At 40.5% G+C, this 226,399-nt stretch overlaps 3 protein-coding genes across 15 annotated transcripts; 2 read left to right on the forward strand and 1 right to left on the reverse strand.

Annotated features, from left to right (window-relative positions):
- The first annotated feature begins 17,261 nt into the window (after positions 1 to 17,261).
- On the forward strand, positions 17,262 to 98,226 carry ZNF518A (zinc finger protein 518A). 13 transcript variants are annotated; one of them, XR_012077523.1, is made up of 10 exons: positions 45,292 to 45,464; positions 47,922 to 48,007; positions 62,147 to 62,297; positions 63,284 to 63,374; positions 64,693 to 64,744; positions 65,281 to 65,404; positions 65,545 to 71,321; positions 82,988 to 83,069; positions 90,180 to 90,222; positions 98,014 to 98,226. XR_012077523.1 is itself a non-coding variant. In XM_072971696.1 (9 exons), exon 9 carries the CDS (start codon positions 65,675 to 65,677, stop codon positions 70,142 to 70,144), a length of 4,470 nt encoding a protein of 1,489 aa, XP_072827797.1. In that variant the 5' UTR covers positions 17,262 to 17,614; positions 18,966 to 19,145; positions 19,886 to 19,978; positions 47,922 to 48,007; positions 62,147 to 62,297; positions 63,284 to 63,374; positions 64,693 to 64,744; positions 65,281 to 65,404; positions 65,545 to 65,674; the 3' UTR covers positions 70,145 to 72,140. The 13 variants fall into 13 exon arrangements, 8 of the variants coding, with proteins under 8 accessions (XP_072827797.1, XP_072827799.1, XP_072827801.1 ...); XM_072971696.1 differs by lacking the exons at positions 45,292 to 45,464; positions 82,988 to 83,069; positions 90,180 to 90,222; positions 98,014 to 98,226 and adding exons at positions 17,262 to 17,614; positions 18,966 to 19,145; positions 19,886 to 19,978 and having other exon boundaries at positions 65,545 to 72,140; XM_072971698.1 differs by lacking the exons at positions 45,292 to 45,464; positions 82,988 to 83,069; positions 90,180 to 90,222; positions 98,014 to 98,226 and adding exons at positions 17,266 to 17,307; positions 18,966 to 19,145; positions 19,886 to 19,978 and having other exon boundaries at positions 65,545 to 72,140.
- On the reverse strand, positions 88,784 to 161,550 carry BLNK (B cell linker). Its single transcript, XM_006210580.4, has 17 exons — positions 161,323 to 161,550; positions 138,790 to 138,855; positions 136,019 to 136,068; positions 125,542 to 125,582; positions 120,976 to 121,132; positions 118,341 to 118,504; positions 112,961 to 113,042; positions 111,681 to 111,752; positions 103,734 to 103,806; positions 101,958 to 101,985; positions 101,128 to 101,170; positions 98,611 to 98,695; positions 98,153 to 98,184; positions 95,759 to 95,835; positions 94,849 to 94,932; positions 92,792 to 92,947; positions 88,784 to 89,175 (listed from the first exon to the last, which is right to left on the reverse strand). Exons 1-17 carry the CDS (start codon positions 161,367 to 161,369, stop codon positions 89,056 to 89,058), a joined length of 1,377 nt encoding a protein of 458 aa, XP_006210642.1. The 5' UTR covers positions 161,370 to 161,550; the 3' UTR covers positions 88,784 to 89,055.
- A 30,682-nt stretch (positions 161,551 to 192,232) lies between these two features.
- DNTT (DNA nucleotidylexotransferase) lies at positions 192,233 to 223,821 on the forward strand. The gene is made up of 11 exons (XM_006210578.3): positions 192,233 to 192,435; positions 203,870 to 204,044; positions 204,748 to 204,876; positions 206,090 to 206,260; positions 207,255 to 207,326; positions 208,574 to 208,697; positions 211,201 to 211,333; positions 212,427 to 212,535; positions 216,868 to 217,113; positions 221,456 to 221,539; positions 223,385 to 223,821. Exons 1-11 carry the CDS (start codon positions 192,233 to 192,235, stop codon positions 223,469 to 223,471), a joined length of 1,533 nt encoding a protein of 510 aa, XP_006210640.1. The 3' UTR covers positions 223,472 to 223,821.
- Positions 223,822 to 226,399: the final 2,578 nt, after the last annotated feature.

Raw genomic sequence — 226,399 nt, forward strand, 5'->3', positions numbered from 1 at the left:
CACCCACCAGAGGGTACATGTTAAAACTAATGAACCTACACTGACACATCATTATCATCCAGAGTCCAAAGTTTACATCATGGTTAACTCTTGGTGGTGCATATTCTATACCACCATTATAAAGGTATAAATGTGCAGTGGCACACAATTATAAGTGTATAATGACATGTATCCATTTATTTTCACTGCTAAAGGTCCTCTGTGTTCCACATATTCATCCTTCCTCATGCCATCCCCGCTCCCTACTCCATGGCAACTACTCATCTTTTTACTGTCTCAATAGTTTAGCCTTTTCCAGGATGTCATATAGTTGAAATCATACAGTATGTAGCCTTTTCAGATTGGCTTCTTTCACTTAGTAAAATGTATTTAAATTTCCTTCACGTCTTTTCATGGCTTGATAGTTCTTTTTAGTGCTGAATAATATTCCATTGTCTGAGTGGATCACAGTTATTTATCCATTCACCTACTGAAGGATATCTTGGTTGCTTCCAAGTTTCAGAAATTATGAATGAGCTGCTATAAACATCCATGTGAAGGTTTTACTGTGGACATAAGTTTCTAGCTCCAAGGAATGAGACTGCTGGATCTTAGAGTTTGTTTAGTTTTATAAGAAACTATGAAACTGTCCTCCAAAGTGTCTGTACCATTTTGCAATCCTACCACCAATGAATGAGAGTTCTGTTGCTCCACATCCTCACCACCATTTGGTGTTACCAATGTTCTGAATTTTGGTCATTCTAAGAGGTGTGTAGTGGTATCCAATGTTGTTTCAATTTGCATTTCTCTGATGACAAAAGATGTGGAGCATCTTTTCATATTCTTATTTGACATCTGTATAATCTTTGGTGAAGTGTCTTTTAAGGTCTTTAGCCCATTTTTAAATCAGGTTCTTTACTTACTGTTGATTTAAGAGTTCTTTTTATATTTTAGAGAGCAATCTTTTACTAGATGTATTTTGCAAATATCTTCTCCCAGTATATGGCTTGTCTTCTCACTCTCTTGACATTGTCTTTTTGCAGAGCAGAAGTATTTAAATTTAATGAAGTCTAGCTTGTTAATCTATCATCACTTAGAGAAGAGAATTACAGCTACTGAAAATCTGGCTAAATAAATAGAGAATTGAGGGCATTATACAATCAGGGTATTACAAAGGTGAATAACCATGGGAACAAAAATACAAACCTTCCTAATTTCAAAAGAAATACACACAGAAAACAAAGCAAGGAATATATACAGTAAAATATTTTAAAAGGTCTAAATACAGAATGTATTAACAAAATAATATAATACAACTAAGACTCAACATATCAAATTAATAAATGAGCTAACCTCAACTATTAAAAAATTTCAGACTGAATCACAAAGCAAAGCTCAAATTGATGCTATATGAAAGTTCTACAATAAAAACAAAATGAATGGTTGAATAAAGGAGGAAGAGGAAAGAGATGCTAGAAAAAAACAAAAAGCAACATCTTAATAACAGATCTGGCTGGATTCAGGCCCAAATTAAACCAGACCTAGAAAAAAAGGTGGGGAGGGTGCACTCTGTAATGCTAACGGTTCCAATTCACAGTAAAAATGAACAGTTATGAATATCTGTGGGTCAGATAACCTTGCAACAATATTAAGTAAAAACTATGAAAGATAAAAGGAAAAATAAAAAAACACAGCAGGAAACTAATTCATCTCTTTTGGTCCATCAGAGACCAGTAATTTAAAAAATAAGATATAGAAAATCTTAATAACATATTGTGATAGATTTAATTGACATAGATTGAGAAATTCTGAGAAAGGAAATGGTACAGACCTGGCATAACTAAGATGGATAGGACAGAGCCTGTCATCCAGGCCAAAGCAAAACCCTCAGTCTTCAGAAGAGGCCTTAGACAACTGGGATTGCTTTTCTTTAACCCACCTAGGTGTCTAAGATCAGAATACCTTGACTGGTTACTTTGCTGGCTGCCAACTAATTTGCAGTTCACCTCCAAAAAGCAAAATCCATGGTTTCCAAACTGCAAAAGTTCCCAAATAGACCTTTAAAACAAAGGCTATAAAGAAAGATAAAGAGGGACGCTATTTAATGATAAAAAGAGCAATACAAGAAGAGGATATTACACTTGTTAACATATATGCACCCAATATAGGAACACGTAAATATATAAAACAAATACTAACAGACAAAAAGGGAGAAATTGATGGGAACACAATAATAGGAGGAGACTTTAACACTCCACTAACATCACTAGATAGATATTCCAGACAGAAAATCAACAAGGCAATGGAGATAATAAATGACACAACAGAATAGTAACACTTAGTTGATATTTTTAGGACATTACATCCTCCCAAAACAGAATTTACATTTTTTTACATGCACATGGAACATCTAGGGTATACCACAGACGTAGACACAAAAGAAGTCTCAACAAATTTAAGAGGACAGAAATTATTTCAAGCATCTTCTCTGACCACAGTGGCATGAAACTATGGGGGGGGGGGGAGGAAATGAGAAAAAAATGCCAGACAGCAAGGAGATTAAATAACACGCTACTTAAAAACCAAAGGGTCAACAATGAAATCAAAGAATAAATTTAAAAACAGCATGAGACAAATGTCAATGAAAACACAACCACACAAAACTTATAGGATGCAGCTAAAGCAGTCCTAAAAGGGAAGTTCACAGCAAAACAGGCTTTCCTTAAAAAATAAGAACAATCTCAAATAAACAGCCTAATCTACCACCCAAAATAACTTGAAAAAGAACAAAGAAAGCCTAAAGTTAGCAGAAGGAAAGAAACAATAAAGATTACAGAGGAAATAAATAAAAGAGATTTTAAAAAACAATAGAAAAAAGTCAAACTAAGAGCTGGTTTTATGAAAGAGTAAACAAAATCGACAAATCTCCGGCCAGGCTCACCAAGAAGAAAAGAAAACACACAAAATAAGAAAGGAAAATGGAGAAATTACAACCAACACCACAAAAATACAAAAAACCATAAGAGAATACTATGAACAACTATATGGCAACAAATTGGACAACCCAGAAGAAATGGACAAGTGTCTAGAAACAGATGGTCCACCAAAACTGAATCAAGAAGAAATAGGTAATTAGAACAGACTGATCACTAGAAATGAAATAGAATCAGCAATGAAAAACCTCCCTGCAAACAAAAGTCCAGGACCAGATGATGGTTTCCCTGGGGAATTCTACCAAACAAAAAAGAACTCAGAATGATCCTTCTCAAATGCTTCCAAAAGACTGAAGAGGAGGGAACACTCCCAAACTTATACTATGAAGCCACTATCACCCTGATACCAAAACCAGACAAAAACACTATCAAAAAAGAAAATTACAGGCCAAAATCACTGATGAACACAGATGCAAAAATTCTCAACAAAATACTAGCAAACAGACTCAAACAACACATAGAAAAGATCATACACTATGATCAAGTTGGATTCATCCCAGGGACACAAGGATGGTTCAACATACAGGAGTCAATCAATGTGATACACCACATTAACAAAAGAAAGGACAAAAATCACATTATTATCTCAATAGATGCAGGAAAAGCATATGTTAAAATTGAACACCCATTTATGATAAAAACTCTTACCAAAGTGGGTGTAGAGAGAATGTATCTCAACATAATAAAAGCTATTTATGACAAACCCATAGCCAACATAATATTCAACAGTGAAAAGTTGAAAGCCTTCCTGCTAAAATCGGGCACAAGACAAGGATGCCCACCATCACAACTTCTATTCAACACAGTATTGGAAGCCCTAGCCATAGCAATCAGAAAAGAAAAAGAAATAAAAGGGATCCAAATTGGAAGAGCAGAGGTAAAATTGTCACTATATGCAGATGATATGATACTACATATAGAAAACCCAAAAAGCTCTGCACAAACACTATGAGAGCTGAAAAAAGAATCCAGCAAGGTAGCAGGATACAAGATTAACTTACAGAAAACAGTTGCATTTCTTTACACTAACAATGGAATATCAGAAAAGAAACAATTCCTTCTAAAATTGCATCAAAAAATAAAATACCTAGGAATAAACCTCACCAAGGAGGTAAAAGACACATGGAGAACTACAAAACACTGATTAAGGAAATTAAAGATGAGTTAAAGAAATGGAAAGGTATCCTATGCTCTTGGATTGAAATAATTAATATTGTTAAGATGGCCATACTGTCTAAAGCAATTTACAGATTTAATGCAATCCTTATCAAATTACCCAGGGCATTTTTCATAGAACCAGAACAAATAATCCTAAAATTTATATGGAATCACAAAAAACCCAGAATTGCCACAGCAATGAAGAAAAAGAATGAAGCTGGAGGAAATATCCTTTCAGACTTCAGACAATACTACAGAGCTACAGTAATCAAAACAGTGTAGAATTGGCACAAAAAAAGATATATGGGTCAATGGAACATAATAGAGAACCCAGAAATAAACCCATACACCTATGGTCAATTAATCTTCAACAAAGAAGGCAAGAATATATATAGTGGAGAAAAAACAACCTCTTCAACAAGCGGTGTTGGGAAAACTGAACAGCCTCATGTAAATCAATGAAGTTAGAACACCCCCTCACATCATACACAAAAGTAAACTCAAAACGGCTTAAAGACTTAAACATAAGACAAGACACTAGAAATCTCCTAAAAGAAAACATAGGCAAAACATTTTCTGATATGAATCTTAGCAATGTTCTTCTAGGGCAGTCTACCCAGGCAATATAAATAAAAGCAAAAATAAACAAAACGGGACCTAATTAAACTTAAAAGCTTTTGCACAGCAAAGGAGACTATAAACAAAACAAAAAGACAACCTACAGAATGGGAGGAGATATTTGCAAAAGATGACACTGACAAGGGATTAATTTCCAGAATCTATAAACAGCTAATACAACTTCATAATTAAAAAAACCAAACAACCCAATCCAAAAGTAGGCAGAAGACTTAGAGAAGCAGTTCTCTAATGAAGACATACAAATGGCCAACAGGCACATGAAAAAAATGCTCAATATTGCTAATTATCAGAGAAATGTAAATGAAAGCTACCATGAAGTATCACCTCACATCAGTCAGAAGGGTCATCATTAAAAATTCCACAAACAATAAATGCTGGAGACAGTGTGGAGAAAAGGGAACCCTCCTCCACTGTTGGTAGGAATGTAGCTTGGTACAGCCATTAGGGAAAACAATATGGAGAGTCCTTAAAAAACTAAAAATAGACTTACCATATGAACCAGCAATCCCACTCCTAGGCATATATCCAGAGGGAACTCTAATTCAAAAAGATACATGCACACTAATGTTCATAGCAGCACTATTTACAATAGCAAAGACATGGAAGCAACCTAAATGTCCATCAACAGATGACTGGATAAAGAAGTTGTGGTGTACACACACACACACACACACACACACACACACACACACACACACACACACGGAATACTACTCAGCCATAAAAAAGAATAAAATAATGCCATTTGCAGCAACATGGATGTACCTGGAGATTGTCATTCTAAGTGAAGGAAGCCAGAAAGAGAAAGAAATATACCGTATGATATCACTTATATATGGAATCTAAAAAAAAAAGACACAAATGAACTTATTTACAAAACAGAAATAGACTCACAGACATAGAAAACAAACTCATGGTTACCAGGGGGGAAAGGGAGTGGGAAGGGATAAAACGGGAGTTCGAGATTTGCAGATACTAACTACTATACATCAAATAGATAAACAAGTTTATACTGTATAGCACAGGCAACTATATTAAATATCTTGTAGTAACCTATAATGAAAAGGAATATATATTTATATGTACGTACGACTGTAACATTATGCTGTATGCCAGAAAGTGACACAACATTGTACACTGACTATACTTCAATTAAAAAAAAAAACAAACAAAAAACCAAAAGGCATGTTCTATTTGCTCCATAACAGTATAAGTCATGTTATTTTGATCCAAACAGAAGGGCTTACCCCTTTTAATCCAAATAATCTAAGGCCTCTATTCCCATCCAAATATTTTTGATGCTATATGCCTAAGCTTTTGGAAAGCCCTCCTCCGTGGACATTTGAAGAGCAGTGTGCTCTGTGAAAAGTCTTCCTACATGACTGTTTTTATGACTTTGGAAGAGTTTCCCATGAGTCTGGACAAGTACTGTGATAACAGACAGTAAGTCAAAGATCTTGAATAAGGTTAAGCCTATCATGAAATTCTTTGATGATGGTCAACCAAGGCTCCATTTACTCAAATGTCACCAGTATTAGTTTTTTTAAAAAGCCAAGGTGCTGTGGAGACAAGCATTTAGGGGAGGAAAAAAAGCTAAAGCAAAACATTTAAAATAATCAAATCTATTTATTTTGAATTTTTACTGACTAGCAGGGAGGAAAAAGTCCATGCTGACATTTTGTTCACCAAAGCACTGTCATCAGCAGAAATAGAATCAATCTCAAAATCTGATCCAGAACTTTGGAAGAGTATGGAAAACAGAACATCACATAAAATAAAAAAATAAAAACAATAAAAAGGAAAACAGAACATCACAAAAGAGATCTCAAATGGCAACATTCTAAGGATTTTTGCGATGATAATACCAACAGGAGTTTTCACAGACTGTACTGAGAATACTTGGACTTTAAAATCTGGTTTCTCTCACTGTAACTTAACAATCACCATTGCTCCATGAGGCTCCTTCCCAAGCAGGTAGCTGTGATGAAGCTCAGTGTCATAGTTTAATTCAAGAGCCTATTCTAGGGCTCAGAGAATATCTGGATGGGGCTGTAGATAGAAATGCATGACACAGACTACGTTACCTACCCCAACACCCATGCTCTCTCATTTAGCCTCAGTAACATAACAGAACCCAAATTTTCAACTGGGCACATATGGTCACCTCGTCTAACTTTCCAGCCTCCCTTTCAGTTAGATATAGCTTCAGCCAATGAAATATAAATGGAAGTACCGTTTTGAGACTTCTAAACGTCTCCTTTAGAAGAGAGGGGGAGTAATGTGCCCAAAGTCACACAAGCAGTAAGTGGTGGAGCTGAGATTCCAATTCCTAATTGTGTGACTCCACTGTACCCTACGGCCATAACAAAATCTTGTAAACCATCTAGAGCAGAGTTGGGCGAGCTTGGACCTGAAAGCTAAGAATAATTTTTACCTTTGTAAATAGTTGAAAAAAAATTAAGGAATATTTTGTGGTAATTTCAGGGTCCAGAGGTAAAGTTACATTGGAACATAGCCACACTCATTCGTTTACATACTGCCTATGGCTGCTTTTACAATGACAGAGCTGAATAGTTATGCCAAAGTTTCTGTGGCCTGAAAAGCCTAAAATACTTATTACTTGGTCCTTTACAAACAAAGTTTACTGATCCCTGACCTAGAGAATGGGAAGGGGTATAGTGCCAGCAGGGTATGTGGCTGGGCAGGGATAGTGCAACTCTGATTGCCATTCTACAAGTCCAAGTGGGCCAGCACATGAAGTGTCACACTGCTGAGCAAACATCAGTTATCATAAATATTTGTTCACTTCACAAAAGAAGATGTAAATATGGCCAAGAAGTACATAAAAAGATCCTCAGCATCATAATTAAAATGACCAAGTGCTGGTGAGAATGTGGAGGAATAGGAACTCTCAGACATTGCTGGTGGAAATGCAGAATGACACAACCACTTTGGGAAAACAGTTTGACAGTGTCTCATACATTTAAGTATTCAGTTACCACATGATCCAGCCATTTCACTCCTATGTACTTACCCAAGAGAAATGAAAACGTATGTCCAAACAAAGGTTAATCAAAAACTGGAAACAACCCAAACATCATCAATAGGTAAATGGATAAACAAATTGTGATATACCCACACAATGGAATAATACTCAGCCATAAAAGCAAATTACAAATACATAAACAACACAGATGAGCCTCGAAAACAGAAAGCTGAATGAAAGAAGCCAGACCTAAAAAAGAACATACTGGATAATTCTATGTTTGAAACTCTAGGAAAGACAAGTTTACTCCATACTGATAGAGATCTTTACCTCAGGGCTGTTACTCTCAATAGTTACTTCAGTCAGGGAATTGGATACAGAGAGGACTGAGGGGGAAGAGGTATAAGGAAACCTTTTAGGGTAAAATTAATGTTCTATATCTTGCTTGTGGCAGTGGTTACATAGGTATATATACTGATCTAAACTTATTGAATGTGTGCATTTTATTGTATGTAAATTATACTTTAATAAATTTGATTTTTTTTAAAAAGGAGGCCTACTTCTTCAGGACTCAATAATGGGGAGAAGCACTACTGCTAAGTATGGTAGTGAATCTATGCAGATGTAAGAAATCCATGTAAGACAAGAGAACAGAGATGAAAAGATTACCTGCCAGACAGATTTTTTTGAGCCTACAAAGAAGTGGCCTCAGACAAAGCCATCTTGGTAGAATCCTTGCCATGGCACCTGTCTATTGAGCCAGGCAAGGCCCAACCTTTGTCCTTTATCAAAAGTTTCAAAGCTCCTTACAGATGAGACCTTTAATACTTGGAGCCCTGGGTTTCTTTAAACTGAGTAAAAATTACTAATACCTTCTTATTCAGTTCCTCTAAAGGCATCAGTCAGCAAGTTGCCCGTTTGGTTTCTTTATCTGGCATAGCTAACACTTCCTTTAAATGTTTCTGTTGAATAGAAAATGGCAGATACCACAAAAGCAGCATATTTACCAGCACTAAAATGAAGTCAGTTGGTTTGATACAAGTCCTTGTGGGAAAATTGGTCCACTAAAGTAACTGGACATAATTAGTTGGAAATTCATGATGTAGTTGCTAGCAATTGAGTTTAGTTTAGTCTCAACTAAATCACAGTGGTCATCCTTCCTCAAAAGACAGTAGCTGCTCAAAAAGCAAAAGAGTAACTAACGTTCCAGCCAATCTTTGACTTAGGAACAAAGTTCAAGAAAATCAGCATCCGAATTCCCCTTCTGAGTAAAATTTGGATGATGGGGAAGGTTGTGCCCTGGCCACCAAAGGTACAGAGATGAAGACAGAATGATCTTATCTGGGCATGACCAGATTTAGAACAAACAGTGCCTGAGGAATAACAGAAAAGCTGCTCTGAGGCTCCTCCCACAGGAAGCCTGGAGCAACACCCAGGAGATGAGGATTGTTAAGGGAGCCAAGGGGGATTCAGGTAACAAAAGTATCTGTATTTGCAAGCCTCTCTAGAGCAGAGAGAGGAAAGGCTTCTTTATTTGACTCTCAATTGTGTTAGAATTTAAAAAAAATTAATACCAGTTTTAAATACAACAAAGATAAATCTCTGAGAAAAATTACAATAGAATATGATGACTCTAGTCCTAAGACAATGAGATAGGCAAGGGATCTTCAAATAAAGGACCTTGGGATAATAAGAACAGTAAGGAAATTTATGTCTGATCTGAGTTCTCTGAGCCAATTATGCTATTCCAGGATAAAGGATGGGACCCTTATCAGAGGCAGGTGATAGGAAAGAGGGGAAAAGGCTTAATGTAAAGCCTCTCGGAAGACTCACACAACTGTGGATGAGAATGGAATTTTTAAAGCTACAAGTTGAATCTATTCTGTCTAGAATTCAATTGAGTGAGGACTTCAGGTCCTGGCACAAGTCCTCAAAAGAAGCCAACAAAGAATGAAGAATTGATTCATAAACAAAAGAGGTTATGAAACCCCCTGATAATAGACACTGCCAGAGCAGAAATCACAAATGTGGTGTCAGGGGTCATTTCAAATGAAAAAGAACAAAGCTTGAAAAAAGCCAAATAAATTTACAGAATGTTGCAAATTATGGAAAAAGCAGTGGTTTAGCAACTGAGCGCATGTTTTAAAGTGAATCAAAACCGTGTTCTAACCCAAACTCCATTATCAGATGTCTAGCTTTTGGCAAGCTACTTAATCTCTTTGAGTCTTGATTTTAAAATAAAAATAAAATTCCAGTTAATTATACCAATCTACCTGATACTGTAATTTATGAATGTCCTAAACCAATTAATATGAAGGAACTGTATATCTTAAAGACTTGGTCAGATGTGAGACATAGCAAGTGTCCCTGTTACTCAAAGCGTGCTGGTGGCATTCAACAAACCTTCACTATCACAGGTACTTGTCTTTTAGAAATCATATCTAAATTTGCATTTGGATTAGAAATGAGTACAATTACAGAAGGGATGGAGGTTAAGGAAACACTTAGAATAATAACAAAAGAATGACTCCATCAGACCATCTAAACAAGCTGAATAATTTCAAGCTTGGTTATAAAAATTAGTTTTACTCTTAAAATTTGAGATAATTTTCAATTTGGAGGCTGACACTTGAATGTCCAAGATTCAATTTTCTCAAACTTGAGGCTTTAGTTGTTCATATTCAACGTATATAACAGGCTTCAGGTCCTGTGTCCCAGTGCACAGTCTTCCAGAACACTTTTTAAAGCACACATATGTATGTACATACATTTTCAACCAGTAATTCTTATTTCACTGCCAAAAAGAACAATGAAAATTCAGTTTCTGCTACACTACTAGCCAAATTTATATCCAATCTAATTCAGTATTCACATTTAAAACCAGCTGCTGAGTACAATCAACTTCTTCCCTTAAATTTCCATCACCACTACCCTGGCCTGAGCTACCATTATCTCACACATGAGTGACCAGTCTTCTCATCTCCATTCTCCACCACTCTATAACCCCTTCTCCAACCTCAGCCAAGGAAATCTCAAAACTCAAATCTGACCTCAAGCTTCATTTTCTCCTCACTGTCCCCTGTAGTCACCCAACCTTTCTTCAATGAATGTTCTCTCCTATCACAGACCCTTCACGCATTCTAGCCCTTTTATCTAGGGAACACTTTCCTTCATTCTTTGCCTGGTCAACATTTACTTAGTCTTCATATTTCAGCCTGAGCATCATTTTAAGACTTCCCTGACTTTCCTAACATAGTCAAAATCCTCTAGTTATAGACTCTCACAGAACTTCATACTTTTTCCTGATACCTGTTAAATTTGCATTTTACATGTCTGTGATTGTCTGGTTACTGGTGATCTATTAACTAAACTATAACCTTTATGGGCAGGGGTTTTATCTATTTTCACTCACCATTACATGCTCAGCATTGAGTACAACGGATGGTCAACATATATTTGCTGAATGAAAAAAATTGGCAAACATTTTATCTCACACATAATAGCTCCAAAAGAAACAAGAATGTTACCATTTCCCCCCTCTGGTTGTTTCCAGTGATCAAAGGAAACTCAGTATGAAATCTTTGACTAAAAGACTCTTTCTTTAAAAACATGTATATAATAAGATGATAAAGCTGGATCTTCTTAGTATCCATCCATTTCGGAGGGTGGTGGTAGAATATGGATGGCATAAAGAGACAATGTCCAGAATGCAAATACTCTTATTACTTGTAACCACAGGGTATCAACACCAGGACCATTTCCTTCTCTTGTCACTAGAAATAACTTCGTCAAGTTAGGAACTACTCAGCCTCCTGTCTGCCTCCCTTCCCTGAAGCTGATATTTTATTCAACATTTGAACCCTAGCAAAAGGTAGAATCCTATTCAATCTAACCACAAAGTAGTGATTCTAGCTCTATCACTTCATTTTCTTCTTTTTAAGGATGAGTTAAGCCTCTTTCCTGAATTTTATTCTTGTAACACCAGTCAAGGCATATGGGAGTGGGGGCTGGGGAAGAGGGAAAGAGTAGCTTGTCTACAAATGTTAGGATGAAATAATTGGTTTAATCATAACATCTTAGAGAAAGTTTCCAAAGATTACAAAATCTCTCTTCCGGGGAAAACTGTCTTCATTTTCACTCTCTGCAGGACTTTAAAATTTTTTTAATTTTGATTTAAACTTCTTGAGGAAGGTTAAAAACATGTTTTTGTAAAAGCTTCTATTAATATATTCTGGAAGCTCTAAGGCAAGGTCTCTTAATCTAGAGTGCTAAACAAACATTAGCAGATGTGAAACCCTTGAAAATGCATGCTAAATTTTGCATGTATGTTTAGGAGTTTATTTTTCTGGAGAAAGACTCCAGATATGTCAGATTCTCAGTTTCCAATACCTAGCATAGTGACTGGCATACAAGAGATGCTTAATAAATACATGAAGAAGAAAATGAGAGAATGAATGAATAAGATTCCCTGAAAGACACTGAGAAAGAATGGCCAGAGAAATAAGGTATCTGATACCAGGAAACAATGGTGTCACAGAAGCCAAGGAAAAGATTTCAAGAAAGAGCGTGGTTAAACTGTTGTATGTTGAAAGAGGTCAAGTCAGATAAGATCTGAAAAGTTCCCAGTGGATTTAGAAACAAAGTGATAGCTGGGAGACCTTGAAAACCAGTAGTTTCTGCTGAGGTAAAATATTGCACTTGGTTGAAGAAACAGGAATACAAAGTAAAGAACCGTGTGTAGAGACAACTGTTTCATGTACCATGTCTGTGAAAGGGAAGCAAGAAAGAGATTGCAGAAGGATGAGTTGCTGGAAGAAGTTTTTATTTTTTTCATATCCAATAGAAAAGACTTGAGAATACCTAAATGTCCATGGGAAGGAGTCACAGACAAGCAAAGAAGCAAACATCCTAAGGAGCAGGACTAGGAAAGGATCCAGAGCCATGGACCAGAAAAGTCACCTTTTCCACTGCGAAAGGAGGGATGGACAAAGAATGAGTATCAATGAAGTAAGTTTGAAGGTTTAGTGGCACTAATATGAGAAAGAGTCCATCTTATGGTTTCTCTTTCCTCTGCGAAAGTAGGAGGTAAAATAATCTGTTGAGAATGAAGGGATGCAAGCATTGATGGACACAAGAGTTAAGGTCTTAGGTGAACAGTTTAAAATAGCTCCTGTGGAGAATGGAAAACAAAGAAGAATTGCTAGGCAGTCATGAACATAAAAAAGTCATGCTTCTAGTTTTCTCCAATGTGTGATTTTTTTTTCTCTAGGAAGTCTTTTAAGCAGAAAGGAATTTCTAAGAAAAATCTCTACTCACTAGAGGTTACTTTCTCTCTTGAAATTGAGTGACTTAAATTCAGGTTCAGAACCGTGGTGGAAATATCACTTCCTGAGAAAAGCAAACTGACAGTAGAAATTCAAATAAGTTACTGGTTAATGTTCATTCAGCAGTAATGTGCTGTAATGTAGTACAGAGTTTTATTTTAGTGACAGAAAATTTAGCAGCTATGTAAATTACTTAACTCCTGTATTTACTTTTATTTTGTTTTGGTTTGGTTTTTTGGGAGGGGGTATTAGTTTCTTTCCTTCTTTCTTTCCTTCCTTCCTTTCTTTTATGTATGTATGTATGTATGTATGTATGTATGTATGTATGTATGTATTAGTGAAGCTACTGGGGACTGAACCAGGACCTCGTGCATGCAAAGCACATGCTCTACCACTGAGCTATATCCTTCACCCCTGTATTTACTTTTAAAAGTTAGGCATACAGGCACCTAGACTTTCCAGAATTCCATGAGGGAAATTATAGCTATAGTCCTAATTAAGAATTGAAAAGATTTTGAACATTCTGGATCTGTCCATCATGAAAGTAAAATAATTGCATGTATCTCATGTTTAGACAGACCACTGTGTTGTCTGAGGGTAAGATATTTGTTGATTTTCCCAAATCCCTTTCATGATACCTCACACCCTGCTGGTTCTTCTGGCTGCAGCAGAACGCTGAGCTGATTATCTCCAAAGAACAGTCTATATAACTCTTAATAATTCCTGTTCCTCCTTCCTGGTTCTAACTGAAAGTATCGACATCATCAGACACACTATAAATATAGCTGGAATAACTTCTTTAGTTACATTATCTTACTTGCCCACCCCAAAACTTAAACACTTTTCTGCCCATTCACATAATTTCAAAATATCTTTCAACTATAGTTTATTTTCATCATTCATAACTCACACACATTTGTATATTTGGAAGAATGACATGTTTAATCATCTCCAGAATACTTGTAAAAATGTAATAAAGATACCAAATAATATTTTCCAACTTTCTTTAAAATGAAAATCTCTATATGATTCCTTGTTAAAAAGTCTGTATGTTGGCATTTCAATTTTTATCATCCTCTTCAAGGAACAAAATGTACTCCACACTTGAAGACAATCGACAACAGTGGGCTGAAATGATGTCTGGAAAGAAAGACCACCGTTCTTTAACAGTGCACTTCTGCATGCAAAAAATGTTAGCAAAATATTTTTGCACTGTTGATACTATTATATTTTATGTCAAATAAAATATAGTATGTTAAAAAGTTGTATTTATAATACGAAGTGAAGATTTTCTTAGTTCATTCAGCAAATATTTACTGAGCATTTATACATGCTAGCCATTGTTCTGGGTACTGGGGATTCAGCGGTGAAAAAGACAGACATTGTTCTTACTTTTCTACTACCAAGAAACTTATGTTTTATCTTGAATCATTTACATTAAAGAATACATAAACTATCAATAAAATATAATAAAATCACAGATGTCATACAATTGAGCTTGAAAAGGAGCTCAGAGATCACCTACTGTCTGTCACCAATTCCAAGATGCACATTACATTTTGACATTTCTGAAATCAGCCACATCTGTTAAGATGTGGTCAGACCACTATAAGTGTGGTCAGACCAGGTAGCAACAGAATTGTCACTGAGTGTCAGGGGCTTGGAAGAAAATCTGGCAGATAACAGTGAAGGCACCCTTTTAAGGATTTTTTGATGACTCAAGATTCAATAAAATATAATAGTTCAAAGTGTTCACTTGTTAGAGCAGAGGAAAATGAAATTCAGACAGGTTAAATGACTTGCCCTAATTCATCAAGACAGGTAGGACTAGAGTCTAGGTCTGAGTTTCAGTCTTATTCTTCCTCTACCTAAGTCTTCAGTTGTATGGAAGGAAAGGCCCTAGAACATGGCACTAATTCTGGGATTAGGGGCAAGGATCTTAATCCCTCTTTGCCTCAGTTTCTCCATCTGTAAAATAGTTTAAGAGACCTAACTCATGATGTTACTGTAAGTATTAAGTGAGATAATGTATGTATAGGACTTAACAGAGATTGGTAAGTGCTTCATAATAGTTAACTATTTGAGATGAAACTTTACATTTGGTAGGAAATAATTTGAAGAGATCATCAATTACAAATATTGCTCATTATATGAAGCCCACATCTAGTTATTTGACTGAAATACCAGAAAACTAAATAGACTGGTCAAATATTTGAACTGATTAGTATAATAAAAATTTCCACCTTAACAATACTTTGTCCAGGTCCATATGCCAAGAACCCAGCAGACCTACCTGCAAGAAACCACACAAAAAGTAAGAATCTAACCACCATCCATGACCATCAAATTACTGAATACTCTAATGTGTACAAATGCATTCAATCTCAAGTTACATATAAATCTCAATCTCAAGTTACATATAAACAAGACAAAGTATTTACAAGACAAAGTATTTAAAATGTATAAACATCATTTATTTGGGGTTTCTTTAAAATACTATTGTAACTGTATATATTAATACTAATACAAGAACCGCAAGTTTTGGAGGTTAAAATGTACCATATGGAGACATGACTTGGTTGGAAGAGTGAGACTAATAACTTCAAGATTTGTATGTTACTTTATATATTACTTCATATATCATAAAGCACCTTCTCATCCACTACCAACTCAGTGCTTTGCACATAGTATATAATTGTAAAAACAAATCCTAGGTGCTTTCTGTCATTTTATTTTCTGTTCAAATAATTGAATATTTAGAGAAGAGGTAAATGTCTACATTTTCCTTTTTTCTTCATTTTAAAGACTTTTTAGATGAGTTCTTCTAATTTTGAGTTTAAGGGAAAAAAATCCAAATTTTAATAAGTTATATTTGTAAGTCAACCTCCTTTAAATATTAGTTTCCATAGTTGTTTCTTTAAAAATAGTAATATTCTGTATGTGTATTATGTATTATCAGTATATCACATATTTCAGACAAATAAAAATGGTTTCAACTGAAATTCTGAATCCAGCACACAGTTGAGCATTTAAAAAGTAATTTTAAAATGACTATAACTCAATAAAAAATGTTTTAAAATAAATAAATAAAAATAAACAGTAATTTTAACTATTAGGGAATGTTAATGAATCAACTCACATTTGTTCCTGTTTCACCCGAATGACAAAGCCTATAGCACAGCCTGCAAGAGAACTAACTCAAATTAATACATCTGTACCTAGAATTATTGCTGTATTTTCAGAAGCTTCTGGCAATTAAGGCCTTATTATGAGGTGCGAGTCTGGTGTCTTCGTGTTTCATAGTGACAACCGCGCAGCAGCAAAGTTCAACTAATTTTCTACAAAATTTAAATATTAGCCTATTTTCTCATACCAGTTATTTTAAAAGGATGTTTTTGGTAAAATTTCACAAGCACTAGCATGCTATCAAAATTTAAACCTTAAAAGAAAACTACTACATGCCTCAACATGAGAACTTTAAACTGTTAGTTTGCCTGTATTTGGGATTAAAAAACAACAATCACATACTACATTATACACATCGTAGATATTTTCAAGGATCAAAGTCAGCTGTTGAGTATGGTTGGGTCGGCAGGGAAGAGCCCCATGGCCAACTGAGTGTCCCACAGGGCGGAGCATCTCGGCCTCCACAGACCAGGCTCTAACAGGGTCGGCAGTTAGGCACTGCACTCAGTGGGACGCCCCAGCCTGGCCGCCCCGGAGTCCTCAGCACGCCGCGCCTCTCTCCGTTCCACCCCCTCCTCCCAGGACAGCCGCCACACTGCCCACCCGGCTCCTGGGCAGCGGGAAGTGACGGGAAAAAAACCCGGCACACAAAGAAGTTCTGGGTAGGAAGCGGAGCCCCACCCTGCCAAGAGGACCGGTTCCTCTAGGCAAACTTGGCCATAAGTTAACAGGAAGCGCTGAGGCGCAGTTCCTAGCACCATTCGGGACACCTTGCCGCCCAGCAGGCTCATCGTTTGTCCACTGACAGCCCTCCCTGAAGCCCCAGACTCTAAGCGCTCTCCAGGAAACCCTTGACTCGCTCTCCACCGCGGTCCCTCACTGACGGCAGGAACTGCAATTGCATCCGGGTACTTCGAGCAGCCGCGCGCAGAGTCTCCCGGAAGTGACGCGAGCGCGGAGGAATCGCGTTCCGCTTAGCGGGCCTGAAGCGAAGAGGCTTCCTGAAGCGGGTGCGGTAGGGAAGCTGTCGCTGGCGGGAAAGGTTTGGACTTTACGACAACCAACTCTTTGTAACACTTTTTATTTACGTCAGGCATTGTGCTTAACACCAGCATTGCCACACCACTTAATCTTTCTTCAACAACAGTCCCAGGAGAAAGAAGTGTTGTCATTTCCATTTTATATATAGGGAAACTAAGGCTCAGAGAGGGCGAGTCGCTTCTTTAAGATCATACATGGAGCTAGTTTTGGTGGAGCTGGTCTAAATCCTGCCAGCTTGGCTGCAGAATCTGCTGTAAACCTCCGTCGTGGTGCTTCCATTTAGAAAAATTAAACTGCACGGCGTCCTGGTAAGCCACTTGTGCGAGGGCTGTTCACCTTCAGCTCAGCAGCCTGCTGCCCGAGAAGTGGGGCTACGCCACAGCCATTGTTCTCTTTACGGTGGACACAAGGCCGAACCATATGCCTGGGTCACTGTCGCTAACCCGATAACCTGAAATTTCTCTTGGTCTTCTACCCCTTGACTCTGCACATGCAGGGCTTTTTCTCGCAGCTCTAGCAGCGCAGGTTAACTGAGGAAACCGGAACTGGCTCTGGGAAGCATTTTAACTCCTCTCAGGCCCCTGTAAGTTCAGGACTGTTAAGACAACTGGAGATCACCATTATCAAATAGTCTCTGACCTTAACAAAGGGCTGACAGCTGTTTCTCGGTCTTTCCACCAAATCAGTTATGTTTCTTCTGGTTTCCACTTTTTTAGAATATGACTGAGAATCAGTCCTTTGATCTTATGTCTGCATTAACCAGTGTGCTTTGTTATTCTATAACAAACTGTGAAAAGCCACTAAGGTCATATTTTTGTAAAAACAAATTATGCATAGGAAAAAAAGCAGTAACATATTGAATTTAACAATGATATTTTAAGAGTGGCCATTGAATCCTTTCATTTCTTTTACATTCTTCTACTTTCTATTTTCCATATCTGCTCTAATATCTTTTTAATATAGACAAACAAGTTGAGCATGATAATACATTTTTAATTGCCTGCGATTATAACGAAACAAAGATATATTGTCACATTTTGACAAATGACAGCCCTTAGTGCAAGTCACATGGGGGAATCTTGTTTGCTTGGAAGAATATTGAGTTCTCTGTCAGGGTATAACCAAAATACAGTTTGGTACTATATATAAAATAGATAAACAACAAAGATTTATTGTATAGCACAGGGAACTATATTCAACATCTTGTAATAACCTATAATGGAAAAGAACCTGAAAATACATATATATATATATATATATATATATATATAGTATATGTATCTGTATATGTATAACTGAATCACTTTGCTGTACACCTGAAACATAAATCAGCTACACTACAACAAAAAAAATTTAATTGCAAAAAAAATAACAGTTTGGGTCAACAATCCTCACAGGATAAATGAAGCAAATGACTAAAAGTTGATGTTTTTCATGAACTTTTGTATAAAAATATACTACAATTAAAAGGTTTTTTCCTAAAGAAGAAAGAGGAAGGGGTATTTGGTGTACTTGGAATTCTGGAGAACAAGTATAGAATCTTATTTTTATTCTGCCTTGGAGTATAGCTTTAAGCAATTTATCTTTTTCAGACTGTCAAAGTAAAGACTTTATTCTCTATTCTCTCTATATATTCCACTTCTTCCTATTGCTTTTTAGTGACCTCTCAAGCAGTGGCACAACAAGAAATATGGTGGAAAGTTAGAAGAGGAAAATAAGAAAAGTAGAGGAATAAAGGAAGATGCTGATATTGGCGTTGAGCTTATTTTGGAATTCCAAGGTGGCATGTAGCAACTGTATCATCCAAGTCCTGGCACAAGCCCAGTTGCCTACCCAAAGGTAGATTCACATATACAGTGTCCCCACGCATATACTCAGCACCCACAATGATAACTCTGGCCAAAAATTCACCTTTATACTCGTACAAATTAGATACATGTTTTAACAAAACTTTGAGCAACAAGAAATGTAAACTAAAATCCCATAGTTTTCTCTGGTGCTCCCTTTTATCATATCATTCATCCATCCCATGATTAATAGCCTAACTGGTTATAACTGCAAGTTTTACCTGCAGCGTTACAGTGCAACAACTATGAAACATCCAAGTGAGGTGCTGACAAGATGCATGTTTTTGAAGGAAATGTCTATATTAGTCTGGGAGGTGGTTGTTAAGATGAAATTAAATGTGCAAGAATTTTATTGGAGGAAACACTTGTGAGAAAATGGGGAGGGAGGCAGGGGTGGCTGGGAGAGCCATCAGGCTGTAATGCAAATCTGAAACTGAGTGAAAGAGAGAGGGAGGGAATGTTGGTGGAAGTGTCTTAGATTTCTACACAGTCTCAGCAAGATTTACCAAGGCTGTTGGGAATCCTTAAGCTAAAATTGCTATCAGAGGAGTCCTAGGAAAGAGCCTACCTTCTTGTCTATGCTGCCCTCTGTCATCGGCTGGAAAAGCCCATGGGAAACTTGGCTTTTGGTGCAAATATGGCAGAATCTGGGACTTTTGATCAGTTTTGCTCCCTGTATTTGGTAACCACAACCCAAGAACTGGTTTTTCAATTATTGGAACTTTTCACCAGTTTCAGGCTTAAAAGAAGATTTTGAAAGAGATGATTTCATGAGGAGTTTTGGAGAGAGCCACTGTTATGCTTTCCCACGTCCCTTCGAGTCTGGTGAGTGAGGCTTCAATGGCACTACTCAGAGAGTTTGATATATGTCCCCTGGATTTTGAGAGGTATGGTGGTGTCTGACTTAACATCTTGCAAATTCTAGGGGTAGGAGAAATGGGTCAGTGAGAAGTTTTGGCAGAGTAGTAAAGGAGAGTTGGTATATTGGGGTCAGCTGTCACTGCCATTAGGACAAATAATGTTTGAGTGTTTCTCATGCGCCAGATGTGTGTGGACCACATGAGAGAAAGAGGGCTGGCCTGGAGCCTTTTTGACTTGTTCCCTGGAGGGTTGCCTGGAAGAGAGATGGGTCTGCAACAGAGAGAATCTGTGTGGTGTGGATTATTAGAAAATCCAGAACTGTAGGTGGAGCAGTAACTTGGGGAATAGACTGTATTGCCCATCTAGGGTGACTAACTTGTCCAAGTTTGCCTGGAATGTTCCCTGCTTTAGTACCAAAAATCTTGAGTCCCAGGAACCCCTAGTTGCAGGCAATTCAGGGTGATTGGTCATTCTACATGTCACAGGAGTTGTAGTCAGAGGCTCCCTGCTGGGGAGCCTCCCAGAACCCCAGAAAAATCACCCGTGGGAGTAAGAGTCAGTTTTAAATACCAAGCAGGTCCAGAGTATGTGAAGCCGGCTTATGACCATGCCAGTGTTTAAGTGGATTTTATCAGAGGACAATGGGAAATGATACTGAAGCAGAATCTTTTCCACACTATCCTTTTGGAGTGTGTATTAATCTGCTTGGGCTGCCATAATAGAATAACACTGGGTGATTGCAACCACAAAAATTAATTTTCTCACAGTTCTGGAGGCCAGAGGTTCAAGATCAAGGTTCTGGCTAATTCTGTTTCTGGTAAGAACTCTCTTCCTGCCTTGCAGATAGTCAGTCGTCTTCTTACTGTGTCCTCACATGGGCTTTTCTCAGTGTGCGGTGTGAGTGTGTGTGTAGAGAGAGAGAGAGAAGTATGTCTTTGGTGTCTCTTCTTGTAAGGACACTAATCTTATCAAATCAGGGCTCCACTCTTCTGACCTTATTGAACCTTAATGACTTCCTCAGGGGCCTCATCTCCAAATACAACTACACTGAAGGTTGGGGCTTCAACATATAAATTTTAGGGGGACACAAACATTTAACTCATAACAGAGTGTGACTTGGAACACAGGGATCATAAGAATAGTGGGTCTGTTCAATGCCTCACACCCTTAAGGAGAAGATATGCTATAGTGTTATCTGTATCTTTTTATGAACAAAAGTAAACATTACATTAAATAAGGAGATCCTTCGTGCCACTCTTAGGGCTCTTTTAATCTTGTCAAGGTAAAGCTAGACCCACCCAGAGGACTGTTGTCTTCTGTTCTGCAGAGCAGAGGAAGTCACAAGCTAATGCTGACACTACCTGACCCATAGAGAAATCCACTATAGGCTGTGTGTGTACACGGTGATCAGGACTTGGACTAAACAGGGGTTTAGCAAACACTGGGACTATTCTGTATGGTACCACTTATATTTATGAAATTTGACATAAAAATAGTTACACAGGATTGGTTAATCAGAGAATATATCTTCCTATATTTTTCTTACACATGTGAACCCAAGTAGTTGTGAGACTAGATCCAAATGCCAGTACATTAAGAATGAAATGTGGTCATTTCTTGGCCTTTTGACTAAGATCAAGTATAAGAATGAAATGTGAACACGTGAGAGAGAATTGGATGTTTGTGTTCATAGAATTGGATGCTGGATGTCCATGGCATCCACTTGAATCTCTCCAGGAAGCCTAGCTAACTTTTTTTTTAATTCCTAGGAGGTGTTAGTATTTGGAGCTAGATTCAGTTGTGAGCATAGAGTAACAGAAGGCTCTAAATTAAAAGGTACTTAAACATGACATAGATTTATTTTTTTCTTTCGAGAAATCTGGATGAAATCAGTTTGGGGTTAAGTATGATGATTCATGGGGTGAGAATTCCAGGCTCCTGTTCTCTTGTTGTCAACTATGTGTGGCCTTCATCTTCCAAAGTCATTTCATTGTCCAAGGTGGCTACTAGCGCTCTGGCCATTCCAGTGAACAGGAAGGATGAGCAAATTCAAAGAAAAGCACACCTCTTCCATTTAAAGACAATTCTCAAAGGTTGTACACAAGCTTCTGCAAGAGAGGCTGAGAAAGGTAGCATTTTTTTTTTAAAGTAAGCCAGTATCTCATTGTGGCTTTGGTTTGCATTTCCCTAATAACTGAAGATGTTCAGCATCTTTTCATGAGTTTGTTGGCCATTTGTATATCTTCTTCGGAGAAATTTCTGTACAGATCCTTTCTCCATTTTTAAATTGGATTATTTATATTTTGTTGTTGAATTTTAATAGTTTGTATTGTATTGTATTGTAGATATAAGCCCCTTATCAGAAATGTAATTCACAAATACTTTCTTCCATTCTGCCACTGGCTTTTTAAAATTTTCTTTTTGGTGCCCTTTGAATCACAAAACTTTGTAATTTTGGTAATGATAGTTTATCAATTTTTTTCTTTTGTTGCTTGTGCTTTTGGTGTTGTCTGAGGCTGCCACTGTGCTATAATAGCAGAGTTGAAAGTAGTTGTGACAGATCCATTGGGCATATAACCATATAGCAAACCTAAAATATTTACTGTCTAGTCCTTTAAGAAAAAGTTTGCCAACTCCTGCTCCAAAAGCAGAGGGGAATGGAAATATTGGGGAACTGCTATCAATCCCTGTTGTGAAGAATATATTTTGAATGTGTGAAACCTTTTCTAAAGCATCCTAGTACAGTAATGTGCTGAATGTTTCAAGTACTTCTTTTCACCTTCTAATAAAAGGTTCCATTTTTGCTTCATAGCTGTTGAAAGGGTGCCAAACACTACAAAGATTGTAAATCTTCTGTGGTTTCACTATTCTGCCAGAACTTTTAATTTTCTTGAGTATTGATCGAATCATTGCCTTTACCATGGTAACAGCAGAGAGAGGACTGGGACCTTCTTTATAGTGATGAATTGATAAGTTAATTACTGCCAGAGTAGCATGTTATCATTTCTGCTTACCTCAGTTCACGTAGGCACAAGACAGCACCTGGTGAGCCCAAGCTCAGGGTTAAGATGATCACATTGAATGGTGGGAATGACTCTTGGGCTTATTGTAGTCTATTTCCACCATTTGTAGAACTGGAGCTGATTAGAGAGATGTTTGGAACTTAGGACATGTCTCCTAACACGTGGATATATAGTTTTAAAGGAGCAAGTCAGTGCACAAAGAGAAAAACAGAGATCATCAATGAAGAGGGAAAATCCGATTATTCCAGTTGTCCCTAAGGTTGGCTCTGTCCCTCCGCTATCTGAGGTTTGCTTATGTGAGCAAATAAATCCTTTTTATTTACACTGGATTTCTGATATTTGCAACCAAAGGAGCTTCAATTAATATAGAATGTGAACCTGCTAAAACAGTTGTGCAATCATGGTATTATTTGTGCTAATGATGGCTTTTAGAAATAAGCATCTGAAAAATACAATAAGCTCTTTAATATCAACTGGTAAGAAATGAATAGCAACTATCAATAGCCATTTTCTCCTGTTCCTCCTGGGTACACAGCCAGACTATTTTTCCCAGCTTCCCTTGTTTCTATGTGGGGTCATACATCACCAGTGGAATATAAGAAGTGATGTATGTCATTTTTAGGTTGCGATGATTAAGAGTAGGTGTTGGCTTCCTTATTCTTCCTACTTTTCTTTTTCTGAAGTCCAGATGTGGAGAATATGAGGGACTCTGAGCCCCTTGGGGGAGGTGGAGCCATTAGATATAAGGAACCTAAGTCCTAAGTATCTGTGTGGAGCAGAACCCTCTCACCTGTCTGGTAACCCACATTGGATGGGACATGGGAAAGCAGTAATCCTTAAGACACTGAAATAAAACAAACAAACCAGCAGGTAGTCCACTCTAAAAGGAACAGCTTTAACATACTCCCATATGGATTTTGGTGGGACTGACTGATTTGGGCAAAAATGTTATGTAAAGATAACAACCATCTAAATAAATGTGATTAAGATTTAACCAAAGTTTATGAGAAATGATATAGTACTACAGCTGTTGGCAGTCCCTATTTGGAGTTACATACCAGTTCCCAGTTTGTAGAAGGTTTCTCAGCAGGGCTTAAAGATGAGCTGTTAGCTGCAGGCTGCATGGACCTAAGTACATCGGTGATCTAAAAGACAGTCAGTTACCCTGATGACGGTATAAAAGTTTCCACCATGAGTGTCCACCATTAGAATCTTGAATCATTTACATTATTCTAAGTGTATCCTGCTGAAGCAAGAGAACTCAGAGTACCAATTCGAATGCCACTTGTATGGTTCTTTACAAACTATCTGCCTTACTACTTCCTCCTCCACCTATGACAAACAGCTAAGTACACAGGCTCTGTGGATGGTTCGATGAAGTCTTTGATGAGGCCGAAGTGGGTAGCCTCCTCTAGTGCTTAGCTACCATTACCAGTTCTAGATTTGGGCAGCAGAAGCACAGCAGTGAGATAGAGTGAAGCTCACATGCAAAGAGAAACTAAGATAAGAGATTGATAGAAAGAGATCTAAGAATTTTTATATCTCTGATTCTAGGAGTTTCTGATACCCGGTAATATTCCTGCCTTTTCAATAGTTATGTAATTTACTCTTCTGTTCATTACAAAGGATATCATACCTTGATATTTTTCCAATTAATTTATCTTTTTCAAACTAGTTTGTTTGAAATTAAAAGAAAACTTAATGCATACATGATTGTTGAAAAAAAAAAAACCCGAGAAACTGTTATGCAGGAAGTAGGAGATTTCTCTTTCCACTTTAGTGTTCCCATTATGCTGAGTTAAGTACTCAACATATTTGCTTAATATCTTCCCATATTTTTTCTAGGCATGTTACACATATGAAATCATATAACCTTATAACTTACTTTCATTTACATTTTGCTCTTTTACTCAGCAATCTATTGTGGAATTCTTTATATATTAAGATATTTACAATGTACTTCATCTTTTTAAAAGGTATACAATATTCTTTTTATAGCTGTGCCACAGTTTCTTTAGCCAATTTTCTATTTATGGATACTCAAAGGATATTCCCAATTTCATGATGTTACAAAATAAAAATATAAAATTCTCCCATTCATTTGCTAATTCAGCAAAAACTATTGTGCCCACACTAAGTGCCAGACACTTTTCCAGGCAAGGTAATTTCTGGAGTTTCTATTTGTGGGAGGGGAAGAAATAAACAAGAAAACAAGTAAGTGTGAGCTAAATAATTTTATCTAGTGAAAAGTTTTGTGAAGACAATAAAAATGGAGATTTGAAAGAGAGTGAAAAGTGTGGGTGTAGAACTTCTTGAGATTGAGGTATCTGGGCTGTATTTTCCACAGGTGACACCCAAATCCTGAGTGATACAAAGGAAACAGCCCTGTGAGATCATAGCAAAGGGAACACCAGGACCAAAGATCCTAAGGCAGTAACAACTTGGTACTTTAGAGGAAAAGAAATGAGGCCAGTGTATCAGTTACAGTTCTTAGTTACAACCAGAAGAAACCAGTGTAACAGTTTAAGGAGAAAAGGAATTTACTGAAAAATACTTGGCAGCCCAAAGACAGACTCTTTGGGATTACTAGAGAACCCATTTTGGAGACTTACTCACTAAGACAAACCCCCGAAATCTCACCACGGAACTGGTCTAGTGTGACATCACTGCTGTGACAGCTGGTTATAGACACTGTGGCTTGCACCAAAGACAGTATTGCTACTGCTGGCTCAGGAATTTCAGTGTACCTGCCACCATCCCCAGACCACCCTACCCATGCCCTTATTTGCAACACTAGTTTCTAATTTAAAGCCTGTAAATATTACTTGTGTAGATCCTAAATGTGTATCTTTGCACATTTGTGCTGATTTCTATAGACTAAGTTCCTGGAAGAACTGTTGGATTTAAAGAGAAGCTCATCTAAAATTTTGACAGATACCGCTAAATCACCACTTCCCAAAATGTTGTGGTGACTTATACTCCCACAAACAGGATATGAATATGCCAGTTTCCTAAAGGCCTCGTAAATTCTGGATCTGTGCTTTGGAGTTTTGTAAATCTGAATCCACCTGAACATGATGCTGGCTCCATGACTTAGTAATTTTGTGTCATTGGGCAAATTAGTCCATTCTCTGGGTTTCATTTACCTTGTAGGTATGATATGGGAATGGTGACCATGTTCCTGAGACTCCTAATTGTCCTTTGATATCCATTTCCCTCTTCTTCTACACTTATAGAACCCTACTTTTTAGTTAGACCCATAGCTGTCCAGTTTGTCAGTGCCAGTTTAATAATTTCTTTTAGTCATAGCCAGCACTGAAACCTGCAGAATGGGTGTCAGCTGTGTGTAATAATATCCTGGAGGTAATATAAAGCATTTCCTAAAGAAATGCTGCATCACAATCACTTTATGGTACAGAGGATGACACTGGATAAAAAAATTCAGATATTTATTATGCCTCTGAGTTAAAGTGACTGAAAACAGTCAGATCTGAATGTGAAAAAATTTTACAAACCTTAGATGATTTATTTTGCTTACCTGTCCCTTTTTATATTTGCCCAAAAGTGATATATAATTATGTTCATGTATAAGTAAATCAAAAATTTCTATTTCAGTAAGTACACGATAAAAATTCTAACCAATAAAGCATTGTCACAATTTAATTGGGAGGTTTTTTTTAAATATTCTTAGATTCAATTTAGAAATAAACAGTAATGATCTCAAGTATCCATTCTTGCCTTCTACAGTAATAGAACTCTCAAATTTAGTGGAGCACGGGGCTGTCAAAAATAAAGATTCAGCCTTCTAGCAATTAGGTCTTGTGACTTAGTTCTGGCCAATGAAACATGAGCAGAAGAAATGTGTGCATATCTCAAGCCAGGCCCCTAAAAGGAAGAGATGTGCCTTTCCTTCTTCTGCCTTTCTTGCTAATCGGAATCAAGATAACAGTAGTGAGTCACCTTGGGCCATAAATCAAGGGTCTTTGTTTGAGGAGAAGTCTTTTATCAGACAGGTAGTTTTGTAAATGCTTTCTCCCAGACCATGGCCTGTCTTTTCATTGTATTAACAGTGTATTTCACAGAGCAGAAGTTTCAAATTTTAATGAGGTCCAGCTTATCAATTTTTTTCATTTATGGGTCATGCTTCTGATGTTATATCTAAAAAGTCATTGCCAAACTCAATGTTACTTACATTTTTTCCTGTGTTATCTTCTGGAATTATTATAGTTTTGCACTTTACATTTAGATCTATGATCCATTTTCACTTATAAGTTGTGAAAGGTATAAGGTCTATGTCTAGATTCTTCTCCTCCCTCTGTCCCTCCCTCCCTCTCTCTTTCTCCTTTCCTTCTGATTTTCTTCCTTCCTACCTTCCTTCCTTCCTTCCTCTTTCCCTCCCTCTTTGTCTGCTTCCTTCCTTCCTTTCTATATGGATGTCCAGTTGTTCCAAAACCATTTGTTGAAAGATTGCCTTTCTCCATTGGAGTGCCTTGGCTCCTTTATCAATAATCAGTTGAATATATCCTCCTCCTCCTCTTTGTTCTTTGTGTGTATGTGTGTGTTTTCTTCAGTTTGGCCATACTGTCTCTGGGTATAGTTGTTTTTTTATTTACCTTACTTTGTATTTGCTGAATGTTCTAAATCTGAAGATCTGTGTCTTTTCATCGATTACAGACATGTTAGTGGTTATTTCTTCATATATTGCCTATCCTGCGTTTTCTCCATTCTTTTCTTCTGGAACTTGGATTAGACCTTTGCTGAAATTCTCTCTTCCTTGTATCCTGGTTCTTTTCCTTGTTCTTACCTCTCTGACAGTGTTGCATTCAGGGGACATCTTCAAATCTGTTTTCCACTTCCAGTTTAATACAATATTTGAGTTTTAATTTTCAATTAATATGTTTCCATTTTCTGGAAATTCTACCTAGTACTTTGTAAATATCTCTGGTAAGTTTTTATGTGCTCTTCGCTTCTTTCCCTGAGGGGATTTGTTAATTTTTAGCATAGAGGATCATATTCATAACAGAAAGAATCAGTTTCACTGGGCTGAGAAGACAAACAACTGGAACTTGAGGGACAAAATTCCACAGCAGAGAGAATCAAAGGAAAGTGAGTTCAAAAACCTGCATACCATCTTCCCTGAAGACAACTGCCAGTTGTGAAGCTTTATGTACAGAGGAAGAAATTCCAAGAAGTCTACTAAAAAGAAGCATTTTGGAGGCTAAAGAGCTTGACAGATACTCAGCAGCTGCAGAGTGCTTGAGATACAGAAAATGGAGTTAAACTTCAGCAAAGGTGGAGAAACTATGTAAATTCTGTGGACTTTTAGAAGAGACCACAGAAAAACCGTATCTTTTCTTTCTAGGAGTAAGGGCAAAAAGTAAATCATCTTTAACAAAGCCTAAAACCAAGCCTAGATTGGATTAAGAAAACCTACTGTACCTTGCCTATCTGCCAGAAGAAAACCTAACTGGCTCAGAAAAGAGATAGTGTCATTCAGAACCTTTTCATTTTCAATACACAAAGTCTGGCATACAGTAAAAATTATGAGTCATGCTATAAAAAGGTCCAAATTACCCAAATCCAGATTTAAAACCAGTGGTAGGACTATCCCCACTGGTGATCCCTATATTGGAGTTAACCAGACAGAGGATTAAATATAACAATAATTAATATAATCAATAAAATCGAGGAAAATGTGGAGAATTTCAGCTGGCACTTGAAGATGCTGGTGTAGGACTGAAAAAAATTATAACTAAAATTAAGAAGTTAAGTTGATGGGCTTACTAGGAAATTAAACACATCAAGACAGAGGATAAATTAACTAGAAGACGTGAGTAGAAAGCATCAAGATTAAAACACAGAGAGAAAAGGATGAAAAATACATAACAAGAATATGAATATATAGTAACCTATGATGAAAAAGATTATGAAAATGAATATATGTATATATGTATTACTGAACTATTATGCTGTACACCAGAAATTGATACACTGTAAACTGACTATACTTCAATTTAAAAAAGAATATGAATATATAGAATATGGTGAACTGTTCTAACTTATGTGTAAATCTCAGAAAAGGAGGAAAGAATAGAATAATAACAATATTTAAGGACATGTTGGCTCAGATGTTTTCCAAAACTGGCATAAGGTATCAAATTGCAGATTTAAGAAGCTCTAAGAATCCTAGGTAGGATAATTACAAAGAATGTCATACCTGGGATTACCATAGTCAAAGACCACCCTCCCCCCATACTCCAAAAGAAATAATAAAAGCAACCTGAGAAAAATGAGATACTGCTTTCAAAGGAGCAGCAATATGAGCCACAGATGACTTTTCAGTGGAACCAACAGAAGACAAAAAATCAACTTCTTTAAGCTGTAAAAAGACATTATTCATAAAGCTAAAATTCTATAATCAGCAAAAATACTCTTCAAAAGCAGAGCAAACTAAGAACATTTTCAGACAGAAAGAAAAAAAAAAAGAACTGAGAGAATGAACTGCCAGTCGATTTTCACTAAAAGAAATACTAAAGGGAGCTGATCGGAGAAGAAAAATGGCCCCAGAAGGAAGTACAGAAATGCAGAAAGGAATATATAGTGCTGAGAATAGTAAATATATGGATATATTACAGTGAATATTGACTTTGTAAGATTATAATAGTAATTCCTTGGATTTAAAATACATACGGAACCAAATATATGACAATAGTAGGACAAATTGGGAGAGCAAATGGACTTAAATGTGTAAAGTTCTTTCATTGTGAAGAGGTAAAAATACTAATTTAAGAGAGACTCTAATAAATTAAGAATACATAATATAATTTCTGCGGCAAATGACTAATTAAAAGCTGTGTAATAAGGAAACTAATAAAGGAAAATAAAATAATAAAAATACATGTCATCTAAAAGAAGAAAAAATTAGTAAACTGTAAGATAAGTCAGAGGAAAACATCAAGAATGAGCTACAGAGAGACAAGAGGGTATAAGTGTATAGTAGAGTGTAAAAGACATAGTGAATAAAGTGAAAAGGTGTCAAATATCATCTAATAGATTTGTAATTTCCCAGAAGATGGGAGAGAGAGAATGGGACAGAAACAATATTTGGCAAAATAATGGCTGAGATTTCCCTCAAACTGAAAAGTGATCCTCAGCCTCAAAGATATCCCCAATGATTTTCACCTCCTGGCATTCTCCTGCCATGCATAGTTTCCTCCCCCATTGTATCGGGCTAAATCTGTACAACCAATAAGAAATTGTGGAACTTCCAAGGCCAAGTCATAAAAGACATTGCACCTTCTTGCTTGTTCTCTCAGATTACTTTCTCAGGGAAGCTAACTGCCATCTCATGAAGACACTCAGGCAGCTCTATGGAGACAGTCATGTGGCAGGGAACTGAGTTTCACTAACTGGGCAGATGTGAGTAAGCTCCCTTGGAAGTAGATCTTCCAGGCCCAGGTAAACTTCCAGATAACTACATTCCTGGCTGACATATGTATTCAGCCTCAGGAGAGACCCTGAGTCAGAACCACCAACCTAAGCCACTTCCAGATTCCTCACCCACATGAACTGTGTGAGGTAATAAATGCTGATTGTCTTATGCCACTATGTTTTGGGGTAATTTGTTATGCAGCAACATATATAGATTTTTGAGGCCTGGCTTTGGAATAGGCAGTCAGTGGATTGGAGTTTCCAGTGACCTCATCTTTGGGTTCAATTAATTTTCTAGAACAGCTCACAGAGCTCAGGAAAACATTTATTTATGTTTACCGGTTTATTAAAGGACATGCTAAAGGATACAGATGAACAGCCAGATGAAGAGAAACATAGGGTGAGGTCCGGGAGAGTCCCAAGCATAGGAGCTTCTGTCCCTATGGAGGTGAGGTGTGTCACCCTCCTGGCGTTGGTATATTTGCCAAACTGGAAGCTCCTCAAACCCTATAGTATTAGGATTTTATGGAGGGTTCCTCATATAGGCACGATCAATTATTAACTCCTTTTCTAGTTCCTCTCCTCTCTGTGGAGGATGAGGGGTGGGGCTGAAATTCCAAGCTTCCAATCATGGTTTGGTGTTTCTAGTTACCAACACCCCCCCCCCCCATCCAGGAGCCTACTCAGCGTCACCTCAACAGAACAAAAGATGGTCCTAGTGCTCTTACCACTTAGGAATTCACAAAGGTTTTAGGAGCCCTGTGTCAGGGATAGGGTTTGACCCAGACAAATTTTAGAACAAGAGATGCTCCTAGTGTTCTTATTACTTAGGAAATTACAAGGATTTCTGTGCTAGGAAACAGGAACAGAGACCAATATTAATTTTCTATTATCTCACAATAACTCAAAGGAAAGAACCCAGAGCCCAGACAGTGGAGCCAAGAAATATGGAGAACCATTTCTATACAAGGGTAAGAATGAGTTCCAATCAAGGAACTTCTAAACTTTGCCCAGTCAGATTTCAGAATTGCTCTGGACTACGTGTTGTGCCTGTTTCCTCCTTTCTGAACAAGAGCATTTGTAGCAGTTGTCCTATGCCAATAACCAAATATCCTATGTTTGGTGTGGAAAGGGCAGTAATTTGTCTCTTTAGTTCACATGCCTTCGGATCAAGAGAAACAACCGTTAAGGAACTTCATTAAGGACCTACACCCAAGGAGACTCATGCACACCTAGACCTGATCTAGATATACAGTTTTGGACTTTGAACTCGTGATGTAATGCAATGAATCTTTTGAGGGTGACTGTGTTTTTTATTTAAAGAGGACAGAGGGTGAAATGTGGTAACTAACCACCAAATGGCCTCTGGTGATTCTTGTCTCTCAGTATTACCATATTTGTGTAAGTCCCTCCCACACTGAATACTGTTGGCCTCTGTAAACTACAGGATGTTGTGGAAATGAGGGAGTGTGACTTCTGAGACTATGTCATAAAAGACAATGTGTATTTCATCTTGTGTTCTGTTGGATCATTTGTTTTGGTAAAAGCCAGCTGCCATACCAGGAGAGCACTCAACCAGCTCTATGGACAGCTTCACATAACACTGCATTGATGTCACCTGCTAATAATCAGCACTATTTCCTCACCAGGCATGTGAGTAAGACACCCTGGAAATAGATCTTTAACCCTAGGCAAGGCTTTAGATGACTGCAGTACTGACAGGCACCTGACTGCTATCTCCTATGAGGCTCTGTGCCAGACACACAGCTCTAAGCTGCTCCCTTAGCAGGATCCCTCACCCACACAAACTGAATGAAATATTAAATGTTTATTGGTTTATCTGCTAAGTTTGGATCTTTTAATGCATTTATAAATAGCTAAAATGTGAAAAATTTCCAAAACTGAGGGTTTTTCATTAAAAAATAGAAGCAAGATAAGTACAAGAAAGAAAATTGTATAAACACATAAGAACCAACCTGCTGAAGCTCAAGACAAAGGGAAACCTGTAAAGCAAAATTATTCTTACAAAGATTTTTAAAAGACATGTCATTTTCAATGGAACAAAACTTGGATTGATAGCTGTGACTTCTCAATAGAAACAGTGGAAGTCAGAGACAACTTAGAGATATCTTCAAAATGATGTAAGAAAATAACTGCCAACCTAAAATTAATTCCATGTTAAAATATCCTTCAGTAGTGAAGGTAAAATGAATATGTCTTCAGTCAAACAAAAACTGAAAAAAATTCATCACCAGCAAAACCACACTAAAGGACAATAAAAAAGGATATTTCTTTTAGGCAGAAGGAAAAGAATTCCATATAGAAGCTCGGAGATGAAGCATATTATGAAAGCAACTAAATCTGAATCAGTTATGTCTGAGGGGTCAGCGAATTAACATCCATGAATGACAATAGCACAGTGAGGAGAGATGATATTAAACTTAATTAAAGTACTTTTTTTTATTATCCAGAAAGAGGATGAACTACTAATATATACTGGACATTATTAAGTTGATGGTGAACAAGAGAGGCTATGGGTAAAGCACTTTCAGAGGAGTAAAGAATGAATAACTAACAAACTGATAAAAGACAGAAAGAAATAATAAAACAACCAATCAAAAAAAGAAAGAAAGAAATGAAGAAATACCACATAAAAGGTAGAACAAACAAACAAACAACAACAAAATAGTAAGACAGTCGTTTTAAGTTCACAAACAGCCAGAAATATCCACAACAATTTGAAAGAATAAGAAAAATGTGGGAGGAATTTCTCATCATGTATCAAGTCTTATGTAAAGTTACAGTAATTAAGACAGTGTTCGACTGATTCAAGTATAGAGAAATAGAACAATTGGCCAGAAGAGTCTAGAAATAGACCACATTCATGTAGACATTTGATTTATGAAAAGAGTGGTTCTGTAGAACAGTAATGGAAGGACTGTCTTTTCAATAAATAATGTTGGGCAAATTGGCTATCTCTATGGCAAACAAATGAAGGAACACCTTCTAAATGTGAAAAGTAAACAGTAACACTTCTAGAAGGTGATATATGAAAAATTCTTTCTTCTTGGTGTGGGAACATAATTCTTAGTATAAAAAGAACTAAAATAAAATACTAATAAATTTAAAAGTTTTGTTTATCAAAAGATATCATTAAAGGAAATCCTATCATTTGTGATAACATGGGTGGACCTGGGAGATACTATGCTAAGGAATTTAATTACTACATGCATGCTTCCTCTTATATGAGGCATCTAAAATAGTCAAACATATAGAGGTAGATAGTAGAATGGTGGTTACCAGGGGATGGGGGAGTGAGAGAGAGAGAGAGTTGTTGCTCAGTGGGTATAAGTTTACAGCTATATAGGATTACTAAGTTCCAGAGATCTGCTGTACAACATAGTGCCTGTAGCTAACACTGTGTTATTGTGCACTTAAAAATTTGTTAAGAGGGCAGATCTCATGTTAAGTGTTAAAACAAAACAAACTAAAAAGGACACAAAGAAATCTTTGGAGGTGATGGATATGTTTCTTTCTTTGGATGTGATGATGGTAATTGCATACATATACATATGTCCAAACTCACCAAATTGTATACATTAATTATTTGAAGGTTTGTTTGATACACCAATTGTACCTCAATAAAGCTGGAAAAAAATAGATTGAAAACACAAGCCACAAAAGGAAGAATATTATTAACAACACATTTACCCTACAAAGAACTCATATCTAGAATACTGTATCCAAAGAACTCCTATAAATCAACAAGATATACAACCAAACAGATAAAGGTGGTTAAGAATTTAGACATCACACAAAAGAGAATCCAACTAGCCAATAAGTGTATAGAAAATGCTCAACTTCTTTATTAAGTAGTAGAATACATATATAACCACAATGTCAAGTATTTGTGTGCATGTGGAACCATTATTACTCTCATATATTGCTGGTCAGAATGCAAATTAGTATAGTCACTTTACTGATGATTTGACAATATATGCTGAAAATGAAGATTCATAATCATATGATCTACCAGGTTCGTTTCTAGATATATATCCAACATAAATGTGTGCACATGTGCAACAAAAGACATGTTTAGAATGTTCATAGCAGCATTATTAATGATTACCTCAGATTGGAAGCTGTCCAATTGTCCATCGACAATAGAAAAGATAAATAACATCATGGTATACTTATACAATGTAACAGTTCACAGCAATTTAAAAATAATTATCTTTGCTACACAAGAAAATGGATGAATGAATAAATACACAGAAGCACACAATCACACTGTAATTTCATTTATATAAAGTTAAAAGGACAGACAACTAATTTATGGTGAAGTCAGGAAAGTGATTACCTCTGGAAAGAGGAGAGTGTATAATATTGGGAGGAGGCATGAGAGTGGCTTCTTGAGCTGTTGGCAATTTTTTTTTTAACCTCTGTGGTGATTACATGCATTCACTTTGAGAAAATTCACTGCACTGTACATTTTTGAATTTTCCACTGCTCACTCTTCCTAGGACAATAACTATATGAAAACACCAGTTCTTGATAGTCATGTTATGGCAGATGCAGTGAGGACAATTGCTGGCTCTGGTACTGTTTATCCCTGTGAGTAATTTTGTTCTCTGGTCTCCAGCTGAATTTCTTACTTCTCTATCAGATCAGCAATGGTTTTTTTTTTTCAATTTAAGATATTTTTGAAATTTTAGGCAACATTTTTCAGGACTTGGTACTGGGAGATGCTTCTCTACACATATCTACAAAAAAAATTCAGAAGGCATTAAAGTAAATTCTGCAATGTATTTTCTCTGAAGTCAGATTCAATATTACATTTATGAAAACTTTGGTGTTTCTTCTAGAAAAGCTGGCCACTGAAGTATGTTTCTATCAAAATACAACTCTTGCAACAAACGTGACTATGAGGTTTACAGTGAAAACACTGACTGCATACATCACCTCGTTCCAGATAGGAGTATGCACATATATGTTGCGTTAAAATGTTGAATCTCTATTTTCCTCAAGAAGGGGGAAGAAAATGGCAATCAACGCAGCAAACTTTCTATTTTAAGATTATTTATGACTCCAGGTCAAAGACTTTCCTAACAACTGGAACATGAGTAGAGGAGCATTGAAATGGATACAGGTGACTTTCTGTGGAATCTCATTTCCATGAAATGAAATTAAAGAATATTGAAATGTATTGGAAATGTTTTCTTTAAAGCAAGACTATAATAGTTTACATACAATAAAAATTGCAGACTCAGAGTCATCTAATAGAGATGGAATTACTTGACAATGAAGGAGACAAGGAAAGATTTGACATGACTTATAACTATCTTTTCACCGTTTTCCCATCCTAGTATAATTTCATGTTCTAAAAATTATTAAATGTTACCTCATTTTCTATTTTTTTATTCTAAATTAAATTTTATCCAGTTTGAAGTAATGCTTAGGTATTTTTCAATAGCTTAGTTTTAGTTATCACTCTATGTGTATTCGAATGATAGACAAGTTTAATTGTATTTTAAAAAAACTTTTGTGTGCTATTTTATAACTTGTTTTTAGGTTATTGTATTTGGAGTGTATTTAATATTTAGTTTTCCTATTTAAAAAATTTCATCAATCTTGAAAATTTTAAAGAAAACAGCTGTCCTGATATCCATATTTCAATAGTATGTGAAGTGAAATTCAACTCTATTTATATTGTTATTTTATCCTGGTTTTAGAATCATTAGGTTCTATAGTATTGATTCTAGGAAATGTGTTAGGACTTTCTTTATTCTTAAATTGTGTTCAAGTTTTGTAGTCAATTTGTCTATTCTTAGTTTTTTAAGTGCAGGAATATATATAAATTATCTCAAGCTTGATGGTATTATTGTTGAAATCTACATCCCTACTAGTTTTTTTCCTGCTTGCCCTATCAGTTTCTGGTAGAGGAGTAGTAAAATCTTTCTCTATGATGTGGATTTCTCAAATTTTTTCTTTTGTGTTTTTCTTTTAAAATTCCAATTGGAAGTTGTTATGTATAAATTCAGGATTGTGATACTTCTTAGTTGATTGCTCCTTTTATTATTACTATAGTGACTCTTTTAAATCCCTATTACAACTCTGTCTTTAAATCGTATTTTGGACTCATATTAATATTTTAAAACTATCTTCCTTGAGTTTCTCATTTCCTTGATTTATCTTTCTATCCTTTACTTTCAAACTTCATAGTTTTATTTTAGATTTTCTCTTGTCCCAGAATAGAAATGGAACTTGTTTTTGTGATATATTCTGAGAATCTCTCTTTCAATATGCTTATTGAAATATTATTGATATATTTAGACTCATTTTTTACCACAGGACTTATATTTTCTATTTACCACATTTTATCATTGTATCCTTATTTTTTCCTTCATTATATTGGATTGAAAAAAATTTACTGCCTTTTGACTCACCTTTGGTTTGGAAACTATGGAATATATTTTATTCTTTTAATAGTAACCCTTAATTTTTAATGTGCATACATAGTATATATTTTTTCTGACAATATTTGTAATTACTCAATATTTCTTTCTTCTGAATACATGACCTTTATGCATTAAAAACCAATCTTGTAGTTGTTGCATAGAATTTCACTTTCAACTTTTTGCAAAGATAAGGTTTTTTTGAAGAGTTCATTAATTTGCAGAAATATATTGTAAGTTTCAGAACTCACCATTTTTGTTAAATCTCATACCTTCCCTTTATGTTTACTTGCCTTTTGGCTAATACTCATTCTTCTAATAGTATTTTTAGGAAGGATATATGGGGAATAAATTTACTTAGTCTTCATATAATGACAGATATCTTTATTTTACCCTCATTATAATGGTTTAGCTAGACATGAAATCTTAGGTTGACAGTCACTATCTCTTAACATTTCAAAAAATCATGCCATTGTCTATGGCATTTACTACAGTATTGAAAAGTCTGTCTTTAGGCTGTCATTCATTTGTATTTAATCTGTCTTTTCTCACTCTAAATTTTAAGCGATTTCCTCTTTACTTTTGATATTTTAAAATTTCACTATGGTGTGTCCAGGTATGTTTTTATTTATCTTACTGAGGATTTGTAGTACATTTTAAAATGAAAGATATGTATTTCTTCAATTCAGAAAAATGCTCAGCTTTTATCTTTTCAAATGCTGCTTTTCCACCATTAACACACTTGCATATTTTTGGTACTTCTTTAACAGATGTATGTTAAGAGACACTCAATTTATTCCCCAGTTCTATTAACCACTCTTTCATATGTTTTAATGTGTATATCTCCCTTTAGTACATTTTGGGGTAAACTCCTCAGGGATATCTTCACATTTATTATCTTTTGTATTGTAGCCACTGTAGACCTTATCCAGTTGGTATCATGTTATTTCAATGGCTATTTCAGGATTTTCTAATTGTAGTTTAAATTGATTCCTTTTACGTATCAGTCTATTTGTGTTTCATTTCTTCCTGCCTCATAATTCTTTGCCTGTTCTTTTTAGTCACATCATTTCTTCATTTACTTTTGTGAGGCAGTTCATTTTCTTCCAGAGTGAATTTATGTTCTGAAGTTTAATCTTCTAGGCTACGTTCATAGCGTTAAATTATTTTATGGGGTTTGGAATTTACTTCAGTGGGAAGTTCATTTTTTGTTTTTGTTCTCTCTCTCTTTCTCTTTGCCTACTCTTCCCTGTCTAGTTATTTCTGAACCCATCTTTTTCAGCCTATTCTAGCCCTGTGGGATTGAATAAGATTTCATATTATAGATTACAGGCCTTCTGTTCCAGGGTAAATTGAGGCTATTACAGTTCCCCCATAGAGACAGTGGATGATTTTGTTTGGTTCCTGGGACTTTCTTTGACTATTACACTAGGATTTTCTTGTTCTTTCTCCTGACTTATATCTCTTATGTCCTGGTTTCCGTGTCTTCCTCTTTCTTGGTTTACTCCCTTATTTCACTGAAGCATTTTTATCTGTTTGGGAAGGAGTGCCAAGAGAGGTAAATTTTGGAGAACTTCCCTTTGTGAAAATGTCTTGATTTTACTCTCATGTTTAATTGATAGAACCTTATGTTGTTGTAGAACCCTATGTTGGAAAAAATTTTTGGAAGTATTTAAAATTTGAAAGTATTATTTCATTTTTGTCTGGCCATTTGTATTATCAATGAGAAATCTAATTCTATTTTATTCACAGTCTTTTGCATGTGACCTATTTTTTCTCTTCGAAAGATTTTAAACTTTTTGTATCTTGATGTTCTGAATTTTACAATGATGTATCTTGGTGTAGTCATTTTGATGGGCATTCAGAGAGTAATTTCAGTATGGAAATTAATGTCCTTCAGTTCTGGGACATTTTCTTATAGTTTTTACTTAATTTCTTCTCATTTTTCTTTTCTTATTTTCTGGAACTCTTAATTGGATGTGAGATTTAAATTTTTTTATGTCTCTATTTTTTAATTCTAAATTTTTTCCTATTTTGGGGAGACTTTTTTTTTTACAAGTTTAACTTTAAAACTATTTATTAAATATTTAAGAGCATACTTTTAATTTTCAAGAGTGCTTTCTTGACCTCAGTGCTTTTTCATAGAATTTTTGCTCTTCTTTTGTAGATAACAATATGTTTTCTTATCTGTCTGGGGATATTATAGTGCTTTTGTTTTGCTTTCTTATGCTTGCTGCATTGACTCTTTCTCTGCAGTTACTTCTTCTGTTTCTGATATTTCTTTTTACAAAAAACAATCTATATTTTTGGAGGCTTTTCTTAAATTTCTGCCTATCCTTGAGTCCCTAAAGTTCATATTTAACGGTGAGGCACTTAAACATGGATTGGATTGCTTATTTGATTGAAACGTTGATATGGTGGGCTTTATTGTGGAGTCCTAGAGTTTTATTGAAAGACCCTAAATGTCAATCTCTATGAGCATTTTCCTTGGTTTCTTCCATTTCACGAGCGGGACAGTGTAAAAAGGCAGTGGTGTAATTTTAGTCTACAAATGGGCTTTTTTTTTCATTTAAATCCACTGTATCTGTTCCCTTTGTCCTAAGGACAGTTCCTTTTGCCCATCTTTAGTTTCTTGGTTTTGAGAAATGTTGGCCATAATGGTGATAGGATCAATTAAAGTGAAGACCTATGGTCTTTGGAGATGTTTCTCACTCTCAGTTGCATTTACTCAGTTGATTCAACCAGTAAATGCAAAACTGACTCTCAAGATAATGTCTTCCTTTTCTGCTGTGGTCTCATCTTCCCTTCAGGTTTCCTCCACTGTTAGGAAATCAATGAAATGAAAAATGGCTTGACTATAGAGTCCCCTTCAGCTTCCCTTCTTTCTCTTTGTACCAACTTAAAAAATATTTTACTGTGTAAAATGTAAAAATGCAATGCATATACAAAAAGTAGACAGAATTTTATAACAGTCCCTTCTACACCCATCTTCTGGGGTCAACAATGATCAATTCAAAGCCAATCTTATTTCATCCATACCCTCACCTATACCTCTGCCTCTTTATTTTGAAGTAAATCTTGGACACATTATCAATTTCACCTCTAAATATTTCAGCATGTATCTTTAAATGATAAATTAAAAAATATAATAATATATACATTACACCTAAAAAATTAACATGACTGTTCTTAATGTCATCAGATATTTTCAGTCTTCAAGTATCCAATTGTCTCATACATCTCCTAAGTGTGTTTTGCCTGTTTGCTTAAATCAGGACCTAAATTACTAACTTCCACATATAGTGATTCATTGAAATGCATTTTAGGTCCCTTTTATTCTATAGATTTCTCTTCAATCTCTCTTTTTTTTTTTTCTTGCAGGTTGTTTGGTTGAGAAAACAAGTCATTTGTTCTGTGCAGTTCTCCAAAGTTCATAGCTGATTTTATCCCCATGGTTCAGTTTAATATGTTCTTCTGTATCTCCTGTGAATTACTAAGACACTTCATAGGTACTCTTTTGTTCTTCCATAGTGCTAGGTTTCCTCTCTCTCTCATTTTGATATTAGCAGATGCCAAACATCTTTAATTGCCAACCAAAAGTTATTTATCCTTCCTCCTTGCTAGTTAACTACTGTTTTTTTGCTCAGGTGGCAATTTGCCCAATCCAGGTGAATCATGATTGATTTAAATCAGTCACAACAATTTTGTTTTCCTTTTCTACTTCCTTTGGTCTAGAGGCAAGTATGTTACTCAGTCCTGGCCAATAAAATATAAGAAGTTTATTGGAACAGATTTTTCTCCATGATAAAATAAGACAGAAAATTTTGCTTCCATCTTTTAATATTTCTACATTTTTTCAGTGATTTCATGTTCTTGCTTTCTATACTATCTCCCTTCTCTTTAAGTATATTTAACATGTTTATTTTAAATTCTTTGTCTGTTCTAATAATTCTTCTTCAGATAGTATATGTTTTTTGGTTTTTATATCTTTCTGTGAATTTTTCTTTTCATGTGTCTTGGGAGCTTGTTCTTCTCTTTCAGGTAATATGTATTTAGGTCAGGTTGAAAACTAGGCCCTAGTTAGTGTGTGTCCATCAGTGTGTGTCCTTTGGTGTGTGAGTTTAAGGAGAGAGGAGTGAAAGAACCCTGGAGCTGAGAGAACAGGTACCACAAAGCCACTGCTGATCACTGTTGCCAAGCCATTCATCCAATCACATCACGAGCAACTATTTCCTTTTTGTTGATTAGCCCTAATTCACTCTAATGATTCTTGTTTCTTTTTTCTTCTTTCCTCTTAAAGAATTGGTTAGTTTCTCTGAGCAAGAGCAAGGCAGGTCAGACACTTCTGATATTATTTGGTCTTAACAGATAAGATTTCCAGCACTTTCGCTTTATCATTAGTGACCATATAATTTTTCTTTTTTTAAAACATTTTTTATTGATTTATAATCATTTTACAATGTTGTGTCAAATTCCAGTGTTCAGCACAATTTTTCAGTCATTCATGGACATATACACGCTCATAGTGACCATATAATTTTAGAACAATCTAGGACACTTTTGACTGAGAGTGAGAGCTAGGGAAAGCAGGTATAAATCAGTGCTTTCCAGGGCAAACTGAGTTGTATGGTCCCTCTATTCAACACTGATAAACCTTGTGTCTGAAGGTAAGGGCAGTTCTCTGTACCCTCTGGCACTTAGCAGGCATTCCAAAATGATTATTGAACTCTGGGCCACTGTTGTAATTTATATTATGATACTATATTTATCTCCTCCATCTGTCTGAGGCTTTCTGAATCTATTCTGATAGCAATTCTAGCTGTGTTTCTGTGTACCTTTACATTCATCCACATGCTTTCCTCTGCGTTTTCAGCTTCCAAGTGATATCTTTCCATATATACCTATAAAGTTTTAAAATAGAGCTTTCCCTCCTCCTTTGCATTTAATTCTTTCCTCTTGAACAAATTATGCTCTTCCTATTGTTGAATTATATTCTTAAATCCTTTTCTATCATAGCTCTCCAGTGTTGCCTCACCACCTTGAAGTTTTCTAATGCCAGCAGGAACAAGGCATGTAAAAACTAAATGAAAGGTTATTGGTTCTTTTTAATTTCATAATTATTTCTCATTTATTCCATCTGACATTCCAGGATATGCTTTAAGGACCTGTCTTCACACACACCCCACTTCCCCAACAAATGATGTTAACAAAACAAAACAAAACATGAGCACCAACATTAACACAACTTCAAGACCTGTGAGGCATTATATGGCAGTATTAAGGCATATGCTTATTTAAAACAACTAAACAATCATCTGGATTTGGGTTTGGTTTTTTCTTTTTTTTTGAGGAGGAGTTAGAGAAATTTGCAGGTGGCTGTAACTTGGAAACTCTAGATAAATGAGCCATAATAATCTACCCTTACAAGTTCTTATGTGTGATTCAATGATATTAACATGGTGCAGTGCCACTGGTCTCACAGAAATTAGGTTTGCCCTTTTTAAAAAAAAATTTTTCACAAAATATCAAATTAATTTAGGTAGTATTTAATCTCCACCAACCAAAAAAAAAAAGGGAAAATCCTATACTTTAATTATTTTAAAATTTTAATAAAATGTACTATACATACACAAAAGTATACAAAGGAGTATATATAACATATATATGTACCACGTTTGTTCTTAAAATAAATATAGTTAACAAGCATTCAATTCAATTCCGTCTTTTTATTTTGTCTAAGGCCCTGAGTTTTCTATGCTGTGTGTTCGCATATCCTCAGGATACATAAATTCTTAGAAAGAATTAGATATAATTGGGGACAGGGAGAGGTACCCTAAAACATTTAGATAAGGCCAATATAGTTTACATAGGTAAACATTCTTCACAGTTGAATATACTATCCACTGAAAGAATTAAGAAAGAGGGACTATATCTTTAATAAAAAAGTAATAAAAAGGGCAACATGTCCAAATTCTCCATCATCTAGGAAGTGTAGGTTGAGAGGAAACTGCAGGGATGCATACCCTAAAAAAATATTTCATCACCTGTCATTGTGTCTGAAATCCCACCCTTGTGATTGTTCTGATGAATCATGAAATCTTTTAGATATTCAAGAATCTCCCATGGAACTGATGACTCCATGAGGGATCATGTCTTACCATTTGCACAGTTTCTCATACATAATAAGTGTCCAAAAAGATGTCTGCTAAATAAATATTAAATGACAAACATTGCAGAGGACATTGGAAAGGATAATACTCGAAGCTCATATTTAACTAATGCTTGTTTGATAGACTGAAGAGAGTCATCAACTTATATTTTTTTGTTGTTTCTTTTTCGTGTTTGTTCTTTTTTATAATGAAGTGTAGTCAGTTAACCTATAATTTCTTAAACAAGAAGTGTGACTATTTTCAGCTAGATCACCTGCGCTCTTGGTACCTCTATTTTCCCAATTCTGGTTACACTTGATGATAGTTTTGGGGATAGGGAGTCTGGATTTGAGAGATTAGCAAGAAGAAGGAAGTTATTTTTAAAAGAATTGTTCTCACTTAATTCTTGAATTATGATTATCATTTGTGTAATGCTTATGATATACCAAACTACCTATGACTTAAAGTGTGCTTACATTTTTGTAAATGCATATGTAAGCTTGTTATAACTTTATTATTGGTATGGTGTTATCTATGATCCAAATGTGTGAATCTCTAGGGTGAAATGTAATTTCCATTTTATATTAACTATCTTTGTGAGGTACAAAATATTCCAGAATTGTTTAAGCTATGCTTCAATATTCTCTTCTTTGTATTTTCTCTTTTCGCTATCGTCTTTCCTTCTTTTCTGTTTCATTCCCTTTTATATGCTAAACTTAACATTCTAAAAGGAGGGCAAGAGAGATGGACGGAGGCTAGGTGATACACATGGAGGAATTAAAAAGAAAAGAGACAAGGATGGGTCCGATATAAACACACTAATTTTTTCATAACATATATACAATATTGCAAGATTTTCTAGGTGAAAATGCAGTACAAGAATAAAGTTGTAATGTGTGTACTGCAGAGGAGGGGGTGCAACTTCTTAATCTGAAAAAACCCCAAAACTACATCAAAACACAAAATAAGCAACTCCGTTCACAGTTCCAAATATCGTCGTCTGTTTTTGCTATTTTTTAAAAAAACTATCTATCCTCTCTTCCTCTGTGATGCGTGCTCATGTCTGACATGGAAACCAAGACTAGAGAGAAGAGGATGATGTTTAATGTAATATTAAATCCATTTTGTAAACATGTTCCTCATTCCGTACTGGCATTCTTTTCGGCATTTGTTGAAGATTCCTCTTCGTGTGTTTTATACAGGCGTACAAGTACATGATATATGAGAACATCTAATGTGGACTGCCGACCACTCATTTGCTTTTTCCAGGAGGAAATCATGTAAATCAGTAGACAGTGATAAGAAAATTCCTTAAAGGTAAAGTGAGGTTTCCTTTGCGTACTTTTTATTAAAGGAGGGAGAAAATCTTGTGTATGGTTATATGTGGACATTTTCAAAAGCATACTCTAAGACACTGAAAAATGTTTACGATAAACAAAGTTTTTTTTTTAATCACAAATGGCATATATACTGCCTAAGAACATACGGAACATAAAAAAATTGAAGATTAAAAACTCAATCATAGTCCCACTTAATATTGTGGCATATCCCTCCGCCCGAGTCGGGTCGTTCCCCCCCCCCCCCCCCGGTTCTGCCTTAACAACCCCCGCCCCCCCCCAACTCCAGGAAGGTAATTTATATACAAAAGTGAGGTCAATTAAGAGGGTTAATTTCAGAAATGCTTTAAAGGCTAGAAGACGAGCCATACTGGCCTTTGGGAGAAACTTAATTATATTGACCTCTTTGTCCAGCCCTGTGTGTGATGTGGAAGATTCCTTTGTTAGGGGTGAGAGCCTCCCTTGTTGGAACGATGGTTTTCAGATCAGTTATTAAATATGTACATGTTTGGAGTTCAGTGTCTTCCAGAGATGCCTGTGGCAGTTTCCTTCATTGACCTGGGCTGCAATGGTTGCCAAAACCTGCGTGTCAAAAGCAAGGGGGTGGGGAGACGCCATTTGCAAAGCCGGAAATGATTAAAATCTCAGGGTTGAGACCATTCCCAGTCAGCAAGGGTTTGCCAAGAGCACAGTTCCTGCTTCTGGTGTCTACTCTGGAGAGCACAGAGTGGAGGTGTGTCTCCCATTCCATTGGCAGTAGGCTCTCTCCAGCTGCTGGTGAGCCAAGGGGTAGAGCGAGCCACTGCCGTGGCCCGCAACGGGGCAGCGCGCTACTTTGAGAGGTCAGCACCGAGCCCAGCTCAGTGGCCTAGTCTCATCAGGCTGAGGCGCGGACCCTGTCGGCCTCCGTCCTCTTCCGCTTGCCTCAGGTGCAGCGCGGATCCCTCCGCCGCAGCGAGCGCTCCCGGTAGCGCTGCGATCGGCTTTTCGGCAATACCCGGATGGAAGCATAATGGCCGCCATCAGGGACTCGCAGGCAATGGGGACCACGACAGGTATTCTCCGTGAGCGGGACCGCCCAGACCTGTTAGGATGCCGGGACTTTTAGAGAGCCAGCTAGTGGGCAAAAGGCGAGCTTGTGGGGGCTGCAGGGTCCCCCGAACCGGCTCAGGGCTCCGCCTCTTGTGGTAGGAAGCGTCTGTTAAATAGTCCCGGCCATTCAGCGCTTCCGCCTAACTTGTCGCAAAGTTTTTTTCGAGAAGTCGGTCCTTTTCTTGGCGCTCTCGCAAGCTGCTAGAGCTAACTTCCGCTTGTTAGCTTGGGCTTGCTATACGTCGGGGCGTTTTGAGCCCCGCACTCTCCCACAGCTCAGGAGCTGGAGCGGGAGCGCGGCGCTGTGTGCCTCCGCGCGTCCGAGGGGCAGCCGAGCCCCGGAGGAAGGGGCGGATCGGGCGCGGTGTTTGGGACCGAGCGGGGCGCGCGGCGCTCGAAGCACCCACTCGGCGCGTACCGGGGCTGGTGGAGACTGCATGGGCATCCCTCAGACCGCACCCCTCGAGCTGTAGGTTCGCAGGCCCACGGCAGCCCGACTCGACGGCGTCCCCGTTTTGCGTCCAGTCTGTGGTCTTTGGAGGTCTTTTTTTTGCAGATAAATGCTCAACTTTCTGGCGCGCGCTCCTTCCTCCAGAATTGGCCAAGGGCGCTCTTCCGTGCAGACCCCAACCACACCCAGTGGCAGATGGATTTCTTTGTAACTGGCTTTTTCACTTGTAGGGTACATTTTGAGTCTGTTCTTAACATGATGGCCTCATTGTCAAGTAGACAGTCTCTTCCTAGATGGTAGTGATTATTGAAATATATAGGGTGAATGAATGTATGGTAAAATGTTGTATGTCTTAAGTAGACCGAAGAAACAGCTATGGTAGCTTTAAGGTTCAGAATGCAAAAGTTAAGGTTCAGTTTTGTTTTGGTTTTAAATTTGGGAGCATTTAGTGCTTGAGAGCTATTTTAGCGAAAACATGCATTGGTTATGTTTGGATATCAGAACTTCAAAAAACCCTCGAAAAATAAGTCAGTGTTTAAAGAGTTCATAATGATGTTGAACTTTTTGTGGTTGTCACAATGATGAAACAAGACCAAACTATATCTGGGTAGGAATTTCATTGACTTTGAGCATCTGTGTGTTAGGCCTCGTTTAGTGATGTTGTTAATTTTTTTTTTAATGCAAGAAGGGGTCTGATTTGAGTGTACTCTATAAAGTTATTGTCCTCAAGTCGAACAGATAGGAACCATCTCAACTGATTCAGTGAGATACCCTAATTTCAGAGTTTAACTGCAAATCAATAGAAATGGGTTCACTTTCTTTAAGCAAAACTGTAATTTTCTGTAATTCGTAAAAACATTGCAGTATATTAACATTTTCAGGGTGTTAGCATTTCATGAATATGGTAAGCATAGTAGACCATGTTGATTTTTGTTAAAATTTTCATAAATAAGATGAGTCCCAGGTCTAGAAAATTGACAAAATGGTGAAGAGGGGTAAAATGTACGTATCTAACAACCTGTCTTGCACATCCAAATTTTTCCTTATTTTTGCTGCGAAAGTAAGTATAAATATCAAAAACGTTTTATGTCTGTTATTTTTGGAAGGATAAAAGGTCAGCAACCACAATGAATGCCTACTATGTGCAGTGATAGTGTACGAACTTTTAAATACTTGAGATTTTAATCATCGCACTTCAAATCCTCTCCTCTCCTCTCTAGTAATGGTATAGTGTACTGTGATTCCAAAGGTTTTATATGTTGGAACATTCCGGAAGGGATACGTTTTAGCATAAGTCTGCACTTTTACTTTAAACGTGCTCTTTTAATGTACTTTTATTGTCTATTTTTCTGTGTGTAATTGTTCTTACTGAAGCATTGTGTGGCGTATTTCACCTAATACAACTTCTTTTTTTTTAAAATGACTTGAATCTTGCCTAGTTTCCTTTAGTTACTCTGCTAAAATTTTTTTTGGCCAAGCACTGTAAACAGAAGAAAAAAGAGTTGAAATTTTTCTTATATTTTTTACCAGCTGTATAGGCTGTGAGTATTTCAATTCTCTTTGGGGTATTGACTTCACATGGTGAGCAGTTTTCATGGGGTGTTAGATGTCTGAAGTGAGTAGCATTGTCGTAGGGTATCTGGAGTGGAATCAGATCCAGATTCTAGTTCTAGCTTTGTGACTTTGGACAAGACTCGTTTTCCCTATCTTGTAATAAAAGAAGATACTGAATTAGATTGATTCTAAGTTCTCTTCTAAGCTTTGAGTTTTGTGACCTTTGTAAATTTATGACATGTTATCACTGGATATCAATGATAGGTTATTTGTCTAAGTATAGAGAGGTGTTTTTTTTTCCTTCTAAATTTATACACATACATTGACTATGAAGCATAATTGAGTCAAAAGTTTAAAGTCATTTTACTGACAGTTTTTGCAGTCAAAGTTTTAAAATCTTGGTCTTCATTTCCAGATATCATCTCTTCTTTTGATCACTGTTCCTGATTGTGGCTTTGTCCAAGCATTAAATTGTGTGCCTTTTGTTCCTTGAAGAAAGAGGTATGGTAAAGATCGAAGTACTATAGTATATAGTATATTAAGTAGTGAGTTAATGTGTTTTAATACTGGACAAAGTAAAATAGCTGTGTATACATGAGTTTTCCAAAGTTACAGTTTTATTTTTGGCCTAAGAAAATAAAATACACATCGGTTTTCATTTTAAGTAAGCAAAAAAAGTAGTTTTTGTTTCATTGTTTGTGTTTTAATATTTCATTAGAGATCTAAAGATGATTTTAACTGTATCATCCTTCTAAATATAAAGATGGCACTAAGGGCTTCTGGGTAATAAATGATGGAGATAAATATGGTAGGAAGATGCTTTGAAGCTATATAAATACCAGAAGAGTGTTTCTGTTTTCCTGTAGTAAGCACAAAGTAATGCACTTAAAGAAAAATTACCTAATGTATATTTGTATTGTGATTAATGGTACCTACTTCTGAGTCAGAAAAGGGACTTAGGAATCGCCATAGAGTTATGACTGATTTCCTGGAAATAGTCATCTGAATATCTTGGTGTGAACAAAAAGAAGGAAAAATACCTGCCAACAAATCCGTGGTATTATAAGGAAAGTTTTGCTTTCAGTGGAAGATGTTGTACCCTGGTCAAAAACATGGCTTATCTACCCTTGAAACACAAGTACCTCTTGCTAGTTGTGTTGGATAGGTTTTGGGATATCACAGTATTGTGTATTTCCTCTCCCCAAATATATGCCCACGAGTATAACCCTAAATTAGGAAAAAGATATGTATGTAACTACTATAATAACTGACATGGACTATACCAACTTAAATTATTTTAGTAATCACAACCTTGTTCTTCTGTGACTTTACTGACAGATGGATTTCTTGTCAGGCCATTTTTCACAAAGACACACATTTTAAAATTTTATTCAAAGTTAATGTCTAACAACTACGATAAGTAGAGAGCAACAAAATTGAGTTTGAAATACCGGATTATCATTTATTTTCATTTACCTGTATCATTTCTTCCTGTATAACACTGATCTCTTATCATAGGAGATTCACATGGGTACTGTGTTGCTCATGAGTAGAGAAAGTAAATGCTGAGTGCTAGAGTTTTCTTTATTCTGTTTGAGACAAACTACTTAAAAAAAAGTAATATGGTGAAGAATGAAAGCTTCAAATGTAATGAAGTAAACAGAAGGCTGTTACATGGTGATTGACCAAAATGATTTGGGTTATTCTAGCTTAAAAATTGTGAGTCAAATCTGACTAAAATTTTAAAATCCTAATTGGTATGACTGTATGGAATAATATCAGAATATTGGGATGCAGGCGCATGACTTGAAGCTTAGGAAAGTTAGGTGGGTTTCACATAGGTCTCATTTGAAGAAGTGGTAATAGCTAAAAACAAACATTGGCTTTATAGAAAGTCAAATAATTCTAAAATAAGGTGAAATTAGCACCGTTGCCTAATTAAAACTGGGTTGCTGGAGGCTGTGGCTGGTAGTAGGCATATATATGTATGTGTATTGTTTTTGTCTACTCAGTATCTGTTTGGGGAATCATCCCTCCCTTCTTATGAGTGATTGGTGGCTTATCTTATCAGTCTTACAACCCAAGCCTAGTCATCCCTGTTGCAACAGTGATTGCCTGTTACTCAAGCAGAGCCAATCAGAATCCTTCTTTGAAATTTATGTATGAATGTTAGGAGAAAGATGCTCCCTTTTCTCTAACATTGTTAACATGGGAAGATGCTAGTGACCTTCTTTTCCCACGTGTATGGGACCCCCATCTGCAGGAGGTGAAAGTGAAGCCATATAGAGATGGGAGATAGATGGAGATAGAGTGCTGCTTTCAGTCCCAGGAACCATGGTATGAGGTAAATATGGTTATCCTTTGATTCTGTCTGCTACTCTTGTGTCCTTCCAGTCCCTTGGGTTGAAATTCCATGTATAAATTAGTTTGAATTGGATTGCAACAGAAAACATTCTGATGAATATGTGGCCCTTATGAATTTAAGATCTGTAGCTTCAGGCTGGTCATTCACATTCATCCACAATTTGCCCTTTTCCTCTACCTTGTAAATGATACCCCTTATTCATTCATTTATGCATTCATTCGTTATACATGTATTTCTTCTTTCCTTCATTCAACCTATACATATTTATTGAGTACATAATAGTATATATAAGTATTGTGCAACTGCCTGTATAGTCATGGATTATACATACTAGGCTGAATGGATGGTAGACTTTCTCTAATACAGCACATTTTTATATACTTAGGTTATACAGATCAACAAGTGTGTGCTGAGAATAATCAGTGCTGTACTTAGCATTTTAGTAATATGTAAGAATAGGAGGAGTTCTTTGTCTTCAGAGTGCTTAAAGTTTAGTTAAGGAATCCAGATTCATGTACATGAAACACAACACAAACAGCTAAAATAGACAAATGAATGCACAATTGTATAGTATGGATTTTAAGTCTGAATTCTGATAGGAAGGAAATTAGTGAGGGTTGGCCCAGTCTAGGAACTAGGTTTCTTGAAGGAGGTATAACTTCAGATAGATTTTGATTTATGAACTGGGTTTTGATAGGCATAAAGAATAATTTAAGAAAGGATGGAGCTCAAAATGATCAAGGACTAATCCAAGATGGGGAGGAGATTAGTTTGATTGTAACAATTTATATTTTGGGGGAGTGAGAGAGAATGGGAAGTAAGGTTGGCTGTTTTAGGTAAATCTGTGTAAGAGGCATTTGGAAAGCCAGGCAGAAATTTCACTTCTTTCTACTAAGGTAGAGATTTCTTTGAGTGAAATGTTTATATTTCTTTCAGTGTGATGCCATTTTTGTGATGTGAAGATATAAAATAAGTATAATCAAGTGGTGTAAATTTATTTGTTGTGGAAAAGATCTTGCTGCTAATATCCACCCATCTGCCTTGAAATTAAAAAAAAAAAAGAATTAACCTGCAGTGCTGTTCTGTGTTTTATATGTAATTAGTTTATTCTTACCTCCCCCTTTCTGAGAGATCCCTTAGTACAGTAGCAAAGCCATAACCCTTGCCTAGAGATAAAGCCAATTTAAAACTAGTGTAGCAATACTTTTAAAAAAAACATTTTAAAAGAGATAAGGAATGAAATTAATGTTTGATTACTCATAGAATATTTTTTTTAAACTCCAGATATTAGGAATGATGGAAAAGTTAATGTGTCATTCTCTCATTAAATGCTATTGTTTCATAAGTCTTTGCTTATCTTCTTTCTTCATAGCCAGTTATCTGGTCCTCAACTCAGAGTTAACAGTTGGAGTATTCCGATATACCAGGGTTGGCAAATTTCTGCTGTTAAGTGGCCAGGTAGTATATATTTTAGGCTTTGTGGGCGATACAGTTTCTGTTGCAGCTATCAGGTGCTGTTATAACACCAAAGCAGCTATAGACAATATGTAAATGAATGTACGTGGCTGTGTTCCAATGAAACAATTTATAAAAACAGGCAGCAGGCCAGAATTGGCCCACAGACTGTTGACTGTAGTTTGCCAACCCCTGTCGTCCACTTAATGAGGCGTTTCTCTCTATATCCTTTCACAATGACATCTTCCCACCTGCTGACGTCTTTTTCTTCCTCTCTGGTAACTGTAGATGAATTGTCTTTGTTATTTTCTCAGTTCAACTCTTCCATTTGTTCGCTAGATTGCATCTCCTCTCATCTGCTGAAGGACTTTGCTATTGCATTTCTTTCTCTCCTTCATCATTAATTTTAACATTTTTACTGGATCATTCTTATAAGCATGCAGTCATACTGTAATTTCTCCTACCTTTAAAAACAAAACAAAAAAACTATTCCACTTCAACTCCTCTATCTCTTGGTCCTTTTTAGTAAAAGTCATTGAAAGAATTGTCTGTACTGTATCTCTACTTTTCTTCCATTTTCTCTTTAAATTCATACTAGTGAGCCTTTCTCTATAAATCCACTGAAACTGTTCTAATCAGTGTGACAAGCGCTCTTGACATTAAGTCCAGTGGCCAATACTCAGTCCCCATCTTACTTGACAGAGTTGATCTTTCTGGTTCTGGAACCGCTTTCTTCGCTTTGCTTTGAGGACACCACTCTCCTGATCTCCCTTCAGCCTCACTGCTTATTCCTTTCAGTCACACCAGCTCTTTCCTTCTCATCTTTTTTCTCTAAATGTTGTAGTATCAAATAGCTCAGGACTTGGACTTCTCTCTTTGTTTACTTACCCCTTGGTGATTTTATTCAGTTCTGTATACAAAAATACATTCACACACATATACACACACACTAATAACTCCCCCAATTGTATCTTACACCTAGACCTCTGTATTCTATATTCAGTTACATATTCCACATTTCCACTTGGATGTCAACTAGATATCTCAAATTCTGGATGGCCATAACTGAACTCTTGGTATACTTTCTAAACCTACTACTCCTACACCATCTTTTCTGTCTTAGCAAATAGCAATTCATTTCTTCCACTTGGTGAGGTCAGACTTAGAGTTACCCTTGATATGTTTCTTTCACTCATAGACCAAATTTAGTCTGTCAGCAAATCCTATAGGCTCTGTCTTCAAAATAAATCCAGAGTCTTGCCGTGCACCACTGTCTCTGCCAGGCCCCTGTCACCTCTTACCTGGGTTATTGCTGTGTAATAGTCTCCAACTTGGGCTCCTTGCTTCCACTTTTACCTCCCTCTGATACTGTGTTCTTAACATAGCAGCCAGAGTGATCTCTTTAAAAAACAGTTCAGCTCATGTGACTTCCCTCTCTACCCAGAATGCTCCAGTAGCTCTCCTCATTCCTTCTCTGACCTCATCTCCGGGTGCTCTCCCCCTGTTGCTTTCTGTTCCCATCATATAGCTTTCTACTCCCATCACTCCCATCATATCCTTACCTGCTTTATTTTTCTCCATAGCGCTTTTCAAGTTTGAATATATTATGTAACTTACTTACCTTATTATCTAAATAAACCAGTAGAGTGTCAGCTCCATGAGGGGAAGGATTTTGTCTTGTTCACTGCTGTATTCCCAGTGCTTAGAACAAAGACTGGCACACATTTGGTGCTAGCTTCAAGCCCAGCTCTGTGCCAGTGGTGGTGGTATAGCAAAGAGCGTGACAGGTATAGTCCATATGCTTATGTAGCTTTTATTCCAGTAGTAGAGACAGATAGAATATCAACAGATAGAATATCAATTGACAAATAAATAAAATATTGCCAGAGGAAGAAAACTGTTACAAAAAAAGAAATACAAGAGGCTAAAATAGAGAAGTTTTTTTTGATTCATCTATTTATTTATATTATTTTTAAACTTTTTTTATTGAAAAATAGTCATTTTACAATGTGTCAAATTCCAGTGTAGAGCACAATTTTTCAGTTATACATGAACATAGATATATTCATTGTCACATTTTTTTTCTCTGTGAGCCACCACAAGATCTTGTATATATTTCCCTTTGCTATACCGTATAATCTTGTTTATGTATTGTACATATGCCTGTCAGTATCTACAAATTTTGAACTCCCATTCTGTCCCTTCCCACCCACCCCCACCTTGGCAACCGCAAGTTTGTATTCTGTCTATGAGTCTGTTTCTGTTTTGTATTTATGTTCTCTCTCTCTTTTTTTTTTTAGACTCCGCATATGAGCGATCTCATATGGTATTTTTCTTTCTCTTTCTGGCTTACTTCACTTAGAATGGCATTCTCCAGGAGCATCCATGTTGCTGCAAATGGCATTATGTTGTCGGTTTTTATGGCTGAATAGTATATACCACATCTTCTTTATCCAGTCATCTGTTGATGGACATTTAGGCTATTTCCATGTCTTGGCTATTATAAATAGTGCTGCTATGAACATTGGGGTGCAGGTGTCATCCTGAAGTAGGGTTCCTTCTGGATATAAGCCCAGGAGCAGGATTCTTGGGTCATATGGTAAGTCTATTCCTAGTCTTTTGAGGGATCTCCATACTGTTCCACAGTGGCTGCACCAAACTGCATTCCCACCAGCAATATAGGAGGGTTCCCTTTAGAGAACAGTTTTTTTGTTTGAGAAAGGGATGGTTTATAGAGGAAAACCTTTCTGAGATGCTGACATTTGAACTCTGACCTAAAAGATAAGAATCTAGTCACTTGAAGAATGGAAAAGGGAACATCCCAACCCAGGAGTAGCAGGTGCCAAGGCCTGAGATGGAAAGAAAGGAAAGGAATTTTTGAGGAACTGAGAGACTATCTGTATGGTAGCTTGCTGGAGTATATTTACAGATGGGGAAAGTGGCATAAGATGAAGCTGAAGAGAGAGATCCAGGACCAGATGTCACTGTTCTTTCAGGCTTTGCAGGCCAAGAGATTACATTTTACTTCTTAAGTGCTTTGGGAAGCCTCTAAGGAGTTTTAAGCAGAAAACACTGTGATCTATTTTACATTAAGAAGATCCTGTAGAGAGAGGATTCAGAGAAAGGTGGTGGGCAAGAGGGAAGCATGAATGCCAGTTAGGAAGACTTGTTTTAATCCAAGTTAGAGGTGACAGTGGACTAAGATGCTGACAGTGGGGATAGAGAGAAGAACTCAAGATGTTTTTTGGAGATGGAATTGACAGGACTTGCTTATGGATTAATATGGGGAGTAAGAAAAGAATCAAGAATGATTGCTTGATTTCTGGGTTGAATAACTGGGTGGACTGTGGTGTCATATACAGGGTTTCCCCTGCTATGTGAAAGTGGCGTTTCTATGAAACTTTGTAAGCCAAAATAGTGTAAAACGTAGAAGCAGTTGCCTTAGACACATCTTGCTAACAGATGCACAGAATAAATCAAGGTAAAGCATAGATGCTCACAGACACAGTTTAAAGCTGTGGTAGCTTGATGTTGAGGGGCTGAGTGTAGTTCTGGGGAGGGAGCTTGACTGTGCCACTCACTACTTAGAGTGCGCTCTGCCTCTGCAATGGTTCTCTGTGAAACAAATGCTGAGTGCTATTTTCCCCTATTGCTTTTTTTCACAAAAGTGAAAATCCTCTTTAGATTTCTCTTGGTTAGCGAAAACAGATTCTAATGTAGGTCTTCTCCTAAAAGTGAAGTGGTGTAAAGTGAACTTTTGAAAAGTTGGAGATACCTTTACTAAGATGGCGAAACCTGGGGAGTGGAATTTGTTTTCTGTCCATAGAGACAGGTGCTTTATCCAGCCAGAGAAAAATTGAAAGTCTTTATTATTTTGGCAAGCTGAAAGGAAACGGATTTTATGTTGATACATGTTCTCCCAATCAAGTAATAACAAATCTTTTGATTCTCCCTTCTGCCCGTGTGTTCTAAAATCTTACGCAAAAGCTGCCTACTCTCCCTAAATTACTGCCAGAGCAAAATGACAGGCAGAAGAAGAGAGGAACAAGAGATGAAAATAATTTTTCTCCTTCCCGTGTTAAATTCAGTGGTCTTTATTTCATTTTGGACAGATTAATTCTGATTTTTCTCTCAATTCCTATATATTAAAAATGTGATTTTTGACTCTGTGTGTGTGTGCTTTAAATCTAATTCCATTGCACCAAGAAAGTTTGTGATCTGTAGCATTGATATAAAGTGATTTAATCTGAAATCATAGGAAGTTACATATTTGAGTTGAGAATAAAAGAATCATTGAATTAAGAAGCTATTAGGTCCCTTTGTACACAATCTTCTTGGTTTTTATGAGGGATAAATGAGAAATATAAAATAGAACTTGTCTTTAAGAAGCTTGTAAGTTACCTTGGGAGGTAAAACTTAAAAATGAAATGGTGTAACTATAGAACAGTTGATAATAAAGGGATGAGCAATGGCTATCCTTTAAATGGATATTCAGAGAAGGGAGAGATTAGTGTCTGTTGGAGAAGGTTTCATGGCCCTATAGGAGGTAGAATTAGGAAGGAAGTTTGACCAGAATTGAATTGAGAGAGAGAAGGGGATGACAAGCCTGGTGAAAGGACACAGTATGAACAAAGGTAAATAAAGGTATATGTGGGGGAGCAGAAAGCATCTTACATATTGTGTGTATGTGTGTGTACAGTGAGCAGTCAGTTTCAGAAAGTAATAAAGAAATAAGATTCACCTGAACCAGGAACTACTTCTGTATTTTAATTTTTGGTTTTAAGCTCCTTCATAATTGTATACCAGTGTCACTAGCCTACCTGAATGGTATGTGGCTGACATGTATATTAGCATTTTGAGCATTTCTATATCTGTACTTGATCACATTTGCAACTTCACTTTTTCTTTTTTTTACATTATAAAATTTTTTTCATATTGAAGTATAGTTTATAATACTGTGTTTCAGGTATACAGCAAAGTGATTTGGTTATATATATGTATATATGTGTACATATGTGTGTATATGTATACTTTTTTTTTTAAGGTTTTTTCATTATAGGTTATTATAAGGAACTGAGAATAGTACCTTGTAGGTCCTTGTTTATTTATTTTTATATATGGTAGTGTGTATCTTCACTATTTACATTTTTAGAGCATTTATCATATTCCCAGTTTTACACTTGTCTTATTATAACAACTTTTTATTTCACTTTTCTGTGTTTAAGTTGCTCATTAGACCATGATGATTTGAAGAGAGCTGGCTTTCAATACAAATTTAGACGAAGTTTATTCTTTTACTTGTCTAAAATATAGGCATTAGCTGCGGTAAACTTTTTAAAACTTGAAACAGCTACAAAAAAAAGTAAGCCCAAATGGTTCCAAGTCATGAAAAGATGGTAGTTATTGTTTTGAGATCTCTAAAATAGGTTCTGCTTTGAAAATAAGAGTTTTGGTTTTTTGAGTGTTCCAGATCCTTTTAGGCAGAACCTTGTATTTTTCAGTAAGCATTTTCTGTGCATGCTGCTTTGTTCTGTCTCCAGTTGTATATTCATGTGACATTTTGCATTCAGTTAGCTCTGCAGAGAAGAGGTTGATGACTCAAGGAATGCGCTAGTTATGAAAGATAATGACTAATTAGTTTTCCTATCTGTGTAACGTGGCAAGTTAAATTACTGAGCTACATGCTGAGTTACAAGTAGGGCTAAACTGAAATCAGAGCTTTTTAGTTCTTTGTCTAATGTATAAGCAGCTAGAGTGTTGTGAGTAGCACGTAGATTCTTCCTTTTTGTACCTTTTCACTAAAGACTGGAATGTCTTTGCTTTTTAATCTGCTGTAGAAAGCAAACAACTCTGTAGGGATGGTCTTCCTTATCCTTGGCATTTTACTTTGGGAATCATTTTTTAAAAAATTTGTGTGTACCTACTCTGGTTCCTAATGCGTGCTAACACTGCCAGTTCCCTGATTCCTCACTTTTTATTTAGATTGCCACTTAGTCCTCTTAATTTTCTCACTTCTATTTTTACTGTTTCTCCAATATATCAAAAATACTACTTTTATAACTCTCTGCTCATGAACTAACAACTGTGGCTCATTGTTACCTTCCATTTCAAGTCCAAATTTGTCCTTTATAGTTTTCTCACTTAACCTTCTGATTATACATTCTCTGTGTGATCTAGATCCTACAGTTCTTCCAACATTTAAAAAATTGTTTTTATGGTCTGGATAACCTTTGCTCCTTTCTTACATGTTTAAGTTCCACTACTCGTTTAAAGGATCATCACGAAACCTATTTTTCTGTAAAGTAAACAAAATCACTATGGCTCTATTAACTTAGTATCTTAGGTAAGAACCTTTGGTTGTTAAGTAATAAAATTAGCTTAGGCTAGTTTAAGCTAGTGTAAGCTGAAAGCAGGAATTATATTAAGGATACTGAATTTCCTAGAATTCAAGGTCAGGAACATACAGGCAGGACTCCGTAAAGACTTGTGGTAGTGATATTGCCCACTTGGTTTCAGTTAGGGTACTTAGGAGAGTTGATTCTCTCCCTGTTGTTGTTTTAGTTTGGGTTTTTTTGTTGTGGTTTGGTGTGGTTTGGTTTGGTTTGGTTATGTCATGTCATGCTGTCATTCATTAAAAAAACTAACCTGTTATCAGTAGTTTAGAGGGTATCTTTTCTTTCTTTTTAAAATTTTTATTTTATCTGTTTTTAAAATTGATGTATAGTCAGTTACAGTGTGTCAATTTCTGTTGTACAGCATAATGTTTCAGTCATACATATACATACATATATTTGTTTCCATATTTTTTTCATCAAAGGTTACTACAAGATATTGAATATTGTTCCCTGTGCAGAAGAAATTTATCTGTTTTTATATATAGTTAATATTTACAAATCTTGAACTCCCAACTTACCCCTTCCCACTCCCTTTGCCCCCAGTAACCATAAGATTGTTTACTAAGTCTATGTTTGTACAAACATGTACTCATGGGATTGTTGCTTCCGACATAAAAATGAGGATCTTCCCTGCTAATTTAAAAATGTGTTACATGCCTTAATCTGCAACTTCTTTTTTTGAAAACTAAAAAAAAATCACAATATCTTTCTAAGTCAATTCAATATGTATACCTCTTTATATTTTCATGTGGGTATTCTGTAATTTATCATTTTCCTATTCATAGACATTTAAGTGATACTGATTATACATCTATATTTTGTGCTTTTATTTCTGTAAGATAGATTGTTAAAAGTAAGGTTTATGGGAGTATACTAAGAAAATGTGAAGGAAATTGATTATTTTCAAGGAAAGCATAAATTGCCAAAAGTTACTCAAGCAGTAGAAAACTTAAAGATCCCAGAAACCGTAGAAGAACTTGCAAAGATTGTACTGTCTAAAAATCTAAAGAGGTACCAGGCCCATATAGTGTGTTTTCACAGTCTATGTAATTTTCAAGAGCAGCCAAGTCTCATGTTTAGTGACTTATTCCAGAGCAGATGAAATGATGGAAGACACCCGATTCATTTATAAATTCTTCATAATACCAGTACCAAAATTGTTAATGATAGCATCAAAAAAGAAAATTCTAAATAAAATTTTGTCAGATGAAAGCCAGTACTTTATTAAAGAATAATATGCTTACGTAATGCAAGTGTAGTTCAATATAAACTTAACTATTTATTTCTTTGTATAGTATATAGGAAAAAAATCAAATTTAGATTGGTGTTACAATTTTTACTTTCTTTTATCAATATACCAAGATTGGGAATCATATTATTAGTTGAATGCCACTTGTTTTGTGTATAAAATACATGTAACTTTTTATTTGCATAACAACAATGCACACTTAACTGCTGTTCTGGTGATGCCAGCTCCCTTTACTTACTTCTTAGGTAACCTCATGACTCTCAAATAAATTGTTAAATAAACAAAAATTTTCTCTTTATAGCGTGAATTTATAAAGTATAGTGACACCTAAAGTGCAGTTCTTCATTCTCTGAGTACTGTGTTTGCCATTAGCTTTGTAGCTGTTAGTCTTTTCTGTGGTGGTGTGATTGGGTACCTGTGTGTTGGTAAGAGGAGTGCAGCGTTGCATGATACCTGTTTTGTTTAATTGCACCGTTAGTGTCTACATTCATCAATTTTGTACTGGCTCAAGTTTACTATTTTGAGTTTGTTCAGGAAAAACTCAGTTGGTTTACCACAAAGTTACTTGCTTTGTTTGAGAATTTCAAGTTTCATGGCTTTAGGCCACTTTTTGATAAAGTTTCATAATGATGTGGTCTAGGGACAAAGAGGTTGTCATTCTTGCTACGTCCATATGTAAGCTGTTTGCTTGTGCTATGATAAGAAAGTATGCCAGTGTGGAAGCCCTAGTAATCCAAGGACAACACTTTAAGAAACACTGACCTAAGGATAACCAGTAATATAAACATTTTTATGTGTGTATTCTTGACTTTTTACTGAAAATTTGTATGGGTCCATGTGTCAGTTTGTCCATCTATTCTCTATCCATTTATCAATAGTTAAACAAATTAAATCCTAATATGTCTACTGTTTGTTTTGTTTTTTTCACCACTTACTGTGTCTTAGATATCTTCTTATTAATAAATGTGGCTTTACAATATTGTTTTAAAAATTGAATAATATTCTATTGGATAGAAATACCATAATTTATTTATTGGTGGACCTCTAGTTATTTTTAATTTTGTAATTTTGTAAACAATGCTCCTGTGAACATCTCTGATTGTTACCTTTAGGATAGATTTCTAGAAGCGAATCAGAAGTTATGTACTTTTCCCCCAGGCTTATATGTAGATATAGGTATGATTATATTTATGTTTATGTTTATATTATTTTATGCAAATGATTACAATAGTTATAATAAATAATTTATGCAACAGTATAATAACTGCAAACTGTTCTTTGTGAAGGTTATGTCAACCTGTGTTTCTATAATTAGTATATCATAATGTTTTTATTACTAGAAAATGAAATTTTAAAAAGAAGGCATATAAAACCCAAGTCCAAATTTTATTGTTAGATTCAGCAGACATAAACTTAGCACTGTAAAGTTGCTGTTATAGTTTCTAAATGCCTACTGTCATTTTCTGAACATATCTTGTCATGGATGGTGGCATGGACATAGTTAATGGACTATCAGCAGACCACATTTTTAGTAGCACCGTTTTAGCCTAGGAGCCAACCTAGAAGGGGGATATAGGGGGGTGAGGGGATGGTTCGTGTCTCTTACGTATGTGGTCGTTTAATCCTCTAGCTTTCTGTATTGTACCCATCCTCTCAGCTGTGTCTGGTATCCTCTATTTCTGGGATTCTGTTTTACTTGCTGCAGAGAATAAGGGTCCAGACTTCTGCTGTGGTGAGGGAACAGCAGTCACTTAGCACGATGGGGTGGGGAAAGGAATCTTAGCATCTAACCAAAACTCAAGTAGCTTTCTCCAAATTTCTCTTTATTTTAGCCTCTTCCTCCTTTCCTCCCATTTCAGAATTACTTGGTGCTGCCAGTTCCTAAGTCTTTTGAAGATTCAGAGTGTAAAATGGGTTAGTTCCTGGTTTTCCCCACTGTCTGCCTGGGATTGTTTTCTTGGGTCTACAAGGTCATTTTACTACTTACTTATCTGCTCTCCAGCATCTAGAATTTTGTTGCCATTGTCGCCTCTTCTGTTTTCCATTGTTAATTTTTCTTTAAGGGCTGCTTACAGTTTGTCACTTTGCAGATGTTTCTCTCCTCAAGTCTTTTCTGCTTTCTTAATAACTGTGTTTACAAAATATTCACATCTCTTTTGTAGATTTTATTGTTGACAGCTGTTTCTTTTATATCACATTTCTCTTTTTAGTTCATTTTTCTTACAGAAATTTGGTTTCTACTGAAGTATTTACTTAAAACTTTTTTCTAGAGTACGTATGTAATATATTCTCTGAATCGTTGCATACTAAAATTGTGTTTTTCCCCTCATATATGAGAGTTTTCCTGGGTGTAGAATTAATTCCTGGGTTATTCTCCCTCAGAACTCTATGTTATTTCATTGTCTTGTAGCATTTAGAATTGTGAGTGAAATGTCTACTTAATGTTGATGTCCGATTAAAGTTAGTTTTGTGTGTATCTTTTTAGGTAGGTCCCTCTCCACCCTTTCTGGGTAGCATTTCATTTTTATCTTTTAAACTCAAAGGTTTTACTGGGATAAGTTATGGATGTTGAGTTTTATGCTCTCCCACTAGTAATCTTGCCTGGCATTTGGAGAGTCTTTGATTTTGAAAATTCAAGCCTTTAATAAAAAACAACTCAATGTAATTTTTTCTCTTGTTTTCAAAGTCATTATTTCTCCCTCCATTTACTTTGTTCTCTCTTTCACATCAGTATGTTCTTTTTTCTCAGTATATTAGCTGAGATCTTACTGAGATTTCCAATAATTATTGATTTTTTTTTTAAGTTTTCTTTTTTTCCCCCTGCAGTAACTTTCATTGTAGCTACTGTTTTTCACTGCTGGATGGGAGAATGGGCAAAAGGCTTCTCTGAGTGTTCAGATCATTTTTCCTTTTTTGAGCTGCTGCATCCACTGATGTTTTTGCATGCTTATCCTTTTTGATGGCATTGGGAGTTGAGATGTATTCTTAGAGAATAAACCCAAATTTTCTCAGTTGTTTTGGTTAGATGGATTGGGGAACATTAATGTGATAGCTTAGAGATAATAGTTTACTTATGTGGAGAAAGGACAGAATTCTAAAACAGAAGATAGCCATGGATATAGAAAGATGTATCTCTGTTCAGAAATAACTTTTCCTCTTTACTTCTCTCCTAACAGCTGGTGCTAGCAACCCCCAACTCTGTCTGGTCTCTGGACCCAGCTCAAAGCTCTGGATTCGTTCTCTTCCCATACCTCAGCCCAAGCCTTCTGTCACCCCAAAGGGCTTCTTCACACAATCTTCCTGTCAAGCCCTTACTTCTCTCCCAAGGTATGTTCAGAGGAGGGAGTGGGTGGAATTGCTACTTCCTTAATCAGGGCATGGTAGATAATACATTCATTGAATATTGGTTGAATGAATGTCCCTTCTTTAAAAGTGGTGCTTGGGACTGGGCCAGCATTTGTTTTCACACTTCTCTCTCTGGACTATTTCTCTCTAAACACATTATGGCATGTGCATTGAATTATGTTTCTTGCCATTTTGTAGGATTTTCTAAATTACATATTTTGGTTTGTGTTTACTGGGCAGTTGGGAGAGGGAGAAAATCAAATGACTAAAGTTGCCTTCTTGATGCAGCAAACTTTTCTGGTTACTTTAAAGGGCCAGTCATACCTTAAACAAATAGTATTATTTTAAGGCTTGAGGAGATGGTGGTCAAGTCTTATTGAGGTAATAATACATAGATAGGAGGTAGTAATTTAAATAGGAGATTTAAAATCAGTAATCGTTATTGGTAAGAAGTAGAGACTGGTCTGTAGTGAAAAGAGGATTAGCTAATAGGTTTGGAAGATTAAAGTTATAATAAAATTTCTTTCCTTTTTTTAACATTATCTGAGCTGTTTACAATATACAATACATTTTTCCCCATAGGTGGCAACCCTAGTATAATTTGCTACCATGAATCTGATTGCTGCCACATAAAGTAGGTTGAACATAGCTGAAGACAAAAGAGATTCTCCAAACTTAAAATGTGAGGGCAGGTAACCCCTCAGATACCTAAAATACACAAACTTTCTTGATACTGTCATATACACATCATACGCTAAATATAAAAAATAATAACATTCAACATAAATTACTTAGCAGTTATCAAACGTAAGTAAAAGCTAAGTGGATTTCTTAATAAGGTGGTCTCTTTTTTCAGCTTTGTTTTGCCTGTGAGGAAATGGTGTGCACTTTAATGGGTAAACTTTGTGGCATCTGTTTTGGCTGCCATGCATCCGACTTAATTTTTTTCTGTTTTTTTTGTATACCAGAAGCTTGAGGTTGCTGGATGGTCAACTGAATAAACACTGTATTAATGTATATGTCCTGCCTCTTCCTTTAGATTGCAAGCTGCAATTAAAGGTAGGGACCATGGTTTTGAATTTCTCCCCAGTACTCATCAAAATGCATCAATCATATTTATAGTAGTTTTTTTTGTTTGTTTGTTTGTTTTGGTATTAGGTTGATTGAGTTATTTAAATCATGCTGATCGTCAGACTTCAGCATATGTGTTTTCTTGCAAAAAAGTTTTAAATTGTATAGATATTTTGATATGAAATTGTTGATATTTAGAAATATTATCAAAATCTGTCATCTTTTAGCATTACACATATTTTTGGACACATGTATTATTACTATAAGAAGCAGCTTGCCTTTTGTGATGAAACCTATGATACAGTCTCCTCTTGATCATATGTAGTAATAGAAGAGCTTGGGTATGGGTAGTCCAGAATGACTGCAATATGGTATCCTGGCAAATGCAAAAGAACCATTACTCGATGTGCTTAAAAAGTTTCACATGTTTGAGCCCTAACCCCAGGTTCTGGTATGGCGAAAGCTCCAGGTGATTATGATGCTTTTCACTGTTGAGAATGTGATGCTCTGTAGAGAGTCTTCTCAGTTGGTGTGGAGTGTCCACCAGGAATCATTGAGCTTTTTTCTAGCCATTTATTGTTTTTCTTACTTTTGAAGAAATTTTTACATTTGGCTTTAAATGATATAGTAAAAAATTTAATTTGTTTTTACTGTATTAGGCATGGTATATTAAAAAAATTTCAGTAAACTGGAAGTCTTCTAATAAATTCATTATCAGGTTAGCACATATATGTTTGAAAAGTATAGAAGGTGTTTTTTAGACCTAACCAAAAGTTTTAAGTTTGAGAAATATTCAAAGGGCCTCTTAATAGTGATGTAAAATAATTTAACTTTTAGTTATATTCCCTTAGTAAAGGACTTTTTAAACAGTGAAGTTCCTAGTTACTTAGATTAATTGAAATTTAGAGACTTTTGAATAGACATTATGGATGAAGCTTAATGTAATCAACACTTTATTCTTTTTCTAAGCTTAACCTAATTATATCTATTAGTCATATACTGTTTAAGACCATGAAAGTAAGAAAATGTGATTCTTCTAATATACTGCTTGATATTTTTACTACTGAACCTTCAGTACTCAGATTCCATTCTCAGCAATGAATTGTCACATTTTACTGTCCTGTTTTCTATTCCTCTGTGCTTTGAATCATAATGTCTCATATGTGGTAATCGCATACAGTAATGGTGGTAGCTACAGCTTACATAGTGCTGTACAGGATGCTGTTACACATGTTTGTCATTTAATCCTCACAACAACCCTGTGAAAGAGGTAGGAGAAGTACTAATTTTTTTTTTCACTTTATAGATGAAGAAACTAAGACACAGAGACTGAAACTTGTCTAGAGTAACACAAACCAGTAAGTGTTTGAACTATTGGAGGCAGATAGTAAACTGTACATTCTGATCTGCTAAGGGCTTTCCTTGCTAACATCTGTCTAAGTTCTAGCAACAAAAAAGCCAAATAGCCAAAAAGGTAGGGAACCAGAATGGTAGTAGATAGACTAGGAGCACCCCAGGGATATGTGCTACTCCTTTGAGTTTCTTCCGTTCTTACCAGTTAGTGTTGCTAACGTGAGCGAGCAGACAGTGTCTTTTTGTTGTTGTTAGATGAATGAACCTTTTGTTTTAAGCAGATTATCCCTGATGCACTAAGGAAGTAGGAATCTGCAGAGAGGTCTGTTGACTTTCTCACAAGGTAATAGACACAAGGTCAACTAGCAATTGAGAAAGTTAATGGCACATGTATATAATTGGAACCGTGTCTGTAAGTGGAACTTAAGTTTATAGGGCTCTCTTGTTAAGAGTTTTAAAATCCTGTTTAAAAACTATAGTATCGGTTTGATATAAAAATCTTAGCGCTTAAAGGTGCTTATCCAGTTGTGGTTTTCCTTAGATGAGGAAACTGAGGTGCAGAGAAGTTGAAGCTTGCCCAGCGTCACACAGCAGAGCTAAAAGTAAACCTTGTATTTCCTGAGATCCAGATTAGTGTTACTTCTACTTCAAACCATTGCTTCTTGGTAAGCTCTTCTTAAAATACTTAACAGTTCTTTTATATCTTTTATATGATCAGCATTCTTCCTTTGTGTCAAATGAACTTAAAATATGAAATTTACTGGTACTTCTGTGTTGAAAATGTTTGTTCTTTGTTTGATTTTAGGCGAGTTAATGTGTGAAAAATCCTGCTATTTTGAAGATGTCACGACACAGTATTGTTTCCTGTTTAAATTACAAGTAACTTCAAGTGTTTTCAGAAAAAAAGAAATTGGGATTTTTTTTTTGGTTAAATCATGCCATCTGAACAGCAGCATTTATTTTTTGATGAAAACCAAACTACTTTAAAAAAAGATTGTGATATGAAAAATGAAATAGTTGATACTCTCAGATCAGTACTTAAACCAAAAATTTCAGAAAGTAGTTTTCATTATGAACTAAAAAATGTGAAAATTATTTTGCCGAAGATAAATATTCCAAATGAAATTCTATTGAAACATGACGTTGACAAATACAGAAAATTATTTCAGTGTAAACCGCAGACTGCAAGAAAATCTGTCAATTTAAAGACTGTAAGCTGTGTAGATGAATGTATATTGCTCCATAAGTCTGAGAGAGTTGAAGAAGAGGGTATAAAAATGTCTGCAAAAATACTGAATTTCAACTGTTTAAAATGCCGAGATAGCACTCGATATAGCCCAAATGATTTGCAGAAACACTTTCAAATGTGGCACCACGGTGAATTACCTTCATATCCTTGTGAAATGTGCAGTTTTTCAGCAAATGACTTCCAGGTATTTAAACAACACAGACGAACTCATAGAATCACTTTAGTAAAATGTGGCATTTGTAACAATGAGAATTTATATACTTTATTAGACTTGACAAAGCATTTTTCATCCACACATTGTGTAAATGGTAGTTTTCAGTGTGAAAAATGTGAGTTCTCCACCCAGGATGTTGGCACATTTGTCCAGCACCTTCACAGACATAATGAAATCCTTTATAAATGTGATAAATGCCATTATATCTGTTTAACCAAAGGAGACCTTCAGAAGCACCTTCATATTCACTCTGGAACATTTCCCTTCACTTGTCAATATTGTAGCTATGGTGCTATCAGGAGAGAGTACCTTGTAAGACATGTTATAACTTTGCACAAAGAACATTTATATGCAAAAGAAAAACTGGAAAAAGACATATATGAAAAAAGGATGGCAAAGACTTCAGCAGGACTTAAGCTAATACTGAAAAGATACAAAATAGGTGCATCAAGGAAGACATTCTGGAAACGTAAGAGAATCAACAATGGAAGTGACAGAAGTATAGAAAAAAACACTCAAGTGCTTAAAAAGGTGAACAAAACACAGGCTAAATCTGAAGACCAGAGCCATCTTGTTCAAGAACATTTAGATAATGAAAAGAGTGAAACACTATACTGTGAGAATAACGATAAACCTGCTGAGTCAGAGTCAGAAAAGCCAACTCTTCTGTCTCCTGGGCAATGTAACAGAGCCGAAGAGGGATCAAATTCTACTTCAGGGTTCTTAAAGACTGCTGTGCAAGGACCTACAGTGTTAATGGTGAAAAATAATAGAATAACAATTCCTGCTAACTACAGTGCTAAGTTTATGGGCTTCAAGATGGTGGATGGAAAACAACATATTGTGATAAAGTTGTTACCTACCAATAAACAGAATTTGTATTCCCCAAGCTCACAGTCAGGTGCTGCAAGGGACAGCACTGCAAATTTACAGCCTCAGACTTTGGACACCACTGCGTTTTTGACAGGAGTAACAACGGAGTTAAATGACACGATTTACATGAAAGCAACTACTCCATTTTTATGTTCATCTCCTATAATTTCAGGGAAAGGAACTTCAGAAAAAGAAATGCCTTTGCTATCTCAAACAGATAATTTGCTTCAAACAGTGGATGATGAAAAAAGTGTATCTTCTTTGCCAACAACATCAGAATTGATTACACCATCAGTGAGTTTGACCACAAAAGTGGAAACAAGAGATAATGTTGACTTATGGGGAAGTCACATTACTCAGTGTCACCCTGAAATAACAGGTACTGCCATTGAAAGTCCAGATAAAGGCACCTGTACTACCAAACCAAATGCTTACAACAGCGGAGATATGCATAATTATTGTATTAATTATGTCAACTCTGAGTTACCTGTTGACTCTTCCAACCAAGGATCATTACCTTTTCATAATTACTCAAAAGTGAATAATTCTAATAAACGTCGTAGGTTTTCAGGAACAGCAATGTGTGAAAATCCTCCAAGAGAATCTTCATCAAGCAAGACCATTACTCAACAACCAATAAGTGAATCGGTTTTATCGCTAGTGAGGAAGGAGAGCTCAAATCCAGATAGCCTGTTGGCATCTATTAGTCTTTTAAATAATAAAGATGGAACTTTAAAAACACAAGCAGAAATTGAAGAACAGTGTGTTTTAGAAAAAGGACAAAACATTGATGGACAGAACCTATTCACTAATGAAAATCAAAATTTAGAGAGCATGACTGAAAAACATAAGTGGGGTGAGTTTTCTAGTATTGAGTCACCTATGATGCCTAGAATCACATCTGTTTTCTCTCTCCAGAGCCAACAGGCATCAGAATTTCTGCCACCTGAAGTAAACCAGTTACTTCAAGAAGTATTAAAAGCGAAACCTGATGTAAAACAAGACTCTGGTAACACTCCAGATAAAGGCTTTCCACTTCATTGTGACCAGTCATTTCAGAAGCATGAGGGAGAAGACAAAATAGTTGAATCTTCAAAAGACTTGAAAGTACAAGGCTTCTTTCCGATTCCATCTGGTAGTATGGGGATTAATGTGCCTACAAATGATCTGAATTTAAAACACAGTGGAAAAGAAAAACAAATGTTGTCAATGTCACAAGATGTGAGAGATTCAGAGAAGACTCCTAGAATTTCTGGCTTTGGTACATTACTTAAGACTCAGTCAGATGCAATAATAACACAGCAGCTTGTAAAAGACAAACTACGAGCCACTACACAAAATTTGGGTTCTTTATATGTGCAGAGTCCACCTCTAAATTCAGAACCCAAAAAGGCTATATTTGTTCAGACTCCAAAAGGCTTTTTTGTACCATTGCACATTGCTAACAAGCCTGGATTACATGTTTCAGGAAGACCACTTCCATTGGTTAACACACAAGGTGTCCCTGCCTCTCTTCTTCTAAACAAGAAACCTGGGATGATTCTAACATTTAGTAATGGGAAACTTGAAGGTGTTTCAGCTGTCAAAACTGAGAGTGCTCAGGCTTCTGGAACCACGACTAAGGATCCTTGCAGAACACCTTTTTTAAAAGTAGAACCAAACGGTAATTGTCTGACACCTGCACTTTGTTCCAGCATTGGCAGCTGTTTGAGCGTAAAAAGTAGCTCAGAAAATACTTTGTCATTAAAAGGCCCTTACATTATTAAAACGCCAGCAGGTTCTTCGGTAAAAGCTGTTCCTACTCCTAATGTAATACCTGAGCATCAGGGCACTAAGTTGAATATCTCGGATTCAGTAAAACAGCAGAACAAGATTTTTCCGAAACCACCTCTTTACACCCTTTTGCCTGATGGCAAACAAGCTGTTTTTTTAAAGTGTGTGATGCCAAATAAGACTGATCTGCTTAAGCCTAAATTAGTCCAAAATAGTGCTTATTATAAAAATATACAGCCAAAGAAACCTGAAGGAACACCACAAAAAATTTTGCTGAAAATTTTTAACCCTGTTTTAAATGTGACTGCTGCTAATAACCTGTCAGTAAGTAACTCTGCATCCTCATTGCAGAAAGACAATGTACCATCTAATAAGACCGCAGGAGGAGAGCAGAAAGAGCCAGAGTCTGCTAGAGATGCCTTACCCTTCTTACTAGATGATATGATGCCAGCAAATGAAATCGTGATAACTTCCACTGCAACATGCCCAGAATCTTCTGAGGAACCAATACGTATCACTGACCATTCAGAGGCCAGGGTATTAAGGTGTAAAACAAATTGTACAATTGAGAGAGGCTTCAGTAGGAAAAAGACTTCGAAAAAAAAGTTATCAAGAATAAAAACTCAAGTAAGAAGTAAAGATTCTGAAATTGCCTTTGTGTCTAGAAACAGAAGCTGTAAACGAAAGTGTAGGGATAGTTACCAAGAACCTCCAAGAAAAAAAGCATTACATAGAAAGTGTAAAGAAAAAGCAAAGCCTGAAGATGTCCATGAATCATTTGGGTTTAGCAGACCTAGGCTTTCAAAAGATTCAGTCAGAACTTTGCGGCTTTTCCCCTTTAGTTCCAACCAGCTTGTGAAATGTCCTAGGAGAAACCAACCAGTTGTAGTTCTGAATCATCCTGATGCAGATGCGCCAGAAGTAGTAAATGTAATGAAAACTATTGCTAAATTTAATGGACGCGTACTCAAGGTTTCATTGTCAAAAAGAACTATTGATGCTTTATTGAAACCAGTTTGTTGTAACCCTTCTAAAACAAGTTACGATGATTTTTCCAAGAGGCACAAAACATTTAAGCCGGTTAGCTCTGTGAAAGAAAGATTTGTGCTAAAATTAACACTGAAAAAGACGAGCAAAAACAATTACCAGATTGTGAAAACTACCTCTGAAAATGTTCTAAAGGCTAAGTTTAACTGTTGGTTTTGTGGCAGAGTATTTGACAATCAGGATGCTTGGGCAGGTCATGGGCAGAGACATTTAATGGAAGCTACTCGTGATTGGAATATGTTAGAATAATTTACTGTACTTAACCAGTGAAAAGGAAAGTAAAATTACCTTAGAATAAAACAGTGGGTTGAAAGCTAATGCAGACATTTTTTACTTTAATACAGTACCTGAAACGTTTAAAAGTTGGCTCTGTTTCCACGGAAGAGAGAGTTTTAGTGTGGTATTTGAAAATGCTATCAGTGCACATGTAAGTTTTGAAAGTATCTAATCAGCACAGATGTACCTTGATTTAATATTTTAAATGTGTTCTTGGGAAGTTAGGGCCAAAGAGAATTTTGATAGAACAGTTTTCCCAGTTTAGTTCTTTAGTGACTCTTAGTAGAGGGTAATGGCTGACAGCCACATTCCCTCTCTTCTTCCACCAGCCTTATGACTCTGATAAGTATAGCTCCTCTAAAGATGGTGAGAGCTCTTTCACCATGGGGCTGAAGGAGTTTCTCATCATGTGTGAAGATACACTAAGAGAGCGTGGATAAAGAAGTCATGTACATCTGCAAAATAATAGTTCTTTTGAAGGTAATCAGGCTCCTTTGAGAGTACATTTAACTCAACTACAGTTACACCTCATATGATGCTTGATAAGAGTTTTTGACAAGTAGGTCTTTCTTCCTTGTAAGCTGTGTCCCATGTCAGTGATGGGAACACCCTTCCAAGGTGATTTTCTTTTCTAAATGGCTGTGTCAAGCATTGAAGTAGATGGGTTGCCTTGAGAGAAGAATTAAACCCTCCTGGTCTAGTTTGAACTCCAATTAAATAACTTGAACATTTTTCTGAATTTTATTATATTCTCCAGTGATTCCCTTGCACAGAAATATGTTTTATTTGATTTAAATTGTCCCCATAAACAAAATGGCCATATTTTTCCCTTGGTTGCTATCCCTTTAAAGAGTGAAACATAGAAGCACTTTCAAGGGAATGGCTTTTCTTGAAAGTTAAAAATTATTCCTCAGAAACTATTTTGAAGCAAGATTAGCAAAGCAAGTCATACTTTTGTGTTTTATTATTAATGTCTAAACATGTCCACATTGGTATAAACCATTTTTGTTAGCAACTTTTCAAAATGACTGACAACCCAAAGCAGGTTATTTACTGATTGTTTGCAGTTGAAAATGAAGGAGCATTAATAGTGGACTCAGTGGCAGAGCATAAAACTTCAGGACAGATTCCAAAGGGACGTACCCAACAGGTAGGGTTTTAAAATAGTTATTTTCATGACAACAGCATCATCAATTTAAACTTTTCACTTTGTAAGTTTGGATCAAATTTTGTTGGATCATTGGATAATGGAATTCTTGTAGTAAAAAATTACATACTATATAATTTTTGTTACATTGTTACTACAGGTGTTACAACATTTTCATTGATTGAAAACTTCAGGGCTTCTTTTCTGTATATAACAAAGAATTTAAACTTGTACATATTTTTGTACCGTTCAGTTTGTTATGTAAATTTTGCACAGAAAATTTTTGACATAAAAATTTATTTTCTTTCAATTTAGTTCTGTGCATGCACTAATAAAACTTGTTCTTTAATTTAAAAGGAATATATAAGACTTTACCCATGTTATTTTTTTGTTTTTTATTTCAGATGTACAATTTTTTTGGGGTAAATTCAGTTTTCAGGGATTGAACACTATTGTTAGCAAGTGCCTAAATGATGTGAAACAGTTTACATATGTCAACTGTAACAGTAGGTCCCAAATGGGCCCATTTCCCCAATAGTTTTATTTTAAAGAAAGCCATACATAGATGCTTAAAGCTATCTTGCTATGCACATTATACATGTACTGTTTTTGTGCAGTTTGTCTACTTTCCTAGAAGTGAAGTATTTTTTTGTATAAAATCTGTTACAATTATGTTTCTTAAATTGAGCCTAAGAATGGAGTTGATTGGAAATACACAGTATATATTAATAATGTATATGGTTGTTTAAAGAATGGTAAACATTGTTAATTTCTGTAATGAACATTTTCCTCTATTAAATTTATCTTGTTTGTGTTTACCCAGTAATTTTTTTTACTGTGCTAGAATCAAATGGAACTTTTATTCTAATGGGAAGTATTTAAATTTCAAAGTTTCTTTTTTTAATGCTAGAGAACAATGCAAAATAAAATGGATTTCCCCCCCCCCCCAATTATAGGTGAAATTTTGAAGTTTTGTTTGAGAAGGGTGACATTTACTGTGATTTTACTGTTCTGGTAAGGAAAGCCATAGAGAGGCTTATGTTCTTCATAACTGCAATAAAGCTGAAATGCTCTGTTGTTATGGTTAGCTCTAGTATGATACATCACCTTCTGTGAATAAAGAGAGCGAAGGAGCTATCTTGCCAATGTTTGCAGCACTACAAAAATACATTTTAGAATAGCCATACTGTTAAAAAAAATCTGATGTTGAGATACATACTTTTTGCCTTAAGGTCTTAAAAGCTATTTAAAAAGCTTCATGCCCCAGATACTCTGTGTGGTTGGTACCTTTTATGAGGTTTTTTTTTTTTTTTTTTTTTTTTTTTTTTTTTTTTAAACTTAGGCTATTCTGAAGGAGGCAAACCTGCTTGGAGCCTCTTTATTGCCAAAGCAGAAAATCCAAAAATAAAACCCTCTTATCTTTTCTTTCCTCCTGGCTGAAACTGAGCTAAAGATGGCTTTCCAAAATATATTCATTAGTTTGTGGTTCTTATTACAACTGGAAGAGTTAGTTGTATTTTTGCAATACAGCTTCTAGGTCAGGAATTTGTTTCATTTTTTTCTATTTTTCCATCTTCATTGAAATGGGCCTCATTATTTGTCACTCATTTAAAATAATAATTTAATTTTCAAAGAGTTTACCTTCTTACCCTATCTAAGCATTCAGCACAGATTGAAATGTAATAGTTTTTTTTATGAAAAATACTTTTGTTAAGGGGTCAGTGAGGTATTTCAGTAAAGGATCAGGTATGTAACTTAGGCTTTGTAGGCTATTTAGTCTCTGTCACGAGTAGTTAACTGTCATCGTGCGGAAGCAGCCATAGACAACAATGAATGAGTGTGAAAAAAAGGACAGTGGGCCTAATTGGGTCCCACCATATGGTTTACCAACCCTTGCTTTCTCTCAAAGGAATGTTCTTAGAGTGGAAATTTTATTAAAGACAGAAGTTTGATACAGTTTGTGTGTGTGTGTGTGTGTGTTGTACACTAGCTGTATACAAGTTGTGTAAAAAACTAAAGTACTTGTGTGTGTGTGTGTGTGTGTGTGTGTGTATATAAAATTTACCAATGAAGATCTATTTGTTTAAAAGTGGAACAAATGTAAAGGTAATGAAAATAATGCTAAAGTAGATAGGTCTTTTGTGTGCTATGGGTAATACAACTTATGGAGGGGTTAAAAATGAGATTAAACAGAATTGCTGTGAGAATTTACATCTAGGTTAGATAGATACTAGTTCTTTTAGTGATTTGAAATCACTGGTGAGAAAAAGTAGTAGGAATTCTTTTGGATGAGGGGAAATGGAGGCGAGCTGAAAACAATATTGTATTAATTTGAAGCAGCTCACTTGTGGTTTTTTCTTTTTAATAAGTGATTCCTTTTCACCATTGACATCTGCTTACTTAAGGTATGTCTCATTTGTGCTGGGGTAGTGGCTCTGTTCCTTGCCTCAGCAATTTACTGTGATCCTTGTTTTCAGCAAAGTGCCTTGGGGATCTCATCTAGAAGTTTCTGGGAGATGTTAAGACTGTGGTATTTGCAGGAGAATTTCCCTATAATGGACAGTTGAAATAGGGTCAGCTTGGTTGATTTTTCTGTTCATTGCTTTAAGTATGCTTCCCTTAATAATTGTTAAGAAGTAGTCAGTATCTTGGAAGAGATGGTTTGATAGTCTTCTTTGAATTATTTTTTGACTGTTTCTCTGTCTAAAATGGTGTCTGTTAATAAATGCCCCAAGCTTTAAGAATCGTTTTTCTTTAAAAAGTGAATATAAATTATGGCCGTGTAAACTTGAGTAATGTAGGAAGAATGTTAAGATACTGTACATCACTTTTGAAAATCATAATTTTAGTTGATGCCAAGGATGTACTTACTAAAAAACAGTCATTCCAGTAAAGACATTTTTAATATGTTAAAAGAACAATTCTTCCTTAACTTTAGAGTCATTCAACCAAAAGTGAAGATTATGTTCAGGTTGCAACTCAGATTGCTTCTGTCAATTAAGGAGTGAGACAGGTGCTTGCTATCATCAGTTATTTCGTAAGTTATTGCTAATGTAAAAATGATAGGAAAGCAAAATGAAAAGTTGAAGGGAGACCAAAATACTATTTGCAAGTGACTTTATTTCAGTATCTTGAAAATCCAAAGGAGTACACTGAGAAATAGTTACCTTTCCTGAACACTTGACAGTAACCATTTGGGAAGCAATAAAAGAAGACCAATTCATAATAAGAGCCACAACATAATAGTAGTTGTGTGAAGCTGCCAAAAGAAAACCCACAAAACCTAACTGGGAGAAATAACAGTGTTTCTAGGTATAAAATTAACTATACGCCTCTTTGGTAGATCCCAATTTCCATGCCTGTGGCCCACAGAAGACTTGTATGGAATAGATGGTAACAGCTGGTTAGTGATACCCATTGCCCCACTCCCTGTTTCTACAATATAAGGAGAATCAGGGCAGAGCAGTTACAGAATAGTGCAGTCCTCCATTCCCACAAAGCTCTGTTGCAAGAAACCTATCTGGTTTGGTTAGATTGGCAGCCAAGTGGCAGTCCACATCTCTCCCAGCTGTCTGGTGCAGAAGAGTCATTATATATATGTTCAGCAGCTGGTGAACACTGACACATCCCATTCTCCCTGGTTCAGGGCTATAGAAGAATCATACTGGGAGGTGGCAGCAGATTCTCCTCACATACCTTCCCCCAACCCCCAACACAGCTGTTCTACAGGGAGGATTCAAGAGGACACTGAACAACCAGTTCCCCAGCCCTCCCCACCCCACAACCTGCTCCATAGCACAGAGGCATGGAGGTGGGTTGGAGTGAGCTTCAAAGACCTAACAATATTACCTGTTACAAAGGACCTGACTTTAGAACATACTGGAGCAATTTATACTCCATAGTATTGCTGAAAATAATACAGCAATCATATAGCAATTAGTGAAGGCTAACAGTTGCTGGTGATACCATAGATACCAGCCAGAAGCTTAAAGACAAGAGAGAGAGAAACCAGACATCTCTTGTGATCAGAAAGATTCTGTGCATGCTCAAGGCTGCAGCCACATAGGAGCAACCCTGACTGAATGTAGGGCAAAACGTGAAAACTCCCTAAACCGTGAAAGAGTCTCCAAGCCTCACACAGCTCTGATGGCAAAGGATGTAAATCTCACTGATTGAGGGGGCTTAAGCCCAACCTCTGATCAATCAGTGGCTGATCGCTAAATGGTGCTGACTTAAAAGCAACACCTAGGAAGTCAGGTTTAAAGATAAAAATGAGGGGAAGCAGTGACATCAGAGGCTGCTTACTATGAGGGGAAAATAGACTTGGTGAATTAGTTCAGCCAAGTCAACTAAAAACAAGTTCAGAGTTGGGGAGGAATATGCAGAGATCCTACAATATATTACCTAAAATGTCCAGTTTTCAATAAAATTATGAGAGACTCAAACAGTCAAGTGTGACACACCAGGGAAGAAGGCAGTAGAAACTTCCTTTGAGGGATAGCAGATGTAGGATAAAGGTTAAGCAGCTGTTATAAATATGTTCAAAGATCTGAAGGAAACCAGATACAAAGAATTAAAATATGCTGACAACATCTCATCAAATAGAAAACATAAACAAAAAGATAGTAATTACAAAAAAAGGACCAAATGGAAGTTTTTGAGTTGAAAAGTACAATAACCAAAGTGAAAATTTTACTGGAGAGACTCAACGGTAAATTTGAACTGGCAGAAGAATCAGTAAACCTGAAGGTCGTGATCGTGAAATCTGAAGCACAGAGAGAAAAAAGAATGAGGGAAAACTGCCTTCCTCATACCACATACCACAAATTAACTCAAAATGGATTATAAATCTAAATGTAAGCAAAAACAGTAAAACTTGGTGAAGAAAAGCACAGAAGTAAGTATTTATGACCATTGTTTAGACAAAGCCACCTCAGATATGACACCAAAATCACAAATGAAAAAATAAGAGACAAAAAGAAATATATACAATCTTTATTAGATTGTAAAGCTGATCTGTTTCATTTAGCTTGGATTAATATCAGTTTAATTTCAATAAAAAACTTTGCTCTATACAGCTTCATTTCTCCACCACCATGCTGTTACTGTCACAGATTATATCTTTGTAAACTGTGTACCCATAAATGTAGATTTATAATTATTGCTTTATGCATTTGTCTTTTAATTTAGAAGGTGGAAGAGTTACAAATAAAAAGCACATTTTTTTTCTTTTGTATTCACCTATGCTGGTGTCAGTTCTGTATTTTTTTGTGTGTGTGGAATTGAGATACTATGCAGTGTTATTTAAACCTGAAGGGCTTTTTTTTTGTAAGACAGTTCTAGCAATGTTTATCTGAAAAATGTCTTAATTTTTCCTTCCTTTTTGAAGGACAGTTTTGCTGAATATAGAATTCTTGGTTGGCAGTTTTTTCTATGCATAACTTTGACTGTATCATCTCCCTGCCATCTGGCTTACATAGTTTCTGACGATAAACCAGCTGTAAATCTTACTGAGGACCCTTTGTATGTGATGAGTCACTTCTCTCTTGCTGCTTTCAAGATTCTCTGTTTTTCAGCAGTTTGATTATGATATGTCTGGTGTGCATATCTTTAAGTTTATCCTACTTGAATTTCTTGAAGCTTTTTGAATTGGAAGACTAATATTTTTCATCAAATTTGGGAAGTTTTGTTTATTATTTTCTCAAATATCCTTTCTGACGCTTCCCCCCCCTTCTGTCCTTTGAGACTCATATTTTGTATATGCTGTTATGCTTGATAGTGTCCCATGGGTCTCTGAGGCTCTGTTTATTTCTCTTCATTATTTTGTCTTTCTGTTCCTCAACCTGGACAGTGTCAATTGACTTATCTTTAAGTTCTTACATTCTTTCTTCTAACTGTTCAAATCTCTCCTTCTAGTGAAATTTTAATTTCAGTCATTTTACTTTTCAGCTCTGTAATTGAAAGTTCTATAGTTAAAAGTTCTCTTCATAACATCTATCTATTTATTTATATTTATTTATATTATCTGGTTGAGGCATTATTCTCTTACTTTTCTTTCATTCCTTAAACATGGTTTCCTTTAGCTCTTTGAACATACTTAAAATAGCTAAGTTAAAATCTTTGGAAAAATCCAATACCTGACCTTTCTTAAGATTCCTATTGATTGCTTTTTTCTGTGTATGGGCAATGCTTTCCTCTTTCTTTGCATGCCTTGTAATTTTTTTTGTAAATAGGACATTAAATTTTTTTATTGAGTTATAGTCATTTTACAATGTTGTGTCAAATTCCAGTGTAGAGCACAATTTTTAGTTATACATGAACATACATATATTTGTTGTCACATTTTTTTTTTTTGCTGTGAGCTACCACAAGATCTTGCATATATTTCCCTGTGCTATACAGTATAATCTTGTTTATTCTATATATGCCTGTCAGTTTCTACAAATTTTGAAATCCCTGTCTGTCCCTTCCTACCCTCCGCCCCCTTGGCAACCACAAGTTTGTATTCTATGTCTATGAGTCTGTTTCTGTTTTGTATTTATGTTTTTTTTTTAATTCCACATATGAATGATCTCATATGGTATTTTTCTTTGTCTTTCTGGCTTACTTCACTTAGAATGACATTCTCCAGGGACCTCCATGTTGCTGCAAATGGCATTATGTTGTCATTTTTATGGCTGAATAGTATTCCATTGTATAAATATACCACATCTTCTTTATCCAGTCAGCTGTTGATGGACATTTAGGCTGTTTCCATGTCTTGGCTATTGTAAATAGTGCTGCTATGAACATTGGCGTGCAGGTGTCTTTCTGAAGTAGGGTTCCTTCTGGATATATGCCCAGGAGCAGGATTCCTGGGTCATATGGTAAATCTATTCCTAGTCTTTTGAGGAATCACCACACTGTTTTCCACAGTGGCTGCACCAAACTGCATTCCCACCAGCAGTGTAGGAGAGTTCCCTTTTCTCCACAGCCTCTCCAGCATTTGTCATTTGTGGATTTTTAAATAATGGCCATTCTGATTGGTGTGAGGTGATACCTCATTGTAGTTTTGATTTGCATTTCTCTGATAATTAGTGATACTGAGCATTTTTTCATATGCCTATTGATCTTTTGTATTTCCTCCTTGGAGAATTGCTTGTTTAGGTCTTCTGCTCATTTTTGGATTGGGTTATTTGTTTTTCTCTTATTATGTCGTATGAATTAGAACACTTAAAATATTATAATGTGGCAGTTCTGAAATCAGATTCTCCACCTCCTCTCACATACCCTCCAGGTTTTGTTGTCATTGCTGCTTGTTGTAGTTGTTGTTTGTCTAGTAACTTTTCTAAACTAATTTTGTAAAGTCTGTATTCTTTTTCATGTGTGGCCACCAAAGTCATGGTGTATTGTGGTCAGGCAATGATTGGACATTTAAACACTGGAAACGAAAAAGTCTCCCAGTGTTTGCCAAGGGACCTTGTGTGTGTTTTGGTGATAAGCCTGCCTTAGCCTTCAATTCTGACTTCAGCAGAGCTCCAGGTCAGCCAGATATGAAAACTTAGGGCTTTCTCAAGTCTTTCCTAAGTTGTATACAGCCCTGGGTGTGTGGCCTTCCAGATTCCCAGGAGTATGTTGGAACTTTACAAAGCCCTTATGGCTTTTCTCCCTAGCTTTTTGGTTAGTCTGTTGCTTGCTTCAAAGCTTATCTATCACCTCAGGCAGCAGCAATTAAAACATATGTCTGTTAATGTTTTCAACACTGCCCCTAGGTAGCAACTGTAGCTCTAGGCCAGCTTCATGTCAGGCAAAAGCCAGTCTTCCAAGAAGTCACCAGAGTGGTCAAAACAAATAATTACAATTCTCTGTGAGTCAGGACTGTTCTTTTCCCTCTGATACCAGGTATGGTGGTTTTTATTTTCAGGACTACTGCTAACATCAAACTTAAAGGTGAGAGACTGACAACTTTCCCTTTAAGATTAGGAACGAGGAAGGATGTCCACTTTCTCTGCTTCTATTAAACATTGTAACGATGGTTCTAGTTATGACAATTAGGCAAATAAAAGAAACAAAAGGCATCCAGATGGGAAAGGAAGAATTTAAAATATCCCTGTTTTTATATGACATGATCTTGTGTGTGGAAAATCCTTAAATCCACTAAAAAGCCTCTTATAGCTAATAAATGTAATTGGCAAGGGTGCAGAATACAAGATCAATAGAAAAAATCAATTCTGTTTCTATACATTAGCAGTGAGCAATCCTAAAATGAAATTTTAAAAATTCCATTTACAGTGGCATCTAAAGGAATAAAATGCTTAGGAATAAATTTGGCAAAAGAAATGGAGACTTTTACGCTGAAACTACAAATCATTGTTGAAAGAAATTAAAAGAGGACTTAAATAAATGTAGAGACATCACATGTTTGTGCATTAGCAGACTTAAGGTGGCAGTACTCCCCAAATTGATCCACAGATTTGATGCAACCCCCTGTCAAAATTCCAGCTGCCTTTTTGGAAGAAATAGACAATCTGATTCTAAAATTCATATGGAAATGCAAGGGATCCAGAAGAGCCAAAATAATTTTGAAAAGAAGAATAACATTGGAAAACTCAGACTTCCCCATTTCAAAACTTATGGCAAAGCTACTGTAATCAAGATAGTGTAGTGCTGATATAAGTCGATGGAATAGAATTGGGAGTCTTAAGATAAACCCATACATTGATGATCAGCTGATTTTTGACCAGAATATAAAATAACATGAAAAGAACAGTCTTTTAACAGATGCTGCTGGGACAACTGGATATCCACGTGCACAAGAATACATTTGGACACCTACCTCACACCATGCATAAAAGATAACTCAAGATGGATCAAAGACCTAAATATTAGAGATAAAACGATAAAAATATTAAAAAGAAACATAGATGTAAGTCTGTGACCTTGGATTAGAGAATGAGTTCTTAAATAAGACATCAAGAGCACAAGCAATCAGAGAAAAAGTGGATAAATTAGAATTCATTAGACAAATTAGAATTCATTAAATTGGAAAACTTCTGTCTTTCAAAGAACTCAAGAAAAGACAATGCACAGAATGGGAGAAAATATTTTCAAATCATATATCTGATATGGGAATTGTACCCAGAATACAGAAAAATGATTACAACTTAATAATAAAAAAGCAAACAACTCAGTTAAAAAATGCTCAAAGGATTTGAATAGATATTTCTCCAGAGAAGATATACAAGTAGCTAATAACGACATGAGAACCTGCTTAACGTTTTTAGTCATTAGGGAAATACAAATCGAAAGCACAGTGAGCTATTACTTCACACCCTTTAGGATGGGTATCATCAAACAGACAGACAATGACAAGTGCTGCCGAGTATATAGAGAAACGAAACTCTCGTACATTGTTGGTCAGAATGTAAAATGGTGCAGTCACTTTGGAAAACAGTTGGACATTCCTCAAACTGTCAAATATTTTTACCATATGACACAGCAATTCCACTTCTAGATATACACCCAAAAGAAATTGAAAACATGCAGCCACTCAGAAACTTCTACACAATTGTTTAGAGCAATATTATCCTTAATAGCCAAAAATCGAAACAATTCAAATATCCATCAAGTGATGATTGAATAAACAAAATAATGGTATATCTGTATAATATTCAGCAATGAAAAGAAATGGAGTACTGACACTATAATGTGGATGAACCTTGAAAACAGTATGCTAAGTGAAAGGAGCCAGTCACAAAGGACCACATATTATATGATCCCATTCGTATGAAATGTCAAAAGAGTTATGCAAGTCTTTAGAGACAAAATGGAGTAGTGTTTGACTAGGATGGGAGTTGGTGGAGAATGGAGAATGCCTGCTTATGGGTATGGAGTTTCTTTTTGAGGTGAGAATGTTCTGAACTGATTGTGGTGATGGCTGCCCAACCCTGAAAACAGTAAAACCCACTGTTTAGTTTTAAATGGGTGAATTTTATAGTATGTGAATTATATCTCAATAATGCCATGAAAATTATAGCTAGTAAAAATTGGTTACCTATTAGAAGGGGAAGATGGGATGCTAAAGAATCCAGAAATGGCAAATGCTGAAATCAGCTACTATTTTTAGTACTGAGAGAATAAGCAAGGGAGAAACTAAGCACTTACAATAAGGCTCACCAAGCCCTAGTCTGAGATTCAGACCTTTTTGAAGAAGTTGTAGCTGCCACAGGGACAGCAAGCCTGCTGATAGTGAAGGAATTTTCTAAAGAGTGCAGACCTGAGCCGGTTTGTGGGAGTAGTCAATTCTGTGGCTGTGAAACTCATTGAAGGGTGCTGGTCTGCTATAAACAGCCTGCTGAGTGTCAAAGAGACTCACTGGAAGGTGCTGGCAGCCTTGAGCTGGCCCACAGGAAGTTGCCCCAGTGAGTGGCAGACAACCTCACTAGAGGTGTGGAGCCTAAAGGGTGGCTGAGAGAAATTCACGGGAACAGGTGGGCTAAAGCCAGTTAGCAGAAAATGGCCTGAGGGGTTGCAGAAGAACTAGATGGATGATACCACAAGCCAGAGCTGGTCTGCAAAACGTGACCTGCTATGTGGCTGAGAAACTCCCAGGAGAGTGATTGTCACTGGGCTTCCCTAACCCACTAATGGGGTGAAAACACACTGGAACCAGGACTTGTGAGTCAAGCCCCTTTGACTGGTATTCTGATCTTGCTAATTGTTATGATAATTGAGACCCCCTGGCTTCTGATACTTAAATGCCGCTGTCAGTGTCCCAGGGTTTATGACCTTTAGCCCTAGTTATCATTAGCCCTGGCCAGCTAATGTTTACTCCCTTCTTACCAGAGCATTTCTGATGGCCTTGGTGAACACACTTGTCCTTTGGAACATAATTCTCTGGTGGGTCTTCTGCCCTCATATAATCCACTCCAGCATACTCACTTCCCTGAGCCTTTTAATTCTTTCCTCCACTATCTGCAATAGCAGTTCAGGCATTTCAGCCTCGGTCAGTGAAGGTCATCACTTTTTCTAGTCATCCAGGAGCCACCCAGTGAGTTAGCATTGTCTCCTAGGGTCCTTGCCAGAGTGATAAATCATGTATCCTAAGAAGTGCCCTTAGGTTAACAAATGATTCCTTACCCAGTCTTAGATTCTGGCTCCTTTGCTCAAGTGTTCTCAAAATCTAGTTCCATGGAACTCCTTCAGCTCCTGCTAGTACATGGTACCTAATTCTTCAGTCACTTTCAGGATGTATTCTTTTCCTTCGTCAGCAGACCTAGTATATCCATAGCTGATCCATGCTGCAATTTAACTTTAGTTATTGGCCTAACAGCCAAGACAGGAGGTGGGGCGTATCCTGAGGGGTATTTCTGTTGCCTTGCAGGAGAGAAGCCTCTGCAGTGTCTTCCCACACACACACAGGTGATGCTAGTTCTTAATGAGGGGGTAACTCTGCTGACTGAGAGTTCGGAGGAGTCTGGGAAGCCAAATAATTGGTGGCCGTCACCATCAATGATGGTTTCACCACCAATGTTCTCATCCCATTTGTCAGGGTCTCAGGTTTTTTGAACTAGGACTGTGATCTTGATATAACGGAACTGTCTTGGCTTAGCATTAAATTATCTTTGCAGCCTAGCAACTCTGTTAAATCCTGAGTTTGCTCTTCAGCTTTTTCTTTTCTCCCACTGCAGGAGATTAGCAGTTGCCACTTTGTAGCAGGGATGGTTCATGCTTCAAATCCCCCCAGGATGGAGACCTTATTGCCGGCTGCTGGTGAGTAATGTGGTTCAATGACCCCATCTTATTGCCTACTACTCCGTGTACTAACTCTGTCATTTGGGTTTTCTGGGGAGGAGATGCTGAGATGGAGTTTGGAGTGCAAGAGGTTTATTGAGCAGTAATGCCTGGAAGGGTTAAAGGGGAGGGAGCAAGATTGAGCAAGAAAAGCTTTCACACCATAATGGAGATCCAATACTGGTGAAAGAAAAGGAATGGTGAGTGGAAGCAGGATTGGGTAGAAAGAGCCACAGACTCCCATGCATCACTGATGAAGTCAGCCAACCCAATGGGTGCTTCAGGTCAAAGACTGTCCATTAGAGGAGTTCCATATTGGGCAGAAATGGCCAGACTGAAGGCTGCTTAGGAAGAGCATAGATTTGGCTCAAAATCTAAGGCAGATTCTGAAGATGCTAACAGCTAAAGGCTGTCAACTAACTGCACTCGTACATCTAAGTGCCAGATTTTTCTTGATGGGAGATCCAAGCAGTGTACCTCCATGGCTGCCATGCGATGGGGCAATGTCAAATAGTGTCACATTCATGTAACTGGAGTCCCGGAAGGGGAGGAGAAGAAGGAGAACAGAAAAAAATATTTGAAGAAAAAAAGATTGAAATTTTTTCCCTAAATTTGATGAAAACTATTAATCCAAAGATCCAAGAAGCAACATGAAATTCAAGCAGGGAAAGCACAAAGAAAAATATACCAAGACACATTATAATCACATTCCCATAATCACAAGATAAAGAGAAAATTTTTACAGCAGCCAGGGGAAAAAAGCACACATTATGTAATGAGAATCAAAGATAAAAATTACTACAAATTTGTCATCAGAAACGCTGCAAGCCAGAAGGGTGGAATGATATCTTTAAGCTACTGAAGTCATCCTAGAATTCTTTCTCCAGCGAAATTATCCTTCAAAAATGAAGGTAAAACAAAGACTATTTCACATAAGAGAAATCATAAGTTATGACCAGCAAAATTGCACTGTCTTAAATGTTAAAAGAAATTCTTCAGGTAGAAGGAAAATGATACCAGGTAGGTATTTGATCTATACTAAGGAATTAGGAGCACTGGCCATGGTGAATAAACAAATACAAAAGACTGACACAACAGAAGTTGACACAACAGTGTAAACTGACTATACTTCAGTAAAAAATAAATAAATAAATAAATAAATAAATAAATAAATAAATAAATAAATAAATAAAGGTATAACAAATCCCAAAGGTCTATGCATATAATATGAAATCTTCAAAATACAGGAAGCATAACTGACAGAAGTACAAACAGAAATCCACAAATCCACAATTATAGTTAGACATTTTAACAGCCCTCTCTCAGTAATTTATAGAACAACTAGGAAAAAAAAAATCTGTAAGGACACAGAAGACTTGAGGAACACTACCAATCAACTTCAACAAAATGACATTTGTAGAACATTCCACCCTATACCTTCTTTGCAAGTACATATGGAACACCCACTGGATCATTATAATTTTCAATAAATATGAAAGGATTAAATTCATGCACACTTATATTTTCCATCTACAACAGAAGTCAATTAGGAATCAATCTCAGAAAAAGATTCGGAAAGTCTGTAAATAATTGGAAATTAAATAGCACTTTGCTGATTAACCAATAAAAGAAAAAAATCATAAGGGAAGCTTGAAAATATTTTGAAGGAAATAAAAGCGAGAAAACTATATTAAAATTTGTGGGATGCTCTAAAGCTGTGTTGAAGGGAATTTTCAGCTTCAAATAGTTATATTAGAAAAAAAGAGTTTAAATTCAATTGTGTAAGCTTCTATATTAAGAATGCATGTAAAGAAGAGCAAATTAAACCCCAAATAGGTTGAAGGAAGGAAATAATGAAAGTATCTATGGAAATCAATGAATAGAAAACACAAACAATAGAGAAAGTTAATGAAACCAAAACCTGGTTCTTTGGAAAAATCATAAAATTGATCAACCTTTAGCTAAACTGATCAAGAAAAGAGAATATATATTACCAACATCAGGAATGGAAGAGGGGGATTACTACAGATCCCACAGACCTCGAAAGGGTTATATGAGAATGTTATTATCAACTTTATGTCAGTAAATTTGGCATCCTTGTTGAATTAGACAAATTCCTTGAAAGACACAAATTAACAAAGCACATAAAGAACAGAAAATATCAGTAGCCTTTATCTATTAAAGAAATTGTATTCATGGTTCAAAACCGTCACACAGAGAAAATATTTTGCCCACCCAAATGGCCTCATTCATGAATTCTATTAAATGTATTAGGAAGAAATAATATCAATGCTGTATGCATTCAGAAAATAAAGAAGGGACCATTTTTCATGTCATTTTATGAGTTCAGCTTTACCGTGATACTAAAACCTGATGAAGACATTATAAGAAGAGAACACTCCAGACCAATGTCCTTTATGAATGTATATACAAAAATCCTTAGCACTGGATTAGCAAATCAAACCCAGCAATATATAAAATGGAGGATAAATCAGGTAGGGCTTACTCCAGGGAAGCAAAATAAATATTCACAGTGCATATATATATATATATATATATATCTCAAGGGACTTGTATCCAGAATGTGTAAAGTATTTACAATTTAATAAAAAGAAAAAAACCCATTTTTAAATGGGCAAAAAATTTGAACAGACATTTCAAAAAAGAAGATATATGCACATTAAAAGGTGTTTAGTATTATTCGTCATGAAGAAAATGCAAATTGAAACCACAAAAGGTACTACTACATACCTACTGGAATTACTGAAGTTAGAAGACTGACAATATTAAGTGCTGATTGCTAGTGCCATTGTAAAATGGTACATCCACTTTTGGAAACATTTTGGCAATTTCTTACAAAGTTAGAAATGCACTTTCCTTGTGATCCAGGATTACTCCTCCTAGGTATTTGCCCAGGAAGAATGAAAACATATGTGTACAAAAAGAATTCTATACAAATGTTCACAGCAACTTCAATCATTTAGTCCCAAAGTGGAAACAATCAGATTCCCATCAGTGGGTGAATGGAAAAACAAATCGATATATATCCATGTGATGGAATACTTCTCAGCGATGAAAAGGTACAACTGGTGATACACATAAAAATGTCTGTCACAGTAAGAGTGGTTTAGCTGCCGGAGTGCAGGGTCTCCAAACCACTGCCCTGGCTGACTGGTTATAGCACAATTCAGGCTTCTGATATCACAGACTTAGTCTTCCCGTTGTCCACAGTGAGTAAACTTGAACAGACTTTATGTTCCTGCAGCTGCAGTCTAGTTTGCAACATCCTTGAAACAAAAAACAGGAACTGGAGTGGTTTGTCTCCTTCAGCTGTTACACAACATACTTCTCCTTGACTAGTGACTCCTATTCTGCCACCTGACTTGCCTGAAATTGTCTCTTATGCAACACTACATGTTTGTCAGGCATTAAAAATCACAGTGAGGGCCTCTGAAATCTCTTAAAAGCTTTTCTAGTCTTAGAGTAGTAGGCAGGGCCACTCTTCAGTGCTTGCTTATGTGAGTTGCGGGGGAAGACCACTGTCTTGGGTTGGGTGTTTCTCCCAGCTTTTGGGAGGAGTGAATCCCTCTGCAGAGACTGGCTTATGTCCCAGAAGATCCCCCAGACTCTGCTCCAAGAAATCCACCCCCGTGGTGCTGAATATCAACTGACTGTGGGTTAGTATAATCTCATGGCTGTACTCCTACGCCTGACCCAAGTGGTTAGGCCACTTTTGGGGAGGGAAAGTGGGGAATGGGGCCGAAGAGATTTTTCTGGAGCCAGGATTACTGTGGTAGCAGATGGAATTAGTGAGGATTTACTTAAGTAGAAAATAATTCCATATAACACTGAAGAAAACTGATAAACTAGAGAGCTCATACTTCACACTATAAATGGATGCTTTGCTTTACAAAAGATAAACCCAGTTTTCTTTAAATTGTGAATTATCTCTTCTAGTACTAATTGTCACTTCTATTCTAAATAATTCCACTGTTTTCCAAAAAGGGAAAAAAACCTTTTTATTCAAAATTTCCAAAACCCATTTATATCTCATGTCATTGTATTAGTTTCCTAGGGCTACCATAACAAAGTACTGAAAGTTGACTTAGAAAAAAACAGAGATTTACTGTCTCCCAGTTCTGGAGACAAGAAATCTGAAATTAAGGTGTCAGAAGGGCCGTGTTCCCTCTGAAACCTGTAGAGGAATTCTTCCTTGCCTCTTCCTAGATTTTGGTGGTTCATTGCCAATCTTCAGCACTCCTAGGCTTGTAGATGCATCACTCCAATTCTCCGTCTTCACGTGGCGTCCTCTGTGGGTATCTCTTCACGTAGTCCTCCCTCTGTGCATATCTGTGTCTTTGTTCAAATTCTCCCTTTTTTAAGGATACCAGTCATACTGGATTATGGCCCGCCCTAATAGTTTCATCTTAACTTGATGACATCTGCAAAGGCCCCACGAAGTCACATTCTGAGGTAGTAGGTGTTAGGACTTCAGTATATCTTTTTGGGGGGACACAATTCAACTATTTACCCACAAAGTAAATAGTAATCATGAAAGTATATGACATTTAAAAATACAGTTATCTTTATAAGCAAGTTTGTGAGTTACTCTGAAATCATTACCTTCTAACATTTCAAAATCTTTTCAGAGATTGCTATCTTATTCAGTGATCAAATGCATTCCTCATTTAATTATTATTTATCTTAATTAGCTGCTTTATCATTTCAGAGTTGTCTAAAGTACATGATAGAATAAAAAGCTTTGATATGACAAAGTATAATACATTTCTGGGATGATCTAAGACCTTGGATGTGGCTGCTAACAATAGTATCTCTTATTCTTTAGTGCTAATCAGTGTCTATTTTTTTTAACATTTTTTATTGATCTATAATCATTTTACAATGTTGTGTCAAATTCCAGTGTTCAGCACAATTTTTCAGTCATTCATGGACATATACACACTCATTGTCACATTTTTTTCTCTGTGATTTATCATAACATCTTGTGTATATTTCCCTGTGCTATACAGTGTAATCTTGTTTATCTATTCTACAATTTTGAAATCCCAGTCCATCCCTTCCCACAATCAGTGTCTGTTTTTATGCCCTTGTTTTGTGGGATGTTTTCCTATGCTTTTAGCCTAGTTTTGCTCTCATCCCACTCTGAATCTCATATCAGGTTTAGGGTCCATTTAATAGACATGCAGATCAAAGAGGGTATAATTATATTTAGTAAGCAAAGCTAACAACATAATCATGGATGAGAAATTCTAGAAAGTTTCTCTCTTCCTTCCTTCCTTCCTTCCTTCCTTCCTTCCTTCCTTCCTTCCTTCCTTTCTTTCTCTCTCTCTCTCTTTCTTTCTTTCTTTCTTTCTTTCTTTCTTTCTTTCTTTCCATCCATCCATCTCCCATGGTTAGGAGCACTCACAAAAAGAAATCATTACATCCCCCTTATCTGTACTTATAAATATCATCCATTATCTGTATTTTATTTTCTACACATTAAAATTTTAACCAAAACATAATTGCCAAGCATTGACAGTAGATGTCCTAGTTATATTAGTGCACCAATGACCATTGTGGTGGCCTAGATTTCCAGCAGCTTCATCTTATCCAAGAGTATCATTTTCTTACTTTGAGAATAGAGTGTTATTTTATTACATGGCTGAAAATACTTTACACCTGTTTCTTTTAAATAAAGACATTTATTTGGAGAATGTTAGTAGCATGATAACTCAGCCTCACCAGATATTTAACAGTTCATCAGGTCAGGCAATAGAATAAGTCCATGTGAACTTCTTAAAAAAAAAATCGATGACCACCTCAATATCTTCCTCATCTTCTATTTTATTACTGGATGATTCATAATCCAAAATATGAAGTTTTGGGACTTTTTCTCAAAAGTAGAAATAAGGAGATGTCTGAAGCAATGATGTTGACCTCCTTTAAAAAAATTTTTTTTAATTTATGAAATTTTAACTGCGTATTTCAGTCTTGTGGAATCTTTTGTGTTATTCTGATTGTCAATAAGAACCAGGGGATTATGCTGATGATTCTTGATGATTTCAGCAACACTTCTGAAGTACTAGAGTGAGAAAACATAAATGAATTATACATTGGCATTTATATTAACCTTAAGCTCCACTCCTCTCATGTTCTCCCACTCTCTCAAGTTAGTCAGAGTTCCTAGGTCCCAGCTGACATTCTACCCAAAAAAGTCGAATTTAACAAAGGCTGTAACCTTTGAGGTGGCAGACCTTGCCCATTCAGTAAGACTGAAAACACAACTGGCAGCCTCAATTAGTATAACTACTTAGAGAATGAATAGATCAGAGCTTCTCCCCACTCCCCATATATCCACCCTATGGACACCAAAATAAATAATATATTATTATTATAACATCCAGAAGTACTGACAGAGTCCTTTAAAACTCTTGATTACATTATCTGTAATAAAAATATTATTTCTCCCATATACTGAACATTTGAATGGAAAATGAAAACTTTGGTTATATGATGTCAACCATGTGAAGATTTTGAAAAGTCTGTCTGTATTTGTGTTTGGGTATATTTGGGGAGAAAAGTAACTAACTGATTAATTGTTTAACTTTTTTGTTTTTGCAGCTGATTTGGCATTATGTAGATACAGTATTGAGTGTTTTACAGCTTTGATATCTGTTTGCTTTATTTTATTGGCCATGGGATTTTGAGTTACTGAATAAGTTGTTTTTCTGTCCATGTATGAATATCTCAAATACACTGAATTAGTGTAGAAAGAAAAAATGTGTTAAAGGGTAATGGCAACCAAGTTATGCTCAATTCTTCATTCAATTAAATCACAAATTTATCTCAATTTCACTCCCTATTTCAAACATTTCAATCCCCAAACACTGCAACAAAGCAATACTCAAAGATACTCAGATGACTATAAAAAAGAATGAGATGCTTGTTCCGTTTTCCATTCAGATGTTCAGTATCTCGGAGAAGTAATATTTTTATTATAGATGATTTAACTAAGAGTTTTAAAGGACTCTGTCAGTACTTCTGGATGTTATAATAATAATATACTATTTATTTTGGTGTCCATAGGTTGGATATCTGGGGACTGGGGAGAAGCTCTGATCATTTTAAGGTAGGGATGAAGATTCTTTAGGCCAAGAAGAATCACTGCTTATGAATTTCCTAGCAGGACAAAGATGTCTAGAGCCCCTCTGAGAGCTCAAAATTTATGAGAGAATTTCAGGAGCTCTAAAGAAGACAGTTCCCTCATCTACCTTTAAGCCTCTTATAGAAGCACTGGACTGGGAGACTTTAGAATGAAACCATCCATTCAATGTCACTCTGTCCTGTTAGGATCATCACCATCTCCTACCACTGCTATTGAGGAGCATATACTTTAATAAAAGATTTGTCAGATAAAGGTTTCAGTAAAAATGAAGGTTTCTGTGAGTAGGGAAAAGCAGATAGTTCTGTTAAAGTTTAACTAATGTTAAATGATAATGCAATATTTTAAAACCCAGGTTTGGTTTTGATCAGTATTTTGTGCTTTCAGATCCAAAAGTGTTACGTTTTCTAACTATCTGAGACTTCATTAAGAGCAAAATAAAGCCCCAAACTATAAAACTCCTAGAAGAAAACATAGCGGGAAAACTTCATGAGATTTGGCAATGATTTCTTAGATATGACATCAAAAGCACAGTCAATAAAAACAAAAATAGACAAATATGACTACATTAAACTTAAAAACTCTGATCATCAAAGGTCACAGTCAATAGAGTGAAAAGGCAACCTATGGAATGGGGCAAATGTCTGCAAATTGTATATCTAATAAGGTGTTAATATCCATATATGTATGGATATTATATATACACACACACATACATACAAGGAATATTACTTATCCATTAAAAGAATGAAATTTTGCCATTTGTGACAACATGGATAGATCTAGAGTGTATTATGCTAAGTGAAATGAGTCAGAGAAAGACAAATACTGTATGATTTCACTTATATGTGGAACCAAAAAACCAAAATAAATAAATGTAACAAAACAGAAATAGACTCACAGATACAGAAAACAAACTGGGGGTTACTGGGGAGGTGGTGGGGTGATAAGCAAAATAGATGAAAGGGATTAAGAGGTACAAACTTCGAGTTATAAAATAAGTAAGCCATGGGGATATAATGTACGGCACAGGGAATATAATCAATAATATTGTAATTACTTTGTATGGTGACAGATGATAACTAGACTTATACTGGTATTCATTTTGAAATGTATAAAAATATCACATCACTATGTTGTGCGCTTGAAGCCCATTTAATATTGTAAGTCAATTATGCTTCAGTAAAAGAAAAGAACTCCTACAACTCAGCAGCAAAAGATCAAATAACCTGATTTAGAAATGGACAAAGAACCTGAATAGACATTTCTTCAAAGATGATATCCAAATGGCCAATAAGATTACGAAAAATGCTCAACCACTGATCATCAGAGAAATGCAAATCAAAACCAAAGTGAGATATCACCTTGCACCCATTAGGATAGCTACTAATAAAAAAGACCCAGAAAATAGCAAGTGTTGGGGGGATGTAGAAGTTGGATCTCTTGTACACTGTTGGTATAGTTGTAAAATGATGCAATCACTATGGAAAACAATATGGAGGTTCCTCAAAAAATTAAAAATAGAACTACCATATGATCCAGCCATCCCACTTCTGGATATATATAAAAGAATTGAATGCTGAGTCTTGAAGAGATATTCGCTCAATCAACAAATCAGTTCATTCATTTTATAAGTACATGTCAAGCATCCACTGAGGCTGGCTATTGTGCTGTGGTTCTAGAAATACAGAGATGAGCAAGACATAATCTAGTCTCTGGTCACATGTAGTGAAGACAATTAGGACATTTTCTAACATTTTAAATACCTTCTAATAAGTTATGGGTTTGGAATGGGTGTTCTTTGTGGAGGAGTATTGAAAATAATTATTTCTTAATTGAGCTTTTTAAATGCAATTTTTACTGCTTAGATTGTTCTTTCCGTTTTCCTCCTTCTCATGCCCTCCAATTTTCATTCTGTCTGTTCAAATGCAATGTATCACTCAAGACCATAACAAGTATCAGTCCCCTTCTGACCATTTGTGAATTACTCCAGCTCATATTTCAGGGCTCACTTACAAGAACAGGCTGGCTAAACAGAGACATGATAAGCATTGAGTTGGTCCATATTAAAGTGGAGTTGAAGTTCTTGTTTGGTTAGTATTTAAGAGCCATGTAATGCTTTTTTTTTTTTTTTTTTTTTTTTTGCTGCAGTCCCCAAAGCTCATTCTGGTCCAAGGACTACAATCTAATGTTTCAACTCAAGTCTTTGTATCACTTCTGGATCCTTCCCTGGTCATTCACCTTGATACTTGAGTTGAAATCCTAGTTCTTAGTTTAGGAGCTCTGGGCACGGACCTTGATATTTACAACATTAATTCTACTTGACATTTGAACCTTGATTTCTCTGTCCTCTGGACTAACATACTGAATCAGACTGACCCCGCTAAGTAACAGGATTAAAAAGACTAAGATGTAGCTTTTACATCAGACCAAGTACTCTTGTGTCCGTTGTCCTCATCTCTAGCGCCTAATACAGTATGATGGAATTGTGCTGAAAACATACTTATAGAGTTGGATTAGAAGAGAAATTACTGACCTCTTCACCGTTTTTCTTCTTGCCCAACGCATACTGTTTTGTTGCTTCAATAAATCGCACAGGTATATTATATACTCGCTTATTAAAGAATACAACTAGTGTATATGGCTGTTTGGAATCATGGCCAGAGCTTTTCCTAATAAGAAATGATCCATCCTGTTTATTAAAAGAAAGAATAATTATTGTTAGTGTTACTTATACTTCTACAGGTTAGAAATCAGTTTCTGAAAAATACCTATATTATATTCAAAAGGTAATTCTTTAGCTATCTGATTTTTATTATGATTAGAACTTCTTGTATTATTTTCTAGGAAAATACTTCAGTAAAATATATACTTTAAGAAAATTCTGAATGAAGTCAATGCTAGCTTTCTGATGCATTAAATAAGATATGTTTATAAGATTTAGAAATGTGTGAAGGGACACATTAAGATCAAACCAAAAGGGCGCTCTTGAACTAGGAACCATGTTTACAAGTTGTCTATGAATAAAAAAATCAAACAAATTCCATTCAAAAGTGCAATAAGAAAAAAGCGGACATTATAAATCAAAACATTTCAGCTGATAAAAATTCTCTCTCCAAAAACTTATATTGAAGCAGAAAAAAAATTATAGCACAACATTCCAAATGTAATTAAATATCTTATAAAATATTCTGGAAACATAAATTCAAAAATTATGAACAAAAAATGGACAAAAAGCAGGAAGAAATGCAGTGAGTTGATCAAACTTGCGAAAGAAACTAAAGAGAAAGATAAACCTATTGCAGAAATGAAGAAGAAATTACAGGATGCCCAAGGGAACACAGCCTTAAATGAAGACTTAATAAATGACTGAAGGAAGGCATGGAAACAACCAAGAAAAAAAAAAGAGAGAGAGAGATTTAAAAGTACATATATAATGAGGTCAGAGTGGTTGGAAAGAAAGGGTCTAAAATACATGTAACTTGAGTCCTTGAAAAGAAAAACAAAATAATGAAACAGAACTACTCTTTAAAACTATAATTTAAGAAAATGTATTGGAAATAGGAGAAAACAAATCTACATATTGAAAGGGCTTCCATCTATTTGAAAACATTGACCTCTAAATCAACTCAGATACATAATATGGTAAAGCAATTAGACTTCAAAAAGAAAAAAATCTGTGGAGCCTTCAGATTAAAATATAAAATTACATATAGGGTAAGAAAATGACATTAGCATCAGACTTCTCAAAAGCATCATATAGCACAAGGCAGTCCAATGGAACAACACTTTTAAAGACTCAAACCAAGGATTTTATATCCAGCCAAGATTTCCTCCAGGTATCAGGCTATGAAAAACAGTTTGAATGTGCAAGAACTCAAGGAATAATGTAAACATGGTCCTTCCTGAGAATCTACTACAAGGTGAGTTTCACCAAACAAAAAGAGATAACCGAGGAAGCCAGCAAAGGGACTGATGGAAAGCATTTAATATATTTCATTGTAGAGCCAGAACTAAAGCAAAGGTGGCCAAAAAAATATGCAAATGTTGTATATTCTGACAAGGCAGGGTGCAAGTGAAAAAAAAAAAAAAAGGAGGAGAGAAGAGAAAGAGAAAGAAAAAGAAAAGTGGCACTTTAATCTTGGATTATCCAAACTCTTCCTAGTGTTGGTACATGATTGGGCTTGGACTCTCCAAAAGTTTACTTTCAAGTACTTTTTGCCATTTGATCCCAATCTTTTATCCCATCCATTGATTCAAAATAGCCTGTTACTTCTCACTCCTGAGTGGATCTCATGTAGCACTGAACCTTACAGAGATCTCGCCTGGAACTTTCTTCTCTTCCACTGTTTGGAGGGCAGTGGGGCCCATGGATCCATGTATATATGAAAGGACATGTGGCAATAAGATGAAGGAACAGAGAAAGAGGGAGATGCTTGAAAGAGAGGAGGGGATGGCAGTTCCTCTTGAGTAAGTAAAGATAAAGATCCCTGCATCCATAACTATTGCAATTATTTAATTAGCCTATTATTGGGATGACAACTGTGCCTATGCAGGCTGAGAGCAGAGTATGAGATTTCTAAATGGTCAAACCTTATTTGATCTGTATAATGCCTCTTCGGCCAACTTTCTATCACAGGCACCAGCATACCATGGTTTACAGTGAACGTCAGCTTCCTGAGAAATAGAGAACATTGTTTGACATGAGATGGTCCTTCAGTAACACTGTACCTTCTGTGAAACCATGTCCCATTTTGTATTACCAGAAAGGCCTAACTACGTTTGGGCCAGTAATCTGAAAATGGGTTTTAAGCTTCTTTTGATCAACCACAAGGATTATGTTGTTGACTTTTTTCCCCATTTGGTCTTAGGGGCCAGACTTAGTACTAGAACAGAAGAACTACATCTGCTAGATTCCTGAACCATGTATTCCTTTCTCCTGAATAAGTTATAGTCCCCCTTTCTATAGTGATCTTGTTCCTTTGTGGAGGGCTTTACGATTTCCAAAATGTTTTTACAAGCATTATCTGATTTGATTCTTGTAACTACTTTGAAGGCAAGAAGGACACATGCAGTCATCCCTATTTTACATTTGAGAAAGCTTAGAGAGACTTGCCCAGGGGCACACAGAATTCTTTCTGTGTCTTTTTTTAACCTGTGCTGTTTCATGTGTTTTAACATCATATGCCTCCACAGATCTATTCTGGGAAAATTACATTGTTTAAATAGAATCTGTGTGAGAGGAAGAACAATAAAAACAACACACTTCTTTGCTAGTTTTGAAGAAACGCCAGTTGTTATTTAGGGCATCTAGAATACAAAGTGGAATAAATGGATCAAGGTCTTAACCATGGGGGAAAATGTATTCTGTACCCATAAGCAAATGACTACACACAAGCCGGCTTAAAATAAGATCTGTTTTTAAGCTTCATTCCAAAATCTCTTGAACAAGAAGTCGTACCCTTTCCTGCAGTTTGCTGATAACAATGGGTTCATTTCGTACCTGTTCTGACAAGCTGGGATTAGATGAAAAGCTGGGTAGTGGGCCATCCACGGTTGGGCTTCCGCCTTCTGGAAACCCTGAAAGGGATTTGGAAAATCAATGGATCCCAATATATCTTGAGCAGTTACTATGCCTATATCTCAGCAACGTGCTGGGTGCTGCAAGGAACGCACACGCTGAAAAATCATACACATAATACATCACACACACACTAAAAAAAGGGAAAAATCCTTAAGAGCAGTGTTTCGCAAAGTGTGGTCTGAGGACCCAGGAATCCCCAAGATCCTTTCAAGGGGTTCGTGAGAACTTTTCCAAATACCTATCCCTCGGAGGCCCAGTTTTCCTCGTATACTTCAACAGAAGAACACTGCGACAGATTAAATGTAGAAGCAGATATGAGAATCCAGCTGTCTCTGTTACTCAGGCATTAAAGAGATTTTTAAAATGTAAAACAATGCCACTCTTCCCACTACATTGTTTTTCTTTGGAAAATATAGTTATTTTCTGTAAAAATATATTATTTATGTTAACATGTAATGAGTTTAATTTTTTTAAGTGGGTTGATAAATATGTTTTAAATATCTATTTTAATTAATACATTAAATATCAATAGAAGGAAACATGTAAACCAAAATTCCTTGTGTCTGCAATGATTTTAAGAGTGTTAAAGTGGTCCTGAGCTCAAAACGTTTGAGAATTGCTGCCTTAAGTCATAAACTCCCTCAAGAGGTTTACAGTCTAAATGTGGAGACACATGAAACAGAGAAAATACTTAGCTGTATTCATTCATTCATTCATTCATTCATTCATTCATTCATTATTGAGTACCTGCCTGGGATCAAGGCATTGGGAATGTTAGAGTAGTCGACAAAACTGCAACGTGCCCTCCCCTCCCGGAGCTTCAATTTTAATGGAGTGAGATAGGTAATAAAGACATAAGTAAGTATATATATACAATATGTCAGACTCATAAGTGCTATGAAGAAAAATAGGCAGAGGAGGGAGTGGAGGGACAGCTTCAGGCAAGTAGTATGATTAAATAGGCTGGTTAGGGAAGGCCTCACTGTGGTGGCACTTGGGTAAGATCTGCAGGTGGAGAGGGAGGAGGTATGTGGATATCTCAGGAGAGAATGTTCCAGGTACAGGGAATAGTAATGCAAGGGCCTGGCATGTTTCAGGAGCAGACAGAGGGCCACTGTGCTTGGAGTGCAATGAAAAATGGAGAGAAGAAGAGATGAAGTCAGGTAGGAGGTAATGAAGGGACCAGATGAGGTCTTCCCTGGCCACAGCAGCCCTCACTGCCTCCACTCCTCTCTTGCCCCATCCTCTGCCACCTTTCTTTGTTTTTCTTTATAGCACTTTAGCATTTGCCTGATATTATATGATTTATCGGGATGTTTATTTTTCCTGTCTGTCTCCTCCAGTAGAATAGAAGCTCCATAAGGGTGAGGACTCTATTTGTTTTATTCACTGCTCCATCCCCTGTGTCTAGAACAGTGCCTGGCACATGGCAGATGGTCAATTAAGTATTTGTCAGTTGAAAGAATGACTTGGGTTGAAAAACAATAAATGGTATAATAAAGCTTTTAACATAGTAAAAAAAAAATTTCTATAGCCACACCATTTTCACTTTGTGTTCAGGATTTTTTTTTTAAGTTAAACATTTTGTTTGAGTTTCATTTATTTAAGATGAATCTAATTAAAAATCTAATTAAAACCTTAAAAACTGATCTATGTTTATATAAGCATATACAAATTTTTGTATATAACAATTATTCTCTTTATTTGAATTTATTGAATCTGATTATTTTGGAATATTTTCCAAATTACCCATATAAGGTAGGGTTTTGTTTTGTGTTTTCATTTCTTTGCCTATACTGAGTAAAAAGCAAATCAAGGTTTGAATGATTACATTCCGGGAGCCTGATTTCCTGTATTTTTGGGGTGTTTAATTGTTGGCTTTGGGAAAATTATCCAGATATTTGCCAAATCTTCTTTTCAGGGTACATTTTAGATTTAATTTAAATGGCTATTGTTTATTGAAAACCTTCTAGGTACCAAGCACAATATGTTGTTTTACTTAATCATTTTATTTTGAAAATAGTTTGTATCATTTTTGTGAAAATAATTAAATAAATAAAAGATGACCAGTAAAATATTCAATCAATACTAAAAAAGAAAAAAGTAAAAATTATCTCAAATCTATTTACTTTCCAAATAGCTCTGTGAAAAATATCCTTTGTCTCATTTTACAGATGAGGAAACAAGCTAGAGAGGATACTATGATCCTCCAGCTGGAAGAGGCAGAGTTGCTTTGGAAACTGGTGATGCAGATGTGAAGATCGAGCCTTAGCCAATACCCGATATTGCTCTTCGTGCCTTCATTATACTTACTTGGCAGAGGTATGGGTTTTTGATGGATTTGTCTGAAAGGAAGAATTTCAGATTAATTAAAGGGCAAAGCACAAGATGAATAAGTTTGACTTTTTGTTTGCACTGAAGATGCTCTGAACAGGTGCATCACAAAGGAATAGGCACAAATGGCTGATAAGACATATCTAAAGGTAGGAGAGACACCAGAACCTTCAAGATAAATAAAATTGTTCCCTTCAGTTTTTAGAAATGAGGAGCCTTGACTAAAGTGTTAGATTTTAGTTAAGTCTGATACTTAACCCAAATATTCGTTAGGTCTCTGTGATTCTTAGCAGTTCTTTTAAAGTTGTTACCTACTTAACATCTTTAAAATTTAATTGCAAAGCAATGAAATATCAGGTCACTATAAGCCAGTGTCACTGTGCAATGTAACAATGCAGGCATTAAGGAAACTTATTTTTAAAGGAGAGGATTCTTACTTCTGGGCAGGAGGAAACACTGGGGACTGCATACATTCTTGTCTATGACTAGACCCTCGGTGGCGTTCAGCAGGTATAGGTTTTTCTGCATTAAGAAAATTATAATAATTAAGATTAGAGTGAAATGTCTGTCCCCATGTCCAAACCCACCAACCAAGAAGAACCAGATTTGGTCAGATGTCTTCCCATGAGCATGTCTTTCACCAGGAAGTCATCCCTCTGTGCACCTGTCAGTCTGATGGTATGTCTGCATTATTAAGACCAGGACTCCTACCCAGTGGTATTGCAGGCACACCCTGCCACCTCTACATTCACCCTTTGGCAGTCTGCAAATACTCAGGAACTGAACCTGTGGGTTCTGGACCTTTAAGTGTGTGATTACAGGTGAGAGCCAGGAGATGAGTAAGTTTTAGCGCCCTCTGCTTTCTGTGTGGCCTCTACCCTCCACCCAGGTGTTACAACACCCTGGTGTGTCTTCATTAGTCATAAGACGTGGAATAGTAATTTCTTACTGATAAGAGGTAAAATATTAGAGCTTGTGATTGATCTACTCTTTTTGAAAAATTAATTGAGCAAGTTGAAGGTTATCCATATATATGTATAGTAATGTAAAATCTCACTTGCATGTCACTGTGCATTCCTGAAAGAGAGGAAGGGGTGGAATTACAGTTGTTACATGGGGAAATGGGCATAACCTGAATTCTAAGAAGTTTGTGTTGAAGCCCATAGTGAACTTTATTGCCAAACCACTGAAAAATGTGGTTATAAATTATTGTGATGCTTTATTCTCCCTCAAATTTGGTCTAGAGTGTGTTAAAATCTGGGTATGCCCAAAGATGCGTCTCCTGCATGAAAGAAAGGTTCGGAATGATTGATCTCTAACTACAGGAACCCAAAAGAAATAAAAGTATAAAAACTCAAAGATTCAAATAAATGATAAGATAGATTTTTTTGCGGGGGGAGGGTATAGCTCAGGGGTAGAGCACATGCCTAGCATGCATGAGGTCCTGGGTTCAATCCCCAGTACGTCTTCTAAAAACAAAAATAAATAAATAAATAAACAAACAAACAAACTGAATTACCTCCCCCAACCAGGATTTCTTACAGTGCAGAGAAGTTCTGAAGCCTTGAACCTCTAAATATCATGTTTCACGTGTGTGGCAAGTTATTTCCAGCTTCCCTGTGAGATGTTTTGTTCATGGCTTTACAACTTGGTAATTTCAGAAGGAGAAACAATGAACACATTAGGTTGCCACGACATGATGAGCTTTGACCACACTTGCTTTGCCCTGTCCTCCAGGAGGCTTCCTTCCTAGGCCAGAAGAGGCCGCTCACCCACCTTCGGTTTGGATGGCTATTGCCTTAGCTCTTTTTTTTTTTTTTTAATTTAGTTATAGTCAGTTTACAATGTGCCTTATCTCTTAAAATGAGCGTGGCATGCCAGGCTCCTGCACTGGAGCCCTTTGGGAACGAAGACATCTGAGCTATATGGGGCATGCCAAGAGCCCCTTCTCTGCTGGTTTTCGGAAGCTCCTGAAGCCATGAAATTTGCACAGGGTTGTACTTACTTCCTGCAGAGGCTTACCCTAGGGCTCCCTGCTCAACAGGCATGGAAGACTGTAAGGGATAGAACAGCAGGCAGAAGCATCAAAGGAAGCGCAGAGGAAAGCAAGAGAGCAGAAAGGGAGCGATTCCTCAGAAACAGCCTGGGGAAGAGATGTGGGAACCGATGCAAAAACCCCAACGGAGCAAAGCAGACAGGTGAGTTGTAATGCACATTCAGAAAATGTCTACCGCCCGTCGTCAGTGAGACCAGAGGTGCCCATATTAACTCAAGAAATGGTGAGATGAACGCTTGCTAAACTTTTAACACTGAGCACCCTCGGGTGTGGAGTCAGACGGCGCAGGACTTTCGCTTCTATGTAGTGTTTAAGTGTTGAGATTATGGATTCTTACTTTGTGTTTTCCCTCCGATACTTTTCAAATACAAATTTTTGTTTTAATGGGAAGTTCTAATAAAAAGTATATGTGATGTTGTTAGGTTATGGTAAAACAAAGGAAGGAAAGCATTTGAAGACCTACTAAGAAGATAGACGTTTGAACTCAGGAAACATTACTTTGAACTTGTTCAAATAAACAGTTTAGATTTTTAAACATTTTATTACCTTAACTACGTTATTAGTACTAGGATACACGAGTGGCTCTAAATAAGTCTTCACACCTGTGTAAGGCTGTGGCATGTGTCTGGCAAGTCATATATGTCTACAGACAGGCAGGTTTGGGGCGTGTAGACTGTAGCCTACCCCATGCATGCAGCCTGGCAAGCTCAGGTCCTGATCAACTTTGCTGCTTACTACTCATGGCAAAGTAGAGGCTGTTTAGGTTAGAACATTGAGGTTTATGTTTACAGTTGCCTTATAAATAATGAAACAAATTTAGAAATACATTTGTATACAAATCCTTAATCAAAATAACTTTTAGAGGACATGCTCACCCGTCAAAATAATACAGATTTACCTTCACAAACAGTTGAGGCATTCTGTTGAGAGGCAACTGGAGTCTATTAAGAAAAAAAAAAAAAGACAAGGATCCTCAATACAGTGTTATGAGGAAATAAAAGTCAAAGCAATATGATCAAAATAGATATCTGGGGAGAACATTTCTTTGATGCATAGCTACTCTTTCAATCACAAGAGCAACAAAACACAGTCTCCAGCCCAGCCTTTGCATTAAGTGACAATACGCTGGAAGTGTGTCAGAGAAGAAGCAGCGTTGTCTTGGTGGACAACAACTCTGTCAGTAGAGTTGGTGGATACCGTGACCCCCAGCAGCCGCTGGATAGCAGTCCTTGCACAGTGAAAATCTGGCACCCGGCTTTGATCTCAGGGCCCCTCCATCTCGGTGTTTGTAAGTAACTGTAAATGTCAAGCTACAGTGTAGATACCAGGTCAAGGTGGGCTTCCTCCAACAGTGGGCTGGCCCAGGTTCCCCAAGTTCTGAGTGTAATCAGACCTGTGTGCCTGATACACAATTGTCAGCAGTTAGCCCCCTGGCCAGCAGGTGGGAAGCCGACATAGGGGTCCCCCATGGGGAAGGCAGAGATCGCAGGAGTCAGGAGCCCAGCCTCTGATCAGTCCCTCACACTCAGTGAGGATGCGACCCTCCCATTCAGCATTTTCCCTGCCTAACTGAGGATTCCGAGCTTCTCTTGGACTGTCCAGGCAGCCACTTCAGTTGCTAAGATTGCCATGTTCACCTTAGCTGGAAGCACTGTCAGCTTTATGTAAGTGGATAAGAATAAACATTGTGGGAAACGTGAAGTACATTTAAATGCAAAATTCACTTACTGTCTTCAGTGGTGGAGCTGTTCTTTTCCTGGGGGATAAAAAGAGATTGGCTTTGTTAAAACACAACAAAGATAAAGAGAACCTGGCTACTTATTATTTTACTCTCAAATTTAAACTAGAATAATGAAAGTGATACGAGTGTGTAGGAAGACTATCCTTGAAGGGCAGAGAGGGATGGAAGCAGGATTTAGCCATGATCCTCCTAGCCTCGGATAGGTCCACTGACAGATGGCAAAGGGGTTAACTGGGAATAAACAGGAGTGCCAGTTGCTAGGGAGTCAGGATAACTGAGCTCTCGTTCCCATTCTGCTACTAATTACTCTATGACCTCAGCCCTGTTTCTCTTGGCTGTGAGGGCCAGTCTGAGCTTCAGTTTCCTCATCTGTTAAAATGAGGACCAGAATCATTGTTTTCAAAGTGTGTATGCAGAGCCCTCCCACCCACAACAGCACCCCAGGGCTACTGTCTGGGGAAGGAGGGTGGAGATGTGAGGGTGGCCAAGCACCACCCTCATGCCAGTGTCCCCCCTGCTTCAGGTGACTGTTCTCTACCAGATGTCTGCCTGGAATCTCATTCCAAACAGATAAACCCAAGACCGACACAGGTTTGAGAACCTCTGTGATCTGTGGTCCTGAAGGTGCTTGCCTGAGTTAACATGTTGGTTTGTCTCAGTTCCAGTAGAGGCTGGACTCTGATATTGCTAAGGTGTTATGCTTCTCTTCCGTGTTATTTTAAATACTACGTCTCTCTGTCTGTCTCTGTTTCGCTTTCTTTTGGCCGAGAGCTGGAAGATTGCAGGAAGAAGACTAACAATTCCCAAGAGCCTCTAAGACACCTGGCGCTGAGTTAGGCTCTTCACACGTTATCTAAGCCTCACAGTGCCCTTTTTAAATGGGGGTATTTTTATTACATTTTACAGACCAGGAAACAGGCTCAGAGAGACTATAAGTAACTTGCCTGAAGTGATAAAGTCGAGCCAAGAAAGAATTGTGCAGAGTTTTGCTTAATAAACCCCTGAAATTAAGAAGTTCATTGCTTTACCCAGTGACAGAATTGAGATTATAACCATGCAGGCTGACTTTGAACAGATTAAGCGTGCTTTTAAAAATGACCCGTTGAGCCAATATGAAATTATGGAACACTGTTTGTAATATTGACACGTTATAATACTCATCTGATGGTTTACAAAGCTCTTCTAAGTTCAGTAAAAAAGAAAGACTCTCTCATCCCACTTTTGGAAGGAACCTCAGCAACGTTGCTTTGATTGCATACCCAGTGCACGCAGCTTGGTGTACACGTTTGTTTACAGATCATTAACTACTTGAAAGAGAAGCCAAGTAGTAGGAAGTAGAGGTGAAGCCAGCTAGTGGGTTTCAAAATCATTTAGGTGCTGGAGCTTCTGCTGTGTGGGACACAAGTCAGTGTGACTCAAGCTTTAATTAAAAATGTATGGGAGGAAAGACTACTCGTTTTTTTTATGTCAGCAGGGACACCCCTAGTCCAGCTTGAAGCATTCCTTGGGTGTGGAGAAGAGCAGGGCATTAGGGTTTCATTTCCACACTCTTCAGGAGCACACTTCTTGTAAATTTAGGTGCATCTGCCCCTGAGCTGGGTCAGGCGTGCTCTTCTGGATGGAAACAGCAGAAAAGCACCCTCCCTCTTGCCCTCAGATTCGCAGGCAGAACTCCTTTGCGGATTCCAGGCAGGCCTGCTCTCAGCAGTGGTGGAGACCATCCACTCAGATCACAGAGGTGCTTCTCTGCAACAGGCACTCACCCGGCTCTGGGCCGTGGGGACGGTGCAGCAGGTGAAGAAGTTGACTTGGAGTCCCAGGCTCCGCTGTTTCGACCTGCACAGACATACACACAGGTCAGTCTCCTGTCTTGCACTGGGGCTGATGGTCATATGGAGCTGGCCTTTATGGCAAACTTAGAAATACATGCACATTTTTTGTTACTTTCAGTTAAACGTATATAAGTGGTTACATTGAAGCTGTTGGGGAAAACCTGTAGGCAAAGATGATGAAACTTTTTAAAAAGAATATCAGTTGATAAGCTCAGAACTAGGATGTTAATTAGGAACTCCATCTCAACATTGCTAAATGACCTTTTCCTTTCCTGCATGCAACAAGTTCAGAGCCCCTGATTCTGTGGGCTCGGTGAGAGCCCACAAAAGTTCACATTTGCATCTGTATACACTGCGCACATGCGCACACCAGAGGTGCCTGGGGTCAGAGAGGCACAGACCCACCCTTCCAGATACACACTTATAGACAGCATGGCTCGTTCCTGACCACACTTACATGGTATATACACCTAACCTTTGGAGGACACTCAATTCATCTCTAAGTTCTCAGAGCCTTTGCCCATAAATAGACAAATTGGGACAAGCGGCAAGCTACTGCCCAAATCTCATGATTTTTAAAAACATAACTATAGTTGATTTACAATATTGTGTTAGTTTCAGGTGTACAGCTTCAGATTCTTTTCCATTTTAGGTCATTACAAGGTATTGAATATAGTTGCCTATGCTCTATAGTAAATCCCTGTTCTTTATCTATTTTTATATATAGTGATATGTATCTGTTAATCTCAAACTCCTAATTTATCCCTCCCTCTCCCCTTTCCCCTTTGGTAACCGTAAGTTTGTTTTCTATGTCTGTAAGTCTGTTTCTGCTTTGTAAATAAGTTGATTTGGATTAATTTTTTAGATTCCACATTTAAGTGGTAATCATGTAATATTTGTCTTTCTCTGGATTACTTAACTTAGTATGATAATATCTAGGTCCATTTATGTTCCTGCAATGGCAATATTTCATTCTTTTTTATAGGTGAGTAATATTCTTGTGTGTGTATGTGTGTGTGCCACACTTTTTTATCCATTCATCTGTTGATGGGCATATAGGTTGCTTCTGTGTCTTGCTTATTGTGAATAGTGCTGCTGTGAACAGTGGGATGCATGTGTCTTTTGGAATTAGAGTTTTTATCTTTTCCAGATATATGCCCAGGAGTGGGATTGCTGGATCATATGGTAACTCTATTTTTAGTTTTTTAAGGAACCTCCAAACTGTCCTCCATAGTGGCTGCTCCCATTTACATTCCCACCAACAGTGTAGAAGGGCTCCTTTTTCTCCACACCCTCTTCAGAATTTATTTGTAGACTTTTTGATGATGGCCATTCTGACCAGTGTGAGGTGATACCTCATTGTAGTCTAAATCTCATCTTCTGAAGTCACAGAAGGGACCCAGATGACCTTGTCCACTATACCCATTTCCCCTCCCACTACCTGAGTGTAGAAGCCAGGCAGTTGTTATGAGGAAGGAAGGTGAGAGACAGCAGAGGTTCACTGCTGGGATAGAGAGCAGGCCTGGAGCAGGAGAGGCCAGAAGCCTAGCCATCTCCCCTCAGCATCTCCTGGCTGCCTCCTCTCAGGCTGCTGCTCACCTGCCTGGATCTTACTACTTAGTGAGACAAAGGCTTTCTGTTGAATTAAGTTTAACTGAATAAATATTGTATTAAGAATCTACTACACTTTTAAGTCCACCATTCCTCATGGACATAATGGGGATACTCTGCAAGTTTAGGTTGGACTTGCCCTCAGTGTGTATTGTCTTAGTTTGCAAGATAAAGTACACATAAGTAAACACCGAGGTCATAATCTGTTACCAAGGATCACTGAGAACCTGGTATGTGTAAAGCACTTGGAGGCACTATATTAGGGGTTGTGGAAGAGCTGGAGAGGCAGATAGACCTCTGCCCTCTGGGAATTCATAACAGGGGAAGTCACGTGCACCCCATGCCACCTCATCTGACAGGACCACCTATTCCAAACACAAAAGAGAGAAAAAAGGCCTCGGAAAGTATTAAGCACAGAGATCATAAAGTTCATCCTCATGTACTTTGCTAGAGAGAGGCCTTCAGGCCTTCACTCAGAGCCCGTCTGCTTCTTTTCTACACACAGTTCTTAAGTGGTGTTGATCTCCATGAGCACTCACTCATGGCATCTGGTGAAGGAGTGGCCCTTCCCGTGTAAATCCTACTTTAGACGTTACCTGACCCAGATGGGATTTTTAAAAACATTTTAAGAAAGAGACTACATTTAAAATTTTTAACATTTCCTGTGTCAAGAAACTGAAATGTCATCTGAATAGGTAGTAGTATGTGTCCAACTGTGTTTCATTAGCTGGTGTATCAAGTTGATATCAGTCTTCAAATTCTCAGTACTTAAGATTGACACTGGGAAAATACCCTTGGCTACTCATAGATGTTGATGGAAGATTTTGGGGAAGAGACAAAAAAAAAAAACAACCCAAAAAACAAAACACAACAACCTTGCCTGAAAAATAAGGAAGTAAAAATAAGGTGTAAGTCAGAATTTCCTCCCAGGGGTACCCCCTCTTTTTAAAAGCCAAGAGCTCGCTTGGCCTGGGCACATTATTGTTGTCACTGCTACTGCCTGGCTTCTCTGCTAAGCTCCCCTTTCCTTCATATCTCCAAACAGCTGGCCAACGTCTTCCTTTCCCCTTCCCTCCTCATAAATAACTTCTGTGATCAGAGGAGAGGGAGGCGCACACCTGCTGCCGTCTGTGGTGGCAGAGTACAGTTACAAGCGCTGGTGGAAAACCTGTGGTCTTGCATCAGAAAGGCGGGTTCTAGTTACTTCTCTGCCAACAGACTGGCTGTGTGACTGCTTACAAGCCACCATGCCTCAGTTTCCCCCTCTCTGGAATGGGGACACCACTACCTACCTTATCTAACTCAGACTTACCGTGGTCAGGTAATACAGTAACTTTGAACATGTTAAGAATTAGCCAAATATACAGTAATATTGCTGGAAAGGGACTGAGAGTATTTGAGGGTCAGAAACATTATGCTAAGTGAGAGGAGTCAGATGGAAAAGACTACACATTTTATGATTCCATCTACATGAATGTTTGGAAAAGGCGACTCCTTAGCAACAGAAAACAGATCAGAGTTGCCTAGGGCTGAGGGTGGGAACAGCATTGACCACAAATGGACAGAAAGGCTCCTTTGGAGTTGGGATGGGCATGGAAAATGTCTAAAACTGAATTGTAGTGCTGGTTACAAAACTCTAAATGCAATGATTTACAAAAACCCATGGAATTATATATGTGGAATGAGCGCATTTTATATGTCAATTATAGCTCATAAAGGAGCTCAGTAAATATGATTATTGACATTTTTGTTTTATCATCTTGTTATCCACACCACAGTATCTCTAGGTGCTGGGGAACTCTGCCAGGTACCTCACGTGTGCCACCTCTCAGCCTCATATAACATCAAGGGGACTGAACGGAGGCTCAGAGGGGTTGAGGGGCAGGGCTGGGGTTGGGAACCAAGGCTATTCAAGTTGAAAGCTCAGGCAGGAACTTTTCTCTTCAGCCAGTATCTCATAATGTTACTTTGGGGCATGATTTGGCATGTCAGATTTGCTTGCTGCTTCTCCCTTATATGGGGAAAGATTGATAAAACAGAGGGGTGCTTTTGTAGATGCCCACAAGAGGATGAAGGCTATCTCTTCATAGGTCAGTGACCCCCTCTGCCACCCTGGCTGAAGTCAGATCCAGGGGCATGGCTGGGGTAGGACAACCTAGTACCCTCTCATTTCCAGGATCCCCGCTTCCTGGAAAAGCTAAATTCTCGGTTGGAAAACTCCTAGGGAGAAACTGGGAATGCGGCAGAGGGAGATGTGTCCCAAAGCATCATAATGAACTAGAAAAATCAGCTTTATTTTAATTGTAGTGAGCAAAAAATTATATCAGTGTTTGATTTAACAGCACAGGCCTTGCACAAGCTACTGCTTACCAAGGTTTCTCAACTAGGAAAACAATTTACCCTTAGTTTTCCCTTCTACCCCATGTATTTTATACATTATGCTCTTTTTGGTTTTTACATGCAGTGTTGGTAAGTTTCCTTATTCTGGACAATCCCAGTGTTGGCACTGTGAGCCCGTGGGATCTAACTCTCTTTTAGCTGCTATAGACACCCTGTTGTCATTAGTGGGGCTTGCGTACTAGCTGGAGCATCCTGTACTCTCATACGCTGCATGAACTCTTACAAAATACACAAAGAGATTCAATTTAACAACTTCAGAACAATTTGGGCTACAGGTAAGGTTCAACTTGTGTAATAGCAGGGAATTGTAAATTCCGAAACTATCCTCTTATTTTAGGAAATAAGGAGATAAAATACTTTCAAATGCTGTTTACTTAGAGGAAGCTCAGAAATACATGCACTGTCTAACCTCTTCTGACAAAAGCTTCTAATCAGCCAAAGGTTGCACTGCCTTCTTCTAAATGCTCATTTAGAGATAAATCACAAAAGTGTTCAGTCTTTCAGTTAGTTTAGACCAGCGGTTCTTCACTGGGAGTGATTTTTGTCCCCCTCTCCCAGGGTTGTTCCTCCGTGTCTGGAGACATCTTTGCCTGTCTCTACCAGGGAAGGGGATGCTACTGGCATCTAGTGGGCAGAGGCCAAGGATGCTGCTAAACACCCTGCGGTGCACAGGACAGCCCCCAGCAAGACTCACCGAGCTCAAAATGCGAGTTGTGCTGAGGCTGAAAAACCCTGATTTAGAGTAAAACTTTATATGGAAAGGAAGAAACTCAGTTTCCTAAAATGGTCCTCTGTCAGACTGGTCATGAATCGAGGCAGGTTAAACAGGGATTCTGAATAATAACAATAATAAATAACAAAGAGCTGTCATTTTATGAGTGTGATTTGTATCTTTTTACTCATTTAATTCTCACAATACCCCTAGGTGTAGATACCATTTTTTCCCTTCATTTTTCAGACGAGGAAACTAAGAAACAGGAGGATTACTTAGCTTGCTCGAAGTTTAGCACCTAGTGAATGTCAGAGTCAAGACCTGAACCCTCTGGCTTTGGAGTCTGTGCTAAGTCCTGCTACGTGCTTCCCAGGATGGAACACGGAGGAGGGGGAGAGCCTGCCTCTGCACCTAATTCACTGTGTAATCCTCCACCAGCACCTCATTAGCCATCAAGGAGCCAAAAGCATTAACCAGAGGCAACAACATTAACCAGAGGCAAGTGTTGTAGTGTGGTACTTTGACAGAAACACCAACCTGAAATCTTAGCACTTTCATAATGCCTATCAGGGCACATTCCAAAGCCTTTAAAAGATAATGATCGATTATCCAAAGTCACAGGCAAGTAGTCTGCTTATTCCTTTTATAAAACCCATCTCTGAAAGCTGTACTGTCTGCACACTCAGAAACTCCCTCTCACTGTTCAGGGTGGTCTTCCTGCCCAAGTTATCGCACTTCCTCCCTCCTCCTGAACTTCTTCCTGTCTATACCCAACAATCATGTAAACAGGAAATTATTTTCTTGTTCACGTTTGTTTCTTCATCTCATGCCTCTAGTAATAAAACATAGCTATACTAGATTATAGAAAGCTAATGAATAATAAATCTAATGGGCTAATGCTTCCTGATGGGGCCGTGTGATTCCTTAGACAGCCAGAGCTGGAGGATTCATTTGCTCTTTCAACCAACTGACCCATCGACCATTTCAGCACCTACTTTGAGTCAGGTCCTGTCCAGGCCCTGGAAACACAGCTATGAGCAAGACACGGAGCTGAAAGTCTTATGGCAAAGACAGACAGAGATCTCAGGAGGGATCAGGGGATAAAGAGGGAGTGCAGGGTATTTTAGGGGTGCATGCCAAGGGGATCTAGCCCACTGTGGGGTCAGGAAAGGCCTCCTGTGCCAGTGATATTTAAGGCAATGTCTTCAAGGAGCTCGCAACAGACTTAGGGAGATCAGATTGAGGCCTAAAGCAATTAGAGAATAGATGTGGGCTGAGTATAGTGGAATGAGACTTATGGCAAAGGAGAGCTCTTTGAGGGCTGCAGAAACCACAGGAGGCTTCCTGGAGGGAGAGACTTCAAGCTGGGTGTTAAAGGATGGGTAGAATTTGGTGTCATTAAAGTAAGAACAAACAAATACCAAAAGGCAGGACACATGAAAAACAGGCTGATTGGAGTATTGGGTGTGTATTAGGAATAAGAGGTCCATGTAAGGGAAGAACGTTTTAAGATGCAAGTACCAGAGATTATTGAACTATTATTCTGAAGGAGGGTTTAAGCCTTCATTTATCTGTTTTAATGAAAGGTTTTCTAATCCAGTAATAACAGCCATTCTCCTGAGTTATCATGTGTCAGGAGTCTCCATTTCAGTTGGGACCAAAGCAACCTCACCATGACATTTTAGGTTGGTGTGTTGACATTTGTTCCCAGAAGTTGAGATGAGCTTATATAGAGCCTGTGGGTCCTGAAGGTGTTTGGATAAATAAGAGGGTGAGCAGTTGCACAGGAAATGAGTCCAGGGAAAGATTTAAAAAATACTCTTCTTATCTTTTCTCCCAAGGAGCTTGTCCTGAAAGCAGAGGTCAGTCTCCCAATCTCTGTGTTTGGCCTTCAGGTCTTGGAGAGGCGGGAGTGTATGTGTGTGCAGGGAGTGGGTGAGTACTGGGTAGGGGAGAGGAGAAGGAGGGAATGCTGCAGAGGAGGCTCCTGCACCCCTCTGTGCTGTAATAGGCTGGGGATGTGGGCACCACTCAGCACTGCGGGCCTCAGTCTTGGGATTGCCAAACCCTACAGGAGACACCTAGGAACCACCAAGTGTTCATGATTTGGGTAGGGTGACATAGGAGAAACTAACTTTGTAACGGGATGAAGCTGGTAACAACTGGAGGGAGACAGAAGCTCATCTCAGTGACTCAAGAGAGAGCTGAGAGGCAAAGGTGTGGCCAGTGGACTCTCCAAGACAGAAGGTATGAAATTATAAAGAAAGCCTGGCTAAGGTGGGCGCAACTAAAATGGAAGAGCCAATTCAGGAAAAAGAAATAGCAGGATTGGGAAAGAACATAGGCACTCTGAGACATGTAGCCTGGAGGCTGACTTGTGAAGAGGAACAGGAACCCAAAGGGTAGGGGTGATGGGTGCATTGAGCATGAGGCTGTGGGAAGGTCAAGGTGTTCACAAGAGAAAGCAGGTCAGGGTTGGACACCAGAGGGTTACCTACTTAGACCAGAGAAGTGAAGCCAGAATGGATGAACTTGAAAGAAGTGAAAAATAATACTCTTTACCAAGCACCTACTGTGTGCCAGGACTACATTAGAAATTTCCCATTCACGATCTCAGATTTCTCCCATCTCAGGGCACAGGCTATTATTTCCATTTCCAGATGAGAAAATGTGACGTTTGGAGAGGTAAACTACAGACCCAAAGTGGTATAGTTAATAACGGGGAGCACTGGGATTCCAACCCAGGTCTGCTTGGTGCAAAACCCATGCTCTTAACTCTCACGATATTCTAAAAGAAGAGCAGAGGGCTGAGGCTGAATTGCACAGATTTCCTCAGTCAGGGGAAGGGAGAAGGCGGAGAAGCCACAAGGTGCCCAGAGAGGTAGGATGAAAGCCAGGATTTGTTTAACGGAGGTGCAGGGGCATGGGGCCAGGGTCCTGTCACCTAGGAGCCACCAGACGGTGGATGAGCAGGAGAGGTCTCTGTTACCGTTTATTAAGACACTTGGAAATACAAGGGATTATTTCCTAATATTTGATCCGAGTTGTTTATCTTATTTAGAATAGATTAAAAACCAAATCCTTGAAATGAATCACTTCACGATAAAAAAAAAAACAACCCCCCCCCCCCCCGCCAAATCATGTGTATACTTTACCTGAAGCTTTCCCTGGAGGAGAGACTGGCTTTGAGGAATTATTTGGCTTGGTTGATCTATTCACCATGGGAGCTGAAAAACACAATTTTAAACATAGGTATAAAAAATATATATCTATTAGATACGTTCTACTGAGGGAGATTTACATTAATGGGAAAATGCATTGCACAAATGATGCATCAGACCAGAGAATCTACAAAGAATGGGAGACATGCTTATTAAACCCATAAGCCATTAGAAGAAGCTTCTCAGAAGAAAAGACATTTTTAGAATGAATATGTTAATGATGAAAGTGAATACAGGTTTGGAATTTTACTTGGCGAACTGGAGGTCTAGGAGATGAAAGTTTTTTTTTTTTTTTTAATCAGAAGTGTATTGAACTAATAGTAGAGAGACCAGAGTAAATACCCCCAATGTCTCTGCCACACGAAACACACACCATTTCTCTTGGATTTTCTAGGGGTTTTTTTTGTCGGAGGAGAGTAAGGTGGTGGTGTTCAACATGTATTTATTATTTCATGGTGATGGGTGGCTCAGGAATTCAGGTGGGTCTTGAAGCTGTTGGTGATATTTAGGGAGTGCAGGAGAGGGTTACAATATGATGCAGAGTAAATACTGAATACTGTTACTCTGGAGTCAAATTTACTAGATAAGTAATGTTACCTGAAAAAGCAGCATTTATGTGGGGTTATATTCTCCACAGAGACTACATCCAGAGTAATCATGCACTGTTCCACACCTGATCTGAGGGTATGTGGCACTGGCTTTTTAAGATAATTTGCTTGTAACTGCATTTGTTATTTTGTGAAGGATTCACAAATGAAATATTTCTCATGGGCCTGAGATAGCACTAAATTTTAAAGAATTAGAATAGAGAGCGTATTTCACGCTTTCATTTTTTTCAGTCCTCTGCAGAAATTGTTCCTGGTATAATATTTGTAAGGTCAACGTGGTGGCTCATGACTTTAGGAGTGTTAGGTTTTATGAGAGATCTACTCTAAGCGAGGAACTAAAGAGAAGCTAGCTGCTTTTATAATTTGAGAAGGGAGTATTAAATCATGGAAGAGGATGTAGGAAGAAGGGCAAAGGCTAAAAAAACACGGAGATGATTTGCTCAGTATGCCCTCTGCGGGACCAGCCAAAGAAGGCAAGTGCTGTGGCCGCGGAAGAGAGAGGCCTGGGCACCGTCATTTCTGAGCCCCTTAGTGCTTGCTACCAAACAGTCTTGCTATTTGGGAGCTACTAGACATGCTCAGGTGCTTAAAACTACAAACTCTTGCCTTTTTCAGATGGGACTGAACTGTCTTCTGTGGGATGAATATAGTTTTCATCTTCGTCTTCCACAGGGACCACATAATCAGCCTAAAGGAAATGCAGAAATTAATGAGGAGAGTGCTGTACATTCATAGTTTCCTGCATAAGAAGTGATATTAAAAAACCTTCACTGAGATATAATTCATATATCATTAAATTCCCCTATACAAAGTGAATTGGTGATTTGTAGTATATTCACAGTGTGCAACCATCACTACAGTCTATCTTTAGAATATTTTCATCACCCCAGAAAGGAATCCTGTACCTATTAGTCACTCCCATCCACCCCTTCTCCTGACCTAATCAACCACTAACCTTTCTGTCTTTAAGATTTGCCTGTTCTGGACACAAAGTATAAATGGAATCATACAATATAACGGTATCAATCTTTTGTGACTTCTTTCACTTAGTAATTTCAAGATTCAACCATGTTGTAGTATCTATCACTACTTGATTCCCTTTTATAGACAAATTATATTCCATTGTATGATGAGACCACATTTTATTTACCCATTCATCAGTGGATGGACATTTGGGTTATTTCCACTTTTTGGCTATTATGAATAATGTTGCTGTGAATATTCATGTACAAGTTTTGTGCAGATGTGCATTTTTCTTGGGAACATACCTAGTGATGGAATTGCTGGGTCACATTGTAGCTCTAGATTTAATAGTTTGAGGAACTGCCAAATTGTTTTCCAAAGTGGCTGCACCATTTTTCATTCCCATTAGCAATGTATGGGGTCCCAGTTTCTCCACATACTCACCAATACTTGTTGTTGTCTGTCTTTCTGATCATAAGCATCCTTGTTGGTGTGAAGTGGTATCTAATTGTGGTTTTAATTGGTACTTCCCTGATGGTTAATAAGTTCAGCATCTTTTCATGTGTTTTTTGGCCATTTGTGTATCTTCTTCAGAGAAAAGTTTATTTAACCCCATTGCCCACTTTTAATTGGGTTGTCTTTTTTATTATTGGCTTATGAGAGTTCTTTAAATGTTCTAGTTTTACGTCTCTTATCAGATAAATAATTTGCAAAGAATTTCTCCCATTCTATAGGATGTCCTTTTACTTTATTTATGGTAGCATTTGCAGCACAGAAGTTTTACATTTGAAAGTCTGTCTTATCTATTTTTTCTTTCATTGTTTGTGCTTTTGGTATTGTATCTAAGAGACCATTGCCTATCCCAAGGTCATACAGATTTAAGCCTATGTTTTCTTCCTAGAGTTTTATAGTTTTAGCTCTTACACTTAGACTCATGATCCATTTTAATTTAATTTTTAAATATATAGTGTGAGATAGGGGATCCAATTTCATTCTTTTGGATGTGAATATACAGTTATCCTAGCACCAGTTGTTTGTTTAAAAAAACTATTCTTTCCTATTGAATTGTCTTGGCACATTTGTCAATAATTAATTGACCATAAAATATAGAGAGGGAGTGATTTTATGAGGCAGATGAGGTAACCAGATCTCAAAAGTGGTTTTTACAACCTGTCTTGGTGAGTTGCCAAAATGGGTACTGGGAGAAATAAAAACCAAACATTTATTGAACATTTATTGCCAGGTGCTCTTCTAAGTACTTTACACATGTAATCTCACTTAACTTTTGTAATAACCCAGTAAGGTAGGTACCACTAGCAGGTCCATTTTAAGATGAAGAAACTTGGAGAAATTGAGGCACAGTGAAGTTAACTAGCTTGCTCAAGGAGCTTAGTAAAAAGTGGTAGAGCCCGGATTAAGTTCAAGAATTGAGTGCCCATACTCTTTTCCACTACATTTAAGTAACTTCATTCTTCGCCTTCCTCTTTCTGTCTTATTTCTTTACTCTCTTCATTTAAGTGCTATTTCTTATCTCTTTCTTCACCCCCAAACCTGGCTGAGAGGCACCAGGTGGTGCTGTGCACACAACAACTCAATTCTGCTGTCAGAGACTCTCTGGCTGAAGGATGAGACTTTGGAATCAGACAGACCTGGGGGGTATCCTTGCCTGTCTCTTTCCTAGTTGTATGACCTAGGGTAAATTGCTGACTCATTGGAAGTCTCTTTGGATTTTGCCAATCAGAGGAGACCACTTGCTCCTCTACGACACGGGGAACCTGATCCTCACCTCTACTATGTTGCTAGCCTCACTGTGTTAGACCATGAGCTCCGAAAGGGCTCTTCCTTATCTGTATTTGTGTTTCCTGAGCAGTCAAAGGGTCACGGAATTGAACTGAAATTGATGCAGTCGCTAAGGCTGGGAAGAGGCTGACCTAACAACATTGCATAATGTTGATGTTCAGTGGCTGTGGCATCTCTGCAGGACCCTTATGGTCCCATGGGTCTACCTCTCTGGATTAGTTTGTAGCCTGAGTAGTACATTCCAGGGGCTAGTTTTGTGAGAGGAGAGGCTGAGTGTCCAGGGAGGTGTGCCCATCCTCTCAAAGCCTACAGTCAACAAAATCCTCCAGTATCTTATAGCTGAACACAGAACATTGTTATTGGCACTCAGCCATGACACCTGAATGGATATAGAGAAGGTGGAAGCACCATGCCTCCACCAAAACTTTACCGACCCTACCTCCCCACCTCAGAATTTATTCTTTCCTCTGGTTTCTCCATTTTGTGTTTGTATGTTCTGTAGAACTTCATGATAGTAGAAGATGGTTTATCTGCAAGGTCTAGAATCTGACCTGTTTAGAGTAATGATATTCTGGTATTGAGAAATTTTTAGCTCAAAAGAGCAGTGATAGAAAAAAAGACTTCATCCGTTCCCAACAAATTCTGTTTGTAGTTCTCTCCCTGTCCCCACCCTCTCCCTCCCCATAATAGGATTTAAGGAGAAAGAATGTATAATATATATTTTTGGCAATTCATTTCAGTTGCGGTTCAATATTTTAAAGTTGTTGCCTGCCAAAATAAGCAAATGCTCAAGAACCATCATAATTTGTATCCTAACAAGTTCATCTTCACATTACTGCAGTGTTTTAATGTAAGCCCCATTTTCACATGTTGCCATCACAAAAACCTGGCTCTAGTTACACGAGTGGTTGGTCTTTTGAAGCCAGGTAGATTATTCCACTACCACAACCTACATGCTATTAGAAATCCTTCCTTGGTTTTTATAATAGCATGATTAAAAAAAATGGATGATTATTTAAAAAATAATCTTAGATCAACTCCAGAGTTTAGATGTTCAGTAGTAAGACACTTGCTATAGGTATTTACATGTTTACCTTCCCCTAGACTTTAAGTGTGAAAAATAGGACTGTCATGGATTCATTTTATTTTCACTTTCCCATTGCCCTACAATCCATTTCATATCAGGAGTCATTTAGATGAGCTATTAAACACCCACATGAGTTTCTTCCTTAATATAATTCATGTGAGTGTTTAATAGCTTTACATCCATTATTTTACTGAATTCTTTCAATAATACCTACCTTTTAAGTTAGGTATAGTTATCCTCATTTTACCGATGAGGAATTCGAGAGGATTTGAGTAATCTGTCCAAGGTCACATAAAACCTTAAGACTGACACCCTGCCAGGACAGGTACTGGGTCTGCTTTGGGCACCAATGAAGCCCTGGCACATTTGTGTTGAGTGAAGAGCTGGTCTCTCCCAGTGGATGCTGGAGAGGTGACACAGGGTGGCTGTTTAGCACCTGGTCTCTGGCATCTCCTTATCTGAGTTCAAATGCCGGCTCTACCATTTACCTCTGTGATCTTGGACAAGATTTTTAACCCCTTTGCACCTCATCTGTACCATTTCCTCATCTGTAATGCGGATGATGATAGCACACACTTCATAGGGTTGATGTGGGGTGTTAATGAGATAGTATATGCACAGTGCTCAGAACACCAGCTGGTACACAGCGCTGGTCAAGTGTCAGCCACTCTTGTCATATGGTGCTCTCTCCTCCGACAGGGCTTTGCCCCACCCCCAACTCTGGTTGCCCTGTGCTCTTGTATTGTCCCTGAGACCGGTGTGGCAGAGCTAAACATTTCTGTTGATGCTTGTATTTGACTTCTTTCCCTATCTGGTGGCTCAGTCTGATTTTAATGTTGGCCTTTTTTTTTTTTTTTCTTTTTTAACCTTTCTTATCTTGACTGTCCATCTGCCCACTCCAGAAGGTGCCTCCTCCATACTTCTCCTTTTCCCCCAGTTCAGACTTGCCTGAGCCACCTCCACAAGGCTCCCATTGGCAAAACTTGGCCTCTCCCCACCGGAGTCGACCCCCAGTAATACACAGAAGTGGAGAGCCTCACTAAGCCACAGTCCTCATTTGTCTTATGTTTGACCTCTTCATGAATTGACCTCTTCATGGGGACTGAATTGATCTCTTCATGGGGACTTGCCGAATGCTGAAGGAATTCACAGTGAGACCCTAACATATAGTCTCTCCACCGTGTCCTGTGCTCAGATTCTCCCTGCCACACTATTCTCATCCTGAGAGGGCAGCATCCCGTTTCAGATGGACAGACCGACTGAGGATTGACACACCACACTCATTCTCAGCCTACTGACTTCTTGACCTAAGCTCTCCCTAGAGCAGGGTTCATAAACTAAAATGCTTACGGAGCAGGCATGGAACAGCGATGAGGTATGTGCAGAGTCAGGGTGTGTGCATGCCTTGAATGAGCAGTGGGGACGATGACAAATAGAAACAGGGGTCATGGCTGGCCAAGTGTTGACAGGCCTTCAGTTTTCAGGAGAAACTAGAAAGTGAGATTTTATGAAGAATCTAGAATATGGTAGAAAGGAATCCGCTATATAGGATACATGGAATCCTTCTGTGTGTGAGGCACTGTATTTAGTGATGCGTACATGTTCTTTTGTTAAATCTTTACAATAACCTGAAAAGATGAAAAACTGAGGCTCAGAGACATTATCTCCATTATATGTCTGGCTGTATTCCCTGCATCTTGGAGGAGGAGGGTGGAGGAGCAGACAACAGGTGTTAAAAATGAAATGAAGCAGGACAGGGAGAGAAGCAAAGGAAGATAAAGATAGGGAAGTCGCTTTTGGAGGAAAGAGAGACTCACAGGAAACTGAGGTTGAGAAAGGGGATAGTTAGAGGGGAACACACCCAGCATGGATATTATACCATAAGCCTCTAGTAAAGGAAGATGCTTAAAATAAGACCATATATGCCATTTTTAGAGGAAAACATCCTTTCAGCATAACAATGGAGAGTTAGAGGCGGTCAGTGAAGGGGCAGGATGGATAGAGCGGCCCGGAGAGCAGGGCCTGGGAGGAAGGAAGACACGCAGGAGGCCACTCTGTCCTGGCCCCTCCCCAGTCCGGCCCCTGCATCCTGCCTTCCTCTGGGTCTGGAAAGCCTTCCGGCCAGATTTACTTTACCTCATCCTCGAGGAGCTCTTTGGGTCTGGGTGGGACTTGAGGTTTTTGCAGAGATGTTGGGGCTGGCAGAGTGGCGGCCAGCCGCACCTTTGCCGAAGGCCAGTTGGGTTTACAGGGGAGGGTCTTGCTGATGGGCGGAGACTGCCTCTGGCTGGATCGATTGTCTTGAAAGGAACAACAACAAAGCATGAGATGAAGAGGCTTTGGATCCTTCCCTGGACAGAAGCCACTGAGATCTAGAAAGTATAAAACCATCGGCATCCATATGGACACACATTATTAATTGGGACGTTCCCTAAACCAGTAAAATGACATGTTAGGCAAAAATGACTTACGTTACAAAAACCAGAAGAATGTCCTCATCAAAAATATGCTCCCGGGAGCGATGGAGACCCACAGACTCAGGAGGGCTGGAAGCCAAAGTGCTGTGCTCTGTGAGGCCCTAGGGTAGTGAGTCTCAGTCCTGCTTATACATGAGAACCACCTGCGAGCTTTAAAAAAAATGCCAAGGTTCCACCCCAGACGTAGAGTTTGCACTTGTGGGGAGGATTCCCCAGGTTATTCTAAGGTGTGTTCAGGGTTGTGACAACTCGTCTGGGTGAACCTGCGTTTCCTCCCTCAATGATTTCCCTCAAATCACGGAGAAGCCGTGAGTTCCCCCTGGTCCGGGACTGTCCTCAGCAGGTGTCGGGAAAGGAGTCCAAGTTCTGAAGTCAAAGAGCCCTGGGTTTGGCCCCCTGCTCTGCCACTCACCAGCCGTGCTCCTTTGAGCTGCTGCTTCATTATACAACCTCTCTGGGACTCACATTCTTCATTTTTAAAGTGAGGATCATACTGTCCACCTCAGAGAGTTATTGTCAGGATCAGAGAACGCAGCAGAAGCAGGAACGGTGTGTCTGGCAGTCACTGGCGGATAAACCACTGACTGTAGCTGTGTCGTGCTGTGGAGGGCTTAGGCAGCAGCAGGTCTACCCGGCAGAGTCTGTGAGCACGGCTTCCGACTGACACACTGTAGGATGCTCTTAGCATAGAGACAGCCTGGGGGCTCCCCATCCTGGGACCAGCACAGGCGCTGCACTGCTTTCCTGCTGCTTCCTCCTCCCAGCTGGCCCCAGGCTTGATGCAGCTGCCCCATCTGCCTGCCACCTCTGCTCTCCCCCTGGTGCCGTCTCCAGCCTGCAGCCCACGCTTCCGCCTTGTTGAAGGTGTGTGGTTAACTTCACATTGGCTGCCTCCTCGGAAGCCCCTTTCTGGGTGGTGTAGCAGTGTTCAGGCATCAAGGCGTCTACGTGGCTGTGCCTGGTAACTGTCAGTTTTTGTAGTTTTACTGGCTACAGTAAAGCCAGTTTCCTGAGTTTACTGAGTTGGAGTTTACTGAGATTTCTTAATATAAGATCGAAGCTCATCAGAAGTAGCAAATCACAGAAGATAGGCTTTGACGAGTATGCCCTGGAATGAGCCGCCTGAATTTCGGTTTCCTGGTCTGTAAAATGGGCCTGACTCAGCCCCTTCCTTCCCAGGGTGGTTGCAATGATTGAACACGGTCACAGACACGGTGGCGGTGTGTGGGGCAGAGCCGTGAAGAGCAGGAGCTGTGCAGGCTGAAAGGTCCAGCCTCCCTCCCAGCTCTGCCACTCACAAAACCTCAGCCCAGTTATCTCCTCTGAGCCTCACCTTTTTCCTTTGTAAAGTGGAGATTAATACCTCTTTCCTAACATCATCGAGAGAGTGAAGTAGGCCATGACTGAAACTGTGAGCTGTAAAAAGTCTAGAAGTATGTCTGTCTTGCTTGCTGTTGAGTGCCCAGTGCTTAGCGTGGCACTGGCAAACAGTAGGTGCTCAATAGATGAACGGCGGCATGAAGCGAGGGGCAGTGCTGATGCCTGGTAAGGAGGCAGTTAACGGCAGGGACAAGGGGCACAGAGCCCTTTACACGCAGGGGGTGCTCTGTACAACTGCGAACATCAGGGCCATGGGCACACTCCCCTCCTCACCTGTGCCGAACTCCGTCGCCTGTTAGACTGGAACACAGACTTCTTCTTGGGGGACATTAAAAGCCGCACTCAGGCCTGGAGGCCACACCTCCATTTAATGCTGTGTCCATTTAATCAATGAAGCTGATTCCTGGCTTAGAGCTCTTCACCCTCCCTCCTCCCCAGTGGAGACTAGTTCCATAGTCTAGGTGCAGGGTGTCAGCAGGGCCTGCTGGGGGAGGAGCCGGGGTGAAGGGGGATGGAGGAAGGAAGGGCAGTAGCGGACACTGGGATCCTTGGAGGTCATCCTTGCTCTGCACAGACATCTCAAGAGAAATTCTAGACTCTTGTGCGCAGGGAGCCAGAAGAGAGGCAGGGACTTACCTGAGGGCCGTCAGGAATTGGGGCGGGTGGGGTGGGAGCCACCTCGGGGTGTGCTTGTTTTGCCTTTTGCCTGTTTTCAACATTCCTGATTTGGGAAGGACACCTCCCCCCACCTCCAAGTGGACAGACTTTCCGGTGGGAGCGCCAGTGCCTGGGAGTGACCAGATGACCCACCTGGAGGTGGTGAGAGCGGGAGGTGCCCGCCAGCCTGCCACCTCGGCCTGTCCCGCTCCCCGCTGCCCTGCAGGCTGAGAGCTCAGGGTCTGGGGGGAACTCACCTACATACTCGCCCCTGGTGAAGGGCAGGGCCGGGTGAACTGTCCGGGTCTCCTGCTCAGCGGGCGGCGGCTCATAGCTGTCATCTCCAGCCTCCTCGGCAGGCAGCGCATACATCTCTGAGTCCGAATGCTCATCTGGGTTTTCATAATCGCTGTCCTGCAAGTGCAGACACCATACTCAGGGCCCGTGTGTGCTTAGTGCGCTGGAGCTGCTCCCCCACCGGAGGGACGAAGAAGCAAGGCTGAGAGGGGTTGGCTAACCAGGGTTAGGCAGCTGTTAGTGGCAGCAGTGGGATTGAAGGCCTTTGTGCCTTCGAAATTGATCACCTGGACTACTCTTCTGGGGGAACATGTGGGCCATCTAACCCCAAGGCTGGCTGAACTCTGTATGCCTGCAAAAAACAGCCAGGGATAAAGTATATCTTAAGAAGACAGAAAAAGGACTCAATAAAATAGAACAACCGAATAGGGTTTATTAATCATGAATGCTGAAGGTTGAGGAAAATGTAAGTTGAATAAGAGAGGATAAGGGGATGCTCAGGAATACAGACACCTTTGAGGAGCTGAGGTTGGTTTGTTTTAAACACAGCCAATAAGATGCAGGGACTAAGACTTCAAACTGACTCGGGGTCCACTCTATGTGTTTTTTTTTAATATAAATTTTATTTAAGTCCATAATGAAAATACGTTGAGCCAGTCTAAAGTTCAAACAGTTCACAAGGATGTGAAGCCTTCCCAGCTGCTCAGTTGCCCTCCGCAGAAGCAAACAGAGTTACTAGCTTCTTGTGCGTTTTGTTCAGATAGTTTATGCGTGTAGCACACATACATATATTCATGTGGAGGAAATATTTGATTCAGCACTTGAGGTCCTCTGACCTCTATGCCTACTGCCCCCACATACTTCCTGACACGATGCTTGATCCATATATGATTTTCTGATGATTTGATGAGGCACCTACCTTTTGGCCTGTCTCCTTTCACTGGCAATTGTATAACACTGATGCAGTGTGTCCTTCATTGCTGGGTCCTCAGGGCCAGTGACAGGGCCAGCACAAATAGAAGCTCAGGATGTTTGGAGCAAATGAAGGAATCAATGAGTGAGCACTGGGCTTTCCTCCTCAGTGCATAGGGAGATGGGGGAAAGGAGAGGAAGGGGAGGAAGAGTGGGCTAAGGAAAGAGAAAGGAGGCTGCGAAGAGAACTTTCCCGAGGTGGCTGGAAGAGCGGTGGGAGAGAGACTAAAGGAGGAAGGAGCCAGGGAGGGTGCTAGTCCTCACCCTGGAGTCGGGGAGCCAGGAAGGGATGGGGAGGGGGGTAGGTAGGAAAGCTCCTGTAGGGGGGATTTTCCCAAACCCTTGTCTCAGAAATAGCAGATGGGAAGCTCAATAATCCTTCCTGAACATGAATATGAAATTAGGCTGAATAAAATAATGATAATAGTAGTGATTATTATTATAATTAACATTTCTATGCACTGCATTACCTCCTTGACCCCTCACCACAATCATGAGGTAGTTTTTTTTTTAAATCCCATTTTACAGTTGAGGAAACTGAGGCACAGAAAAATTGAGTAATTTGAGTCTGGGGTCTGTGTTCTAGAGAAGCCAATGATGACGCCCAGGCAGGGGGCCTGGGAAGTGGAGTAGGAGTGAAAAGGTGGGCTGGGGGAGGCTTAATAGGGCAAGTGCCTGGCTTCTTAAGCCAGGGACCCTCTTCATCCAGGCCGGGGACCCCCTCGCTGCTGTTGCAGCACCCCAGGGAGATATCAGTACAAGTGCTGAGAAGCAGTTGCTTTAGTAGACATCCAGAAAGTGAAAGAATCAGCGGGCAGCCAGACACATGTGCCTGAGTGGGGGATGGTTTGGGCATTGTTTCCCTTTTCGTGGAGCAGGGATGGTCTTCCTAGACTTAGTTACCTGGAGGCTGAGGATCAGTGTGCACCCCGGGGAAGACCCCAGAGTCCTTGCAGCCACTCGGGCAGAGCAGCCTGACCGAGAGGACCAGGTTGGCAGGGGTGGCAGAGATGGGAGAAGAAGAGAGGCCCCTCAGCAGTTCCTGGGAGCCGTCCTCCGACACAGACTGCCTCCCAGACTGTGCCCCCGTGGGGACCGTACTGAGACTGTTCATCTATGAGCCAGCATGGGACCTGCCACGGGGTAGGCGCACACCCAACATCCACGGGATGAGTGAATAAGCTGAGCTGCTGTCCCAGGCTCTGAAGGGACTGAGGAAGAGGGACTGGGTGCTCGGCAAGGGCTGAGTTGGCCCTTCATTTGGAAAATCTTTTCAGTGCGAGACGTGCCATGAGTCCCTCCTATTTTAAGCACAGTGAAGGCACCAAATGCCTTTTCATCAAGAGAATTAAAAGAGAAACTGTTTAAACTTTTGACATAGTTTTAAAAATCCCCTTCCCCCAAATTATTCTAAATTATGACAAACAAGATTCATTCATTTATTCATTCAGTACTTGCGCAGGTGCAATACTTTGGACAGTCTGATGCAACTGAAGAAGGCAATCTGTAATCAGACTTTTACAAAAACCTTCTCAAATTGTCCATTCATTCATTCATTTAATCAATTTTAATACGTACTACACGTCTACTCTGTGCCAGCCACCATGCTTGACTCTGAGCACAGTCCCTGACCTCACAGAACTTATATTTTAGCAGAAGAGACCAACAACAAATAGTGAATAATAAGTAAGTGGACCATCAAACAGATAAAATAGCTGTCCCTGGTGATAGAGGCACTGAAGGGAATGATCAGGGTCCTGAGACAGAGAGCAATGGGAGGAAGGATCCTGCCTTGGATGGAGGTGCTGGAAAGGCCTTCCTGAAAAGGAGACATTAAGCTAAGCCCGAAGGACGAGAGGGAGCAGACCAAGTGAGGAAGGATGCGGATGCTCTTTGGTTTCTCCTCTCTTCTCATCTTCCTTCACCTGTCCAAGGACCATGACTCTAAAGTTGCTAAGGCAGGCAGGACCTTGGCCTGATGTAAGAGCAGAGGGCAGGCCTGTGCGCCTGGGCTGCAGTGAGCAAGGCCCTGCTGAGGGGGTGCGGGGAAGGCTGGACAGGTCTGCAGGGGCCAGACTTCATCAGGCCCGGAGGTTTTAGCAATAAGCCTGGATTTCATTCTGAGTATAAAGGGAATGTAATAAGGCAAAAATAATTGTAAGCTAATGTTCTCTCAGTCCTTATTATCATGGCACCTTCATTTGGTTGTTTGACTTTGCAACACAAAATCATTCGCTCCTCTTCAGGATGATTTTATTTTGTGTTTTCTAAGCCCCCATCATGTGCTCTTTTTATCCAGCCAGTGAGCTCAATTTTTTTGGCTGCCTGGTGGATGTTGGATCAGCTTAACTTTGCTTCGGATGTCACCCTGTGTGCGGCCAGCAGGGGGCGTAGCTGCAGTGCTTCTGAGGGATCAGTGCTGCTGGGCCCTGGGAGGAACTCCATGCCCAAGTGACCCAGAGACAGGCCCTCTCATCCTTCCTTTTCAAAAATCTTTTCTCTGCAGTTGAAAAGGGAGGAAGTCACATTTCCAAATACTCTGAGTGAACTCCAGGTGGTGTACGTGGTGTGGAACTGGGCTCAGGCTCAATTCTGGGCACCAGACAGGAGTCTTGGGTTCTCATTCTAGTGGGTCACTGAGTTGCTAAGTGACAGCCGGCAAGTCATCTTCATGCTCTTGCCTCATTTCCTTATGGGGTATGTGGTTGTGTGGAGGCCCTCTTGGATGCCTTCCAGAGATAAAACTCACAGATTGGAGCAGACTAACATTTTGCATGAATTTGACACGTGAAGAATAATTTGTGAAGAATAGTTTTTAGGATGTCTTGTCCCTGTAAGACTCAGCCCCAAAGGGAAGTGGCCGCTGGGGTCCTGTGGGTTGCAGAGCTACCCTGAAGAGGTTTACAATTAATTCTGTCACACCACTCCCAATGTCCTCGTGGTCAGGTCTCCTTTCCAATCTGTGGGCCCCAGAGTCTGTTCACATCCTCTTAATCACAACAAGCACCTTGGGTTTTAAAAGCCTGGTTCTAAGATCCGAGAGCCTGGGTTTGAATTTTGGAACTGCAAGTTATTTAAACTCTCTGTGCCTTGGTTTCTATACCTGTAAAATGGGCAGGACTGATGCTCACACTGTTTAACAATTATTATGGCCCAGGTATTGACCATGACCTTGAGAGTGTCCCAGAGACTCCCTGGTGTGCCAGGCAGTTTCTCTTTAGGACCAAGCAGTGATGGGCCACTGGGGAGTTCAGGGCAGAGTCACTGCCAACTGATATGGATATATTTAAACATTTTAACGTCTGTTTTGGCTGTGCTGGTGAGTACTCTGAATGCCAGCAGGAAATAGGGATAAGAATGCCTACTCACAGGCTGTGGTGAGGACTATAGGAGGTAATGCATGGTGGTGCTAGCTCACGTCAGCCACTGTGAAGTTATTGCTGCCTTGGCTATAGGTGACTCTTCCAGCCCAGCCATCTCCCCTCTGCCAGCATGTCATTCAGGAACAAGTCTTTATAAATGATACCCTCCAAGCCCCAGGAACAAATACTTACAAAGTCATCTGACCACTGCTCCTCTTCGTCAGCTGGGCTCTCTGAAATGGCACGTGGGAAGCAGAATGCATGAGCATAAATCTCAGCTGGCCAGCTCCACCCTGTCCACGAGCACCCCACACCTGCCTGCCCTGCCTGCCCTGCCCTTGGGCTTCCTGGCCCCATGTACAGGCCTCGAATGGTTATTACAGTCATCTCATGTTCACTCACTTTTGAATCCTTTTTTAAAAAAAGTCAATTCTCAAAGTATTAAGAAAAGTCCCACTAGGGCAGAGAAATCGTGCATCTGACCTTTATGTGTCTTTGTCAAGGGACATTTTGGGAACTTTAGAGTAGCAATCCATACTGTGTTGCTTCCAAGGATTTTTTTGAGTCAGTATGTGGATGGTATAATAGGAAGAGCACTGGAAAGGGCATCAGATAGACCTAAATTCTCACCCAGGCTCTGTTCCTCACTACTTGGAGAGTAGGCAGGAACATCTAATGTTTCTGGGCCTCAGTTTCCAGATCTATAAGGTAAAATTCCAGATCTATAAAAGGGGATAACTTCTATGATTCTCTCTGGCTCTAACTTTTTTATTTAAAAAAAATCTTTTAACCAATGTTTTACTGCATGTCAGGCCATATTATCAGAGCATTGTATGCACTTAGCTCTCTCGAAAACCTTATGAGGAAACTGAGGCCTAGAGAAAATAAGCCATGAGCCCAAGGTCAGACAGTAAATGGCAGTGGAGCCAGAAGTTGAGCCCTGCAGGCTGATTGACTTCCAGGCTCATGCTCTGCACCCCAGTGCCAGGCTGCCTCGCTGTCTTTGAGCTCCAGGGTGCAGGCACTGTCCTAGGCTACACAGGAGCTATAAAAAATAGATGTGACAGGTCTTAAGTAGCTTATGATCTTGAACCATAAAATAGGTCTGGATTATGACAACCAGGGAGACTAACCCCTTTTCCTCTAAAACACATTAAGAGTGTGAGAAGCTTAGCATCAATCCCATCACATAAACTGACCTGAGAGGCTAATTACGGTTCACTCTGCTGTGTAGAAGATCAACCAGACACAGGCTCAGAGGGCAGAGTGGTTCTGATGACTCCACCATAGAGGGTCCCAGCTCCCCTCCCATCCCACTGAGCGGCCACTGCCAGAGGACCTGGTGGATGGCCCCAGAGTCCCCCAGAAACTGACTCCAGCTCCAGGGGGATTCCAAGCAGACCACTGACTCCAGCTCCAGGGGGATTCCAAGCAGACCACTGACTCCAGCTCCAGGGGGATTCCAAGAGGCACAAGGAAAAAAGAACTGTGGAGGTGAAGTGGGGGCAGGAAGGAGGTCTTTGGATCAGGGTGACCAGATTTTAAGCAGTGGCAGCAACAGCGCCCTCTCTTGGGAAAAATATGACAGGCACTAAATAGAAACTTCATTCTACAAGTCCAGTGTGGGTCAAACTTTGACATTAACAGAAAATAATTCTTATGACATTATTCTCTGAGTTGACTTATACAAAATCACAGTGTATTGAAACCATTAGGTTTGCCAATAAACTAAAGAATAAGTGAATAAGTCCTCTTCCCAACATGTCAGTACAGGCATAGTAGGGGAATAAGATTCTAATACCTTAACTTTGGGGATAACTGAAGGTCAGAACTTAAGGCAGCAAGATGCTTCTGTTTAAACCACTTCAAATAGAAACCTTTACGAAATGCATTTATAAAACACACTTCCTCGCTTTGGTCAGCTTTTCTCAGTGAGTCAGGGTCTATTTATGATCAGCTGCTGGTGAGAGTAGTTGCAGCAGTCATCCAACTCGTCTTCCTGTCTCCATTTTCTTTCCTCACCAAGTCATCCTTCCAACTGTTTCTAGTTGTTTTCTTAAAATAAGGGTTGGGTCATGCTCTTCCTTTCCTCAAGAATTATCAGTGGCTCCCTATGGAATAAAGTCAAGCTTCTGTGTCAACACATTCGGACGCCTGCACCTGCTGTCCCTCCATTGACTCCTCTTGCAGCAGGGTCTTCCACGCTCACCTGCGGTAAAACCAACAGCTTGTTCCTCCGTCCTGCTCTTTTGGCAGCTCTCTGCTCTGCTCACACTGCTCCCCTACTCCATCTTCCTTCTTCCATGGAACTCTCCATCATCCTTCCTCCATAAGGTCCTCCCCAGTCTCTCTGGTCATAACCCATCACTCCTTCCTCTGGGCCCTCTTAAATGCTACTGGCACCTGATGTCACGTGTACTTCATTCTGCTCTGTGCTGTGACTAAGTCATTTGTGTCTCTTTGTACTGAAAAGTAAGACCGCAAGACCTATTTATCTTTGGACCTGGATGGCATTTTGCATTTGTAATCTATGCACTAATAAAAACATAAACCAATAAATGAGTTGAATCAGTGAAAATGAGGATAATAATAAGAGGTTCCATTACTGAATACTTCTTATTTGTTGGGTGTTAGGCAAAGTGTTATAAATGTATTTCTTCATTTATCCTAGAAAAAGTACTATGTGGTAGTATTATTATCTCATTTTACAGTCAAGGAAACTGGGGCTAAGAGAGGTTGCAAAACCTGTCTGAGCACATGGCTGGTGAGTCTGGGGGCTGGATTGGAGGCCAGGCTATCAGTATTCAGCTCCTGCAGCTGAAATCTCATGTGAACCACCTGGCCTTCCACTCCAGCATTCAGATAAAACCTAGGAGAAACAAGAATGGCCCAATCCAGGCATCGTGGTACATCAAGGCAGAAGAGAGAGGGAAGCATCTTGTGGTAGAGATTATTTGATTGGCACCCACCCCTCATCCTCAGCTACATCCATCTTCTGGCACTACAGGCAGTTCACAGCATCACACTCATAAAGTCACAACCCAGCAAACCATTGCCCAGGCTGAAAAGTGTAACAATCCGAAGTACTAGATCCAAGTAGTGGGTGGTCTTCCAGCATCTCAGGGAGCCTCCCAAAGTGTGCAGGTGGTGGTTTTAGAACCAGGATCCCTGGGTTCAAATCCTGGCTCTGCTCTTTACTACCTGTTTGGCAATGAATCAGTACTTTGATTGTTTAAAGCTCAGCTTCTTTGCCTGTAAAAACAAGGATAAGAATAGTGCCTGCCTCATGCTTTTGTGAGGTTCAATTAATGCAGTACATGTGAAGTGCTTCTCAAGGCTGACACACATTCAGTGCTGTGCTAATGTTACTCATTGTTGTCTTGGGTATTGACTGTGTCTTAATCAACCCTCAAAATGATACTAATCCTATTTCACTCTAATAGCCACCATGCAGTATGGCTACCACAAGGAAATGGATCCAAGAAAGCCTCTAGCGTAGTGAATAAAACTTTCAGGAGGGTAAGTTCAAGTTGAGTGTGGGCCAGGGGGTTAATTTGGGGTGTGGGATTGCATGCCTCTGCCAGGGAGCTGAGATGCTGGTTGGACCTCCTTGTCAGGGAGAGCCTTTCCTGTCATACTGTGTACCTGGTGTGGGGTTATGCTCTATTTATTGTGTCATAACCCCATGCCACACATCCTCCCCTTGCCTGGCCCAGGCTTGGTGGTCGATGTGGCCCTCCCAACCTGTGGGCACAGCATCTGGCACAAGGAGACATGTTAGAATGGCCCAGATGGCCTGCCCCTGTCTCAGCATCTGCTCCAGGCCAAGATGTGCAGGGCTTTGAGCTTTGCCTTGCTCAAAACCCTGATTCTGTCATTTGCTAGCAGTGTGACCTTAGGCAAACTGCTTAATCTCTGGGCCTCAATTTTTCTCATCACTAAAATGGGCATTACTGGTAGTACCTATATCATGGGGTTTTGAGAGAATGAAATGAATTAACACATGGAAAGTACTTAGAAGAGTATTTGACACAGAGTCAGGGCCCAATGAATGAGGATTATTACTATGAACTTACTTTCTCTAATTCTCACAATAACCTGAAGGATAGGTATTCTTATCTCTAGATCAGGAATCAGAGGCTTGTCGAAATTACAAAACTTTTCTAAGTTCAATGCTTAGGGGGAAAAGCCAGGATTCCAACCCAGGCCTAAACCACACCAAAGTCCAAGATCGTATTGAGTCAGCCTCTACAACGGAAATAAAATATCGTGTCTGGAGAAACAATCATGTATTGGATTGAGGACAGTCCAGGTGGTGTAAATTTCCCAGTGAATGCCCCAGCAACTGGTCATAATTCCAGGCACTGGGAGAGTTTGGAGATGGCTGCACTCAGTGAGGGCTGAGAGGTTATATGAGCCTTGAAGGAAGAGTGGGACTTGGGCAAGAGAACGAAGTTGACAGGGTCTTGTGTATCTGTCCCAGAAGTACGGCTTAGCCAGTGGATAGAAGGAGGCATCTACAAGACTTGCATAGATGGACTAGTTGCACTGGACAGTCACAGGAAAATATGCCAACAGATAGACAAAGCCAGGATCGTTGCCAGCCAAGGGGATGCGCTAGCCACAGTGGGCACTGCAGGTTCCAGTAACAAGCTGGAGATGGGGAGGTGGACGGGAAAGGTGTTTGAGTAGCCCAGGTGTGAAGAGACAGAGGCTGAACCAGACGGGGGGTCTTGGGAATGGAAAAGGATGGCTGAAAGGACAGTAAAGGACTCTGTTGAGAGCTTGAGGGAGAGGGTATGAATTCAGCCTCTGGGACGGGGTGTCATCCAGAGCATCAGAAACTGTGGGGCCCTTTGGCGGTGTCCCAGCCATTGGGCACTGAGGGATGCACTCCACAGCTGCGTGTCAGCACACAGCTTCAGCTCTGGCCTGATTCCACCCTGGAGGCTCTGCTCTGTGCCACTGGGCCCTGCCCATTTCTCCTCTTGCAGAGCTGGTCATGGGATGCAGGGAACCACTGGGAAGACCTCAGCAGGACGCAGGAAGAAAAGAAGGAAGGAAGGTGTTCTGGCTGCGGTGTGGGGACAGACACAGGGAAAGAACAGAAAGCAGAACTACAGAGGCTGCGGGGAAGGTGGCAAGTTGACAGTCGCACTGGGTACATCCCGAGGGGAGAAAGGGATGTAACTTAGTGAGGGGAGCTGAGGCCAAGGCCGGATCCAGGCTGGCTGGGTGAGGTGGCTTGCATCTAAATACTTAACATTTTAGAAATTCCCTTGGTCTGTATATTCACTCATCCTTCACAGGGCCCTGTTAGCAGGAAGGGTGGGTACAGAAATGGGGGACCAGTCCTGGCTTGGTCATCAGCTGGCTGCTTGACCTGGGGCAGTCACTATGCCTCTCTGGTCTCTACTTATCCCTAACATGAGCAGCTTGGATGGGGTGATGTTTCAGAACTTTCTAGGTATTAAAATACCTATGAGTCCAAGTTTCATTCTTCTATTCTTAGTTCCATGAGGCAGGACTGATGTCGAATACAGCTCTCCCCATGTCAGCTCTGCTGGTACCACCAGTGAGAGGGTAACCAGGGAGACAACAAATTAAGTAAATACTGGCTTCACTAAGGACACCAGAACAGGGGAAAAGCAGGTTATATTTCACTTTTTTGTGGACAAAGAGTTGTTATACATGCTCTGTGCTTCTATGGTGGGCATTTACCCAGCAGTCCTTGTCCAAGGACCTTCCTTTGCCTCTTTATCATTACTCTGATCTCTCTCTGTATGACATCGGTGGTGGGGAGGAGAAGGTGGACCCCCTGGGGACACAACAGCTCCTGGGTGTCAGGGCCCTAGGGTACAAGGAGAGAGGCCTTGTTCAGTTCTGACCTCTCAGGGGTTTATGAAGCGACCAGTGGAACTTCTGAAATGACCTCAGAAGACTATGGGGACACCATGATTGATCCTCCCCCACCCCCTTTCAAGCCAGACCTCAGACTCAAAGATACAGGAGGCTGTTCCACTCTGAAAGCTCAGGAAGCAGGTTCTGGTGTCAACATCAGAGGCGCTGGGGCTTTCGGAATAGGAAATAAGAAGCGCCCCAGAAAAGTGTAACCATCCCAGCTTGGATCAAAGGGAGAGCAGCGGAGTGGGAGCCTGTGGTGGGTTTTCCTGTTAGTGACCACGGGATCTTTGGACAGGTTATATATATATAATGTTCCTGAGACACATTTTCCTCACGTGTGAAACTGAGACAGTCATTTCTATACAATGGGCTGATGGGAGATTAAATGAGCTAATGTCTGTCAAGCCCAGGACAGAGCAAATGCCCAGTATGTTTTGAACATCTTCTTCCCTTCCCACAGCAACACCGGCTATCCGGGAGTAATGCTCTCTGCTCGGTGGACTGTGAGGTCCCTTTGAGCAGCGGGGTCTAAAGTGGAAGCAGCAGGCTGCACACTGGGCTGGCCTGCATCTGTAGGAGGTCCAGGCCTCCATTCTGTGTATAATTCACGCTTTGTCCTTCCGCACTCTACCTAGAGGAGGGACTGCGGTGACTTGTCTGATGACCTCTGGGGGCACTGGCTCTTTCCATCCTCTGCACTCTGAAGGTCGGCATCACCAAAGTCAGGCTTTCCGGCGTGGCTTAAAGGGTCTGGGAAGCCATTTGCTTCTGGGACTGGAAAGAGGCATAATTCCAGTGTCCAGTAGAAACAGGTAGGACTGTTTCAGGAGGTGTGGTGGACCAAATCTGCCCACGCCTCCAGTGAGCACCTGACGGGCCTCCTGGACTCAGGAGCTGTGGTGGGCTAAGGTCTCCAAGCCTGGAGCCTCTGAGGTCCTTGAAGACTCCCTGGGTTCAGGAGAACTGTCGGGGCTGACTTTTGAGGCACTAAGCTTGCAGCTGCACAGGGACCCCAAGGCTCAGGGGAAGTAGCTGAAAGTGCTCCTGGAACATGGAGGGGACAGGGATTGCCAAGGGAGGTACCAACTGCAGAAGATGATGGAAGTTTTGCCAAAAGGACCCTTTCCTGAGATTGAGTGTAAGAACAGGGAGATTAGGCAAGGCCGCACTGGTCTGTGAAGCAACAGGATGAATGTCTGAGATCCTGGAACTTCAAAAAATTTGTCTTTCAGTTTAGGAGAAGGAATAAGGACAGAATTGGTGGTTTATAGCAGGGTTTCTCAAATTTAAAATACATTCAGATCCCCTGGAGTTCTTGTTAAAATGCAAATTCTGATCCATTAGTTTTAGGGTGGGGCAGAGATTTTGCGTTTCTAACAAGCTCCCAAGCGATGCTGATGCTGCCAGGTTAGGATTTACACTCTGAGTAGCAAATGCTTAGAAGACCCGGCTGGGCCATGTTTCTGAGTTTCAGGAGAGCTTAAGTACAAAGGTACTGATATCAGGACTCTTTGCGGGAGAGGGAGGGTACAGCTCAGTGGAAGAGCACGTACTTAGCATGCATGAGGTCCTGGGTCCAATCCCCAGTTCCTCCATTAAAAAAAAAAACTAATAATAATGAATTATCTCCCCCTCTCCCCTCCCCAAATTTTTAAAAATTGTTAAAAAAAACTATTTGAGGGATTTTAGGGAAGAGAGCAGGTGTCTGAGGTCAAGAAAGGGGACACTTGTGAGAATCAGGGAGATTGGAAAATGCAAATTCCTAAAGCCAGGGAAGGGTAGGAGAGGCTTGCTTCATCGCTGAGCCCTGGACTCCCAAGACTTGTGTTTCTGCCAGAGTGTTAAGTATTAGCTTTGGCTGGAACCTAAGAGATCTGCTTCAGTCCTGCATGATATAGATATGGAGAGAAGAGTGAGTTGTCCAAGGTTACACAGTCAGTTGGTGGCTAGACGTTGAAGGACCTTGCGTGCAGGCTGAGTGGTTTGCAGTTCCTCTTGTTGGGGATATAGAGCCATGAGAATATTTAAGCAAAGGTACTTCAGAACAATTCTCTGGTGGGGACTGAGAGGACCACATGGAGTCAGGCACTAAGGAGACTATTCAGAGGCTTCTGTATGAGGACAAGCAAGAGATGCCAAGGGTTTGAGCTCTAGCTATGTAAACAGAGAGGAGCAAAGATATTTGAGAAACTCTTCGAAGATAGAATTAATAGGATTTAGAGATTAATTTTTTTGTACAGGGTGAAGGAAGAGGAAGAATCAAGGATGACCCCCCCCCCGTGTGTGTGGCTTAGACAAAAGGGTGAACAAGTCAGAAATGCTATGTATCTTTCACCCAAGTAAAAAGTATGGGAAAGGAGGAGCCTGGGTGAGGGGATGAGCATGAGGGGACCCCCCAGGAGACCCCCATCCTGAAATCAGATATATTAGTCACTTAGGTTTCCATGAATTGCCTCTGAGCTCCTAATGTTTTTGTCCAGCCTCTCCAATGCTTTTGGGGCATCTACAAAGTGACAGATGTTCCTGCCCACTCCCCAGGACTCTAATTAAATGCCATCTCCTCAGAGAGACCTTCCCTGATTACTTCAGTTGTTCCCCCACCCCATACTGATTCCCTATCACTGCACCTGCCATGTTCCTTCATAGCAGTTACCACGTTCAGTAATTTATATTTACCTGTTGGCATTCTTGTTTATTATCTGACATTCCACTAGTCATTAGGTGCTTTAAAGTTAGGGACTATATTTTATTCCCTACTCCATATATAGCACAGTGAGTATCACACAGGACACACTTGGGTAATATTTGTTGAATGAATCAAAAAATATGTGGTATAGCTGAAGCACCTGGAGACGTTTATTCTAGAGGAGAAACAGTTCAAATGATCCAACTTCTTAATTCTATCCTTGAAGTTGCACAGACCAGCTCTATTTCCACTTCCTTTAATATTTAAAGACTTGTACTGTGTGGCCATCTGGACAGACTCAGGAAGCCACAGGGAAGTGGATCATATCTGTGTCTAGTCAGGGCTGTCCCTCCCTGACTGGACCAGACAGGCGTGGGAGGCCATCACAGGAGGTGTCCAAGCAGAAAGTGGGCCTCGTTAGTGGTACATGGTGGTGGGGTGGCTTTAAGTATTGGATCGGATGTTAGACTACCCGACTTCAGGGCTCCTTTTAAGCCTGAGACTCCAGGAGTCCAAATTTTCAAATCAAATCTTTGGGTTTTTAACAGGTGTTGTCTGCTTTGATTTCTTCTCTTTTTTTTTTTTTTTATAACTTAAAGGGAAGAATGTGTCTGTTCTCACTGACTTTTGATTAGGTTTATTTTAGACAAGGACGGGTGCTTTCAGGGTGATATGGCCATAGACAAATTAGATTTTTAAAGATCAGGACAGGGTCTTTATTTTTTAGTTCCAAACTGCAAAGGAATCCCCTAACTGTCTAGATTTGCTGACTGACTGGCAATGTGAGGTCAATAAATATTCTGTGACCTAGTGAGTTCTGGAAAGTGGTCCAGTGGGTCAGTGACCAAACTTGGTTTGCTGGTCAGCATTTCTCAATGTGATATGATTTCATTAGTGCTCAAGAGGAACATAGCTATCTGATTTATTACTATTGTAATCAGATAAAACTAAATAGTAATCACCCGTTAAGGCTGTGATTTGCTTTTAGCTGTTGCCCTGGAGAGGAAGAGTCTTCATCGATGTCTGTAGCCCTGTGGTTTTCACTGAGGGCTGTATAGGTCTGTCCATGTTCAGGACATCTTTATGTTTAAGCCAGTAGAATGATATGTTAGACCTATCCTCCTAATACATCTGTTTTAGAAAAGGAAAATGTGGTGGGGAATTTACTTGGCTCACAACTGCCCTAAATGCTACCAATCTCAAGACTAACTCCTCTCTGCTGACAAAGTTGATCCTAGTTGGAATGAGGTTGGGGGCTAAACTCTGAGAGAACTGGGTAACTATTTGCCATCAAGGACTTGTTCTACCCCCTACCCCACCTCACTGGCCATCAAATATCCATTTTAGCAATTCTTCATCTAGGAAGCCTTCCGTTCCCCACTTCCTCCACTTCCTCCACCTCAGATTAGATCAGATACTGTTGTGGTATATTTCCATAGAACTTTGTTCTTCCCCAACACACTGAATTGTAATTGCTTTGACACCATCTATTTTCCCTTCTAGACTATAAATTCTGTGAGGGTGGGGACTAGATCTATCTTACTTTCACTGTATTTCTACCTAAGACCTTGTATGTGCGTGGCACACAGAAGACACTTAATACATATTTGGTAAATAGTTGAGTGGATGGATGAATGGATAGATTGAAGGAGTACTACATACCCACTATAATCAATGCCTAATAGATTTGGTCATTCTTAAAATTAGGATGGGCTCATTTTGTTTTCAAATGAGTAGAACATTGTTCCCCTTTCAAGAAGTAATTATGAACATTAGATTAGTTAAGAGTCCAAGTGGGGGGGGGGCGGGGTAGAGGGTGGGAAGGGATAGACTGGGATTTCAAAATTGTAGAACAGATAAACAAGATTACACTGTATAGCACAGGGAAATATACACAAAATGTTATGATAAATCACAGAGAAAAAAATGTGACAATGAGTGTGTATATGTCCATGTATGACTGAAAAATTGGGCTGAACACTGGAATTTGACACAACACTGTAAAATGATTATGAATCAATAAAAATGTAAAAAAAAAAAAGAGTCCAAGTATTTCAAGTATTTTAGAAATACTCTTACCTGAGGCATAGTCCCTTCGAGGCACACTTGGAGGTGCTTTAACTTTCAACCTATAGACAACAAATTAGACAAATGGTCAGTGGGCAGGATGACTGTTGTCAAGGTCCATAATGTTAACAGCTATAGAGATAACGGATAGTTAACTAATAGAATGATGGCTTCCTTTGGACTAAATGCATTGTAAATGTAGCGACGCTATTAGTCAGAGGTTTCCCATCTCTCCCCACCTCTCCAGTGTGCAGTGTGGCTGTAACTTGGCAAAGGTGAAGTCGGGAGGTGAAGGAGCTCTGAGAGGTCAGAATACAAAAAGCTCTGAGTTCAGAGGTTCAAGGAAGATAAATGTTGATTGATTGATAGGAAGGTAAGAGAAGATGAACTCTATTTTAATAAATAATTTAATAAACATTTTAAATAATAGGAAAAATTAGCTACAATGAGCATTTTAGTTGTAGGTTGTACTGAAATTATTTTTGCACTAGTGAAAAAAAATGCCAAATAAGTGAGCAGTGAGTCTCCAGGTTAGGGATTGTGATATTTAGAGTAGAAGCTGAACTGTTCAGACACTCTCAAAACCACTTTACTGTCTTCACACATGTATAAAATGTGCTGAATATTCACAATCCTTCCCCACTCACTAAAATTACATTTTAAAAACATATCCCAGTTTTTAGGCTTTTTGTAAGTCTGACAACATTTCCCCTTCCATTATTTCAAATGTCAAAATTTATAGTAAAGTATTATTTTTAGTAATAGTTACCCATTTTACTTATGAATGATTTGCTTGGTGAAATTTAAAATATATATAAATAAAACCTATGTAAAAAGCAGGAGCTTTCATTTACTAAAATATCACAGTGTATAAGGTAACTGTTATGTACAAAACATATTTCATTTTTTGGAAAAAAATACAGAAATTTACGTTTGATTACAAAAAATAAGCCTTATTAGAATTGCAATGTTGCAAAAATAATAATACTGATATTTGCCTAGAAATTCTGCATTTTGTTTACCCACAGGTTCTCCTGTTTATTATTTCATTCAATTCTCAGCAAGCCAGCTGGGTGTGCTGGGAAGATATTGTCATTAGACCCACGATGAGGTCCAGAGAGAGAGATTGTCCAAGATGTTGAAAGGAAGGGAGGAAAAAAAAACTGGGTCTGGTACCAGGTCTGTTCATGGACCAGTAAGATTTCAAAAAACACAAACCAATGATTGCCCATTATTGCCATCACTTAAAAAAAGAAAAAAAGAAGAAAGAAAGAAAGAAAGAAAGAAAGGATATTTTAATACTCCCAAATGTATGAAGGTTATCATCTCAGGATAAAAGACAGATTCAAGAAAGGACTGTTGGTCAGTGAACACAGACCAGTGATCTGGGCCTCACTGAGCAGCCAGCAGCTGCACGCCAACCCCCAACACTTCAGGGTCCTTAGTTTCTCATTCGGCCGTGAACCAGTGACAACTCTGTCACGGTCTTGTGTTAGGAAACCAGTGTGCTTAACCACGCTTCCTCCTTTCAAGGTAGCACCTGTTGCCTGGTTATGAGTAAGAGCTTAAAGTCAGGGCACTCAGGACCAGAGGGTCACTGACTTCACCCTGGATCATGACTGTGGCAGCTGTGTTTTCTAAGCTGAGAAGAAACATGGTTTGTCAAGTAAAAGTGCATTTGAAGATAATGGGCAGAATGAAATAGAAATTGTCTGGAAAAATTTGAGCTCCATGGCTGCTTATAAGTCTGACTGGCTATGGAATAGAGAGACATTTTATACAAAACTTTACATTATTGAGAAAATTGGTGTATTGTAAAATTCACAACTGTGGGATAATTAATCTGGAATTACTAGTAATTAAAACAATGACTAGCAGGGCTCTCTCATTTCAATTCTATATGTATCAGAAATAATAAATGAAAATAATCAAACAATTCTCCCAGTCATAGGACAGAACACATGAAGACAAATTCTCCTCCTCTATGTGATGACCGCTGTCCCATGAGCAGACCATTTAAACTATTTTCTGATGATCACTTATACATATTGAGACTCATTTATATTTTACAGACTAAAAACTCCATGAAAAGTGATTTCTTACTCTTAAGTTTAGCAAAGACCAAAAAAAAAAAAAAAAAAAAAAAAAAAAGAGAGATACCAGAAGGAGGATATATAGCTCAGCAGTAGAGTGCATGCTTAGCGTGCATGAGGTCCTGGGTTCCATCCCCAGTACTTCCTCTAAGAGTAAGTAAGTAAGTAAACCTAATTACCCTCCTTCCAATGGAAAAAAAAAAAAGGAATTCTTACTTCCCCTCTCCAAGTGCCAATTGAAAACACAATTTTAAGGCCATATTTGAAAAAGCAGAAATCAAAATATGGAAAACAGGTGTGGCATCCTAATGAAGACAGGCTATGTCCTGGTATATCTCTTTTGGATTTCTCTAAGCATGTCCTGGTGGCCCTTAGCTAAATGATTGTCCTGTTTCTGTAAACATCTTTTTTGATGTTTGCTAGGCACCTTGAATGGCATAGCTCACCTTTCCTGCAGTGAGAGGGAAAAGCAAAGTACCTGAGTACCGTCCACTCACTCACCATGTTTCCTGTATGTGGGTCTGACCACCATGACTCTGGTCATGAGCAAGAAAGGGTCACACGCTGAAGAGGTTGCAACTCTGCATTCAGGTAACAAAGAACTTTGCTTTCTTCCATGCAGCACAGGCTGACATGAGATGTCATTTACCTAAAGAAGTGCTTACATTAGTACTATGGCATCTAACTTACTTTTTGATTTTGTTCATTATTCCACCTTCATTATTCTTAATATCATGGACCATCTTTTGAAGCTGCCTGTAAGAAATGAAATTAAACATCAAATATTAATAAGGTAGATTTAAAAAAAAGTCTCCTATCCTTCTTGAACCACAAAAAAAGAAGGAAAAAAATCCTGCAATAAAACCCCCAAATAGCATGAATTATTTTTTTTTTATTAGGTTGACTATCTTATACTTGAGTAGAAGGAAAGTGTGACTGATTCTCTAAGGAGTGTGGTCACTGGGCCATGACCCCGTCTATCGGATGTGTGGGTCAGTCTCAGGATGTAAGAGTAATTCCAATTCCCAGTGTATTATGAGAAGACATGTGAAGCAAAAGCATTCTAATCATATCATATCATATCATATCATATCATATCACTGTTTATCACTTATTGTCCTCTGAGCATCAACATTGCAAAGATGGAGCTACAATGAAGGAAACAATATACACTGAAATCAAGCACAAGATTTTTTTTTTTTGGTTAACTTTACTAGGTAGAATCAGGAAAAATTGTTGCTTAAAAATTGCACGTACACAGAAGCCATAAAGAAAATAATGAATGAATGTGATTGCATAGATATTGAAACTTTTGCAGAAAGGTAATAAGAACAAAATCAAAAGATAAATGACATGCTGGAAGAAATATTTGTGACACATATAATAATAATAATAATAATAATAATAATAATAATAACAACAACTACATGTTTTGACTAACAAAGAAATCTTACAACTCAGTAAAAAAATGTTTAAACAATTCAATACGAAAATGAGCAAAAGATGTGAACACATAGCTAACAGAAAAAAACACAAGTGGCCAACAGACTAACGAAAAGTTATTTACCATCACTTATATCTAAAGAGCTCTAAAACTCTAATAGAAACAGCAGTGAGATATCATGTTCTGCCTATCAGACTGGCAAAACTTAATAAGCGTAATAATCCCCAGGGTTGGCAAGAGTAAGCAAATATAGATACTCTTGGGAGTGTTAATTATTACAATCAATATGCGCCAGAATTTAAAACCCCCATGCCTTTTGACCCAGAAATTCCACTGCTAGGAATTTACCTTATGAACATAGTCACAAAACTACACAGATAGATACATATCAGCAAGTTTATTCCAGAGTTTTATGTAATAACCCTATTCTTTCCTGCCTCTCCCATTAAAATACCTGGAAACAACCTAAATGCCCATTTATCATTTAAAGGGAACTAGTTAAATAAACTTTGATAAAGCCATGAATGGAATACAACAGACCTTAAAAAATAAAAAGAAACATACATTTGTATGGCTGACATGTAAAAATCCTCAAAAGATATTATTAAGGTAAATGAAAATGTAGAATGAGGAGAAAGAAAAGAAAGAAAGAAGAAAGGAAAATTCAGAATGTGCACATGATCTGTGTTTTGTGCTGGTATGTACGTAAATTTTTATAAAAATGTGCAAGAAGTTGTTAAATGGTTGTTCTCAAAGCCAACTGAAGTTAAAAAAGTTCACAAATTAGAAAAAGGGTCAGAGTATAGGACCATGTTTTATTTTCTTCATAGTAATTTTCTAACTTAAAATATATCTAAGTAAAATTTCACATGGTTCTGCCTTGAAAGAGTAACATATTTGAATTTACCTTTCAGGCAAGCCTTTCCTTTGTTCTGAGAGAACTACTTGATTGAGCCCTTCAGTTAATGAAATGTAAAGCTTGTATATAGCCATTGTTCTTGGGGAAAATGGATTTTTTTTAAATTACAAAAGGCAGATTTCTCTGACTCTGGGAGCTAGGCCTTCTGTTAGCTAATATGAATAGTGGTGCACAATTAAGCTTAACACAGGTCTATGAAATCCTGTTGACTGGAATCTGGGAGAAATATTTTCTTGGGTTATGTAAGGATTTACAGTGCATATGCTGCTAAGCTTTTTGGTGTAGCGATGGAGCAGTTGAGAGGATGAGAGAGAGGACAGCTTGTCAGAGGAACTCCGCCTGGCTTGGCGTGCTGACGTCCTCTACTAAGTGTTAATTCAAGGCTGAGTAACTCTCCTACGCTGATGTTCTGCTGTGGTTGTTTCCGGAGGGCCCCTGGGCACCAAGGAGGTGGTGGGAGATTTACTGTGTAGGGAATACACGTTCCTACTCTCAACATCTTGGGAAAAGGGAGATTATCAAACAAGAAATGGAAATTTAGACTCGGGATTTGGAGGAGTGCTTTTCCCTTCCAGGTCTAATGACTGTGATGACCTGGAGGCATGAAGAGCACAGACGAACCTGAGTGGGGTTCTCAGTGGTGGGGAGTCCCTGAACTTGAGAATGGGCCTGCGCCTCCACTCTGAGAAGAGCCATCCACATAGCCATTTTCAACAAGATAACGTCTCTCCATTGTCCCTGACTCTTCAGTAGCACCCTGTCAGGATCTGCCACCCAGCCTTGGCCTGGCTTGTGGTAGGGTATATTCCACAGGCATGGAGGGGTGGAGCGCAAAGGGAGGGGAGGACAGGCTGGAGGGTGGAGTAGAAAGATAGGAGACACTTCTTTCACGACATCTTTAAGGCTGCATCTTGGGGAATTATCTACATAACTGGGGGACTCACTGAAGGGCAAAGTTTGAATGTGGGGAGGTCAGTGCCAAGTCATAGTTTGGGTAGCAAAGGAAATGAGACCACATTTTATATCCCCAACTAGGGAAGCTGGGCCTATTGATTCCCATAAATGTGAGAACTCAGCAAAGCACCAGGCTCAGCAGCAGAGAGAAGAGGATGGATGAGAGAGAAGAGGACCACCTGGCCCATTGGAGAACTAGAGTGTCCCTCGAACTGGACCCTCGAGTTGCCTGGGAACCATGCAGTACTCTAGATTTGCTCATGTATATCCTACACAACCTCCTTGCTCCTTTTCCTGAGGAACTATGGAGAATCTGTGAGATGGAGGAATGAGGGAAAATGAGAGATAGGAGGTCTGGGAGTAGAGAGGAAGAGACACTGAGAGAGAGAGCTTGAAATGGATTGACTGGAATGGGTTCAGTAATTTCAAGTGGAGAGTAGAGGGGAACTCTGGTTATAAGCTGACTGTAACTGAATGGAATGTCTAGCGTAAGTTAATACCTAACCAGGTTGAAGAGCAAAATGAGCCAGAGTGAAGGACCCGACCAGAAGTTAGTCAAGAGGGTGACACACGCAGCATAACAGGGTGCCAGGGGCTGATATACATAAGCAACTTTGCTGTAGGTGCAGATATACAGATGTAAATCATTGCAAAAAAAGTTTGATGTAATTTTCTCATGTGTTCAACCTGGTATTCAATGCTTCTTGGCATGTCCTAATTAGTTTTAATTATAGATTATTAAAACAATTATAATTAGAATCTATAATTATACTAAATTGTTGAGTTGTTTCATAGACTACACATTTTGTGTTAAAAAATTTTCTCCTCCCTCTACCTCTCATTCACACAAATCCCCATGTCCACAGACTGCTCAGTTATGGCTACCAAAGTTATGTTACCTGGTACGACTCAGTGTCCCCCAAACCTAGAAGATGTGGTGATGCTCTCGGCTCATTTTATCAACTCTTCATAGACTGTGTGATGCACAGCTTTTGCTGCCCTCTAGTACCATCTGCTCCATCTTGGAGCACTTTTTTCTCTACTACAACTTAAAGCATATGCAGTAGCAAAGAAAGGGGCAACTTGATTGTTCCAGGAGAGGCTGCTCTCAGGTTATATGTCAGCTGCCTTACTGTGATAAGTTGTGCGTGGGTGAAAATAGGCAAGGCATAAAGTAGCTTCACTTTGATTACTCCTTTTGGAGATATCCTTCCATGATTGGGAAAAGGATAATAGGATTACAATGTTCTAATTTTTTAAAGTTGTGAAAGCCAGCCATGTTCCTGTAACAAAATAAAACAAAGAACAAAGCCTATCTAACATGTTTTAAAATGATACTAATACATAAATAATTTTATGCATAATTTTAAAGCAGTATAGTATTTTGTCATTTAAAAATGGTGAATAGGTCATAGAAATAATTATAATTATTCTTTGTATAAACCAAGTCAAATTTTATATTCTCTCCTTCGCCATTGTTTAACATTTTTTTCAAGCTTTTGAGTTAATATCTACAAACTTATTTAATTAACAACACACTGTATTAGTGTGGCCCTGGCTAGGCCAGAATCTCAGTACATTTAGATCCCATGATATCCTGAGAGAGAAAAAAAAAATCATCATTTGAAGGTTACCAGCAGTTTTTTGCCTTCAAAGAGAAGCAGCTTACTTTAGAATCTGACAGACCACTGATTCTCACAGTGAACTATACTGGAATCACCAGGAGTGCCACTGAAACCCAGAGTTTCACTACACCCCCAGAGTTTCTGATTGCATAGGTCTGCAGAAGGATTGGAGAATTTGCATTTCTAGTAAGTTCCCAGGTGATGCTGACTCCACCGGTCAGGAGACCACCCTTTGATAGATCATACCTTTTTTCCACTGCAGGCCTTTTAGTTGTGCCAAGTAAAGCAAATACCTGCTTGGAGAACATTAAAATCCTCGTTAACCCGAGTGCAAAGTTTCAGAGAAGCTGAGTGGTCAGTTTGGTAACACAATTTGGATGTGTGCTTTACTACACTGTCACTTCTTTATGGGACTTGATTTTTCTCTGTATAGATTTAGACTACCTTGTGCCTGTCTATTTTTATTTATCTTATAGTCACATACTTCCTTCTTGAGCCATACTTCACATCAGCTGCAGAGTGGAGATGAAGGGGCTGCAGGAAGGACATGCCCCTCACATTGTGCAGTAAACAAAAAGTAAGTGGACCTGCACCGAACACAGCACCATGGCTGGGATTTTGCTGTTCCTAATATGATGCTTGAAAACAGAGTAACACGGAATGTGGTGGCATTAGGTCTAAGACACAACCATAGCCCTGTCTGTTGGGGATGGGTTGTCCTCACTGTCACTCATCCTGCAAAGACTCCAGTCCAGAAACTGGAAGTGAGGAAAATGAGGATGTGGTAGGCAGGTCTTGGGCTGTGGTACTGGGATGTTTCTTGCCTTCCTGGAACCTTCTGGTGCTGGTCCCTAGACTACAGATTGAGTTGACCTCTAGAAGGAATCCCATAGTGCAGAGGTGAGCTGGCACTTGAAGTGGTTTCTGGCTGAAAGCAAACCAGGGAGGACCTGAAGAACGGGCAAGGAACTGAGGGAAGCCTTGTCCAGCAGCAAATATAAATCACTCTCTGTGTTGTACTTCCCTTCTGTTATTCCTCAAATTCCAGTGAAATCTTATTATGCATTCATAACTCTGTTAGGATTGTGGGGAAATAAGGGGTGGGTTTGTGGCCAAAGAAATCCAGATGGAACCTAGAGGATGCGCCAAACCATCTGTACCAAAATGGCTCCAAGAAGGCTAGTGAATGGATCTGGAGACAAGTGAGAGCCAGAGTGGGAGGAGTGAGCAGCCCAGGAATCCCAGAATCCTGGGGGCAGGAAGTCTGTGAAGGTGGGATGGGGTCCTGTAATTTGAATGGCAAAGGATAGCCACTCTTTTTGTTTTCTTTTTTGGAGTCATGGATAAGTAATGGCTGGTAGTATGGGTTGTACAGTTTCAAGTTTCTGATGATTTCTGATTAAAAATGTAATATATGCTAAGTAAAAGAGCCCAATCTGAAAAGGCTACATACTGTATGATTCCAAGTGGAATCTGGAAAAGGCAAAACTACAGAGACAGTAAAAAAGATCAGTTGTTGCCAGGAGTTTGGGAAGAGGGAAGGAAAGATGAACAGATGGAACGGGATTTTTAGGGCAGTGAAATTATTTTGTATGACACTGTAATGGCAGCTGTATGCAATAGATGTTCATTGTATCAAAATTTGAAAATAATACTCAAAATGTCATTATTAAGTCTAAACCCCCACTTTTAACATTTCATTTAACAGCCTTCCAAGTTTTTACTACACATGTATAATATGTATAGATTTTACACAATTAAGATCATACTTGCATTTTGTAGTCTGCATCCTCTACCTATATCTTGAATATTTTCCTAAGTAAGCACCATCCTTAGGCTTTATCTGCTTAGCCAGCTAGTCTTTACGTCACCTTTCCTCCCCCTGCGAACTGAAGGGTCTTTAACTGAAACTCTGACCCAGGTGGGTGTGACAGGAAGCAGTGAGATCTCAGACCCTCTGTGCTTGAGCGGAGGGAGAGATGACCAGACCGGACCTGAGGAGACCAGGAGAAGTGAGTGCTGGTGAGAAGCAGCGCTGGATACACTTTGGGTTCTTAAGGGGCCTTTAATGCTGGCAAATGCTTCCATACAGTCATCTGTATCCAAGTGTAAGGAGAGAGCATTTTAAGCAGCACTAAGTTTAGTACAAGTAAAACTGATGTGCTTGCTGAGATAAAATTAAATTAAGAGATAAAAACTTAAGACTGCTGGACTTTTTAAAGGGCCAGGGCAGATTTATCGCCTTCTAGGCCAGGCTTAATTGCAAAGCGAAAGAGAGGACTTGCCAACCTTCAGAGTATCTTCTCGCCTGCCCTCTATTGCCCGAAATATCTTTAACGGCATCTATTACTCATTACTCCATACCCGGGTGCCAAAGAGAGTCTTACCCAGACTCTCTCCCCAGGAGAGGAACACACGGGCAAACAGGAATTTTAGGCAATGTTGTGATGTCTGCTTTCAACAGGGGGAAAGAGCAGAAAGAATCAGCTGTGGGTTCTGATGAGCAGGCTTTCCCTTCACCTGTGCTCAGATCGGTACAAGTCGGGCACAGAGCTCCTCCTTGTCTGCCTGCTTCCTGTTCCCAGGCAGCCTGGCATCGGAGCAGGGACTTGGACTCCAGGAGCCCAGCCTTACTCAATGAGTATTCTCTGAATTGAAATTAAAAGCTTTCATCAGTGAGCAGTCTCTGTACATCTTCTTGAAAGAAAAGTTAGGCTGGAGAAGTGCTCTTGACTTTGGCTACACATTAGAGTCACTTGGGGAGCTTTTAATAATCCTCAGATCCAGGTCTCCCTGGTAGACCGCTGGCTTCCAGGTCATTCCAGTGTGAGGCCAAGGCTGAGAAGCACTGGCAGCATCATTTGGATAGATCTTTGTAGATGCTTCAGGGAAGACCTGCTGGCTAAGAGAGCACAGGTTGGAGAGGAACCCACAGATGCTGACTGCCCATCAGAAAGGTGTCTGCAGGCTGAGAACAGCCCCAGGTACATGGAGGAAAAGCACAAGCCACGGAAGGATGAATTGGTGGGATGTAGAGCTCCACCAGGACCGAGGGGCACAAGGAAGATAGCTGCATATGGTCAGATCAACAAAGACTAGTCCAGGAAAATTCATATTGTACAAAATACCTTTCCAATAATTTTTATTAAATACAGGAGATGATTTAAAAGATGGTATCATCTGCAAGAAGTTTTTTTTTTAGTTTAGTGAAAAAAAATCAGAAAACATCTTGCTTTCATTTTAGCTCCTCAGTGCACTCACAGAGGACCATGAAAAGGCAGGTTTTAGTACATTTTTTTTTCACTCTGTTTTTCCAGAAAAGGTGGAATTTAAAGCAGTGTTGACCTAAGAAAATCCCTATTTAATCTGGATTTAGGAATGGATTAAAGAGGGTTTCATATTCAAGCAACTCTTTGCAAACAAAAAGATCAGACAGATCCTTCCTCTTCCCTCATGCCCACATCTTAACCTCGAGTCCAGTTCTGGAGTTTCACCCTTTCAGTATCTACAGGGCTGGTCCTTCTCCCACAGCCGAGATCCAAGCCTATGGCTTCCCCTTCACACCAGGAAAAAGCTGCCTCCGGCAGCGTACCCTTCCAATTCACACTCGGAAGGTTGTTGGGGCCTCTTCAACTGGTGTTTCTAAAACCCCAGCTTTCACCAGGCCACTCCCTCCTCAAGGGCCTGCAGCAGCTCCCCAGTGTCTACTGAATCAAGCCTGGCTTTTTGTCTTGGCCGAGAGTTATTCAGTCTCACTCCGAACTCCCAGAACTGCCCGGGTCGCTGCTTGTCAATTATCTACACCTACTTGAGTGGCTGCTCTTAGAATATCGACCTGTGCTCTCCTCACAACTGGCCTGGTGTCTCCAATTTTTATGTTTCTGAGATCAGTTCGGAGTAGCAATCACTCTAATAGTTTCTTTGGTGTATGTACAGAGGGTAAACATCCAGTCTCTTAACTACTTTGTGCTATGAATGGATTTTTAAAAGTGTAACGATCATCACTAGGTCTGCTGATTCTTTAGCTGACTTCCTCCTTTATCAGGAGTTTAAATGATCTCACATTCTTGAGTCTGTATTTCTTTTTCAGATGCTGCTTATCATCTTTATAGTATATTTTATTTTGTTATTTTAATACATTATAGAAAATCTCAATCTGTGTAAGCAAAAGAAGAAATAACCTTGTAATCTGGTGTTCTTGGATGGTCAAGCTTGAAAGTGCGGAGATTTCTTTGACCTTTTTTCTCTCTCTGACTCTTCATCTCCTGTCACCGGTTGCATCAATTCATCTTTAGATGAATCTTACCCATCTCTACACCTCCTGTCCACTCCTTCAGATACAGCCATTGTGATCCATGGACAGTGGACTATGTCATCTCACCTCCCTACCTTCAGCCTCTCCCCTTCCCCAAATTCATTTTCTTAAATTGCTCCTTTTATCACTTCACTCTACTCATGAATAGTCCTTGATGCCTCCCTATTTCTTGCAGGAAAAAGTCCAAACTCATTAGCTTGGCATTCAAAGGCCTTCAAAACCTGGACCCAATCAACTTTAGACATAATTAACCTACTGTTATGAACCCACAGTTGTTCCCATTCCGTCCCACCAGCCCAAGACCCAGCTCAGGTCATTCCTTCCCCCTTCCAGGTCATTTCTTGGGTTCAGGAAGGGAGGCCACTTAGGGAAAGAGCACTGAATTGAGAGTCCAGAGAAGCAGGTTCTACTCTAATCTCTGCAGCTTCCTGGCTATGCAAATCTGAGTGATGCTAGTCATCACTTAATTTTGCCTCTGTGAAAGGAGGAGATTGAATTGCATGACGTGTAGGTATTTTGTAGCTCTAAATTTCATTTCTATATGTCTTGAATTCATAGCACCCAGGCATTACTACTTATCAGTCATTTAATCTCCAATGCTAATAACAATTTTTGAACTATTATTTGGCTCATATGACATCTTTTGGATCTCATATCTTAAACTGGTTTTTGTCCTCAACTGAAAATAGTCTTGTTTGTTCAGTTTATGAAAGCAATACAAGCTAATTTAAAGAAACTCATGTGAATCAGATAGGTAACAAGTGAAAACTACTCATAATTCTTTGCTGGGAACAAGGAGGATCAGAGAGTTGTGAGGACCCTAAAAAGGGAGTGACTGTTTGAGGTTTGAAGACAAAGTGACCTGGTTGCTGATGGGAAAATAGAAATTCACCAGACAAAAGAGTGAGGAACAGCAGCTAGGTAGCGGGAATAGCAAATGCAAAGGCTCAGAGGTGAAATTGGGATATTTGCAGTCTAGTGAGAAGCTATGAGTGTCAGGAATTGGGAGTATGGGGGAAGGGTGTGATCAAAGATGAGGCTGGGGAGGGAAGAGATAGGCAATCAAGGGCCTTGTTAGTCAGACCAAGGAGGTGGGGCTTACATGCAGCGGGAAACGTTTCGAAATCTTTACTCAGAGGTGTGTCCTGATTAGGGTGGAAGAATGGAGGAAGGCCTGGGCATGGGGACACTGGTGGCTGGGAGACCAGTAGGAAGGCAGTTCTCTTGGGCCTGGGCCCAGGCCCACAGCAGTGGGATCCCCAAAACAGTGGGATAACATTAGGAGTTATTAAGGGCCTCAGCTGAACAGAGGGAAGAACTGATGGCCATAAGGCCAACAGCTCTCAAAGGGGACTTTGCTGGGAGGGCTGTGCTTACCTTACGGGGGCCTGAGGCAAAATTACTCAGCCACCCTGGCCCTGTTTTCACTTAAAATGCCAATATTTTGTTCATTGTGGCATTTTTTTTGCATTAATTTTGATATAAAGTATTACATGAAAATGATATTTGATTTACTGATTTGCGGGGCTCTCCTTTAAAGTTTATTACATGTTTTATACAAGATGTATACTTGTCTTATTTATTCCACAAATATTCAGTGAGTGCAGACTGAACAGGGCCTGTACGGATCCAGAACTACCCTGAACACAAGCCCTGCTTTCGGGAATGCAGGAGAGAGGTCCCTTCCACACATGGCGATAGAGTATCACATGGCAGAAACCCCTGACCTATGTCAGGCCAGGGGACAGAGAGAGACAGACACGAGGATTCTCTGGTTCACACGAACTATCTTCCTTTCGGGTAATTTCTGTCTCAAAAGTGAAGTCTCTGGCTACCGACCATCATTTTGGACCAGAATGCCACTTTAGTGACCATTCTGTTCTTTGCACACAGCAGACCTTGTCCTGTCGCCAGCGTCCCTCCTCCGCCCTTCCCACAGCCTCTTCTAGTCCCAGCCCAGCTTCCTTATGCCCTGTTTCCTCCAGACCAGCCTTCCTGTGGCATTACTGGTGTTATATTTAGATTTGCAAATTCAGCAGCCGAAGCCACTTCCCTCTGGAGAGCAAGTCCACCATGGAGCTGGCACTGAAGTTTTGGCAGCCCCTGCCATGGTGTGCTAACCTGAGAGGCCTCCCCAGAGTGAGGTAGCTCCCCCAGCCCCATTCACAGACGTAGATACCGAGGCTCAGGAGGTCCCAGTGCTGGTCTCAGATGACACAGCTCTGAAATCCTAGCTCCTAGTTCTGCTTGTCATTGAGGTAGTTAACAGAGGTTTGGTGGTTGGAGAGACTTGAGGAACATCCTGGGTCAACCTCCTCTTGGAACAGAGGACACTAAATTCCAGGGAAATTCTGATGTTTCCCTGAGATTAATTATTGAGGATATTCCAGTCTTCCCCTCACACCCTGCTCCTTCCCTGTCCGCACATGGCCTGAGTCTCCTGCTGGAGGGCCAGCTTTTCTATGGCAGAGATCATGCCTTCTGTCTTCTTATGTCACAGCCAGAGCCATGGTTGTAGTCCAAGCCAGGGGTCAGGCTTGGATCATCAATGCCTGCAGCAGAGAACGCAGCACCCACTGAGCATGAGTTGTGTGCCGAGTGCTTCACATGCATTAGCTCATTTAACCCTGGCAGCCCTATGAGATAGGGGTCCTATTGATGATCCCCATTTTAAAAATTGTGGGGGAAAAAAAAACTCCATAACAAAATTTATGATTGTAAATAGAGTAGAGTTCAGTGGTGTATTTGCACATTGTATATTCACGTTGTTGTGGTTATCCCTATTTTTGTAGTGAGAAAGTGCTCAGAGAAGTAATTCACCCCAGATCCCACACCTAATAAATGACAGAGCTGGGATTCAAAATCGGGCCATCTGACTCCAGAACGTGTGCTCCCAGCCACCCCTGGATGGTGTGTGCTGATCCCCCACAACAGTGGATGACCAGCTTCACCAGGTGCCTCGTTGGGCACCTTCCTCTCTGTCTCTGGAGAAGGCACCCAATCCCTCTACCAGCCAAGTGGTTTTGACTGGGGACACATGTGCCCCCATCGCTGCCCTGCTGCTGGTCCCCAAAGTCAGACTTGTTGCTAGAGGGTTGTGTGGGCTCTTAGGGGCCTGCTTCAGGCTTTACAGAGGGACACAGCAAAAAGAGGAAGGGACAGATGGCAGGAGGAGGGGGAAAGAGAAAGGGCAGTGCATGCAAGCGACAGGAAGGGATGTGGTAGGGTCTCTCTGGGGTCCAGAATATGCTCAGAAGTAGAGTGGCTGAACTCAGCTGCAGGGAGACCTGGGCACTTAGCCCCAGGCACCCGTCTCATCACCCTCGTCAGAAAGGCCACCTAAGAGTCCCGGGGTGGGGGCATACATGAACCTCACACACGAGCATCTTGCGGCCTGTCCTACTAACCACTTATTAACCAGAGAAAGTAATTTGCAAGTTTCTTCAGACGCTCTACCATTTCTTTCTTTCTTTCCTACCGAGATCTGCAAATATTTTGTGGTAGCCTTTGGCATGCCTGAACTGCTGATCTGGGTTATAAGCAGACAGAAACTGGGCTGACTTGACACAACCAGGAGTAGGGACGGTCCTACGAATACCCCGAATCCTTTCCAAAAAAATCCTAGCACTTAGGCGCGGGGCGCACCACCTTGACGCCAATGAGATGGCAAGAAACTAGGCTGCACTAGCTGCACAGAGGTCTTAGAGGATCTGCCCCCTGATGTGACAGCAGAAATTGCCGGGCTCTCCCCATCCCTGATTTTAGGGGCCTGTAGGGATGCAGCATTTTCCTTCCTCTTCTGGTCCTTGCTCCCACCACCCACGCAGCAGGGAGGGGCTGGGGTCAAGGGAAGCGTCTTCCTAAAACTATGTGAAAGCAGGTTGTGAAAGCAGGTTGTGAAACGCACAGAAGTTAAAGGGGTCTCTTGCCTCCACAGGTGACATGGGCTCTTGGGTTTGGAAGAGCCCCCCCACAGTCATGTTATTAAATCCTGTCACTGTGCTTGGCTCTGATTTGCTCATTGTTCTAACTAGGTGCTGACAGTGACAGCTAGAGTTTTGCAATGTTTACAGTCTCTCCTCTGCCAGCATGAAAATTATTGTGTGAAACTGATGATTCTCAAATTTGTAAGACCAAATGACAAATAATTAATTTTCAGAAAATTCTAAAAAAGGTAATCCGATGTAATTCTAGAAAAGGAATATTTTAAGAATTTAAGCATGTTCTTTTAAAAATTAAACTTAATGGGGAAAAATGAATTGACTGTGTCTGCATGGCACAATATAATACTGTCACCCATTTGGGCATTCATTTCTATAGCTAAAAGCAAAGATATTTTCATGGAGTAAAGAGCAATTTTGAGGAATGGTATTTCCGATAATGCTGAAAAAAATTTGATTCAGTTAAGCTCATTTCATTGGGATCTGAGTTTAAAGAAAGACATTGGGGAATATCATGTGTGGGGATTGAAGTGGAGGAAAGCGTTGTAATTTTTAAATGTTTACCATCCAGAAACTTTTATCAATAATACATTTTTTAAAAAGCTTGAGAACAATACCTAAGTGTTCAAACAAAAATATGATCAAGGGTCCCCAAAATACAACATTTTATGGCAAATAATTTCATTATCAATTTTACTTATTGTGGCTTTATGTGTACTTTATTACACATAAAGTAAAATTCATCATTCAACCATTTCAAAGTGTTCATCTCAGTGGCATTTAGTAAATTTATAATGCTGTGCATCTACCACTGCTATCTAGTCACAGAACATTTATTTCATCACCCCAAAAGAAGCCTCATACCCCTTAAGCAGTCATCAGCGATTTTAAAGTAGATTTTTTTTTCCAGCTTACTTTTGAGGCAGATGAATAGATTTTGTTTTAATCATGTTGGTAGTTGTTTTCAGCATTCATCACGTAAATTAGGCTCAATCATCTGGGGTTGGTTGGGCCACTGTGATGCTTTTTGGATGTCGTGATGACATGAAATTAGAAGTCTTTCCACTGTAAAAAGAGAACTTTGACCCCGTACAGGCTGTAAGAATAATTTAAAAGGCAAAATAGTCACATCTATGTAGAGGGTGCGGGTTTCTAATGATTTGGTATTACAGTTGCCATTTTCCTTTTTGAAAGTTTATTTCTCATGTTTGCGTTTGATTCTATATTAGTTATTTGCATCAAAAATAACTGTTTCCTTCCTGTCCAGGGTTTGGTCTTTAATGTGCTTTACGTGCTTAAAAGGTTATTCTTCATCCTGTAGCTTTTTATACTTTGAACCAAGTAAAGTTGTAAACAACCAATTCGTGGGAGAGGACATTTTCTTCTACCTTTGAGCTCAACTCTCTAAACCTCTTGTCCCAACACCCTTAGTCACAGCCTCCCTGAGGGAACGCCCTTGACTTAGGTGCGGTCTCTCTCCTATGACCTTTTCCCTCTTATCATCACTTTCCTGAACAATGTTCTGTTCTTTCCGCCAACAACCTTAGATTGAGCCACTGCTGTGTGGGAGACAGAGGAGCAGAGCTCTCTGCCCCCACGTCAGATACAAGATTCCCGCCTGGGTGTTAGTGACAGGTAAGGGCTTATCGCCTTAACCTGTTACATTTAGTGATGTTTAACTTTGAACCAGGGCTCTGGGACACTGCCTTATCCCAGGAGGATGTCTCTCTAACAGTACAATTTGGGGCCACAGGAACGCCCAGGCCAGCAGGGATCTCTGGGAAGGGGACGTTCACTGAACTCTTACTGTCTATTTGATACCTTTACTGTCATAACGCCCCCCAGTATATCATATATTATTATTCCCATTCTCCAGGTGAAAAGGCTGAGACTAAAAGGGATTAAGTGACCTTCTCAGAGACCATGAGCCAGTGAGTGCAGACCAAGCATTCAAACCCCTGGGCTGCCTGATTCCAAAGTTCATAATCTCTCCAGTGCAGCAAAAACACCTTTCTGGGGGCACTTCTTAAATTACACCACTTGGTCCTATATGCTTAGTCTATACATAAGACCAACTCTGCTCTTCTTAATTATAACTCTCAGAGTACATGAACTATTGTGGGAGCATTCTTTGAAAAATACATAGTGTCAGTAGGGCACCAAACCTGCCTGAGTCAGTGGGGAATTCAAGTTTGGACCTGGAAACATGTAATGGCCTGAAATACTGACAGAAGGAAACTGTGGACTCTCTTCCTCCATCCTCACAGGCAGACATGGAGATACAGTTCTAGACTCGGCCCTGTGGGTGTGAGCTTGGATATGTAACTTCACCCACCTGGGCCTCTTACTTTGTTTTAAAAATAAAGGGGCTGGAGAGATGGCCTCTCCATCTTACTTGCCAAGTAAACCTCTCTGATCCGGGGGCTGGAGAGGGGAGGGGAGGAGGCTTCTCCACTGGTGTTTGTGTCCCTACACATGGCTCTGCTGAGGTGGCCCATGGAACCTGTGGTCAACACTGGCTATGTAATTCCTGGGGCCCAGTGTAAAATGAAAAGGCAGGGCCTTTAGTTCAAAATTATTCAGTATCTCAAGACTGCTGCAGCAGAGCATTAAAATCAAGCTTGGGGCCCTGTGGGACTGCACCGCACACACCCAGGGAACTCAGTGGCCTCTGCTGCCTGGCCTGCTCCCTACACCGTGGGAAGGGTTGAAATCTGGAGGAAATCCGGGGCTCCCAGCTAGTCTGCTGGGAGGCAGGGACAGCTCTGGGGTAGCAATCTCCTTTCTCAGGAAAGTGGCCGACAAGGAAGCTAAGCTCCTTAAGGAGATGCAGCATGGCCCTTTGTTGGCTTCCGTGCCTTGCTGTGGAGGTGAGCATTGAAATGGCCTTGTGGGACTGAGGGACTAAGGCCTGTTTGGGGGCCTAGACCATCATGCTGTGAAAGGGTATGAAAATGCCCGAGTGGAACATCAGTCTGCGGGTGTGGCTGTGATGGATGCCCTTTCAGAAGCATGGTGAGGCCGGACAGGTAGAAGAAGGCAGGTCACACCAGGAAGAGCAGCGACTGCAAGGAGGAGCTGTTGGGAACAGACAGTCCTCAGGTGTGGAGCGAGGTACAGGTATGGGAAGGAAGACAAACTTGCCCAATGACAGGTGTAGAACTGGGGATGGGAACACATGAGTCAGCAAGGAAGCTCAGCCCACAGCAGGAGGTGTGGTTCTGAGAGAGGGTTTCTACCGCAGGCCAGGCCATCTGTGCTCCAACATCAGAGCCTGGGCCAAAAGCCACTTCCCAGTGACGTGCTGAGGAGCCTTACGGTCGGTGGGACCTAGAAGACTGCAAGCCAGTGGCACACTTCAGGGTTCACGGCTCCCTTGATCTGGAGGCGGGTCTGGGTTGGGTGCTGGAATTTCACCCACTCTGCAGGTGGGGCTTATTTCAGGAACAACAGGCCTTAACCCCTAACTGTGCACTTGGTCCCTGGAGTCCTAGGAAGCCCAGCAAGCGTGTAAAATAGGAAAACCAAAGCTGTCCCCAAGAGCTTAGACATCCACACCTAAGGGAGCAAATAGAGAGACACAGGGTCACCTTAAAGAGGCTGAATGGCCCCAGGTCAGTGAGATTTAAGGGGACCTGGCAGATCCAAATCATAAAGCAAGAGACACAATGTGTCTGATGGGGAGGCAGTGACCACTCTCCAGGCCAGCCCCTGTGGCTGCTCTCCTACAGAATCAGATTGACTTTTTATCCCAACATTACGGGTCTCTACTCAAGGTTCACCCAGTCTACTCAGAGAGGTAGAAACAGACTATTCCAAGGTGAGCTGATGTCTGGAAATCTTTTCCTTCTCTCATTTCTCTGCCCAGGAGAAAATAACATATACTTCAGTGGTGCCATGTGGTTCATGGAATCTAGTTTTGTCTGACACTAAAAATTCTTTTCTCAAAAACAACTCATGGAAATAAAGGTGCAAGCACCTCTAGACTTTCCCCCTGGCAACCTCTGACTGAAACCACCCAGACAGAGGAAAATCAGTCCAGCGAACAGAGGCCACATCAGTTGCAAAGATGTATATTAATATTCTAGACTTTAAATACATATTGGCACTATAAGAACATACAAATGAAGAACAGAATACGTTCCACTTGGTTTGAACCAGTGTCCCAACAGTAGCACTACTGACGTTTGGGGCCAGATAATACTGTGCTGTGAGGACAGGCCTACACAGGTCATGACGTTTAGCAGCACCCCTGGCATCTACCTACGAGGTGCCAGCAGCACCCCCTTCCCAATTGTGACAATAGAATGTCCCCTGGAAAGCAAAATTTTCCCTGGCAGAGAACCATTGATCTAAATTATGCAGTAATTATACTGAGGAGGGAAGGGGAAGGTAACTTCTATGGGATTTATTAAAAAGCCAGAGAAAGCCATCCAGTGTTTCAATTTTTCTATAAAAAGCTATCACTTAATTTCTCTCTTTTCTTCTTATTCACCTTCTTTAATAAGCCTAGATTTCTTGATGTCATTGCATGAGGGCAAGAGTAAGATCCTCTTTGAAAATGCACCAAACTAGTACATTCTCCACAGAACAGATGAAGTTATTAATCATCCGATAGGGGAAAACCAAGAGACTGTAAATGTGTGCCTGAAGCATTTGGTCCCAGCCCAGTCTCCTCCCATCAGTGATGTAAGAGGCAGGGCTGGAATGTAATTGTGGTTCAGTTCTCGGAAACCTAATTAGTTGTTTTGTAGCCTATTTGGAGACAGGTTGCATGAAGAGGAAGGAATTGTTCAGCCACAGCACACATTGTTCAGGTGATCATTGGGTCCAGGAGAGAGGGTGCCTCCAATATGTGGACTCTGGTTTAGGGTTTTTCTGGCACAGCCATGCCTAGAGTGGGTAAGAAAGAGTGCCTTGAGCTTTCTTAGATGATGATCCTGAAATCCCCAAATACTAAGCAAATTTCTAATGTGGCTCCCTGCCACTTGCTCATGAGAAGAAAGAGACCTTGTCTGAGTATTCCATCCATTGGTGTGACACAGGGTGGCCCAGGTGAGCAGACTCTCAGGTGAGATAATGCAGGTAGGCGGTGTGACGGGAATAAGAAACCATGCTTCCTAGGATGTCCATTTTATCTCTACTGTTAGATGCCATGCCTTTTCTTCACCCTCACACATCAGCACTGGCCTCTGCTCTAAGCTTATAAGGAATGAAAGGAGAGATGCCCCAGACACACATGTCTTCAGGAGGTGCCCTATCCCCCATGCGTCCGTGGGCAGCTTCCCGCTCTGCTTGTCACTCCAGTTAAAGCGGGTTGGATCTACTACCATGAGTAGGAAGAGAGATAAATGGTCACTCATGATAAGTGGGTTGAAGTACTGATCGTGGCGCTTACTTTTTATTTACTTGTTATATTGACCATGTGACAAATATAATCTGGGCACTTTAGCCCATGTCTTCAAAACAAGCCTATGAGGAAGGCACCTCTAGTTTTATTTGACAGTTGAGGAAACTGAGGCTTAGAGAAGCTGAGTGATTTCCTCAGGACCCATAGCTAGTAGCTGACCATAGGAATCCAGCCCTTTCAGGCTCCAATTTCATTGTCCTTCTACATACATCATAGTTACCTTCTAGGTGATTCATCTGGTTGCTGTCTAGAGTCATCCTCTGACCCCAGTGTTCAGAGGTGGGCAGCTTTCAAAGCAATAAGGAAAGAGCTTGAAAATATTTTGAAAACTATCTCAAATAAATTGACAATTTCATCAGGAAATATTTCCTGAAGGTCATGGGATAAAATGGTAGCCTTAGAGGATGTAACATGTATCAAGCATGGTCTTCATGCCCTAATGGATCACACAGCATCAGAGCTGAGAGGAACCTGGGGAATTGTCTGATCCAAGCTCCTCATTTTGTAGCTGGGGGACACAGGGGTGATGAGGACCTCTCCAGGATGATGTGGTAGGAAAGGAAAGGGCACATACGGAAGCATCATGAAAGAAGGACTACAGGGTGTGGTAGGTGAGTGGAGGTACAAGGGAAGAGTGAATCAGACCTAGGGTTGATGATGACCATTGACAGAAACAGGGAGGAACAGAGATAGAGCTAGTGGCAGAAGGGTGAAAAGAAGGTGAGTTTGTTTCTGAAGAACTGAACTGAAAAAGTCAAGTAACTAGAAACTCCAATTGAGGATTCCAGGACCTGAGACGAGAAGTCATGTCCCAGGATCTGTTAAATAGGATGTCCAAATGAGAGCCCTAACTGTGAGACCCAGACACCCATGACAGGGCTCTGTCATGCTTAAGAGTCTTGTTAGCCACTTAGATAAAGGCAAAGGGTATTTGTCATGTCTGCAGCCCATGCAAAAGCTAAATGCCACAGACATCAGAATCAACAGGTAAAATAGCCAAAATAGCTGGAAAGAAGAACCGAAACTGACATGAAATTTATCAAGGATCAATGTACAGTGCTACGTTTATGTTCAGAGAATCAACTGTACACCTATAGAATTAATAAGAAGAACAATAATGATATTAAATGACCACCATTACTCTAATAATGTGTGCCAGGATCACTATGTGTCAGTTGCTTCACAAAATAATTTATCTAATCCTTACAACAGCCCTGGGGGATTGGTGCAGTTATTAATCCTATCTTCCCATCAAAGGAGCTGGGACCAGGAAAATTAAGTAACCTTTCCTAAAGTGACACATATGTGGGTTTGACTGGAAAATATCATACTTTTTAACCAATAAGATAAGGATTAGGGAGATGAGACTTGACCACACCTGTGTCAAATAATTTCTCCATTTGTAAAAATAAGTGAGTCTGTGTTTGGGGGCTACAAAGAAAAATATACAAGCATAGACAGTGAATCAATTGGGAGGTTATTAGAAATAAAAAACCATGCAATTTCCTTTATAAACTAGCTTCACTAACGTGAAAGAAATGTAGTCGATGTGATTTGGGATTGTAAATGCTGAAATGTTTACTTAGAAGTGTAATCTTTTAATGAATAGGAATACTTACTGTGGAAGAATGGAGAACTCAGGTGTGAGCTGCATTTCTGTTGGTATCATTACCTTATAAAATCCAGGAAAAATCATAGCTAAGATTCAACTAAAAGATTCTGAGATCTTTTAACAGGATCTGGATTCCCATTAACAGACAGACTGACTTCATGGAGTGCCTCACTGGGAGAAAATAGTGAGAATCTGTGCTCACAAATGTCTATGCTCACACATTTCTGTGCTCACACACAACTTAGCCACTTCACCTTTCTCAGTTGTTCCACGGTAGAGACTCTCAGGCTGACTGCTCATCCCCAACTGTGTCTGTTTGGGAAAGTGCATCTGGGAACCTTCTCTATGTCCTTCATTTTGAAAATCTCTTGTTTCCTTCCAGTTCTGCCTGCCCTCCTTTCCTTGGTTGACTCTGCTTTTCCTCCCTCCTGGTCACTCCTTCTGCTTCAGTCATGGGAATATACCCGCTAGAGCAGAGTCATCCCTTCTACCCACCCCTCCTTGGTGGACACATTGTATTTTTCTGGCTAAGAATTTAAGCAAATTATCTTGTAAACTTTGATAAACCTAAGAGTTTGAACACAGCTCCTCACTTATAACTGTTATGAATGTGTGTTAACCAATCAGGACAGAGGATACAAACCACAGGGATCAAGTATTTCATTTCCCTATTCCTTGCCATCCCATCTAATTACAGAAAAGATTTTAAATGGTGCTTCAAGTTCATTGTGTTTGCAATTTCATTTCTTTGAAAAGTTCCATGTTGACAGTGCACGTTTTCCAAAAACAGGCCAATTCTGTAAAAACAACTGAGTAACCAAGTGGGGAAAAAAGTTACTTCTACTTGAGCAGGTGAATTTTAGTATATGATTATCTGCAATACAATTTTGGTTTTCTACCTTGTTATCTATGGCTGTGTATTGCCTGTCAACTACTCTGTGACAAAGCTGGACTTTGTGCCTGAGGGAAGGATCAAAATGTGATTTAGGCTCTATTGCCCTTCTTTGTTTAAATTCCCATCTGGATTTCCTGGAAGAGGTTCTAAGACTCAGTTATGGTTAAGCCCTGTGCTATAGAATATCTCTGAAAAGGATCTTGTAAACCCTCTTGCTCATTTGAAAGAAACCCTAAAACCCATGTCTTGTTAGTTTCTTCGGCGTGTCCTTCCTACCTCCTTCCCTTTCTCTTCTCACCGCTGTGCCCCAACGTCCAGGCTGCAACGCTAGAGGCTTGGGTTGCTTAACTGCTCCCCCTCGTATTAAGCACTCCTGCCTCCGGGGTCCCTCCCCCTCCAATGCCTCCTGCCAGCCTCCCTTAAGCTTGTCAGGACATCTGGAACAGTGCAAACCATTCTCCAGCACTCCGTGGTTAACGCCCTCACTGTCCTTCATGATCTGGCCCCACCCTGCGCGTCTAACCTTATCAGGACCTTCTGGTCCCACACGCCCACTCTACAGCCTCTGTTTGGGAAGAAAACTCTCCTTATTATCCTACAAATGGACTGTACTCAAGTCCAGCTCCCAAGTATCAGCTTCTATGTTTCCTCCCTCCCAGCACAGCACGCTTGCCCTTTAATTCTCCAACTTCTTTTATCTTACCCGCCTCTCAAAGCCTAGCTCTTTATTTATTTTGTTTGATTGAGGTAACATCAATTTATAACTTTATATGTTTCACGTTTACAGCATTATGTTTCCACTTCTGTATATACCACAGCATGCTCACCACCAAAAATTTAGTTTCCGTCCATCATCGTATAGTTGACCCTCTTTACCCATTTCACTCCCCTACTTCCCCTCTGGTAACCACTGCTCTGTTCTCAGTAGCTACGTGTTTGTCTTTATTTGGTTTGGTTTGTTCATTTATTTTGCCTGAAGCATCTCCTCTGTCAGAATCCCTCCAGCTATTCTAATTCCCTTCTTCTACTCATTTAGTCACTTACTGCTTCCACTGTTTTCCCTGTCCCCGTCCCAGGACAGTGTAGCAACGTGAGGCCAAGGGCAAGACTGAGGAATCTTCTCGTCTGCTGTAGGTGCAGATCACACGGCAGCACTTACCAGCACAGCCTTGAGAAGGTTGGCCGCCGCCATGCTGCCTCCCAATTCTAGGTCAGCAGTTCCTTTCAAACTGTCATTTTCCAAGCACCTACCAGGTGTATGACCCATGTTCTAACTGTGAAGGGCTGTTCCTCTGCCATTGCCAGGGTACTATCTTTTAAATCCTGTCTCAGAAGCTCTAATTCTCTAGCTCCTTATCATTTGTGATAACTTGCTGCACGTGTCACCTCACCCCATGAAAAATGGAAGTTCAAAGCGGTAGCTGGAATATAAAACACTCATCGAACATTCAGTTTTCCAGTCTCCAAAAGCCACGATGCTCTTACAGTGAGACAAAAAGAGGATCTTCAAAATCAACATTTGGGAAGTCTTTTTTGCCATAGCTCAGAGGAGTTTCTTGATTCCTGCTGCTTGGGCCACTTCTGGTTTATTCTCTCTCTAAGTGGTTTTTTAGAGGTAATTGTTACACGGACATGAAGACACTGGAAAAACAGACCCAATCTCTGCAAAACACTTGTGATATACACCCACAAATAAATGAGACAGTAAAACTACAATGAATACAAATTATTGCAGCAATCCTTAGCATTGAATAGTAATCCACAGTGAAATATTTAAGTACTCGGATTAAACAAAACTTTACTTAGAAAAGCTTGTTATATTTACACTCTGTAAGTTGACCACTGGTAGCCTCTAAGCCCCTGGCTTTTCTGTTTTAATTGTTTCAGAGCTTTACATGTTAATCCACCACTGGCAAAATCCAGCTAGAGTAAGCCCACTTGTTCCTCCATATTTCTTTAAAATCTCAGTCCACTTCCCTGTAGCAGCTGACCTCCCACTGCCTTAGAACTAGCAAAGTATTTCAGGATTTCAGTATTTCTGAGACGCAGTAAGATCACTGGAAAAAAAGAAGAAGAAGAAGAAGGAAGAGTATTGGTGAAAATCTTACCTCAACTTCTGACTGGCAGGGACAGTTATTTTATTAAGCTTGTCCATTCTTTTTGGTAATTACTTGAGCCACAAATTACTGTCCAGTGGTAACGTCAGCAGTCCCTGGCCCTCCTCGGGAGGAGCATGGTAAGCCTTTGATCTCAAGGGTCCCAATCACTTGAGTCTGATTTCTGAGAGTGCAGCCTGCTGGCAAACACCCCTGCACTAGGGAGAAGTAAAACTTGCTCGAGCACATAGTCAAGTTTCATGTTTCTGCATAATCATGTGATCTGGATAGCCAGCCAGCTACCCAGCTTGGCTGATTACTCCACGTTGTGTAAACTTTAATAGTGAAACCTATTGGACATGCAAATTTCTTGCCAGCTGCTTTCTTTTATAACCAGATTTGTAACCAAGCCAGGACCAGCTTCTGGCTGGTCACTACTTCCTGTTGTCCTGAACACATATAGTCCTTGTTTTCAGCAGGTGTCATACTGTCCCTTCCTGGACTCAGGGGAAAGCAGAAGGATCAGTTCCATCTGATGGTCTCTTTGGGACTTTCTGCTCATTTGTGTAAAGTCACGGATAAGCTTTTCCACTTAAAGGACCATTATATGAAAATGGCATTTTGTATTCTTTCTCCTCGCTCCTCTCCCCCAAATGTTTTAAAATAAATATCAAGATGACAGTGATTCTGTGGTAATAGTTTACTTTGAGAGTTAGAATTCCCTCTTCCTGAAGATCTATGTAAAGTGGGAAGGACAGTTCTCTAGGCAAGGTCATAAGGAGTAGAAACAGATAGGAGATCTGGAAAGGGGAGAGGCTCTTTGTCATACCATGTGGCCTCCTTATTAGGTTGATGGAGTCAGGAGTTGTGCTGATAGCCAGATGCTTTCAAACAAAACCAACCTGTACCCAAAAGTCAGCTGAGGACAAATCTAACAATCTCCCAACAATGCAATTCTGACATCAAGTCACTCGGAAGTCCCCTGAAAAGCAGGCGCCACTCTGCTCATTGTCCCTTCCTGCTCTTGTCCACTGCTTACTTTCATCCCCTCACCAGACCCAGTGATGTGCCAGACAAGGGAGCAGTAAGCGGTGTCCCAGGCAGCCAGGCTGGCGAGGAGCAGAGGAGAGGGAACCACACCTGCAGGGACTGAACCCATCTAGAGAGGTCCACTTCCCTCGTGGAAGACTTGATGGTCCCTTTTACCTGTTCTGAAACTTCTGACTTGTCTGTCATTTAGAGAGCAGAAGATAGTTTGGTGTCAGGGGGAAGAAAATGAGAGAGACAGTTCCTTTTGTACCTGGACATGCTTCTCTGTAGCCAGCAGGAATGCCCTGCTCACCTTTGTGAATTAGGCACATTTACCTGGGTGAACAATTCTCTCCTGGGTCTGAAGAATACACAGAAAGGACAAAGTAGAGGGGTTCCCATTACCTTTCCTGTTACAGACCTGAGGTCTGGCTGGAGACAGAGGGGAAATGGGAGGAAGAGATGAGGAAAAGGAGGAGGGTGCAAAGAATGGGGGGGAGGGGGAGGAGGAGGGAGATGAGAGGCAGCAGCAGCAATGGCAGAGGTGGATGTGGTGGATGGATTCCTTTCCTTCTGTGCCTCTGTACAAAAAGAGGCTCTGTTTTTCTCCAGGTAAACCTTGATTAATCACATTCAGGTACTGCCTCTGAATTTCTAGTTGAACCAGATGTTTAGGAGCAGAATCCTCAGGGCTATTGAAGGGTGAAGCCCTTCTGCTTGGCCAAACCACTGAGTTGGCCAGGTCGGCAGAGAGCAGATAATCTTTCATGAGAAAAATGTAAGCACTTGGCTTCTCCAGTTGGTTATTTTCCCCAAACAAGCAGCTCAGTTTTCTTGCAATGTATTTCCAAGGAACTCTAGACCTTCACACATCCTTTCCCCATAGTTCTTTACTGAAAGGAACTAACTAGTACACCAGGATGGTGAAGACACATAGAATGCCATCAGGATCAGGAAAATCCAGCTCCCCTGAACGAGGCAATCATCTGCTTGTTCCTTCTTGATTACCATCAAGTGCACCCCATTGGCCACTTGCCTTTCCTCCAAACCAACAAGTCTGTTCAGCACCTGGGCTGGCAACTTATTATTTCCCCTGAGAAAAAGACCTAGGGCAAGAGTTACACTTCTGCTTTTTCTTTTTACAGCCACTTGTCTTTCTTCTTTTTACTGTCTCTAGTCTGACATGATAAAAATGAGAGTCTGCTTTTCCAGACTGGACATTTTACCCCACGTGATGTGTAGCATGATACCCAGAATGTTCCAGGCTGCCACGACTGCTCCATAGCTGTAACCGGCTTCCCAAGAAGGTCAGTGAGTGCGAGCATGGAAATCGAGGACGCCAAGTCTTAGCTGATGACTTGTGAAAGGAATGAGACCATGCAGCATGGTTTCCACAGCACATGGAGATCAACATACCATGATAAACACTCAGTCTCGAACTACACGGCACAGTGAACGTGAACATTAATTAATTACTAAATTAACAGATGAAAAATGGATAATCCCAGCCTTAAAGAAAATTTGGAACTCCTATACATTGCTGGGAAAAATTGAAATAGGTCCAATCACTTTGGAAACATTTTGGTATTACCTGATACATTTGATGACATACATACCTATGACCCAGTATGAGGTCATGACGTAGCACTAAGACATGACAGAACACTAGGAATATACCATGTACACCAAAGTCACGTGCAACAATTGTCATTGAAGCACTGTTTCTAATAGAAAATAAAAACACTGGAAACAACCCAATTGCCCAGCGACAGAATTGCCCAGCGACAGAAAAATGAATCAATTAATTGTAGCATATTTGTGCAACAGAGTACTATTCAACAGTGAATATGAATGAAATACAATCTATCAGTATGGAAAAATAACAAATAATCTGAGCATTAAAGGTGAGTTAAAGAAGATCACATACCATGATTCCAATTATATTAAGGTTAAAGACATGTAAGACTAGTTTATTATTTGGGACACATACACACATGGTCAAACCAAGGGAGGGAATGATAAATATAAAATTCAGGTGGATGGTTACCAGGGAGTGGGTTTGGAGTGAAGGGGCACACAGGGCTTCAAAGGCAATAGTAGTGTCCTATCTCTTAAGTTGAGTGGTGAATATGTTAGTACTTATTGTAGGTATTTAATATTTAATGAAAATAAATAAAATAAGATCTGGTTTCGAGTGATGGGGCAAAGGCAGGATAGCCTGTTTAAGTCTCAGTTAGTTCTGGGAAATGATGCGGCTTGAGAACAAGAAGACAGATTATACTGGAGCTTGGGGATGGGACCTGACCAGCTCTGGTTTCTCTTGGGCTCTTTTCCTTGCATCTGTTAATGACAACAAACAACACTGTGCTTACTGAAAGCTTTCCATGTTCCTGTACCATGATAACATTCATTTTACATGTGAAGAAATTGATTCATAGAGAGGTTAAGTAACTGGCCCAAAGTTAACATCACTCATCAATGTTAGAATCAGGATTCAAACCCCCAAAGTTGACAGTCACAGGGCTTTGCCATCACAAGAGAGATCTGTGATTCAGCACAGGGCCTTGCCCTGACATCCAGGCACCAACTTAAACATGACCGTCAGTGAATCACTTAATCTCCCTGACCTCAACTTCTTACCTTTAGAGGACAAGAGAGGGGATTCAAGGAGGGCTCAGGTGCCTTCTGATTTGGCATCTGGACACTGGCCCATGTGCACAGAAATTGGATTCCACTAGCGAAAACACACAGCTTCCAGAAGAGATGCCTTTAATGGTCTCTGCTAGATTGCTTCCCAGGGTGGGGCTACGTGGTTATGGCAGTTTACAGAGCCTTGGAAATAGTCCAAGTCCTCACTGAAACTAGAAAGTCAGCCACGGTTCACCCTCTCTGCTCAGCTGCCCACCTGTTGATGGCTTTTCCCCTGCCAAGGCTGGTTTAGGCAAATTGCCAAAGGAAGTAGGCAAGGTGTGGCATTGATACTATGCAGTATGGTTCCGTGGTTCTCATCATAACCTCCTCCCATGAAGGTCAGCCTCACAACAACGTTCCGAGGGCGGTACTATTACCATTCATGATGTGGAGTCTGAGACTCAGAACGCTGACATCAGTTTCCTACGGCCATCCATTCTTCCTGATCCCTAAGCCAGGGCCCTTTAAGCCCCAAACTATTCACTCTCTTTTCCTCTGTGCTGGCCCCTTTCTTCGGGTAGGGGGTGGAGGGGGCTGTCCTGCAGGAACAGTGGCCCTGGCAGCTTTCTGACACATGCAGACCAAAGTAGCAGGAGCTTGCTGTTGGTCAGGCCCATGCCTGGTTAGCTGGCCAGTGCCAGTTAAGGTCCCAGATGGAGGAAGGTTTGGGAGGACATGGAGCCTGGGTAAGCCACTGGAGGGAAATAGCAGAAGAGGCCAAGGAAAGGCCAAGAGAGCAGGAAGTGAGGCAGATGCTGGTTGCAGTCTGTCTGTTCTCCTTTGTAGGGAGGGGCAGGAAGGGAGGAAGAAAGAAAGAGAACACATGTGTGACTTGAACAAATGGGCGAAGGCTCTTTTAAGCTCAAGGCTTCACTTTCTGTGAGACAAATCAGTTCCCTACTTCATCTGTTCGGTAAACTCAATATTCTGTGTACCAAATTGGCCCGGAGTGTAGCATCTGCATTACGAGACTCGCTTAGAAGAAAACAGCTTTTACTTGTTGTATCAGTTCAAGTCCCTGGCCGGTAAGAACATGACAATAGTCTGTTGTCGGGAGGGACAACTCCTGGCTTTTGCGTCACCTGTGCGTCCTCCCTGACCTTCAGCCCTCAGAGCCAGTCTGCCAACAAGACTCTCCTTTGTAATATTCCCACCCTTGCCCAGCTCTCACTCCAGCCTAGGTCCACACCTGGGTCACTGCTCAGCCTTCTGCTGCTTCTTTGTAGCTAGATCCACCCCCATTCTCATTCTTGGGCAGTGTTCGCAACTTCTGACTCTCTTAAAGATTTCAAAGGCTTTTCCTTTCTTCTAGAATGAAGTCTGAATGTCATTCATGCCCCTTTGTAACTGAGTCTCATCTTTAGGATCCATCTTATTCCTCACTAATTCCCAGCAGATGACCATCCCTTTGGTCAGACTGGTTCTCAGACACTCCTTTCTCTTTATCAGTCCCACGACCCAACCACCAGCCGAAAACAGTCATCAAAAGACAGGGTGGGAGGCAGATACATGGGGTCCTAGACGATCAGGCGGCCAGGTCTTCGCCATTAGTCAGGGCTGTGCTGAAGCCATAGAGCAGGCAAGGGTGGAGAGGCAGAGTTCTCGGTCCAAAGAATGGGATATTCAGAGAAGTAAAGAGCCAAGATAGGGCTCACAGTCTCCTGGGGTTCAGGTCCCAGAGGCCAGGAGAAGCCCTTGATGCCAGTGCTGTGGCTGTGGTTATAATTTTCTGTCATCTTATCTGGTGAAGCTTGACTAGTCTCCTGTTTTTCCTACCCAGGGAGTCCTCCCCTGGTTTCAGAGGGCCCCCCAACAAAAGCCGACTTGAGCAAATGGGGATACATTTCATGTTCTTGGGCAGAATGACCCAGTATCACGAAGGTGTCCATTATCTCCAGTTTAATATGTAAGTTTAATGTGATGCAATCAGATCCTCTTCTCCAGCCATGCCAGAGACAAGTTGATTCTAAAGTTCGTTTATAGAGAGAGACAAGCAAGAACAGCCAAGAAAGCTCTGAAAAAGAAAATCAAGGGAGTGGAAACAGACTAGCTCTCTCAGACTTAAAGCACACTATGAACCCTCTCTAATGAAAATGGCAAGGCATTTCTGCATGACCAAAGGAACTAATGAGAATGTGCAGAAATAAACTGAAGAATATAAGGAAATTAAATGTTATGAATGTGGCATATCTAATGGGGGAAAGATGGACTTTTTTTTTTTTAATAAATTGGGCAATTGCAGAGCCAGAGGGAAAAGATAAAACTTATTTTTTTATTGAAGTATAGTCAATTTACAGTGTTGTATTAGTAAAACTTAGATTCCTACCTCAAACCATTCAACAGGAAAAATTCCCAATAGATCAGGATCTAACTGTAAAAATGAAGCTATACCTGTACCAGAAGAAAACACAGTTAAGTTTATTTATAACCCTATCTATGACTTAAAATCCAGATGTAACTAATAAAAAAAGGATAAATTTAACTAGAAAAACATGAAGAACTTTCTCATGGCAAAAAAAAATTATAAACAACATCAAAAGACAAAGAACAAGTTGGAAGTAAAGAGATGCATATGTTTCACAGATAAAAGGCTAATCTCCCTTATAGATAAAGAGTCCCTAAAAATTGAGATAGAAAAAAAAAAAACTAGATAAAAAGTAGGCAAAACCCAAGACCATGAAAGGCCTTTAAATAGTCTTTAAATGGATGAAAAGATGCTCGGTCACTCTCCTATTAAAGATTATAGCCATGCCAAAGAACATGTATATATTATAAGTTTATATTTCAGATTAGCAAAAATCTTAAAGTCTAATGATAGGATACTCTTAGGAAATAAGTACTCTTTGCTAACAACATGTTTCAGTCCTTAAGGAGGGATACTGGCAGGATCCAACAAAATGCATGAATTTACCTGAGTTATTTACTGCTATTTTATTCGTAATAGCCCAAATTGGAAAGATCTAAATGCTTTTCGGTGGGGGACTTGTTGAATAAATTTTAGTTCATCCTTATAGCAGAGTTCTGTGCAGACATACAAATGATGTGACCTCTGGGATATGTTAAGTGGAATAGACAAGGTCAGGACAGTGTAAGCTACTTAAAAAAAAACAGGACGATGGAGGAAAACATACATACATTTATTGCAAAAACAAACACTAGAAGGATAAACTATAAACTAATGCAAATAGTCGCCTATAGGAGGCAGAAGGGAGCTGGAAATAGAGCAGAAGTGATAGGGATATAGATTGATTCTCTGGATGTTTTCATAGTTTTGACTTTCAAAGTAAGTAATGGTTTGACTCATAATAAAAACAAAATTAATGCAAAAAAATTAAAAAGGCAAACTTTAGAATAAAAATAAACAGAAGCAAGTGAATGTAAATGGTAACATATCCTGGAAAAGAGAATTATTTTGACTTTTGAACACAGTTCTCTGTGTATCTTCAGGGAAATATATTCTGAGAATGAAAATGTTGCATATAAATCTCAAACTCTACACAGTATTTTTATTTTTAGTGATAAAATGTGTATTATGATTTTTGAGTGATTTTTTGTATATTGTAGATAAAACTAATATATGTGTTAATATTAGTAGAAACTAAGATTTTTAGTATGAGAGAAAAAAATACGAATATAAACATCAAAGAAAAAAACTTGGTGATGTTAAATTTAATTGGAAATATCATTCTGAACTCATGATTTCCTAGCAATAAATATTGAAAGGATCTAGAAGCAATGACAGTACAATTTTTAAACACATGAAAAGATGCTCAATCACAATTATATAAGAAACAGAGAGATTCCCCACTAACAGGAGCTAAAGACTCCATTGAAGGAAGGGTTGATTTCAGGTCTAGGGCATAGAAAATAGCAGATGAACCTGGAACATCTTTCGCCAGCAAAGAAGATGACTCTCAAAATGATAATAGGTGGGTAGGGAGGGCATCAAAGATACAGGAATAGATCTTTGAAGTGGGCAATTTGAGCAACAAAAAGGAATAATGACTGTAATTTGTTTTAAAACACTGAACAATAAACAAGATTATACTGTATAGCATAGGGAAATATATACAAGATCTTGTGGTAGCTCACAGCGAAAAAAATGTGACAATGAATATATGTATGTTTATGTATAACTGAAAAATTGTGCTCTACACTGGAATTTGACACAACATTGTAAAATGACTATAACTCAATAAAAAGAAAAGGTAAGAAAAACAAAACCACTTTCAAAGAAAAAAAAAACACTGAGCAAGTAATAATCCCCTAGTCTACAATAATAAAACAAAAAATCAAAGTCATTTGCCACAATTGAAGATAACTATTCCATCAACTCCTTACCTCTGATAATTAATAATTTAAAAAAGAATGAAGCACTTACTCTAATATTTTTAAAGAGGAAAGGAAAATCCTCCTTGATTTTCTAAGAATACTAGCCAGTAAATGTAGAAAGAATGACTGAATAAGAAAATCACCATTTGTAACTGCAGATAAATAATTGATTAAGGTGAAGATTATCAGTTAATGTTAAAACTCATAGATGAAATTTTGGGCAAAGGGATATTCCCAAGGCGTGAAAGACTTGTCCCATGGGCTGCTGGCTAATTCAAAAGGAAAAGCCAACCTTCGCAGGGATGAAATCTAGTCATCATTACCCTGAGTGATCAAACTCATGAAACTCAGCATTATCCGTATTTCTTCCTCATGTGATGCAAAACTAAGTACGCCTCACCAAGAAGTATTCTTGCCGCAAATATTTAATCTCAATCTAATCAATTTTAGACCTAACTTCCAGTTTACAGAGAATGAACATATAATTATAATCATCCAATCTAGGGCACTTTTGAGAGTGAAAGGGGACTCACTGTTAAAACAGTTATGCCAGGGCTACAGGTGTAAACAGGCAGGACATCCCTAGAGAAACTGGAATGTGAGGGTCTGCTAAGTATACAGGAAATAAAGGTGGTAGAGAAACAAGTTGGACAGCACTAAGAGGAATGAATACAATTTTTAAAAATCCAGATGTGAAGAATTCTACAAGACAACTACCTGGTCTTCAAAAAGAAAAAGAAAGTAAGTGGAGGTGGTGTTCAAAATTAAATCATACTCAAGAGTGATAACAACCAAATGTAATGCATAAACCCAAATAGGATACTGGTTGAAAGAAACCAACTCTAGAAGACATTTGGAGACCACTGGCAAAGTTTTAATGTAGTCTGGAGATTAGGTGATATTAGGGAATGGTTAACATTCTTAAGAATGACCACGGTATTGTGGTAATATAGAAAGATCCTTATTAGGACATTTTTGGGAGGTGAATGCTTTTGGATATAAGCTTTAAGTATGACAATGTGTACAGCTTACTTTCAAATGGTTCAAAAAAAATGTAAGCAGTGGTTGAAGCTGAGTGATGGGTATACAGTTGTACCATTATACCATTCTTTCAGCTTTTCTACACATTTGAAATTTCCATGAAAGAGTTTAAAAAATGGCAAGACTCCAAGTGTTTCTTACCTTCAAGCCGCTCTACGGAGCCATCAGGGGCAGTGGCCTCCTCATCAATGCCCTCCTCAAGGGAGAATCCAGCCCAGGGGTTCCCTGGCACAGTCTTTCCATTTCCCACTTACTGCCCAAATCTTGACCATTTTCTAATTTCTTGTGGCCTGTCCAAATCCTACTCACCTTCAAGGAAAACTTCCTCCTGGAAGCTTGTCCTGTCTTCTTCTGGTCCACCTGGGTGTCTACTCTGACCTCCTCCAGCTCTTGGTACCTGGACCACAGTTTTTATTTTTAGCCACATGCCAACTATTTAATGTTTTTCCTAGGTGTATGTCCTATTATCTTGATGAGATTATAAACATTCCAGTGAAAGGACTATATTCTATTTCTTTGGTCTTTCTCTGTAGCAAGAACAAAACTAGAATATTATTTGACTACATTAAATACTTTCTGAATTAAACATGATAGTTATTAAAAGACATCTGCAGATAAATAAAGTAAAAATTAGTTGTGATATGCAACTACTATTCAAACTCAGGAACTGAATCAATATTAAAAATCATTAAAGTTGCTGGTTTCATCTGTAAGGAGCGTGGTAGTTGTGACTTTGTCCCAACAAGTGAAAAAGTGAACAGACTGAAAAAATCAACAATTCTTTGCTCCATAAGAGAGGAAGGATACAGTGCAAACTGCTGCCCCCAAGATCGGAGAGACAGACAGGTGAATACAGGCCACCGTGGCTTATTGGAGCTGAGACTTGCTGGCAAAACCACTGCAGGAACCAGAGAGGATGCAGAACAACCTGAACTGTGATTGATGAATTGCCGGAGGCTCAGCGGGGACACTGACTCTCAGTGGAGTTAAAAACTCCAGGAGGACCCAGTCATAAGAGAATCCCAACTATATTGTCAGATTTACCTCTGGGAACTTAACCAGGTTCCCACAGTAAATATCAGAGAAAAATCCCCCTGGACTTCTGGTAGGGGAGGAGAAAAGAAAACATTTTGAAATAAATCAGAGCACTCCGTTGTTAATAAGCCCTGACCCCAGTGGAAACTAGTTAACCACAGCCTAATCTGCTGGGGTATTATCGGAACCTAATTGACCTGGGAAAGGGAAATACCCAACTCCAGCCACCCTAGCCACACAATCCTACCCAAGGAGGGGGAGAATAAAAAAGAAACATTTGTGAAGTTCATGGTCCAGAGGCATAGGCTCCCTAAAAGACTGAGACCTGACCATAGGACTACAGAATGCTCTCCTCCCCCATGCCTCACTACCACATTAGTAAAGGCAGTTCCTCTTACCTCATACATCATGTCTAGCTATCCAAAAAAAAAAAAAATACAAGGCATACCAAAAGGCAAAGAAGCACAATTTGAAGAGACATAGCAAGCATCAGAATCAGACACGGCAGAGATGTTGGAATTATCAGACCAGAAATTTAAAACATCTACGATTAATATGCTAAGGGTTCAAATGGATAAAGGAACCAGCATGCAAGATCAGGTAGGCAATGTAAACAGAGATAGAAATCCTAAGAAAGAATCAAAAAGAAATGTAAGAGATTGAAAAAAAAAATCCAGTGTAACAGAAACAGAGAATGCTTTTGATGGCCTTATTCGTAGACTGGACGTGACTGAAAAAAGAATCTCAAAACTAGAGTAGATTTCAATACAAATCCTTAAAAACTGAAAAACAAAGAGAACAGAGACTGGAAAAAAAAAAACCCAACAGAACAGAGTACCCAAGGACTGTGGGATGACTAAAATGGTATAACATACACAGAGTGGGAATACTAGAAGAAGAAAGACAGAAAGAAATGGAATATTTGAAACAATAATGGTGGAGAATTTCTCCCAAATTAATGTCAAACACCAAGCCATACCTCCAGGAAGCTCAAAGAACCCCAAGCAGAATAAATGCCAATAAACTACACCTAGGTAGATCATTTTCAAACTGCAGAACATGAAAGATAAAGAAAAAAATCCTGAAAGAATTTAAAGGAAAAAAACCACCTTTCCTATACAGAAACAAAGGTAATAATCACATGTGACTTCTCAGAAACCATGCAAACAAGAAAAGAGTGAAATGAAATATTTTAAACATTGAGAGAAAAGTATCACCAACTAGAATTTTGTACCCTGTCAAATTATCCTTCAGAAGTGAAGGAGAAATAAGAACTTTATCAGACAAGCAAAAATTGAGGGGAAATTGTTACCATTAGACTTGCCTTGCAAAAAATGTTAAAATTAATTCTTTAGAGGGAAGGAAAATAATATAGGTCAGAAACTGGGATCTACATAGAGTAAGGAAGAGCATTGAAGAGGGAATAGGTAAAGGTAAAATAAAACCTCTTATTTTCCTTATTCTTAGTTGGTTTAATAGACAACAGTTTGTTCAAAATAATATTAACAATGTATGTATGTTTATACATACATTTTATGCATCAAGGGGTCTGCAGGGTCACATGCCTCCCAAAGTCGCTAGAGAAATACCCTTCTTCGCCTCTTCCAGCTCCTTGTGGCTCCAGGCAGTCTTTGGCGGGTGGTTGCATAACTCAGATCTCTTCCTCTGTCTACATGTGGCCTTTTCTCTCTCCATTCTGTGCTTCTCCAGCATGTCTCTTGTAAGAACATTTACCTTTAGATTTAGGGCCCACCCAATCAATCAAATTTGATCTCATCTCAAGATCCTTAACTTAATTTTATCTGCAAAGAAAGACTTTTTTTTTTGGAAACGATTCTCAGTTCCAAGGGCTAGGGTGGAAACACGCACATCTTTTCGAAGGCTGCCATTCAACCCACTGTGTATCCTAAGTTAGTCTCACTTGACTTATAAACGTCGAGTATATATTTAAAATATTTGTGTTTCACTTAAGACTCTTCCAAATGCAAGAAAACTCAACTCAGGTTGGCTTAAGTAAGAAAGGAAATTATTGATTTACCAACTGCCCTGGGCTGAACAGGCTACAGAGTTACATAGTAAACACTACAGTTAGGACTGTTTTTCACTCTCTGGGCCTCTTAGTTAATGTCTTAGTGGCCCGGTGGCTCTAGCTCAGTGGGTTGCTGGCTCTGGCTCACACTGGCTCTCTCTCTGTGGTGGAAAGACTCTGTGACGGTCGTGCTACCACACGTTACACACCTCTTCCCAACCCAGTGTTCAGCAACATTAGGTTGGAGCTCAAAATCAGCCACGGTTGGAAAGGTTTATAGCACAGGAATTGAAAAATACTACAAATCAGGGCTGGTTTGGGCAGCGTGGGGGTTTGATAGCCAGTTATTAAACATTCACCAATACACCGCTGCTTTGTTTCAGCCTCACAGCTCCTCAGGGTGAAACACAACAAGATGGTGAAAGCATCCTCAAAAGTAGTGAGATCTACACTGATGGGATATTTTGATCACATCTCCATCCCTGAATCAAATACCAAGGCCAGCAGTAAAGTGATGCCCTGTCCTCCATCCGGGAGCTGGGTCAGAGGCAGCCCCATGCCCAAGTATGTGGGGTGATCCCCCCATGAAAATCAGGGGCTTTCACTGGAAGAAGGGATTAGCTACTGCAGAAATCTCAAAATAACCTTAACTTATAAAGCAGCGCCTTCCATGTAGTCTCCGTCAACCCTAACCCAACTCAGAGTCTCCTTCTTCCATTCATCTTGGGCAAAAAGCAAGTGGTTCTGGACCATCGAGGCTCCTGGTAAGTGGGGAGAGATGGAGAGGCTCTGATCTGAGACCTCTTCCCCACAGTCCCCGATCTTCCCCTTTGCTGGAATGGTGTCCCCACTGTTTTCCAGCCAGTCCTGTTTTTTCCTGCTCATAGCTTGCTTCCAACTGAGACAAGTGAAACATACATTCTTGTGTTGTGTGGGTTCCTGAGATATTTTAAAAATTAATTTAATTATTTCTTCCTGTGAAGGAGACATACAAACAGATAATTACAAAGCAATATGAAGTGTGCTGAGAGCTAGTGGGGAAGTTAGGAAAATGGGAGCAGCTCCCCAGAGAAGAGGACTTGTGAGCTGGAGCTTTCCATACAAGTAGGAAGTTCTGTGTGGCAGGAGGAGCACAAATGGGACTTTCGATCCCCAGGAACAGTGTGAGTTGTGGTACCACTAGGTCAGCCAGCTTCACTTACCCGTTCTTACTTCTTTCCAATAGCCTAGATACCTCAGGAAAATTTCTCTTCCTTTCTTGCTCTCTTTTCTATCCTGAGCCAAAAGTAGAACCCGACCATAGGATTTGCACCAAAGCACGGTGGGGTGCACCCTTGCATGGGGGCAAAGAACACTGAGGCTTTAAACTGAACATGCAAAGAGCCTGGGCCATAGAGATGACCCACGGGCACCTTGGAATCCCCAGCTGCTTCTGCTACCTCCTCAGATGCAGTCAGTCCTCTTCAAGCATAAGCACTCAAAGCAAACAAGTTCTCAACTTTGTTAGTTTTTCTCTTTGGCTCAGTTACTGTATTGCCAGGGAGTCGTTTTCTATTTTCATCTCCAGAGCAGACGTTTCTGCAACAGACTTTTGAGCCTGGGGACCAAAGCACCATTTATAGCTTTGCTTCTGTGGGGAAAAGTGCTTTCAAGTTCCAAACAACGAACTTACAAATAAATTATTGAACTCAACTGCTTTTAAGTGATGAGCTTCCTGTAATGTTTTGCACACTTCAGTGCTAAAGGCGTGTGTGTGTGTGTGTGTGTGTGTTTAAAAATTTCTAAATATGGGTGCCAGGTGTTACCTTTTCAGACTGACCAAGTGTAACTTTTTTTTTCCTTCTTAAAGCAACAGAATCATTTCTTTGGCAAACACAGATCCATTTTTTAGAAACTTGGTGAAAGAAATGGCTGGGGCTGAAAAACTAAAATAGCAATGCGGAAAATTCAGGGGGTAGAAGTATACATTTGCACAGTATAAGAAAAGAGGTTAACTTATTTTTAAACTTTACTAATTCAGGTTGAGACTAACAATAAAGCACCTCCAAGCACTGGGAGAGTTAAGAGATCAAAGCCACCTGAACAGCTTGGTTTGTCTTTGCGTCCAGTCACCCAAAGAGATCACCAAGATGAGGTTTCTAGTCGGCTTTGAAGCAAGCCAGACACAGAAACATTTAAAAACCACACAGTCGAGAGAGCACACAGTCTGTCTCCCTGGTAAGTCGGAATATCATCAGATAATGCACATGTCAGAAAGGGTGAACATGTGAATTGCTTTTTTCCGTGGAAAGTTGACTAGTGGGCTTCATTCTTGATTCATTTCACTCTCCAACCCCCAATTCCTCTCTGTTTCTTTTCGTCACCCTTGATTGATCTTCTCTATTCAGTCTCTTTATTTCTCTCCTACTTCCTCCAGCTAGAGGAGATGACGTGGTTAGAATTAATCCTCCTGAACCAAAGAAATTAATTCAACTATAGTTTTTTTTCCTTTCAAAACCTTTTATTTATTGCTGTTTACTAAGATTCTTATCATTTGTACATACATTGGCATGAGGAAGCGTTTTTCCTGGGGAGCATTAGCATGTACTTTTATATATACTTAAACAGCAGGTGTTTACAAAAATACTGATAACTGGCAAATCAAACATGTTTTTAAAGCTTGTTTGCTGTTTTGAACAAAGTCTAATATTTCGTAGTGAGCAGGATTGGCTACATGTTTTCTGAGATCCGATGCAAAACGAAAATGTGAGGCCCCTTGTTCAAAAATTAAGCATTCAAGACGGGGTGAGAGCAGAGCATTAAACCAGTTGTAGGGCTTCTCTGATTGTTGGGACCCTATCCCTGTGGAACTGGCCCACTGGGAGCTTTTGTTACTGAGAGCACACACACACAGACAAATGCACATTTCTCTAGGCTGGTACAGAATTAACCAGAAAATGTACATTGAAAATGTAATAATGTGACCTTATAAAAAAGTGCCAACATCCTTTGGTGGTTTCCAGTATACTTCCTGAGAATCCACTTATTTACAATAACTGACAAAGAGAAAATACTGTAATCCGTTATAACATCTGGACCAACTGATGAGTGGGCCGTTTTTGGTGACCTGTTTTCAAATTTTTCAGAACTTAATATGCTCAAAATGTGTTAAACATGGAAGGAATTTTGAAGTCGCCTTTCCCCTGGGGGTAGAAGCCTTTGTAACTGTGTTTATGGAAGGGCTGTGCATGTTGGGAACCATGGTCACACTCAGCCACCACATCACAGATTGACAGAACACCTGATAAAGCCAAGTTTACAGCTGAAGAATAGATTTCTCTGGTTCCAACAAATTATATCATAGTCACATTTTCTTCATTAAGTGTCCCATAGCTGCAACCTGAATGGTGATTTCATTCTCTCCTGGTCCTTCCTCCGTTGGTCTCATGGATGCCTCCCTTTTAAATCCCCATCCAGTGGCCCCACCCCTTGTTCTCCTGAGCAGTCTGCCTTCCCCTTGTGATGATGGAGTCATTGTCTCTTGCCTTTTCTTGCAAACTTGATGGGATATTGGTAGCACCTTTCTCTGCCCAGACTTCTGCTGGTTTCAAAGCGGGGAGGGACATTTGTCGGCGAGATGGGGAGGTGTGATTGCCTGGACTCCAGTTGCACCTGCTTCCAGCAGGATTGGTTGCAGACAGATTCTGCTGCATTTCAAAAAGTCCACCGTTATGACATTTACGCTTCTATTCAACGGCCCACTGCCATCCCTGATTGAGTCTCACATGACCATGAGGAATGTATATATAAGTATCGCTGCTTCAAAGATGAGGAAACTGGGCCTGCTGAAAAGAGGAGGGACTTTGATTCGACCACTGCACTACCAGACTCTTAGCTTCTATTTTGTACTGCCTTCTTGTAAATTAAATTATGAAACAGAAAATTTTAACATTTTCTAGGAAATAATTAAATTTATAAGATTGCAGGTAAGCTCTTTCACTCTCCCTCTGAGTCTCCCTGTTTTCTGTCCCTCCATCAAATCTCCCTCTTTCCTCCAAGCAGATTCACCTCTTTCTCCCTCAAAACCGAATGGGTGATTCTAACTTCCTAGTCTTCCCTTCTCTTCCTTTCACTACCTCCTCTGGCTCAGATACTGTCAAGACAAAAGTCAGCAAACCCAAAATGCTCACCAGCAAGGAGAAAAAAGTTAACTATTTCCAAAAAATGGAAGGATTTCAAGGAAGTTGATAAATTCAAAAATGTAGAGTTTTGTTGCCCAAGTCAACAGGTAATGCTGTACCAATGCTGTACTTGTAAAAATTCAAACAACGAATATGCCTATAGCCCTTTATAATTTATAAAGCTCTTTTGCATATATTAACACACTTGAACGTCACACTATGTATGATACAGGTGCTATGTTTAGCATCTATTCTTAGGTCCGTTTTACAGAGGATAAAGCTGAGGAGCAGAGCAGTTAAGTGACTTACCCACAATTATGCAACAGGAGAAGTGAAGTCAGGTTTTTCTGAGCCCATGTTCTTTCCACTCTCCCACACAGCTATTTGTTGAACTAAATTTTCAGATCAATGCACATTTATTTCTTCTTTTTCCAAATGACAAGAGACACAATTCGGTAAGAGCTAAGAGCCTCGTCTAAAGTTCTGCAGCTTGGACATCCTCCTGCTGTCAAATTTAGAAGTCACTGACCTTCTTTCAAAACCTAAGTAGGTTCCAAATCAGTGGAGAAAATATGGATTATTTAATAAAAAGATCTGGGACAACTGAAAAGCCTCTTGGAGGAAAAGAAACTTGGATCCAATATCTTACTTTGTACACAAAAATAAATTCCAAGCAGATTAAAGATTTAAACATGAAAATAAAACCATTAAAAAACCCTAAAAGAGAACATGGGATTTTTTTTTACCGTTTTAGAGCCTCAGAGTGGGAAAGGGCTAAATATGAGAAAAAACACAGAAATCATTACCATATGACCCAGGAATCCTGCTCCTGGGCATATATCCAGAAGGAACTCTACTCCAAAATGACACCTGCACCCCAGTGTTCATAGCAGCACTATTTACAATAGCCAAGACATGGAAACAGCCTAAATGTCCACCAACAGATGATTGGATAAAGAAGATGTTGTATATTTATACAATGGAATACTATTCAGCAATAAAAACCAATAACATAACGCCATTTGCAGCAACATGGATGCTCCTGAAGAATGTCATTCTAAGTGAAGTAAGCCAGAAAGAGAAAGAAAAATACCATATGAGATCGCTCATATGTGGAATCTAAAACAAACAAACAAACAAACAAAGCATAAATACAAAACAGAAACAGACTCATTGACATGGAATACAAACTTGTGGTTGCCAAGGGGGCTGGGGGTGGGAAGGGATAGACCAGGATTTCAAAATGTAGAATAGATAAACAAGATTATACTGTGTAGCACAGGGAAATATATAAAAACTCTTATGGTAGCTCACAGAGAAAAAAATGTGACAATAAATATATATATGTTCACCTGTAACTGAAAAATTGTGTTGTACACTGGAATTTGACACAACATTGTAAAATTATTATAAAGCAATAAAAAAAGTTAAAAAAACAACAACCAAAAAAACACACAGAAGTCATAAAAGATAAGTTTGAGATAAAGACTACATTAAAAAAAAACTATATGTTTGAAAAATACCAGCATTAACCAAATCAAAAGTCAGAGGACAAACTAGGGCAAGTGTTTGCAACTTACATGCAGGAAAAGGGCTAATTTTGTAATATGGAAACGAATCCCACAAGACAGTAAGAAGAATCCAATACACCCAATAGAAATAGACCAAAGGTATAAATAGGTGGTTTATAGAAATAGACATAGCCCTTAAATAGATGCAAAAGATTCATAAACTCACTTATGTTAAAGGAAATGCAAATGCAGACTCTACTGAGATAACCTTTTGTCATATGTCAGATTGACAAAGATCCCGAATAATATCTGATAATGCATTGTGTGTTAACAGTGTGAGGAAATGGTGTTAAATACAAGTGTAAATTAGTACATCCTCAATGGAGAACAATTTCCAGATGGTCAATATCTATAATAATTTAAATGCACATTTGGAGTATTTCAGTTACTTACATGTCATCAGATGTAAATGATGGAGTTTAGACTGGGCTCCAAATCCCAGGCTATTGCACAGCACCAGAGCTGGAGGACCATGAGACCAGAGCAGCCTCTACCTATATTTTAAACAGACATTCAATAAGTACCCGTGAGTGCAAGTAAAACCTTTAATTTTCATGACAAACTGGATGTTTATTATACATGTTTTATATATGAGGAGACTAGGCTCAGAGAGGTTAAGTCTCTTGCTCAAGGCCACACAGCTGCTAAATGGCAAAGCCAGACTCAAATCCAGAGCTGGACTCTTTCCTTACAGAACTGCTGCCTCCAGTGGCTGCCTCTGCCCAGTTTATGCTGGAACCCCAAAAGCTCTGTAAGAGGAGGGACCCATGTTACATAGTGCTGCTCTTCAACATATGTTGGTCTAATAAATGAGTGGTGTAATCCTATGGTCTCCTTTGTAGATAAAGAGGATGCTGCTCTTTTTCTGCACAAAAGGAAAAAAAATGACAAAGCAGAAAATGAAGGAGTGAATTTCAGAGACAGACAAACATTGAGCCTGTAACAATGGGTAAAAAACGAAAGCAAAACCAAAAAAATATTGTTTGTGTGGCCCATGCGTACATAGTTACATAAATATTTGTTATTTACTTAGAACTTTGGTTCACAGCCCAGGCTGCACAATAGAACTAACTACCTGAGATTTTAAAATATCAGGAACCAGGCTCCATCCCAGACTAGTGGAAACTGAATCTCAGAGGGTGGCAGTGGCGCTGGGCATCCGTGTGTTTTTTCACCAGCTTCGCAGTTAGCGTGTGCTGCCCAGATTGAGAAACTGCTGGAAGACTATTTTAAAATTTTTAAATAAGGTAATTTACTCACAATCAAATGCTCCAGACTTTCTGCAACAGGAATTTTGCTTTACAACCCAGAGATGTTTTAAGATAGAAAATAGTGACACCAAATGGTGACAACTAGAACTGCTATGCGTGGGGCAGCGGACTCTGGCCAGCTCACTGAGTGATGACAGCAGTTCCTAGGCAAACTGGCTTGTCAATGGCATTGCTGATGGGTTTCATTTTGCAGCATTTCCCATACGTGCATGTCAGGATTTGCCTCCAAGAAGCTGGTATTCCTTCTCTGCCACCAGAATCCCAGACGGTGCCAGGTGCTGCCCCCGCTGGCCTGTGCTTCTAAGTTCTCGGTCTACAGTGTGTGGATGTATGTATATATACACAGGCACATGCGGATGGATTTATAAGCTCATGTGTCAGGGTGCAAGATCGCTTACCTTGCCTTATGTGTACAGAGAAAATGTGAGCTTTGTTATTTTGTCTATAGAAGAGCTGATTTTCTTTTTTCTTGCTGAAATGTGGGGAAAGAACTAAAATTTAGTCCCATCTGGCCATTTTGGTTCAATCCAAGAATTTAAACTGTCCCAATCAGGTAACTCAGTTTCTCCTTGGAAAACTCACAGAAATGTAACACCCTCCAAGATGGTGCCTGGGCATATGGCAGAAGCATGTGACCGTGGGTCTTTGTGGCATCTGGAACATCGTCTCATGGGGTGGTGACGAAGTGCAGCTAGTGCTCAAAGCGGGGCAGTGCCTTCTGCCGACGTCCTGCTTCGCGATGCCCTTGGGCAAGTGCTGGTTGGTGCAAATTTGACTTGTCCAGAATAGTGAGGAAAATGTTCTACCAATTAAGAAAGTAATGATTTCACTAAGCAAATCTAAACACCAAAAAGGAGTAGGGAAGGAGTCTACGTCTCTCTATCTTTTTAGCTATTTATAAAGGAGGACAAAATAGAGTTAGCAATGGCGGCCACACACACGAAATTCTAAGCCAGCAGTTTCTCAACCTTGGCAGCACAGGCGGGTGACGGTGGAGCTTGTTAAAAACACGGATGCCCAAAGTCACCCCCACCCCACCCCGAGATTCAGATTCCGTTAGTCTGGGGTGGAGCCTGGTCCTTGAGATTTTAGAAGCTCAGGTAGTTCTATCGTGTAGCCAGGGTCATAACCAAAGTCCTAAGTAGAGAAAAAATAAGTATGTAACAATGCATGCATGTAACAGATGACGCATTTTGGTTTCGCTTTTGTTTTTTACCCACTGTGATGGGCTGAAATGTTTGTGTTGCCCCAAAATTCACAGGTTGAAGCTCTAATCTCCATTGTGATGGTATTTGGAGGTAAGGCTTTTGGGAGCCCATTAGGTCATGGGCTAATGAAGGTGGAACCCTCATAAGTGGAATTAGAGTCCTTATAAGAAGAGATACAAAAGACACGATCTCTCTCTCTCTGCCACATGAAGATATGACAAGGTGGCCGTCTGCATACCAGGAAGAGGGCCTTCCCTGGGAATCGTATCGGTCAGCACCTTTATCTTGGACTTCCCAGCCTCCAGAACTGTGAAAGAGAAATTTCTGTCGTTTAAGCCACCCAGTCTACGATATTTTTGTTATAGCAGCCTGTGCTGACTAAGACATCCACCATGCCCCAGGAGACTCTCACATCTAGAATTCACTGAGTTTTCTTCTCAGAGCTGCCAGCCTCTTCTTGCATTTTCCTGGAACTCTCCTCCTCTTAAGCTGTCTGAAGATAACCTCTTCCTTCAGCCAAAGTTCTTTCTTCTGGACCCTCTCCTGCCTTTTCTAATAAAGCTCAGACTTACCAGTAGAACATAGGTTTATTTTCTCTGAGACCAAGTAACCTGCTTACCTCAGAAAACTTTTGAAAGGAGCCAGGCTCTCTTACACCAGAGTAGCATAGAGTTTATACAAGTTAAAACATTTTGGTTAAATTTAATCACACCATTTAGCACCTAACTACAAGCTTAACTACTGTCTCCACAGTTTTAAAACATTGCATATGATTTTTTTTCTATTTTTTGAAAGTGAACGATTGTTCACAAACCTTTCTGAAAAAAGATTTTGAAATGTGATGTTGAAAGTGAGTCTCTGCTCCTCACCCTCTACATTATTCTCTTTGAGAAGCACACATTCAAAATAAATTTCTCAAAGTTGTTGCATCAAGAATTGAGTTTCATACCATATTCACCTCTGTGAGGTTGTTTCTACTGGGCCTGAGTGGTTGAACCCCCTTTTCCTCCCAGGTGGTGATAAAAGACTTTCACTTCCTGGCAGGGAATAAGAGTGGGTTTTGGTTGCATCGCCAGCAAAACCAGCTTTAGAGAAATGGTTTGGCACAAACATCTGTGGGCCTGAGCTCTCTTCTGCGTTCCAGGGGTATGTCATCCACACAATTCTCATTGGTCTCCTGGATGAAAGCAGAAATGGGCTCTTAAACCTGTAATTAGGGACTGTCACTTATGTGCATAGGCTCTGTAGAGTACACAAAGAAGTCAGGGACAGTCTCCTTGCCCTCAAGGAGGTTATGACCTAGGTGTCTACATGAAGAAGGGTAGTTAGGATCAGGATAAGTGTCAGAGATGTGTTCTCAGGGCAAACTCCCAGGAAGCTGGCCATGAAATGGGAATTCGTGTGCGGGAAGTCTGCTGGGGATGCCCTTGGGATCAGCTCTGTGTGGGGGTGAAGGAAGGGGACTAGGTACAGGGTAGGGGGCACAGTTGTCCACCGTGCAGTCACAACATAGGACTCAGCCAATCCCACAGGGTACTCTGGAACTGGGCGGGGGGCTCCTTCAGAATTGTCACCCCTTGAAACAAGATGGCCTTCATAACCCTCCCCCACCAGGAGTTGGATGCAGCTGTCCCCAGAAAGGGTCCTGACCTCAGGCCAGGTGGCTCCCTTTGGCATTGAGCCATCAGCTGGCAACACTCCCAGCAGCAGAGGAAATGGGTGCCTCAGCCCTGAGGGGGGCTCTAGGCAGCAGCACACCACAGCACCCACTGCAGGGGTAGTGGTGACCTTGGTGGTACATGCATGTTGACAGCAGGAGACGGGGAATGGCCCATTCCTAAGGGACAAGGAGCAGTCGGGGAATTTGAACGATATCAGTATCATCAGCCGGGGTTTGCTATTCATTTCACTTTGATGTAAGACCTTCTCAGACGCCTAGAGTTACAAATTCTACTGTAGCATAATATTTGCCCCATAAAATCCAGTAAAGAATAACTGAAAAATTCAACTGATTCTTTTCAAACCAAAAAGGTCAAACACATTCCAAGTTTGGTTTAATTCTATACATTGTACAATTTTGGTTAGGGTCCTATTGTTTTCCAAATCACTGTCTAATTGATTGTTAGATTGTCTTTTTAAGGTTGTTTCTTTAGGATTTGCCTCCTTGGCCTGTCACATTTACCCCTCGTCTCCATTCCTACTGTCATTAGCTTCTTTCAGCTCTTTGCTCAAATGTCACCTCCTCAGTGAAGCCTTCTGATGATCTGACTTAAAATTGCCTGTCAGCCCTGCCATGTCCCCTTTATTCTTCCACAGCACTTATGACCATCTGGCCTGCTCAAGCCTATCTGTTATATTTATTGTTTGTTTCCCTCTCATAGAATGTAAATTCCATGAGGGCTGGGATAGCCTGCTTTATTCACTCCGTATTCTTGTTGTGTAGAATAGCGCCTGTAACATAGCCACACAGTAAAATACTTGCAAATGAATGATGAGCAAATAAATGAACGAGTAACCCCAGTCTGGGCTTCTACCAGCTCTCTCCTTTGGTCTCCACATCTCCCAGCTGTCCCCCCTTCCTAGACTATTGTACACGTCTCTGCTGGGCTGACCTGTTCCTGACACTGTTCTGCTCAGAAGCTCTGTGTGGCTTCCTAATGCCAGCTCAGGCTGTCGCGCTCTCAGAGAGCTGGCGCTTCCCTCCTGGCCGTGGACAGGCTCTGTCCTCTGTGAGCGTCATTCCTGCCTCTTCCTTCCCCTCTCTCCTCGGAATTCCTCCAGCAGGAGACTGTAAGAGGGGCAAGTTAAATATCCTCCAGCGTGCTCTGAAGAGTGAGAGTGAGGACAAATGTTCAGGGACTTCACTGAGCCTGACCTCTTTACAGATGACCACCATTTCTGCTCCACCATCGTAGTACGATTCTGTCAGCAACTTCTCAGTTAAATAAATTATAGATTTCCTGAAGGTAGGAGCAAAAAATCAGGCCAGATTCCCCCAGTTCACTGGAAATGAAGCTGATCTAGTGACTTAGATCACAGTGATGTATTGGAGCCAGCTAGTGCCAGCCGACAAGAACCAAAGGTTAAATGTTCTGGAACTCTGAGAGCTGACTGTTAAACATTCACACACTCCCGGCTTCCTGGCAGACTCCTGTGCTTCTTTCTGGTTTGCAATCCAGAGGGGATAGTGATGTTACTGGTTACCTTGGAAACACCACCGAGTGAGAAGGAGAGAGTGAGAAGGATCTGGGGAGAGAGGTGGAGGAGCAGTTTGGGGTGTGAGGATGAGGAGTTCTGTTTTAGGCATTTTGAGTAAGACCCATAAGAGGAACCTAAATGCACCAGGCATTGGAGGGAGCGGGCTGGGCTGGAGATAAAGATTGGGAAACCCCGGGTGCGGGCAGCACTGGAGGGCTTCCCCGGGGGCCCAGCAGCCATTGCTGGCCCCGGGCCACCCACCCGTGGCCAACAGCACGGTCACCAGGGCCTGCCACGCACTTCAGGCTCTGCGCAGATTCTCCCCTGCTGTCCCAGCGCGCAGTCTGTGGTTGCCTCCCGCCTGGCTTATTCCAGCCCTCTCCCAGTTCCTTCCCTTCTCTCTCCCTGTCCGATTCGCCCCATGCATTACCGCCTGGCTGGTTTTCCTGAGGTTCCCTTTCATCACATTCTGCCTTTGCTCGAACACCTTCAACAGCTCCCACAGCTTTGCCAGTAAAATCCCAGCTCTTCTATTCAAGCTCTCCCTCGAGGCAAATACCTGTGCTTTCTCACCTCCATGCTTGACGCTGACACTTCGACCCACCACTTTGTGTACAGCTGGACTTGAATAAATATTTTTGAAGAAAGACTAGAAGTTACAAGTAAGCTGCTGTGTTCCCTCAATTCCCTTGCTCTTGTCATCATTTCTCACCTGGTAGATGAAGGTGAAACCTCAAGTTATAACTAAAATATTTAATTTTCTTGCATTTATTGGCATCAAGAATACAAAGCTATGGATTGCTTCTCAGTGGCAAGAAGCAAATTTTCCAAGATTTTTGCCATTCAAGAAACTCTGCAAGTTTTCCCAAGGAGGCAGTTCTAAGCTCCAGAAAACACTTGCTGCCAAGAACCAAACACAGCTGTTCAGGCAGCAGAGGAAGCTGGTAAGAAACCAAACCAAAACAAAACCCTGCCTGCACATTTGAAGATGGCAGAGTTCCCAGAGCTACAGCTTGAAATGAGTAGATGATACAAGACTTTTGATATTAAAGAAAATAAAACTGCCGGAAGCAGAAGTTTTCTCTCTCAAACTGACTTTTTTCTAATGCACATAAACGGAAGAACAACAGGACTTCTGGGGAGAAAAATAATGGCTGGTGACGGGAAGAAGCCCACTTCTCTTCTCATCTCTACCTGCAGCCCTCTCCTTTCTTTCCTGCCCCAGACACTCACACTCAATAAGGGTCTCTAAGATTGATCACTTGGATACCAAGTATTCCCCAAGTGGAAAAATCAATCATTATTAAACGAAGAAAAGCAGCAGCGGCATAGACACCCGAGCGTGGCGGCCAGTGGCCAGGTGTGCTGTCATCACCCACCCGAGCCAGGACCACGGGCTGTGCCTCCAGCACCCGGGAATGGCAGACCCAGGGGAGGGCAGGATAGGGACCGAGCCTCAGCCACCCTGAGCCAGGTGGCTATGTTCATGGTGTCTTATTCATCACTTACAATGCAATGAAGTTGGCACCGTCACTGCCGTTTTATAAATCGGAAGCTGAGAATCCCACAAGTGAAGTGACTTGCCCAAGATCACACACCTGCTGAGTGGCAGGTGGTTACCAGGCTGCTCTCATGCCAAGCCCCAGGCTAAGGGCGTACGTAACTGTCAGCACTCGTGGTGTTCAACAAGGTGCGCTAAGTGTTCTAGAAAACAAACAAACAATACAAGCAAGTTGGGAATACACTGGGCCAACAAAGTTAACCAGGTTTCTTTACTGCAAGGCTTCCCAAAGTCTTTAATGTTCTAACACACATAAAGTTTGTCTGGTTTCCCTTAATGCACTACAGAAATTTTGGTTTTGCAGGGAACACTTCATGAGACTGGTGTCACCCAGAACCTCTGTTGGGAATCATTACAGGACACTCTTCCAGTCTCACTGAGATCCTGGGTCTGTTCTTCTGTGGACCTGACACCACTTTTGGAAGAGTCTAGGGAAATCAAAAGGCCAGTGGGATGTACTCTGACAGAAATACATCTCAAGTGTATGGGAACACCAGAGGGGACAGGGGAGGGAAGGGGGCAAGACTGAACTATTATAATGACAATGAACACTTCTTAGCGCTTGCTGCCTGCCGGGACTCTTTGAAGTAATTATTTAGTCCTTACAACCACCTATAAGATAGAAATCATTATAACCCCCATTGCACAGATGAGTGGTTTGAGGCACAGAGAGGTTTGATAACTTACCCAAGGTCACACAGCTCATAAATGTCTGGATGTTGAATTCTGGCTCCTTTACAACTGCGTTTTACTTGCTCACATTGAAGAGACATTTAGGTGGGAACTTGTAGGGTAGAGAAGGGAGAACATGGCAGAAGATTCACATCATAGTTATCCAAAGAGAATGAAAGCTTAACAATAACACCAAGTTAGATTTGATTTCTACTTTATTCTAAATTTACTGTTGCCTGCTGTACAAGGTGCTATGTTAGGTGCTGGGGATTCAGATGTTAATACAACCTACAAGATCTGCCCCAGTAGGATTTACAGTCCAGTGGAAGGTACACACAAGGGAGCAGAGCATTGCAACACAGGATAACATGTTCTCTTCTGGGCAAGGAGACACAGGAGACTGTGGGAGCAGGGAGGGCATCTGACCCAAACTGAGAATAGCCCGTGGACACTGTAAAGGACCTTCCCTTCTCTATGATGCTTGAAAGAAGGAACAGTTGGTGTGGAGTTATTTCAGGGGGAGCAGATCTTCTTGTCTCCAGGACCACAGCCACAGCTTGGGATTCTAGCAAGGGCCCAGATGGCCAGACCATTGTACAGGGTGGTCTCTTGGAGCTTCTCCTCTGGGAAGGGCAGGGCTCTGGTCCTCCTGAATCTCTGCCCCAGGATTAGTGCGGATGTGGTAACATCCCCTAGACTAGGAGTCTCCACAGCCATCAGCCAGCACGTAGCTTGATCCCGGGCACGGCAGGAACCGGAGCACTCCCCCCGAATCCCATGTGCTCCCCTGCATTTCCAAGCCCTGCTGCAGTCAGGTGGGACTGTGTGACCAGCTCTGGCCAATGCTAATGTGTGGATTATTTCTGAGACAAAGTATTTAGTTGTGGATGCAAGACAACCCCCTCCCAGTGCCCCTTTCCTGCCACAGTGACCAAGATGGCTGAGCCGGTGGTACAGGCACAAAAACATGAAGCCTCCCTCAGCCCAAGTCTTGAGTGGAACCGAACCCTCTACCGACAAACAGCATGAGAGAAAAATTAACTTGCCGTGTGAAAGCATTGAGATTTGGGGGTTATTGATCAATAATACTGGACTGGCGGTGTTCGATATCTGGTGCAAATAGCTCCAGAAAATGATGGTTCAGTAGGAAGAAATTAATTCATTCCTGCCATTAGCAGCAACATCACTGAGATGTAATAGGAAAAATTGACCTCTGTCTAGTGCTTCATGATAGTCAAGGCATTTTCATGGGCATGATTTAATTTAATTGCTGAAACAGCAAGGAGATGTCAGTGAACTCAGACCCGTTTTAACCAGTTTTAAGGTGAGGCTGCAGGATTTCATACCCCCTTTCACCAAGCCATGGTGGTGGCTTCAGCCCTCATAACTGTCACCTGAGCACAGGTCATGTTGGAAAGGACCCTCAGAGGCAGGAGGAAGGACTTGGAAGCCACCAGCTCCCTCCCCAGATTCAGCTTCAGTAAGTTATCCAGAGCCGGCAGAGTTACATGGCCCCTTCCAGTCCTCAGCACAGGAACATGTGTTCTGATAATTACAGCACAGAAGGGAGGGACAAACACATGTTTTATGTAAAAATCATATCTTCCTGCCAGGCAAGCCTCCACTGAACTGGGATTCCTGTGCTGACTCCCAGCGACCTTACTGTCTTTGAATCACAGCTTCTCACTAAGGCCACATGGTGTCAACTCAAGGTAATACTTTTAAAGTCATTTGTTTTTGTGGATACAAAGATTGTTCATGTTCATTGTAGAAAATTTATAAAATGTAGAAAAGAAAAAAATAGAAATCTTGCCTAAACTCAACAACCAGTGACACCCACTGTTACAATCTTGGGCTTGCTATGCACCTTTCCAGTTTTCTCTGCCAAAATTGTTGTCATCCAGTAAGTACTATTTTGTAAACTGATTTTACAATCATTATATTGTGATCACTTACCCATGTTAATTTAATATTCTCATATGACCTGATTTTTAGTGTCTGCATAGTGTTCTGTCATACTATATCATCCCCCTGTTATTGGACATTCGTATTTTTAAAAACGTCCCTGCACAGATAAAGTTGTGATTCACGTCATAGTGCATACATCTTAGTACATCCATGTGACTCTTTCCTACAAAAACTGAAATCCTGGGTCAAGGAATTTGGACATCTTAAAGACTTTTTCACACTCATGTCAGATTTCCCCATAGAATGAGTAGGCCTCCAGCAGGATAGGTGAGTCTCCATCTCCTACACCCTCACTTTCATTGGACAACGTATCAGTCAGGGTCCAGTTAGGAAAAAGGAAAACACACTAAGCATTTCAACAAAGAGAATTTATCACCGGGGATTTGTTTTACAGGCATCAGAGGGCTACAAAATGAAATGAAAACACTGAGATAACTCAGAGTAACTGCAGGAAGCATGTCCCACCCCTAGGGCTGCAGGAACAAAGAGGTAGAGCAAGAATTGTTGAAATTTGTAAGTTTGAAGCAGGTGGTCCCCATGGAGCTGGAATGCAGATCTCTGAGGAAAGGCTGCAGCTTGCTGCTGCTGGTGCCGTAGGAGTTCATAGAAAAATCCATGCAGAACTCTGAGAGGTAAATGTTCCTGGCTAGTGTTGGTACCTGTGAAGGGTATGATGAAGTGATGTCTAATGGGGGGGGGGGAGGTGGAGTAGGGTGGGGGAAGATTAAAAAAAATTGGAGATGCCAGTGTGAAGAACCATTACTGAGAAGACCCTGACAGTATCAGCAAGCAAACCAAAAGGACCAGGTCCTTCTCTTCTTTCCAGTCTTGCAGTCTCTCTCTAGTGCCCACTACGGACAGAGTCTAACATGGAGCCAGCTGACATGAGAGATGGGGTTTGCACGGTCCCAGCCCCAACCTCACAGAGCAGAGCATAGAAAGGGAGACTTCTTGGTTGAGAGACAATAGCCTAATAACCACATATCATTTTTATTTTTCATCACATCACATATTTAATTTTTGATAGTCATCTTTTCAATACTAATGATTCAAAGCAAATTAAATAAGAGTGGTTAGTATAATATTTTGATGACTTAATAGCTTTATAAAACACAGGTTTGATTTCAGATCAAACTGGAACTTCTCTAAAAGCAAAACACCAAGTCACTACCAACTGACATTTATTTAAAGTACTTCCTCTGTGCCGAGCATTCCTCTCAGCAGGCCTGTGTGTTACCTCCGTTACTCCTCATTTTACAGTTGGGGAAATCTGAGGCTTAGAGAAGTGAAGCAACTTGCTCAAGGTCACAGCTTTGAAACAATGACGAAGAGATTTGTACTGACAGCCTGATGTCAGAGCCTGAGCTCTCAGCCACGTCTCTGCACTTCTCCATCCCCTTTACCTTTTAGGTGACACACTGGTTCTTCCTCTGGCCAGGCCCTGTGGGTGAATATAACAATCCCAGATTCTTGCCAGAATCTTGCTTACTCCATGCTGTGGGGCCAGTTGGTAATTAAGACTGCATTCTCATGTGATGCATTCAGCACTCCAGTAACCAAAACCATACCGGTGAGGACCACAGGGGGATCTCATCCCCAGATTTTAATCTTTGACAAGCAATCACAGCACCCTGGACCGGCAGAGCTGCAGTAAAGGTCTTTACCAGCTGTTTGAATCTCTTGTAGGACATTTCAATAAACAGTTGTTTGGACTTTATTTGAACAATTTTCATGACCTGTAATATCCCACTGTGCCATGTGGCTTCTCTATTTTCAGATAGCCCTAGTTAATAAAAAGTTCTTACTTGCAGAGAGTTAAATCTGTTACTCGAACTTTTGATCGTTTCCCCTTGAGCAACATGGACAGCTTTGCAAATGCTTGAAGGCAGCTATCACATCAGTTTCCCCTGGTGTCATGGTGAAGAGCTCATGTACTTCTGAAAGTTGCAACGGTCTCAAACATGGCAGCATGGATGAGCAGAGCTCAGATTTGTTATTGGGGAAGACACATGTAGAGGAATGCTTCTTGGTAGTTAAGAGCACAGGTTTTATCATCGAACAGAATCAAACTAGCTCAATCATTTCCTACTTGTGACCATTTAGTAGCTCTGTGACCTGGAGCAAGTTGCTAAACCCAGCAGGGATGCTAGGACCTGCCAGACAGTGATGGTGTGAGGATTCAGTCGGCTAAGGCTTATAGGTGCTTACCATAGCCACAAAGGAGGTGCTTGGGGAACGAGATCAAGAAAGTATGTTGATGAAAGACATTAACTTTATTTTGCATATAAAATTATGAAAATGTCTCTTTATGGCAGTAATTCTCACCCAAAGTCCATCCATTCCATCCCAAAAGATCAATTTTAGGCTTGCATAACAGACTGTTTGCCTTCTGAACAGACAACTTTAGTCTACTGAAACAGCTGAGATACAGGACATTTGGAACCCCAAGATCTGAATCAAGATCTGGTTCTGTCCCTTACACTGTGATCCTGAGTACACTGAACCTTTGTTCCTCACTCATAAAATGCTCCAGCATAGCTAAAATGTCCACCTTGAAATACGATGGAGCAATTAGAGACAACAGATTAGAACACAGAGCAGTGTGAATGGATGTGAAAACATAGTGCTGAGTGAAAATTAAAAAGGTGATCAGCAGAATGAGAAATATAACAATGCCATTTATATAAAAATCAAAACAACCACACAATGTATATCACCCATGCAAACTACAGAAATTCAATGTATTGCAAGGCTTGTCTGTGAGAGGAAGCAAACGCAAGCAAGTTGGGAAGTTTAAGAAGCATCAGAAATAATGACAAGAGGGTTTGCAACAGATCTGTAGTACGTTAACAAATAAATTGGATAATTAATAAGATGGGAAGAGTGATGCTTCCTCACCTGATGAGGATCTGATGAGATTATGCACAGGAAAGTAAAAGTTAATTTACCATTTCCATCATGATCTCCATATAGGACAGATGAACTGAGCAGAGATAGAGATTCCCCATTGATCTTCAGCAGGAAGCCATCAGCAGGGCAGGGCCCAGTGAGATGGTGAGATGACATCAGGGCTCTTGATGAAGGAGGAGCAGGCTCTCTGTCACTTCTGGAGATGCCACTTGATGGCACAGCCAGAAGTGGCAGCAGCCTCTTCCCATGGATCCACAGCAAATGGCCCCTTCAGGCCCCCGGAAGAAGAGACCCAGGCAGGTGGGTGCCTCAGTGGCCTCCCCACCTCATGACATCAAGTTTCAGGATTTGGTCCTCTTCATTTTGGAGAAGAAAATGGGGACCACCCGTAGAACCTTCCTCATGGAGCTGGCCCGAAGGAAAGGATTCAGGGTTGAAAATGAGCTCAGGTAAGACATCACGGATTCCCATTTGTGAATAAGCAGGGCTTTTGCAAACAGCTTCTTTGGAACCCAAGGAACCTGCGTTTTCCTCCATATACGCAAGAGGTGATATTCCCACTGGGAGAACTGGAATGAAATCAAAGAACCAATGTGAGGCAGTCAGCTAAGGAAAATAAGATGAGTGGGGATGTGATACAATTTCATTGAAACCAGTTGGCACTAAAAGACAAGGTAATTTTTTTGCCCTTTCGAGATTATAAGATGAGAGGTATCTTAGGATGATAAATAGAAACTGAGTTGGAAAGTTCAAGTTTGCTATAGACCAAGGTGAACAAAAGCACCACTGAGTTCAATCAGAGACTGTCAACTGCTTTGTGGCAGAAAGAAAGGTTTGGTTGTGCTGGCTGTGCTGAGTGAGCAGTGTTTGTGACGGGCAAGGCTGAGTGAGTGACTGTAGCTGGCTCACCATAGGCACCCAGACGTGGCTTTGATCATGCTTTTCTGAACAGCAGTCTGAGTGTGGTTTGTAGAGAGAGGGATGCTGGTTAAAGATTCAAGGGCGGCTCTGCCAAGGGGGATGGACACCACACAGAGCGATGAGCTCAGAGCCCAGAGGAGAAGGCAGTGGGAGCAACCATGTGTTGTGACTGGTTCAGTCACAAACCCTCTCACATCCCAGCATTAGTCTTGCTCTTTTTCTAACTATGTAAGCTCTTCACTGGTCTCAACTAGATGGAATAGAAGACAAAATAAAATGCAGACACAAATGGTATTAAACCTTGGCATAAATCATTCCAGACGGAACTACCAGAGGGCTTCAGATGAGTAAAGGATGATTAATGCAATTGGCTGACTTTGACTTTGATTATCCAAGGAATAGGTTGACCACATTTTTTTTTTAGGAAAAACTACAAGAATTCTATGTGAAAATAAATTTTTATTTTAAAAAGAATCTTTGGTGTTTAAAAATTAAACTGACAAGCATTTCCTGATGAAATGTCAGCTTCAAATTGCTAGAGAAACATTTGTCAAAAGTCAATAATCAGATATGATAATTTTCACAATACCCGTAATTCATATGAAGAGTCAATCTCACAGAAACATATTATTTTATTATTTTTACTAAAATGCCCCATTCAGAAATCCATGAGTCTCCCATGGTCTCTCTCATCTGACATCTTTACATGGTGTTCTTCCCCCAGCCCCTGCCTCTTTTTTTCTTTTTAACCCCCTGTCTTCTTTGGGATATTAGGTTAACATCTCTTCCATGAAATCATAGATTTCACCTAATTGTTGAGTCTGCCCAATTTTACAGACTTACACGAAATGTTGGAGTTAGAGGGGGAAAAGATGACATGGGTGAAGTGGCTAAAAACCGAAATTGAAAAAAAGAAAGGAAATTGAAAAAGCAGAAATTAAAAGCCTTAGCAAATACGCAGCTGCTGTGTGCGGTTAAGAAATTTGGGCCAGGCAGGAAGGTGAGAGCCGGAGGATCAAGTTACCACTTACACAGAAAGCTCTCTGTTGAAACATCCACACTCCTAGAGAGGGCTGACGAGTTTAGTTACAGGCACAAATATGCACATGGTGGCTGAGACAGGTACTTGGAGAGACGACGGGAGGCAAGTTTCTTCTTTTGGCAAGAGAGCCAAGAGGCAGCTTTGTGCCCCAGATGCCTGCTGCCAGGGACCGAGCCCAGCTGTTCAGGCGACAGAGGAAACTGGTGCACGGGGAGCCAACTGCTGCTGATGTGACGGTGGCAAAGTTCCCAGGCTGACTGCTCAGAAGACACATTAAATACAAATGTGTTTTATGGCACAGAAATAAACCACAGGAAGTAGCTCTCAAACAGAATTTCCGTACATAGTCATATAGACTTCCATTGGAAAGGACAATGGAAACTATTATAGGGGAAAATCTCTAGATCATGAATCTAGAGACTTCCAATTCTTCCTCTGACCCTTCCAGCTATGTGATGTGGGGCAAGACCCCCTCACTCCTCTCTGATGTTACTGCCCTGATAAATGGTCTTGTCCATATGGTGTGACACCAAATGTGATGGATGTCAATGCACTTGGGTAAATTAAAACAGTTATACAAATGTAAAGTGTGGTTGTTTCCTTGTTGCTTAGCTGGATCCATTGACATTTACAGTAAAGCCCGAAGGAACGGGCTCTCTCTCCACAATGTGAACCAGGTCAAATGATATAAACAAACAGGACAAAGACAAGAAGAAAACCCATAAAATTGTTGTAAGTGGTTATTTTCTGGGGAGGTGAGTGATAGGGAGAGAATATGGCTGCTTCTATGCTCTGTGTTTTCCAATTAAAAAAAACTAAGCATACATTTTAAAATAAAAATTAAAGAAGTTGTTTTTTGAAAGAAAGGATACTTCTCAATAGGGATGGCTACACCTCTCCTTTTGATATATAAGATTCAGAGAAAGAGGAGCTAAGAAAAAAATATGCTTTGATAGACAGGAACAGACAGGAATCTCCATAGTTTCTAGCACATTCTTTGGTTGCTAGGAGCATTAAATTTGAGGAAAACTCTGATTCCTACTTTACCTGGACCTGAACAAACAGCTTAGAAATGGTATACCTGGATGTGTTGAATTTTCTGGAGCTATTTCATTTTCCAGCCTATGTGCACTGTATCTTTATATTTGGATTGGACTTCATTAATATTTATGTTATATTGCATAAGACATGCCATTCCATGTGGCATAGGAGGCTGCTTCTTAAAATATAAATCAGGGGATATGTCAAGTTCTTTGAGGCATTTTAGCACATTTGTTCAAAAGTTCACTGAATTTTATTCCATGGCCAACATCCTAAATGTTAGAGCAACTTCATAATCTTTGAGTTCTCTGGGACAAGCTAGAGAAGGATCAGAATGTAGTGTTTGTCACATTCTTATTTTATCCTTGATTCTAATACTTTGGGCTGTTTTAAAACTTTATCTGCATCAGCCCTCCTCATGAACATACTAGCTAAGCCTACTATCCATGCTTTGACCTACACTGCTGATGTGGAAGAAGAAAGGGCTGTGGCTAGGAAGGGTGGCTGTCCTGGGCTACATCACCCAGCAGTTTTTAACACTTGCTGAGTTCCACTGTTCAAGCAGTAAAAACCCATCAGAGGATACTATGCCCTGCTTGGACCTCCATAATTTGTCTACAGGGGTACATTTGGAAGGCATTGCTTTTTTTTTCATAGTTTGTTTGTTTAATATTGAAGTACCATCAGTTATAATACATCAATTTCTGGTGTACAGCACAAAGTCCCAGTCATGCATACACATACATATATTTGTTTTCTTTAAAGATTATTACAAGACATTGAACATAGTTCCCTGTGCTATATACGGCAGAAACTTTTTTAAAAATCTATTTTTATTTGTAGTGGCTAACATTTATAAATCTCAAACTCCCAAATTTTTCCCTTCCACCCCCTTTTCTGCCTACTGGAAGGCATTGCTTTTAATGAAAGCAAGATATAACATTATGGCATTACAAATAAAGGGTCCTGTTAGTATCCGCTCTGCACAATATTTGTCAGGTTCTGGACACACAAAATAGTAGAAGACGAGCCCTGTAAGCAAAGAGTTTACAATCAGACAGGGGAGTCAGGAACTGTACCTTTGTTTTTACCTAGCATGGAAAGATAGCATAATGTATTTTCCAAGTATGTAACAGTCTTCCTTTTTTAAAAATTAGCATTTCCCTACTCGACCCTTTACTTTCAGCCTTCTTGTGTCATTTTGGTTGAGTTATATCTAACCTGCCTGTCTGTTTCCATCCATTCCGTGGTCCCTTGCACCACTACCTCCTGTCACAGAGATTCCAGAAGTGTTTCTCCTCTGAATAAGCAGCAATTAGCAAATCCAGGTGGCCAGGTCACATGGACCAACCCCCTTAATGCCCCTCCGTGCCTTTCCCTTAGCACACTCCAGCCTTTAAGAGGTCTCCTGCCTTCTGTTTCCTGGAAGTTGAGTTCCATTCATGCTGGATCTTCTCCCACATTGCAATATTTATTACTGAAGAAGGTATCTTTTTACTGCTTTAACTAGCAAACTAGCGTCCAACTTTACTTGTCTTTGACAATATCCTACACTTCAAATTTGCCATGTCTGAAATAAAAATATTAAAAGTCATTGTTTGCAAAATAAACTGAATACCGGAGGAAAGAAATAAATTACCTACTCTAGAAAATACGATGTTGAACGGGCCCATCTCTAGGCCCTGTCCAGGTCCAATGTCCAAACATCTCTACTGACTTCTCTTAATGTTTTTTCTCACCCTTTCTTTCCCTCCTCATCCTTGAATGCCTTCCCCCTACGTCTCTCTGCATCTAAGAACTAAGACCCCTAGCAGCCTCCCCAGACAAGGGAATTTCCTCCCTGGACACAGGTGTGATCCTTGGCCTATGGTTGGCCCCCGGATCTCCCACTTGGCTTTGCTCCTCACCCCATCCAGTTGCCCCTCCCCGACTCCACGAGGGCAAGGTCATCATCAGGGCCATAAGTGTAGACCTCATTTCAGACCTGTGACAATTGTCTTATGCAGAGTAGGCTTCAGGAAATATTTGCTTGAAGAATGATTTATCTGGTGAATATGAAACCAACTAAAGGAACTATGATTACCAAGAGTAATTTTTGTCATTGAATTTTTTTCCTACAAAGCACCAGTATCGTAATCAGCAAGATAATGAAGACTATTTTTTTTGACAAGTTCAAGAGCATGTAATGTAAACTGAAGTCCTGCTCTGGTCCAAATATTTCAAAATGTATGGACTTTTATGAAAATGTTCATAGTCTCATTTAATGTGGGCCATAAAAATCAAGGCAAGACTCTCTCAGTCTTAAGCATATCAAGGGCTGGAAATAGAACCATGTTTAACTGGTGCTGGTTAGAGTGTGGGATAAAACCAAATAAAACTACGTCCATTATTCGGTGTCAGGGATTCTGAAACAGATCGTTTGCTAGGGAAATTGGCGGGAGGGTTTTTAAACTGTAAACATCTCAGTTTACCTGAAAATAACTATTTAACGTCATTGTGTACAAAATAAGTCCTACATCAGATGGGAAGAATTAAGAATGACCTGTCCGGGGGAAGAAAACAGTTTTAAAGACAAAGAAAAAAGCAAGTGGTCATCTAAGAGGACTCGGGGAGGCAGACAGGGGTGTTGTCTGGCTCCAGGCAAAAATCCTGGCAGAAAACAACGGCTGCCTTTTTCTTCATAGAGAGTTTTTCTTTTTTTTTTCTTTTCTTTTCTTTTCTTTCCTTTTTTTCTTTTCTTCTTTCTTTCTTTCTTTTATTTCTTTTTTTCTTTAATTGAAGTATAGTCAGTTTACAATGTTGTGTCTAAATGTATCAAGAGGCAGGACCAACTAGGAAAAGAAAGACAGGATGAGCAGGGATACTGGTATCTGAGGAAAAAATAATTCAGGACTGAGATTTGTGAGTTCATTTCTCAATTTAGAGGCTTCTGGACATCTGAGGGGCACATTTGTGATTCTTATAATACGTCTTACTATATGTATTATTATATAACTACTGTGTTTCTTTTAATTGTCCCTAAACAGAATTGTAATTTAGCCCTGTCTTAATGAATACAATCCATAAAAACCATGGGTCTGATGTACATATTTTTAAAATATAGATATAAATAAACAATAAACTTTTTAAATGTTCAGTTGCATACTCCCTAAGATTATCTCATGCACCTGCAGAGAATTCAGTACCACATGGGGGAACATTGTTGTAACTGAGCCCGAAGCCCTGCATGGGGATCAAATCCAAGCTGGGGCAGGTGAAGAGTGACCTTTCTCTACAGCACTGTTTCACAGAGCAAAGTTCTTCTGCTGTGAGATGGTTTTGAAATATGGCAGCCCCCATGGAGAGACAGCCTCCCTTCCCTTGCATTGGAAGGGCTGGTGACCAGCCGACAGAGTGCAGCAGAAGTGACACTATGTGGCTTTAAGGGCTGGGTCATAATATGCCCAGAGGCTTCTGCTGTTCCTTGGACCCCAGAGCCTCAGTCAAGAAGTCTGAATACCCCCTGAGAGAGGCCACTTAAAGATGCTCAGGCTGATAGATGAGCCCAGCCTCCCAGCCACCCCGCCACTCCTGCCAAGGCACCGGACACGTGGGCAGCATGGAGCATCAGCGCTTCCATTGGCCCCATGTGGGACAGAAAGGTCACCCAGCCAAGCTGCCTGAATCCCTGACCCACAGAACTGTGAGACATAACAAAATTGTCACCCTTTTAAAGCCATTTCATTTGGGGATAGTTGGTTATGCACCAGGAGTTAACTAGAACTGACTGACCATGTCAGAATCACCAAGCGAGCTTGCCAAATTGCATATTCCTGGGCCCTCGGTGAGATTTACTGAATCAGAATCTCTGGTAATAGGGCCCAGGCATCTGAATTTTAGTCCAGCATCCTGGGTGTCTCTGGTAGACACTGGGATTTCAGAATATTCCTTTAGCATTATAGATTAATCAGTCATTTATTCATTCTATGAATGGTCTCTCTATAGACTATGTAATAACTATGAATCTGGCCATGAGCTGGGCACCAGGCATGATTATAACCATGCAGATTATAACCAGGCAGATAGTAACACTGTCCCTGCCCTTAGGGACGCCAAGGACCAAGCCAAGCACATTTCAGTTCAGCACCAGTTGAAGGTGCTTTTTTTTCACTTTAGGAAGCTGAGGGACAAATCCTAGTTCAGAATTCCTATAATTGGTTCACAGACTCCCAAACCCAGTCCAAGGAGCTACTAATTGGTCATAGCTAAGAAACTGGGTGCAATTAAAGGACTGAATCTACTGATATTTCAGAAACAGCCATCTCAGCAGTGCCTTGGGGTCTTAAGAAGAGGCTGAGAGGGGCTGCCTGGGGCGTTCTGCCACCATTTATTGTAAGGAGAAAGCCCAGGCCCTCGGGCAAGACTGAGACCATCTCAGCCCCAATCCCACATGTATTTGCCCTTGAAAATGACGTTCGTGTGTACTTTTTCCCTTAAGCAGAAAAGTGATGATAGATGGTTCATGACAAAAAATGGGAAAATATAGAAAAATACTTAAACATACAAAAAACCCTCACACAGAGACCTAGCCACAGTCTAGTAGAATGTTAAGAGATTGCTTGAGTCTTGCACACCTGGGTTTGAATCTTGGCTTCGTGTAACCTCTGCAGGCCTTGGTTTGCTAATCTGAAATTATACTAATTATATTACCCACCCCATTGAACTCTTGTGAGGATTGAGTAAGAACATACGTGTGTGCGCGCGCGCTCATGTAGTTATTGTTATTCTTGCTAATCAGCTAATTGTCTGGAGTATTTCTCTCTAATCTTTTTCGTTCGTATTTATCAGTATTTAACTGTTTGTTGATCGTTTTATAGGGACCCCTCCTCCACCTCCCCAGGCATTCAGGATGTCTCTGCTAGAGGCAGGGCTGGGTCCTAGGTGAAGGTCTGATGCGTTGGTGGTGGAGGAGCAGGGCTGGTGAGTGTGGATGATGAAGGACCTGAATTTGGAAGAGGGCCCTGGGGCTCCCCCTCAGCACACCCATCTCCCTCTGAGGTTTAGGCAAAACCTCAGAGCGCGGGGAGCCCGACAGCCTCTCCGTGACTCCTCCATCTTGGTGGGTATCTATAGCAACTGTTCTTTCAGAATTTCTGAGAGAGTCGTTATTGTAGCCCATGTGATATTGAACATAAAATATCAAAGCATGAATTCTATGTGGCAGCAGCAGGGAGAGTGACTCAGAGCATCATGTAGGAAGTGTCATTCCATCTCTATTTCTGCCCTTTGGAGAGAATCTTCATGATGATGATGATGGTGATACTCATCCAGAAGTTATTCCTTCTGAGAAAAGGAACAGCTCTCGCCACAGCCATGGAACGAGCACAGTCACCGCGGGGCAGTTCAGTGCAGTCCAGCACACATAGATTAAAACAGACCTAAGGTAAAATCCCTGCCCAACAATTAATAGCCGGGTGAATTTTTAATGTCTCCCAAGCTCTCTTTTCTTACTTTCAGATGGGGATAATCAGACCTCTCTCATAGTGTTATTGACAAGCAAATGAGGTAGGGTATGAAATGTGCCGACCACGGTGTCTGGCACATGGTAATATTCTAGTACTATCAGTATTTTCAATACTGGAGGACTCAGGGCAGAGAGGAAATACTGTACCAGCAAATAGCTGCCACAACGCAGCAGTAAGACATTGGCAGCAGAGCACATTAGGGGCGGTGACCCTCCTTGTAGCACCATTTGCTAAGGGCTCAGAACTGAAAGCAAGCAAACGCTTTATTGCAGTCGTCTGGAACTGAACCTGCAGTATCTCTGTGATCTGCCTGTACGGCCATGACGCCAAATTAAAGTTTCTAACGCTGACGTTCAATCTCTGTTCTTACCTTGTGGGAACCAGTGACAAACAGTACTGAACTCTGAGTAGCACGGTGTGAATGGCAGAAGAGGTTTTGTTTGATGTGGTTTCTGTATGCGCTTTATTATTGTTGTTTTGTGTTGTTTGCTAGTTGCTTAATGAGCAGGGATTGGAAGTTTAAATCAGAGCTTTCCTTCATATGAGATATAGCCTATATTGAAGAACCTGCTTATATGAATTTTGTAAAAGATGCACGTGGTCTTCATCCGAAAGTGTGAGTCACACATCCCCACGCTGTCCTGGGGAATCCCCGGTGAAGAGGCATTGGGGTTGGTGGTGCAGGAGTGAATGGCGAGGGGCCTGAATTTGGAAGCTGAGTCTGAGGTTTAAACAAAACTCTATTTATAACAACAATAATAATAATATTTATAATATAATATAAACAAAACTCTATTTATTATAATAATAATGTAATAATAATAATACCCAACCCCCTTCATCACCACAAGGAACCTAATAATAATAATAATTTATAATAATTATAATAATCATAAATATAATAAATTATAATAAATATTAAAGTTTCCCTTCAAAGGGCAGAGATACAGAAAGAACAACATTTACTATGTAACCCTATTAATTCTTTTGTTGTTTTCTTCAAGTCTTGACATAAACAATTTTCAAGAAGTTTACCATAAACAATCTATGGAATTACATGTACCTAGAATAGGGAAGCAGCTAGCCATCTTCCCTCAACTTTTAGGAAAAGGTGGTCTCACCCTGACTCATTTCTCCTCAGGCCTGCTGTGCATCCTGCCATCCAGATGGTCTCGGCTCTGATCTCCAGCCCCCACCTCTCCCAGCACCAGCCTCAGATCCTAACTGTCCGCCAGATCTTTTCATTTGGTTCCCCAGATGTCCTTCCAATGCAGCATGTCTGAAATAAACTTTAGTTCCACTCCCCTACTCCTTCCCCCAAGGAGACACAACTTCCTAAATCTTTGTTTCTACCAAAAGTGATACTACTTGACTGTGATAGAGATGCTGAAGTAATATTTGGCTCTGTTCTCCACTTCACCTTTTCTAGGTGAGCTGATGCCAGCTGTCCATCATCATGGCTCATTTGCCGTCCTTTCTAGTGCTGTAGGAACTGGATTGGGGTTTAAATCATCTCATATCTGGTCCAGTGCTTCATCCTCCTAAGTAGTTCCCCAGCCCTCCCCAACCCATGACTCTCCCTCCAAATCATTGTGGGTACCAGATCAGCCTTTTTAAATAGCACAGCCATGCTAGCAATGTCCTGCTCACAAAATGCTTCAGTGGCTCCATAATCCCAGAAAATAAGATCCAACTTCTTCAACCAGGCTTCTAAGACCTTCTATAATGTGGCTGACCCCACCGACTCAGCCACACCTACAGCTACGTCCCAGCATGAATTCTTCACTCCAGTCTAGGCCATTCTCCTCCTTTTCCTCCGTCCTCTGAACCTTTTCTTTCGGAGGACCCAAAGTTCTGCCTTCCAGGTAACTTATCCCTCCCATCCATCAAGAAAGACTGGGCACAAATCCCGCTCTTCCACAAAGCCACCTGCCTCACCCAGCCCACACCAAGTTCTTTTCCCTCTCTGTACACCACTTGCAGGTCTTGTCCATGTCTCATGTCTTGTCATAATATATTGTTAGCATTCTGTTTCACATAAGATACTGATGCCCTTTAACTTCCCTTTTCTTCTTTGGTACCCAACCCCCTCCATCACCACCACAAGGAGCCTAGGTCTGTGAATATAACAGTGAACCAAAAAGTACCCAATGAATTCAAGAGCCAATCAAGAAAAGGAGAAGGAGAAAGAAGTTAAGTAAGAGAAGTGGGGAAGAAGAAGAGAAAATAATTCTATTCTTTTTTTTCTTTTGTATGCCTACATATTCTGTTTACTCTATTTCCCAGATATGTAGACAATTTGAACTGAGACAGCTTTTAAAATCATTGGTTTCAATGATATAATGCTGGCTGTGAAAACTTTTTAAAAATGAGAAATAACATTCTTGACTCAGAAAAGACAGTCAAAAAGGATAAATATCATTCACCAGCTGTGTGACCTTCAGTATGTCCTTAACCTCTCTGTTCTTCAGTTTCCTCATTTCCTAAGTGTGAATAAGATAACATTTAGTTAAGGAGCTGTGCGAGTATTAAATGAGATGATGTATATAAAATACTTGGAGAGTGCTGAAACATGGAAAGTGCTCAGTACTTATTAGGAAAAAGATACAGGGTCTTAACATCACAGAGTTGAGCTTTGAAAAACATGCAAAGCTCTATTTCCCAAAGGCTGGTCACCACCTATTAATGAGTTGTGAGATCAATTTAGTGGGATGTTATAAGCATATTGACATCTGTATCTGTCTCTATTTTGGGTCATGATATAAAAGGTATTTCTAACCGTGGGTCACAAGTTTGAAAGATCCTGGGTTAAACTCCTCTACAAGTAAAAACGAAATGAAGTGGAAAGGCAGAGTGCAAGGTGCTAATACAAGAATGATTTCATGCACCATCTTCTCTGGACCTTGGTTTTCCATTGACACCACAATCTTGCTAATGTTTTCGTAATTTTGCTTGTGTCTGATATGTAACATAGACCACTGTTGCTACACTAATTGAAACAGAGAGAATTCCCTTGCATGGAGGACCAAGTTCTTCATGCCTAAGGCCAGGTCTACTGTGTGTCTCTTTTCATTATTAGGTGGAATGCGCTGAACACTTCAGGGAAAGAGGAGAGCATCTCATGTTTTTAAGTTGAATTATAGTGGGTTTACAATATTGTATAACTTTCTGGTGTACAGTATAGTGAGTCAGCTACACACATATATTCGTTTTCATATTCTTTTTCATTATAGGTTACTGCAAGCTATTGAATATAGTCCCCTGTGCTGTACAGCAGGACCTTGTTGTTTCTATCTTATATATCGTAGTTGGTATCTGCAAGCTTCTCATTTATGCAAGGCCCTTCAGCTGGTAACTTTGTCTTGCATTCTGCAGTGATTCCGTCACCCACATTGTGGCAGAAAACAACTCTGGTTCAGAGGTTCTGGAGTGGCTTCAGGTACAGAACATAAAAGCCGGCTCACAGCTAGAACTCCTCGACGTCTCCTGGCTGATAGAAAGTATGGAAGCGGGAAAACCGGTGGAGATGACAGGGAAACACCAGCTTGTTGTAAGTGTCACATTGCGATTTTCACTGCCCTTTGCTTGATGACAGAACATGGGCTACAGAATCAAGATACCTGGGTTACACCCCAGGTTCTCTGCTTACTCCCTGTGTCACCTTGGGCAACCCTTAGCTTTTCTGAACTTCAGTTTCTTCCCCTATATTATGAGAGCAATAGTGCCTGCCTATCTCTTAAGATGGATATAAGGATTAGAATAAAATACATGTTATGTACTTAAGGCAGAGCCTGATCTATATATGCACTTAATAAATGGTAGCTATTTTATGAACAAATCTATACACAAACACTTCAAAATACTGAAGTCTTGGTGTTCTAACAGTCAGAAAAGTAGAAGGTTCATATTTTTTCTTACTGTGATCATTCACAAACGAAAAAATAAAGTTTAGCTCTTAATTCCAAATCCTTCACCAATGAACCGTAACTGTGTAAGTTCACTGAAAAGGAAAATGATGGTTTAATTGGTGGTTCTTTTTCATGTCATTTTTTTCTGATGGCAAAATAATACATGTTAATCCATTGCAAATTCAAGTATTAGAGATGTATATAACATAACATTTGAGTCTTCTATAATTTTATTCTCTTTCCAAAGACAATTGCCATCAAGCTGCCTCTAATGTTTTCTTCATACACATCTATTATTATTACTATTAATTGTTACTGACAATGGATGCTTCTGTGTTTCTTTAGGTGAAAACAGACTGTTCAGGTAGCCCCAACCCAGGCTTCCAGAAGACTCCACCACTGGCTGTAAAAAAAATCTCTCAGTATGCGTGTCAGAGAAGAACCACTTTAAACAACTGTAACCACATATTCACGGTAATGAGTCTTTACAACCACACCTAGAGCAAACGAAGGGCCTGCAGCTTCTTTCCATGGATCTCGAAATCAAATTATGAATTTTCCTGAAAATCTTGGAAAGTTTTTCCCACTCTTATCTGCTCCTCTAACCAGATCTCTGGTTCCTCCTTCTGTCATGGAAATAGACAAATATATTTGGAGCATATTCTTTAGAGACAGTAGGTTACTATTTATTGGGAGTTGTCACACAACATTTGTCAAAGGCAAATGTTCTCAAAAACCAAATACGGACTGTAATTAGTCCACCACGAAGTAAGAGCAGATCACGCAGAAAGAGCAACTGTGCATAAACACCAGAAGATGGAGAGGCAGCAGACTGGATTCAGCCTCACTGATATTAACCGGCTTGGGCAAGTCAATTCCTCTCACCCAGCCTCAGTTTCCTCGTCTGCTCAGTAAGAAATTAGCTAGATCATCTCTAAAGCCCCATTCAGCCCTGAAGGTTAATAATTATATCTCAAATGACCCCGACAAGCCCACAGCGGCTTGTCCTGCAGAAGAGAGTCGGGCGGGTAGAACATGCAGTAGTATGTCAAATACACGACCTCTCCTTTCTAGATTTCTAGCGCCACGTGTGCAAGGAAGACCAGGAAATTGCAGCCACTGGGCATGACGTGCATGATGCCACACTTTGCAGCAACTTCCTCCTCTGCCAGAAATGCAAGCATGCCCTACCTTAAATAACCCCCTCCCTTCAGGACCCCTGGCTGTGGGCTTGTGCCACCTATGACTGTACCCATCCATTCAACAGGCTCATGTTAAGTGCTGACTGTGTTTCACGTACAAGTTAAGAGATGGGGTTTCCCAATGATCAAGGCAGAATCCTCGCCTCAGGCTGGTGGGAAAGTCAGCAAAGAGGGAAGGATGGTGCTGAGTAATGACTAGGAGGATGCAGTGAGCATGAAATCATTTTTTAATTAAATCACTCCTGAATATCTAATGGCAGCAAACTGAGAGTTTCCTTACAAAGCACTCTGTGGCCTGTCTTTTCAATTCAACTCCACTGGTCCAGCAAGGGAGGGGCGCAAAGGTGCAGGAGACCCAGTCCTGATCTTCGAGGAAACAGGACATGTTCTGATACTTAATGGAGAGCAGGAGGCATTTGTGAGTGACTGCTGGCTCAGGGGCTGGGAAATAGATCATGTTTTGCTCATCTGGTTTTATTCTTCAGGATGCCTTTGAAGTACTGGCTGAAAATTATGAGTTTAGAGAAAATGAAATCTTCTCTGTGACATTTTTGAGAGCAGCTTCTGTCCTTAAATCCCTGCCATTCACAATCATCAGTATGAAGGACACAGAAGGAATTCCCTGCCTGGAAAACAAAGTGAAGTGTATCATAGAGGTAAGGGTGAAGTATGATTTGTGCCACCTCCTACTAGGTAGGGAGAGGGGAAGCAGAGAAGGGAGATGCAGTCAATAGATTTTCTTGTTATCTATATAGATATGGTATTCATGACTTATTTTCCTTTCTCTCTAATACATAGGTTATACAGATACGTATATTATATAACATACATATTAGATAGATATGATTCTTACCCTAGTATTATCACAGCTGGAGCTATGTGGGACCAGCTAGTGGAAAAAGAACTCCCTTGTATTATGAATCACAATGAAAGACTCAAGTGACCTAAAAGCTCAGCAGCAAGGGATGGTATGACTTCGAACACAGGCTGTGTGAAGAGCCTCAGTTCCCTTCAGGGGACATTGCCCTCCAGAATGGCAGTGGGTGTGGTGGGTGATGGAGCTGATTCTGCATCTCTACCTGTGTGTTCTAAGAAGAGAACCAAAGATGGGTGCTTATTTACTAAACGATGTTTAAGGATTCCCCAGCAAGGCAAGTTGGTTGTCCAAGAGTAAGTTTCAGTAGAGTCAAGTGGAAGGTAACTTACTCAAGGGACAATAATCTCAACTTTATTTAGAGGAGGTGGGTGCTAGACAGCATAAGGGCTTGAACTTGGATTAGGTTTTCAGTGGGTTCAAAATTAACCTGTTCAGATGAAAAGTCCTCTTGTTTCTGCTAGTTCATATCCATTGAAAAGAAAATTATCACAAATATTTAGACATACTTCTGTCAGTGCGTATTTTGGCTTAGTGTTCTGTGGATTTGGACATTCTAATCATTCTCTCCCTTCCTCCCTGATGATTGTAAAGGGGTACTGGGATTCTCAGGATTACAGGAAATGTCTCATTTTCTCTAGAGCAGCTAGGGAAACAGCCTGCCTGCAACAGGTGTATTTCATGGAAAATCAAGCTCCTAGATCTGGGGATTTGAAAATCTCTGATTGTGATTGTTCAACATCACTAATTTAAAATATGTTTCAACTGTTATGCAGGAAATTATTGAAGATGGAGAAAGTTCTGAAGTTAAAGCTGTGTTAAATGATGAACGATATCAGTCCTTCAAAGTAAGTGATTTTACATGTATTTATCAAAAATGGTTTTTCCATTAGTCCCATTACTTATCCTAAGTGGTTGTACTAGTCAGCTTGGGCTGCTGTAACAAAAAGCCACGGGTTGGGCTTAAACAACAAACATTTGTTTTCTCACAGTTCTACAGGCTGGAAGTCTGAGATTAGGGTGCCTGCATGGTTGGGCTCTGGTTAGGGCTCTCTTTCTAATTTGCAGACCACCTCCTTCTCAATGTCCCTCACATGACAGAGAGAGAGAGAGCAAACTCTGGTGTCTTGCCTTATAAAGTCACTAATCCCACCATGAGGGCCACACCCTCATGGCCTCATCTAAACCTAATTATCTCCCCCAAACCCCATCTTCAGATACCATCACCTTGGAGGTTAGGATTTCATCATAGGAATTTGGGAGGTGGGGCACAACTCAGTCCATAGCAGTGGTCTAGGAAGCAGAGGCCTAAATAAATATGGGTGCTCTAGATTATTGCCATGCTGTGGTGAGATATAACTGATCTTACTTCCCAGGAGTCACTCCTGGGTATAAATAGCATGGAACCACTAGGACTGTGGGACAAAACAAACCTGCTCTGGGAAGAGCAAACCTGTGCTGGAAAGATCCTCACTGCACCCTTGTCTACTTTGAAGCAGGATCTGTTACCTCCCAATGTTCCCTACCTCAGAGTTGCAGGCAGCAGAGATTTCTACCAGTCCTTTTGGTTCAGGAGTGATGCTCAGGTCTAAAAGATGATGGGGGCGCAGAAGCCCAGGCTTGGAGTGCAGTTGCAGGCAGACTGGGTTGAGTCCGGGCCCTGCCACTTACCAGTTGTGTGATGATGAAGAATTTATGCAACCCACATGTGCATCCCTCTTTAAATTGTGAGGGTGAATGTGTATGAATATGTGTGTGTGAGACCCTTGGCAAGGAGGGTGTTGGGTGGGGATACCTGATGTCACGAATTATCAGTGCAGGCAGTCTTTATTGGTTATATGGAAGCCCTGGACGGTGCCAGCAGCCGACTCCTCACTTCTGTTTCATTTAGTAATATCACATATCAGAACAGGGCCCTCCTGAAATAGACATGCTTCTGAAAAAATACCATCACCTACCTGCTTGTCATATTCAGGAGAAACTAGATCAGAGATTTGTTTACACTTTTTCTTAATCACTTGTCCTTGAAAAGTGTCACTTCATTGTCATAATGACTGTTACAGAAACTAAAAGCTTGTCCTTCCGTTTGTTTCAGCTCTTTACTTCTGTATTTGGAGTGGGATTGAAAACATCTGAGAAATGGTTCAGGATGGGGTTCAGAACTCTGAGTAAAATAAGGTCGGATGAAACCCTGAAATTCACAAGAATGCAGAAAGCAGGTGACTCGTCTCTCCTAAAAATCTCACATTGTTGCCACGAGCTGGTCAGGCTGTGGTAGAGGTCTGTCTGCTGTACTTTGATTCCAGTCTTGGCGAGCTGGTCACTTGTTTGGCCTCCTTTCATGCTATGGCTAAAACCTCAAGCTTTTAGAATCAGACCTGGATCCAAATCCTGGCTCCAGCTGCGTGATCTTGATCATGTTAAAATCTTTGAGCCCTATCTGTAACAGGGAGGTAACATTGGCACATAAGAGGGGACAAGATTGAATCTCGCAGCCAAAGCTCTCAGCCTAGCACAGACCAAATATACACTGCGTGGCAGCCCGCTGTCATTCCTTTATCCAGATGTCAAACAGTTGCACCATTGATCTAGTTCTTACTGAACTGACACTTCTAGACATCTGTGTCTTGGCTGGGTGAGAAGCGTAGGTGAGGAATCCAGGAGAGAAATTTGACATTGACGATTGGGGAGTAAAGAATATTTGACCAAACTAGAGCTGTTGCTTGGCACATATATGAATCTGCTTTTGAAATTGTTAAACACCAGGACATAGAAGGCAAACGGTGGAAATCTAGACACGGGGTTTATCTACCCCACCAGGACTCGTCAACCTAAAACAGGAGAGCGTAGAGTTGGGCATCTGAAAGCCTGACGGGGCCTCCCGGGGTGGAAGGCGGCTTGGCTACTTCCATTCATGGAGGGTCCTGGTAAATTTTTTTTAATGAAGAAATGCAAAAAAAAAAAAAGGGGTCAAAAATAGGACAGGTTTTAAACAATTTATTTTTAATCTATAATAGAAATACAGTATAACTGGGATTGGAAAGGAAGTCACAGTCACAGTTCTGAGCACTGTGGCTTCTAAGTTACAAAGAATGATGAAGTCATCAACATTTTTAATGATATGAAAGTAAGGGAATCTTCTACAAAAGGAGACAGCTCTCTTCTGTTTAAAAGAAACAAGCAAGGGGAGTGGAAGAAAGCAGTTCTTGGTGGTTCACATCAACACTACCATGGAAGACCCCTTATTCATCTTTCATAAAGCTGCTAACCTCAGCAAGATTGCTAATAAGCTTTATAAGATGCCACCTGGTGACTAAAAGAGCCTAAGACAAAAAAGACCCATATTCATGTTCTGGGCGCCTTAAAGTGCACATGTAACAAGCTCTAGAGATGCCATTAAAATTTTTATGTAAGTATTAAACATGGCTCACAAGGATAGCAAGGACTTTCAACACATAGAGAAAGTGGGAGGCAATGCAGTGTTTCCCTTGGATGAAAACCTTTATCGAGTGACACAAGTGCTCTTAGGATCCAAGTAGCTCCCAGTTCCCCAGCTTTGTAAACTGGATTTTCCCCCTTCCTATTGGGCTCTTCCAGCTCGGTGAATGAAGCAGTCATTACTTACTTAATCCATCAGTGATGGCCATCTGACTGTTTAATGCTCTTGTTTTATGTGGAAGTCAAGGAATGCCTTCCTATCATACTTAAAGCTTAAAAGCCCTGGCTTTATGTATCCCTGGCAGCAGCACTGCAATGTGTGGGCTTGTCAATATTAGAATATCGCCAAGCGTAAGCTAATTGAAGACGCTCAAAGTACCATCCACAGGTCAGGTGGAAAACCTGATTCAGTTTTACTTAAAACTAAAACCCTTAGTTTTAATTCCCTGAGGCTTGACTCTTCACATGCCACATCGGTGTCCGAAATACCAGAGCACACATACAACACTGTACAGTGTAGTAAGTTTCTTGTAATACGTTACCCTCCCGCCATACCGAAAAGGAAAGCCAATTAAGTTGCCTTCATGGGTGTCAACAAATTATTATAGTATCTCCATGTTTATTCCTGATATCTGCATATTTCCTTAAAGAAATTGTTAATCATGACTTTTGATTTACATTACATCCTGAATAAGCACAGGAGTTTTAAGGTTACCAAGTGAGTTGTACTTTGAATATCAGTCAGGATGAAAATTTTTATATCAAAAAAGAGCCAAATTGGGCATTGCTTTTTTTTCACATTAATACATTATATGTTTAATTTTATTAAACTGATTTTTTTAATGGTGTGAGAACACTTGACACAAGATCTACCCTTTTAGCAATTTCCCCCCCACTGGTATCACTATTTATTTATCCATTTCCTGTTATTTCCTGTTGATAGAACTTAGTTATTTCCAGTTTCTGGCTCTGAATATTTTTGTACCTGGGGATATATGTTCTCATTTCTCTTGTGCATATACTTAGGAGTGAAATTGCTGGGTCAGAGGATAAATAGCTATTGATTTAGCTTTAGCAGACACTCCCAGAAAGCAAAAGGCCATTGTTCGCATGAAAAATTCACACCCAGGAGAACACAGATCACTCGGTCTCCATGGAACAGTTTGGCGCTGGTGTCTGTGACCACATTAGCTTTTCGAGGGGCCGAATCCCTTCCCACTGAGGGCTGGCTATTTCACACAAGGCCTATCCCTTTCTCCATTGACCTGTTCCATGGCCTTTCAGGATTCCTCTACTATGAAGACCTTGTCAGCTGTGTGACCAGGGCCGAAGCAGAGGCAGTCAGCGTGCTGGTTAAGGAGGCCGTCTGGGCATTTCTGCCCGATGCCTTTGTCACCATGACAGGAGGATTCCGGAGGTAAATGGTGATGAAGGCTGCTTTTGCCTCCCCTGCTCTAACACCTCAGTAGCTCCCCATGTTCAGAGGTTTCGGCATGAAAGGCTTCGGTGATCTGATCTCTCTGGAGCCTCATCTGCACCTTGTGCTTCTCTCCCGCAACCGCAAGTGGCTTGTCATTCTCTGCACATGGAGCTCTTTCCTGCCTCTGTGACTTTGCTCAGTCCTACCTTTCTGCTTGGACTGGCTTTCCTCAACTTGGCACCTGGCTCCCTACTCCTCATTCATAAAGATTCAATTCAGATGCCACTTCCTCCAGAAAGCCTTCCTTGACTCCTCTTCCCCATGCTGGGCGAGGCACCCTTCCTCAGTGCTCCCTGGACAGCTGCCAGTAATGTGTTTGTATTGTTTGTATGCGTGCTTTCCCCATTAACTTTTTAGAGCTGAGTGCTCCGTGAGGACCTGTGCGTGGCGTCTGACACAAAGTTGGCACTTAAGAAATATTGTTTGAATGAATAAATGAATGAATGAACTCTTCACAGAGATGTGTGCAATTGTGGGATATTGAAGCCTCCATTTCAGAAAGAAGGCTCCTTCCCTCTCACCTGCTCCTCCAACACTCCCTCTTACATAGTGGCTGTTGGCTGTGGGAGGTGACGGAGAAAGTGGGAAGAGAAGATCAAATCCAAGAAAATGCCCTTAATCTATGTCAATTCCAAGAGCCCTGCGCCCTATCTTGTATTATGTGAATATAGTTCTTGGTTTGCTTGTTGTCATGCTTGTCTCTGTGTGTGGGGGTGTGTGCATGTGTGTGGGTGTGTGCATGTGTGGGGGCGTGTGCATGTGTGGGTGTGGAGGATAAATGACAATATCTTTGTCATTTTTTTACCAACATGCACATATCATATATATAAGATGTGTGATTTTTAAGTTTTTCTGTGTCATAAATTTATTTTACAAAGAATAGAATTGTATAACCAAGGATATTTTGTTTAATGCCATGAGCATTTTGTGTTGCAAACCTTAAGCATGAGGCAGAGAAACACAGGTGACTTTAAAAAACAAACAGCTGCAAATCTAATTTATTTCCATTTTATACTATTTTATTAATCAGGGGTAAGCAGATTGGGCATGATGTAGATTTTTTAATTACCAGCCCAGGAACAACAGAGGCTGAAGAGGAACAACTTTTACCTAAAGTGATAAACTTATGGGAAAGAAAGGTAAGAAGAAAGATCGTAAGTTGATGTTTGGACACTCAAGCATTGTGATACTCCTATTGACTTTGGCACATGATTTACCTCGTACTTGTGTAATGACCATCTACTCCATTCTCAATTGTGTGCAACAGCTTACACAGTGCCAGTGACGTGCAGTGGGACTTACCTGCCTTGGGTCCTAGAGTCCACGTTATGGTCTTGTTTATACACCCTTGTCCTATTACCAAAGGGACTGAGAACAGCTGTGTCTCTGTGTTGGCCATGCAGAGGCATCAGATTCCTAAACAGAAAGAAAGCATGTGCTGCGAAGACTGGGAGGAGGCAGCCGGGGCAGCGCAAGCTTAGGGATGGGGCAGGGCCGCTAAGACTGGGATAAAGTCGGTATGAGACATGTCACTGCTGCCTTGAACTCTTCGCTGGTCAATAACCACCTGAGATGGGAAGAAGGAAGCTAATGAGGGCAAGTTGGGCCCAACAGAGGTCATGGCTCAGGGACCACACCCACTGAGGTCAGACTTGCCACAGGCCAGCTACTGCCCAGTGGAGGAAGCTAAGGATGACCCTGCGGCCAGAATCACCTGCAGGGCCCTGACCCCTGCCTGACCCCACAGAGAGCGCCACCTCTCCGAGACCAGAGGGCCCCTCCCCCGGAGCCTCCAGGCCTAGGTGGGGTGAGGAGGCTGGAGCTGGTGTTTTTCTCGTACAGCTTCATCTTTCCTGAGTGATTTAGCATCTGCTGGGTGTGGACCAAGCTCCAGACAGGCCAGAGAGAGAAGCCCTCAGATCCAGTGGGAAGAGGAAACATACAGCCCTGGTGCCAGGAGCACCGGAAGTGAAGATCCAACTTTAAGACCAGATCTAAATTCACCCGAGAGGCCCCCTCTGTCTCTCTCAGGAGAGTGGACCCAGGTGGCCAGCAACTCTGAGAGTGAACATCATAGCTAGGCCAGGGGAAGGCAGCTGCACCCAGGCTGCCCCCACGGCTCGCTCGAGCAGGAAAGCCAAAAGCCCCTCATGGACAGACAGCAGACTGATGGGGCCTGCCCGCCACTGCCGGGGTGGAGGGGGGCTGCCCAGTCCCCCCACCCAGGGGCTCCGGCTAGGGTGGACCTATTTGACCTGGGTTTATAGGCACCACCCTCCACATGCTCTGAGACCATCCCAGCCCAAAGTGGGATGGGATTGCGAGATGGTGACAAGGAGCCTTCTTTCCATCGGTCCTTCTTCAGTTGCAAGGCTGCCATCCTGCTGGTCCTCAAGCACAGGAGCAAGGCCAGGCATGGGTGGAGGCGGACATTAAGCACGTCGGTTTTAGGTTTGGGATTTTAAAAGCAAAACCCTGCCATTTGCTGGCTGCATGACCCGGGACTCTTTCCTCAGTCTTTCCAAGCTTCTCTTTCTTCATCTGTAAAACAGGGATAGCAAAACTCTCTCATCTCGTAAAGGAGAGGATTAACTGAGGGCATTAGATACAGCACTTGGCACAGCGCCTGATAAATGGTAAATGCCTATTAAGCGGTGGCTTTGTCATGATCTCGCCTGCACAACTGTATACTGAACTCGGCTGGAGGGCCAGGTGTCGGAGCCAGCCGACAATCGATCAGGTCCAGAAACCTGTGCTGCAGGACTGAGAAAAGGAAAGACGTAACAAAGAGACAGCAAGACAAGACTAAAAGGTGGGGCTGAGAGGGTCTCACTCTAGCCCGCAAGACGCTAGGTCAAGAGTGGACGACGAGTTTATTTCTTGCAGTCAATTTATATGATTTTAACCGATTAGCTCATACATTCCTGCCTGGAGGCAAAGGTATTGTTTTAAGGCGTGTACTAAAACCATTAACTTGTATATTGTTACAGACATCATTATTGTTTACAGTTCTTGTAAAAGATTAAGAGTTCCTGGATCCAAGATGATAAGCTAAGACATTGTTCCTCTAGGCTAACATCGTGACTCGTGTATATTTAGCTCAGGTGATTGTTCTCTAAAAAGATTACTGATTTGTGTGCCGATTGTATCTCTCCCTCTGAAGGTCCTTTGTGACTTAGTAGCTCAAGGGTATTTCCTCAGGCATAGGCGCACCTGGTGCATTCTTTAGTAAAAGGTGTGGCGGGACAGAGATTGTTCTGACTCAATTGACCTTTGAGCCGGGCGCCCCGCACTGTGGGAGTTTAGGCCCAACCTTTGTGCTCGGCAGCCTCAATCTCAGAGCCTGGCGCCCTGCACTTTGGGGTTTTACGCCCAAGTTTTGTGCTCGGCAGCCCTCCGTCACGAGCGGCTCCCCGCAGCCAGGCCCTGTGCCAGGCGAGGCAACCCAGGAGAGAACACAAGCGGCTGCTCCCCTTGGCTCACTGGCAAACAGGACCTCTGGGAGGAGACGCTGTGGGGCTGCGGGTGTCCCAGCTCTGCCCGCACCCCTGAAGCCCCACGCCTGCTCCCAACACCTCAGTTATGAATCATGTTTAACTTCCACCTCTCCCTCACTCCTGCCTTTTTTTTTTTTTAACCAAAATCTGCACTTTTCAGGTTAAAAAGATTGTATCCCATGCAGGCACACACGAGCATATATTCACACGACCCACACCCATATACACATTCAAGGTTTTAAAACAACTGCAGAACATAATGAACAGCCAATAGGTATGAGTTTGAGCCGCCCATGAGATGAATCTACGTGCTGTCCTTGTAGAAGGCCTCTTGGTCAGGGGAGGGGAGAAAGGGAAGAAAAGAGCTTGGAAATACTGATCTTTGTGGGTGAAGGGGGTGGAGGGAGCCATCCGGAAGACTCCCCTGGCCTGACTTCTCACTGGCCACCAGCAGTTCAACCCAAATTAGGGAGGGCTGACTGAGCTGCTCTGGGTTCATGCCCGCGGGTGGACCCATCTGTCTGTTACCAGCCAAGTGTCACCACCATGTGGCAGTAGTGCAAACACAGGTTACAACTTTTAGGAAGCCAGCTTTGTGAACTTTTTTTTAAGGGGGTGGGGTTGTTATGATAGATTTGGCTTCAAAGTGAGACTTGGTGATATTTTAATAGCTTGCTTTTCAAGTTTACATAATTCAAATTGACATGAAAGGCTGCTATGCTGACTAACCTTAGTAAATTTCATTAAAAAGCAGAATGGTGTCTTCCCCGAGCAGGTTATTAGATTTGTCTACGGCGACACTTGCCTCCTCCACCAGAGGCTCTTTCTGACTCAGTGCTCCCCACCAGCCTTCAGATGGTGTCAGTTCTTCCTCATCCCTTTTCTGGGGAGGCACTGAAGATCAGCAAAAGAAAAAGCATTCCCTCCTCAAAGTGCTGAGCTGAATTGAAACAAGGACTCTTGGTGGGGGTGGCGTGGATTGCAGAAGAAACGCAAAGCATTTTTGATAACAATAATAAACGGAACCAGTGATGCTCCCAGTGTGGTCCCTGGATCAGAAGCAACAGCACCACCTGGGAATTTGTTAGAAATGCAAACTCAGGCCCCTCCTCCCCCACAGCAAATGAATCACTCTGGGTTAGGGCCTCCCAAACTGCTTTAACAAACCTTCCAAACGCTTCTGATAATATTTGAGAACTTCTGATCTAAAGAATACATGGTAACAAGTCATACACCCTAATATCTATGATTAGATTATTTTAAGGTTATTTGCTCTTTTAGTTGCTACTCACATTTAGCAGTTAATTGCATCTTTCTGCTTCTCTGTACCCCATGTCTGCCTTGAGCCGTGAGGAATTCCCACAGAGCAGATAAGTTGGGGGAAGGCAGCTTGCCAAGCATAACCCTCTGACTAGGCGACATTAGGTGACATGCCCCTAACTTTATCCCAGCCTCCAAGGCAGGCAGAGTAATGGTCTCAAAGTGCTCCCTAAGAAGAGTGAGTCGTCCTGCCCAAAAGCGGGGCTGAGTCTCCAGCCACATCCCTTTGGGCCAAGGAAGCCTGGTCACCGGTATAAAGTGGAGGGAAACTAAGTCAAAGCAACTGCATGAAAATGGCTCAGCTTTCTGTTCAAGGCTGGTTTGTGCTTGAAGGGGTGTGGCAAGTTTCTGGGTACTGGTCTGCGATCAGACGTTGGGGGAGTGGATTCTCTGGCATGGATTCTCTGGCGGCTTTGCCATGAACTGGCCTTGGCTCGGCCTCTCTAATCACTAAATTCCTCTGCTGCAGAGGGAGGGCAGTACACCTGCTCCTTGGCTTCCTCTGCTGGTGTTGCCCGGTGGGCTCAAAGGCAAGGCCAAAACACAGTCGTGTTCTGCTCAAATCTTTCCTTAAGAGTGTTCGTTTGGAGTCCAGCATCAAGTCACCCACCCTGTCCACCACGGACTCATCCTGACATCTCTGTTTATTTTCAGGAGTTACTTTTATACTGTGACCTTGTGGAGTCAACATTTGAAAAGTCCAAGTTGCCAAGCAGGAAGGTGGATGCTTTAGATCATTTTCAAAAGTGTTTTCTGATTTTAAAATTGCACCATCAGCGAGTAGACAGTGGCCTGTCCAGGCGGCAGGAAGGAAAGACCTGGAAGGCCATCCGTGTGGACTTGGTCATGTGCCCCTATGAGCACCGTGCCTTTGCCCTGCTGGGCTGGACCGGCTCCAAGGTAAGCACTACCTGGATCCAGGGGATGAGGTAGACTGGGTCCACCTGGGCCCAGGGGAGAGACAGTGGCAGCAGGGGTGGGGTGGGGGGTAGAAGGGGAGGGGAAGTGCCCAGAAACCTCTAAATCAGAGCATTTCACCTGCACGTGGTCAAGTGAGACAGATGCATTCCGAAGAGTCGTTCTCACAATGCGATCCCCTCACCAGCAGCATCAGCCTTGCCTGGGAACAGGTTAGACATGTTCTCCGCCCGACCCCAGACCTACAGCTCAAGGGTGAGAACCGCTGAAGCAGCGAAAGCAGCCTGGCGGCTGAGGGCTCAGGTTCAGTTTCTCCCGGACCAGGTCTGCCCTTGCAGCTGGGTGATCTTGGTCAAGTTCCCTGTGTCCTTTAGGACTTAGTTTTCCCATCAGGAAAGTCAAGGGGAAGACTCTGCTACCTTCCTGGGTTGCAGGGATCGGTGAGATGAAGCTGGCAAGCTCCCAGCACCATGGGGCCAGCGCTGGCCGAGCGGCAGCTCCCAGCTCCCCACCATGTGACATTCACAGACATGGCGCCTGCGATTTGTCCCATTAGCTTGGGCTCCACCCTCCCAACCAACTCCCCCGCCCCCACTGTTTTCCCAAGTAGCTGGCTGTTGCTTTGAGTGATGTGAGCCCTCAGAGGGTTTTATACAACGAACAACATAACATAAATTAATGGTCCTTCACCTGGATTTAAATGTCAGGCGTGTTTGCTTTGGGCTGGAATTATTGCAGCACAGGGTCTTAGCACTAGAACTTCTTACCCTCATCAAAAACCCTGGCCGGCATCTTTCATTCATAAAACCTGGGACAGCTGATGATCATCACAATGCAGTTTGTCTGACAGATACACCTCTTTGGGAATAGAGTCTGTTGAGAAAGGGGAGAGTTCCAAAATTCTTTCATGAAGTCGTGCTGGTCGGGAATCACCGGCAGGAATGGTTGCTCTTTGTCCATTTTGTTTTTAAGCACATTTTAGTCTCGTTTCTCAGAGTTCTCAGAAATGACCGCTGTCAGTTCTGCGGGGCACTGACAGGGCACTCAGCTCTGCCACTTTCAGCCACAACTCTAATTTTAAACAAATGATAACCTCTTCAAGCCCTAGTTGCCCCAGCTGTACTGTGGATAATAGGGGCGCCCACGTCCTAAGGTTGCCGCCTGGTTAAAAGACACGCGTGCGTTTAAAGGCGGCAAGGGCCCTGCAAATGGTAGCTACGTGTGCTACTATCTTTCCATCCCCCTTGTTACGTGACCACTGAATGTGATATGCTTTGTCCCCAAGTGAATACATGTTGGTGGGTGACCAGGACTAGGTCTAGTCTAAACTTTTGTAGGTGAGAAATGCAGTTTCACCTGTTTACCCAGAGATTTCAGGGCCTGGGAAGTGTTCTCAAGCCAATTCGGGTTACCTATTAATCTCACCTCAGCTTGGGGTCATTAACTTACCAGGCTGTCTGAACTTTGGAGCTGACAAAGCTTCCTTAGGATCTTTGTGCCCTAAAGATTTCCTGAGCAGGAGACATTCACAGGGACACAGTAAACTGAGGTTTTTCTAGAAGCATGCAGGCATGGTGCAGTTTCTGAGCTGAGTACAGAGTTCATTAGTTAAAAAGACAAAAGAAAGTTCTGTTTTCTCCTGAATCATGTTTCTTCAAAGCAGATCTGCTGTTTGTCAGCGTGACTCTTTCCGCTTTTTCCTTCAAGAGTATTGTCCGTGTTTGTGTCAGATGCTGAGAGGAGGCACACTCTCCCCTCTGGAAATACACAGACAATTGTGGCCAAGTGCCTAGGCTGACCCAGCCTCTTTCTAAACCAAATGGCCCCTTTTCGCCAACTTTAGAAGCATCTCTTCCTTAAGATACCTTACTGCCATTTTCTAGAAAATAGTCATAAGAAACATGCATACTTACAAAGACTTACACAAGTGAATGGCACCCTCTAGAATTTTGCAGTGCACAACCTGCACAACTGTATGCAGCAGCCCTGGGCCTGAACTCAGTTATGACCAACGATACAGCCAGACTGTAGTACCTACCACTGCCCCTGATCAATGTTCAGCTTTCTTTATCTAAAACAAGACAGCATTCTTGCCCTACTTATCTCAAGAGCATTGCTGAGAGAAACTAAAAAGGTTGTAAAGCAGAAGTCAGAATTGTCCAGGGTAAAGAGATTGAGCTTGAGCTTTGGGATTCAGGAGTCTGCATCCTAGCTCTATTGTTGGCTCTGTGGCCTTGGGTAAATTACTTAGGCTCTCTGGGCCTCCTTTCTTCATCTGAAAAACGATGCTAATAAAAGCAACCAACCTCACAGGATTATAATGAGGATGAAATGAAAGAGTACCTTCATTTTAGCACAATTTTGAGGCTAATTATGTACTCAGAACTGTTCTTTTAGAGGTAATATTAAACTCTTTTAGAGGCTGTTAAGTACAAGCAATAATAGAACAAATCAGGAATTAGTATAAAACAATAAATCAACCCAGTGCCTAGCACAGGGTAAGCTCTCCATAGACGTTAACTAGGATATTATTGCCTGGATTATGGCCATGGCTGTTCTAACTGGTCTCCCTGCTTCTGCCCTTGCCTGCTACAGCCAAGTTATCCTGTCATAACATAAGTCAGATCAGGTCACTCCCCTGCTCAAAACCTGGCAGGGGCTCCCCATACAACTCAGAAGAAATGCTGAAGGTCTTCCAGTGGCCACGAGGCCCTGTGCGATCTTCCCACCCCCTTGTCTCCCAGACGCCTCTCTGATTGCTCACTCCCTAAACCCGCCAGCCTCATCCCTCCCTAAGGCCTCCGTTCTGGCTGTCCCCCGAGTCCACTTGGCTAACTCCTTCTCCTGGGGTAAGTCCTTGCTCAAATCCTCCCTTTTTAATGAGCTCTGTCCTGTACACAGCATTACCTTGTAACTTATAACTGACTCATTCTGTTACTGGGTCTTGTCTGTGTCCCCGGCTTGAATCCAAGCACCACCAAGGAAGACACCATTGTTTTTGTTCTCTGTTTTATTCCAAGCACCCAGAACATGCCTGGCATGTAGTAGGTGCTCAATAAATATTGGTTGAGTAAATGTTATTACTCTCCAAATGGAAGACCTCATTATAACTCCTAACAGTCTATGGGAAATGCCCCTGAGGTTTTAGCAGAGGAGTCCAGGAATAGATTTCTTGTCACACAGAACTGGGGAGCCAAGGGTGGCCTCTCACTGCACCATTACCTGACCCTCTCCAGCCTCCCCCTTGCCGGGTTAAGCAGCCATTGCTCTAAATGCTGGGGAGACAGGAGGCGAGTGGTCCAGGGCTGCGGAGGAGGCCATGTGCTAAGCAACACTCCCATACTTTCACAGACCAGCAGCTACTTCACCCCAAATCTGCTTCACCCCGATTCTTCTCCAGCCCTGGCTCCCCCTCCACTACCTTATAAAGGACTTCTGGTTGAAAAGTCTGTCTTCTCACACACCCAGTTCCCAGTCTCTGCCAGCTTTCCTATACTCGCCACTAGAGGGCGTGACGATTCCACGCTTGCTCCCTAATCCCACCGGGAAAGGACCACATTTCCAGATCTGTGCTCCTCTCAGGAAGATTAACCCCAGTGACAATTTCATTCATTATCCTCCTTTTCTAAGGATTTCCTGTCCTCTAAGGCTTCAGGTTTTGCTCCCTGGAGCCCCAGAGCCCACCCTGATCATAGGAGGTTCTACTCAGGAGCAGGTCACTCAAACCACCAGTTTTACAGAATCTCATATGAGAGGATGTTACAGCCAAAGGCGACCTTAGTCATGTACTTCTTCCACTCTCCTGTTTGACCAGCCAAGATTTAGAGAGGCTAGGTGACTTACCAAGAGATACACAGCCAGACAGGGACAAAATTCAGGCTGAAATTTGGGTCTCCTGACTCCTCATCCTCTTTTACAATAGTGATATTTCAAACTGAAAAAAAAAAAAAAAAACGAACTATGATTTACCCAGCATTTACTCTGGGCCAGTCATTATTCTGAACACAACCTTCACGATATCCATTTATTCATTCAGCAAACACTTACTGTACATCTTCTATGTCCCAGGCACTCTCTGAGGAAGGAATATGGTTATGAACAAAACAAATCAGGTTCCTGTTTTCATGGAGCTTACAGTCTAGTGTGTGCCTGTGAGCGTGGAGTTTTGTCCCAGTAGGCTGTTGCCCTGGGGGAGAAAACCGCTTGGAGAATGTTTAGTGGAGATAGATAGATATTTCATTATAGGGATCTAAATATCTCTAACACATAATGCTGAAGACGTTCTAGACTTGATAGTAATTTTTTCTGATTATCTCTTATCCAGCAGTTTGAGAGAGACCTCCGGCGCTATGCCACACACGAGCGGAAGATGATACTGGATAACCACGCTTTGTATGACAAGACCAAGGTAGAGCTGTCTCCCCGCGATGGGCTACTCTGTCCTCATCCCCAAGGCTGGCTCCCTGAGCACTTTTCCTGATTTTAGTGACCAGGTTCAGTTTCCTCTGCCCCGAGGGCCCTGTCCCCAAGGATCACAGCTGAGGGCAGCCGGAAAGATCCTGGTGGGAGCACAGCCCCCACCGGGCCCAGAATGCAGCTCACAGGCTCTGGGCTCAAAGACGATGTGCTAGCTGGGCCTCCAGAACCAGTCCAGAGTTTGGTATATCCTTGGTGTCTGCAATGAGTAATTCCAAGGATGCCCCCAAATCATAAATATCACTCAAGTACCTCTCAAATGCAGTGAGAAGTAGCAGTTTGAGTGACCACAGAGGTCATTAATGTGAGTCACCTGCAAGACGGAAAGCAGCAGAGCTGCCCTGAGATGTGGATTAGCAGCCAGCTGGACTCACTCACCAGCTGAGACTCATTTGTCGTGCTGGCCCTGCAGTGGTCACGAGCCAGGTGCTGCCTCAGCAAAATGATAAATTACTGTATGAATTAGGAGGACTTAAATACTCAACTGTCAAATCCACCAGTGCCAGGATCGACTCTTCTTACAGTGATCAAGGACACTAAACTAGACTCTGACAAGGAAGAAGACACAAAATAACTAGAAATAATGGTTTTACCCTTTAGGAGCTTATAGTCTAAATAAGGTGTATTTAGATAGAGCTGTCTCACAGTGTCAGAAACCCAGTACAAAGTGGCAGTGGCAAAAAAAAAAAAAAGAATTTGACTTAAATACTGTAGCATCTGGGGTAACATGGACTTCAGATACAGCTGTATCCAGGTCCTCATGCAGGGTTCCCTCAGTGTTAGTGTCATTCTCAGATGGGGCTTCCCTGTGAGTCCCATCCTTCCAGCTTAGCCACCCCAACAGAGAAAAGCCTCTTTCCTAATAGTTCCAGCAAGAGCTCCAGTTGCTGCTCATTGACCAGGCCTGGGCCACGTGACCATCTCTGACGCCTTTACCATGGCTTTGATTGGCCAGGCTCGGGTTGTGTGCCCCTCCTTGGAGGTGGGATTAGCCCAACCTGACCCTCAGAGACTGAGAGTAGGGAAGGGTGGCTTCCCAAAGAAAAACGAAGGTGCTGCTGTCAGTAGAGAGGGCCGTGGATGCTGGCAGGAAAGCCTCAGTTGTCGAGCGGGTGAGCAGAGGCAGCTTCATGTAACACGATGTAGGAAGACTTACAAATTGACATATAACAAATAGTTCAATGTTAGTGCCTCCTACATGCCCAACGCCGCGCTATAGCCGAGAAGGGCTGGAGGAGAGATGATGCTTGGTCTAAAAGAGATCACATCACGGGTGGGAGCCTGGTGGGGGCGGGGCAGGGGTGGAAGGCCGGAGGAGATACAGCACATACAAGTGTCCTGTCAGCGCCACTGCTCACTGCCTGTGGGGGCTGCGCGTGAGACTTTCGCAGAGCCTTTCTCAGGACAAGCCCTCTCCTGAGATTCTGATTTCTTGGAACTGGGGTGTAGCTCAGTTTTCAGCGTGTTTCAAAAGATCCTTCAGGTAGTTCTAATGATCAACTGTGGTTAAGAATGACAGACCCTTAGGAAAAAATACCCAATGCCTTTAGCTGAAAATGTAAGGCCGTCATAATTTTACCTTAATTTATTAAATATTTTGGAGTGGGAAAATATAAAAATTACAGAAGTCAGTTAAGATGACTTTTCGTCCTCAGAAACAGGGGGTTATGTTTTTGACAATAATTTGTTCTGACAAGAGTTTTACATTTTCACTATGTCAGCACCGAGACACTTAACAAAAATATCTGAATTCACATATGTCTTGTTATGTTTTCAGAGGATATTTCTCAAAGCAGAGAGTGAAGAAGAAATTTTCGCACATCTGGGATTGGATTACATCGAACCATGGGAAAGAAATGCCTAGGGAAAATGTTGTCGGCTTTTTTTTCTGTTTTGGTTTTTTTTCAGGTTAGATAAATTACGCTTCATATTACAGTGAAAGATGTCTTAGGAAAGTTCGAGTTTCTTTAATTCTTACTGAAATGAAGATTGCTTCTAGAAATAAATAGTTTTGGAAACATGATCAGGCACCACCCGGCAAAGGCTGTGCTCTGATAGGCCGTTTGTAGGACTGTTGCTCAGAATTCACAATGCATTGTCCATAGTAACAGTGTTGTAGTTGGTGGCTCGTTTCCGGGGCAGCTCATCAAAGCCCACTTTGCCCACAGTGTAGCTGAATCACTGTGTATTTCCAGTAAGAACAAGAGGAAACAAGATGGTGGAGTCTTTTTTTTTCACTCAAATATTTAAAAATATTCTTAAACTAAAGTGTAACAAAAGGAAAGAATAAAGAGTTTAAAATTTACCTTGAGAGGTGAGACAGGTTTAATTAGAAGATCAGATTCCACAGAGGGTTGTGGGTCCCTTCTGGAGTTTTGGAAGAGGTGGGGCTGACTCTTGACTCTCAGCTCAGGTCAGAGCCTGCTCCTCCCCCATCACCTGGAGTTATGTCCCTAGGTGTCCCGGCACAAGGCCGCATATGGGATGTATTCCCATTGCTTTCACTCAGAAGGTAGCTAAACCACCACCTCGGAGTCTCTCTCTGGTGCTCAGTGGCCCGGTGTCTCTCAGGGGGACCATCTCTCTTGCCCTCTTCATCTGAGGGCACCCAAGGGAAGGGAGGCCTCCCTGGTGGAGGCAGCCTTTAGAACTCCCAGTCTGTAGACCCGTTCGGACCTCCTGCCTCCTCCAAGAAGGCAGCAACTCTGTGCTTGAAGGGACCCGAAAGGCCAGCTGTTCCAGCTGCTTCTGTGTCCTCAGCCCGCTGGAGAGCTGGGAGGCCTCACGATGATCCTTGTCTTTAGCTTCCAGCCCCCCAGGGAAGAGGAGATTGGGAGACGCAGGACCACCGTAGAGAAAAGAAGCTGGATGCCCCATCCTGGGTACAGAAAGGAGCCTCCTTCCTTTCTTTCTTGGTGTTGGAACCTAGGGGTGGGGTGTGTATCAGTATTGCCAAAAATTCAGCATGACGAACCATCCCCAAACTCAATGACTTAAAACAGCACAGATCTGCACACTGGCTGGGTATTTGGCTGAGCTAGGCTGGGCTCTGCTCCTCATGTCCCTCGTACTCCTCCTGGGACCAGCCCTGTCCTTCTCATGACGACAGCAGAGACACGAGAGCTAGCAAACCCCATCAATTAATAATTAGGGTGGTGACTATTAGGGACTCTGCCTTCCCCAGTGCCTCCTGCTTTGGGAGCAGAGCGCCCTCTGGTGGCATATAAAAGGAACCGTCGGCGCAAGTACTATATCAGAGGCAAATCGAGAAAGAAGCCCGAGTATATTGAGCAGGGCCTTGGAAACCCTCTAGTCCACTCTTCTTGTTCTGCAGGTAACAAGCCAAGGTCTAGAAAAGAGGCACTGGCCTGCTCAAAGCCACACAGTTAATGCCAGAGCTTTTGTTGATTCGGCAGAAAATATGCACACAGGCCAACCGCCCCTAATTACTAGCTGTGTGACCTTGGACAAGTTACCTAACCTCTCTGAGCCTCAATTTCTTCTTTTGTGAAATCAAGATGATAATGGTTCCTCCTTTTTCATTTGCTGGAGGATAAGATGAGATAATGCGGCAAAGTGCTTGAGCTGGGATCCTTCGGATTGTGAAGGATCAAAGAACAAGGTAGTGATTACCGTGGGGGAGGTGTTGTTTAAGTACAGTCATTATTTCACCTGCAGTACTTGACACCAGTACGTACAAAGCTCCTGAAGCCAGAATAGAAGGTGGTGAAGATTAGGACCAGTGTCCTGGCTCTTGGACTCCCAGACCTGAGCCTGTCTGGACTTGCCCAGCACCAGCTACACCAGCCACACCAGCCGAAACTCTCTAAGCACCACGCCAAGGGTGACTGGAGCCCAAGACCCCATGACTCTGAAGTTTCTTGGACGTCAAGGGCTACTTTAAGGGGACTTTTGGGTATTCACTGATCTTTCTTTCTATGGGAGCCATAATGGGGGTCACTTTTATCTGTTTTGAATGCAGTTTTTATCAATTAATTCACATGACTGTGAGTATTTAAAATCCATCCCTCCAGCATGTATATAAAAGAACCATAATAGTACAGAAACACTCCTCAATTATCAATTAAACTCATTATCCTTAACTCCTCTTTCCCGCAAACTTAAATCATCCCTCAAAGCAATTTACATTCTCCAGGATCAATAAAATTACCTTGCAGAGCCCCGGTTTTCTCATCTGTAAAATGGGCAGAAGTAATAACACCCACACCGCATTACCTCCAGGGTTTGGTGTAAAAATTAAACAAAATAACAAACGGAAAATGCTTTGAAACCTAAAATGCGTGCTATTAATATAATAGGGATTAGTCTTTTTCATATAATCTGGCCGTAGTTCAGGCACCTGGAGACTGCTTCCCAGAAAGGCAGGCATATGAATTAAGATAAATCAGTCATCTCATACGGGCTGGCGCTGTAAATCCAGAAACATACTGTTCTTTAAAGAAATCCAGCTTGATAACTGAAGCTGGAAACAATGGAGAAGTTTCATGACCCTCACTGTAGCGCACTTGGATTTGAAGAGGACGGTGGCCTGCAATGCATTTTGCATCCTACATGTCCCTGGTATGTAGGGGACAGTATTTTCACAAGAAACAAGTCTGAAAAATTGTACAGTGTTTCAGCCTTTCCTAACCTAGGGAGCACGAGGCAGAAAGAGGTGAGGTTATAGTAACCTGTACCATCTCTACCTCCTTGCTGCAAAATTAATGATGATGATATAATAATAATTAATAATAATAATAATAATAATAATATAGTAATGGTAATAGGCAGG

This window comes from Vicugna pacos, chromosome 11 (genome assembly GCF_048564905.1).
Source record: "Vicugna pacos chromosome 11, VicPac4, whole genome shotgun sequence".
NCBI lineage: Eukaryota > Metazoa > Chordata > Mammalia > Artiodactyla > Camelidae > Vicugna > Vicugna pacos.

Excerpts from the sequence above, each read along its gene's own strand:
- ZNF518A (XM_072971696.1), top strand. The coding sequence starts at position 65,675 with ATGCCATCTGAACAGCAGCATTTATTTTTTGATGAAAACCAAACTACT.
- BLNK (XM_006210580.4), bottom strand. The coding sequence starts at position 161,369 with ATGGACAAGCTTAATAAAATAACTGTCCCTGCCAGTCAGAAGTTGAG. Across the intron at positions 98,696-101,127 it reads TGCCTCAACTGTTTGTGAAG|AAAAACCTATACCTGCTGAA; the intron begins GTAAATCTGTAT and ends TTCTTAATGCAG. Across the intron at positions 95,836-98,152 it reads AAAACCCATACCTCTGCCAA|GGTTTCCAGAAGGCGGAAGC; the intron begins GTAAGTATAATG and ends AATCCCTTTCAG.
- DNTT (XM_006210578.3), top strand. The coding sequence starts at position 192,233 with ATGGATCCACAGCAAATGGCCCCTTCAGGCCCCCGGAAGAAGAGACCC. Across the intron at positions 204,045-204,747 it reads CAGGGAAACACCAGCTTGTT|GTGAAAACAGACTGTTCAGG; the intron begins GTAAGTGTCACA and ends GTGTTTCTTTAG. Across the intron at positions 206,261-207,254 it reads AAGTGAAGTGTATCATAGAG|GAAATTATTGAAGATGGAGA; the intron begins GTAAGGGTGAAG and ends ACTGTTATGCAG.